Source organism: Brienomyrus brachyistius, chromosome 7 (genome assembly GCF_023856365.1).
Source record: "Brienomyrus brachyistius isolate T26 chromosome 7, BBRACH_0.4, whole genome shotgun sequence".
NCBI lineage: Eukaryota > Metazoa > Chordata > Actinopteri > Osteoglossiformes > Mormyridae > Brienomyrus > Brienomyrus brachyistius.
This window is the reverse complement of record NC_064539.1, coordinates 2,805,411-3,051,477: the sequence shown is the minus strand read 5'-3', so window position 1 is coordinate 3,051,477 and position 246,067 is coordinate 2,805,411. Positions and strand designations below refer to the sequence as shown.

The 246,067-nt window shown below is 41.2% G+C and overlaps 7 protein-coding genes and 1 long non-coding RNA gene across 17 annotated transcripts; 4 read left to right on the top strand and 4 right to left on the bottom strand.

The window, feature by feature from the left end:
- The first annotated feature begins 2,905 nt into the window (after nucleotides 1-2,905).
- Nucleotides 2,906-16,340, top strand: LOC125745814 (uncharacterized). The gene is made up of 4 exons (XM_049019039.1): nucleotides 2,906-3,311; nucleotides 11,316-11,361; nucleotides 13,248-13,304; nucleotides 13,689-16,340. Exons 1-4 carry the CDS (start codon nucleotides 3,201-3,203, stop codon nucleotides 14,099-14,101), a joined length of 627 nt encoding a protein of 208 aa, XP_048874996.1. The 5' UTR covers nucleotides 2,906-3,200; the 3' UTR covers nucleotides 14,102-16,340.
- A 2,152-nt stretch (nucleotides 16,341-18,492) lies between these two features.
- On the bottom strand, nucleotides 18,493-24,424 carry LOC125745804 (C3a anaphylatoxin chemotactic receptor). 2 transcript variants are annotated; one of them, XM_049019021.1, is made up of 2 exons: nucleotides 24,146-24,378; nucleotides 18,493-23,901 (listed from the first exon to the last, which is right to left on the bottom strand). In XM_049019021.1, exons 1-2 carry the CDS (start codon nucleotides 24,280-24,282, stop codon nucleotides 22,878-22,880), a joined length of 1,161 nt encoding a protein of 386 aa, XP_048874978.1. In that variant the 5' UTR covers nucleotides 24,283-24,378; the 3' UTR covers nucleotides 18,493-22,877. The 2 variants fall into 2 exon arrangements, with proteins under 2 accessions (XP_048874978.1, XP_048874979.1); XM_049019022.1 differs by having other exon boundaries at nucleotides 18,494-23,901; nucleotides 24,285-24,424.
- Nucleotides 24,425-27,087: 2,663 nt separating this feature from the next.
- On the bottom strand, nucleotides 27,088-64,116 carry apc (APC regulator of WNT signaling pathway). 5 transcript variants are annotated; one of them, XM_049018992.1, is made up of 16 exons: nucleotides 63,928-64,116; nucleotides 54,715-54,867; nucleotides 46,681-46,765; nucleotides 44,498-44,699; nucleotides 40,849-40,957; nucleotides 40,467-40,580; nucleotides 39,998-40,081; nucleotides 39,257-39,364; nucleotides 38,551-38,646; nucleotides 37,188-37,566; nucleotides 36,982-37,077; nucleotides 36,629-36,768; nucleotides 35,276-35,353; nucleotides 35,034-35,150; nucleotides 34,604-34,818; nucleotides 27,088-34,309 (listed from the first exon to the last, which is right to left on the bottom strand). In XM_049018992.1, the coding sequence occupies exons 2-16, from the start codon at nucleotides 54,847-54,849 to the stop codon at nucleotides 28,027-28,029; spliced, it is 8,241 nt and encodes a 2,746-aa protein (XP_048874949.1). In that variant the 5' UTR covers nucleotides 54,850-54,867; nucleotides 63,928-64,116; the 3' UTR covers nucleotides 27,088-28,026. The 5 variants fall into 5 exon arrangements, with proteins under 5 accessions (XP_048874949.1, XP_048874951.1, XP_048874950.1 ...); XM_049018994.1 differs by having other exon boundaries at nucleotides 37,251-37,566; XM_049018993.1 differs by lacking the exon at nucleotides 63,928-64,116 and adding an exon at nucleotides 56,826-56,920.
- Nucleotides 64,117-66,060: 1,944 nt separating this feature from the next.
- epb41l4a (erythrocyte membrane protein band 4.1 like 4A) lies at nucleotides 66,061-136,207 on the top strand. Of its 4 annotated transcripts, none has more exons than XM_049019006.1 (25): nucleotides 66,061-66,359; nucleotides 66,529-66,578; nucleotides 66,897-67,043; nucleotides 77,355-77,459; nucleotides 86,865-86,916; nucleotides 88,268-88,346; nucleotides 88,569-88,666; nucleotides 89,326-89,446; nucleotides 97,496-97,583; nucleotides 97,686-97,774; nucleotides 97,925-97,988; nucleotides 98,905-98,996; nucleotides 99,747-99,824; nucleotides 100,387-100,502; nucleotides 103,889-103,982; nucleotides 104,581-104,664; nucleotides 108,973-109,083; nucleotides 109,902-109,943; nucleotides 110,125-110,202; nucleotides 110,983-111,102; nucleotides 112,108-112,155; nucleotides 112,229-112,297; nucleotides 112,953-113,063; nucleotides 113,705-113,783; nucleotides 135,704-136,207. In XM_049019006.1, the coding sequence occupies exons 3-25, from the start codon at nucleotides 66,945-66,947 to the stop codon at nucleotides 135,806-135,808; spliced, it is 2,022 nt and encodes a 673-aa protein (XP_048874963.1). In that variant the 5' UTR covers nucleotides 66,061-66,359; nucleotides 66,529-66,578; nucleotides 66,897-66,944; the 3' UTR covers nucleotides 135,809-136,207. The 4 variants fall into 4 exon arrangements, with proteins under 4 accessions (XP_048874963.1, XP_048874965.1, XP_048874964.1 ...); XM_049019008.1 differs by having other exon boundaries at nucleotides 66,885-67,043; XM_049019007.1 differs by lacking the exon at nucleotides 66,529-66,578.
- A 34,843-nt stretch (nucleotides 136,208-171,050) lies between these two features.
- stard4 (StAR-related lipid transfer (START) domain containing 4) lies at nucleotides 171,051-181,910 on the top strand. The gene is made up of 6 exons (XM_049019757.1): nucleotides 171,051-171,135; nucleotides 176,864-176,963; nucleotides 177,174-177,223; nucleotides 178,308-178,434; nucleotides 179,627-179,744; nucleotides 180,105-181,910. The coding sequence occupies exons 2-6, from the start codon at nucleotides 176,871-176,873 to the stop codon at nucleotides 180,329-180,331; spliced, it is 615 nt and encodes a 204-aa protein (XP_048875714.1). The 5' UTR covers nucleotides 171,051-171,135; nucleotides 176,864-176,870; the 3' UTR covers nucleotides 180,332-181,910.
- On the bottom strand, nucleotides 181,900-227,515 carry camk4 (calcium/calmodulin-dependent protein kinase IV). Of its 2 annotated transcripts, XM_049019755.1 has the most exons (11): nucleotides 227,173-227,515; nucleotides 204,922-205,000; nucleotides 200,217-200,279; nucleotides 198,998-199,080; nucleotides 197,653-197,725; nucleotides 190,105-190,195; nucleotides 189,661-189,735; nucleotides 187,539-187,614; nucleotides 185,393-185,519; nucleotides 184,391-184,543; nucleotides 181,900-183,533 (listed from the first exon to the last, which is right to left on the bottom strand). In XM_049019755.1, exons 1-11 carry the CDS (start codon nucleotides 227,286-227,288, stop codon nucleotides 183,372-183,374), a joined length of 1,098 nt encoding a protein of 365 aa, XP_048875712.1. In that variant the 5' UTR covers nucleotides 227,289-227,515; the 3' UTR covers nucleotides 181,900-183,371. The 2 variants fall into 2 exon arrangements, with proteins under 2 accessions (XP_048875712.1, XP_048875713.1); XM_049019756.1 differs by lacking the exons at nucleotides 204,922-205,000; nucleotides 227,173-227,515 and adding an exon at nucleotides 203,653-204,883.
- Nucleotides 187,604-189,032, top strand: LOC125746114 (uncharacterized). The gene is made up of 2 exons (XR_007398850.1): nucleotides 187,604-188,298; nucleotides 188,853-189,032. It is a non-coding gene; the product is annotated as an uncharacterized LOC125746114 (long non-coding RNA).
- Nucleotides 227,516-229,532: 2,017 nt separating the features above from the next.
- On the bottom strand, nucleotides 229,533-245,642 carry wdr36 (WD repeat domain 36). Its single transcript, XM_049020504.1, has 23 exons — nucleotides 245,330-245,642; nucleotides 244,689-244,716; nucleotides 242,820-242,920; nucleotides 241,088-241,205; nucleotides 240,060-240,192; nucleotides 238,303-238,357; nucleotides 237,796-237,928; nucleotides 237,438-237,613; nucleotides 237,227-237,347; nucleotides 236,341-236,406; nucleotides 236,023-236,106; nucleotides 235,542-235,696; nucleotides 235,306-235,420; nucleotides 234,537-234,702; nucleotides 234,194-234,302; nucleotides 234,031-234,110; nucleotides 233,535-233,642; nucleotides 232,842-232,939; nucleotides 232,414-232,559; nucleotides 231,777-231,896; nucleotides 231,274-231,355; nucleotides 230,752-230,939; nucleotides 229,533-229,866 (listed from the first exon to the last, which is right to left on the bottom strand). Exons 1-23 carry the CDS (start codon nucleotides 245,483-245,485, stop codon nucleotides 229,717-229,719), a joined length of 2,688 nt encoding a protein of 895 aa, XP_048876461.1. The 5' UTR covers nucleotides 245,486-245,642; the 3' UTR covers nucleotides 229,533-229,716.
- Between the last annotated feature and the right edge of the window lie 425 nt (nucleotides 245,643-246,067).

The following is a 246,067-nucleotide window of genomic DNA, read 5'->3' as shown; positions in this document are numbered from 1 at the left end:
GCAAAGCACCTCAGAGCATGCAACATGTCACAGCCAGATTAAGCTAACAGGACCACATAATCTGCAAAAACAATGACACGATCCTGAGGTCACCAAACCAGACCCCCTCCGCCTATGCATACAAATAGTCCATAAAAGTTAGTGAACAGAATCGGTAAGAAAGAACAGCCCTGACAGAGTCCAACAGCCACCGGAAAGGAGTCTGAATTGCTGCTGGCACTGTGATATCTGAGGGCAGCGCTATCTAACTCCCGTCAGATACAAACTTGTTATATTTAACCGTGGTTAAATAGCCACTGTTCAGTGGTGTCTGAGTGATTCTGCGCACCTCACTCTCTTTCATTTCGGTTTTGAAAAACTTGCAGTACCACTATTGGGCATCTTGCAATCCCATTGCTGAGAAGGTCCACAGTGGCCTGAATACAGTATATAAAAACTCAGCGCCGAATTGAGGACAGTCTCCAGTCATTTGCAGTCTGGTAGCATTTAGCTGTGGTAACTCATCTGGAGCTTCCCATTTTCGCTGGCCACATTATTTCTTCGGGGTTGTGTATCCTGCATGAGACTGCATCAAAGGCTTTTCAGTCTCAGTCTTCTGAAATAAATTAATAATTTAATGAAAAGCTGACTGTCCCAGGATTAAAATTTTCATTCTTCCAGCTCTATGAGGGAGACCTAGATTGAATAATGTCAAGCTCAAAGGTTTACTTCTCTGGAAAAATTTAAAAATGTTGAGCAGTAAAGACGAGTCCTCTTAAATGGACGTGCTGTTCTCAGAATTGCTTTTTAGTTACTTTGCGGGTCTTTCTAGTGTTTTTCACTGTGGGAGCAAAACATTTATTGTCATTGTACTACGATTAATTTAATAGTTTGTGTGTATCATGAGAGACAATTTATTTTGAGTGAGACTTCAATCCAGGGAATTTCCTTTTTGTCAGTGGAGAGGTCTGCGTCACCCTGCTCGCCTTCTTCAGATAAATGCAATGGTGAGGATTCAGTGAGGGGAAATTGCGGCTTTCTTGACGTCACATCTCCACAAGCAGAATTCTGCAAGCAGGGCTCATAAGAGACAAGCTTTCTTGCCCTTGCTCGGAAACAAATTGTTTACTGGAAAATGAACCCAAGTTTTGCTGTAAAGCTCATACAGTTGGTGAGTCACATTACTGGCAAAAGGACAGGAAAGTGTTAGCTCCGTGCAGAGTCACATACAAGATGACAATAATTCCAACATCATGGAACTGGCTCTTGCAGGTTCACTGGTAAGTTTCATCCATAAATTCTGCCACTCACTCCATGCAGCAATTTTCCAGACATTCTTATACATGAGCAGAGAGAACAGGCTTCGGGGAGTGAATAACATTCATCCGATACTGAGGTGGGAGGTCATTGGCCTTTTGTAAGGGTCAACGGGTCACAAAGACATTTACATTTCCAGTAATGAGTTTCACATTCCATAGGTCACTAGGAGCTGACTGCAGGATTTTTCATCATACAGTCAAATGTCACACATATTAACCATGCCAGAACGTGCTGGAAGCTTGAATGTGTCACCAGCAAGGGAACAAAGATTATGCATAATTTCCTAAATCATTTTGCACTATCATGAATTAACTGGAGACCTACTGTGGATCTGTGATTATGAATTATTTGTTTTTTTGTTTTGCTTTTTTTTAAAGTATTTTATTAACATTCAACACCCGTTTCTCATTTATGAATAAGTCAATTAAAATGGAACTATATCTCAAAAGAGGCCACGCAAAAGTCTACAAAATATGGCTTCTATCACCTAAATCTCTACTTAAGCATAGAAAACAGACCCCCACCTAATTTTGATGCACAAAGAGCCAGATATTGCATATTTATGACTGTCCAGCTAAGTGTGGGGAGGAGGTTCAATGAGAAGTAGCCACCTGCTGGGCTTTCGCTCCGGGAAAAGATTCCAGGTTCCTCTCTAAATATTAAAACCACATTCCTCTCATTTTACATGAGTATTTCTTAATTTATTGGCTGGAACCAAGTTGCCTGTGCTGATTGCCTCTAGCAGCAATATAAATCATTCTTAGCTTAGACTGAGATTATACCAGCCCGACACGTGGCTTTGCTGTTAACCATGCTAGCAGATATTGCAACTGTATGGACTGGTTTCACATGTAGTGCCAGTGAATATTGTGTGAAATCTGTGCCCTGCAAAGTGTGGATGATGATTATGTCTGGGGATGATTCTGTATTACATCTAATGCTCTTCTGTTACATCATGGCCAGGCAGAAGGTAACCTGGCACCACACATCAGAAACTCACCTAGGCTTAAAAACAAGATGTTTCATTGGACTTTAAATGTTATCATGGATTAGTACAATAAAAAAATAATCACATTTTGCGCTCCATCCATCCATTTTCCAAACCGCTTATCCTACTGGGTCGCGGGGTAGGGCTGGTTCATAATTTTTTTAAATATGTAATTTCAACTGGAATGTTTAAAGCAGATATCAAATTCTATTTTTTAAACTGACTTTCTAAAATAGCTTTTATTAAGAAGCCCTTTTATCCAATATGTATATCAGTTTGGTTATAATAAGTTATTCATAAGGTACTTCTCATTCTCATCGTTTATATGATATGTGGAATGTTAAGTGACACTGAAGAGTGAGTCATTATAGAGTGATTTGTAAAAGTGCCTGTTTTTATAGAATGACATCTGCGCAGCAGAGAAAGTCGCAGTGAACCATGGTGAAACGCACCTAAACTTTTTTTGAGAAGTGGTATCCCTGTGAGTGTACAAAGATCAACCGTAAAATACGTGAGATCCGTTTTATGTGATCCAGTTAGCGCCTCCTTGGTTAATTAGGCTACTTTTGAAAGAATGATTTATCACAGAGAATGCTTGCCAGAAGTCATGGGAACAAAAATTGTAGGCGTGACGCGGTAACCATTTTTCTATGAGATTTTTTATGGGTGGGGGTGTTTTAGGGGGAGAGATTTTACATCCTTTTCAGCGGATATTTGAACAGGGTTTGTTTGAAACCGAAAACTAGGACAGAAAAGCCACCTTCGGACTGGGGCGGACAGATATGACGAAACGCGCATTTTATCCTTAAAGAGCGGCGATTATGTGTGGGAGAGCGAATTGCATATTAGTAAATGTGCGGTTGTCTTCGTCACTTTGAGCGTAACACCTGCCTTTGCTACAGCCATCTGACAGATGGGGTCTGAGCACAAGGTTGTCGGGAATAGAAGCCGGTGCATCTTCGCTTCTATGGCCCTCGTTTCCATTGCAGTCGTCGTATTTGTAATTACAGCGTTTTCTTACAAGGTAAGGACTCATTTTGCTCATTTTAAACACATATCCCCGTTTATATCGCCGAACTTCTTTTACTGATTTATAACTCGGGCTTTGAAGGGTTTTAACAAGTGCTCCATCACTGTAAAGACATCCCTCTCGTCGCCGCTAATTAAATAGGCCTACAGCAGACGTGAGCTATGTGGTAAACAAACAAAAACAAAGAAAACATATGCCTAAATCGATGCGTCATGTTTTTAATTGTGGTCTTCCCTGAATTGCTGCAGTTAACTTGGTTGTAGTCACGTTGTTAATAAATAACCAAATATTATATAATATACAATATAAACTTATTGTGTTATTTTGATTTCGTGTCTGCGTTTAAAATATCCATCCATCCATCCATCCATCCATCCATCATCTTCCGCTTAATCCGGAGTCGGGTCGCGGGGGCAGCAGCCTCAGCAGGGAGACCCAGACTTCCCTCTCCCCGGCCACTTCGTCCAGCTCCTCTGGGGGGATTAATGTAACTTCATTCTCTTTTCTTATTTACCAAACCGCAAATACCAAATGATTATCTTAAATAAATTCATAGGGAACATATACATGATGATGTTTTTTTGTTAGTTTCCAAGCAAGAATTATATACCGATCCAAAAGTAGTCCAATTTTGATGCTGGGCAATTGGTATTTTGCAAACTCATTTTATGATCAGCAAAACGCATCAGTCTTCGTACCTTTCGTTACTTCTCCTTAACAGGGCGATAGTAGAATGGCTTTGGCTTAATCTTTTATTTTTCAAAGTATCTATTGTTTCCTACATTCGCAATATATAGCGGCGTCGAATTCCGTAAAAAATCCGTTTCGATTTCAGCATAGACCAGAGGTCACCAACATGGTGCCGCGGGCACTAGGATGCCCCCAAGGACCACATGAGTCGCCCGCGGACCTATTCTAAAAATAGCACAACTCACCAGTGAGCAGCGTCTAAAATTGAATTTTATCCTGTTGCTATCCTTCTTTAATCACATTTGCATTTATATAGATTTGAAAATGACAATATCTAAAAAAAAACACTTAAAACATGTTTATTATACATGGAGTTTAGATAAGTTTAGGAGGGCGTTTCAAACTGGTAGCCCTTCGTATGGCTCAGTACCCGTGAAGTAGCTCTCAGTTTCAAAAAGGTTGGTGACCCCTGGCATAGACTTTGCCCCAATACTGGAAAAGATGCCTATTGCCTGTCCTTGGTAGTTATTAGGTCTACCACTTTTAATAGTGATTTTAATAAACTCTGCAGCAACACAGGAAACCTTAGAAGCGTGTTGTGGACTTTTGTACAACCAAGTAAAACACGTAAACTTTACAATAAATGAATTGAGGTTAATGTGTATAAAGCAGTTGCTGCTGTCAGTGAATGCAGGCCTAGGTTGGGATTAACTGCAGCTAAACGGGTGCTTTCGTGCAAAGCCTCCGTTTCACTTTGACTCGTCAAGTCGCTCTGCACGCTTCAGCTGTTTTTTTCCCTCATGTCGTTATCGTCTTTTACGCTAATCTCCCCGTCGCAGTGTCTGCCCCCACACTTCAGTGTTACCAGGTTAACTAGTTATTTGTCAGCTTGCTCGTGCCTCCATGTGCTGTGGCACGATCCCATCAGTACTCCGTTATTTCGGTTGCCATGGCTACAGCCTTACTCTCGCAGCCTCATCGCTAGGAAGTCTTTAAGTAAAATCGCAGTATGCATTTAAAATACGGCGTTTTAATTGTGGATTGCTTCAGCTCTGAGACAAAGCTGTGTCACTGCTGTATAGCCAGGGTTTTATGCCAGTTGATTGCAACGGGGTAAACAATTAACAAAATAAGCTACAGCGGAAGTAGCCCAACCTCTGCAACATGTATTCATCATTGTCTTTCTGAAACTAGCCCGATTTTTAGTGTATACTGCAATTCACATTGATGTAGAGAAATGTGGCTTTGAAACAAGTAGTGGGAAAGATGTGTGGTGCACTGTCAGTGACTGATAGGTCTACCCCACCCTTTGGTGGATACTTAGTGAATTTTAAAAAAGCAGAAAGTACTTTAAAGCAAGCGGTGATTAGCTGCGCATGTGAATAGCACCCACCATGGATGACAAAACTTTAATTCTCCCACCATTATACCACGTTTATACTCACATCCTTTTATACACCTTTTACATATTGTAGTGACCAGTAGGGTCTCTAGCACACAAAGCCTGGTAGGGCACAAATAAAGAATAGCATGCACCGTACTTGCTCAGTGAATCCTAATACACCTCATAATTTTAAACACAAGCATGCATTGATGTAACAGAAGCAGGAGTAAGCAGAAATGGAGACAGAGGTATGAGTGGCATTATCAATAACAGCATTTGACTTCACAGAATTGGTATATTGCCTTGTTATACCGCATCGAATTACAAATTCAGCCATTACTTATTAAGCAGTAATTGATCAGTTATAAAACATTCAAAGCAAAATTTCAGAACAGGGAAACCAACTGCTTTAAGGTCTTTAACTTACAGTGAAAATAACCTTACAATAATGCAAATTAGTCTCACCAGCAACGTTCACTTCTTGAAAAGAAACGTTGCACGACGATCTTTCATCTAGGCAAACTTTTATTCTCTAATTTATGTTTTAATGGCAAGATGATAAGTCTGCTTTTTAATAAATTCTTCACTTGACTCATTTCATTGCTCTGCTAGTGGTGACTAACATATTAGCTAGCTGTTGGTTGAAAAGACCAATGACAACGTATGTCAGTCAAATCGATCAGCGTTACATTTTATTGGCATCTTATTTTGATTGTGTGCCACATCTCATTATTGAAAGCACGTTGAACATGAGCATACAGTTTTCAGATGCTCGCTTGATGCAACAACCACTGACGGGCCGGCTGCAAGCGCACCAAAGGAGGACTGTTAGGAGCATGACATTGCTACCATTGTCATATGCAATAAATGCACAACAATATTTTTTAGTTGTGAAGAAAACATATATTGTCAGACTGAATTACTGATCATGTCGCACATCGCTCAACAGCGACATCTGGTTGCCCTGTCCCTGTAAGGTTGTAATTAGAGAAAAGTATTCTGGTAGTAGAAAGGTTAATGGTATTTTGCAATTATTTGTTTTGAACGTTTATTTTCTTGTTATGTTTCTCTTGTCGTTCTGGAGTTTGTATAAATGCAGCCCATGTAAATATTTAGTGTGGGTAAAATCAGGCATGGCAAGCGTGCAAAATTTGCTGACAGGGGCTAGATAGTGGTGGTAAAACTTGGGGCGAGGTTGCAGTGGTAAAACTTCTTGCCGGCTAATTTTACCACCACTAATAAGTGGAACGGCAGCTCCCTGACACCTGCAAATGATGCACAATATTCTGGAAATCTGTCGTTCCGCTATTTAGCGATGGTAAAATTAGCCAGTGTTCTGACGAGTTGAGCTACCCATCGAGACATGCTGTCGACCCTTTCTGCGCATGTGCATTTCCACCGTTTTGGGATTAGGGTTAGGTTTTAGGGGTTAGGGTTAGGGTTTTAGGGTTTTTTGGGGTTAGGGTAAGGTAAGGTTTTTAGGGGTTCGTTTGGGGTTAGGCTTAGGGTTAGAGCTATCGATTAACACTACGGTAGCCTAACTTGACAAAGTAGCTCAACTCGTCAGAACACCGGCAAGAAGTTCTATTGCTGCAACCGGGCCCCAAATTTTACCACCACTCTTTAGCCCCCGTCAGCAACCCGCCCACTCCCCGTCGGCAATATACATACAGTATTACGGCAATACTAGCCATGTAAAATAAACTGATCTATGCTTTATGGGGGCTTATATTATCTGTAAAAAAAAAATGGCAACGTGTACAGCCTACATGCATCGTTAGTGAGCGGATTAGCGGAGGTAGTAAGAGCTTGGTAGGTTTCCTCTCTGCAAGGTGATTCAGTGGGTGTCACCAATAAAGTTCGTTTGTTGTGTTACTGATGTGGCAGACAATATATTGCAAGCTATGCGGTAGTGCAAATGTACAATTAATTATGTTAATCATACTAATCATATGTTAACCATGTATTTGCAGTGATTCAATGACAAGGATGTCAATATGTTAATCATTAATCAATAGAACACCCAAACATTAATAGTGATTCAATGTCATATGATCAATATCTGTATACATATCTCAAGTACAGTCTAGAAGCTGAGACAGATTCCGGTAAACTGTGCTAGATGGGTGGATTTTACCTTGCCACCAAGGTAAACCAATAGAGCAGGAGAATTATGTTTGTTATACGTTTGAGCTCGGTTTGTTGGTGTTTCGTGACCAATCAGGATTTAGAAGTCCTTATTGGGAATTAGGAGTTATGGTTTATCAACTGGTTGCTCTGTGTGCTCTGGGTGACTTGGTACCAAGTGCCAGAGTGTGACAGGAGTTGCTAGAATAAAAGAGATTTCCTTTACCTCATCAAACTGAGAGGTCTGACTTTTATTCTAAGTGTTATATTTAAAATTTTTCTACCACGCTGAATGTTGCAATATTTTTAAAATGCTGATTTTGAGTGTAGGCTGCAATCAAGAGTTGTTGGTTGTGTTCGTGGAAAATGCTTAATGTGGTGTAATTCTGGAGGTGTATGTGTAAAATGTACCCCCGCAGTTTTCCAGAACGTTCTCTTTTTTTTGCATGTTTAATGTTAAAATTATTCACTTAGAATTTTTAGGGCCAGCAATGGAAAAAGCAGGAATTCCAAATATTCGGCAAAAACATTTTCAGTAACTATTTGAGGACTTAAATCTCATGTAAAATGTGCAAAAAGTCATGTTACACAGCATATAGTACTGAAATAATGTATGCCACTAGAAACAAAGCTATACATTTAACCTCAGTGAAGGATGCAAAAAAACTATGGCTACATTTCACATTATGATGGTAACTTGAGCTTGAAAGCATTTCTTGTACCGTTTAAATATACGTCAACAGAATCAGTTTAAAATGTATGCATAAAAAGTTAAATGCTTTTTTAAAAAAGTTTAAAGTTTGTTAAATGCTATAACCATAGTATTACATTGGTATTTCTTACTACTGTTTTGCTGGTTTGCGTCCCATTGGCACTGAGTTTAGCGTGACCAAAGAGCAATGTTTACGCCTCATATTAACATTTTTATTTTGCATATTTAGCAGACTCTTTTGTCCAAAATGATATACAAGAAAGACGATATTACGTTACAAAGATAGGGCTGTCAGTTAATCTGATCTTTCAGTGAATGCCCAGGTACAAGTGTAAGCAATAGTCTCAGATGAAGAGAAACATACAAAGCTAACCCTGGGCCTGCATCCCAGTGTGTTTCACTTTCAACCAGAATGCAACCGAAATTCTTCCAGATATCAGGGGCAAGCTTAGTTACTGTAACAGGCAGCTCCTCCGTGACACATTCTGTCAGTCTCACATCAGACAACTTTCACTTTCAGCCAAAAGTGACAGCAGTCTGTCCATCTGCCTTCCAAATTCCATCGAATCGTCATCATCTAACCGACCACAAATGTCTTCAAATTAAATCTCCCTGTATTCACACCTAGACAAGGAAGCATTCCTGCCTACACTGCAGAGGTGTCTCTATAAATGGAACAATTATACTGCTACCTTATTAGATGCCATAGCTGCACTAAAAGTAACAATCAAGTTATAGTATGATGCCCATACTTAGTTTTATGTTGCAGCCGTTAAGTAGCTTAACGGCTTCTAGGCATCTGAAGAAGGCCCCTCTGTGCCTCTCAAGGGTACAATTATTATGATTGTAATTATTATTAATTATAATTATATGGATAAAAATGACAGCAATAATAATTATTGTGATCCACTACAAACAGGAGTGAGTTCTACACTGATGTTCTCTGTGATACACTCAGCATAACTCTAAAGGCCAAAAGTGTGACTGCTTGAGCGGCTGGTGTTCAGCCACTACTAGCCGACCAGTGGGGGCCAGCTCACACCTCCTCAACTGGAGGTGAGAGAAATTATCAGGCATTGGAAGTTGTCAGAAATCGCTCAAAAGAGACATCTGTGGGACCTCTGAAACTTTTTCATCATTTTGATTTCTATTTTTTTTCCATTGTCTCTGCATTTTATTTTTTGTATTACAGTGCAAGTGGGACTCAGTGGAATATAAAAGTGTACAAAATAATGATGAAAGTCTATGATTGTAAGGTTGCTGGTTCAAGCTGTATATACGTACACATGCAGTAGGTGTTGCTGCAGTCTTCATCTGACTAAGCCTTGCGATTTTGCAGTATTCTTCCTTATGATGTTTCTGAAAGTGCTGGATTTTTCTGAAAGTAGATGGATTGTAGACTGGATGTGATTATAGATGTGGTTGTATGAACCACATTCTTTTGCTACCTCCTCTTGAAAGCATGGCATTGCAAACACATCAGGGAGCTGTTACAATTGACATCCGGGACAGAGGAGGGGTCTCGCAGCAGAGGGGCCCCCTCAGTAAAATTTTGCCACCAAAGTAGGAGACAGTTTGCGTGGTTGTCTGGCCGGGGGGGGGGGGGGGGGGGGGCGCGGTTCCCTTGGTATATTTTGTTCTTCCCCCCACTCCCAACCTCCACTGTTAGTGGCCGGTCTTGATAGCTTGTAGTTTCAAGGAAGGCTTGCTGTAGCATGTGACAGAACCTGACATTCTGCGCAACTACCATAAAACTGGTAGACATGGAAAATGAAATAGATTTGGCTTCAGTAGCCAATACCGATCAATAAAAAGAAATGCCTGGATTGGACTCGATTCTGATCCTTGATTTCGGATTGGGATATCACTGGATTTATCCATTGTGCCCTTCAGCATGACCTTTACCCCCAAATCCTCCAAGGATTGTCTGACCCTGCTTGGATTAAAGCATCTGTTAAATAAATAGATGAAAGGGAAGAGTTAGCTGGCCCTGATCATCCTGCAGGGGGGGTCTTGGCTATAGTGAACGAAACGTGGAGCTAACATGGTCAGAAGTGGAAGTCAGACACCTTATTTATTCATATCGTCAAAGAGCAAGCACATTGCTAAAAGATGGATCTCACATGCTGAGGATGCTGCTTCACTCGAGGCTCTTTTGAAGCCTTGACTGGGGTATTTTCATTGTTTCTGGGGCTGCACTCAAGAAGTTTCAAAATGTGTGAAAAATTCGATAAGTATCTAGCAAGCAGAGTTAGACGATGGTAGCTGGTTGGTTCACAGAATGCGGTGCGTCAGTATCTCCTAAATAAGGAACGCCTTTATTTAATGTTTAGTAGCTTGACTGGCCAAGATGCGTGGTTTGAATGGTGGTGAACTCCGCCTGCTCTTTTTTGTGGAGTTGGGTAACTAGATCTTGGCAGCGGTGTCATCTGTGGAAAATGATTCCTCTCTCCAGCCATTGACATGATGGAAAAAAATATGAAAACCACTGAACTATAAAGACTTGGCAGGTTTGCTCTGAATTAACTGGTGCTTAGGTCTAATTTGCTTTAGCATTAGGAGACCAAGAACAGAGTAATATATTTAAAAATTATCTAATGCAGTGAAGGATGAGTATGAGTAATTAGGGCCATGTAGAAGGTGTCTGTATGAACACCGGCATGCTCATGATCCAGTTCATTAACGATTCATTGATTAATGATTTGAGATTGGTTTCTAGAAGATTTTTTTTTAATGATTGGTTTACAAATGGAGAGGACCAGGAAAATCATTAATGCAATGGCCCTAATTCATTTGTGTGAATGACAAAAGAGCAATGTTTTTTACAAAATGTAAAAGTGAAGTTAAAAAAGAAAGATGGCCGAATTCATGGCTTTTTCTGCAGACAAAATCCTAGGCCTGTGCAAAAGCCACCCAGGTAAATTATAGCATTATTTTTGTTAATTAGCCTTGTCACTGTGTTATTACAGATGTTCATTTGTAATAAGCTGAGTATTTTATTAATCACTGCATTTTATTATAATAGTTAGAATGCTGATGCCATAACTACTATTAACATCCCCTTTTTATTTATATTTCAAAACAGGAGTCAAGGATTTGGGATGACAGATGGAAATTTCAACACCTGAATGGTATTATTATTATTTATTAACATATTCCTTGGACAGGGAACACATATGATTTCTTAACAAGTATTTGACAGATCGTCCTCAGACTTTGCAGGCACATTATATGGGTAAAGGTCAGGAAATTTTCAGACAGCTCACAACAAAACTGAAGCAGTGCTGCTTAGTGGCAGCAAAGGGAAGGGTGGCTGCAGAAGATGCTTGACCATGTGAACTGAATACCCTTATTGGATCTTGATCTTATCCACTTCACAAAAATATTATGTGGATGAAAATCTAAACCTCATACACCTGAGACAACTCGCCCCAAAACTGAAGCAGCAGAGGATGGAAAGGGCAGCTGCAGAAGCCATTTTGTGAGCACAGTAGATCTGAAAGGAACTGATGGATCTTTTTCAAACTTCCCCAGAACATTGTATGTATGTCAGTGGTTCTCAAACTGTGGGGACCAAGATGATTTTTCTGCATATTTACGTTGTGTATATTGTGTACTGTGGCATAAAGTTCAGATGGTATGATGGTATGAAAAATTTGATAGTGCCTGAGACTAGCGTAGGGGGGCTATAGATAGATGCTGGGAGTGTGGGAGGAGTAGGGATTAGATGGGATCATCTGGGCAATATATTGTTGTTCCAATAGCATTGTGATATTATTAATATTCTACCCATAGTCCTATGTGGGACTAGCCGTTGGATGATGGCTGGGTGGATAATTTTTTATATAAATTTATATGAATATATATAGATTTTTTTTTCTGCTTCCACTTCCTGACAGCTGTAAATCTGTTTAAGCACAAGTGCACAATCCAGGTCATTATCCAGTGGATCACTTGCTCTCCATAACATAACATAACTGTCTACAGCATGCTTGAAGGGCCATGCAACAAGGGCGTACTGTTACACACCCACAGTTCAACCTGCTTTTTCCTTTGCCCCCCCCCCCCCCCCCCCCTCCCTTTTGTCTTCTACAACTGTCATATGTCTAGCTGACCCCTAAGGAGGGCTTAGGCTTAACCAGAAGCTTCTATCACATTTAGCCCCCATGCATGTGCATGATGGTGTGGTGTATGGAGTTGCTTGGGCAGGGTGTTGCCCCCACACTTGCAGGCCACCGGCTGCGCGGTGGGGGGTGGGAAGGCTACAGTTTATTTCTTCTTTCTTCATATGGTTGTTCAGACTTGAGGTTGAGAGCAGGAAGCAGTGAGTGATGCTTGTTCCCGTAACGCTGTCACCCTGGGGCGTGAGTGTGCGCCCCCACCGCTGGGCTTCCTTCCATGAGCGCCTGTCGCACACATGTGCACTTGTGCTGACGCACATCTTTGTTTTTGTTGTCGTCGTCTTTTTCTCAAACCTGATAGAAAACATAGCAAAACAGCATGACGTGATGGAAGAACTTTGTTATTGAGGCATGCCGCAAGGCCCTGAGAGGTGCCATATTTGGATGAGATGGCGGCGTCACTCTGTGTGACCTCCGTCACCATGTCTGCCTCTGAGTTAGTGTTGCGTTGACGATCCCAGTGACAAACTGAGTTTTTCAAACTCAGATTCATATAAGTGATTTGCTGCCCCTCCGGTTAGAAAAAGTTAGTGAGGGATGTGGCTTGTCTTTTTTATTCGTTTTTGGCTTTTTAAGTATTTTCAGTGTCCCTCAGACTGAAACCTTGAGTTCAGAAGCCAAATACGGAGTCATTTGTTGACTAGTGTTGCAGGGACACCAGAATCACAGAATTCTGAATTTAGTATATTTGAGTTTCAGTTTAGCCACAACGCTAAGCGAGAACTTTCCTTTAACATCATGAAAATCTTGCATGAGCTGCAGTTTCTGTAGTGGTAGTAAAGTGAGAATAGCTCCTTGGTCAGGCTTATGTCTCATCTTTTGCTTTCCATCCATAGCCACTACCTTGCCGAAACTCTTCCAGACGCAGTCCAACAGCTATGTGTTCCTTGCAGGTATGAAACTGTGAATCAGCCTCCTCTCCGCCCCAACCCTTTTTCCCTTTTATTTTGCTCATTTCCAGAATTGCTTGAGTCTGGTGAAAAGGCACATCAGATTTTACAAGACATCAGGGATCAGATTCTCAATGTGCATTCTTTAACCCAGTTTTTCCCAATCTGATCCTTGGACACACACAGACAGTCCATGCTGGCATTGGGAAACACTGCTTTAACTAATAAATAAATAAAGGAAACCTTCTGTACAGACTTTTTTGTGGGTTTCTGAACAAATATGTGGAAGTTGGTTGAAGGTCCTATCTACACGAGGTTATTCTATATTTCTTTTATTTTTATGAAACATTGCTGGCTGCGAACTAACTGATGTCCTCCCCTTTACAGCTGCAGCAATAAACGACACACAGACAGACCTGGGACGCCTCAAATGGGAGGAACAAGGGCTCCTTCAGAAGAATGTGCGCCTGGTCCAGACGAAGACCATGATATCTGTGAATGAGCCGGGCATCTACTTGCTGTTCACCCAGGCAACCTTCAAGCTAACAGAACGAAACAGCACAGACCTGGAGCTCCGGGTCTACCTTAAGTACCAGGAGAGAGAGGACGAGATCTCCGCCACATTTCACAAGGCCTGTGAGACTAGTACAGACAGAGATGCAGTCCTCAGCCACTCCGTCCTGCTGCGCATTGTTCAGGGCAACAACATCAGCATCTCAGCCAATCCAAGCAGGCTAGTGGACCGGGACTTGAACCCTGTAACCAGCTTCCTCATTCTCCTCAAGGTCGCTGACCTGTGAGGCGACAGCTCCGCCATCCTGCTTTGCTGCTCTGTCTCACGTCAGCCTGATGGCCCAGATGCATGAGGCGGTGCCAGCAAAGGGGTCATGGTGGTGACATGCAACCTGGGTTTGGTGAACAACAGCGGGACTGTTGAGTGCTCCTCCGTACACTGTCACTCACCCTGTTCAACACAGCCGGATGCTGATCGCCTCGAAATGCAGGGAAAACGCGACCTTAATCAGTTCTCTTTCATGGCAAATATTCACACATGTATATATTCCAAAGTGTGGCACTAGAGGGCCACCTAAGGCCTTAGCTAGTGAAAGGCACGCTTTCTGATGTCAGGATCAGCGCTGTCACACAGCTGGAATCTCCTACATTAAATCTCAGCAGTCACTCGGGTCTATACCATTAAAGGAGAGCATTGTGGCGCCTCCTACAGGATCTGCCAAATACTGGGAGCAACAGGAGAGCAGCATCAAAATGAACATAGAGTTTTGACTTTTAATTAATGCAGAATGAGAAATGTGTGTGTGTGTGTGTGTGTGTGTGTGTGTGTGTGTGTGTGTCTGTGACACGATTAAACATGAAATTGTCTGTACATTATCCATATATGTAGGAATCCATATGTCATTATTCCCCTACCTCCACCCCCTCCCATTTTTAGTTCTGTGGGTGTCAGTATGCCATGTTCTTCTGCTGGCCTCATTAGAACAGTGGGAGGTGTATTTATGAAGCATGCAAGCAAGCAGCTATGACTCACAGACACAATTTTACCATAAGCAAACCAGATTTTTTTATAAAATATATTACTGATATGTTGATAAAAACCACTTTTAATATTATTATTAATAAACATATTTTATTATTATGTTGCTACTAATAAACTATTTTGTATGTAATGAGCTACTTTTTACAATGTTTTGAGGTACTTGATAAGTATTGGGGTCACATGTGATGCTCATGAAGCTTTTTGATTTGGGCAAACCAGCTACACTCCTTACTTAATGCATTCATTATTATTAAGGTACTCATCTAATATCTTTTGTGCTCATCCTTATTATTGTAGCTTTCTTTGTTAATGTTTTAACAGGCGGGAAATTACAGTAACTCCTTCACATTTGCCAGGGTTAGCAGCAGAAGATCACCACTAATGTAAAAATTCGCAAATAATGCTTGTGCCCATTACTAAAAACACAAAATTAATGTTACTGAGAAGTTTAAAAGTTTCTGCAAGAAAGGCTAGATTCCACGGTCACAAAAATATTATGTGGATCAAAATTTAAACCTCATACACCTGAGACAAATCGCCCCAAAACTGAAGCAGCAGAGGATGGGTGAGGATGGTTGACGAGACAAAGATGCACAGGATGCACATGTGGACAAGATGCGTAAACCCCGCAATTTTGCAATAACTTTTGATATAAAAATATATAAGCTGTGCCTTACACTAAGAAATATTAAATGAACATTTATATATTAAATATACGTTTATTAACATTGAATGCATTAAATAATGATTTGGATGACATACGATTATCAGTATTATTAATGGCTTATTTTTGGTTTCTTGGCAAGCTCCAAAAATATTCACAATTAATTGTTCGTCGTCAAAAACATCAATGTCAAATTTGCGAATCTGAAGGGGAGACTGCACTGGTTTTTTAATAGATTTTATTTAAGTTGTTTTGAAAGCTGTGTTTTGTGAATATCATGCGATATATTTATAATTATGAATACATGTTTTTTATGTCTATTTCATATGCTTGCCCTATTTGAAATGCCAGAAATACCAATTTTACATTAGTTTTTTACATATTTTCTTGGACGAGCTACATACACAGAATGAATGTATAAAATTAAGTTTTTGTACCTGAATTACTTATTTGTAACTTTATTATTCGAATTAAAGGGGAAAATAAGATACTTCTGACTATGAATTGTTTTTAATCTAGGCTACCTGATATTCATGCGAAGGGCAGTGATTGTATTGTGGCAGGAACAGAGGAAGGCGTCGAGGTGCTTTCTCTGAATCGAAAGGGTCCTTCCCAGAAGATAAACTAAATGCGTTTTTTTTCATCGTTATTTCTTGGAAGAGCATGCTACAGCTTCCTTCGTATGGGCTACACATCGTGATCATTAGTTACTAATCTTACCATAGTTTGTATTCTCTCTTGTTTAAACGGCTGGTGTTTTTTTTCACTGAGGTTACAAAACTGCATACTTTGCACATTTCTTAACCTTTAAAGGTAGGGTGACCATATGTGCCCCTTTTGGGGACCTAAAATGTCTGGCATTTCGCTTTGTTCTTGTTGACATTTGCATTTTACAGCCAGAATACTTTCTGCAAGCATATTCACGTTGCTTTGATTACTGTCTTTATGTCCTGCCCCAGTCACTTATTTTTTTGCAAAGCAAAATACGGTCACCCTATTTCAAGGTATTCAGCATAATTGTACTGAGATGAAGCGAAAGTTTAGAAACATTATCTTCTGTTGCCAAGAATAGCTTTCACGCATCTGGTAAAACTACAGCAATTTTTATAATTGGTACATGTGTTATCTTGTTTTAACAATCTCGTGTTAGCTTTAGCGTCGTTTCTTTCTACTACATACATTCACTCCATCTTAATACCAAATGCAAGATCAAAATTAACTTTATCTATTACTCGCCTTAGAGGGAAGTGCAGACTATTTTCTAAGAGACCTTTCATTTACGTTTTTATTTCACATGACATTTACATTAAGCATAAATGACTGCTTAACTTTCGCTACAGTTTCTCATCCGTCCAGTAAGAACAAAACGGAAACGTAAGGAGAGCAAAAAAAACGATGAAAAGTGTTTTTCCAAAACGTCACCAGCCGACTTCCGAGACAAATCAACAGAAGTACATATAACCAGACATACAAACACAGAAAAGCCGCCATATTCTTTAACAGCTCATGTAAAACATGAATAATCATTTTAAGGTGTGTATATTACTCTATATTGCATAAGTCTCCGAGAACATCAATGGACTTTCTTAATACATGGAGGTGATTATGAAAACCTGGTTTCAAGCAGGTGTACTCAAGCATATACCTGATATGATTCAGATTCAGATGCAATGAAATTTAAAGTGTCACAACATCAAAACAATAGACAGATTAGTAACAATAAAATAAAATAAATCCAATAAATAAACAAACAGGCCAGCAGGATAAAGCAGTCATACTGGAAATATATAATTTATATATGAAAATATACATATATGAAATAATGATCTTACACAAGAATATCTCAACCTATGAAGCCCAAGTCAAACATCTGAAATACTGGCTTAAGAGAAAAAGTTATGTTATATATTATAAGTTTGTTATAGTTACAGCATATTTTCTCTGAGTTAACTAGCATCTTACCTTGTTAACATTTGCATGTCAGTTAGCAGGTGATTGTCCACGATCACCACAGTATTAATGTAATGCTAATCAAGGGTACCAAAATTTTGGATTCTTCAAAACATTACCTTGGTAACAGCTTCACAAATACGTTAAGGTTCAGCAGCAAATCACTGGTTCTTCATCCCATCACTTAGGTCTGTCCCAATCATCTCACACACATTCTCTGGGGTTAATGTCTGGTGGTGTCCTTGTCTTTACTGCATCAACTGGTATCTCTTGCACAATTTGCATCATATTTTGGACCATTGTCTTGCTAGAGAATGAACAACTATCCTCGCCGATGAAATGCCATGAAATGGCAACCTTGTTCGTTGATTGCTATGCATTTGGTAAAAGACACCAGCATCAGTAAAGCTTTACAATGGGGAGTACACCTGCAAAGCTCAAATCAGGATGATTTATTGTAGGGTACAGAAATGAATCGTACCTCCGTGGTATCTAAGTGGCAAGAAAAAAATAATACACTGTTCCTCAAAGTACATGTCTTGGGGTAGCAGGAGCAAACCAGAAGAGCCAGAGGGAACCCATGCAAAATGGGGAGACCATGCGAACCCCCCGATTCTGGAAATGTCAAGAGACAGTGCTAGCCACTAAGCCACTGTGCCAAAATGCTTATGAAGATCATATTGCCTCCCCCCGCCAGCCCTTTGGTATGTTCCTTGTCTCATCTATTGTCTTTAATCGCACCCCCTAAAAACATCTGTGATGCAACAAATGGACAGCATAAAAGCCAACTGGAGTGAAAATGTTTCAGCTTATTAAGAATGCAAATTTTGTGTTATTTTTATAATGAATACTATTAGGTAATTATGATAATAAGGTTTGAGCTTATTGATGGCTTGTTGATTGTTTTACATCACTGAGCTTTTAGAATTTCCATACCAGCATGATCTACGGAGGATTGCAGGGGTCTAGAGCCTATCCTGGAATCAATAAGTATCAATAGCAGATAATCTGAATAGAAGCAATTTACTTTTCTATGCACCTTATATATTGTATTAGATATGTAGGGGAGACTGGGGACGGTTGCAACACTGTTTGCATTCCTCTCATTTACTTAGAGACTGTTTGCACGACACCAGCCAAATTTGTATACTATAAACTTACATCTGTCTGCTAATTACCCACAGTACTTGTAGGTAATTATATTTTACATATCCTGCACAATATTGATTTGAACTGAAGAAGTCAGATGTTGCAACCGTCCCCAATGTTGCAACATATATAAGGGACGGTTGCAACATGTTAAACATATATTAAATTTCAATAATTAACCTTTGCTTTTTCTCTGAACTTGCATAGTACTGTGTAAATCTACAATTATACAATAATATTAAAGTAGATTTTTATTCATATTGAAAGTTCTGTATTATTATGTCACACGGGATTTTTTAAAAATGCATTTATTGTCCAAACATGGATCTGCTTTAAAACATGTAAAAAAATATTGAATACAAAGTGAATTTAAAGTCACCCCAACAATTATACTGGCTCTCAGGATAAATCTGCCAGTTACTAGAACAATTATAATATAATTCTTACTAATTAACAGTATTTAAACATACATTTATTGTACAATACTGAGAATATCAATTACAACCCAAATAAAGTTGCATAGATATTCCTAAACAGTGGCTAATCACCCCTCATATAAAGTACCCCACATCTATACTGACTAACAGTAGAAATCTGCCAGTTAGAAGAACAATTTTGGGAACTGGCTTCCAGTGAACCTTTCTACGAACAACAAGATTATAAAATAATGCAACTCTTTTAGTCAGATTCACAGTTGTGGCATGTGTACACATCACCTCCAGGTGTGCAGGCTTTATGTGCCCAGGATTTGCACATCCAGCACTGCAGCCACACTTCCCTGGATTTTGAATAACCTTCAAGACACACGATGCAGAAATCATCTTCGTCTTCAGATTCGTATTCTTCTCTGTTTCTCTTTATTTTCTTTATACTTCTCTGCGTAGTTGTCTTTTTTGTTATTATTTTTTTGCTTTCTGTGGCAGAGTTTTTTTTTTTCCATCTCTAATGCCTCCTTCACAGGATTGTCTGTAAGAATAGCAGTAGAGCGTCGTTTCCTGCCCTCTGTACTTTGTTTTCTGGGTCCTGCTTTGGGATGTGGCCGTATAGCTTCAGGTGAGAAGTCATCTGTAGGTTCACTCATCCTAGAGGCTGATGGTCTTGATGGGGATGGACAGAATGAAGGTGGCTCAGTTGGAGGAGGTGTTCTTGTTGGAGAAGGCACAAATGCAAGTGACTCTGTTGGCGGAGACCCTGGAGGGGACAACTGAAGAAAATGTGCTGATTCTGAACTACAAATGTTAAAAAGTAATGATATGTAGTCTATTTCAATATGGCTGGTTGGCTTGGGGACGGTTGCAACAAGTTGTTGCAACCGTCCCTGACCTACCAGCCATGACAGAACACCATGTGCTAGCTATTCAAAGAGTCAGGGAAACAATACTAACAATAATGCTAACAATACTTTTTAAAAGTCAACACCACAATGATTTGAACTAGGTATGTTTTGATTAATTAAAATAAAAGCTATGGATAGTAAGTCAAAAAAAAACTTTCATACCTTCAAAACAGTTATTTTTCAATAAATGCAGCAGCATATGATGAAACTGTATAGTTTCTCTCTGGTGGAGAGAGGGCCTAACTGAGCATGTGCAGTATGAGTATCTTCACTCTAGCATGTTTCTAATTGGAGAAATAAGACTTGTTGCAACCGTCCGCAGTCTCCCCTATATATATTGCATCTTAGGTATTACAATTATAATTTGTTTCTCATTGCACATCAATGTCAGATTACATTCCAATGACATTCAAAAAAGGATATTTTACACAGATATGTTTAGATTTGAATACTGAACAAATTCTTCCTTGTTGTTGGTGTTTATGTAACATGAATACATGCAGATAATCCAGGAACCTCCCCACTCATGCAATTATTGCCTGGATTTACTCAACACGGTACTCACTGCGTTTGTCTTTATCATTATTGGAAAGCAATAACACAAGTGAAGGATTAAATTCAAAATGTTGTGGTACTACTGTGTCATTTAAACATCTGTATGGCTTATCTGTTTAACATTTAAGGACATGAGGCTTTTTTTGAATGGGAGCAATATCCAAGTTTTCGGCAACAGAGCTGTGTCTGTAGTAACAAGTTATTGAAGTAAGCGCAAAAAATGCAGAAGGCAGGTTCAAAAACTGGAAATAATGACAGATGAATTACCCCCATTCAGTACACATGAACTGAAAAACTTTAACAATTGTGTAAATGTTTGGTTATGCATTTAGATCATATGAAATCAAACAAAAATGTGCCTTGTTCAAAGGGTTAGTGCTAGGGAACAAAAATGTACCAAATCAGCAGACTTATGTAGCATATAAAAATGCTACCCTAATAATTTCAAATGTATTATTAAAACAAACCATAATTACAAAAATATATATTTAGAAACAATTAACAGAATAACAAAATGGCACCCCATTTTTGATCGTCATCTTCCCATAATGCTGTTCTGCGCTTTGAATTAACAGGTGTCTGGTGCGTTTTGGTGATCTCATCCTGCGGTTGTAGGTAGATTTTGACACTTGATACCGCTACTTGAATTAGCATAGTTGGCTGAAACTGCATAGCATCTAAAGACACAAATGGGACCTCCTCCGTAAAACCATTAAGCTTGTGTTTTACTTGTAAAGTCCCCTGCGATCATTCCTGCCAGATACCTACACATAAAAAGACACCAAAAAAATATGACAGAAACGAAAAGAATATTTGCATACAGCTGTCAAAGCAGCGGTAGAAAGAAATATAGTAAATGTACCATACCCCTTGTAATAGCTGGTAGCGGTGGGTTTTTTTATTTTTGTTCCTGAGATTGCATTGCATTGCCATTAGCAGCACCTAAGCCATATCACAACTTTCTAACACAAATCTAAACAGCAAGAGAAATTACACCTGGGTAGCTTTCATGCACAAAAAATCTCCTTCAATGAGCACTTTTCTCATATGATAATGCTGATTCCTACACATATTCATTATTCAATAATGAAAATGCAAAGGCTTAAAACTATCAGCTAAAAGGGGGATAGAAACGGAAAAGCATTTTATTTGACTATTACAAGTCAAAAAATATCTTGAGACATCGATCGCAGGTGCACCAACACACTTAAAAAAGTGGGGTTTCCTCCGGGTACTCCGGTTTCCCAAGTCCAAAGACATGCTGAGGCTAATTGGAGTTACTAAATTGCATGTGTGAGTGTGCCCTGCGATGGGCTGGCCTCCCATCCTGCGTTGTTCCCTGCCTCATACCCATTGCTTCCGGGATAGGCTCCGGACCCCCCACGACCCAGTAGGATAAACGGTTTGAAAAATGGATGGATGGATGGATGGATGGATGGTATCCACGGTCCACCTCAATTCCGGCTCCAAATGGAAAATGACCCACGAAGAAAAAAAAATCCCAAAAATTTTAAATCTATGGTTAAATTAATCGTAATTATCAATAGCAGATAATCTGAATAGAAGCAATTTGCTTTTCTATGCACTGAAGACATCAAACAATATAAGCTAATAGATGAAAACATTTAAAAAAAAACGTATTAAGTCGTACACAATACTGCCATCAAGCGGTCACTTGTAAAACTTTCAATTCAATTCAATTTTATTTACATAACGCTTTTAATAACAGTCATTGACACAAAGCACTTTACATTTAACCGACCAGAACCCCACCAAGCAAGCCTGAGGCGACAGTGGCAAGGAAAAACTCCCTCAACCAGGAAGAAATCTTGAGAGGAACCTAGACTCGGAAGGGTACCCCATCCTCCTCTGGGCGACCGGGGAGCAGCGGCCTATATGACGGCCTACGTCGTTTTATTCATGAAGTTACCGAATTGACTGCTTATAAATGCATTGCGACTATGTATGTGGAAAAACACAGAACACTAATGCAAATTAGTCAAACACATTTTACTATTCTTATACTTTCAATTTAAACAGTAAGGATACCTGAAAACATCATTGCTGTTTAAGAATGCTGATCAGCTGAAATGAAACGAGACATTTTAAAATCTTTCTGGATAAATTAGCGCATAAAAATACTGAGCTTTACATTATTTTTGTTGACATTCACTAAGAAAAAATGAAATTTCATCCATAGCCAACATAGCTATATACCCTACCACAGTCAGCCTGCTGAATAAATCTCCTTTCCTACTAAAAACAGGCAAAAAAAAAGGACTAGCAGTATATTCCAAAACATTTAAATTGTTCAAATGTACCAAAACATAACTGAAATCAACACGATTTATCAAAACCATTTCCATCTTAGGGTATACATATTTCAGCTGAATTTGATGTGTGAGGTAACTCCGTTTTGGAATATGTGCTGGAACGCATTGAAGTATCATTGAAGGCAATTTGAAGAGCACGCTTTAAAGACACCCTAACCTTCTTCTTAAAGTCCTGCCCTATGAATGCATAGAGTAGGGGGTTTAGGCAGCTGTTTAGATATGCCAGGACAATGGACGGTTGATCGAGATACATTGCCACTACCACTGATGTTTCGCCTCCATACTCCAGCATCATCCCTACAACATGGTATGGAAACCAACAGAGACAAAAAGCCATTATGACTCCAACAATGATTTGCCTTGGTTTCTGGGAAGCTGAGAAGTGGCTGCTGTTCACTTTCCTCAGGATAAATGAATAGCACAAGACAATGATGAATATAGGAATCAGGAATCCAAGCACAAACCTGAACATGCAAGCTGTTTTTCTAACAGAGTGATCAGGTATCATGCATCTTGTTTGGTTTGAATAAAGAAAATCATCTTGAGCAGTTTCTCTGTAAATCATGTTTGGCAAGCAGAGAAGCATTGACAAGAACCAGGAAAGTGCACAAAGTAGAGAGGCTAGAGTTGCAGTCCGATGGTTCTGGGACCAAACAGGTTTGATGACCTGCAAAAACCTGTCTATGCTAATCAAGGTGAGTGTGACAATGCTGGCAAACATATTGAGCACGATAACTGAAGGAATCACCTTGCACAAGATTTTGCCAAATGGCCAGTGGTAATTCAGAAGTACTTCCGTGATAGTGAAGGGGATGGACAGACAACAGAGTAAATCAGCAATGGCCAAATTCAAGAACCAAGTGGAGTTGACTGTTCTTTTCATCTTCATCCCTGCTATCCACATGACAAAGGCATTGCCAGGGATACCAAGGACACATGTGATCGCATAGAAAACAGTTACAATAATATTCATCATTGTCTGGAAGCCAGGGTCAGGAGCAACATCTTCATCATAGGAATAATCCAGAGAAATGTTAAACATCTCTTCAGACATGACACTAAGGAGAGAATGAAAGGATGCTGGTTTTACATTAAACTGAAACTTACAAAAGAAGGCAGTTTAAGAAGGTGATTAAACCTGGAAATGTACCGATCAAGTGCTGTGTTCAGAGTATTGCTTTTGGAATTTTATTAGAAATACACTGCAGAACTTTACCACCAAGTTTTCATATGAAATAAAAAACCGTTTCAAAGAACCATTCTGTTTGTCAAGTTTATATAAATATTTGCACACACACCTACCTCAGGAAATTCCTGTTCCGGATAGTTTTGGAGCAAACCAGTTTCATTAATAGAAATCGATTTTTTTCAGCAGTCTTAATTACAATGAAGTCACATATTGCTTTTAAAGTTGAAAACTGCTTTTTGTTTTTCAACATACCTTGTTAGGCTCTTTCTCTGTAGTGAACTGTGGGACTGTTCGGCTACAAAGTGAAAATGAGAAGTGAAACGCTCATAAGTTTGGTCTTGCAACCCCCAGGAAGCAGAATAAACAGAAAACACAAGCTAGAAACAGTATCTACCAGTTTGTCCAAGGGGTCAGCTGGGGAAGGAGAGAGAGATAGAGAGAGAGAGGGGGAGGGTAAGGAGCATCGTGTTGCCACACCCACCACACGACAAACCACATCAAGGATGAGAACCTGAGTGTGGCCATGTGGTGGGCAATACCTCAGCACCACACTAATCCAAATGGACCAGTGTGACTTTTTGCAGTGGCTGAAGGGCCAATCCCCCCAAGTTTCTCCCTGTATATTGGAGGACCTCCTTATAGGGCTGGTTGTAGATTAACGTCATACCCAGAAATAAGCAATTATAGGTTAAGGGCCTTGCTCAAGGGCCCAACAAAGTAGTGACAGTGACAATTAGCATCTTAAGACAGCAAGGACCTTAAATTCATAAATGGCCTGTCAATCCTTACACATTGTCGATTATGCAGTCCTGGGTTTGGAACCAAAGAGTAGCGGTAGTAGAAATGCACACAGTATACTAACAAAAGAACAGAGCAAGGAGAAGAGGGTGTGAGAGGAATAAATTCTTTGTCTTTGTATTATCTGGTGACAAATTGTCTTAGTTCAAGTCTGCCCGGTTTTGAATAAGACACTAATTTCCCTACTTATTGTTTTGCCTTTTTAGGCCAGAATTGGGGTAACAGCCAGGACTGCAAGGCCAGGTCGGAGGCTCCCAACAGCTGTTAATGAATGTGCAAGCAGATATCATTCATAGGTATGGGGTGGGTATCTGAATAAGAATTGGATTTCTGGATTCCACTGCCGGCCTGCCCCGAGGTAGCAGTATATCCATCAAATGAACAGTTGAACCAAGGTTTGAATGGTACACAAGTTGAAATGCACTAGCAGATTGCTTAGTAACCAATGACCTGCATCTGTCCACCTGTTTGAATTCCAGGACCAGCAGTGAGGCCACCGATGGCCCCTTGAGCAGGGCTCCTGAAAAATGGTGCAGGAGCGCAGGATAAATGGCTGACCCTCCGCTCAGACCCCAAGTTTCATTCCCACCTGTATTTGTGTGTACTCTAAAATAGAGCAAGATAGGATATGCAAAAAGTATTCCTATGTACCTCTACTTGCACTTGTACAAATTACAAAAATAGCTTAATTTCATTTTGCATTGTCTCATACTGTTAATATTCCACTTGTGCGCATCATAAATACTTCACTATGCCACTGCATCACATACTTCTTGTCATTGCAATTATCATCTTGTATCATTTAAAGGATCATCATGTGCTCACACACCTATCCCTTATCCTGCAACTGTGGTATAGGAATTTTACTCTGTTCCTCCAAAAACATGCCAATGGAACTTGTGAAAATGTGGAACTACCACGTTGTCTGGGATTTTATCTGTATTAAATGAACAGATTGTACATGTTTATTTACCAGATGTCTCCACCACCACTCAAAGCGACATGCAAATAAAACCCCTGGGTCAGAGAGCAGGGTCAGCCAGGATCCAGAACCCCTTACAGTAGCTGGGGTTAAGGACTTCTCTCAATGGCCCAACAGTGAGATGATAACATAAGAACATAAGAACTATACAAACGAGAGGAGGCCATTCGGCCCATCAAGCTCGCTTGGGGAGAACTTAATTAATAGCTCAGAGTCGTTAAAATCTTATCTAGCTCTGATTTAAAGGAAATCAAGGATTCAGCTTGCACTACATTATCAGGAAGGCTATTCCATACTCTGACTACGTGCTGTGTAAAGAAGTGCTTCCTTAAATCCAGCTTGAAAATGTATTTCCACCTATGGCCACGAGTTCGTGTATTTGAACTAATGCTGAAGTAACTATTTGGTTGAACAGCATCCAAACCTGTTAAAATCTTATATACCTGGATCATGTCCCCCCTGTCTCCTTTGCTTGAGACTGAACAGATTTAGCTCAAGTAACCGTTCCTCGTATGACATTCCTCTAAGACCAGGAATCATTTTTGTGGCCCTACGCTGCACCTTTTCTAAGGCCACAATGTCCTTTTTAAGATATGGTGACCAAACCTGCACACAATATTCTAGGTGAGGTCTCACCAAGGAATTGTATAATCTTAGCATTACCTCCCTTGACTTATACCCCAACATCCTATTGGCCTTTTTTATTGCTTCCCCACACTGGCGAGAATGGGATAACCCTCCCATCCAAGGTATTCAAGCCCATAATCCTAACATACTAATCTAAACAATTGGGAGGCAAATGTAATATGCAAGGTCAGATATTTTGAGCATTTTATGCAAGGGCATAGGTTTGGTTTCAACTATGGTAGGTACCAAATCAGCCCTGAACTCCTTGCCCCTTACACATACACAATATTTCCACAGCATTGGTAGGGACATGTCCCACTCTCCATACACAAATCTATGCCTTTGATTTTATCCTGTATCTGTTCTGCGTTTGAATATCAATTCTATGGACATTTCAGAATATTGGTACAGAAAACAAGATTGGATACAAGTCAGTCAACTACTAACTGTTGATTCAACAGTATGATGCCTTGTGAAAACACATTAACATGATACATAAATCACAGGACAAATATGAAACATAGAAGCTAATTTGCATATGTTTCAACTACAAATGACTAGAATTCCATTTATTCCCCTAAAAATGTTTCAGAGATTAAAAAAAAAACAAAGTGGGCTCATTCCAGTCGACAATTCACACCAGCCGGCTTTGCAACAAAAATCTTAGTGTTTATTATGTGGCTTTACAATTTGCACTACTTCTTAAATAACAAACCATCCACGGTATTGCATAAAATAAAAAAAATGAACACTGTTACTCACATAATGTATTGTCTTTTTGGCAAATCACAATGCATTTTCTGGGGTAACGTGCAATAACAAAACAGTGACAAAGGCGAAAACGGCTTTTAAAAATCAGGCCAACACCAAAACCTACTGCAATAATTTATTCTTGAAATGTTCATCTAGTCCTGAGACTAATTCCTCATTAAGATTTAATTTTCACCTTGAATTACAGCATATACAAGTTAACAGCATAGCAAGTGGTCTACTTTCTGATAAAATCTATTTCCATTGTAAAATCTTAAGGGTGCAATTCCATACTTTGAGAAAACAGATAGTGTAAATGGTTACACTACAGCTACCTATACACAGATAAATTGGTTGTCGATGAAAGAAAATAATAAAGTTAAATTCATGCAATACAGAAAAGGGAATTTTTTAAATGATAGCTATAGCTGTTTGTGGATAAATTACTAGTTTTCAAAATCAGATTAGTTCCAGAGTCCAGTGATACCTCATCTATGTTTTTCAGGATTCAGACAGGCAAAACACAGGATCATAAAAAGGATTTAAATTAAATGCAAAATCAAAAACTGTACAGTACAAATTACAATATTCTGATGTGTGTCAAACAAAATCTCGCCCAATAAAGTGTCGTGTTTCCACCAGCTCCGTGCCTTAAATATGGGTTAACCTGCAGTAACCATCGGAAAATAACTATTTACATATTTCATCCTCTCATTTGTGGTTAAAGCAGGTTTAACAGCATACATGATCAATTTACATAACTGATTTCTTTCTTTGAAACGGACAAAATAGAGCCAGTTCTTTCAGGAGACAGAATAATGTGATCAAGTCATGGTCTTAAACAGATGTGACAATATATGACCCGCTGGGCTCAGCGTTCTCGCCTTTGGAGTCTCTCTTCTTAGAGCCACTGTTCACCGGCCCTGGGATCTGCGATGGGCGATGTGTAGCGCCATCAGCACTGCTCTTTCTTGGACTAGGATTATAATTGAAAGGGGTCACCCTCGCTGCCACAGTGCCGCTCGGAGAGCTGTGCATGCTGGAATTTGAAGAGCCGAAAGGAGTACGTTCGGCAGTTGAAGTCTCGTGAGCCTCTGCCATTGCGCTCTGACTGCCTGGCTTTTCGAGGTTCACAGTATGGGCAGGTGTGGTTTCACTGCTGGTGAACTGTTTGGACTGTGTGTCATTCCCATCAGGTTCTATGGCAAGTAGGCTGCCAGGCACACGATTAGTATGTTTTACATTTCCAGTTGGAGATTTCCCTGACCTGGGGTTATTGATGGGGCAATCCTCAATTCGTACCCATACATCCTCACTTTTCGAAACAGCTGCAACCATCTGATGCCCCTCTGAATTTGAATCTTCATCCAGAGATCTCGTAGGCCCACTATTCACCTTACATTCCTTCATTTTCCTCCATGTTCCTTTTAAGGCCAAATTACCATCACTATTCTGTAAAGTCTTATGAGGGGGGCTCAGAGCTTGCTTTTCATCTTCACTCCTTGTCTTTTCACTTGATTCTGACGAAGCGGATAGGATAGATGAGGAGCTCCCTGTTCTTTTCCATGTGCTCACTCTTGGAAGGGAGGAGGAATGTTTGCTGTGTTCACGCTTCCATGTTCCAGATCTGTTAATCGGAAGTCTTGAGGGGCTCTCAGAATGGGAACGGGCAATGTCATGTCTTTTAAAACATCGCCCATCACCATTTTCGGAAGTGTTTCCATGTGGAGACTTCTGCCAGCAGGGCAAAGTTAGAGACATATCTGGTAAAGAAGGACTTGATACTGGTGTGTGAGATTGGGATCGGCTCGAAGATGGAGATAAAGATTCAAAAGAGGCAGACTCTTCTAATTTTCTCTTTAGAGTAGGGCTGGGGGCTTCCTTAATAAATGTTGACTGCCGAACTAGCACAGGTTTTTCTGATCTATCCGACTCGCTGCCACTCGACTTTGTGGATAACATCCTGGAAAGTTCCGCTCTTTTTGAAGGGCCTGCCGCTCCAGAGTGATTCAGACCTTTCGAAGCAGACTCACTTCTTGGAATACCACTAGCACTTCGAGGCAAACCACTCTGTTTTGCAGAACATTGCTGACCTAAGTGTCTTCCTGGGGAGGGATATGACATTCTAGAAGCACCAGACGACTTGGTTGAACATGTGCTTGGGGACATTGTACTGGGTAACTGTGATAACTTGTTAGATGGACTAATACCATTTCTTCCAGGTGACACAGAAGTACGACCTGGTAATTGCATAGATCTTGATAACGGTTGCTGAGAAGGTCTAGAAGTAGTGGAGTCTCTTGAAGCAGACTGAGTTGGAGTCTTACTTGGGCCTCCTTGGCAACTAGTTTGCCTTGTAACAGGACTAGAATCTGACTTGCAAGGTGTTTTTACATTTCTTGAGGAGCTGCTAGCATTTTGACCTTGTGAAGATGCTTTTGAGGTAGCTCCCTTAGGTGGCATCTTTTTTGTAACTGGACTGGAGCTGGGTGAGCTGCTCCTCACTCCTGGAATGTGAATCATTGTTCTTCCACGGGAAATCATAGGACTGGCATTTTGTCTTTGCTGAGAGGATGCACAATCAAGACTTGTTCGTGCTTTCCCAGTTATGAGGCTCTTGTAAACTTTCTTACCGCCCTTAATGCTTTTAGTTTGTTCTTCTTCCTTCTTTTTGGTTTCCAGGAAGCTCTTTTCTCCTGGCTTTAGTATTCTGGGGCCTTTGATTGTGTTTTTTTCCTCAAGATCCATTGATATATGGAAGGGAGACCCAATTGAGATACCAGACTTGAGAGAGAGGATTGAATCAGAGTCGGAAGAACCTTGTCGTGATAGACTAGCAGCTGCTTGGTGCAGACTGCTAACTATAGAATTAGCACCTTCTTGAATAGCTTTCCAATCAAATGACTCTGAATCTGGTGAAAGAGCTTGCTCAGAGACAGGACTGTGAGTGTCTAATGTTAGATTTGGCTCTTCAGCTAAAATGTCATCTATAGTTTTATCACTCTCCTCATGTTCATCTGACTTATTTCGAAGGGGTTGTTTCTTCTTTTTTGGCATAGCAGAACTAATACATTCCTGCAAAAGATCATCTTCTGAATCAATGCTAAGAGAGCTAAGTGAGCTATTTCTGGAAAAACATACTGGAGTATCTTCAACATGGAAGGCTTTTGGAGCATACCCCGAGGCCGGAGGCCGAGAGGTTTCCACTGCAGTTGTATTTTCTTTTTCATGACACTCCCTGTTGTTGTTTTCTTGATCAATGTCACTCAAGGAACTCAGAGAGGAATTTCTAGAAAAACATACTGGAGTGTCTTCAATTGAAAAATTCTGCTTCTCATCTGAGACTGGTCCTGTAATTTCTTTTGATGTGTGTGAAACACTTTCTTGCTTTTGTAGAGATTTTGATGGAGCCACCTGAAAAGTCTGCTTTCTGTTTGTGGCTTGTAGACTAACAGTATCATCATTAGCAACTTTAGAAGGTTGCTTTTCCTGCTCTTTTTCTTTCTTGAGCTCAGCCTTTTCCTTTGAGAAATCAAGATCATCTTCCTCAAAATCTAATGAGCTTAAAGAATCATTGCGCGAAAAGCAAAATGGGGTCCCCTCTATTGGGGTATACTGATGTGGTGAATCAAAAGAAAACCCGGCGCGTATTCGCTCATCAGCATGTGGAGTCTTCTCAGTTGAGGTTACTTTAAGGTCCTGTTTTTTGGTTTCATTTTTTTCTGTTCTTGAGGCTCCCAGGGCAACACCACTTCTTGTTTCTGGGCGTTTTATCATCCTTGCTCTATATTCACTGCTTTGTGGGATTGGCTTTACTGGGGATGTAGGTTTCTTCTTTTCCATTTCTTGTTGGACTAGAGACCCAGGAGATGTTGACGGATGCCCTTGATCAATTTTATTAATTGTAAAAGGTTTATAGGATTTACTTTTTGGCATTGCAGAACTAATACATTCGGCTAAAATATCATCCCCTTCATTTTTCTCATCGTCCACAGATACAGAAGCAGACAGACTCTGCCCAGCCACCTCTGCAGTTTTGCCCTCTGGACCAGTACCTTCCCTATGAGTAGAAGCAGATTCCATGGCAGGCACAGGTGTCTCAGTATTTGCTAGCTCATTAGGAGGGGAATCAATAGTGAGATCACTAAGAGATGTTGCAGTTGAAAAATTTATGGGGGTTCCCTCAACACAGTATATTCTAGGCATATCTTCTCCATGGGTAAAGCTCACATGTTTCTGTTGTTGCCCCCGGTTCTGCGGAGGAAGCAATTTATAAACAGGAAGCTGGCTTGGTTTACAAGCTACTGGTGGAGGTATTCTTGAAGTGGTTGTAGGAGATTGCTTTTTTGGTTTTCGTGAAGATTTAGTTGGCATTGCAGAATTTATGCAAGCTTCCAATATCTCAATATCATCATCATCAGAATAATCTAATAAATCTTTTTCTGGTTCCTTTTGTAATTTCGCTACATCTGAGTTTATTTCTTGAACAGTGTCATCTTTTTCAGGCTCTTCATCATTTCCATGGTCATCTTCATGAACTGGGGGCATAATTTGAAGCTCAACATCTTTCTGAATGAAAGGTTCGTCAAGACTGAGGGCACTCAGACTTGAGGCACAAGAGAATCCATCTGGAGTACTTTCTGTGGCAAAATGCAGCAGTGTGTCATTGTCTGGAAGTACTTGAACTTTCTGGACAGCAGAATTCACAGCCGCATGCCTTGGAGCCAAATCCCTCTTTTCCATATGAGATACTTTCATTTTGTGTTTTCCTTGGGCCGGATGAGATGGAGGTGGAGTTTTACAACGACTTGGAGGCATTGTTTGCCCAGGACTATCAGGAAGATCACTTGGGCTGATAATTCCACTAACCATGCCACTGCATGGTTCACTCTGCACAGAGCTAGCTATAGAATGACTCTCAAAGCTATCGAGGGAGCTCACTGAAGTACACCTGCTGAACATAAGAGGTGTCTCTTGCACATAATGTTCTGGGGGACTTTTAGGAGTTTGAGCACCACTTTTCGATGGAGATTTAGCTCCAGATGAAAACTCAACTGCTTTATGTCTTGAGCTATCGGACATGGAGACACCAGCACCTTGATTTCTCTGAGGTTTCATTTGGTTATACTGTGAGGTGCTCTGGGTTTCAGCAGTAAGTTGTTCTGCAACTAAAATACCCGAAGACTCTTTTTCTGAAATAGCTAGATTAGGATAGTTAGTTACAGCAGCCATGGATCGCTTACGACCTTCCATTTCATCTTCTTCTGATGACAATGACGACAAAGAACTGCCTCGTGAAAAACAGATTGGCGTGTCCTCAACACAGTATGTCTGCAGAGTTTCTTGATTAATTGCAGGAGACTTGCATGTTGAATTCTTTTGGATAACTCGACTCGGTCCAGACCTTGTTTGAGGTGGGAGAAGCTGCTTTTGCCTGCTTGAATTCTTTATGGATGGCGTCATGTTTCCCGGGCTTAAATGGTCCTTTGTTAAACTGTGAGCTGATGACTTTGGATGGTTAAAAATGTTTTTTTGGGAACAATTTTCTGAATATTTTAAGCTGTAATCAATTGGTTGTTCCACATGATGCTCCTCATTATATTTCATGCTGTAATTAGTTGGCTGATCTTCCTCCTGTTGTTGTTCTTCTGAGTACCGCTCACTGAAGTTGGTTGGCTTGTCATCACCATAATCATCAACAGGGCACATAGTCTGACTGATGTTTTTAGACAATCCAAGGCTAGAACTACTTTGTTCAGAAGAATTGGAACTCCTTGACCGGAATCCAGCAGAACACTCTGGTGCCACGAATCTCGACGGATACGTTGCGTGCGTTTCCTCACTGGTGACATTTGCTTCTGTGTACACTGGATAACTTGGGCCTTGAGACTGCACTGGTTTCTGATCTACCCGTTTCACATCGTCCCCATGATGTTTAACTCTTGCCCACCTTTCATTCTGACTCGGACTCTGTCGGCCAGAATTCAATTGTTCATCTGAGTATTTTAGGCTGTAATTAATAGTAGTATCCAGGTCCCCATTATCATCTTCCATATGATTGGCACTGTGAATCTTATGGGCAAGGTCAGCAGGATATGTCCCGTAGATGCCGCTTTTCCCTTCATCTTCAGAGTAAGACTCAATGGAAGGTTTCATCTGACCCCTTCTACCATAGCCATCAGTACTGCTAACACTGTTTAAGCTGTCATTGGATGCCTTATACTCAATTTTTAGCATGGGGCAAGGACGATTTGAGTGCTCAGCTTTGGCAAAGTTGAATACATTTAAATGACCGAGCATGGTAGGTGTATGCCTCATGGCACTCATTTCATCCGGCACACACTGAGGGTCCGGTGTATTGCCAGCACTCCTGTCTCCTTGGCTTATATGCATGCTTTCCACCTCTTCCATTACCTTGGCAATTTGCACGGCTGTTGATGTCTGCATTCCTATTCTCTTGGAGGGTTCATCTGAAGGGTGAAATCCACCAAGAGCAGCTCCTTTCAGTTCCCAATCAAGGCTCCGATCCTTCTCAGCTTTGGAAGTGTCCGAACTATCTCTGTTTTCTCTAGGTGAATTAGGCAGCACTGGGGTGTTTACGTAAGGGCTAGGAAGACGAATATTGCTGGAACTTAAACCCTCCGACCGACAGTTATCATTATGATGGGCAGAGTCCACAACAAACTCGCTATACACATTCTGCTTGTGTCTTGGTTTGTTCTTTTGAGGAGCTTTCGGACTCAAGTTATCGATATTATCAAAAGTCTCTGAAAGGTGCTGCGCATCCAGTTCTTCAATTAAAGCTTTCTGTTTTCTGGCCTGGAGGGATGGCAAGTTGGATCCTGGGGACATGATGTTGGCATCCTTGTATTTAGCTGGTCTATTAGCCATGAGGTTTCGTAAAGCTGCTGCACTGCCCATAGCTATCATTTTGTGCTTAGAGTGAATGAGATTTTTCAACATGCTGACAGCTCCCATGTCCCACAGACCTTCTTGGTCCTTTGCATTTCGAGCAGAAAGGTTCCAGAGTGTTCCACATGCGTTACTGACTATTGTTAAACTGTGAGACTTTAGATGCTGAAGTAGAGTCTGGAGACAGTTGTTTTCTCTCAAAATTTGCCTACAAATACAGGGAAGAAAATTAAAATATGCTGTGATTTTTTGCAGGAAAGGTATTCAAAGTAACCCATAGTTTATCACTAATACACAAAATGCTAAATTATTTATTCATTTACTGTGTAGAGCCCTTAAACAGTGGAGTGGCTTAACCTTGGGAAATATAACTAAAACATGGTTCAATGAAATATTACTGTCAAGTAGAGCATTTAATTGTAAACAATAACATATCTTAGGCAATGACTTTTCGTACACTTATGGTTGTACATTAAAAAGTGTCATTTATAAATCTACATGCCTGTGATCTTCGTTTGTAGCAATTAGACTCGACACATTTCGCAAGATGCCTCCTCCGCTTTCAATAATTGCAAGGGTGTTGGTTTGACTTCGGTATGTTAGCGTGCTCACTAAAAAGGCCAGAGCGCCATCCACAGCACATATATCAGCTTTATTTTCAGTGCAATGTGCTGACAAGTTCCAAAGGGCACTTAGAACACTCTTTAGTGTTGATTCCTTGAGGAGAAAAGGAAGAAGATTATTCAATTTTCCATCCTTTTTAAGAGGACATTCCTACACAGAAACATCAAAACCAATCAATCAATTCTATAAGTGCTACAAAGCCAAATTTTTTTTTAAACTTTAAAGGGCAAACAAGATTAAATGAAACCTGGGTGTAACCACAAAAAGGACTACACATTCACAAAGATATTTGAATTTTTGAGATTCACCTTCTTGACATCCAGCGCACATTCCATCAGAGCTTTCACACTGCCAACCTCACGGAGTGTCTTCTTACTGTTGACGTCAGCGCGCCAGGACAAATTCCTGAGAACGCTGGCAATCACCTAAGTAAATAAAGTGAAGGGTTGGGAGCTGTCCACTTCAAATGCATTCACTGTACACTCTTGGGCAGAGTCTGCATTTGCCAAGGGGCTACAGGCCATGTAGCTACAGTACGTAGCTTCTGCACCTGCTGTAAATCTTCACTGTCAGATTTCAACTGGGCCACCATCGCCCTCATGCAGCCTTTTATGGAGCACAGGGTTGCCTGTAAGAGAAAAAAATTAGTATAGGGTGCCTGATTAAATAAAAATCAGAATATACATTTTTTGAGATAAATATGGTATTTAACAATTCATTTGATTTGTTTAATTTTTCATTGTAATATTAAATATTTTGAGAGTTCTTGAAATTACAATCCACTCAATGGTGTGAGTGCAAGGTATTTATGGATTTTTCCTCAGTGTCTATAGTTAGCTGCAGTCAGGCTTATTTCCACCTTTTCATGTTGAAATCTCCAATATCAAAGAATATCAAAATTGTTTTTGAAATACAATATCCCATGAACTGCTATCCATGCCAACTGTAAGTTAATCATTTTCATCAAATGCTCACTTTAGCTAAAAATGTCATACCTTTTGTTGTATATTTTTTACATAATAAAACAAATGTCCATTTTATTAAAAAAATTTCAGATTTGCAATGCGTCACGTTACATTGTAACAAATGGCACTCTAATCCAGATCAAATCATAGATGTACTGACAAATGCACATATCCACACACACACACACACACACACACACACACACACACACACATACACACACACAACTGCCAGACTGCTATAATTGTACATCATGCACACTGTCGATAAAACTATCATGGATGTTGCAGAGCACAGTATCCAAGTGAAGCTCATGCACTGTAATGAAATAATTTTTTTTGGTCCAGGTCCAAGAAAGAACATATGTTGGTGCAGTGATGGCCAATTTATATGCCTATTTGCTGAACAACGTGCATGAAGCTGGAGAAGTCTGTTTGGGATAATGTGAGCAGATGCCTATTGGAGTAACAGATGATGTTTGAATGGTACGAATAGGTGTGTGTGACTGCACTGGAAAAGCTGTTCTTTCTATGGACAAAAGACCAACCATCATGTGATTGCTCTAGTTCAAGAGTGTGCCGAAAGGCAAAGCTGGTAAGTTACTCAAACTCTGAAACTGAGTTATACAAGCAGAGAATATCAAATTTTAAAAAATGGATTTATGACACTTTGATCGTGCATTCTGATATCAATTAGCATCCTATTAAATAAATTTGTAATATTTAACTAAATTAATATTCAGCTGTATATTATGGTGTTTAAGAACATTTAGCATATCTGTGCCTTTAAATTGTTGTTTGAAAGGCTGAAATACTTGTAATAGGGAAGTTATGCGGTCTCAAAGACACCCTATCCAGAGACCGACCCATGTGGGTGGTTAAGTAATAAAAAAAGAAAGACTTGACTCGTATCAAAATACTACTTCTGGAAGATGCACCTTATTGGCCACATCTCCAAACGTAAGGTTTGTGAGGGCCATTCCTGCGTATCTTCTCAGAGTCACGCTGTAGTGGTCACTTGTCAGCCCATATATCTCACAGTCCACCTGCAGTAACTCCCCAATCGCCTGGAGGGCACCTAGAAGGCAACCAGAGTGAAGAAGTTCTCAACATCTCCCTTCAGCAAGTCTGAATATCTCATTTTTAAATGATGTAAGATGTATTTGTACGCACATTAAATAACTTGATAATTATATAGTATCCAAAGAACACAAAAGGTGTTTACTTCAGAGCTGTGTTTTACTGTTACATCGTTTGCCTTGCATGCACTTAATCAATCATAAACGCTCACCAAGTTCGTTCATGGCATGCCTGTGCTCCTCGTCGAAGGAGAGCTTCATGAGAACGCAAACGGCAGGGCAGATCTGATGCTCCACTGGCGAGGGCACTGGTGTCAGGAAGAAAGCAAAATTATCAGGACTTGCACACTCAAGTGCCAAATACCCAAAAACAAACACACTGGCTGACTAGCGGCATCTAAACATCAGGAGGACCCACTGGGGTTTTGGTCCTGGTCAACACCACGCTCGTGGACCTGCTGCCACTCCCAACATGTCTCACAGTAGGCCCGGATCTGCTCCAGGAGGTGCAGTACGCGGATCTCCCTGCGGCCACGCTTGTCATCCGGCTGTGAATGGATGATGTTGTGCAGGGCGGCGCTGGCTCGGGCGCGCGCCTCTTTGCTGCCTCGTGAGTTTCCCAGCAGTACTGAGTCCTTGTCATTGCCATGGAGCAACTGGATGAGCAGCGGCAGGCAACCCGACTGGCGCATGGCAATGCAGCTGTCCTGAGAACTGGACATGGCCAGCAAGGTCCGAGACATGTCGTCCTTGTCGTGAGTGCCTAACATGGATAAGAGGGAGTAGACCATCTCCACCTACGGGCAGGCAAGGGACAGGTTTATGTGACCCAGTTCTGCTGGGTGAGAATAGAAGCAAAGAGCACACACAGGGATCACACACTCTATACCAGTATTTCTCAATCTAGTCCAGGGGACCCCAGACCGTCCACAATTCTGCTCCCTCCCAGCACATCTGTACCACGGATTCGCATTCTTCATTGCTTGATTGTTTGGTTCAGTTGTGCTGAGAAGGAGCAAAAATGTAGACTGTCTGGTGGTCATCTACTTATACAGCTGCAAAAAACAACTTTATTCACAGGGATGTCCGTGAATAAGTTTTGCTAAAACGTGTTTATTCCATCATAGGAAACAAAACATACTATGTTAATGATGGTTCCTTTTCAATATTATATACCATATGTTTTTTTTTTTTTTTACGTATAAAGCTTACTGCTGCTGCTTTTGCATGAGCTCTGCATGCACTCTGCGAGACAATCATAATGATTCTCGTCTTTGTTGTTGGACTCATGCACAAACAGTGCGGCATTTGTGAGAATGAGTGTGGAGAAGAAAAGTAAATAAGACCTCGTCACCAAAAGCCATTTGTCTTCCACTGTACAGAAATATTTTGGATTCCACAGTAATGAAATTGAGCATAAGTACTGAGAGAATGCAGCATGTCAGCATAATTCATGGCATCACCAACTACTAGACACTACTGGTAGATAAGCTATAGCGAAATATAACGTATTTGGGGTAATTTTTCAACTTTTTTGTGTTATAAATACTGCAGCATTTATGGCAAAAAAATACAAATGTTATGATGGAATGTTTTCCAATATAGTGCAGCCCTAGATAAAAGCAATATTTCATATTTTTTTGTTTTTCCAACAGCCCATTTTTAATCTTTGCAAAATGTAATTTAAAGAGATCAGTTATAAGGAGACTCCAAATAAAGACAGTAATGTATAAAATTTGTGAGAATGTGATGTGGCGATCTGGGGTCTAATCTTTGGCTACCTTGGTACCCAGGTGAGTGGTCAGTCTGCGTGGGACAGAGTAACTACCAGCACTCATGTCACTGGCTGCCTCGTGGTCCAAACGGCCATTTGAAGCCTTAAAAAGGAAAGCAAATGCACAGTGCACTATGTAATGTAGAAACTGGCTAATGTAGAAATTTAGTACAGCTCTGGAATACTGATCTCATCTAACAAGCAAAAATGTTATAATACAATTACATGTAACATTTCATATTTAAGTACGTGTAAAAGTATTCATGAGGAATACTGATTAAAAAAGCATTGTCTCAAGTAAAATCAGTGTATTCCACATTCAACAGAAATTGTGATGTGAAACTGGAGGCAAATCATTCGTGTCAATGATTCTCCTGAGACATTCATATGACAAATCCTCATGTGTAACAAAGAAGAGATTTACAGATAAAAATGCTTAGCCTTAAAGAAAGGAACTGCGTCATCCCTACAGCAGCAGAACAGAGGCAGCCGTTCTGTGTGTTGGTTCCTAATCACCCAGTGACACGACTAATCTGGGGGCAGGAAAGGGGGTGAGGTGTCTATGACAGAAAAATGTCATTGGGGGAGGGGAGTTCTGTTGGGTAAGCTCTGGATCCACAGCCACATCCCTAGGAGGGAACGGGATTATTTGATTTAGAATGAAGGCCAGGATCGATGGCGGGCAAACCAGGGGCGGGGGATCATTCTTCTACCTGGTTGAACCCCAGCGGGGCCAAGGCAGGCTCCGCAGATGCCTGTGCTCCCTGGCCAGACCTCTCACAGTCAAGGGGGGCTGGTTTATCTTTGTTTGGCATCATTACCTAGAGGGGGCGAGTACAATAAAGGTAACAACTCATCAGTGTGTGGGGGGGGCAGTTGGCTTCCTGCACAGCACCTTTACAACAAATACGTTTGGCTCTGGGTTTAGGGAAGAAGAGAAGAGATGGAGACCGCAGCCTTGTATTTACTGTGATGGGCTCCAGGATCAAGTGACTCAGCAACTGTATCATTTTAAAAATTGACTATTTCTGCCAAACTAAAAAAGGAAACTGCTTTGGAAAGACCTACATTTTGACTACAAGTGACTACTTCATTGTGATCCTGAAGGCTTTAAAACTTCAGAGATTAAAAGACATCACCAATATAGGACCCAAAAACACATGGATGGGTTTGATTGTTGAATTTTATCATGTTCGGTAACACATCTTAGATACACCCTTATACCAGGTAATTTGGAGCTTATCATCATCATAGATGTGGGAATATAAACACCAAAGAATAATACAGAGTTAAGTACATCTTCTGTTTTGGAAATAGCAGTATGACTGGGGAAACTTAAAATTAGCAAAATGGAAACTGAATCGTGGGCTTCAGTATTATATAAAAAGCTTCAGAGCCTGTCGTCGTCTACCGAAGGGCAGAACCTCAACCCGGCTGTAGTGGACCCCGCGTACCTCAGAGTCTGTGGGTTGAGCATGGAGATGCTGTCGAATATGAAGTATGTCCTTCTCTATCTGCTGAATCCTTGCGATTCTGCTCTGTAATGCACATTCCAAGAGACAGATGAGGAAGTCGGAAAATGAAACACAGAACCTTTTAAATAGGACATAAGTCATTTAATAACTGGCAGCTGAAGTTAGAAATTACTTAATAGTGGACATTGTGTGTTTATGCAAGTGTCTAAAGCCATATTGCTTATGCAGGAAGGGGAAAATGACATATCACAGTCACAGTCACCACCCAATGGGTTATTGTTTCACTCTCAACAAAACTTCAGTCAGACTGAGCTAAAATTAATTCCAAGAAAAATAAGAGGAACTACTTCATTTCACATCCACCAATGGGCACTGGCATCAGGTAATAAATACAATGTGGTAGATCCTATTGCAGGGACCGCAGATAGATTTGACGGTAATAGCAGACCTGTGCCCGCTTCTCCATGTCCTGACAGGTGCCCAGCTGTTCCTCCATGGCGGCCCGTATCTTTCGGGCGTCGTACTCAAGCTGCCGGCGAGTCATGTCTGTCTGCAGGGAAAACTGCATACGGGCAGAGGGTGGGCACATGTCCACCAAGAACGAAGACATCTGACCGAGGAGAGACCCTAAAGCTCTCTGTCCTTCACAGCATCACTTCTAACATGTACCTGGATGCCCGTCCAGGCCAGACGCCTCCCACTAGCTGACCTCCTCAACCTTGCTGCTACTCGTTGTGTACTCCTTGCCCGATAATATGGGCATGACCAGTGTATTTAACTAAACGTTGTTATAGATTTGATATAGACCATCATGTGGTGCGGTTGCTCACATTGTCCATGAGGGGCAGGCTGTCGATTCTCTTGGTGAGGTTCTGCAGCTGTGTGTAGTACCAGTCCTTCTCCGCTTCCTCTTTCTCCAACTCGCTCATCAGTAAGGACCTACACAGATAAAAATAAACCCAATTCGAAACCAACACAAGAGAAGCACCGACGGACAGCGCTTCCTTTTTTCACTGCTGCTTCCCAGAATAATATGCTGAGACAAGCTTTATTCAATTACTGGCTGGTGGTTTATGTTTGCCTATTACGCGCTCGAGTTTTACGTGTGCCTATTCAGAGTGCCAGCCCCGTGAATAATGCAGTTTGCACACAGATCACTGATCTTTGACTGCAGTATTCCAGTCTTTGTGTGATGATTCATGGAGGTCATAATTTCAGCTGTCCGTAATGATCATCACTCAGAAGGAGAAAAAAATCCAGCGAGCAGGAGTACAGAGCATTTTTCCATGCAGTCTACATCATATCATTGATAAGATATTTCAGTTAGGAGCCTGAAATTTTATCAGTTTCATTTGTGCTTTGGGTAACAAGTGTTCAGTTCATACAGACCATACAAAAGTAGCCTGCATACCAGTTTGGCCTGCACAATTAATCGTAAAAAAAAAAAAAAAACGCAACTTCAATCACAAATGTGATCTCATTTCTAAATTACAACAGTTCTTCTGCATTGTATTACATCAACTGGATCAAAACAAGCATTTCTATGTTTCCCCAGAGAGTCTGAAGTGTCCCGTAATTCTGCACTCTCTTTAAAGGGCGCTTTTCTACCGCAATGGGGACTGTACTTTTCGTACAAGAAAGTATCAAAAATACGGTGCTTCAAGGTGTTGGTTTTCCACTGTCATAAAAACTGGTACCGGCACTGAATGACATCACAATGCAAAGGGGGGTATTTTGTACTGAATTCTAAAAATGGCTGTAATATATTATAGGGCAGGACAATGCTCAGTATGAATACCGACATCACATGTTATGCACATGCAGTTCTTACATTGTTAGTCAGCTAGATTAAGATCAGGCTTTAAATTCCGTACACACATTAGTGCAGGGAGTTTAGGTTTTGCGAAAACACTTTTAATCTGCCATAGGAAAGAAACTTAAGCTTTGCAATTATATTATTCCTTTTCAAGATTATCTAGTACAAGTTTAAAAATCAGTTTAAAGTTTACCTCCACTGCTTTTGCAAGAGCACTGCATGTGTTCTCTAAAGACGATCATAATCATTTTCATCCTCGTTTAAATCACTCCTAGACGGGTTTGTGAGAAATTTATGTTGAAGTCCTTTTTCGTTTTATAAATACCCCAATACTTATAACAAAATCACATTACAAAATTTGGAAATTTTCCAATATCGTGCTGACTTATTGGAGAATATTTCTATATTATAGAAAATAATTTATTTCTTTTTAAACTTTTCTGATCACTGGTTCTTCTGACCAGATCGCAATTAAAACTCGAGTCCCTTTCATTTGTTCACACATCCATTACTATTCTTATATATTTTTATATTATATATATATATACATACATACATATACATACAGTACAGGCCAAAAGTTTGGACATACCTTCTCATTCAATGTGTTGTCTTTATTTTCATGACATTTACATTGGTAGATTCTCACTGAAGGCATCAAAACTATGAATGAACACGTGGAGTTATGTACTTAACAAAAGAAGGTGACATAACTGAAAACATGTTTTATATTCTAGTTTCTTCAAAATAGCCACCCTTTGCTCTGATTACTGCTTTGCACACTTGCTAAACACCTCTGGGAACTCCTTCAAGACTGTTGGAAAACCATTTCAGGTGACTACCTCTTGAAGCTCATCGAGAGAATGCCAAGAGTGTGCAAAGCAGTAATCTGAGCAAAGGGTGGCTATTTTGAAGAAACTAGAATATAAAACATGTTTTCAGTTATGTCACCTTTTTTTGTTAAGTACATAACTCCACATGTGTTCATTCATAGTTTTGATGCCTTCAGTGAGAATCTACCAATGTCATGAAAATAAAGACAACACATTGGATGAGGTGTGTCCAAACTTTTGGCCTGTACAATACATACACACAAACACACACACACATCCATATATATATATATATATGAAATATAAAAATAATGATAATGGATATATATATTTTTTTTTTTACTTTGTTTATTGTGGTTATATTGCATTTCAGAGGCAGGATATTTGCATTACCAATCAACAGAGAAAGTGTTTCAAGTCCCACCCCAGTGGCACTTTTTGGTATGGCCGTTTTGGTTACTCTAATTGAATGGCCAGTTGAGCATTTCCTTTTTGTTCTCAGAAGTTGATATGCCCCTCCTGGATCAATTATATGTTTGGCAGAATCATGTTTTGTTGCGTTTCCTTTTGCAGTTTGAGTACAATAAACATTTTAAATTTCAGGAAAAAAAATGTAAGCAAAGGGTACCCTTGCAAAGGTTATGTGCATGACGTCACATCATGCAGAATTCACTGCGCTCACACCCAATGAGTAACAGTTTTAGCGTTCAGATGAATGCTGCAAAAAACAACTAAAATAGGAAGAAAAGAACTGTCGTGTGATTAATTGCCCAAACAGATTTGACACAAAACAGGAGCTATATTTTTAGAGACTGCCAAAAACGAAGTATAGGACATGGATCACTCTCAATATTCAAGTCTAGACTAAAAACACACCTGTTTAGTTTAGCGTATAGGGACACTAGTTCTAGCTCTAGCTAACTCCTCACTCCCAGTCAGACCTATAATGTGAGGTGTAGAGCTGGGTGGGGATTGGTGCCATTGGCTTTGGATGAACTGAACTGTCAGTGCTGTCACTCTAGCTTCATAATCGCTTGTGGAATTGGAGTGCTGACATTTCAGGGACTCCCCATGCCTGCATTCCCACTTCCCACTTGCCTCTCCCTCCTACTTGAGGGATTTTATTTCCCATACTCCTCCTGGGGGGTGATGCCTAGAGACCTCAATCTATCAAGATGTCCAGCATACCCTACTACATGTGACGTCGCCACCACCAGTGACGTCCCTGCATCCAGCTCGCCGTTCTGCCTGTGACATCTTCCATGTATGATCCACTGCCTTACCTCTAGTTGCTTGGGGATTGGAAGAAGACTCGGCACTGGCTTGTCATCACCTCCCTGCTCTCCAGTTATTTCTCAAATCTTATGATTGGGACAGTGTGACTTGGCACTTAACCATCTCTCTTATTTGACTATCCCTGCCGGTCCCTGGAGGATGGGCTCCCCCTTTGAGTCTGGTCCCTCCCAAGGTTTCTTCCTTCTTGGGAGTTTTTCCTTGCCACTGTCACCTATGGCTTACTCACTGGGGGCTTTGGGTGCGGATGCTGTAAAGTGCTTTGAGACGATGTAATGTTGTGATAATGCACTATACAAAAATAAAGTTGTTGTTGTTGTGGATCGGTCATGTATGCCCGATACCCAATCCGCGTAATTGGTCTGGATCGGCGCCGATACTGATCCGAATATCAGATCGGTGCATCTCTAGTTAAAATAATGACATGCAGGTACAAATCTACCATTATCTGGACTGACAGGACTGAATGCTGAAGGACCTGCAGGAATCTGTACGAGAAAGAAGGCTCAGAAGCCACCTGCAAGAGGTGGTGCCCACCTCTGCTTCTCCAGCTCCTCCAGGTACCCTGCGCCTTCCAGCCCTCCATTCAGCACACCCCGCCTGGGGAAGGAGCCAGCAGGGACGGGGCTGCTGTCCCCGGATCTCACAGACACAGCACCCTCGCACGAGTCATAGAGACGCGCTGGAGCTTTGGGTCTCAGCTTGGCGCTGGGGAAGGTGCTCGGGTCCAAGCTGATCTCTGCAAATACAGACACATCATATCCAGAGCTTCAGTACCAGTCCGAAAGGCTAAAAATACTCCCTATAACAACGCATTATGTAATAACTCGAAAAAATAAATTATCATAAAATGTGATGACCTTCCAAATTATATCAGGTGTGATGCATTTGAAAAACAGTTCAATGTGACATATTGGCATAGTGGACAGGAAACTAACAAAAAAGGACTCGACATCAGTAGTGTGGTAGTGATTCAGCTATGCACAATGAGATATTTCACAAAGCTAAGTTATCTGTAAACTTTTCCAGGCCATGGTCAGCACTATCAAAGGTAATATGACAAATCAATTCAACCACCTAAATAGGGAGGCATCCAACACAATTTTGTTTAATATTCAAAATGAAGTATAACTCGGGACTTAATCCTCTGGGGTCTAGGGGTAGGGAACACACTTTCACTGATTGGGGCATGGTCACACATTTTATACAATATCATAAACTTAATTTATAGAAAATAAATTATTTCTTATATATTTGTTTTGGCATTAAACTCATCTGAATCTTAGTATACTTTGTAAATATGTCCAATTTACATGAAGTTTAGACATTGTTTGCAGTTTGGAACACTTGCAGAAACATTATAAAAGTGCATAGTAAGCAATGGTGGCATTTTGTTTTGATCCCAGATATCTGATCACCAAAGTCATGGCTACATGAAGATGGTGTAGGTGCAACATTCAGTTGGATAAATAAGAAAAACCTAACTCATATTACTATTTCTGGTCTCCTTCCATTGAATATGTAGCAACTTTCATGTGTGTGCATGAGTCATTCACACCTGCCCCGATGCAGGCAAAACAAATAAAGGTGACATGTTTTTTTTTGTCGATTTAATCTAATTTTAACAACTTTAATACTTCCGACAATGGACATTTTGAAAAGAAGTCAGATTACGAATTTAGTTTTTTTCATGTTTCCACAATAAGATTTCAGCGAGTTATGAAGTGAAATACACGAGAAAGATACACAGCATCGCCAAAGATGCCATCGACTCCAGAGGGTTAATCATCATTTTGAAAGTGGTGTCTTTAATGCAAAATTGTGCATTAAATGGTGCTAAATGATAAAAAGGTCTGTTTGTGTCTGGATATTCTCCACAGAACATTTCAAATTTTGGAAGAAAGATTGCAGTTCAGATCATGGATCTTGATTGAGTGTTAGAAAGACCATATATATATGATATGATATCTTGGGAAAATGAGGCCAACCCCAGAGGTACGGTTCCATCGTTTTGCAAATTTCAGTTATTTGATGTTTGTGTGTATGTATGGTCAGGTTTGATGGCCAGTTTTTTCGCTGTAACTTGTGACTAGTGACATGCTGTATTGCAACAGCAATAAAGGGTTTTCATCATAAAAATATACCGTACATTTCTATTGCACAGATCAAAAACCAGGACCTTTATGAGGTGCCAAATCTGCACTTTGAGGAGAAACACAATCAAGCTCATCGGCGTCTCTTGTGTGGAGAATGGAGCTATGCAGATGGAAGATGGAAACTGCTGATGCCTAAGCAATGATGGTGAACCCACAGAGCCAATGCATCCGACGTATCCAAACGCTGCTGCAAGGGTGCAGCACGTCAAACCTGGTGAAGCATCTCTCTCTCACCCTGATCTATATAAAGAGCTTAAAGATGGTCAGGTATGTGTGACAACAGAAATAAGACACCTGACAGTGATGTAATTTAGCAATTATTACGTGTCATGTTTCTGTTTACAGCCTAGGTACTCACCAGGTGGCCCACAGCAATACATTTCACCAGTCCACATTTTTTGTCCCAGACTAAATGTCCATGCAGCTCCTTTGCTTAGGAAAAGCGAAAATCCTCTTCAGATCTCTTAGTTAGTGAAAATAGGTACAAATGTAGGTCACAAGTGTAGATGCCTAACTCTAAGCCTCCTTCAAACTGCTGCTGAAACAAGTGAAGGGTAGCTGTACCTTTCAGCCTCTCCAGCAGGTCGATCTGTCCTGAAGAGTCCATGGACTCCTCCTCAATGCTTCCCTGCAGCTGCTTTAGTACCTCCTAGAAGAGAGAAACAGTGTTAATGTGGGCACTGAGGATGGCTGGCTGGCCTCGCCCTCTTCATGGCACAAGTACATGCATGTAGGAGCATCATTATTTTACCAGGAAGCCAGAGGATCCCTTTGCTTTCTCAAAGGGCACGGGGCAGGTTACAGGAAGCACAAAAGCACCTAGATACAGTGAACGAGAGGTTCACCGATCCCACTTTTTCAGTACCTTTATGATCACAATCCCTGAACAAGAGGGTATGGGCCGTGGAGTATCAACCTGATCCCAGAGCTTAGAGCTTTTTAAACTAAAATGTATGCCAAAAAACTTTGTTGATTAGGTTACTAAAAACATACATAACGTAATGTTCTATTTTGTTTGTAGATCTTGTGTTTTTGAAGCATTTGAAGTTGAATTTGAGAGTCTTCCATGCAAGGATATGCAAATGGCGAATGCTTAAAATGGCCCACAACTTTTCTCCCAGTGGCAACAGCATCACTTACGAGGGGCTGCTATCGTAACAAAATGTATCAAAAGCTGTAGCAAGTGCACAAAGCACTCCCAAATCATCCATCGCTGTTTTTTTATATTACTCGTGTTGCCTTGCATAATTGCGTGCGCTTTGTTTAGTAGGATTTTCCAATGACTGTTACTTCCACCTCGAAACTTTGTTTTTACAAAGATTTCAAATCACTGTAACTAGTTGTTTCAAGCGTAAAATGCTTCCAAATTGCAGACATTTGTTACTTTGCTTTGCAAGCATGCAAATCACATTTGCTATCATCACCCTCTTATCTGACGTTCTTACTCTCCTCGTACTGCAACGGGTATACACATGTCGTCACAGCAGGTGGAAGTCACTGCGCAGGACTGATCATTTTACATATTGATACGAGTATTGATAATTGATACATATTGATAAGTGCATCGCTTGGTGCCGTGTCATATGTGCTTGTGTGTGTGTGTGTGTGTGTGTGTGTGTGTATGTATGTGGGAAGAGTGTTGGATGAATTGATATTTATCCTGATATTTTAAAATGTTATATATTTTTTTAGATATCACCAAGCCCTAATACATGCACATTGTCAGACCAGCACCAATCTGCCACGAGTTTCTCCATAAAGTTTGCGAATAGAATTTAGCATGAAGCAGTTACAAAAAAGGATGTGATAATGTTATGTGAGTATTTTAATCATACACTGAAAACCCAAATGCTCAACCTAGCAGGGCTGCAAATCTTTAGCTATAAACACTCCCATAGTTCTGGTTATTGCTTTGCGTCTGCCCAGCCCACTGCAGAGCAGCAGGGTGGTCCTTAAAAATCAACTTCTGAAATTTCTTGCTCTCACCCCCTAGTTTTGTTCTTTGACATCAGAACATGTTTTTAAAAATTTACTGGACAATTTTGGAACAAATTTAGGGGCTGCTCAAACATCTTGAAAATTGAAGATTTTAAGTTAAAAGTGTGAATCTTGCCTATGGCACATCGCGTTGGTATAACCTGCTTTGTGTAGCTATGCTCAAAAGTGGAGATAGCAATAAAGCTGTTGCATGTGCAGTAGCAGATGTTAAGAACAGAATCACATCATTTGTACTCAACCAGCTTTAGACATCTCAGTCTCGTGATGACTATTGTGAACTGCTGGAGTCGACGCTAATTTTCCTTTGCGTGGTGTGAAGTTCATGGCTTCAGGGGCAATGCATCAAGCACGTAGGATAGCAAAGGCCATATACTCCATCAAAATCTGGTTATTCCGAACTCAATTGAGACCGACTGCTCGTGAGGAGAAGGGACTTTGAGATATATAAATTTTTATCATACGACTGCACATCACAGCTTGGTATGCCCGCCCAATTGCACCATGTGCACTGAACAATGACCTGTTGTTTCTTCAGCAGCTAATAGCATACAACTCAGTGAATCCAGCTCTATCAAAGGTAGCCAGCAGCAAGTTTGCAGGACACCTGTGTACCTCAGTGAGGAATTCCTTGGGCTGGCTTTCAGCAGCAGTCAATTCTGAATCAAAACGAGCAATGATTAAAAGCATAAATGAAAAGGAAGGAGATGATGAACCTGCAAAACAAATCCAAGTTAACCTGAAACAGTCCACTAACAGGACTTTGATACCAAATGAACACTGCCATTTCTTCAGCATCTGCAACTGCCTGTTGGCTTCCTGGAGCTTAATGTAGCCTTATGGAATGAAAACACAGATTATCAGCACTGCTTGAATGTTGTACATAACATACATGTTGGCGATGACACAGCTGAAAGGACAGTTTCACTCATTGAGGAGTACAATACCATACTGACAAAGAAAGAAACTCAAAAACAATACCTGTTGCAGGTCGTGAAATAGCATCGCTAGTAGTGTCTTCCCCTATCTCAAAATGAATCAAGTCAGACTGTTCTACTGTTCTAATACATAACCTGAATGCAGGACAGAGTCATATATTTACCACAATGAACTTTACGGGACATTGATTTCTGACTCTATTCACTATATTCAAGCACTCCTTCGTTTCACTAAATTCTGTATGACAGAAGTTCCCCAGATTAAAACATCCTTATCTCATCCAGTCATCCATTTCTTGGTAGTGGGTGACAGCTGTCAGCCAGTTTGAAGTGTGGGGAAAAACACAACTACAAGCCAGCAAGGGGACTTCTAAGGAACCATCTTCACAACTTTGGGTACAAGCCACTTCAATCATCTAAACCACCGTGCTTGATGCAGCCTTTACTTTTGCATTGTCTTTGTTGTGAAACTATCATTAAATCAGTAATAAACATCGAGAGAGAAAAACATAATTCAACTACCAGAAATTTGTCATCTTCTGTGAGAAATTTTGTGTCAAACAAATAATGATTATGTCCCCCTTAAGATTTTGCCTATCTGATCTACTCAGGGATGGGTACATCAAGCTCGATGTGGCTAGATCTAAAATTGAATACATTACACTCGATAAACAGACGTCTGACTCACGAAAAACATGCATGCCAGTAGCAACATGCATTGCTCAAAAATAAACAAACCTCATAAGGGCTGTCATCAGGAACCATGGGCTCCAGTGGAAAGCTGACAAGCCCGGGGGCTTGGCTGAGAAGCAGCCGGCCGCAGCGGTGGCTCGTGGTACCTCGAGAAGCCGTCTCTCATCGCGCCTGGCTCAGCACATAGCGAGCTCTCTAATGCGGCCCTACAACAATGGGACTGCGGGTGCTTTCCATGGGCACTGAATTATCCGGCTCTGAGCTTCTCCCCTGGGAATAAGGAACCTGACAATGTGCAAGATCACCGCTGCTGCATCTGTCCCAGTCGCCTGAGAAGGAAATGCATCAGCCTCTATTTTCAAGGCACATAGTACAGAAAATGCCTTTCCACTGTCACTAAGGGCACAAGAGGGGTGACCTTGTTCTGTGGCCTAGTCAAAAGTCAGCCCTCAGGGAAGAGACTTTGGTACTGAAAACAGAGCTTCTGTTATCTCTATTATGCTGGATGACAAGGACCTGCCTTTCACACTGAAAAACTCATCAGGCATTAACAAAAGCAGCATCATCATACAACTAATAGCCACCAAATATTTATCAAAATTACTGGATAAACTCCAAACAAGTTGGTCATTAGCACTAAAGATGCACTGATCTGACATTCGGATTGGTATCGGCACCAATTCAGACCGGATTGGGTACTGGCCATACATGACCGATCCACGTCAGATACTTATTTAGTTTTTGGCAGTCTCTAAAAAGATAGCTCCTATTTCGTGTTAAATCTATTTGCACAGCCAATTGCACAATAGCTCTTTCCCATTTTACATGTGCTTTTTGAGGCATTCAAGCTAAACACTAATGCTGCCACAGCTTTTTTCTTGCTACTCAGTAGATGTGAATGCAATGACTTCTGCCTGCTCTGACGTTACACACATACTCTTCATAGCAGGGGGAGCATAAGAAAATCAGACAGAAGGGTGACGACCTGGAAGTATTTTAACAATAAACAGTAGCAAAGAGATATGCAATCTTTGTAACAACAAAGTTTTAAGAGGTGGGAGTAGTCCATCTACAGTCCAAAAAAGTGATATCTGCTGATATCAAGTTCAAGGCAGAAAGGGGGGAGAATCTTCCTGTTTTTGTGTACCCTAAAGTTGCAGCAATTTCAGAACACTTTAAGGCATCCTACGCTGCCAGTAGAGCCAGAAAAGGCATTAGTGACACACATATGATTGAAAAGAACTCCTCAGGAAGCCATTATGCTGCTCAAAAGGCTGTCCACTGCTCTGCAAAGCTGCTGTGACAGCAATACCAGAGCTGCAAACGCAGATCACACTTCTGCAAGGAATGAAAGCCTAAACCCCCCTAAACGCCCAAGGCGTTTTAAATGTAACTCGAGTCCTTAACACAAAGGTTCTAAAATAGTTTATTTCAGAAGCAGTCCCCATCTATAACAGAACAGCGCCATAGAGGAGCAGATCACTTGGAATAAGTTTAAAGTAGTATTACTTCAATAATACCTAAAAGCCTAAAATAATTCCAGTCATGAAAGTTACAATAGAATCTGCAGTACTAAAGTTGGGGAATCTCAGTGTGTTAACATTTAGGCCACCGCTGCAATTGTTGCAGTCATACAGCATAAAATGTAAGAACATACATTTACAAACGAGCCATCAAGCTCATTTGGGGAGAACTTAACTAACAGCTCAGAGTTGTTAAAATCTGATCTAGCTCTGATTTAAAGGAACCCAGGGTTTTAGTTCTGGCATGCTACCAATGCACGTCAACCGAAACCAACTGCCAATGCACAGCAACACTCAAGGTCTCCCACAGCATTTAGCAGAATGACAATCTACTTGAGGGAGAGCAGCCAAGTAAATCAGGGGCTTTGTGCGGAAATTGCTTCTCCAGCCCCCGAGGAAAAAGCCTGCGGCTACCTCACACAACACATCAAAGTCGACATAGAAACATGTGCCATTTGTAGCCAACAAAGAAACTTTATGACCAAATACAAAACCATGTTCAATGTTCCACTGTTGGTCCACTAAGACTTGATAATAACAGGCTTGATAACAAAACTAGTACACATATACCTTACCAACGGAAATTCAGACAAAATTTTTAACTGCTGCAGCTGTGAAGCATCCAACAAATGTTTTTTTGGAAGAATAAGGGGAAATGAATCAGGAACGGATCTCAGCAGCATTAAATACAATAGCAGGAAAAGCCAACCTGCAAAATAAATCACTTTGGTTTAATGGGTCAGTAGTGACTCCCCCTCTGTTGTGCTGAAGCTGACCAGTTGTTTTTATTCTTTCACTGCTGCATCCTCCTACTAATTCCTACCCAAACCAGCAGGGGCCAGCAAGTTACCACATAACACCACAAGTCACCTTTTTAGGGAGGCATCAATATTTTTTCTGACCAATTCTTTTTTTTGGTACTCATTGATACCGATACCACTATTTTATTAGTACAATTTAGATATTTAGAAAATATAGTAAAACTGATGCTTAGGGGAAAAAAAATAATAATGATAAATTTTCGGTCAAAATTTATAAATCAGTGCACCACTACCGTATTGTTTGCGCATCCTTAAAATATTCCCATACTTTTGATGTCTGTGATCATTTAGTCAGAGGATCTCCATTACTAGGCACTGCCTAGTAATCTTGTCCACTTCAAAGTCAGAGATAACATGATGCGTTGACATTCACCACACCGATCAACGCATTTATGCAATTCATTACACTGGCACATGCAACACTAAAAAAGCATGAGCAGTATTTCCTTTAGAAATACTACTTTTGGTGATGACATGCATGTAAGAAAAGCCTTTGGAATCACTGGTTTACCATGCCAGTAATCCTGTCATGCAGTTCTCATTCTTAATCAAGTGATGACCTAGTTTTAGTTATCAAAACAGAATAATTAGATCATATTTTTGATGTTTTTTAATAAAACCCTCATAAATCTGAACACACACTGTTGGTTTTCATCAATCCACAGGGTAGAACCGCTTCGTCATTGTCCCTTCTTTACGATGACTGACAACTGCCAATCAGCAGGCCCTCGGTCTGAAAGGACTGTATAAAAGTGGGGAGGGGAATTCTGCAGCGGACACCTCCGCTTCCGGAATGGAGCAAACCCTGGCAGCATGACAGCCAGTCACACTGCCCCCACATTATCATACTAGGGAGGGGGGAGCAGGCAGGGTTCCTCCATTGAAATCCTGTCTTGGGGGGAAAAAAGGCTGAAGCAGAACGGCTTTTTTTTGGTGCTGAGGGAGCGCAGGCACTTGGCTGACACAGAGAATTTCCATACCAACTCCCCTTTTGTCAGCAACTAAACAGAAGGCTGGGGGAGGGGAGGGTATGAGAGTTAGGGGACGACACAGGGACCATAAATGTTCCAAAACGACCTTTTAAAAGTACAAAATAAATCGCCCACAACAGTTGTGAGAACAGCGTCATGAAAGAGCTGGGGAGTAATGAATCCAGGCAACCGTCACTGTGCGTAAAGGGAATTAAAGCAAATCAAAGAGTTACACAAGAGAAATGTGCACCTAAGCACACAAATGTGGCTACGGACATGCATTTCTGCAAAAATAATCCACAGACTACAAGTTCGCAGCACAGCGATGACAGCTATTCAGATGAGTGTGGTGTAGGAATTCATTTCAGTTCTCCTTAGTTTCTGCAAAAACCATGTCAAAGCACATTACCCAGGATCATAGCACTCCCTCGTGGTGGGGGGAGGAATTTAGGCTCCATATCTACTTAACAGCCATGACATCAGAATAAATACATAAACAGCTTAATGTAATTCAGAGCTATTCAATTACTTAATAAATGCAAGAAAGAATGCCTTTAACGTAGAAGACTGCCTTCGATTAGCATGACACTTACTCCACAGGTACATGAGTTCCCCATAGATTCATATTCAGGGTACTTTATCACCAAAGGAAAGTTTTTGGGTGTGGGAAGTAAAGGAAAAAAGGGAAGGGAAATAAAGGGTTTGGATGACAGCTGGCGGCCAGAGGGGTCATGAGTCTTACTGACTTTTAGCCAATTAAAATGTGCTGTAAGGTCCAATTACAGACAACCCAGCACGCTGGCATTTTTAAACATGCAAACATTTCAGTTTTCTGAAAGCAAATAAAAGTACAGTATTGTTGCTGTAATTATATATTGCCTTACCCCTTTTACATCAACTTTTACTTGACAAGCATTGGAACCGGAAAATCGAAGGCTTGGCTAAATTAAAAGTGTCTGATATTGTGGTCCAGCATTATCTGCCTCCTCCTGGCCAATCAGACCAACATTTGAGTGGGTTCAATGGCATTTTAATCAATCTGCCCATTAGAAAATCAACTGTGATTGTGGGTTAACGTTAATGTACCATTAAAGCCAGACAGAAAGAGCACCATGGAAGCCTCCCGGGCAGTGAAGCATCTCTACAAGAAAAAGCCAGAATTCGATGAAACGATCAAAGAAATAGGGCACACTGGGTGACTGTCAGCTCGCTCCAGTCAGGCTAGCGCTCTGTCAAAAAAAAACACACCCACTCTTTCTTCCAAAACCCCTCGACACTGGGAGGATGTACCAGCAAGACAAGAGACCTGACACACACTTCGTCTGTGCAGGAATTTAGACACAAAGACAGCAATGGAAACCAAAGTGAGCTGCAGTGGTTTACTGTATTTTACAATACAGCTACAAACATGTCAGCTTAAGGCAGGAGAGGCAAGAGAACTGAGTAACTCAAAGCCTACAGCTAAGCAGTGACTGGATGGCAGCTTCATAATATAAAAGCAGAAGCATGTTCTCACATTGAAAAATCGCTATATTTTCAGTTTATAGCAAATTTTTCATAGTTTGAAGGCAAAATATTTTTATACTGACAATGGGTTCAAAGGGTTAGCGTCAGATCCCCTTAAAAGGACAACATGGGATTGACTGGGTTTCCTTACCTTCATATTAGAGGCTTCGGTCTCCAGTTTGGTCAGATGGTTAGAGTTGTCCTCTAACTCCTGGCGGAGGTTGGAGTTCTCCATCTTAAGAGCCTCCACTTGCTTCAGAAGCTGGTCATAAGAAGCAGCAGCCATCCTGGACCACGTCTTGACCTGAAAACACAAAATTCTTTTTAAAATCCTCTGAAATCCCAATAATGAGCTGGATTTTAAGAAGAACATTTGTTTCACACCACACTGGAATCCAAAAGTGGCATGTATAGGAAAAGAAAAAAATGGTGAGGAGACATTATCCACTACCCTCAAGAATACAAACACTACACAAGTCCAAAGCCTGAAGATAATGACAGAGGCAACCCTAGAGGTTTCAAGACACGCAGATCATCTTAGGGTTGCCGTGAAGCAGTAACAAAATTACACTACTCATGACAGATCTGTTGTAAACTATGTCTATGTCACATAGTGCATGTTTTCAGATGATTCCCATTTCCATTTGTGTGAGAAAATGTGGATCAGTGAAAGGCCTCTTCTGGCCAGGACAGAACCAGATACATCAAGCATGAAACCACTTTCATGAAAAATTAAACAGTAGTTATTGTGTATCACTGTGACCTGTACCAACTAATTTGTCCTTTTCTGCAAACATGCTATCCATGTGCAGGAAGACTAGTAAGAGATCAGATGTAACTAATGGCCAAGAAAAACATCTCCAATAGAGAAAATCCATGTTTATTAAGATAGCTAACATAAGCTAAGAAATAGTTTCCGGGAAAATATTCAGTCTAGCTCACAAATAGAGATAATATGCTAGTTACACATGTATATACTAATTGATACTTACTGGTTTAAATGGCATCTTTCTTTCCTTCTTAACATCATGCATATGCATATAGACACCAGACTATTTTCAGTTATATAAAAATATAATTTAGAATTAATTATAATTCAAATATAATCTAACCAAACAGACTGATCTACTCTAGAATGTATAAAATTGGCAGGAAATTTGGCTGAAACATATTAAACTGAAATGTGCAAGTTCCTCTTAAGAGTTTTTGTTAAACTACAGCTGAGTAACCATAAATATATTAATACAAATGAGCATGAGCAAAGTGAGATTTAAAGAAATCAAAATGCAGCACAGTTAAAAAAAAAAAAAAAAAAGATCTATATAAAACATACATATACGTTCAGTCATACACAACTAATGTCACAACACAAAGGAGCACTTAAAAATGAATTTAAAAAAGCAGCACGCCCAACAAAGAGATTCAGGAAGGGAAGGTCACGATAGAGAGGCACAGCTTCATAAATAAGACATCAAACCAATTCCTAACCAAAAAATGCCACTTACACCATGGCAGTAATTTGTATACAGCGTATAATTACTGTGTGCGGTAAATTCCCCGACTTCACAATCAGCTCCGGGCCGGCGTGCAGCCCTGACACTAGGGCATCTTCGGTGCAACTGCATTCTCTTGCACCAATGGCTGGAGGCAGCAGCGCAGTTCTCTGCATGCCCTCACAGCACCCAGCCCCAGAACGAAGCCCCCCCCATTCAGCCACTGCCGAGCACCGAGTCTCTCCGGCAACACAGGAGGCAGTGCTCGCCCGCATTCACTCGACAGTCGGTAGGCGTATGCGGCTGCCGCACTGTTACTGGGATTGAGTATGCTCTCCTGAAGAGGCACGGGCAGCCTCAGGTGTCCAGGGAAGCCTACGGTAAGACGGTATCGCCTCGATCCTGATTCGTCTCCCAGGTGCACAACAAGACCCGGCTGAACCTTCACACCATAACTAAAACACCGCCGTAACACTGGCGGCCACTAGCAGCTTTTCTCCCACTCTGGCCATCCTGGTATTTTCTTTCCCCTAAAGCACAATGCACCCTTTTATCATTTCTTTAGCGGCTCATAGATAAAGAGCAAACAGGCACATCCCCCACACCCTCCACTAACTCCCATTCACATCCCTGGAGACAAAGGACTAAAAAGCCCAGCTCTGACACTAACATAAACGTAATGTTCAAAATTCTACCTCATCAGAGGCATTTGCTTATAAGACTGCACACAAAGAGATATATTTAGCTAGTTCTTGAAATGCAAACCTACCCCATTTCAGTGCTTCTATCAGCATCCATTCCTTCTCTCGTTCAATGTGTCAGAGCAAGACCCTACCCAGCCACTCGTCACATGGTTACCATCCAGACCAATCAGAAAGCAGAGTAATCTAAATACATAGTGCAGTGGCCAATGCGGATTGGCCTGCTTCCAGGCGATTACACAGCTGCTTCCTAAAATCAATTACATCTCAGAAGCAAGGGTGTGTGTGTGTGTACAGGTGTGTGTAGGTGTGTGTTCTCCCAGGCTAATGACAAGTACAGCCTGAAGGTCACGCTGCAGGGGAAAATGAAAGAGTCAACAAATACCATTGTGTTTCCCAAAAAAAAAGGTTTTTGAGACATTACTCTCATTACTGAGCACCAACCATTCATGCCAAATAAGTCTGAATGTTTCCCTGAGGCCCAGTTTGGGCTAAGGATTTTTCTTTCTATGTGTCTTCCTGTCAAAAATAACCCAGTTTCATAGTACAGAGAGCGTCGGTACTGATCTGTGAACAGGAATACCGAGGAAGGTAATATTAGGAAACCCTGTGAACGGGGATCAACCTTAAATGCACACGTGGGGATAGCCGGCCTGCTGACGCATGAGCAGAGGGCCTCAAGGCTGCTTCCAGCAAGGTCTGATGCAGAATCCCGAAGTCTGACCGACCAACAGCAACTGAGGACCAAGCCAAATGCTGTCACATGTATGTAGACTGTATTACTTAGGACAGTTTACTACAGTCATTTTCAAGAAAAAATTCATTCTAATAAAATTTAATAAACTATGTAATGAGGAATTACTGAGCCATATACAAACAGAAGTAAATACAAGCAGTTATTCTCAGTATAACATTATCGATAAACAGTAGTACAGTCGAACCTCGTTACTACGTACCCCGGATACAACGTTTTCACCTTTTCAACGTACAGGTTTCTAATTCCCGTTTTTAGCCTATGTATTATTCCAATAGCAACCATTGTTTACAGCGTACACCCTTACAGCATAAACTTCGATACAACATCCAATTTCTAAAGAAAATACGAAAACTAGCCATCGTTACAACGTACAGCGATCTCCCCGCCCACCACAACTTGTGTCGCTACATCTACCTGTATCTACCTGATCTTCGCCCGACAATGCACATTTGTCTATTGTGTTGTAACTTCCCGCATTAAATGAGTTGCCTTGACCGATCGTTATTGGACTGCGTAGTAATGGCTTGTTAAGTGTTGTGTGCGTATTCTTTGTTTATTAAACCTTGTGAAATACCAGTCATGCCGGTAATTGTGAATTCAGAATAATAATGGAAGTAAAGGATTTTATGATTTAATATCATAATATCATTAATATTTTCAGGCCAAATGCCAATTTGGATGCAAATGTTTATTTTAAAAATCCATTTTGACCAGCCGTTGTGTAATTTCGTTGCCGTTTATCGCCGGCCGGGCCCAAGTAATCGTGAGTAATTTAAGGAAAATCTCAAGGATCCAAATGAGCTTTGTCGAATTATTTAACAAGTAATAATGTGTTCGTTTGTTTTGTAGTCAATTTAAGAGTCTGTTCTATTAAAGTTTTATCATTTATATGGATATTTCGTGAGTTCTTTCATCCATCTTGCACTAAGTGGTTACAACGTTCTATGCTTATAACGTACATATTTTTGATATCCCGTCTTGTACGTAGTAACGAGGTTCGACTGTACTACTCAAGGCCAGAAAGAATTAAACATTTACAACACACACATTATACAACAAAGTTCCTGTTATAATTCTCAGAATACGTAAGCCAATAGAATAAAGAAATAAATCAGTATTTCTAAAACAGAATAAGCAATGATTAATCAACTTTTAAAAGGTTCACACAACAGAGTACATTCTCTTACACATACCGCCGGCAGCTGCTGAGGAAAATGAGACATTCAGCCACAATTGAAATACATCCTTTGGAACTGGAAATCACATTTTAAGACTCCTTTAGCTGTCGCATACCTCAAGTAACCAGTGCCAGCCAGCCAATCACATTAAAATTAGTGATGCTCCGATTGATCGGCCACCGATCATGATCGGCCGATATTGGCTAAAAATAGTTTGATCGGCGAACCCCAAAAGCACCGATTAAAAAAGCCGATCACTTGACGTAAATTACTTGCGCGACTTTTTGACACGTGCATGCACAGCGCACAGGTAAACAGCAGCAAAGCGGAGCTTACCAGCGGCAACACGAGTTCTCCCGTCTGGAAGTTTTTCAAAGTGTCCGACAAAGACGTAAAGTTAGCCGTTTGCAATGTAGACAACCATAAAAACATGATGGATGCCCTCAAATTTTACTCTAAAGAGTTTCAGGTGTAAACAAAGGTTTCTAGAAGGAAATAATTATTTTTGGTTTAAAAAAAAAAAGAAAAATCCAACCAATTAAATGGACTGCTTTTATATAGCGCTTTTCTACTCTTACGAGTGCTCAAAGCGCTTTACATTTCATGCCTCACATTCACCCATTCATACACACATTCACACACTGGTGGCGGAGGCAGGGGCGGATTATGGGTTGCGTGGGCCACTGGGCAAAACGTTCGCGAGGTTGGAAGAATCAGAAGATCTGTATGGCATGACAAGAAACAAATATTTGCTGTACTGGAAAAAATTCCAATATTGTGATGTGATTTTGTTATAATAAATATTGGGATTCTTATAAAGCAAAAAAGTATAAATCTCGTACAAACTCTTAAAAGTTAAACAGCAAGGATGAAAATGTTTATGATTATCTTGAAAAGTACATGTACAGGTCATGCACGTGCAGTGGCGGTAAACTTAATTTTTTAATCATATACTACATAATCTTGAAAAGGAACAACCACAAAAATGGCAATGCTTGCCAAGTTTTGATTCCTATGACAAAGTAAAAATATTTTAGCAAAACTTTTACCCCCTACATTATAATTTCCAGAAAACAGAAAAATATGAAAAAGCCTGATCTCAGCTCAGTTATCACAGTCCTTCCAATGTGAAAATTGCATGTGCATAACATGAAATGATGGTATTAATATTGCACATCATCAAACACCATAATATAGTGTAGCCATTTTTCAAATATTTTCAATCAGTCTTTGTCAGCTGATATCACACTTGCTATAGCCGCAGTGTATTGTGGGTTGAATCACCATTTTGGTTGTATACAAGTGCGAGCATTTGCGTCCGGCATTATCTCTGGAAAGATGGGACACTCGTACTATGTGAAAGGCTGACACATGGTAGAAATGGCAGAAAGGTGGATGACAACATGAGATTTTTTCGGTTTCCCACCTGGAAAAGAGGATATAGACAGCAGGTAGAGGAGGTAATGAAGAGGTGTCGGATGGCCTGGGTCGCAGCAATGAGACGGAAGGAGATCACTTTCAACACGATATCTCCCTTAGTGTGTGTTTGCGTTCGGCATTTTCATAAAGTTAAGTAAGATGTTTTATTTAAGTAATATTACTGAATATGCATTTTTGTCTTCTAAAATTGGTATTTTCACATTGGTTAACCTACGCTAGCAAGCTAGCCTCACTACGGAGGGTAGCAGAAATGGTTTATTCTGTTCGTGTTAAACTAGCATTACAGAGTTAATGCTTTTTAAAGACAAAAGTAAACAGCAAAACTGTAATGACACGTTTATCAGTGCATGTATGTCAGGGGTATCAGACTCCAGTCCTGGAGAGCCGGAGCACTGCACATTTTGGGGGTTTCCCTCATTTAACACACCTGATTCAACTCCTTATGCTAATTATCACACAGCTCTTGAGCTGAATCATTTGTGTGGGGACAGGGAAAGAGCTAAGCTACACAGGGGTCCAGCCCCCCAGGAATGGAGCTTGACATAAGCCACAATGCTAGATAAGGTTGTTACTGTGTACTATGCCTTGACAAACCAATGCCTGTTTTGATCATGAAAATTGCTTATTACTGATTACATAAAACATTACATTTTTGTGGAGAAAAAAAAACACACTGAATATGAAATATTAAGTTTGTTAACCAAATGTGTTTACATCCACGATACACCCCAAATTTCAAATGGGGGCGTGTCAGACAGTGCAGACACGTGACTGACAAAGACCAATACAAAATACCTCACCTGGTGTTGTGATGTCATTCAGCGGCGGTACCAGAGTTTACGCCGGTGGAAAACCAACACCTTGAAGTACCATACTTTTTTGAAGTACCAAAAGTACAGTACCTGGTACAGTGAAAAAGCGCTCAAAGTGATTCAACCCCCAGTTTCAGCAAGAAGTGTTTATAGAGAAATTAAACCAAACTGTTACAGGGAGCCCAGTCCACTTGCAGGGCTTCTGTGCTTCCCATCTGGAAGTGTCAAATGCCAGTCTTTGTGTAGACCAGCGTCTTGTAGTATTAAATCATAGTACAAGTAATGCAATTAATCTCCTGAATGCATCGGCAGTATTACAGAAAAGAAAACCTGAATTTGTGCCGTTTTCATGCAAATGTGGACGTTTCTGAAAGACACTGGAGACAGACATTCAAGCCTGACCTCATTTGTTCCTTTTCCTAACACTCCTCACACATTTCCCAATTTATGTGGGAAAACGTTCGTTGGATCCTATCCAGGGCTGAAGCTCCTGGCAACGGGAGGGAGACATTTAAATCCTGCGACATATTTTGAGAACACACTTTTACACAAGTCTTTTCTCCACCTACAACATTCTTTTGGCCTAAGGAGGGCTATGCTTGAACTTCAATGAACAAAGAATCTTTTTGTTATATATTCTGGGTTTTTCCCAGGAATTACAACACACGTTAAACAGAGGACAAAATAGTAAACAAAAGGATTCAAGAATATAAAAATGCTCCATGCAATTGAAATTAACCTAAAATAAAACAGGAAATGTAATTACTTGTATGTAGTAGCACCATGCTCGATTTCAGCTAAAACACTTATGCCTGAATGCAAACAGTCTATTGCTGCTACTAATGTTCGGAAAATAGTAAATCCCACCCAAAAAAAGCACTTTAATTTACATCATACCAAACTTGGAGAACAAGATACCTCAATTTTCCTATATATGTCATTTTCATTATATATTTAATTATATATTACAGCAAATTGGTACTTTTCTGATATCAATGTTTATACCAAATGCCCCTATTCTAAAGTGGCACCACTTTGTAGCAATCAACTTTAGCATGAGTCTCACTAAAACTGCACATAATTCAACCTCACACTGCATGTTTAAGTTATAAAATCACTGACAACAAATAAGTAAAATGTCATTTTTTCAATACAACACATGCAGAAAAATATGAAGTTTAATTTACACACTTAAAAAGATTATGCAGGTTGATAGAGAGTTGACCGTTTCCCCACAATGGATTTAGGCCAATGCAGTTTTACTGCTTAAATACATGGCTAGGAGAACACATTTGCAACCCTGAAGGCTGCCAGTGCAAATCCCAAGACAGGCTCTGCTCTTCAACTGCATACTAAATTTCTACGCAAGACTCCAAGCACAGACTGAGAAATTTAATATTAAAGTTTGCGGGTCACTCTACAACACTTTTCCAGAGTCATTTTAATAAAAGCTTTCAGTTTAAAGTATGAGTTTGATATTGTCAAGTTACAGCCTGCCTGAGATGTAAGCAAGTGTCTGGCCCATAATTTGCAGTGGAACACCAGCCCCCAAACTCAAAACCCAGTTCCCAAAATCTACAAAAAACACACACATAGGTCTAGAAACACCCTATTTGGGCTAATATAGGTGTGTTTGCTGGGGTTGATTATTTAACAGCAATTCACATAAATGTGACTTGAAAATGTTACATAATGAAAAATAAAAAAATGTGAAGAATTGAGTTGGGCACAGATGTTGCAGTCATCAGAAATGTCTAATATACCAAAGCTAAAGGAAAAAAAGGCTGATAAGAGAGGCAGGGTGGCAAATCTGACTCAAGCAGGGATTCAAGCCAGTCTGTCAAGGATTGTTTCAAATTTCATCTTTATCTTATGACATTATAGTTTGTTGGTTATTGTTGCCAGTTTTGTTCTGTATTATTTTGTTTTTTCACTGTGTACTGTCTTTCATGTGTATGTAACACACGGCACCATAAATGAGATACAAAAAAATGTCCTTAGAGAAAAGCCATTAACTTAAGTTATACAACTTTTGGGTAACCAAGAACTATTACAATTACCCTAACATCTGCCTCCACCAGCCAAAAAAATCACATCAGGAAACCCTGTGCTGGAATGCAAAACATGAAAATCCGCTCACCCTCATCAATCACTAACACTGGTGGATAAGATCAATCACTGCTGTAGAATGTCTAAAACTTCGAGTTAGAAACAAAAGCAGAGTCAATTTCCATTGCAAACTTACAACATAATTACTGGGCAATTTCTCCTCAAGAAGTTAGCTGTTATGTTTTCTCAATCCTATATGCCCATCTCATCACCTACAGCTAGCCCTCACATTACCATCGATGCGTCGCAGGGCACAGGCATTTAAACGATGGGAGCTTGAAATTTTAGGGAGATAGATAACAGGGGGAGACAGGGAAAGACCGGGGAAAGCAGACATTTCTGTGAAACAAACGCCGCTTTTGTCGCTGCAGCCTGGCCGCGGCATTACGCAGCCTGTCCTCAAATTGTCTGCTTTTTACTTCAGCAGAAACCAAAAAACAAACACATACAACAGAGGACGGTGATTTCATAACGTTATAATAAAAGGTTACTGTAAGCAGCCTTACATTTTACAATAACACCGGGGCACAGCGCCCGGTAAGCTAACTATCGATTAACGTGTATGCGTATGTACACTGTTCTGCAGAAGGCTTTGCCGAGAATTTAAATACTGAATATCTAAGTCTAAATAAGCTAATAGGCTGTCATGCTGATGTTAGTATTAAGGTGGTTTAGTTGGACTGGAGAGCCAGTGTTAAACATAATATGCCGCTATCCAGTCGACAGGTAAACCCGTCGACGTGGCTACCAGCGATATTTTTGTTTTAAAAAGTTTGTCTAAGTGTTGTTAGCCGACAGGCAGCAACTATTCACTACAGCTAGCTAACACGGTTAAAGGGCACTTCGGGCTGTTTCACACAAAATCAGTATTTACCTTATTCGTAGCTCAACATGTGTACTCCCGAAGATATCGCCAAATTAAAAATCCACATCAGACTAATTTCGAGGGGACACCTCTCCCCTCCGCCAATTACAGTCATGGATAGAGACAAGTGAAAACTTTTCTTTCTTTGTCTCCCTCCGGTGTTCCTAAGCGGCGGCCGCCATCCTCAGGCCCGCCATATTGTGTGAACTGCCAGCCAGCGCGCATGCGCTGGAAATGTAGAGATGCCCTAGGGTCACTTATGGCTGATCTGGAATCAGAGGACCTCCTAACAATCAAAATACTGATAATTCTGGGACAGACAAGTAAACTGAGCGCTTTATTTTTTGCAGAGCAAATTCAACACAAAGGAGGGGCGTTTGTTCTACCTGTGTTCAATAGTACCAGTGGCCTGTACTACGAAGTGGGGTTACTGGCTTATCAGGGTAATTTGTCCGATTTAAGGTACCACAGTTTAAATGGACTAAATATTTTTTTACTTATATTTTGCCCAGACTACCTTAAATCCGACAAGTTACCCCGATAAGCTGGTAACCTAGCTTCGTAGTACAGAACCCAGGCCACGAACTGGATTACTGTTATCCAACCAGCTTCCAGTCTCTTATCATCGAGGGTTGCATCCTGAAGGGGATGCTCTAACGCACTATGGACACTACAGAGAGAACTGTTATATTAACTGGATAACAATACAAGAGAAAACCCATATGATATAGGAAAACCATGCAAACTTTACGCACACAGAGCAGAAACATGATTTGATGAGCTACTCTGTAACTGCCTCAAACATAATATGCGAAATGTCACAATGAGAAAGGTCACCAATTTCCACCTGATTTAGCAAAACCGGAGAGTCCTAGGAGTTTCCATAAATAGCTCAGTACAAGCATCCTATATATGGATAATTTATATACAATGGCACATTTTGCAGATTCAAGCATTAAATTATAAATGTAGCATAACATATCTGAATGACTTTTGAGAATATACTGGTGTTTGTTTCTTGTGCTAAACACCACCTTCCTCGGGTGATGTGATTCTGCCCAGTTTTACAGTACCTCCAATTCTCATATGTCTATATCGTAAATAGAAAATGAAGTTACAGAACTGAAAACATCAACCAAAAATGCCTACTTTGTTCTCCAGGAAGTCTCTTTTTTATCTCTTTAGTACTTAAACACTTCAGTTATGCTTTAAAAAACCTTCTGTCCACAAGAAAATAACATGATATTGAAATATCTTAGCAAACAGCATTTCAGAATACACTTTTTTAATGTAGATGAATGTGATTTAAGCTGGTCACCAGGCCCTAAAGCCCCATTTATACAGTGCATTTCTGCAAAAACACTGGTTAGAAACTGGAGCCAAAGCTTTTGCATTGGGTATAGATTTTGGGAATGAATTTCTATTTTGTCTGCGAAGACAATTAATAAAATGTTTTCATATTTTCATTTAGCTTTATTTGTTTTTGTTAGTCACAACTTATCTACTAACCCTGGTACTGTTGTGTATTGTCTTCATTGTAGTCATGTTGGAATTGTTAGCTAAATAATTAATTTGATATTTAGAACTGGAAATTTGAATATTTACACATATAAAAATATTGCAGAATATACATTCAGTGAGCCGCTGACATGAAATGGCCGATAGGGGGAGTAATATGCCCAGGCAAGGAGATAGTGGGCCAGCCCCCTTATAAGCCATAAATCACCTTGGTTACGTGGGAAAGAAGTGCTTGGGATGTATATTAATACTGAAGTAATGGAAAAACGAGGTATGTTGATATTGAGAGGATGGAAAGAGGTTTATTTTTTAATAATGGGTGACTACAATTAATTACTGGTGTACTCTGTTGCAGTTTATTTCTGTGTTTAGGTTATGTTTTAATCGGACTACTGAATGTTTTTTATCTAAATCTTTTTATTACATCTTCCTGTCTTTCAGTTGAACTTCTAAATTGCTCGGCCATCCATCTGTCCAATTTATTTCTCAAGTTAAACGAGTCAACATAATGGCACACTGCTTGCACTATGTTATTGTCAAACGTGCACCGTATATTCAACCTGTATATTCGTGAGTTAATGAGGCGGAAAACATACAGCGAGCGTGTACTCCCCCTGTGGTCCTGTAGTCCCCGACAGGTGGCGGCGCGATCTATCCCACTGAAGTCCGCCGTGTCCGAGTCCACGAAGGCGGGGTCAGGGTGCGAGGAAATGCAGTCCAGGGAGACGGGCACCGCTTCTTAGCAACACGCATACCCGAAATACAGAAGAGGGATCCTCCATGACCATTATTCTCCGGATCTATGACCCGGACGAGCGCTTTTCATACTCGCAAGAATACAACGCCTGGATGATATTTTTTAAATAATTCTGTTTCGTTCCGTGCGAAATGTAGCGATCTACCCGACTTCGAGGTGTATTAAGGTAGGGAACCCATGTGCCGATGGGATAAAGAATAATGACTTTTTGAGAAATTTCGACATCATCTTAACGGAGAAAAACGGAAACACATTGTTAACATTAATCTGGCAGTAAATAAAAGCAGGGGAGGTGATATTCTGGTGCTGCGTTGTGAAAAATATCATAATTGCAGGGGGATTTGTTGGATGTTCCGCTGAAGTTAAGACAAAGAATTTCTGTAAGGTAGGAATACAGAAATACGGCTGTAGTTATTTAATTGGTATCAGCGTAGCAAAAATTACAATATGGAAATTCATTTAAATATCGATACGGGTTGTATTTAGATTCGTGCGTGTTTTGTAAAGTTATACGAACGGAATAGAGTTTTCCACTGTCCGCCGTTTCATAAACACAGTAGACTACGAAAGAACTTCAGAATAATCGCTAGATATACAAAGCTGACATATAGCTGTGAATAACTATGAGTCTACGACAAGGAAGCAGCATTTTTTAATTTTTTATTATTGTCTTTATTTACTTCTTCGGGAGGGGGGTTTGCAGGTGCCTCCTCAGTGCATTAAAAACAGCCCGAATCCACTTTGTTTCGAAATGAGTTGTTTCTGTGCTACTCAAGAGGAATTTTACTGCGAGGTTTTACTTTTGGATGAAAGTAAACTGACGTTGACTACTCAGCAACAAGGAATAAAGGTGAGCATTTGTTTTCAATCTTAGGCACTTGTCGCCGTATACTTAAAAATTATGACGAAAACGGCATTTTTTGTCTGTGTCGTGAACGTCGAGCGTAAACGGTTTTGACTAATCGGAAATTTATTAATAACCCATAGCTTTTTAACAAATCCTGATGTATTTTTTAACCTATATATGTTTTATTAAAGGAAAAGCCTGCCAACACATATTTCCCTTTTTATGCCAGACGTCAAACATTCTATTAATCTTTTAATTCGGATATTTTTTGTTGTTTAAAATTAGGAGATAATCACAATTCAGGAGTAGTAAAGGCCATTAAGCAATAAGAATTGCTAAGAACTTTGAATTATAGCAATTTAAAATCAATAATGTAATAGTCTAGTGAATGTGAAAAAATACCATATTTTTTATGCATTTTGATTCAGGCTATCCTGACAGAATACTTAAGTTCTGAAACATAGAATATCTTGAATTCATATTTTTAACACATTTGGAATTTATGACTCTTTTTTTACGTTTCAGTGGTGCGTCTCCCAAAAGCAGTAGTTGGAACATAGTTGGAACAATGCAACTGAATCAGTCCAACCTTGTAAGTTGATAAGATCAGCTTTTGGGAAACGCACCCTAGAATAGCTGCCTTGGATATTTGGCTCAGAAGACATTTTTTGTTAAAAGTGAAAATTGTACATCAATCTTTTGACTGGTTATTAATTTAACCAAATTAAGCAGGTAATTCTCCTATAAATATCACATTGCTTCAGTTATGTTCATGTTTGATGACAAATCTTTTTATCGTTCTTGTTCCTGGTTGTTCCAGCCCCTTCCAGCAATTCTGAACTTTGAAATTGGACTCTTTGTAGTACCACCACTCCCTATTGTCTGCCTAAAGGATACATTTGGTGGGTGAATATAGGGCGCAGTGCAGCAGGGCTTGACTTTGGCAGACAGAATTCAAACCAAATGTTGTATAAGGTGTTTATGAAACTAATGTTTTTCATGTGTGATTTTGTGAAAGGCTGCTGACAGATGTGAACTTCATATAACAACCACAGTGAACAATATTTTATCTATCTATCTATCTATCTATCTATCTATCTATCTATCTATCAATCTATCTATCTATCTATCTATCTATCTATCTATCTATCTATCTATCTATCTATCTATCTATCTATCTGTCATAAAGCCAGACACTTGTGAGGTTTGGGAGACCTTTTGTCTTATTGCATGATCATCCATCCATCCATCCATCCATCCATGCATCCATGTACCATTTATCCAGTACAGATCTGCTATGAGTATACAGCCTCTCCCAGGAGGCACAGGTCAAGGGGGCAGGGTGCATCTTGGATAGTGTTGTATATTCATGTCACTATACAGTAAGTTGTTAGTTCTTAATTAATTCTCATTAACATATCAAGCAGGTGGCTGTGAGCACAGACATGTAACCTGTAACGTGTGTCTCAGAATCTGCCTTACCACAGTATCTGTGAGGAGTATTACTTCTCCAGCTAAGCATACACCCACGTAAATACAATAAATTCCATGTGCCTTTAGATAAAGCCAACAGGGAAGGAGTCAGACGCCAATGTACTCTTGTGTGTGCAAGCAGTTTCCTGTTTGTCTAGAGGCTTTCCTCTAAAAAAATGGGCACTTCTAAGCGATATCAGGCCTCAACTTAGACCTTACCTTTACATTACTCACACATTATTATCTTTTATCAAGTGAGTTTCTTATGATGCCATAAGCGTAATACCGTACAAACAGATACCTCAATTTTAAAGCCAAAAGAATACTTATTATAATGTGTTTTTATTTGAGTATTTCAGTCATTGATTTTGTTGTCCAAATGGTGCTATTATAGTAGTATCATAACTAATTCTAGCAGGATCTGTCCCAGTATATAGAGTATTACCGTGGGGTAAGCATCACTGTGAGGTACTTCATCCCCCATCAGAATATCAAATAGCATTATAGGTTACTTAGGCTGAGACAAGGGTCACTTTAGTAGCTGTCGGAAGACCACAGAGTTTTCTGTAGACCTTCATATTTTTAGAGTGAACAGGTGTTGCTATATTTGATTTGTTGCTTAGGGATGGTATACAAACTATTCATTGTTTTCCTCATTGGAAACCTGAAATATATAAGTATCAGTGCATACAGTATATATATGTGTCCAACCAATCAGAATAGTGCATAAAGCAGAATGATCTATAAATGGTCCCAAAGTCAATTTTTTTTCTCCTGAAGATTTTATCAGGCTTTACTTTTATTACCCAAGAGTTAAGTAACATGATTTAATTACATTTAGTGACATGAAATGCCCCTTACAATTACGGAGAAAGCTGTATGGCTATGTAAGCCAAGGATCTGTCAAGGTCAGGCAAGAGGCTAAACTTAGCATTAGGCTAAACTCACCTGGTAACAGGTGAAGCTGTTCCTTATGCTTGTATCTACTTAATATAATAGTTTCGCACACAGTGTCTTGAAAGAAAGGCCAGAGGGGAGAATGACTTCATATGTTAATGCAGACAATGTTGAAATCTGTATTCTTTCTATAAACAGGTTTCATAATCTTTCTTTTTATGTAAGAAAAGCATCACTGCTGTCAGACAGTTTGTGCTATTAAGCCTTTGTATATAACGCACCTGAATAATTATATTTTTAAGTGATGACAAGTGACTTGTAAAAAAGTATCCCAAATGTATTTTAATCCATATTTTAAAATAGTATTTTCCCTAAATGGCAAAAGTAATTTGTGACAAAGTATTTTTTAAATGTTGGATTTACACTGTATGGACAAAAGTAATGGGAAACACCTCTTAATTATTGAATTCATCTGTTTCATTCAGACCCATTGTCACAAGTGTATATAATCAAACACCTAGCCATGCAGTCAGGTTTACGAACATTTGTGAAAGAATAGGTTGTTCTGAAGAGTTCAGTGAATTCAAGCTTGGTACTGTCATAGGATGCCACCTTTGCAATAAGTCGTGAAATTTCTTCCCTACTATTGACTCAGTAACTGCAGAGTTCCAAATTCCTCTACCATTAACCCCAGCACAAAAACTGTGCGGCAGGAACTTCATGGAATGTGGTTGCATGGCCGAGCTGCATGCAAGCCTCACATCATCAAGCGCAATGCCAAGTATTGGCTGGAATGATGCACAGCACACTGGCACTGGGCTCTGGACCAGTGAAATGTATTCTGTGGCATAGCGAATCATACTTCTCTGTCTGGCAGTCTGATGGAGGAGTCTGGGTTTGGTGGATGCCAGAAAAATGTTACCTGCCTGATTGCATTGTGCTAACTGCAAAGTTTAGATAGAGTAGAGATAATGGTAAGGGGTTGTTTTTCAGGGGTTGAGCTAGGCTCCTTAGTTCCAGTGAAGGTAATTCTTAAAGGTTCCTCATTTTGGACATTTTGGACAACTCTATGCTTTCAACTTTGTGGGAACAGTTTAGGGAAGGCCATTTTCTGTTCCAGCATGACTGTGCCCCAGAGCTCAAAGCAGAGTCCATAAAGTCATGGTTGGGTGAGTTTGGTGAGGAAAACCTTGACTGGCCCACACAGAGCTCTGACCTCAACCCCATCAAACACCTTGGGATGAACTAGAATTTAGATTGTAAGCCAGGCCTTCACATCCAACATCAGTGCCCAACCTCACAAATGCTCTTCTGGATGAATGGGCAAAAATTCCCATAGACACACTCTAAATCTTGTGGAAATCCTTCCCAGAAGTGTGACAATTGTTATATCTGCAAAGGGGGCACCAACTCCATATTGATGCCTATGGATTTAGAATGGGATGTCATAAAAGTTCCTGTAGGTGTAATGGCCGGGTGTCTCAATACTTTTGTCCATATAGGGTATGTGTCAACATTGAAGAATATACTATTTTTAAGTAACATGCTCTCTGACAGAGGGTTACTCCATGTTTTGTTGTGAAATATCCATCCATTTTCTGTAATCCTATTCTGAGTCACAGGGGTTCCAGAACCTATGGGCACAATGCAGGGGACAACCCAGGATGGGGCGCCAACTCATTGAAGGACACACTCACACACCATTCACACTTTCAGGCAATTTGGCAACACCAATTAACCTCCACATGTGTTCAGACTGTGGGGGGTAGGGGGGGGAAACTGGGGTACTCAGAAAAAATCCCATGATGACACAGGGAGAAAGGAGCCCTGTGTGAATTGGGCTCGCGTCTGTTGGTGTGCCTCAGTAGACGTGCCTCTGTAGATATGTCTCTGTAGATGTGCCTATGTAAATGTGCCTCTGTAGGTGTGCAACAGCAGACATGCTGTGCCTCTGTAGATGTGCCTCTGTAGGCATGCCAATGTAGATGTGTCTCTGTAGGCATGCCAATGTAGATGTGTCTCTGTAGATGTGCCCTTGTAGACGTGCTTCAGGTGTGTTGCTGTAGACGTGCAATCTGTCATCTTAATGAGTCATCAAAGATGGCTTAAAAGAAACTGAGAAATACTGAGAAAATCCCTTTTCATTTTGCCAGTTCAGATATTCAAAACTAAACAAAACATGGACATTGACAAAGGATGGCTTATGCTTTATGTATGTATGAGTGTACATGTATATGTGCATTTGTTTGCATGCATGTATGTATCTATGTATCTGTATGTATGTATGTGAGCATGTATGTTTGTATGTATGTTAAAGAAATGTCATGCCTCAGGTAAACGAGAAAACAAAAGTTATGGAAAAAACAGCAGTTCTGCAGACCTGGTCGTTAATCATTCTGCATTTTATGTTGCTGCTGAAATAGAAATGCAGATGAATTCTGTTCAGGAATTGACACTGATGAGGTAAAAGTTATAATTCATTAGCGAACTAATAATAAGCAGTAGGGGACACATGTTGCTATGTAAAGTGTGACCTCAGAGTGTGACTATTTAATTGCTACATGACATCTCTCATCTACTATGAGTATGAGTATTTATATAGTTATAATTCAAAGTATTACTCATAGTTATTTGCACTATTACTTCTATTACCATTACTTCTGTTCCCTTTAAACTCTTTACCTTACCTTTATTCCTCTTGTTGCACTGAGCATGTATATGACAAAAGAATTTACCTCGGGATAAATAAAGTTTTTTCTTATCTTATCTTACTCACCTGCCATTGGGTCTAGTGAAGGTGTTTATTTGGGTTGGATAAGGCTGTAAATGCATTCTATACAAAACTAGTCAAAATACTTATGTACAAGCTTTCAGTTACCTGCAAAACCAATAATGGGCAAATTAACTAGAGTTTGTTTTGTGGGAGAAATGGCAGGCCTAGCTTTTATATTGACTGCCACTTTTGTAATCTGTAATGAGGTTAGCAAGTCACTTCTTTGTCAGTGTGTGACTAGTTCTGTCTTTCACGCTAAGAGGATTTGAAATACATCATGAAATCATTATAATGCTGTAATTTGATATGAGGGACTGTAGATGAAATCTGCAGCATCGTCACGTCTGACCAGTCTGGATTAGCTTGCTGTCATTCTGAATCGCTTCTTTAAAAAAAATAATTGCAGCACTACTGTATTACACAGCAGAACATGAATATATCTGCAGGTTCCTTGTTATAGCATGAAAATCCCTGATATTGTTTTACTAGAGGTTGGGGGGTGAATTCGCCGGGCGCACACTGTCTCTGTGTCCGCCGCCAGTTTGGAAACAAACGTCCCTCTGTGTTTGCCACATTCAGCCACCTCTCTGACCTCCTGTCGCCAACAGGAGTGCCTCCCCCCATTGTCCTAACAGCTGATGTCGCTAGGGTTGAGTGAGCAGCCATGTTGGCCACTGTGTCATTAATCTTTGAGGCTCCTGCCCTCAGGACAAAAGGCTGTGGGGGGAGATCAGGTTGCTTTTTTTTAAAAAAATGTTAATGGTATGTGAGGCAGCTGGACCAATGGCAGTCAGCAGGAGGTAGACAGGCCAATGACAGCCAGCATGAGATGTGTATGCATCTCATCAATGCTTCACATATTCTTGTCACATCTGAATGAGCATCTTTCCTGGTGACAGCTTCCTGTTTTATTTTACATTTTTAGCAGACATCTATCTAAAAAAGGTCAGGGGCCCAGCAGTCGAATTGCTCTGTGTCCCATTGGGTTTGAACCTTCTGATGACAGGCACGGCCTCCTGACCCACTGAGCCACACAGTGCCTCCACTTTCACTGGCTCACTGATACCTCTGATAGTTCTTCAGTTACAATAATACTTGCTTTCCCCACATCAAGATCTGCAAACTATAATTTCTTTATTCGTCTCCTGCATAAATGTCCATCCATAAGAATTAATACAATACATAATGAATAATGTCAACAAATAAAACTCAGTCAATGATTCCAAATAACATAAATCTCGCATGGGAAATGTTGGTAAAATGCCTGCAAAGACCTACACAGTTATGCTGATAAATTGTCTTGTTGACTCTAGTATAACATATATGACAGCAACTAAACAATGTCAGTCATATATTTCCATGGGACTCCCAGCATTTGCATTCATTTTCTGCCAAATATCTGTAATATAATTGTGTAGTTTAATCGGTCAATAGCTGCTAATTCATAGTTTTTTTGCATGGATATTATTCGGCAAAGGGAGTGTAAGCCCGGAGAAAAGATTTCTGCTGTAACATCACATGCACATGACCTCACCATGTCAGTTTGCACGAAGCCAAATACGAACATGAGTTCATGTATTCAGGTGAAAACTGGAACAAAAGCCACGGCAGGAATGTCTTGGCAAAGAATGTCTGCATTCGGGTGACGGATTTCTCCGGAGAGGTGGGATCCTTGGTCAGGCAGAAAGGGCCCCAGGATGTCCCCCGAGTGGCACGGCGAGTTCTCACTATTTGAAATCTTCATGTTCAAAACTGAAGAGGAATAAAATTACCTGTATTTGTCCGAGCAGGGTCAGAATATTGTCCATGGTCACTGGGCTAAGTGTAAGACTATAGGAAATTACTGAGCACTTAGCCTGGCCTATGGCTAGAGTTGGGTAATTCAGGTCCAGAGGTAGATGTCCAGACTGAGATTTTGTTTCAACCAACTAGTTGAGTACTCTGACTGTGACTCTTTTTGCTTAACTAGTTGGCTGAAACAAAATGTTGGTCTGGTCTTTTACTCTCTGGACCTGAAGTACCCAACTCTGTGTATGGGTGTGTGGGATTTCACAAGAAAACCGCTCACGTGTTGCTGCCATAATGCAAAAAAGCAGCCTACTGTAGAAGCAATGCTTCTCGCCAGTGAGGGTATTGTTTCCCTTGTTTTGAGACAGCTTATCCCTTTAATACTTCAATTTTGGTGAACAGAAACAAGAGCAGTATTCATACAATGTTTTACATGGAGCAAATTAACAAAGCAATGCTGAAAAGACGGATAGAAAGATAATTTTTGTCTTTGGAATTTCAATGTGCAAAGATCACCGTGGAAGGTAGACGTAACATATAACTCAAAGAATGAGGTTAGGGAGTTAAAGAGGAGAGTGGGAGAGCAGCGTACGCATCAGAATACATATACACACGCAAAGTGAGAAGTAATGATTATATCTTGTTTGATTGTTGTCTACTAGAGTACTGGGGTCACTCTGTGAAGACTTGCATTAGGTCGTGTTACTGTTTGTGCCTGCAATTATAACCATTATTCAGTCAGTAGTATAACTCCACCAGTCTGAATTCATAGAAAAGGGTCAAATGGGGCCCAAACAAAGGAATGCTGAGTTATTCTGTGAATTCACTTGTGTTCTAATCATCCCTTTGGCGTGATTTTCAGAAAGGATCATGACATCAAAGTTTGCTTGGAAAGGGACCTTATTGTAAAAGCACAGACTGTGGGCTGCCTCTCTGTCTCACTTCTTTTGACAGCCAAGGATTAAGGCAAATTAATTTGTTATTATATTCAGGCTTCGTGCTCTTTGTAGTGTTGTCTTTTGGAAACAGTGGAATTCCATTCCATTCCAGTTTGGCATTTGGGGATATTTGTAGAGCAGACACACATGACTGCCTGCCTTATTCTAATATTTGTCCCTTCCTTTTTAAATCTTAGGATGAAGTATTTTCCATTTCGTCTGAGAATACAGATTGTGGCCCTGCCATACTCACACACAAAGTCAACTACAATGATCTTGGTTCATTACCCTGCTAGTTGGGAGGGCGTGGCAAAATGCCTGTGGCATTTGGCCAAAATGCACCCCCAAAAGATCTGAAATGAAACCATTATTTAACAGGCATTAAAGGTAATTGTAATAGCCACATGTCAACCTTAGTAAATCACACACACATCTGCTTAATTGTTTGCTGCATGTTTTAACTCCAGTTACCATAGACATGGTTGAATGTGTTCCTTAGCCCTTGTATTCCTTCTGAAAACATGGCTTAGAGCTGTGGTTTTTCTCCAGAAGTCAACATCAACTTCACTGCACCTAATAATGACCTTTATGATGATAACATTAATAAACTGATTTTTAATGTCCTAGTGTTCATTGTAGGTGCACAAGGCTGTCACTAGATATATAATGAGCAAGTAATGAATGGCTTTCCCTGTATACCATACATAAAATAATAGCTGTCCTCTACTTTGAGATACTATACAGTGATTCACTGAAAACAGCTGTTATTACCTAAACACTCTTATTTTACGCAAGTCCATTGAGCCCCCTGACTCAAGATATACTGTCCTGAAGTCTTTCATAACTCCCCTACTTATTAGTTGGACCACTTAAATGCTACTGTATCATTACTGTTGGTAAACTAATGAAAGTCAAGAATAAAGAATAAACGGTTTAATTAAGATGTGTCTGAGGGAATGTGACCTGTCTGTTCTCTCTTGGTAGCTGCCTCTGCTTCTAAGTCGGGTTCTTTGGTTAAGTTCCTGTGGACACAACATTCATCTCTGTATGCCAATGGCAGGTCAGATTTTAGTAGGCTTTTCATGCCAGACACCAAAAGAATTTTGTGTAATGGAATTACATAAAATGATGGAAATGAAAGTAAATGTCAGTTTGCTGTTTTAGCTTGCTGAGGGGACACTGTGACCAGGCTGATTTATTATAGCATTTGGGATTCCTAGGTTTGTGGCCTCACCTCCGAACTGCTGGAAGTCTCTTATCAGTGGGGGGGCAGGGTTGGGGCAGAGCCCCCACTGCCAGTCCATGGATCTTATGCTTGGGGCGGCTTGGTGTTATGGTGCTGATTTACTGACATAATAAGCAGCAAGGAAGCTCAGCACTTCTGCCGGGGCCTCCCACAGCCTCAGGTCCCATCTCCTTCCAGGTTCAGATTTCTATTGTATCATTGGGGCGGCTCTCCACTGACAGGTCCTACGGTGTCACAGATGATGCTAAGGCACCTATCTTTAACCATTAAGTGTGCAAAACACTGAACAGTGCCAATGCTCTTAATGTCTCACTTTCAGCTGATGTGAATAGTCGTCTTAGTAAGAGCTTACTATGTTTGGTAAATGTCAGGCTCCTGCCTTAGTACCGCTTAACACTCATACCTGGGCTTTCTCTTGGAAGGTCATTCTAGATGCCTATTCGACTCCTTGAGAGCCGTGTGTTTGTAATGTGTTATTTGCCCGACTTGTACTTCACTTTGGGGAAACGCGTCTGTTAATGTAAAATAATAAGACAGGGTCTTATTAATAAAAAAACACATTAATAAAATACAGTAGTATTTTTATTCTATTAAAGTTTAACGGCAATCTCCCAAACCATATGTCCCCCTATCGGCAACATTGGCATAAGCATGTATGGTATATAGAGATAAGCCCCCGACCAATCAGAATAAAGGATACGCCCCCTCCCGCTTATGACGTCAGAAGCGGAGCAGAATTAAACTCCGCCCAATGTACCAGTTAATATTTTTTCCTTGGTTCATTTAAATCAGAGCTAGATACGATTTTAACAACTCTGACCTATTAGTTAAGTTCTCCCCAAACGAGCTTGATGAGCCGAATGGCCTCCTCTCGTTTGTAAATTTCTTATGTTGTTATAAGTGAATTTGTTCTCTGAATTAAAAAGATTTTGTTTTACAAATTACTATAGTAGGTTTACTGAAAACAACCATGTAATGATTTCTGTCCTTTCTATCCATCCATATCTATCCATCCATCTTCCATCTGTTTATCCCCTCCAAGATTATGGTGGGAGCCCAGAGCTGATTCCCTCAATTCAGGGCATAAGGCTAGGTAACACCCTGGACTGGGTTCCAAAACATATATGTCATTTCCTATTAGGAAAGATAATGTGTTTTCCCCCAGTGAGCAGACCAAATGTCTATATTATTTCCTGCAGAAGTCGACCAAGGGGCTGGTCGTCCTGGAGCATGTCTTCAGCCACATTAACCTGGTGGAGACAGAGTATTTCGGCCTGAGATACTGCGACCTGAGCCACCAGACGGTAAGTAAGAGCTCAGCCAGGCACCTGGCCACAGGACGCCTGTAATTTTTAAAGTTTCTTTCAAGTTATTCCACATGCGAGCACGTAAACATTTATGTGATCATAATTTATTGCAGTCAAAGAACAAGATAAGACTGAGATATCTGTGAGGCTCTGGCAAGCTTCTCACGAGCTACAGAATTGTTGAGATGTCAGATGTTCTTGAGAAGGTGTGGCACTCCCGAGATGGAAGGAGATTGTGTTTGCCCCGAGGCTGGAGAGAGGTTAAGCAGAGTGCAAGGTTGTCTAGTTATCTAGTGCAAATGTCTCTCTGAAGGGCATTATCACCACAAGAGCTATAAGGGATGTCTCCAAGGTCTACAAAGTCACAGGCCATGTCAGAAGCACACAAAGAAACACAAAGATACTCCTGTATGAATAATAATCACATTTTACTGCAATGTGAGGAGAGGAGAAAAATATTCACTTGAATTAATTATTATAATTTGCCTGCAAAGGTCTCTGCTAATGTCTTTGCATGTTAATTATGGATCTAATCGTTTTAATGAAAAGGCCCATATTATTCTTCACCTAGTAAATGATATGTACTTTCCAACTTTGCGCTTACCCATTGAAATGAACAGAACTGATTTTGCGGCTGAGTCGTAGGGCTTGCCTAGACGGACGGATTGACATATTGGTTGTCTCAGTACACTTTACGGATTGCGTGCAATTCCCTCGCAAAGACGAAAAAAACTTTATTTATTATGGGCCTATTCATTTCAATGAAGAGACCCATTTTACTCTTCACCTAGTAAACTATCCATCCATCCATCCATTTTCCAAACCGCTTATCCTACTGGGTCGCGGGGGGTCCGGAGCCTATCCCGGAAGCAATGGGCACGAGGCAGGGAACAACCCAGGATGGAGGGCCAGCCCATCGCAGGGCACACTCACACACCTCTAGCAAACTATCCATCCATCCATCCATTTTCCAAACCGCTTATCCTACTGGGTCGCGGGAGGTCCGGAGCCTATCCCGGAAGCAATGGGCACGAGGCAGGAAACAACCCAGGACGGGGGGCCAGCCCATCGCAAGGCACACTCACACCCCTCTAGTAAACTACATTTTCTGAATTTGCGCTTAGGCATTGAAATGGACGGAACTCACTTCGGTGCTAAGTCGTAGGGCTTGCCTAGCCAGACATATTGACATATCGTTTGTCTCTGTGCACCTTACGGATCGCGTGCAATTCCCTCTCAAATTCAAAAAAAACTTTATTATGGGCCTATTCATTTCAATGAAGAGACCCACATTGCTCTTCACCTAGTAAACTACATTTTCTGAATTTGCGCTTAGCTCGTGAAATGGATGGAGCTCAGTGTGATGCCAATTCATAGGGCTTGCTTAGATGGACAAACTGACATATCGTTAGTCTCGGTACACCTTACGGAACGCGTGCATTTCCATCTTAAAAAAACTTGCGGGTCGTACCGTAGCGTGCAGCCAGGCAATCTATGTATCAAAAGTTAGTCCTTCATGGTGTGAGGTGTGCTATTACTTTTCTTTACAGAATGCGTTACCATGGCGACGCTATTTACGCTCAAACACACTAAAAATCCATGGGAATGCATTGAATGCTAACTTTAGCATTAGCCTATACCTAACTAACCATCCATCCATCCATTTTCCAAACCACTTATCCTACTGGGTCGCAGGGGCGTCCAGAGCCTATCTTGGAAGCAATGGGCACGAGGCAGGGAACAACCCAGGATGGGGGGCCAGCCCATCGCAGGGCACTAACTAACCATGTGAATAGTAATATGGATCGATCGTTTTTAATTGCAGTGAATAGCCCAATAAACAGAAGCAAGTTTTTCCACTCAGCCAGTGTTCATGCCACAACAACAAGATTCAGTATTCAACCTCAGGCCTCATCACCCAACACCCCCATGTCCACCATCTAACCCACACTCGTCTTTCATTCCTCGTTCTCTCCCATTGATTTCAATGCATTTCAGTTTTCCTACTCGTCCAGTGTTCATGCCACAACTATAAGACTTGATTCTCAACATCAACTCTTATAACCAAACACCTTATGACCACCATCTTGACCTTTCTTACATTTATCATCCCTCGTTCTTTTCCATTCACGTCTATGCATTTCAGTCAAAGTTTTTCCAGTAGGCCAGTGTTCATGCCACAGCAAACAAGACTCGATATTCAACCTCAGGCCTCATCACCCAACACCTTATGACCACCACCTAACCCACACTCGTCTTTCATCCCTCTTTCTCCCCCATTTCTGTGAAAGTTTTCCTATTCGGCCACTGTTCATGCCACAGCTACAAGAATAATCATCCTCAGGCCGCATCACCCAACACCTAGCAATGCCTAGCAACCCCTTAGCAACCAGCTACTAACACCCTAGCAACGCCTTCCAAATGCCCTAGCAACACCCTAGCAACCACCTAGCATTGCATAGCAACACCCTAGCAACCGCATATCAGTGCAAAGCAACCACCTAGCAACCAGCAACCGACACCCTAGCAATGCCTTCCAACACCCTAGCAACACCCTAACAACCTGTTACCAATACCCTAGCAACACCTTCTGACACCATAGCAACCACCTAGCAATACCATAGCAACCACCTAGCAATGATTAGTGACACTTTATTTATTTTTTGGTTATTATTCTTCCGTGAATTTTGGCAATTAATGCGGGTCGTACCGTAATGTGTACCCAAGCAATCTATATATCAAAAGTTAGTTCTTGATGGTGTGAGGTGTGCTATTATTTTTGTTGGCATTTCGTGTTACCATGGGAATGCAATTCACGGTCAAGCACACTAAAAATCCCTTAGGAATGCAATGAATGCTAACTTTGGTTGTTGTTAGCCAATACCTAACTACTGCCATTGAAAACCATGTGTAGAGCAATATAGATCTTTTCATTGCAATGAATAGCCTAATAATAAATAGAAGCAAAGCTCCTGTCCAATCCACAAACACAATGACCCACACACTACCTAGCGCACCCTAGCAACCACCTAGCAATGCCTAGCAACCACCTAGAAACCAGCTAACACTCTAGCAATGCCTACCGACAGCCTAGCAACCACCTGGCAACACCTAGCAGCGACTTAGCAACCAGCTACCAACGCCCTAACAATGCCTTCTGTCACCCTAGTAACCACCTAGCAACACCCTAGCAACCCACCAAGAATGACATAGCAACACCCTAGCAACCACCTAGCAACGCCTATCAACCACCTAGCAACCACCTACTGACTGCCTAGCAATGCCTTCCGACACCCTAGTACTCACCTAGCAACACCCTAGCAACCACCTAGAATTGCATAGCAACCACTTAGCAACGCATAGTGACCAGCTACCAACACCCTAGTAACACCCTAGCAACCACCTAGAATTGTATAGCAACATCCTAGCAACCACCTGGCAACACCTAGCAACAACTTAGCAACCAGCTACCGACACCCTAGCATCACCATCTGACACCCTAGCAACCACCTAGCAGCACCCTAGCAACCATCTAGAATTGCATGGCAATACCCTAGCAACTAGCTGGCAAACACCTACCCACACCCTAGCAACACCTTCCGACACCCTAGGAACCACCTAGCAACCAGTTACTGACACCCTAGCAACCACCTAGCAATACCCTAGCGACCACCTGTGTTCACAATAGCAACACCTACTGACAACCTAGCAACTTCCTTCAAACTCCCTAACAACACCTACTGACACGCTAGGAACCACCTAAAAGCACGCTAGCAACCACCTAGCAACATCATTCCAATCACCAAGCAATGCCCAACCCAGCCAGTTTATTAGGAATACCAGCTCTTCCGTGGTCAGCAAAATAGGCCCATCTCAAAATTTCTTCAGGAATTTTCATTCTAGTGAACAATATCCTCTATGGGAGGTTAATTCAATTCTCAGGTGAAATGACTCTTTGAGAATTATTTATGTTTCTCAATTCTATGAGAATTTAAGAATGTATACCGTGTATTATGGACAAATGTTTAAAAGTGTGATTTTGTTCTTTTAAAAGTTAAAAACATGTTTAGCATGTATTTTTTGTCATACTGTGATAAAGGTGCCAAACAGCAGTGATACAAATTAGTTGTTCTTATTGTGTTGTTTATTATGCTACGATGTAAGTTTGCTATATCATGTTTTATTTAATGATATTAGATTTGCTACAGATAAATAGTTGTGGGGGAGGATTATTTGCAAGCTAGCCATGTAAATTAGGTAAGACAGCAGCCTGCAATTTTGGAATAAACTATATGGAATTACACGCACGCATAAACACACACACAAAACACAGAAAAACACACACACATAGTCTAATCATGTAAATTTATGTAAATGATTTAAATTATTTTTTATTTCTCCTCAGTGATACACAAAACAAATATTTATTTCTAAAATTTGATGTTAATGTAACCTAATTAATAAACAACTATTATAAAGGTGTGATAGTTAATTCAGACAGTGGCTTTTTGTTTATTTTAGTTATCGAAGTTATTTTAATGTTAACTTGAATACACATTAGCCCTAATATGAAACAACTTACAGGTATAGCATAGCATGTTTTATGCATGTAATGCTTCTCATATATACTCATGGTAGCTATGCTGGTATTCTGTGCTGTTGTATACTGTATGTGTATATATTACTGCTCAGTGACACAGCAGTATGTGGCAGAGATGGGGCAGTTTGCATGCATGTAGGATTCTGCGTATGTGAGGTGCGTGTTTATGTGTGGAGTGTGTGTATATACATCTATGCATTTGTGGGGTGAGCTTGAATGTTTACATATCGTAATGTATGCTGCAGTGATGCAATCTCCATGGTGTGCAGAAGCGCACCAAGGATGGTAATGCAACCAAATATAGGCCTTTGGGTAACAATGGAAGGTACTGGAAACGTGACACCATGGAAATGAAAGTGGTGGACTGGCAGGTCTGTCTGCTATAAGCTGAAAAGAACTCAGACCACCCCCGCATCTGTGTTTCCACGGTTGGCACATGCTAACACATCAATATGCTGAGCATGGCTTTGCTAATTATTATCTCTGGCTATTTCAAATTTTATAACTTATAAGACAATTCCAGTGCAGTTTGATCATTTGCTTATTGTTATACTTCATAGCAAACATCAGACCAACTTGAAGCTGATTCAATTTGAAGAGAAAATCGTGCTGCATAGCTCTCTACCCAGTGCTAGTCCCATGCTGGACTCCTGAGCACTTCTTTCAGTTACATTTCCTTGTTCTCCGCATTCCTGTTGAAGGCTGCCCTGTGTGGGTGCTAGGTGCTTCTTAAGCATTAAAAGAGTAGGTAAATGAGAAGGTGGGGTCTGGCCCGCTTGCTTTCATTAAGGATGCCAAGTCCCACTTTCTGCTTTCCTCAGATTCATTTATATTCCTCTCTGGTTTTTATTTACTGAATAGAAGTAATTCGGCGGGAACGGCGAAGGCTGAATGGAAAACTGCTCGTTAACTTAATTATCCATCAGCTCTTTCTGCTTGCAGTGGTCTTGTAGGCTTCCTTGACAAATCTGGGACGCTTAACAGAGGTGCATTTTTAAATGGGTACTGCACAAGGTCTGTAGCACACTGAAGAAGACATTACACTGAAACGCGTCTGTGTTGTGTGCAGACTTATAATAAATTTCATTGAAACAAAGTGCGACCTCTTTTAGTTATACTTCATTGACTCTTACTGCGGTCCAACACAACAATTGTGTTGTAGGACTAGGAGTGAAGCCCGTTTTTTTGCACCATATAATTGAATCACCCATCCAGGGTGGTAGTGCAGGGGTCAGTATGTGGCTAGGAGCCAGGCTGGACCAGAACCCTGAGAAACACTCGGGAATGCCTATAGTCACCCGTGGTTACAGTTCATGTCTTGCAGTCATGTCACTCTGAGTGACGTGTGTATAACCAAGACAACTCAGCATCACAAGCAGTGGTTATCGGAGAAGTGAAGCAGAGTGCGCTGGTGGCTGCCCCTTATCTGGTGACTGTTGTCCAGGAAGGTGGTTTTTTGGTTGGATTGTGAGACTCAGTTGGGAGGTGGAGTTGTCCTTCACCCAATGACAATAGCTCCAAACATATTTATATATGACATAGGGTAGAGATGCCATGGGGAACTTCTCTCTTTGCCTGTGCTTTCTTGCTTTCTGTGAGACACACATACAGGTGAGAGCAAGCTTGGGGGGTCACAGCACAGGGTCAGCTAGCGTGCAGAGGCCCTGGAGCTGGGGGTTACGGGCCTTGCTCAAGGGCGTAGCAGCAGCATCAATCTGCCGATCATGGGGTTTGAACCAGCAGCTTTCTTATGATTGCACAGCACGCTAACTCACTAGGCGATACACCACCTACCATGATCAGCATGACTGGAATCCTATTAAATGTATTTTGATTTCTGATTAAAGCATAACTGTAATACCCCACAGTCCTGATAATCAATTGGAAGATGTGTGGAAACAACAGAAATATTCATTCTGCAAGTTATTTGTTCAGCAAAAAATGTGAAATCACTGACGGGAAACACTGAATAGGCAGAGGCTAAAGTATCAGGAAACATGCCACTAAAAAATGAACAAAAGGAGGAACTTGTGATAATAAAGATTATGAAGAAATCACTTCCTTACCTAAGTATGACATTTTAAAATATGTCATATATTTGTTTTATGTGTTTGGTGAATTCACTTGGATTCTGCCTACTTCACACGTAAAATGCAGCTCAGTGTAAATCAAACACACTCCTGAATCTAATGTTTGGTAACCACTATGCATAAATACCAGCATTCCAGTTCTGTTCTAAACCTACTATTGATACTCTTAGCCTCACAAATAGCAAGTCATTGACCACAGGCTTAAATCCAGTCATTTACTGACCAGGTTAGGACGTTCAAAGTGCCTGTCTAGTGCATACCTATGGTGGGTGAGGTCAGAGCCGTTAATGCTGCCTCCACACCCCATAGCATGTTAGGACGCTACATTCTGTACCATACCCAGTAAACAAAAAACACAGGTAATATTGCCTGTTAGTAGGCCTTTTTGGAACACAATCTTTTAGAGCAGTGACATTCAATGTTTTTTACAGTGCAAGTCACTTTTATAAGGAAAATTATCGGGGAGATACCCATGGGAGAGTTTACCAAATGGGGTGGGGGTCCCTCTCAGTAGATTTTGCTGAATGGGGGGGGGGATAACTCTTGGTAGCTTTTGACAAATATGTCATATATTTGTCATAGGGAGGCTCCTCCTACATAAATTTTGCCAAATGGGGCGAGGGTCCCTCTTGGTAGATATTCCAGATATTTCTTGATCGCACCAGTGTCTGAAAACTCTAGATGCTGTAGTGTCTGAAAATCCCAAGAGTGTGAATGCTTAGACAACCACCATGCCTGGCACCAAGAGTCACCCCATGTTTAAAATCATTTACATCACCAGGGGTGGATTAATGATCAGGCTTGCCTCAGCTGCAGCCTAGGGGCCCAGAGTGATCTGGGGGCTCCTATTTGCCATCAAGTTTTTCTTTTATTACTATTTTTTAAAGTGATCCTTCATTGGTGTTTTATTTGTTTGCAAGTTGTTGATTTTTTAAGTTGAGGTGATGAATGGGGAGACTAATTCTTAAATGTATGTTTTTTTGCCGGTTTTTCTATAGCCTTGTGTATTTTCTGGTATGTATATGTGTCCTACATATAATGGATTTTACATGCCTGATCAATTAGCTTTATGCCGGGGAAGCCCATAGGAAAACATTGTAATAGTAAGAACTTGTTTTATATTCTTTTGGAATTTCCCTCTCTCTGCAAGGTTATCGATGGTCGATGCTATCTATGATACACATTGTGGATGCAGTTGACACGCACTGGATCAGAGTGTAACGTTTTAATGTTACCGCTATTGAGATGCTTTTATTCATCGAGGTTTCTGTTGAGCTCTTTCTGGTTGCTGCATATGCCTGATGTGACAATGTAAGCTTGCTGGTTTGTTGTTGTTCTGATGTGATTGCTTTTGCTTGATACAGTGTCAAATTACTTTATAGTTACTAATATTTAATAGTGTTATATTTAATCGTTGTATCATTTTGGGGAGTCTGGGCAGAAAAGGGGCCTATGAAAAGTGTAGCCAGTGGGTCCCTGAATTCATTACTCCTCCACTGTAGATCAGGCATCTTCTGCTTAACCAAAAAGCGAACGTCTTAACCCTGTCTGAGTTATAATGTTTGTATTCAATGCCAGCCATATGCTAATGCATTGTTATGAGAGGGCTAGGGGATGATTTTATAAATAAAACTTTCAAAACGGGATGACTGTTTAAAGCATTCTCCTGAAACAGCCTTCAGAAAATATTTTTCTCAAGTAGAAATCCTGGGAATAGAGAAAAGGGCCGACTTTTGTATTCATGGAGGTTGGGTCCTGTGGTGACCTCAGCCGGCCTTCTGGACGGCACACACTGCGTAACTTAGCAGCTAACTGCAAAGGCGAAAAACAGCACCTGGGCAGGAATGATACCGTGCACAAAAGTAAGCATTCCAGCTTCTTTTGACTAAATAGCGACATTAAGTGTTACTTTCAAAAACTGATTTGGAAAAACACCAACAAGAGGTAGATCTGGAGACATTTTGGCATAGCTGTAAGACATGACCTTAGAGATACTTAAGTAAGCCAAATAAAAATGCGAAATTCCACAAAAACAACTTGACGTGCCAAAATACAGGATTTTGAAAGTCAAGTGTGTTTATTCTCCTGGATTATTTCGGACATGATGTTTGAAAACTGGAACGAGAAATACATGAAGTATTACAGGTGTGCATTTTAATTTTGGCTTTTTGTTTAATAAATTAAATCTACCTTTATGACACACCATTTCAAATGGTCTGCAGCATTATTTATCAGAAACACACCCAAACAATATTCAACAATCAACGCCATAGCTTTAGTAATTATCCTGGTTATCATATAGTCGGTTTTAGCTATAATTTGGCATATATATCTGGGCCCATCAAGCACAAAACTGAATGCTCAGGTTATACCTGCTCTGGCGGCCGTTCTCTGACTTTACAGAGCTGCTCAGAAGCTTTGTGCTCTTCCAACATCATGCCAATCCAGGCATGAGTCAGTGGCTTGCTGCTGTACTGTAACTGTCAGACTCCAGAAGCAACCATGATTTATAAACATAATTACAGTGTAGGAGAGTATGTGGGACGCATTGGGTATGTTCCTTTGGGGGGTTTGACGAGTCTGTTGTTCCGCTAAGTTATTTAGTATTTTAACTATTTCTTATATCCAGTTTTGCTTCTGAATAATATTTTAAGTTTAAAATGTTTTTCCTTTCAATTCGAGCCACATATTAACCAAATGTGTTGTTTACAGTACTGGCTGGATCCTTTGAAAACCCTTAACGAACATAAAGATTTGATAACAAGTAGGTATTCGCCTGATTTCTGTGTTTTAAGTTCTCTTGCTAAATGTTACTTTCAAAATGTATCTGGCAATGTTGGGCAACCTATCTATCAGTAAATTGCTAAGTGTCATTAATGTCAGTGACAGCTATGTTAAAATTATGGAGGCTGCACTTATGATTATAGGCCGATGTCACATGCCTCTCTCTGAGCTGCTTCATTACTCACTGCTTTAAGGCTGATTCATACTTCTCCGCACAACCACAACACTTGCGTATCCACTTTTCACATGCGCACACGGAAATGTTCGTAGTTTTCCGGTCAACCTGCATTTGCACAATCACACAATGTGTTATATTTATATTTTTATTAATGATAATAATATAAATTATTATTCTGGTATTCCCTGCATGTGTACCACAGCAGTGAGGTTTGTGTCCGTTTCTCTATATTTTACAAATTCAGAAAGCCACCTCACAGGGTTGACTTTGGTCAGCTGCCTGGTGTAAGATTTTCAATTTGACACGAGTCTGCACTCACTTACTCAGGCATTTACATATATGTAACACTTTTATTACTTTTTAAATAGTCTGCAGAGTTTACAAACTACACTGTAGAGTTTACAAACCCATCCATGTTGTTATGCGCAGTGTATCCAGAGCTGCACATACACCACTGCGTAGACACAGATTTGGAGTACAGCAGGCGTTCGTCCGTGGAGGCTCACAACGTGTCATAAACGTTTTAATGGACACGTGCACTAGTACGCGTCCAGAGAAGTATGAACCAGCCTTTAACCTCACTTTCTGCTGTATTGCCATATGCAATTTCTGCATTGTGCCACCCATAGCAGTATTCAGATGGCTGTATTGTACGAATAGTTACGATTGGCAATCTTCAAGGCCTGGACGTGTGCCAAGTGTCTGTCTGAAAGCCACTTCACTGGCAAACAGGATAAAGAGGGCTAGCACAATAAACATAGTAGATCTTTTCCCATTTGCTATGTCAGCAGCCAGCTGGGCACAGACATATTTGGCTGTTTCTTTGCAGAAGAACAGAAGTAGCACTGGCCCATGATCTCAGAAAGATAAAAATCTGAAATGCTGGAGGGCTATACTGAAACCGAAAATGTGGGCTAATCTGTTGGGAAAAGAAGCCTTGGTGCAAATGCAGAGGTGATGTTGCCCTCTAAATAGGCTATCTATGTTATTCCAAAAGCGGATGGACCTCAGTCCATAAAGGTTATATAAAACAGTAGGAAGCAACATCCTGACTGCAGAACATTATTAAATCACCCCGAGTTTCCCTTTTTTGTCTTCACAGTTTGGTCACCTGCACTGTTCTCTTTAATTTGTGCCCCCGTTCATATTTTAGCGGGACCTCCCTACACCCTCTACTTTGGAGTCAAGTTTTATGCCGAGGATCCCTGTAAACTAAAGGAAGAAATAACCAGGTATATTCGGTCACATCAGTAACAGTATTAGTAACAGTATTCATGATAATTTTTTAATACTTGTGCTACATTAAGACAGTCCTCAGCTTGTCTGTTTGAATCCCTCATATTTCCTGATTCTGCCCCCTCCCCCCAGCCATTTTCACCCCACCAGCCTCCGCCGGCCTCCATCCCTCCGGTTCTGATCCAGCGGCCCGTGCCGCAACTTGTCCTTCTCCCCAGATACCAGTTCTTCCTCCAGGTGAAGCAGGACGTGCTGCAGGGCCGCCTGCCATGTCCGTCCAGCGCTGCCATGCAGCTGGCTGCTTTAGACGTGCAGGGTTAGTGTGCCCCCCCTCCCCCTCCCCCTGTTGTGACCATAATTGCGAACACTACAGGTCCATGTATGAGACAATCACTCCATGGTCGTTTGGTTCAGCATTTCATTGGCTACTATAATGTGTCAGTCTCAGAAATATTATCAAAGCAGATTCCATGCTTACCTTCACCTATTTTTATAACAAAGAAGTGATACATAGACAAGTGTCATTACAATTTATAAATGACATATATAAATATATAAATATTATATATAATATTTATATATTTATATACAAATATAAATGTCAGGATTCAAGTGTTTCTTGTCACATGCACAGTAAATGGTCAGTTATACTGTGTAATACAGATCTTACTTTGCTTGTCCTTCCAGACACTGGTAACAACAAATACAAGTACATTTATGATAATAAATATATATAATCTTTATATGTAAACATATAATGTAAATATTGTAAGTATCTGTCTCAGCATATCACTTTAATATTATTATGTATAATTAGGTCCCTGGGAGATGCTTTCTGCTACTGATTCATTATTTATGAGTATTTGTGGGTATTTTGGGGGAGGATTGATGCATTTTGTCAGGAATGCAATTTCACTCCACATTCTGTGGTCATTCAGAGTCCATTTTTCTCTCTGACTCTCCTTCTTCCCACAGCCGAGCTGGGCGATTATGACCCATCCAGGCATGTGTCGGGGTACGTGTCGGAGTACCGCTTCGTGCCGGATCAAAAACAGGAGCTCGAGGATGCCGTGGAGCGGATCCACAAAACCATAAAGTAAGGAGGTCCGCCGCTGTACAATGGAAAGACAAGTCCCCCCGTTTCATATGAGATATGAGAGACGAGAGATTTTGATTTATCACTAAGTAACAGGCCATTTCCAGTATTGTTTATTATCCCACCCAGGGTAAAACCAGATGAATGACTAAAACCTGAATCATGCAACAAAGGATGTCTTATGATAATATAGCCCTTATTCTTGATTATTAAGATGTATAACTTCATCATATGCAACCAATAAAAGCCGCTTAATGTACATCGTACCGTATTCGGAGACCTAGAGTGGTAAATGATTTTTTCCAGTTGGGCTTTGGATTCCTGTGGAACAACCTTTGCATACAATACATAGACTAACAATTTATTAGTATGAAGGAGCAGAGGTGGAAAGTAGAAATCTGGGCCAAGATTTTGTTTCAATCAACCAGTTGACTACTCATTGACTTTGACTCTTGATATTCAATTGGCTGGTTGGAACAAAATCTTGGTCTGGATTTGTACTTTCTGGACCTGAATTTTCCACCTCTGTAAAGGAGTGTATACAGTATTTAGATGCCAGATAAACCTAAATCAAGCAGATTAAAGCAGTTTTTCCGGTTTCCTTGAAGACCTGTGGTTCTCGTACATTTAAGTAAGCAACTGTAGGCCCAGTCATAGTAAGAAGAACGTACACATGTTGAACTAACTGGGAGGTTAAGTAGATGTCCCTTACTTATGCCATATTTGTATTATGCCACAATAATCTGTATGTTTTGAATAGATTACCAGATAAGAGAAACTCAAATACTCAAAGCTCTGTGGTTGCCTTAAAAACTGTGACAAAATAAGAATTTGGCTTCTTATAAAATCCTATTACTTTTATATTCAATAGAGTTTTTCCTCAGGACTTAGTCTGAGACTGAATAACCTCACATTATCATATCATTATATAGATGTTCCAAACAAACAGAAGAAAATTGTATCTTTTTACTGCATAATCTGATTTTTCTGCTGTATCTCAGATGAAGGCAGCAGTCGTTTTAATGCAGACTGCTAGACAAACATTTCTGCATGTAACACACGGGCTGCCCTTTCATCCTGGGGCTCAAGTAGGATGCACATGTAGAAATACACCCCGCTTATAATACAGAGCATGTAAGCATCTATGCATATATCTCAGAATGCTTTTGCAAACCTATTCCCCTTGGAGCATGTACAGTCAGGGAAAGATAATTTGAACCCCTGCTGATTTTGTAAGTTTGCCCACTAACAAAGAAATGATCAGTCTATAATTTCAATGGTAGGTTTATTTGAACAGTGAGACAGAACAATAACAAAAAAATCCAGAAAAATGCATTTTAAAAAGTTACAAATTAATTCACATTTTCATGAATGAAATCAGTCAGCAAAATTTCTGGCACCCAGGTGTATTTTATACAGGTAACGAACTGACGTTGGGAGCCTTCTCAACTCGTTACACGTATAAAAGACACCTGTCCATAGAAGCAATCAGTCTATCCAGATTAAAACTCTGCACCATGGCCAAGACCGAAGAGCATTCCAAGGATATCAGGGACAAGATTGTGGACCTACACAAGGCTGGAATGGGCTACAAGACCATCGGCAAGCAACTGGATGAGAAGGTGACAACAGTTGGTGCGATTATTCGCAAATGGAAGAACCATAAATTAACTGCCAGTCTCCCTCGGTCTGGAGCTCCATGCAAGATCTCACCACATGGAGTTTCAATGATAATGAGAATGGTGTGGAACCAGCCCAGAACTACTCGGGAGGAACTTGTCAATTATCTCAAGGCATCCGGAACCATAGTCACCAAGAAAACAGTTGGTAACACACTACACCGTGAAAAACTGAAATCTTGCAGTGCCCACAAGGTCCCCCTGCGCAAGAAAGCACATGTTAAGTTTGCCACTGAACATCTAAATGATTCAGAGGACTGTGTGAAAGTGCTGTGGTCAGATGAGACCAAATTTGAGCTCTTTGGCATCAACTTAACTCGCCATTTTTGGAGGAGGAGGAATGCTGCCTATGACTCCAAGAACACCGTCCCCACCCCACCGTCAAACATGGAGGTGGAAACATAATGTTTTTCTGCCAAGGGGACAGGACAACTGCACCACAGTGGATGAAGCTGGATGGGGCCATGTACCATCAAATCTTAGGTGAGAACCCCCTTCCCTCAGCCAGGGCATTGAAAATAGGTAGTGGGTGGGTATTCCAGCATGACAATGATCCAAAACACACGGCCAAGATTGGCTCAAGAAGAAACATATTAAGGTCTTGGAGTGGCCTAAATGCATTTAAAAAATGCTTCGTATGGCTCAGTAGGGCGAATTTGGGGGTCATAGTTATAGGACGCAGAGAGGATGCTAGCGTTGTGTGTTCGCCGCTTCTCCACTAAAGAGTAAAAGAGTATACTTTATCAGTACTGAAAGCTCTAGTCCCCCGGACTTTGCCCTGAAACATCCTTGCGACTTCGGCTGCTGTTTCTTCGCTCAGGACCCTTTACATATGTGATGGGAATCGTCGTTCCTTCCTCCTCGGCTAGCGCGATGCTAAGCTATTCTCAGTCTGGTTATGTTCCCTCCACTCTGATATCAGCCATAATCAAACCTCTCCTTAAAAAGCCTAACCTGAACCCTCAAGACTTGGCAAATTACAGACCCATTTCCAACCTCCCCTTCCTTTCGAAAGTTCTGGAAAAAGTGGTTTCAGTTCATCTTCAAGGACACCTACACAACAATAAAATTCTGGACAAATTTCTATCTGGCTTCCGCTCCATACACAGCACTGAAACAGCCTTGATCCGGGTCACAAATGATCTATTGGTCACTGTAGACCACCGGTCCTCCTCTCTTCTCATCCTTCTGGATCAGTCAGCAGCCTTCGACCACGACATCCTCCTCCACCGCCTACAACACTTTGCAGGGTTCACTGGCACTGCCCTGGATTGGTTTAAGTCATACCTCACAGACAGATCTGAGTTCGTCTCCATTGGACATTCTAAATCATTAAGCTATCCTGTCACCTGTGGTGTTCCTCAGGGATTAGTATTGGGGCCCATACTTTTTAACCTATACATGGTGCCACTTGGGCGCATCATCAGCAGCTACGGGGTCTCATTCCACTGCTACGCGGATGATACCCAGCTCTATTTGAAGCTGGGTAGCAATATGTCTGAGGCCCCTCCCACTTCATCAGCCCCTTCGACATCTTCGCCCTCCTCTTCCCCCACACTCACTGCCTGTCTGGATGAGATAAAGGCATGGATGGAGCAAAATTTCCTTCATCTTAGCAGCTCAAAAACTGAAGTAATTCAAATTGGCACTCCACACCAAATTCAACAACAAAAAATCTTCAGTATCTCTTTCTCCGGTCAGAATATTTCCCTTTCACCAACCTTGGTGTTATTTTTGACCCTCAACTCACTTTTGAAAGCCATATCAAGCACATTTGCAAAATCTCCTTTTTCCATCTCAGAAATATTGCTAAACTCCAGTCTACACATTCCCTTTCTGATGCAGGAAAACTAGTGCATGCCTTTGTCTCTTCCAGACTGGATTGAACGCGTTTCTCATCGGGATTCATTGCAAAAACATACAAAAGCTTCAGTATGTTCAGAACTGCGCTGCCAGGGTCCTGATGAGAGTGAGGAAACACGAGCACATCACCCCCGTGCTCCGCTCACTTCACTGGCTTCCCGATTCTGCCCGGATCACCTACAAAATCTCCCTGCTTACCTTCCAATGTCTGCATGGTAATGCGCTTGTATACTTAAAAGAACTCCTCACTCCCCAATGTCACCCATGCACTCTCCACTCCACCAACACACACCTTCTCCTCCCTCCCAGGACTCGCTCCCATACCACTAGAGATAGGGCCTTTTCCTGCGCTGCCCCATGGCTGTGGAATGCCCTCCCTCCACATTTGAGGGCTCCACAGACTGTAACATATTTTTAAAAAATCCTGAAAAACTTTCTTTTTAGCCAATGTTCTTAATGATTGCTTTAATGTATAAATGTTTTATTCCTCCTTTTAATGCTGTTTTTAATGAAGTGTCTCACTGTCTGTATGCACTTTGAGATTTTCTTTGTAAAATGTAAAGTGCACTATAAATAAAATTTATTATTATTATTATTATTATTATTATTATTATTAGTCTTCAGACCTTAATCCCATAGAAAATCTGTGTAGGGAGCTGAAGGTTTGAGTTGCCAAACATCAGCCATGAAACATTAATGACATGGAGAGGATCTGCAAAGAGGAGTGGGACTAAATCCCCCCCTGAGATGTGTGCAATACTTATTTCATTCGTGAAAATGCAAGTTAATTTAACTTTTTTGAAATGCATTTTTCTGGATTTTTTGTTATTGTTCTGTCTCTCATTGTTCAAATAAAACTACCATTGAAATTATAGACTGATCCTTTCTTTGTTAGTGGGCAAACTTACAAAATCAAGAGGGGTTCAAATAATTTTTCCCTGACTGTAAAATGGGGTGTGATGTAAAGCACATTAATACTAATGAACTGCATGGATTTTGAATTATGAGTGACTGGTGTGTTACTTCTAGCAGCCATTCAACTCACGGGAAAAAATCTTATATTCCTCAGGAAGGTTATTGCTTCATTTTAAAACATGGTACCCTGTAGATTTATAAAGTCTTGGCTGAATTTTTGTGCACTTTGCATTTGCCATAAATTCTTAAATCACCAATTACCTCTTCGTCTTGGTGTGCAGACACCGAACATTGTAAATCATTGTGCAGGTGAAGCTCTACTATTCATCTCTCTCTCTCTCTGACTGCTGGTGTATCTCCCTTGGCTGATTTTAAACAACTGCCATCCATTAATTTATGGAGGAAGAAAAAAAATAGACAAAATGATTATCCTGTATAATTATGTCCATATAACTTAAATGAAGATATTCAATTAAACCAAGACATTTGAAACTAATCTGTAACTTTTTTTCAAAACTTGGCAGTGCCGATTCTTCTCTTGGTGTTTATTTTTATAATTTTCCCTAAAGCGGGGGGGGGTACGAGTTTCAGGAAGGGTGGATCAAGACAGTTTTCCCACCCAAACTTCCTGAAATCTGACTGAATTGACTCAGAATCTATGCTCTATGCCAGCGTAATACACTGCCCCCCTCACCAAACGAGGAGCTCACAGGCAAAATTGGCGCCTTTCCTTTTAGAGCCTGAGTTGTCGTGAACAGGAATTCTTTCATTTTCACATCCCATCTTGCTCTCCTTTAAGACACACACACACACACACATGTGTAGAGGTGAGAGTGAAGCTTGGGGTCTGAGCACCAGGTCAGTCATAAATCCAGTGGTCCTGAAGCACTGAGATACCATGACATACCCTGTTTGCCCTATGGTCAGCTTCAGTGGTCAGCGTAAAGGTTGTACCGGTCCAAGTCCACGAGGTGAATGGCCTGATGTTTGATAGCATAAGATCATCGGATTATATCTAATGCTCAGTGCTTCTCTGGCTCCAGATGTTTACAGAGAAAAATGTTGCTATGTTCATTTCAGGAAATTAACTTAAACTTTGCTGGATGTCTTAGCATCAGTCAAAAAACTGACACTTATCCTCCTTGTGTATAAATGAATTTGTAGGGTAAAATGAGTTGCTGTTATCCCATCATAAATCATGCCAGAATGCTTGTGTTTCACTCTTTTAAAATGTAAACATTCTATAAATCATTGACCATTACCATCGTGGTTTAACTTTCCTGTCTTTCTTTATCTTAAGGGCAAGAAAACATAACTAACTATCTTATCTGATCTAGTCTCTTCCCCATTTTTGTTTTTAACCCTTATCATTCCTGATACCGTGAAACAAGGCAATTTAGGCTCTTTGGCCAAAGTTTGCGGTGACCATGTAAAATAGGACAAAAGCACTGACTAAAATAATAAATTACTAGATGCAAGCGTAAATCAAACTATCAGTAGGAGTGTCCTGCTGCACTCCCTGTCATGTTGTCTTTAAACAGCACCTTCAATTCAGGTTATGATTTCGTCAGCTTCCTCCTTTGACATTCCACTTCTTGACATAGCCTCCCAGACTGGGCCAAATGTCGAGGTCGAGCACAGCCTGCTTCAGTTTTGATTGTTTGTTTTTAGATTCTCATCACAAGCTAATCTTATTTTGTCAGCTGGTATTTTACATGGTTACATATCTCAGCCTTCGGTATAGTTTCTGAGTTAGGGAAGCGTAATTTAGTGATGCAGAGTGTGGGATAGCATGGTTTTTGGTGAACAAGGAGGCAATTTATGTGGCTAATTGCCCTCAAATATCCGGCATCATAGTGTGTTTGACTTTCACAAGGACAGCAGTTAGTTCCACCCTCTTGCCCTGCTGTGAAAAGAGATCCTTCACAGACAAGTTCACCATTGCCATGGTGATCATTTCCAGAAACAGCAATAAGTCCATCCTAACTTTAATAGCTACTACCAAGCGTGTAATTAAATATAGTGGCGGTTTCCACCTTCCGTGTCAGGAAATATTCCATGTTTGGGAATCCACATGTATGTGTGTCAAAGTGTGATTGCTCAGTGTGTTTTCACAGGTCTCAAGGTGGTTAAACATTTGCCTGTCTGGAATTCACAGGAACGGGGGAGTAAACCCCTTCAGTAGGCTGCTGGAAAAGTGAAATGCCTTTATCTTGAAGGCATGTGACCCTAGTGAAATAAATGATGCATGAAAGACCCAAGCATGTTACACACGCCTGCCCTGCATGGACTGCCTGGTGTCTAGTGTGCAGACTGAATCATTCACAAACAGATGGAACTTTGCTGACACCGCCCTGAAAACGATGTGCCGAAAGATGGCTCAAATCCATGTGAACTTCTTTATATCTTAATCTGTTGCTATCGTTCTCATGCCTTGTAAATGAAACGTATTTTATTGTAATACAAGAGACAATTATCTTGTGTAGTAAAGCAGCTGTTCTGTATCCACAAAAGGTAAAGTTCATAAAAGAGTATGAATTCAGTTCGGTACCACAGTTATTATTGTAATCAGTGCTCATAATGTATTTCAAAAAGGCAAGAGTATTTAAGTAACAGAACTTGTTTGTGCTACCATTCAAATACATTTTACTCTGTGTTGATAAAAATATCTATAGAAATTATATATATATAATTAATTAAACACGTTAATTTCCATTAATTATGAAAAAAGATAACCAAATCTTGCAGTTTGAGATGTTTACTGAAAGAGGCACTGTGAAACTGAAAACATAATACATTTATTACAACTAAAACAATTCATAATAAATACTTTGCACTTACAAGCGGTTAAATTAAGTAGCGGGATGCTAATATAATATTGTAAATCCCATTGCCGCACTAGCGCGATTAGCACTTCATATTACCTACTTTATATTACCTTTTTCACAGATCGCGAACTACTTAACAGCTTATCAGGTATTTAATGTAAGTAATTACACCATTTTAGATGGGAGACATAGCACTTTAGCTTGAACTGTTGGCCTGTTTATTTTTGGCCAGGAATACTTGAGGGAGTTTCTGACTGAAATGGGATTGATTGGTTTTTCTGGTTTTTCATACACGATGTTTGAAAAATGGAAACATTTGTCAATCAGTACTTTGGCATTTTTGAGAAAAAAATTCCAGTGTTCTGAAAACAGTTTGCTCTATGTTTTCTGCACTCATCTATTGGTCTGTGTAGTAGACTGATGGGAAAATAAACAAGATTTTGAAATTTAAGCTTATGTATTCATTCATCAATCAAACTTAAATTTCTTATTTTTCATGTTAAATATTGAAATGTGATTAAAATGTGTTTAATTTCTATTAATTAATTATAAAGCTTCTGATTAATTAGATAAATTTTTTTAATCGAGTCCCACCCCTAATATATAAATATATATATATATTAGGGGTGGGACTCGATATATATATTTTTTTTAATCTAATTAAGGATACATAACAAAAAATTATCCTTATTTTATATTAATTGCTACTCTCAAGCCGTTGCATAAAGATCTCCATTCTAATTTAATATCTTCTTTGGTTACAGGGGACAGGTGCCATCTGAAGCTGAATTAAATTATTTAAAAATTGCCAAGACTCTTGAAATGTATGGTGTTGATCTACATCCTGTATTTGTAAGTTTTTGACTTTCCTATTCTGTTCAGCTATTGAAGCTACTTCAGACCTTGTTATTTCCCCACATTTGAATCTCTCCATTCTTGCTTCTTTCTTTACAGGGAGAAAATCAGTCTGAATACTTTCTTGGATTAACGCCAGTTGGAGTTGTTGTTTACAAGAACAAAACTCAAGTTGGAAAGTACTTCTGGTAGGTAATCGTCATAATCAAAATCAAAAAATGAAAATCATGCTAAAAATCTTACATTTTTATACTGTAATAGAATTTACAGATCATATATCTGATTGAACATATGTGATATGTGATTAAGCAATATTAATCCTGCTTCTTAATCCTTAGGCCAAGAATAACAAAAGTACATTTCAAGGAGACTCAGTTTGAGCTGCGTGTCATGGGGAAAGATGTGAGTTTTCCATTATTTATAAACAGGAGTTAAAGGATACTGATTCTCATTTGTTTCAAAATAAGTGAATAATTCTTTTTCGCCCTGCGATGAGCTGGCCCCCCATCCTGGGTTGTTCCCTGCCTCGTGCCCATTGCTTCCGGGATAGGCTCCGGACCCACAACCCAGTAGGATGAACAGTTTGGAAAATGGATTGATGGAGTGTGAGGGCACACTCACACACCATTCACTCACACATGCACACCTACGGGCAATTTAGTAACTCCAATTAGCCTCGGCATGTTTTTGGACTGTGGGGGGAAACCAGAGTACCTGGAGGAAACCCCATGACGACATGGGGAGAACATGCAAACTCCGCACACATGTGACCCAGGCGGAGACTCAAACCCGGGTTCCAGAGATGTGAGGCAACAGTGCTAACCACTGCACCACCATGCCGCCCCATATTAAAACTTGTTAGGCTTATATAATTTTAATTCTAATGTAATTACGCTTCTTCTTCTTCCACTGGTACATATCTTCCATAATGAAGACTGAAATCTCTATAAGATTGAGAATGTGTACAGCAGGAGGTCTGTGAAATGCTCATAATGAAGGCTGAATTCTGTATAAGACTGAGAATGTGTACAGCAGGAGATCTGTGAACTGCTGTGTTTAGTGGCTCAATTGGTAATAATTACAAACACTTAGGGTCTGAAATGATCTCCTGACGTGTAATTTTCCATCAGCTTGTGATCTTGTTAGACATTTGCCCCTGTAAGGTTTCCTATGGTAACATCAAATAATTGCATCCAATCCATCTCTCATTATTCTATGCTCTTGCTGGTGAAATCTGTATGTCTTTAATTAAACAACAGAGTTTTGTCAGATGAAAAGCTCTAAAGTAAACCTTTACCCCACTATCATTACTTCGCAGTGTAATGAGACCTCATTCTTCTTTGAAGCACCCAGCAAAACAGCTTGTAAACACCTTTGGAAGTGCTGCGTGGAGCATCACATGTTTTTCAGGTATGTGTTGTCTATAACCCAGGCACCGAAAAGCTGATGTGTTTATCTTCCCCTGGAAAGCAGACTGGTCGTCACATGATTGCACCTCATCTTAGAAATGCTCTGCTTAGGTTGGTGGTCACATGATCACACCTCATCCTAAAAATGCTCTACTTAGGTTGGTGGTCACATGATCACACCTCATCCTAGAACTGGGGTGTTTCTCAATATGCGTGCTTGACCATACTTGTGTTCTCGTGTTTTACGTCAAGTTCCATTGCTGAAGACCAGTTCAAATACTCAAGAACAGAATACAGAGGATTGCCCCACCCCAAATATCAGGGATATATTGGTTGCATCCCTGCCAAATGAGAACAAACCTATGATTCATTGCCTTCCCCCACTGTGTTCTTGGGAGACAAGTTAACAAGACCGATCTTGCCAAGACCACAAGTAAGATCTCTGCGTTCTTGGTATTGAGAAACACCCCTGCTCTGCTCAGGCTGGTGGTCACATGATCACGACCTCATCCTAGAAGTGAGATATGTTCCCCAAAAACTTCCATCATCAGCTTAAATAGCTGGAACTGTTCAGCTGCATAGTTCTAATTACGTAATGTAAATAACGGCATTGTTAGCATCTGTGCTTTTGGGAAGTATACCCCTGGTCAGGCAGATAGTCACATGATCACGGTCACATGATCACGGTCCGTCCTGTTTTCTGTTGCATTGTAAACAAACTCTGTATCTTGTACGACCTAAATTTGCTAAGGATGCCAGAGAATGAGTCCAATTCCTTGACGAGGAAACTCACCAAGCTCGGCTCTCTCGGATCAAAGCATCGCTACAGGTTAGTCAGTGTTATTTATGCAGGTGAAAAACATGAATCTGCATTCTTCCAATGTACAATTTCTGTTCTCTAAATTGTTGTAGCTGAATTTACATTTTTACCCTGGAAGACAAAAAAATCCCAGTTATCTGTTTTCAGATACAAAGGATGTTGCTGTTCATTGAACAAATGGTGTTTCAACACATTACATCACTTTCAGCACCTTACCACACTGTCTGGTCCATGCCATGACTGACATCAATAATAACATCTGTTACAAATCATAGACACAATATGTTTTCTGCACAAATTTCCAAAGACAAAAATGTTACATGGGAGAACACCTTCCATCCCAGGTCCATTTTATTATATTACTAAATCCATTAATTAACTGCGGATGACATTAAGTTTTCCTTTTTTGAATGGTAAATGAGAGGTTGATTTTATATGTGACCAGCTTTTTGTAATCTGAGCTTTGACAGGTCAGCAGACAGAAAACATTTTTCATGCTTTATATATAAGTAATTTGTTAATTTGTAAAAGTAAGCATGACAACGTCGCGGCCTGTCTGTGTCATGCACAGCGGGAAGACTGCCTTCCAGATGGGGAAGCACCAGTCCATCCACCTGCCGCGGCCTGACCTGCAGGTCCAGCGGTGCCGCAGTAAGACGTACCCCAAGCGGGCCGCCTCGCTGACAGGTTAGCCTCCAAGAGACAGAGACACTCCCAGCGCAGGAGCCATCAAGCTAACATCGCTTGTCAACTTCAATCAATTCATTGATCATCTTCAGTATTTTTAGACCTATTTAATGATGTGTCTGCTGCCTTTATCAAGCTTAACATTGCCTTAATTACTGAACTATAATAACTATAATTGGCTATAATATTTGAGAGGGAAGAATTTCATATGCTTACCCATTGCCATGTGGACTTCACACTTATCTAAGAACATAAGAACATAAGAACTATACAAATGAGAGGAGGCCATTCGGCCCATCAAGCTCGCTTGGGGAGAACTAAACTAATAGCTCAGAGTCGTTAAAATCTTATCTAGCTCTGATTTAAAGGAACCCAAGGATTCAGCTTGCACTACATTATCAGGAAGGCTATTCTATACTCTGACTACGCGCTGTGTAAAGAAGTTCTTCCTTAAATCCAGCTTGAAATGTTCTCCCGCTAATTTCCACCTATGGCCACGAGTTTGTGTATTTAAACTAATGCTGAAGTAACTATTTGGTTGAACAGCATCCAAACCTGTTAGAATCTTATATACCTGGATCATGTCCCCCCTCAGTCTCCTTTGCTTGAGACTGAACAGATTTAGCTCAAGTAACCGTTCCTCGTATGACATTCCTCTAAGACTAGGAATCATTTTTGTGGCCCTACGCTGCACCTTTTCTAAGGCCACAATGTCCTTTTTAAGATATGGTGACCAAACCTGCACACAATATTCTAGGTGAGGTCTCCCCAAGGAATTGTATAATCTTAGCATTACCTCCCTTGACTTAAACTCCACACACCTGGAGATATACCCTAACATCCTATTGGCCTTTTTTATTGCTTCCCCACACTGGCGAGAATGGGACATGGAAGCATCAACATACACACCAAGGTCTTTCTCATGATCGGCTATCTTTATTTCAGTGACACCCATGAAATACCTGTACTTTATATTTCTGCTCCCTAGATGGAGTACCTTACATTTATCGACGTAAAATTTAATCTGCCAGGTATCGGCCCAGTCACTAATTAAATCAAGATCCCGCTGTAGCTGCTGAGCCGCTAATTCAGTATCTGCTACACCACCCACCTTGGTGTCATCTGCAAATTTCACCAGTTTACTGTATATATTGGTATCCATATCATTTATGTAAATTAGGAACAATAGCGGTCCTAAAATCGAACCCTGCGGTACCCCACTATGAACGCAGGCCCACTGTGACATTGTGCCTCTTATAACTACTCGCTGTTTCCTATCTGTTAACCAGTTATCAATCCAGGTCGCTACGGTACCTAAAATACCTGTCGCTTTGAGTTTAAGTAGGAGCCTCTTGTGGGGGACAACATCAAAAGCCTTTTGGAAATCTAAGTAGATGACATCATAGGCCTTCTTATCATCAACTTCCTGAGTAGCTTCCTCAAAAAACTCCAACAGATTTGTTAAACAGGATCTACCTCTCCTAAATCTGGCTATCCCGCAGAATGTTATTGGAGTCCAGGTAATCTACCATTTTCTCTTTGATTATAGCCTCCATAACTTTACCAGTTATACAAGTTAGACTGATTGGCCTATAGTTAGACAAATTACTTCTATCCCCTTTTTTGAAAATGGGCGTTATGAAGGCGTGCTTACAATCAGAAGGTACCACACCTTCTGATAAATCTGTCTTTATTGCTTATTTAAGTAGACTCCATCTCAGCTGTTGAACCATAAAGATGCTTCTAAACAATCAGATATATGAAACTAGGAATACCAAATAAAGCTAGAAGCAGTATGACTCAGTAGGGTTGAGTAAACTAAAGAGACACCACTGTCCCTCCTTGCCCAAGTCCTTACCCTCCACAAATCATTTTTATTGGTCATCATGGAAACAGTTCCCACCCCTCTACAGCATATCTTCCCACCCAGCTGTACAATTTCTTGCCCTTTGAATCATGAAAGGTGTCATCATTGGCAAAAGAATTAGCCGACGCCCACTGACCTCAAGGCCGACATTATTAGACTGGGAGCCCAGAGGGGTCAGCCTAGCTGAAAAGCGAACCAATTTCCCTTAGTGTAATCTTGCTGGGGGCATATGACAGTTCATCAGAATGGATGTCTGCCGGGTCCGTGGTGGTGGGTGTGGCTGTGAGGGGTGTAGAAATGAATTCAAATTATTGAGCTAGGTCAGCTCAAAAATGAACTTCTTGAAAATGGTGCTTCAATGTACCTTATACAATCAGGACTTGTAAACAGGCACCGCCAGACATTTTTAGTGGTGGGGTACCCTCGGCAGAGTTATGTAACTGCCCTATATCAGCTGATCTAGCTCAAATTTTGGTGTGTTTGTCAGGGTAACCCACCATAGAAACTGTCTGGCAATGTTCATTCATGATACCTGGGTTGATACTGAACCCATTCCAACTAGTTTCATTCAGTTCGGATGTAAGCTGATTTAGCTCAGTTTTGGGTGTGGTCTTTTTGGGCGTGTCTGGCAGGGGTAACCCACCACAGAAACTGTCTGGCAATGCTCATTCATGATACCTGGGTTGATACTGAACAAGTTCCAACTAGTTTCATTTGGTTCGATATCAGCTGATCTAGCTCGAATTTTTGCAGGGCAGTTACATAACTCTGCCGAGGGTACCCCACCACTAAAAATGTTTGGCGGTGCCTGTTTACAAGTCCTGATTGTATAAGGTACATTGAAGCACCATTTTCAAGAAGTTCATTTTTGAGTTGACCTAGCTCAATAATTTGAATTAATTTCCACACCCCTCACAGCCACACCCACCACCACGGACCCGGCAGACATCCATTCTGATGAACTGTCATATCCCCCCAGCAAGATTATACTAAGGGAAATTGGTTCGCTTTTCAGCTAGGCTAACCCCTCTGGGCTCCCGGTCTATATCAGTGATGATGGCCTACAGTATGAGTGTGCTCAGTGCTTCCCTGTTCGATACTGTCAGCTGCCTGCAGGGAGAGGGGGCCTGTAAATTCACAGCTGGCTCATGAAACCCCAATGCTGAACCCCCACCCCAAATAAGCGCGCTCCTAATGGTTCTTTGTTAGGGAGGGCAATGGCTTGGGGGAAGAGCCGTTTAGGTGGCCATTAGTCTGTAGTACTGAAGGCAAAGTAAGTAAGATCATTTGGATTGTAACCAATGTAAAAAAAACAATTAAGCTGAAGTATTGAAGGTGTTGAAAATTTTGTCAGTATCAAATTGTGCACAGTATGTGATGCTATAAGATACATGAAACATGACAAAGCATAGTAAAAAAAATTTAATATTACAGCCTTGCATGATATACTCGGGGATCACTAGGATTATTATTTTAACATATATTTGTTTTATTAATAAACATTTTATCTTTCATTAAGGACCAAACAACATGAATCTATCAAATAGTAATCCTGAAGGTGAAGAAAGTCAAGAAACAAGAAACAGAACTGATGACTCTTCAGCAGTAAAAAGGTGCATAAGAAATGGTGAATTGAAATATTCAGGCAAAACTGGTTCAGGTTTTTTTAGTAAAATATATGTTCTTTGGAGCTATGTTTGCTCCAGATTAAACATAGTGATACATTGTTGTTCTAGCGATATTTTCATAGAGATCCGATGAACGTACTGTAAGATATCAAGAGGCCCATATTGAGTGTTGTAGCTCTTCACACATGGTATATTTGTCATGTGCTGGGGGCAGGAACTCAGCCAGATACCTCTTAGGAGGCACCTCTAGGAAACATGCATCTGTCGCCTCCTGCAATGGTGCCCTTAGGTTGCAGCAGTTGACCATATTTTGGACTGATGATTTGGTGGTTCTGATTGTACTAGATCTTGTGGAAGTGAAGCCATGTGCTTTCTTGTGTTTATTAATGTGTTTTATTTTCAAGATTAAATTAAAACAAAGTGTGAAAAACTGCTTAAGATGTGAGAGGGTTTATAATGTTACCCTTTCGAAACATTATCCCTAGCTGCATTTGAATATTTATACTCATATACTATATTTAACAAAGCTGAAGTTTTTCATCAGAAGAATAAGCAACTGTATGTCTATATGTTTTCCCCATAGTTGCAAAGCAAGTAATATAGTGAATAGTCCAGAAGTACATTCAAGAGTCCCCAGTGCACCTTGGGAAGAAAACTCGATGCAAAGGTATCCTGATCTGACTTGCCTGACACTACAGACAAACTGCTGTTGCTATTCATTCACTCTGTTTCTGATCACATGATTGGGGAGGTAGTTAGGGAATTACTAAGTGATACATAACTCATACACTCAACTTCCAACCACTTATACAGTGCATGATTGTGAGAATGAAATGCATGTTTTATTCAGTAGCTGCTTTTATCCAAAATGACATACATTTTTGAGATAATAATTGGAGCAATTGGAAATTAAGGGCCTTACTCATGAACCCAATATTCAAATCATTCAACCAACCCTGAGATTTGAACCAGCGACCTTCCGATCACAAGCACACACTGCCCCTAAATATATTATTTGAGAGTTATAAAACTCCACTCTGTCCAGTTGCTTTTATCTGAAAGTTAAAGTTTAAAGGATTGTGAAACAGCAGACCGATCGTCAGCGGCCAAAACTACCTCTGGGTACATGGAACGTAACGTAAGGAATGTAAGGAGCCTGAGCTGGTGCGGGAGGTAGAGAGATACCAACTTGACCATGCTGAAAGGCTGCATGCAGGGGTGGGGCTACTTGTAGCCATCCAGTTCGGTGCCAATGCATTGGTATTTAGATGAGAGGGTCACCTCCCTTCAACTTCGTCTCTGGGGACGAGCTCTGACTGTTGTCTGTGCATAGACAGCGAACACCAGTTTGGAGCATCCAGCCTTCTTGGAGGCCTGGGAAGGGGGGCTGGAAGGCTGCTGGGGGACATTAATGCTCACGTGGTTAATGACAGTGAAACCTAGAAGGGTGTGATTGGGAGGAATGGTGTGCCTCTGGGCTGAGGTCCCTGAAATTGTCAAACAACTACTTGGTGGTAGGGCTCTGGGGGTGGATGACATTGGTCCTGAATTCTTGAAAGCTGTGCATGTTGTTGGGCTGTCCTGGCTGACGCGCCTCTTCAACATTGCGTGGACGTTGGTGACAGTGCCTTTGGATTGGCAGACTGGGGTGATGGTCTCAATCTTTAAGAATGAGGACCAGAGGACGTATTCCAACTTTAGGGTGATCATACTCTTCAGCCTCCCTGGGACGGTCTATTACGGGGTACTGGAGAGGAGGATCCGCCCGTTGGTCAAATCTTGGGTCCAGGAGGAACAATGCTAATTCCATCCTGGTTACGAAGTGCTGGACCAGCTCTTCACCCTCACATGGATACTGGAGGGTTCATGAGAGTTTGCCCAACCAGTCTACATGTGCTTTGTAGACTTGGAAAAAGCATATGATCGTGTCCCTTGGGAGGTCCTGTGGTCCGCTGTTGCGAGCCATGAGGTCCCTGTAGAAATGGAGCAAGAGCTTGGTTCGCATTGCCAGCAGTAAGTCAGACTCGTTCCCGGTGGGTGTGGGACTCCACCATTTCTCACCAATTCTGTTCACAGTTTTTATGGACAGATTCTTCAGGCATAGGCAAGGGGCGTAGGTGGTCTGGTTTGGCGGCCTTAGGAACTTGTCTTTGCTCTTTGCGAATGACAGGGTCCTGTTGGTGTCGTCAACCAGTAACCTCACCATGCACTGGAGCAGCTTGCAGCTGGGTGTGAGGCAGCCGGGATGAGAATCAGCACCTCCATGTCTGAGGCCATGGCTATCAACCGGAAAAGAATGGATTGCCCTCTCCTGGTGGGGGATTAGGTGCTGCCTTAAGTGGAGGAGTTTAAGTATCTGGGGGTCTTGTTGAGGGAGGGAAAATGCCAGTTGAGGTGGTTCAGGCATCTGTCTCGGATGCCTCCTGGACAGCTCCCTGTGGAGGTGTTTCAGGCATGTCCAACCTGGAGGAGGTGCCGGGGCATTCCCAGGACACGCTGAAGTGATTATATCTCTTGGCTGGCCTGGGAATGCCTTAGTATTCCCCCGGAGGAGCTGGAGGAGGTGGCTGGTGAGAGGGAGGTCTGGGCATCCCAGCTTAGACTGCAGCCCCCGCGACCCGAACCAGCATAAATGGATGGATGGATTAGGAAGGGACGACATACAACGATGATTTCATTGTGGAAGCAGAAACAGATGTGCAGAGCATGACTGCCCATCCTTCAAGAGGGAACTAAGTGAATAATCCCATTACTTCACACTTACTCACTAAATGCCTGATAAATAAGATGGGTTAAATCCCATGTATTTATTTTTATTACTAGCTTGTTCCTAAAATGAGTTTTTCCTTCATCTGCTTCTTGTTTGTACGACCTTTTGTTGGTTTGTTTTGTAAACTTTTCACTTTTTCCTTCGTGAAAGTTGTGCTGTTTTGATTGTGGTCTGCCTCTGCCTGCTACGCACACGGTGGAGAATGTTTGCATTCAGGACTTGTGTGTTAAATGGATTGCCCCACTGTGATGAGTCAGCGAAGAGAAAAACAAAAGATGTGATAAAAGAGCAGTGATGGCTTGGTTGTGTGACTTCCTGTCTTAGCCTGTGCCTAATGCCCTCGCTCTAAAGTGATATGCCCACACCACCTCTATGCCATGTTTACACAACTGTACATGACACAACTGTATATGTACACAACTGCAGACATGACCTTCCCATTAAAAAAATGTGTCTTTTCGAGCCTGTATAGTAAAAAGACCACTCTAGGCTTGATACGACTTTATTCAGGGCGCTTTTCCACCACACCAGGTACCGTACTTTCGGTACTTTCAGTACTTCCATAAAGTACCAGAAGTATGGTGGTACTTTTGTGTCAGTTTTTTGCACTGGCGTAAAAACTGGTAAGGTGCCAAATGACATCATCAGTGACCGCCCCTGACTGACATCGAAAAACGCGGTATTTCTTTCGCTGAATTCAAACATGTTATTATGATCCTTCACTTTCCTGTAGTCCTGCTTAAGTTTTTTGATTTTAAAGCGGCATTGTTCGGTGTTTCAGTTATGCCCCATTTCTTCCAAGCGGCTTGCTATTACAGCAAATACTTTTTCATTTCAAGTTGTGCCATCCAAATCCCACTGGATCTGTTCATCTGACGATATGGTGATTAAAGCCTTTGTTTCCTTGTTTGTCCATCCTTCCATTTTGCGCTGGAAAAGCGCCCTTAGAGTGGAGTTTTACCTCGAGCTATATGCTGTCTACTGACCGTGACTAGGAGCTCTGGAACATGACAGACTAATGCTCTGCTAGAAGAGGGCAACTTAAAATGCAGGTGCCTCAGCTGGCCTCTGCGTAAGCACCTCCCATGCACCTGCAGATCTCTGCTGAACCAGCCGTGAGAACGCCTGCAAGAAGAAGCCAGGCAATCAGGGGAAGCCGCAGACTCCAGGGAGAGCTGTATGACAGCGCGTGCTGTGTAATGAATGACAGACATGTGAGGACACTCTTATTGTGCCTTGTGACTCATGGACCTCAGGAGACTCATGGGAACTGTGTATTTGTTAGTTGTCGTGTTTCATAGCATACAATTACTGACTCAAACTATACTTTATTATTTTATTGATCTATCTATGGTGTCACGATCTGCTGCAATCGCTGGGGGATCGCACGGGCAGGCGATGCGGGCAAAAAGCAGGCAGGCAGGCGGAATACAGGGAATAACTGGGGATTTATTAGGACCGGGCAGGGCAGTACGGGACAAAAGCACGAACACCGACTAACATCAATGACGTACAAGAAACTAAGGTAAGACACGGACTGAAATAGACGGGACTGGGCGAAAATAAGTGGACACAGCTGGGCAAGATCAGGGAAGTACACGTGGATAATCAGGGGGCGTGGCACACACGAGGAGCGGACGAGCCAGGCATGACATATGGTCCCAAGCAGCATATCCTTGATTTAAAGAATACAAAAGAATAAATTTGAATAAATGAAATTCAAATAATTAAAAAAAGATATTGTAGAGCTGCAGAAAATAAGCATGAGTCCAACACAATTCTGAATGGCAGCTCTAGTTTTTTTTTCGTTTTTTTTTTTTTTTTTACATCTTCCCAACTTAACAGCGTATTAAAATACTCCACTGCTGCCCCCTTGTGGTCAGTGAAGTGAGCCTGATGTGAGCTTATGGTGACAGGTCTGCCTTTCTGCTTTCATGTGAAATTTTTATAATTTTGGCCAGTTGACCAGACATGACTGTTCAACACTTTATGGAATTTACGCAAGATAACCTCCACAGTGAGATCACCTGCAACAGGGACCTCAGGGTACATTTTCCTATAAGGCATCTTTTTCCAGACTCAAGGAATGGTACTACTTCAAATTCGACAAAATACTGCCTTTCAGGTGTTTATGATCCCCAAAGCTGGTTCTAGGGCACCAAGAACAGTAAAACAGCATCAATGTTTCTTCTTTGCCGCCAACAGCTTGTACAACTCTGCTAGTGAACGAAACAAATCACCAAAATTCCCGGCTGCAAGGCGACATACCACATCTGGTGGGAGCGAGAACGAGCCATCTCAGCCAGGCAGACGCAGGTATGCCTCTCTCAGTGACCCACCTGCCCTCATCGTCTCATCGCTAGTCCTCCAGCCCTGACTGTGGGCTAACACGCATATTAACTTTCATGTCCACCTTAAACACTTTGCACTCTTTATTGTAGGCAGAGACAAAATGAAGCTTCATGAACCATTTGCTGTATTTATGGACCCCACTAGATGGTGTTCTCTGTTCAAAAAAGGGCAAAAAGCATATCCGAAAGTAAACCAAAAGCACCATCTAGTGAGGTAAAAAAAATACAGCAAATGCTTCATGAAGTGTCATTTTGCCCCTCACTGCTTTATGGGTATCATCATTTCTAGCTGCTGTTCACCAAAACACCTTAGCGCTAATGGCCACCACCCAGCATTTTAATCAATAATATTCTGTCTTTAAAGTATCTTGCCTTATGAACAAGTATAGCTGTACGGTCATAGCTGTGTCTGTATTTGAAAATGGAACATGAAGAATATATAGTCATTGGCCACTTTTTTTCAGTAAACCTTGCTAATATCAGGTTGGACCCCGTTGTGCCTTCAGAACTACCTTAATTCTTCATGGCATAAATTGGGATCTGGTGACTGTTGAGACCATTTGAGTACATTGAACTCATTGCCTTTGGGCTAATGAGCAAGGCCCTTAACCCCCCGATTGTTCCAGGGAGTGTCTGACTGCTTTCTAAATTGTACATCATTTTGGATAAAAAGCATCTGCTAAATAAATAAAATGTAGTCACTTCACTGGAATAAGGGGATGATCTGTGCATTTTATCTAAGCACACTGATAACTTCATAAACATCTCTTTCCTGTGCTGCAGGAAGGGTCATTCTCAGGAGAATCCTCAGCAGCAGAAGAGAAGGTAGGGCTTTAGACAAGAGCTGCTGTCCACATTTGGACTGTCTGACAGGGAGCTGGGAGGGAGCAAAAACATGGACTGTCTGTGTCTCCAAGGACCAGATTGGAAAACATTGTTTTGTAGGATTAGTCAAAATGTGCTCTTTATCTGCTCCACTTGGTGTCGCTAACACCCTTTTTTTTAGGTCACGTTCCCGTGGCTACACCAGCAGTGGCAGTGAATCCGAGAGCTCCAGCAGGGACCATCGGAAAAAGAAGAATAGGTGAGTTGGTGTGAGAAAGGTGACCGGTGGGCCCGTGACCCTCTCTTAATGTGCAGTGGTGGGTGAAAGGGGATGAAAAAAAATTAAATACTCATAGTTATATTGGTCTGTGTCAGTGAACTGTTATTGATAATAGACAAATACAACTTCATTCCCCTAACAGCATTTTAAATCAAATATAACTTCACTCCCCCAACAGCATTTTAAATAAATTATGCATGTGAGTCATACACAAATGGCTATCCATCCATACACAGAGTACAACCATTCTCCTCAACTGCTCATCCAGTACAGAATTGCAGCATTTCCTAGAAGCCTATACCAGGAAGCACGGGGCACAAGGTGAGGGACCCCCTGTACAAGAAGACAGTCCATCAAAGGGCACAAGGCAGGGACCCCCCTAGACAGGAAGTCAGTCTGTCACAGGGCACAAGACAGGGGGACCCTCTGAACAGGAAGTCAGTCCATCAAAGGGCACAAGGCAGGGGAACCCCCTGGACAGAAAGGTAGTCCATCAAAGGGCACAAGACAGGGGGACCCTCTGGACAGGAAGTCAGTCTGCTACAGGGCACAAGACAGGGATGCCATGGGCAGGGAGTTAGTCTGTCACAGGGCACAAGACAGGGATGCCATGGGCAGGGAGTTAGTCTGTCAAGAAAGTGAATACATGTTTTGTTTTAACATTTGATTCACAAAATGGAGAAACTGAAAAATAAGGCTTGTTTGTTGTTATTTGCACTGAAGTCTGCTCATATACATGTGGGTTCATGTTTCTCCCAGGTCACGACAGGAAAATGAGATGGTGGATTCTGCTCCTCAGTGGGAGGCTGTGCTTCGCCGGCAGAAGGAGAGATCGCAGAACGACCCCAGCCACCGAAGATCCAGGCACCGCTCACGATCGTGAGAGCTATAAAAACAATATCAAAATAGTCATGACATTTCACAAAAGCTCTTTTGGAGTGCTATTACGTTGAAAAGGTGTTAAAGTAGCGTTTCTCAATTCGAGCCTCAGGGTGCTGTAGCCAGACCATGTTTGTGCTCCCTCCCATCCCTGCTGGACAATCAGCAGACTGGGTTCAGAAACACCATGGTAAAGCAACTATAATTTTTAAAATGAGTACGTCTCCCTCTAGTGGTGAAAGCAGCAAAATATTTTTTTTTATTTTGGCATATTAAGTGACTTTCTTATCCATCCATCCATCCATTTTCCAAACCACTTATCCTACTGGGTCGCGGGAGTCCGGAGCCTATCCCAGAAGCAATGGGCACGGGGCAGGGATCAACCCAGGATGGGGGGGCCAGCCCATCGCAGGGCACACTCACACATGCACACCTATGGGCAATTTAGTAACTCCAATTAGCCTCAGTATGTTTTTGGACTGTGGGGGGAAACCGGAGTACCCGGAGGAAACCCCACAACGACATGGGGAGAACATGCAAACTCCGCACGCATGTGACCCAGGCGGAGACTCAAACCCGGGTCCCAGAGTTGTGAGGCAACATTGCTAACCACTGCACCTCCATGCCGCCCCTGCCTTTCTTATAATTGGTCTCAATATCTGTAAACATCTTTAAAATTTGAACATTTAAATTTTATATGTGTATTTTATGTGACTCGTCACTAAACTGCTGGTGATGTCTCAGTTATAGTTGAAAAGCAATTTAGCATAATTCAACTCTTAGTATAACAGTATTATATAATACATAACTGAAAAAAAATAATATATATATATATATTTGCATAACTATAAACATTATAGGTATGTCGCAGTATAAACTTATGCAAGGAAGAAGGAGTTCAGACACAAAACAACAGTGCTATAATTTGCCCTTGTGTTTGTCCATCTGCCTAGAAATGAAGATGACTAAAACCTAAGCTTTTCCTCTGAATTCTCTTGCTTACAGGAGAAGCCCTGATGTCCATGCAAAAGAGCAGCTGTGGAAGCACATTCAGTAAGTCTGAGTTACTGACCCCAAATCTCTTTGGGGAAGAGAAGTGAACTCTGAAGGTCTGCCTCTCTTTCAGGAAAGAGTATGTGGATCCCTCTGGTCTTACAGACGAACAGCTGAAAGAAATCCCCTACAAGAAAGTGGAGTAAGTAATACTTGTGACTGAACTCAAACACATAGTTGTCCATTCATCCATCTATTCATCCATCCATCCATCCATCAATCCATCAGTCCTGCCATCCATCCATCAATCCATCCATGCATCCATACATCCATCCAACTTCCAACCATTTATACAATACAGGGTTGTCATTTGAATAAACAGTAATATATCTTGAATTTAAAACTGTTATATCGATTTAATTTCTAAACCCAATCCTTGTCACTTGTCAGCCTTAATTATATGCAAAGCAAGGAAAATTATACATTTAAATGACAAAAACGGATGTTTACATAGCAATATAAAATGTCACTCAGATATTGAATATAAGTAATTCTACATGGCTTCAATATGTTCTTGCAAATGTATCTTAAGTTATACATTATATCCTAATCAATTCATTGATCAAACAAGATGCATAAATTCCAGAATTGCTCACTCGGTACACCGATTATTATATATTCATAGAAGGATGATGTATTCGCTTTAAATACTAGGAAACATCTGCAGTCTGTAGGTTGTGAAAAATACATTTAGATTGATTAGTTCCTATGGTACGGAATTACGATGTTCTGGGGGTTTTGGTCACTAGTCCCTATTACAGTAGCTAAGGGCTCTTATTTGTCAACGGCTGTTTCAGAACTCAAGGTGATCCGATCCGCATCCGTCATTCACATTCTCCCAGAAGCTTCCGCCAGTACAGGAGATCACAGTGTTCTGATGGGGAAAGATCCGTGCTCTCAGAAGTCAAGTATGTGTTAAACAATATGGCATTTACTCTCTGAGATGTAGATTTATCAACCAAGTATGCTTACATATTGTCACTGTCTGATGAAAAACACACGTCCACTTTTTGACAATTGTAACTTTTTACAATAGACACCCTTTGTCTACTGCGTTCGACATCTAATTTATTAATGAAAATATGTTTTATAAAGTCATCTATTTAGATAGTATTTATGTTTGCACTAATTAAGATTTGTATTCATGATGGTTGTTTTGTTTGTATGCTTTATATCGCTTTTAACAATTTAACATTGATAGCTATAGCTAGCTAACTGACATCATTATTAATTGTGAATATAACATGAGCATCTGGATCTTGTTGAAACTGATATATTTGCCTCACTAAAAATAATCCACCGCGGGTCCATTTAGAACATTAAACCATTCGCTAATGGCTGTGTAAACATAGGTTTCTATTCGTGGTACTAAGCAGTTGTTATTGCATTGCTTTATGCTTATTTTGTAAAATAGCTTCTGAGAAAATAATGCATTTTTTGGAGATAAGTGTTTTTTATTGGACAGCTTTGATACGTCCTCAGTGTAGGACCCTGTGTGTTGATATCTGCGGAGTCCATCCAATGACCTTTATCCGCCGTCCTTTCTAAGCTCCCAGACGGATCTGGTGGCCCCCCTGCTGGTGACTCGTACGGCCGACATCCCAGGATCCAGCGTGTCGTCCACTAGGGTCAGTTTCTGTGTCTGACCTCCTGCTTCTGGCTCCCGTTGGTGCAGCCATTACATGAATTTTGCATGCATTATTATGTGTGCTAACCAAGGTGGTCATAGATCCTGCCGAAAAGGATAATTAATAAAAAGAAGCCAAATCCTGTGATATGTTCAGGGAGAGCAGGGAAGCTGAAAATGCTGATATATACCACGGTGAGTGTAAGTAAATAGACTCCCAGCAATGAATAGTCATAGTGACACTGATAAGATCCAACCTGGACATATTTATTCTTTAAGGAGAGTGGCCTGCAAGCTCCATACTTTACAATTAGTGTCATAAAATAGAATCTTCAAACAGAAAAGCTAAAGACCAATAAAGACATTTCCCTATACAGTCTGTCCCTGGGTTAAGAACACCCAACTTACAGACAGCTCGTACTGATGAACAAAATTCCGTAAAGCCTAATTCTTTAAAGACACTTCCGGCATGTAAATGGAGAACGAAATTATAGTTATACCGAATCTCCTACACACAATACCAAGGTTACCAACTTTGCTTAGCTGACCGGAGTGAGACGTTCAATTCCCGTAAGATTTCTTTGCGCCAGCCTGAGAGTCTGAAAACACGTCACACCAGATGCATGAGAGATGGAAACCTGGAATATTCAGTCGAATTAGATCAAATATGATGCTAAGTTAGTACTAAGTTAAAATATGTTCCGGACTTGTAACATGCACCCATGATTTGGAACAGTGGCCAGGCTGTCTCTGGCCACGCCCCCTACAGTCAGTCCGGCCCCTGCCTTTTCCAGCGTCGAGTCGGGAAACTTCGACGCGTTTCGTACCGCTGGCACGAGTTCGGCTGCTTCGTTTCAAAATGTTTAATGTAGAACAGCGCTATGAAAGCAAATGTTAAAAGACATTATGTCAGGACTTTCACTGAAGGCAGCAGAGCATCATATGTTACTGCTAACGTTTCGTGTTGTGTTCAGGTTGTTAAATAACATATACTGTCATTCTGATTTCTTTAGATAAACATTGACTTCATTCATATTGTTATTGATTTATCGACAGACCATCATACGTTTTAGACGTTATAATAACAACACTCTATTGATCCCCACAGAGAGAAATTCTCTCCTTGCCTGCCCCCTCTTACTGTCCATGATACACAAGCACATATGTAGAAAAACGTCAGCTTGGAAGCCAAGGCTGGACTTAACCTACTCCTTAGGGTTCAACTGGAAGCTGCCCCATGGCCGAGCGGTCTCAAGCTTCCCACGCAGCGTAAATGGCCTTTCAAAGTAAGGTGTATTCTATTCTCCGAAGTAAGGCGTGTGTTCGAATCCAACTTCCGACAAAAGTTCTTCAATCGCTACAGCAGAATTTGAGCAACTGCTTGGCTTTAATTGCTTTGTTTTATTTTTGCGTTTCAGGCAAAACTACATAACACTTAAAGACACTACGGGCATGTAAATGGAGAACGAAATTATAGTTATACCGAATCTCCTACACACAATACCAAGGTTACCAACTTTGCTCAGCTGACCGGAGTGAGACGTTCAATTCCCGTAAGATTTCTTTGCGCCAGCCTGAGAGTCTGAAAACACGTCACACCAGATGCATGAGAGATGGAAACCTGGGATATTAAGTCGAATCAGATCAAATATGATGCTAAGTTAGTACTAAGTTAAAATATGTTCCGGACTTGTAACATGCACCCATGATTTGGAACAGACGGCAGGCTGTCTCTGGCCACGCCCCCTACACTCGGTCCGGCCCCTGGCTTTTCCTGAATTCTGATTTCTTTAGATAAACATTGACTTCATTGATATTGTTATTGATTTATCGACAGACCATCATACGTTTTAGACGTTATAATAACAACACTCTATTGATCCCCAAAGAGAGAAATTCTCTCCTTGCCTGCCCCCTCTTACTGTCCATGATACACAAGCACATATGTAGAAAAACGTCAGCTTGGAAGCCAAGGCTGGACTTAACCTACTCCTTAGGGTTCAACTGGAAACTGCCCCATGGCCGAGCGGTCTTAAGCCTCCTGCGCAGCGAAAATGGCCTTTCAAAGTAAGGGGTATTCCGTTCTCCGAAGTAAGGCGTGGGTTCGAATCCAACTTCCGACAAAAGTTCTTCAATCGCTACAGCAGAATTTCAGCCACTGATCGGCTTTAATTGCTTTGTTTTATTTTTGCGTTTCAGGCAAAACTACATAACACTTAAAGACACTACGGGCATGTAAATGGAGAACGAAATTATAGTTATACCGAATCTCTTACACACAATACCAAGGTTACCAACTTTGCTCAGCTGACCGGAGTCAGACGTTCAATTCGCCACAAGTCTGCACACCCAGACACACGGTTATAAAACCTATGTAACAGTTGTGTTACCTTTTAAATAGTCTGTAGGTTTTGCAAACTACTCCAACGCCTTTGGTGTCGCTGATTTTACGTTTATACTAGTGTAAAATAGACTTGCCGTAAGATTTCTTTGCGCCAGCCTGAGAGTCTGAAAACACGTCACACCAGATGCATGAGAGATGGAAAACTGGGATATTCAGTCGAATCAGATCAAATATGATGCTAAGTTAGTACTAAGTTAAAATATGTTCCGGACTTGTAACATGCACCCATGATTTGGAACAGTCGGCAGGCTGTCTCTGGCCACGCCCCCTACACTCGGTCCGGCCCCTGGCTTTTCCTGAATTCTGATTTCTTTAGATAAACATTGACTTCATTCATATTGTTATTGATTTATCGACAGACCATCATACGTTTTAGACGTTATAATAACAACACTCTATTGATCCCCAAAGAGAGAAATTCTCTCCTTGCCTGCCCCCTCTTACTGTCCATGATACACAAGCACATATGTAGAAAAACGTCAGCTTGGAAGCCAAGGCTGGACTTAACCTACTCCTTAGGGTTCAACTGGAAACTGCCCCATGGCCGAGCGGTCTTAAGCCTCCTGCGCAGCGAAAATGGCCTTTCAAAGTAAGGGGTATTCCGTTCTCCGAAGTAAGGCGTGGGTTCGAATCCAACTTCCGACAAAAGTTCTTCAATCGCTACAGCAGAATTTGAGCAACTGCTTGGCTTTAATTGCTTTGTTTTATTTTTGCGTTTCAGGCAAAACTACATAACACTTAAAGACACTACGGGCATGTAAATGGAGAACGAAATTATAGTTATACCGAATCTCCTACACACAATACCAAGGTTACCAACTTTGCTCAGCTGACCGGAGTGAGACGTTCAATTCCCGTAAGATTTCTTTGCGCCAGCCTGAGAGTCTGAAAACACGTCACACCAGATGCATGAGAGATGGAAACCTGGGATATTAAGTCGAATCAGATCAAATATGATGCTAAGTTAGTACTAAGTTAAAATATGTTCCGGACTTGTAACATGCACCCATGATTTGGAACAGTCAGCAGGCTGTCTCTGGCCACGCCCCCTACACTCGGTCCGGCCCCTGGCTTTTCCTGAATTCTGATTTCTTTAGATAAACATTGACTTCATTGATATTGTTATTGATTTATCGACAGACCATCATACGTTTTAGACGTTATAATAACAACACTCTATTGATCCCCAAAGAGAGAAATTCTCTCCTTGCCTGCCCCCTCTTACTGTCCATGATACACAAGCACATATGTAGAAAAACGTCAGCTTGGAAGCCAAGGCTGGACTTAACCTACTCCTTAGGGTTCAACTGGAAACTGCCCCATGGCCGAGCGGTCTTAAGCCTCCTGCGCAGCGAAAATGGCCTTTCAAAGTAAGGGGTTCTCCGAAGTAAGGTGTGGGTTCGAATCCAACTTCCGACAAAAGTTCTTCAATCGCTACAGCAGAATTTCAGCCACTGATCGGCTTTAATTGCTTTGTTTTATTTTTGCGTTTCAGGCAAAACTACATAACACTTAAAGACACTACGGGCATGTAAATGGAGAACGAAATTATAGTTATACCGAATCTCCTACACACAATACCAAGGTTACCCCAAAGATTTGCGCCAGCCTGAGAGTCTGAAAACACGTCACACCAGATGCATGAGAGATGGAAACCTGGGATATTCAGTCGAATCAGATCAAATATGATGCTAAGTTAGTACTAAGTTAAAATATGTTCCGGACTTGTAACATGCACCCATGATTTGGAACAGTCGGCAGGCTGTCTCTGGCCACGCCCCCTACACTCGGTCCGGCCCCTGGCTTTTCCTGAATTCTGATTTCTTTAGATAAACATTGACTTCATTCATATTGTTATTGATTTATCGACAGACCATCATACGTTTTAGACGTTATAATAACAACACTCTATTGATCCCCAAAGAGAGAAATTCTCTCCTTGCCTGCCCCCTCTTACTGTCCATGATACACAAGCACATATGTAGAAAAACGTCAGCTTGGAAGCCAAGGCTGGACTTAACCTACTCCTTAGGGTTCAACTGGAAACTGCCCCATGGCCGAGCGGTCTTAAGCCTCCTGCGCAGCAAAAATGGCCTTTCAAAGTAAGGGGTATTCCGTTCTCCGAAGTAAGGCGTGGGTTCGAATCCAACTTCCGACAAAAGTTCTTCAATAGCTACAGCAGAATTTCAGCCACTGATCGGCTTTAATTGCTTTGTTTTATTTTTGCGTTTCAGGCAAAACTACATAACACTTAAAGACACTACGGGCATGTAAATGGAGAATGAAATTATAGTTATACCGAATCTCCTACACACAATACCAAGGTTACCAACTTTGCTCAGCTGACCGGAGTGAGACGTTCAATTCCCGTAAGATTTCTTTGCGCCAGCCTGAGAGTCTGAAAACACGTCACACCAGATGCATGAGAGATGGAAACCTGGGATATTAAGTCGAATCAGATCAAATATGATGCTAAGTTAGTACTAAGTTAAAATATGTTCCGGACTTGTAACATGCACCCATGATTTGGAACAGACGGCAGGCTGTCTCTGGCCACGCCCCCTACACTCGGTCCGGCCCCTGGCTTTTCCTGAATTCTGATTTCTTTAGATAAACATTGACTTCATTGATATTGTTATTGATTTATCGACAGACCATCATACGTTTTAGACGTTATAATAACAACACTCTATTGATCCCCAAAGAGAGAAATTCTCTCCTTGCCTGCCCCCTCTTACTGTCCATGATACACAAGCACATATGTAGAAAAACGTCAGCTTGGAAGCCAAGGCTGGACTTAACCTACTCCTTAGGGTTCAACTGGAAACTGCCCCATGGCCGAGCGGTCTTAAGCCTCCTGCGCAGCGAAAATGGCCTTTCAAAGTAAGGGGTATTCCGTTCTCCGAAGTAAGGCGTGGGTTCGAATCCAACTTCCGACAAAAGTTCTTCAATCGCTACAGCAGAATTTCAGCCACTGATCGGCTTTAATTGCTTTGTTTTATTTTTGCGTTTCAGGCAAAACTACATAACACTTAAAGACACTACGGGCATGTAAATGGAGAACGAAATTATAGTTATACCGAATCTCTTACACACAATACCAAGGTTACCAACTTTGCTCAGCTGACCGGAGTCAGACGTTCAATTCGCCACAAGTCTGCACACCCAGACACACGGTTATAAAACCTATGTAACAGTTGTGTTACCTTTTAAATAGTCTGTAGGTTTTGCAAACTACTCCAACGCCTTTGGTGTCGCTGATTTTACGTTTATACTAGTGTAAAATAGACTTGCCGTAAGATTTCTTTGCGCCAGCCTGAGAGTCTGAAAACACGTCACACCAGATGCATGAGAGATGGAAAACTGGGATATTCAGTCGAATCAGATCAAATATGATGCTAAGTTAGTACTAAGTTAAAATATGTTCCGGACTTGTAACATGCACCCATGATTTGGAACAGTCGGCAGGCTGTCTCTGGCCACGCCCCCTACACTCGGTCCGGCCCCTGGCTTTTCCTGAATTCTGATTTCTTTAGATAAACATTGACTTCATTCATATTGTTATTGATTTATCGACAGACCATCATACGTTTTAGACGTTATAATAACAACACTCTATTGATCCCCAAAGAGAGAAATTCTCTCCTTGCCTGCCCCCTCTTACTGTCCATGATACACAAGCACATATGTAGAAAAACGTCAGCTTGGAAGCCAAGGCTGGACTTAACCTACTCCTTAGGGTTCAACTGGAAACTGCCCCATGGCCGAGCGGTCTTAAGCCTCCTGCGCAGCGAAAATGGCCTTTCAAAGTAAGGGGTATTCCGTTCTCCGAAGTAAGGCGTGGGTTCGAATCCAACTTCCGACAAAAGTTCTTCAATCGCTACAGCAGAATTTGAGCAACTGCTTGGCTTTAATTGCTTTGTTTTATTTTTGCGTTTCAGGCAAAACTACATAACACTTAAAGACACTACGGGCATGTAAATGGAGAACGAAATTATAGTTATACCGAATCTCCTACACACAATACCAAGGTTACCAACTTTGCTCAGCTGACCGGAGTGAGACGTTCAATTCCCGTAAGATTTCTTTGCGCCAGCCTGAGAGTCTGAAAACACGTCACACCAGATGCATGAGAGATGGAAACCTGGGATATTAAGTCGAATCAGATCAAATATGATGCTAAGTTAGTACTAAGTTAAAATATGTTCCGGACTTGTAACATGCACCCATGATTTGGAACAGTCAGCAGGCTGTCTCTGGCCACGCCCCCTACACTCGGTCCGGCCCCTGGCTTTTCCTGAATTCTGATTTCTTTAGATAAACATTGACTTCATTGATATTGTTATTGATTTATCGACAGACCATCATACGTTTTAGACGTTATAATAACAACACTCTATTGATCCCCAAAGAGAGAAATTCTCTCCTTGCCTGCCCCCTCTTACTGTCCATGATACACAAGCACATATGTAGAAAAACGTCAGCTTGGAAGCCAAGGCTGGACTTAACCTACTCCTTAGGGTTCAACTGGAAACTGCCCCATGGCCGAGCGGTCTTAAGCCTCCTGCGCAGCGAAAATGGCCTTTCAAAGTAAGGGGTATTCCGTTCTCCGAAGTAAGGTGTGGGTTCGAATCCAACTTCCGACAAAAGTTCTTCAATCGCTACAGCAGAATTTCAGCCACTGATCGGCTTTAATTGCTTTGTTTTATTTTTGCGTTTCAGGCAAAACTACATAACACTTAAAGACACTACGGGCATGTAAATGGAGAACGAAATTATAGTTATACCGAATCTCCTACACACAATACCAAGGTTACCCCAAAGATTTGCGCCAGCCTGAGAGTCTGAAAACACGTCACACCAGATGCATGAGAGATGGAAACCTGGGATATTCAGTCGAATCAGATCAAATATGATGCTAAGTTAGTACTAAGTTAAAATATGTTCCGGACTTGTAACATGCACCCATGATTTGGAACAGTCGGCAGGCTGTCTCTGGCCACGCCCCCTACACTCGGTCCGGCCCCTGGCTTTTCCTGAATTCTGATTTCTTTAGATAAACATTGACTTCATTCATATTGTTATTGATTTATCGACAGACCATCATACGTTTTAGACGTTATAATAACAACACTCTATTGATCCCCAAAGAGAGAAATTCTCTCCTTGCCTGCCCCCTCTTACTGTCCATGATACACAAGCACATATGTAGAAAAACGTCAGCTTGGAAGCCAAGGCTGGACTTAACCTACTCCTTAGGGTTCAACTGGAAACTGCCCCATGGCCGAGCGGTCTTAAGCCTCCTGCGCAGCAAAAATGGCCTTTCAAAGTAAGGGGTATTCCGTTCTCCGAAGTAAGGCGTGGGTTCGAATCCAACTTCCGACAAAAGTTCTTCAATAGCTACAGCAGAATTTCAGCCACTGATCGGCTTTAATTGCTTTGTTTTATTTTTGCGTTTCAGGCAAAACTACATAACACTTAAAGACACTACGGGCATGTAAATGGAGAATGAAATTATAGTTATACCGAATCTCCTACACACAATACCAAGGTTACCAACTTTGCTCAGCTGACCGGAGTCAGACGTTCAATTCGCCACAAGTCTGCACACCCAGACACACGGTTATAAAACCTATGTAACAGTTGTGTTACCTTTTAAATAGTCTGTAGGTTTTGCAAACTACTCCAACGCCTTTGGTGTCGCTGATTTTACGTTTATACTAGTGTAAAATAGACTTGCCGTAAGATTTCTTTGCGCCAGCCTGAGAGTCTGAAAACACGTCACACCAGATGCATGAGAGATGGAAAACTGGGATATTCAGTCGAATCAGATCAAATATGATGCTAAGTTAGTACTAAGTTAAAATATGTTCCGGACTTGTAACATGCACCCATGATTTGGAACAGTCGGCAGGCTGTCTCTGGCCACGCCCCCTACACTCGGTCCGGCCCCTGGCTTTTCCTGAATTCTGATTTCTTTAGATAAACATTGACTTCATTCATATTGTTATTGATTTATCGACAGACCATCATACGTTTTAGACGTTATAATAACAACACTCTATTGATCCCCAAAGAGAGAAATTCTCTCCTTGCCTGCCCCCTCTTACTGTCCATGATACACAAGCACATATGTAGAAAAACGTCAGCTTGGAAGCCAAGGCTGGACTTAACCTACTCCTTAGGGTTCAACTGGAAACTGCCCCATGGCCGAGCGGTCTTAAGCCTCCTGCGCAGCGAAAATGGCCTTTCAAAGTAAGGGGTATTCCGTTCTCCGAAGTAAGGCGTGGGTTCGAATCCAACTTCCGACAAAAGTTCTTCAATCGCTACAGCAGAATTTGAGCAACTGCTTGGCTTTAATTGCTTTGTTTTATTTTTGCGTTTCAGGCAAAACTACATAACACTTAAAGACACTACGGGCATGTAAATGGAGAACGAAATTATAGTTATACCGAATCTCCTACACACAATACCAAGGTTACCAACTTTGCTCAGCTGACCGGAGTGAGACGTTCAATTCCCGTAAGATTTCTTTGCGCCAGCCTGAGAGTCTGAAAACACGTCACACCAGATGCATGAGAGATGGAAACCTGGGATATTAAGTCGAATCAGATCAAATATGATGCTAAGTTAGTACTAAGTTAAAATATGTTCCGGACTTGTAACATGCACCCATGATTTGGAACAGTCAGCAGGCTGTCTCTGGCCACGCCCCCTACACTCGGTCCGGCCCCTGGCTTTTCCTGAATTCTGATTTCTTTAGATAAACATTGACTTCATTGATATTGTTATTGATTTATCGACAGACCATCATACGTTTTAGACGTTATAATAACAACACTCTATTGATCCCCAAAGAGAGAAATTCTCTCCTTGCCTGCCCCCTCTTACTGTCCATGATACACAAGCACATATGTAGAAAAACGTCAGCTTGGAAGCCAAGGCTGGACTTAACCTACTCCTTAGGGTTCAACTGGAAACTGCCCCATGGCCGAGCGGTCTTAAGCCTCCTGCGCAGCGAAAATGGCCTTTCAAAGTAAGGGGTATTCCGTTCTCCGAAGTAAGGTGTGGGTTCGAATCCAACTTCCGACAAAAGTTCTTCAATCGCTACAGCAGAATTTCAGCCACTGATCGGCTTTAATTGCTTTGTTTTATTTTTGCGTTTCAGGCAAAACTACATAACACTTAAAGACACTACGGGCATGTAAATGGAGAACGAAATTATAGTTATACCGAATCTCCTACACACAATACCAAGGTTACCCCAAAGATTTGCGCCAGCCTGAGAGTCTGAAAACACGTCACACCAGATGCATGAGAGATGGAAACCTGGGATATTCAGTCGAATCAGATCAAATATGATGCTAAGTTAGTACTAAGTTAAAATATGTTCCGGACTTGTAACATGCACCCATGATTTGGAACAGTCGGCAGGCTGTCTCTGGCCACGCCCCCTACACTCGGTCCGGCCCCTGGCTTTTCCTGAATTCTGATTTCTTTAGATAAACATTGACTTCATTCATATTGTTATTGATTTATCGACAGACCATCATACGTTTTAGACGTTATAATAACAACACTCTATTGATCCCCAAAGAGAGAAATTCTCTCCTTGCCTGCCCCCTCTTACTGTCCATGATACACAAGCACATATGTAGAAAAACGTCAGCTTGGAAGCCAAGGCTGGACTTAACCTACTCCTTAGGGTTCAACTGGAAACTGCCCCATGGCCGAGCGGTCTTAAGCCTCCTGCGCAGCAAAAATGGCCTTTCAAAGTAAGGGGTATTCCGTTCTCCGAAGTAAGGCGTGGGTTCGAATCCAACTTCCGACAAAAGTTCTTCAATCGCTACAGCAGAATTTCAGCCACTGATCGGCTTTAATTGCTTTGTTTTATTTTTGCGTTTCAGGCAAAACTACATAACACTTAAAGACACTACGGGCATGTAAATGGAGAATGAAATTATAGTTATACCGAATCTCCTACACACAATACCAAGGTTACCAACTTTGCTCAGCTGACCGGAGTGAGACGTTCAATTCCCGTAAGATTTCTTTGCGCCAGCCTGAGAGTCTGAAAACACGTCACACCAGATGCATGAGAGATGGAAACCTGGGATATTAAGTCGAATCAGATCAAATATGATGCTAAGTTAGTACTAAGTTAAAATATGTTCCGGACTTGTAACATGCACCCATGATTTGGAACAGACGGCAGGCTGTCTCTGGCCACGCCCCCTACACTCGGTCCGGCCCCTGGCTTTTCCTGAATTCTGATTTCTTTAGATAAACATTGACTTCATTGATATTGTTATTGATTTATCGACAGACCATCATACGTTTTAGACGTTATAATAACAACACTCTATTGATCCCCAAAGAGAGAAATTCTCTCCTTGCCTGCCCCCTCTTACTGTCCATGATACACAAGCACATATGTAGAAAAACGTCAGCTTGGAAGCCAAGGCTGGACTTAACCTACTCCTTAGGGTTCAACTGGAAACTGCCCCATGGCCGAGCGGTCTTAAGCCTCCTGCGCAGCGAAAATGGCCTTTCAAAGTAAGGGGTATTCCGTTCTCCGAAGTAAGGCGTGGGTTCGAATCCAACTTCCGACAAAAGTTCTTCAATCGCTACAGCAGAATTTCAGCCACTGATCGGCTTTAATTGCTTTGTTTTATTTTTGCGTTTCAGGCAAAACTACATAACACTTAAAGACACTACGGGCATGTAAATGGAGAACGAAATTATAGTTATACCGAATCTCCTACACACAATACCAAGGTTACCAACTTTGCTCAGCTGACCAGAGTGAGACGTTCAATTCCCGTAAGATTTATTTGCGCCAGCCTGAGAGTCTGAAAACACGTCACACCAGATGCATGAGAGATGGAAAACTGGGATATTCAGTCGAATCAGATCAAATATGATGCTAAGTTAGTACTAAGTTAAAATATGTTCCGGACTTGTAACATGCACCCATGATTTGGAACAGTCGGCAGGCTGTCTCTGGCCACGCCCCCTACACTCGGTCCGGCCCCTGGCTTTTCCTGAATTCTGATTTCTTTAGATAAACATTGACTTCATTGATATTGTTATTGATTTATCGACAGACCATCATACGTTTTAGACGTTATAATAACAACACTCTATTGATCCCCAAAGAGAGAAATTCTCTCCTTGCCTGCCCCCTCTTACTGTCCATGATACACAAGCACATATGTAGAAAAACGTCAGCTTGGAAGCCAAGGCTGGACTTAACCTACTCCTTAGGGTTCAACTGGAAACTGCCCCATGGCCGAGCGGTCTTAAGCCTCCTGCGCAGCGAAAATGGCCTTTCAAAGTAAGGGGTATTCCGTTCTCCGAAGTAAGGCGTGGGTTCGAATCCAACTTCCGACAAAAGTTCTTCAATCGCTACAGCAGAATTTCAGCCACTGATCGGCTTTAATTGCTTTGTTTTATTTTTGCGTTTCAGGCAAAACTACATAACACTTAAAGACACTACGGGCATGTAAATGGAGAACGAAATTATAGTTATACCGAATCTCCTACACACAATACCAAGGTTACCAACTTTGCTCAGCTGACCGGAGTGAGACGTTCAATTCCCGTAAGATTTCTTTGCGCCAGCCTGAGAGTCTGAAAACACGTCACACCAGATGCATGAGAGATGGAAACCTGGGATATTAAGTCGAATCAGATCAAATATGATGCTAAGTTAGTACTAAGTTAAAATATGTTCCGGACTTGTAACATGCACCCATGATTTGGAACAGTCGGCAGGCTGTCTCTGGCCACGCCCCCTACACTCGGTCCGGCCCCTGGCTTTTCCTGAATTCTGATTTCTTTAGATAAACATTGACTTCATTCATATTGTTATTGATTTATCGACAGACCATCATACGTTTTAGACGTTATAATAACAACACTCTATTGATCCCCACAGAGAGAAATTCTCTCCTTGCCTGCCCCCTCTTACTGTCCATGATACACAAGCACATATGTAGAAAAACGTCAGCTTGGAAGCCAAGGCTGGACTTAACCTACTCCTTAGGGTTCAACTGGAAACTGCCCCATGGCCGAGCGGTCTTAAGCCTCCTGCGCAGCGAAAATGGCCTTTCAAAGTAAGGGGTATTCCGTTCTCCGAAGTAAGGCGTGGGTTCGAATCCAACTTCCGACAAAAGTTCTTCAATCGCTACAGCAGAATTTCAGCCACTGATCGGCTTTAATTGCTTTGTTTTATTTTTGCGTTTCAGGCAAAACTACATAACACTTAAAGACACTACGGGCATGTAAATGGAGAACGAAATTATAGTTATACCGAATCTCCTACACACAATACCAAGGTTACCAACTTTGCTCAGCTGACCGGAGTGAGACGTTCAATTCCCGTAAGATTTCTTTGCGCCAGCCTGAGAGTCTGAAAACACGTCACACCAGATGCATGAGAGATGGAAACCTGGGATATTAAGTCGAATCAGATCAAATATGATGCTAAGTTAGTACTAAGTTAAAATATGTTCCGGACTTGTAACATGCACCCATGATTTGGAACAGTCGGCAGGCTGTCTCTGGCCACGCCCCCTACACTCGGTCCGGCCCCTGGCTTTTCCTGAATTCTGATTTCTTTAGATAAACATTGACTTCATTCATATTGTTATTGATTTATCGACAGACCATCATACGTTTTAGACGTTATAATAACAACACTCTATTGATCCCCACAGAGAGAAATTCTCTCCTTGCCTGCCCCCTCTTACTGTCCATGATACACAAGCACATATGTAGAAAAACGTCAGCTTGGAAGCCAAGGCTGGACTTAACCTACTCCTTAGGGTTCAACTGGAAACTGCCCCATGGCCGAGCGGTCTTAAGCCTCCTGCGCAGCGAAAATGGCCTTTCAAAGTAAGGGGTATTCCGTTCTCCGAAGTAAGGCGTGGGTTCGAATCCAACTTCCGACAAAAGTTCTTCAATCGCTACAGCAGAATTTCAGCCACTGATCGGCTTTAATTGCTTTGTTTTATTTTTGCGTTTCAGGCAAAACTACATAACACTTAAAGACACTACGGGCATGTAAATGGAGAACGAAATTATAGTTATACCGAATCTCCTACACACAATACCAAGGTTACCAACTTTGCTCAGCTGACCGGAGTGAGACGTTCAATTCCCGTAAGATTTCTTTGCGCCAGCCTGAGAGTCTGAAAACACGTCACACCAGATGCATGAGAGATGGAAACCTGGGATATTAAGTCGAATCAGATCAAATATGATGCTAAGTTAGTACTAAGTTAAAATATGTTCCGGACTTGTAACATGCACCCATGATTTGGAACAGTCGGCAGGCTGTCTCTGGCCACGCCCCCTACACTCGGTCCGGCCCCTGGCTTTTCCTGAATTCTGATTTCTTTAGATAAACATTGACTTCATTCATATTGTTATTGATTTATCGACAGACCATCATACGTTTTAGACGTTATAATAACAACACTCTATTGATCCCCACAGAGAGAAATTCTCTCCTTGCCTGCCCCCTCTTACTGTCCATGATACACAAGCACATATGTAGAAAAACGTCAGCTTGGAAGCCAAGGCTGGACTTAACCTACTCCTTAGGGTTCAACTGGAAACTGCCCCATGGCCGAGCGGTCTTAAGCCTCCTGCGCAGCGAAAATGGCCTTTCAAAGTAAGGGGTATTCCGTTCTCCGAAGTAAGGCGTGGGTTCGAATCCAACTTCCGACAAAAGTTCTTCAATCGCTACAGCAGAATTTCAGCCACTGATCGGCTTTAATTGCTTTGTTTTATTTTTGCGTTTCAGGCAAAACTACATAACACTTAAAGACACTACGGGCATGTAAATGGAGAACGAAATTATAGTTATACCGAATCTCCTACACACAATACCAAGGTTACCAACTTTGCTCAGCTGACCGGAGTGAGACGTTCAATTCCCGTAAGATTTCTTTGCGCCAGCCTGAGAGTCTGAAAACACGTCACACCAGATGCATGAGAGATGGAAACCTGGGATATTAAGTCGAATCAGATCAAATATGATGCTAAGTTAGTACTAAGTTAAAATATGTTCCGGACTTGTAACATGCACCCATGATTTGGAACAGTCGGCAGGCTGTCTCTGGCCACGCCCCCTACACTCGGTCCGGCCCCTGGCTTTTCCTGAATTCTGATTTCTTTAGATAAACATTGACTTCATTCATATTGTTATTGATTTATCGACAGACCATCATACGTTTTAGACGTTATAATAACAACACTCTATTGATCCCCAAAGAGAGAAATTCTCTCCTTGCCTGCCCCCTCTTACTGTCCATGATACACAAGCACATATGTAGAAAAACGTCAGCTTGGAAGCCAAGGCTGGACTTAACCTACTCCTTAGGGTTCAACTGGAAACTGCCCCATGGCCGAGCGGTCTTAAGCCTCCTGCGCAGCAAAAATGGCCTTTCAAAGTAAGGGGTATTCCGTTCTCCGAAGTAAGGCGTGGGTTCGAATCCAACTTCCGACAAAAGTTCTTCAATCGCTACAGCAGAATTTCAGCCACTGATCGGCTTTAATTGCTTTGTTTTATTTTTGCGTTTCAGGCAAAACTACATAACACTTAAAGACACTACGGGCATGTAAATGGAGAACGAAATTATAGTTATACCGAATCTCCTACACACAATACCAAGGTTACCAACTTTGCTCAGCTGACCGGAGTGAGACGTTCAATTCCCGTAAGATTTCTTTGCGCCAGCCTGAGAGTCTGAAAACACGTCACACCAGATGCATGAGAGATGGAAACCTGGGATATTAAGTCGAATCAGATCAAATATGATGCTAAGTTAGTACTAAGTTAAAATATGTTCCGGACTTGTAACATGCACCCATGATTTGGAACAGACGGCAGGCTGTCTCTGGCCACGCCCCCTACACTCGGTCCGGCCCCTGGCTTTTCCTGAATTCTGATTTCTTTAGATAAACATTGACTTCATTCATATTGTTATTGATTTATCGACAGACCATCATACGTTTTAGACGTTATAATAACAACACTCTATTGATCCCCAAAGAGAGAAATTCTCTCCTTGCCTGCCCCCTCTTACTGTCCATGATACACAAGCACATATGTAGAAAAACGTCAGCTTGGAAGCCAAGGCTGGACTTAACCTACTCCTTAGGGTTCAACTGGAAACTGCCCCATGGCCGAGCGGTCTTAAGCCTCCTGCGCAGCGAAAATGGCCTTTCAAAGTAAGGGGTATTCCGTTCTCCGAAGTAAGGCGTGGGTTCGAATCCAACATCCGACAAAAGTTCTTCAATCGCTACAGCAGAATTTCAGCCACTGATCGGCTTTAATTGCTTTGTTTTATTTTTGCGTTTCAGGCAAAACTACATAACACTTAAAGACACTACGGGCATGTAAATGGAGAACGAAATTATAGTTATACCGAATCTCCTACACACAATACCAAGGTTACCAACTTTGCTCAGCTGACCGGAGTGAGACGTTCAATTCCCGTAAGATTTCTTTGCGCCAGCCTGAGAGTCTGAAAACACGTCACACCAGATGCATGAGAGATGGAAACCTGGGATATTAAGTCGAATCAGATCAAATATGATGCTAAGTTAGTACTAAGTTAAAATATGTTCCGGACTTGTAACATGCACCCATGATTTGGAACAGTCGGCAGGCTGTCTCTGGCCACGCCCCCTACACTCGGTCCGGCCCCTGGCTTTTCCTGAATTCTGATTTCTTTAGATAAACATTGACTTCATTCATATTGTTATTGATTTATCGACAGACCATCATACGTTTTAGACGTTATAATAACAACACTCTATTGATCCCCAAAGAGAGAAATTCTCTCCTTGCCTGCCCCCTCTTACTGTCCATGATACACAAGCACATATGTAGAAAAACGTCAGCTTGGAAGCCAAGGCTGGACTTAACCTACTCCTTAGGGCTTAACTGGAAACTGCCCCATGGCCGAGTGGTCTCATTCGCCCGACTCAACGTAAACAGCCTTCCGAAGTAAGGGGTATTCCGTTCTCCGAAGTAAGGCGTGGGTTCGAATCCAACTTCCGACAAAAGTTCTTCAATCGCTACAGCAGAATTTCAGCCACTGATCGGCTTTAATTGCTTTGTTTTATTTTTGCGTTTCAGGCAAAACTACATAACACTTAAAGACACTACGGGCATGTAAATGGAGAACGAAATTATAGTTATACCGAATCTCCTACACACAATACCAAGGTTACCAACTTTGCTCAGCTGACCGGAGTCAGACGTTCAATTCCCGTAAGATTTCTTTGCGCCAGCCTGAGAGTCTGAAAACACGTCACACCAGATGCATGAGAGATGGAAACCTGGGATATTAAGTCGAATCAGATCAAATATGATGCTAAGTTAGTACTAAGTTAAAATATGTTCCGGACTTGTAACATGCACCCATGATTTGGAACAGTCGGCAGGCTGTCTCTGGCCACGCCCCCTACACTCGGTCCGGCCCCTGGCTTTTCCTGAATTCTGATTTCTTTAGATAAACATTGACTTCATTCATATTGTTATTGATTTATCGACAGACCATCATACGTTTTAGACGTTATAATAACAACACTCTATTGATCCCCAAAGAGAGAAATTCTCTCCTTGCCTGCCCCCTCTTACTGTCCATGATACACAAGCACATATGTAGAAAAACGTCAGCTTGGAAGCCAAGGCTGGACTTAACCTACTCCTTAGGGTTCAACTGGAAACTGCCCCATGGCCGAGCGGTCTTAAGCCTCCTGCGCAGCGAAAATGGCCTTTCAAAGTAAGGGGTATTCCGTTCTCCGAAGTAAGGCGTGGGTTCGAATCCAACTTCCGACAAAAGTTCTTCAATCGCTACAGCAGAATTTCAGCCACTGATCGGCTTTAATTGCTTTGTTTAATTTTTGCGTTTCAGGCAAAACTACATAACACTTAAAGACACTACGGGCATGTAAATGGAGAACGAAATTATAGTTATACCGAATCTCCTACACACAATACCAAGGTTACCAACTTTGCTCAGCTGACCGGAGTGAGACGTTCAATTCCCGTAAGATTTCTTTGCGCCAGCCTGAGAGTCTGAAAACACGTCACACCAGATGCATGAGAGATGGAAACCTGGGATATTAAGTCGAATCAGATCAAATATGATGCTAAGTTAGTACTAAGTTAAAATATGTTCCGGACTTGTAACATGCACCCATGATTTGGAACAGTCGGCAGGCTGTCTCTGGCCACGCCCCCTACACTCGGTCCGGCCCCTGGCTTTTCCTGAATTCTGATTTCTTTAGATAAACATTGACTTCATTCATATTGTTATTGATTTATCGACAGACCATCATACGTTTTAGACGTTATAATAACAACACTCTATTGATCCCCACAGAGAGAAATTCTCTCCTTGCCTGCCCCCTCTTACTGTCCATGATACACAAGCACATATGTAGAAAAACGTCAGCTTGGAAGCCAAGGCTGGACTTAACCTACTCCTTAGGGTTCAACTGGAAACTGCCCCATGGCCGAGCGGTCTTAAGCCTCCTGCGCAGCGAAAATGGCCTTTCAAAGTAAGGGGTATTCCGTTCTCCGAAGTAAGGCGTGGGTTCGAATCCAACTTCCGACAAAAGTTCTTCAATCGCTACAGCAGAATTTCAGCCACTGATCGGCTTTAATTGCTTTGTTTTATTTTTGCGTTTCAGGCAAAACTACATAACACTTAAAGACACTACGGGCATGTAAATGGAGAACGAAATTATAGTTATACCGAATCTCCTACACACAATACCAAGGTTACCAACTTTGCTCAGCTGACCGGAGTGAGACGTTCAATTCCCGTAAGATTTCTTTGCGCCAGCCTGAGAGTCTGAAAACACGTCACACCAGATGCATGAGAGATGGAAACCTGGGATATTAAGTCGAATCAGATCAAATATGATGCTAAGTTAGTACTAAGTTAAAATATGTTCCGGACTTGTAACATGCACCCATGATTTGGAACAGACGGCAGGCTGTCTCTGGCCACGCCCCCTACACTCGGTCCGGCCCCTGGCTTTTCCTGAATTCTGATTTCTTTAGATAAACATTGACTTCATTGATATTGTTATTGATTTATCGACAGACCATCATACGTTTTAGACGTTATAATAACAACACTCTATTGATCCCCAAAGAGAGAAATTCTCTCCTTGCCTGCCCCCTCTTACTGTCCATGATACACAAGCACATATGTAGAAAAACGTCAGCTTGGAAGCCAAGGCTGGACTTAACCTACTCCTTAGGGTTCAACTGGAAACTGCCCCATGGCTGAGCGGTCTTAAGCCTCCTGCGCAGCGAAAATGGCCTTTCAAAGTAAGGGGTATTCCGTTCTCCGAAGTAAGGCGTGGGTTCGAATCCAACTTCCGACAAAAGTTCTTCAATCGCTACAGCAGAATTTCAGCCACTGATCGGCTTTAATTGCTTTGTTTTATTTTTGCGTTTCAGGCAAAACTACATAACACTTAAAGACACTACGGGCATGTAAATGGAGAACGAAATTATAGTTATACCGAATCTCTTACACACAATACCAAGGTTACCAACTTTGCTCAGCTGACCGGAGTCAGACGTTCAATTCGCCACAAGTCTGCACACCCAGACACACGGATATAAAACCTATGTAACAGTTGTGTTACCTTTTAAATAGTCTGTAGGTTTTGCAAACTACTCCAACGCCTTTGGTGTCGCTGATTTTACGTTTATACTAGTGTAAAATAGACTTGCCGTAAGATTTCTTTGCGCCAGCCTGAGAGTCTGAAAACACGTCACACCAGATGCATGAGAGATGGAAACCTGGAATATTCAGTCGAATTAGATCAAATATGATGCTAAGTTAGTACTAAGTTAAAATATGTTCCGGACTTGTAACATGCACCCATGATTTGGAAAAGTGGCCAGGCTGTCTCTGGCCACGCCCCCTACAGTCAGTCCGGCCCCTGCGTTTTCCAGCGTCGAGTCGGGAAACTTCGACGCGTTTCGTACCGCTGGCACGAGTTCGGCTGCTTCGTTTCAAAATGTTTAATGTAGAACAGCGCTATGAAAGCAAATGTTAAAAGACATTATGTCAGGACTTTCACTGAAGGCAGCAGAGCATCATATGTTACTGCTAACGTTTCGTGTTGTGTTCAGGTTGTTAAATAACATATACTGTCATTCTGATTTCTTTAGATAAACATTGACTTCATTCATATTGTTATTGATTTATCGACAGACCATCATACGTTTTAGACGTTATAATAATAACACTCTATTGATCACCAAAGAGAAATTCTCTCCTTGCCTGCCCCCTCTTACTGTCCATGATACACAAGCACATATGTAGAAAAACGTCAGCTTGGAAGCCAAGGCTGGACTTAACCTACTCCTTAGGGCTTAACTGGAAACTGCCCCATGGCCGAGTGGTCTCATTCGCCCGACTCAACGTAAACAGCCTTCCGAAGTAAGGGGTATTCCGTTCTCCGAAGTAAGGCGTGGGTTCGAATCCAACTTCCGACAAAAGTTCTTCAATCGCTACAGCAGAATTTCAGCCACTGATCGGCTTTAATTGCTTTGTTTTATTTTTGCGTTTCAGGCAAAACTACATAACACTTAAAGACACTACGGGCATGTAAATGGAGAACGAAATTATAGTTATACCGAATCTCTTACACACAATACCAAGGTTACCAACTTTGCTCAGCTGACCGGAGTCAGACGTTCAATTCGCCACAAGTCTGCACACCCAGACACACGGTTATAAAACCTATGTAACAGTTGTGTTACCTTTTAAATAGTCTGTAGGTTTTGCAAACTACTCCAACGCCTTTGGTGTCGCTGATTTTACGTTTATACTAGTGTAAAATAGACTTGCCGTAAGATTTCTTTGCGCCAGCCTGAGAGTCTGAAAACACGTCACACCAGATGCATGAGAGATGGAAAACTGGGATATTCAGTCGAATCAGATCAAATATGATGCTAAGTTAGTACTAAGTTAAAATATGTTCCGGACTTGTAACATGCACCCATGACTTGGAACAGTCAGCAGGCTGTCTCTGGCCACGCCCCCTACACTCCGGTCCGGCCCCTGGCTTTTCCTGAATTCTGATTTCTTTACATAAACATTGACTTCATTGATATTGTTATTGATTTATCGACAGACCATCATACGTTTTAGACGTTATAATAACAATACTCTATTGATCTCCAAAGACAGAAATTCTCTCCTTGCCTGCCCCCTCTTACTGTCCATGATACACAAGCACATATGTAGAAAAACGTCAGCTTGGAAGCCAAGGCTGGACTTAACCTACTCCTTAGACGAGTCTGAAAACACGTCACACCAGATGCATGAGAGATGGAAACCTGGAATATTCAGTCGCTCCGTTTCAAAATGTTTAATGTAGAACAGCGCCATGAACGCAAATGTTAAAAGAAAAATTAAGCGTGTTGTGATTTATTGTGTTATTTGTGAGACTTTATTTACGTAGTTTTAAATTCTGGGTTAAATACAATGGTTCATAAAGATGAACGCATGCAATTTCTGACGCTCATAAAAACAAGGTGGGTCTTCAGCAGTTTGTCGATACAGTCCAGTACTGTATATAGTTACTTTTATTATTACTGTATTGTGTAATAATTATTATTATGTACAGCATTATTCATTTTTCAATTTACCTACAAATTCAACTTAAAGACTTAAGGACCTGATGTTGTTCGTAACCTGGTTGCTGCCTGTAATATGTTAACACGTACTGTCCTGGTAGACTTAAGACTTTATTGTTTAAAACAATGTTTCCCTATGCCATTCATCATTTCCAGAAACACTTTTATTATGGTAAACATAAACTTTTGAATGTTTTATATTGTATATTTTGATACCCAATCGTCACATGCCTTTATTCCTCTCAAAAATTTGTCTTCAAATGAGCTTTCTGTCAGAGTTCGCCGGTGTAGACGGGCAGGCTGGCGGGTAGGAGGCAGGGAAGGACGAGGCAGGCAGGCAAAATACGGGGAAAACTGGGGATTTATTAAGGGGAAGACGGCTCCGGGCAGAACGGGACATCACGGACATCAACTAACATCAATGACGGACATCGGACAGGGCAAGACGTGGACTGATATAGCCAAAAGACAGGGCGAAATAACAAGACACAGCTGGGCATGACTGGGGAAGCACACGTGGATAATCGGGGGCGTGGCACACACGAGGCTCGTACGAGCCGGGCATGACTGGGGAAGCACACGTGGATAATCGGGGGCGTGGCACACACGAGGCTCGTACAAGCCGGGCATGGCACTTTCAGTCATTCACATTACTGCTTGCAATAAAACCCTAAAACCAAACTACAGAATAAACATACAAAATCCATCTAATAATACGAACTGAAATTATCACCAAACCCTCCTCTGTTAATCTCAGTATCCAAAATTCTTCTTTTTATTCATTTGAATGTATTAACCTGAAATCTATCCCTTTTCTCTCTAGAGAAGAGATGGATCCAAAGACAACCATTCCACGGGCACAGAAGTAAAATGCAGTGTTAAGGTGGTGAAGACCAGCCATACCCCCAGAAAGAAGGCTGAAACATGATTAGATTGATGTGCTCATTGTGTTAAAACCAAAATGGCACAAGCTAACAGAGAGCACAGTATGTGCAATCCCAGAAAGCTCAGTGCTAGTCTCCTGTCTATGTATCTCGTATATGTTTTAGAAAAGGCATGGTCTCAGCAGGTAGCTTGATAGTTGTAGTACAGATGTCAATGTCTCTGGCCACTTCATAACCTAAAGCTAAATCATCTGAATGTCATAAAATGATAATATATGGCTGAGACATAAAATGAAAACAGAATCCATATTGCCCACTCTATAAATGCATATCTTAATCAAAATGCAAATTTCTCTTCCACCAAAATGGTTTAAAGAATGCTTTAGATACCTCCAGTGGGTCTGTCCTCCATTGTGTACAGTATTAAACTTCCATTCAGATAAGTGTTGACCTTTAACTTTTGCCTGAATGAGTCTTGCAAATTCATTACTTTCTTTTATAGGATCCCTGCTCTTCGGCCCCTGAAATATTTGCAAACAGATTTATTCTCACTGCTGATCAGAACCACATACATTTTCATGACAAATGGCCGAAACAGAATTAATATTTTAAGTATCCACACTGGACCACAAAATTGAAGAATGATCTATAAAACCTGTATGTACCATAAAAATGTTTCAGATAAATAAATGATTGATCTTTTCAATCCAACATAGAAAAGTGAGTGTGGTAATAAAGCATTCACCAGAGAAGGTACAGTGTCATTCAATTGAGTTAGTGTTGAGTGTATTATGCAAAATGCAATAGATATTATTGCAGGCTAAATCTGCTTTACATGGCACATCGAGAGAATATTTAAGACTCGAGTAGATCCTGCAGATTCCAATGGTGTAAAACAATCTTTTCTAATATTTCAGATATAATCTTCCGCATATAAAGCAGATTATGTCCATAGGCAGTATAGGGAGGCTTTAAGCTTAGTATTTTCACTAGACTCACAGAGATATTACAGGTCTCCCACAGATTGGCAAATTTTCAGCAATAAGAGATACCTTTTATATTTAAAGAACTTTACTCCTTTTACACAAACAGAAGGCCAGTCTTCCTTTTCATTTCTGTCCTACACACACATGCCGTGTGTGTTGCATTACTATCACTTGGTGGCTGGAACAGTCTCTGTTAGTTTTGTGTTTAAACATATTTTTTGTGAAAAACCCAATGATTTTACCATCTTCCTTTGCTCTTTGTTTAAATACTAAAGTATCCCAACATTTTCAGGATTAGCGAGGCTCTCTTGAGAAGTACGAGCTGGTGGGAAATGTACTCACACATACACACCACAAGTTACTGTCTCTGGAGTGGGATACAATCAGTGCAAGCACAGCACAGTCATGCAGTTACCTCCCAGAGCTGGGACTGGTTTCAAACTGGCAGACCTGTAGAGGTGAGGTAAGGACACATACCAAGCCAATGCTGAGCCATAATTCTGTTGTGCATGCGCTATTTGAACTATTAACATACTAGAACAGTCCTGCAGAATTCTAAGTAATGCCCATGTTAAATGCAATAATCTCATTTGGAACATGTGTTCAATAATTATGGTACTCTAAACTTGGCTAGTAGCTGCCCTGTATCAACTTTCAGCCATGGTACTGCAGTAAGAGGTTGCTAAGGCAACAACACTAGTTATACCTATGATCAGTGCTGTCCTCTCTGCTGGAATGTCTGAAAGTTTCAGATCTGAAAGGTAAGGAATTAAAAATCCTGCCTGGTTTAACATCCCCTCCCCCCCCCCCCCACACACACACACACACACAGTTGTGTAATATCTTTTTAGGGACCACTCATTCATTTCTGTGTGAGCTAATGCTAATTATGACAACCTTAATCCCTACCCAACCCTAACCATAACCATAAGTAACCAAACAAAATACTAGAGTTTTTGCATTTTTAGTTTTTTCATTGCAGTCACAGATTTTTATAAATTTACAGTTTTTCCATATGGGGACCAGGAAACTGGTCCCCATAAAGTAAAAAAAATTGGTATTCATCACGCTCTGGAGACATTTGGTCCCCACAAGGTAAGGTATACCTGGACCACACACACACCAACATCACCATCCTTGGGGTGAAACAAGCTTCTCTGTGGGGCTGTAAACCTGCTGCTCTTTGAGGCATAATTCCTGGCTGGCTAAGATCACCCTTCTAATTCCTCTATATCTAAGCACCAGCTTTTATCGTTTGCTGAGGTACAGTAATTTGTATATCTAGTTATGCAGCTTGTGTTTAGAGAACACTATATCCTAATTGAAATAGGCATACTCTGCTTTACATAACCTGTGACATATGTACAATTATGCTTCTGCGTTGAAGCCCGTCTGCTCTTTAATGCATTTATTTTGGTACTGACCAGTGAGTCACCAAAATAATCTGCTAGAAAATCCACATTTGAATTGGCACACAATGTAAATCTGCCCAAACTTAATTCTCCCTGAAAAAGGTATAAAATGAGGCTTCCTTGTTTTATTCAAGATTAAAGATTTTTACTAGCCATGTGTAGCAAGTGCGTTGGAATGCTTACTCATTTAGCGTCACTCAGTCACAAAGAGACTAAAAACAATACTGACACCACAAAGCAATACAAACAATGCAAAACAATACAGTTGTAGAAACTGATGGTAAATTAAAGATTAGATTACTATAGAGCCTACTGAATCACAAAACAGTAAACTGCTACCAAATGGACCTGGACTATAACCCACTTTGATATGTTTGTGGTCATAAAATGACGGCGTTGAATTTTAGCAGCTTACACATGTCTGAAGAAACACGCCCTGAAGACTTTGCTGAGAGTCACTCCATCATTTTCCAGAGAATGATGTCATATCCTGCCCAAGCCATGCGTCTATGCATAAGGAGACGACTTCATGTCCTCTCTTGCCCTCAGCTCTGAGGCTTTGGCTTGATTTGCTCGTAAATAATACAGATAGGATGTGTGATACTAAAGGGGAATTTGCTGGCAAAGCAGCTTTGGATGGGCTGAAAGAGTAGCTAGGTTTTAACTGCATTTTTTTAATGAAGATTTGCAGCAAAAACAAAATCATCCAAAGTATCTACACATGTACAACAATCACAATTGCAATTTTTAGGCCTGGGTTTCCATTTCTTTGATGCTGTCAATATACTTTCACCATTTTTATAACTGGACACAACTTTCCATCCAACTGTTGTGTAGCTGCTCATTCTGGTTAGAGGGCCAGGACCACAAAGCAGGGGTACATCCTGGATGGAGATCCCAGCCCTGCAGGTGTGAAGCGACAGTGCAACCCAGTGAGCTACCCCAACAGAGCTTCCATCAGGCCTAAAATTTCATTCCCAGCCAGGCTACTGTGAGCCTGAACTCAAGCCCAGATCACATAGCTGGCTCTCTTTCCCTGCTTCAGGTATATATGTCACAACCTATATGCTAAACCCGCAGGTAAACGGTAGGTGTTTTATTGCTGTGTGATTTTCAACCGTATCATTGGAAGAATAGAGAATATATCTTGCATTTTATACATCTGCGTTAATCATGACTGAATTATGTTGTATTTTTGTCGATTTACTCTGCTGATTTACTCTGTACAGTTTGTTCTAATTATGTTAATACTTTCCGTTATACATATAAGTATTGCACAGTACATTATCCCGAATAACGGCACGCAAAATAAAATTTACCACGTATTTCAAGCGTATCATTTCCGTTCAGCTTCAGAACTAATAAATCAACATAGAACGCATATACATAGAAACTATAAAATCCCAGAGTTTCAGTTTTTATTAGTAAGGGATAAAAATCTCCGTTTAATTCCGTTTAATTGTACTGTCTTCCCTAACTCCCACCCCATTGAAAGCGACTCCACCACACCTCACCTAACTAACTAGGAAAAAACTGAAACATGTTTTGTCATGGAGCGAAGCCAGTTTTTATGCTGATACAAGATGATTAAATCAAAAACCTTCGCCGTTATGCTTCTTTCGGGCGTTTTGCCAATTCTTATATGTTTTCCGTATATGAAACCTGCGTCTATTGTCGGCATTTTCTTGCCGCACATCTGCGCTGCTATTTTAATGCGCCGTGGCAGCGACCCAGGCCGCGCTGCCAAATGCACTCATTCACCTCCGCGTCAGGAGCGCGCAAGCGGAGTCCGCTCTCGAGGAGCGTTGTAGTGTTCTTCCGCAACTTTGCTTACCTCATCTAAGTTATTTTCCTCATATTTCATACCCTTGTCCAGTGAAATACATAACATTTTTCCATTTTGTGACTTTAACAACATATATTTTCAACATTTTATTAAAGTCAGCGCACTTCATTATGTTGTATAAGGTGTGGCACATTTCTTTGCATTAAATAAGTGTTTGAGTTAACGAAGCCTAGAGCCTTCGGGAGGAATGTCACTCGCTGAGGTCTGAAATGCTCTTTCTGCCTTCGGTTATGCTGCAGTATATATAGTATCTACTAGGGCAACTTACAGAATTCCATGTTCACTGTATTAGAAGTATCTGGGATTTCTGTCCCACATTTTTCTGGCCCTGAATTTTCTATCCAAATATTTACTGTTATTAGACATTTCAGTGCTAATACACACAGTGGCATACCTAGAGATTCTAGACCCCCTGACAAAATGTCACATTGTTATGATATGCCTCGGAAAACAGAACTAAATGTCCAGAAGAGGACATTTAAAGCAAATGCAGTACATACTACTCAAATTAGTTAATTAACAATAATATTTCATGCGTTTAGTCCAGGATTCTACAAATGGAACTCGGACATTATGCAGATGGCCACGAAGTTGACTAGGTAAGAGTACAGCAGACGAAAACCAGCTTTACCCTCTAGCCTGTCAGCTCTGAAATTGGCCACCCAAGTGTTAGAACTGCTCTCATTGATGGGGAAAAATGTTTTTACCTACCGGGGCAACTGACAAGTTTAAGAAGGAGTGGTATTCAAACGGCAAGATAAATGGAACGCTGAAGAAGTGTACAAGTTAGTGATGGAATATGATTGTTTTTTCGTTCTATATCATATGTGAAAGCTAATGCTATTGGAGAGTTTGGGACTGCAAAAGCTTTGTAGATGAAGAGGCACCCAGCTGCAGGGCCAGGTGCTCGTGTGCAGATGTGCCTTGTGTATGACCAGTGTAGTAGTACAGTCGCTGGCCTCCAGGTGGCATTACAACAAAATGTGATTTTCTAAGCCACCGTTTGATCAAAATTTTCAGTTGTGTGCATTTTTAACGGGATTCTCTAACATTACAAAAAATGAAGCTGCTAGTTCAAACAAACACAAAGGCAAACACAACATTCATCTTCAAAAAGATATTATTTGGCCCAAATGAAGCAGACGTCCAGATGTGTTGCATCTTTGGTGTATATTTGATTGTGCAAAGTTTACCATTATGGACATGTCTAGGAATAAGTGTAAAGCACTCAAACTGTTGTGGAAGCTGGAATCCATCACTGGTACTTTGCATTCGTTTAGTTTTAACAGCCATATTTAAATGCACACAAATTATTTTATGAAGACAACACAATGTATGCACTTATACAATACTATAGAGAGTGGAGAGAGTTCATTTGTTCTGTTGACTTTAAAATACCTAGTTTGCTTGAAAGCTTCTGTGGTATTTTAGCTTCACGCTGAAGTATATTTTATGTATTTAGCAGAGAATTTTATCCAGAACGACATGCATTTTTGAGCAAGGAGGGTCAGACAGCATTTGGTCCCCGGAGCACTTGGGGGTCAAGGACCCTGCTCAGGGGCCCTGTTCTGAAATCACTGTGCCAATTCTGGGATTTGACCCTTCCCATCACAGACACATGGTCCTGACCTGCTGAACCACAAATTCTAGTATTCTTTGGTACAGTAATTTCTTCATAAACAATACAGCACATATGGGAAAGTGCATTGGCTGTAGACGGGCTGGGAGAGAATGGCCCCTTTGAGGGCTTATTTATAAACCAGTGTTCTTTCCTGCAGCCAGCTGTTGGCTTCTCTGAAAGGTGCGACTCTGTTACATGCACCTGTAACATGTCATTATAAACCCTGCATCATTTGTAGCATCTTTTTTTGCCATTTGTGTAACTATGTTACATTCACGTTAAGCTGAACACAGAACTGCCTTTGTCACTGTCTTTATTACAGGCTTGCAGGGTGACACATGTTTCATCTTGTGAAGGACGTGCTAAGCATTCCCTTGTAACGAGCGATGTATCCTAGCTTCTCCTCTGCTCATTCAGGGCTAGAACAATATCTATTCTTCTGTGAGAAGCTTCTCAGCCTCTGAGAACTAGAAAAACGAGAGTGGGGGGAATGTCACGTCGCATGTATCGGTTTCATTCCTGTTCAAGGGGCTGCCTGCGAGGTATGCCCTAATCCTGAGATTTCGCCCACATCAGTAGCTGAAATCTAAATCTGCTGTCGCCTTACACCCAAACGGAATGGAAGTCCATTAGGGGGGAAATGGATCTCCAATAATTTCTTCGCTAAGAAGCTCACCCTACTTTTTATGGCTGAAGCAGGCTGAAGGATAAATCCAAATCTAGGCAGTCTGACAAGGCAGGGTTCATTTAACACCACATTCCTGTCTGGAGGTAATGTGCTTTCGTAGCGGCCCTGACCATGAACTGTCGAGGCGTCCATCATAATTCCAAGTTCTCAAAGGCACAGTGACAGCTTGAGCGTAGTTCACCCATCAAGAATTGGCCTCTGCCTCTCTGCCTGTGCATTTACAGGTGCTTTTCCAGGCTTCTATCATCTATACTGCTCTTTATTTGTTTATGCCCTTTAACTAATATTCATTTTAATATAGTTGTTTCAATTGCGGCTCATTTTACCTGATAGCTCGTTTTTCAAACCAATATTAACACACCAAATTACCCAACTTTCGGATCCCCTACAACTGCTCATGCATTTTAGGGAGTAATCTTCCTGAGGCTCTCCTGGAAGGCGTTGGACATGAAGCAGTTATAAGTTGGACACAGTGTCCCCTTGTGTCACCATCACTATTGCACCCACCAGCTTGTTATCTTATCTCCCAGTGCACCTTCATTGTTTAGTTCCTGCCGTGTTTCTGGGCACACGTGGGCGAGATGCCTGTCCCTTCCACCACACAAAAGCGGGGAAACTTGTGAGAATGGCCTGTCATGAGCCATCGTGTGGGATTATCTGCAGAAATGTGGGCTCCCAGTCTAAAAGGAGACTTGGATGATGAAAGTGAGTCTGGAATCAGCAACATCTTTGCATTTCGCAAAAGATTGATGTCATCCCTGCAATGTTAATAAATAAAGGAGATAGCGAGAGGTCTGGAAAGAGAAAGTCTGACTCCATTAATGAAACCACATGATACATCCCAATCAATCAATGACATAATCATATAAAAAGACCACACCCATGACCGGGGAAAGAAATAAAACTGATTCACTGCAGGGACGGATTACGGACCGGGCCAGCGGGGCTGCTGCCCAGGGGCCCTTGGGTGCAGGGAGCCCGTGGGGCCCCTAGCCCAAAACAATTTGCAACGCTTATCAACAATGTATTTTCGTTTGTCTATTTTAGAGGGCCTACATTCTTTGATCCTCTGCCTACAAGGGCCCCTGACCCTATAGGGAGGGCGTTTGGCTGCCAAGGGCCCTTGAATTGTGGTGGTTGTGGTGGTGGTGCTGGTGGTGGTGCTGGTGGTGGTGGGGGGGCAGGGGGGCCCACACAACCCATAATGCGTCCCTGATTCACTGACATCACTTTTGGAGATCAGGTTTGTTTATCATGCCAGGGGCTGTTTATACTGTAAAGTAAATTACAAAATGCAAAAAATAACCATTGAACCATGATGAATAATTGGTGCTTTACAATGAAAAGGTGACAAAAAAAGAATCTCACTTTCAAATTAAATAATGATACAAGGAATAATATTTTAGTGAAGATCCCCAATGGATGAGGAGGATATCAGGAAATGGTGAGCTTATAGGAAATTATAACTCTTCTGTTTGTGCTGTGTGTACGTTTGCTGTGAAACATGTGCTGCACATTCTCTGGGCGGGACGAGGAGCACAGGCACGTGACACTGGGTGGGAGGAAGGATCGGGGAGTGGAAACGGCTTTAACAAAAGCCCCGGGGAAGACAGAAAGCGAAAAACAGGGGAAGACCGGAGAGGTCACATAAGGGCAAGCGCTGTGGCCCAGGTTCAACAGCAGGCTCTGGGAGGGGGGGAATAGGAAACGCACTCAGGGATACACATACTCTGTGGGGCAATGAGAATCAGGTGGGGAATGGAAAGAGAAAAGAAACATTTTACATTTATGAAGTGCTTCAGTGAAAAAACAACAAATCTGGCAGCATTTTCAAGTCACCTCAGAGCCGTTTTCTTCACAATACCCAGAATGTGTGTTCCAAAAATGCCCACTGAGATCTTTAAGGACTCACTCATAATGATGACATTAAAGGACTAGTTTAAGTTTTGGTCACTGAGAGCCTTAGGAGGACATATCTTCTGAAGGGGTTTGGATAAAAATTTGCAATGAAGGGAATGCGCTAGACCACAGTATCCAACAATCTGCAGCTTGAGAATGTGAATATTAATGGATTTTGCTGACAGGCTGGGCATTTGGTGATTAGAGAATATATCTGGAGAAGCTCTCGTGGAGGTTTGTTTCAGCCTCCATTGGTTAAATATAAGGAATCACACCCATCTACAGGGAGCTGATATTTACCTGCTATAACTCCGTAAAAGGATCAGGGACAGCTGGCCAGTTTAACATCCCAGTTTAACCAGTCAGCTCTCTCCGTAGGTTTGAAAACCATTGAGAGACATTTGTAAATAAAAACAGGATTTTTATAGCTGACTTGGATGTGTTTACATATTGGTTTAGGCAAGTTCCTTCACCAAATGAATGGTTTCACTGGTCGAAATGGGAGAATAGCAGGCCACGAACTTACTTGTATTATAGGTGTTGGGAAAGTCGTCTCTTGTCACAGGAGCAAAAAAGCAAAGGAGCAAATCAGCCCTTTGATACGGTTGGATGTTTAGGTTGAATAGGAATGGATTCTGGCAGCCTGTGACGGCCAAAAGATCTGCTTTCCCATGTAACCACTGGTTATTGTGATACAGAAGCATTTCCAGCACGATCTTATTTCTGGACGGCAGAATGGAACAGTGTGGTTAAAGTGCAGCTTTTTCTTACAGTTCTGGGCCTGTGTTCACAGGATGCTGTTTTTGCACTTAAGCGAGAGACTTTGTTGACGTGGCTTTTGGAAAAAAAAAAGTAGCGCACTATAAATGGGTACATGATGTGTAACATTCAAAGTAAATTGGAATAAAGGTTTTCACTAAGGAAACTTTATATTTCACATATGTTCCATTTGTTCTGGGCTACTTAAACCTCCATCTGAGGGTTAAAGGTTTTGTTTTGTTTTTTTTTTTAATTTTGATGAACTGCCAAAATAGCTTTTAACTGGCTATTGCATCTTTCCAAGGCTGTATAACTAATCTGTCTTTCAGTACTAGTTATTTTTCATGTTTGGCAGTAACAGCACTTCAGTAAGGACGCTTTTAAACAGTCATCTCTGAAGTCACTTCAGTGTGAGAATCCTGGCGTGTTACACCTTAACTCATCACTTAAATGACAGCACATTTTTAGCTACTCAGATAAATCTACTGCATCTCTGTGCTTCTAGGATTTTGCAAGATTAGCTATTTCGTATTGCAGATCATCCATCCATCCATATATTTTTTTTAGCTGTGGTACACTTTGAATGGGATGCTAGTCCAACACACAAATATGCACACTCTCACACACGTACACACATAATCGGTATTGCAGGGCAATTCAATTCAATTACAAATTAAATTCAATTCAAATACAATTAAAGTAGCTAAGATAACAAGATAATTTTATTGTCTGTTTATGTTATTTATATTTCACTTTCTATAAATAAAAAAATATCTTATCTATTTTGTATAAGACTTTTAACTGGGCAAACCTAGACAGAAATTCTAGCACTACAAACTCTGGCAGTGGATCAGGATTAAAGATTCACCTTAAAGGTCTTTATTAGGATGTAATATAACACACCATCCAATGCAAGTATGTTATTCCATCATATTAGTGTCCCAAGAGCAGGTACCGACACACAGAGCCCTGACACCACAGAATTGCTGGATGTCAGCAGAGATACCTTTCTGCCAGACAGAGCGTGTTCACTGGCCTGTCAAAGTGAGTTCATATTAAAGATAAATTACTAGACAAGCAAAGTCAGGACCCCTGTAGCACAGTGATACTGGAATTTCCTTCAAAATAAACTGGACTGACATACCCTTTTGCAAGTTTGGCACTGAGTATGTTTTTAGTTGACCGAGCGGCATCCATTGCTGGCATTTGAACCCATAGTAGATTTATGAGAAAAGCGGCTTCCCTATATTTACTTTATATGCAACAAAACAAGCAGCGGGCTGATGGGATCTGGCTGGAGTCCCCATAGACTCCACAGAGATCAAGTGTAGTTTTGAAAAGCAAAAGAAGAGCTTGTGTGTTCCCACTCAACTGACCAGCCTTTAACTCAGAAAACTACATTAATTCCTGTTATTTCCTGTTAGTTTCCTTGCTAAGCAGTATACCTGTGCACATGTAGAGCCGCATACAGTGAAGCTTGCTGGGGAGTGCTGGCAGTTTGCTAGGTCAGTGCTCCCTCACAAAAATGTCACTTTACGAAATCCCCCAATGTCAGATAATGGGTCGAACAGCACTGCTATCGCCACTGAATGACTTACTGCTCCATAGGCAGTCAAAAGACATGTTTACAGCTATTTAACTGTGTAGTAAGTGCACATTTGCGCAGAACAAAAGACACAATTTAACATTAGAACATATGAAAATGAAGAGCGGGGCGGCATGGTGGTGCAGTGGTTAGCAATGTTGCCTCATACCTCTGGGACCCGGGTTCGAGTCTCCGCCTGGGTTACATGTGTGTGGAGTTTGCATGTTCTCCCCATGTCGTCGTGGGGTTTCCTCCGGGTACTCCGGTTTCCCCCCCCAGTCCAAAAACATGCTGAGGCTAATAGGAGTTGCTAAATTGCCCGCCTGTGTGAGTGAATGGTGTGTGAGTGTGCTCTGCGATGGGCTGGCCCCCCATCCTGGGTTGTTCTCTGCCTCATGCCCATTGCTTCCCCGCAACCCAGTAGGATAAGCAGTTTGGAAAATGGATGGATGGAAAATGAAAAGCAACACAATAAAAACACAATTCTCCAAAACGTTACTGAAATCATGTTGGATGACTAGATGAACATCACTTCAGTTCCCAAAGGGGCACCCCAGTCATTTCATGAATTTGTTAAATTTCACCATCAGCTCACTTAATTAAGTTAATTAGTAAAAAAGAAAAAGTATATGAGATATCGATTAGCTATATAATGTGCCATAGTGGTCAAGTCAAGAAATACACAGCTGTATTATATTTCTGTGGGAAATAATGGGGTGATTTTAGCATCAGTTTCGCAATGGCTAAACTAACACACATCGACAGGCATAACAGCCTAGTTTTACACTAATATAAAGATCATTTAAACTTTATTTCCTTTGGCTGCCTAAAACTTGCATAGTACTGTATATGAAACTTTTTATTTTGACCCAAAACTAAAACAAATGAGTATTAAGTAATAAAGTGAGCTTTCTCTGAGGGAGGTGCATTAGCTCGGTGGCACTACTGTTACTTCACACCTCCTGCATTGGGGGTTTGAATCCTAGCCCTGCTCTCTGTGTGTGGAGCTTGCCTACTCTCTCCATGTCGTGTAGGTTTCTTCCTGGAAAAAAGTCAGTTAGATGAAGTCTCTCTAAATTACCCATAGTGTGTTTGAGCCCTGCCACAACTGGCATTGCATCTAGAGTGTTAGCAGCTAGTGCCTGGGAATTCCTGAAGTCATGGGCATCGCCACCATTAAATCTGAGGGGGACGTGTCTTCCTCACATTTCATAATTATTTGTTTGGACTCCCCCACATTTAACATAAAATATTAGTTTTATGCCAGTGTATCCCCCCCACATTCAAAATGCTTCTGACGCCCCTGCCTGAAGCCCTCTGCCTGAATTCCCTCCTGGGAATATGCATGGATGGATGTCAGTTACAGATATATGCATTACTCTGCCCTATTTCAATACAGGTTTGCAAGACCAACATGTACTGGTTCTTCATTCATTATGCAAATTAAATCATCAAGTAACTTATATCACCGAAAGGTTCTTAAAAGATTGACACCATTTATTAATCCCAATTGAGATTACATTGCTGAAATGTTGTTGTGCGCTAGTTAAAATGGATTAACAAAGCCAGCATAGCTGTCCGCTGTACACACCAAAGGACGTTAACCTCCTGAGGAGAAGCAGCCCATTTCGTACCTTCTTGAGTCCCTATGCATTGCCATGCCAATCCAGGCTGTGATTGGTGTAAAGGTCAACATACTTACAGCATTGAACCATTTCTACTCTGTAATCCTTTTCACATGATACAGGCTACAATCACAGAATCATTTGAGCACTTGTATCAGCCAGTGTTTCCCCTGAATTATGTGGTTATAAACCGTCAAAACAACAGATGACAGCTCTTCAGGGGTGTCCCTGAATCACGCAGGACCATGTCAGATACACAGCTGTTGATGTGAACAAACTAGGACCTGTAACTGAGGTGATGTATGATTCAGCCAACCATCAGCAGAGATGGCTGGGTGTCATTAAACAGACTGAAGAAGTCGGAGAGGAGAATTTTCATGATGTTATTCGACTTGGCCACGGGTCCAGTCTAGGATATCATCTTTCATACATGTGTGTGTCTAGTTTCTGAACTGTAGTGGATCTAAGAAGCATATCACAAGTGGGCTGAGATGCAGGATGATATGGGAAATGGCATATTAAGCCTCTGGTGTGCAGTGATTTGGTACTCTAGAGCATCTGTTCATGAGCACAGGGACCCTGCATGTGATTTTAAGCAGGGGATCTTTGTAGTTGTATGGACTTGTCAATAAATATTCATAAAGGTTCATAAATAGTAATATTGAATAGAGTATTACAGGGATTTTAGACCAGAATGACTCTGAAAAGGTTGTGGTTTTCAATGTCAATATTGATAGCCATATACATACTCAGTATTATATAGAAATTATCACTTGTATTTAATTTGAATTAACATGCAGTCTTACAGATATTAGTACAAACACAAAACAGATATTCTGCTGTACTGGCTGGAGATACATTTTGAATAACAGGTGTTGCTAACCATTCTTACTTTTCTCAAACCAGCATCCCAGCAAGGATTTCCACAGTGAAGTGAAATAGGTAAAACTGTCACAGACGTGGACATGCCGCACCGTGCTCCGGCAGCTCTCCTAGGTCTAAGCGTCATCAGTTTGGGGGGGGGGGGGGACACTAAAGCTGGGGGATTTTAGAAGAACGTGTTGTGTAACTCATATGCACTAGCAATCCTGAGGAACCATTTACTGACAAATGAAGCTACACTGATATACCTTCCTTCTTCAAAATGTGACCCTTAATTGGGCTGCAGCTTGAAATAATTAACAGCGGTTTAGAAATAGTTTTTGATTCCTCGTGAATTGTATTTTTCACAAGGCTACAATCAACAAATCTACAAGCTGGCCATTTAATTTAATTGTCAGTGACATATTTTAGCCCTCACTTATGTTTATTTAGTTTTAATTACACTCATCTTAATGGCTGAAATGACACTGAACATTAGATGTAAAATCTTTAACAGGAAATAAATCTCTAACTCATTTAAGTATGTCTTAAAGATTCTTAAAGATCTAGCCAACAATACTTGACAATCACAACACCAGACACGAATGAACTTCATGTACAGATAATGAGGCCATAGATAATGTGATAAAGGTCTTACTGGCTATACTGGCGGATTTACTGAAAAATGATAAAAACCAATTTTATCTGAAGCCTATAAATGCAGTCTGAGGGAATGAGAGAAATTTGGGTAGGTATTCCTCCTGTTGTGTGACAGAACATGGAAATCACAATCAAAACAGACATTTTTCTGGCATTTAATAATGCCAAGTGTTTTCATACTCTATTTCTTTAAGCTGTTAGTGTAGGTTTGAAATGTATAATCTATAAAATCTATCAAGATGTAGGTATAAAATGTTTTAAGTGCGACTTAAAAGGTTGTAAAGGAGAATTTGAAGCTCAAAGTCTCACTGCTTAATTGGAAGGATAAAATCAGTCATGAACTGTTATAAGAGCTTGTATATTTATTGATCTATTACTAATATAGCCAAACAAGAATACGTGATATACTTATAGTGCATTATTAAAGGTCATGTAGTAACAAAAGCTGGCATTAATCAATCATACACAGTTGTTGATACAATATACCTCAACTATTGCAAAATTTGCTGGATAATCACTGGCTATGTACAAAACAGTTGGCATTCCTATTCTAACAGAGGAAATGACAATCGCAAGGAACAATTACAAATGAAAATGAAACAAAAAAAAAACATGCAGTTAAGAAAACAGAATTAGGGAGATATCAGGACAGGCTGGGAGGGTCCCCACGAGAAACACAAGGTGACAGAAAGGAAAGGTGGGCTTTCAGGTTCGTTATCATATTAGAATCATATATGGTATGAATTAACAAGAAGCAAGGACAAAACTGCAAAATCTGCACGGTATTGTATTCAATATTAAATCACTAGCAAAGCAAAATTAAGCTTTTTGGTTTGTTCCCCCCCCCCCCCCCCAAGGACACACCCAAGATTAATTACAAAATTATTCAAGTAGTTTATCCATGGAATTGCAGATAATTGAAAGATGGTGATGAAAGCACTGCACTGCATTTTTTTCTCTCTGCACCTTCACACCTCTCTGTTCTGACATTGCCTTCGGACAGAGATTCAGATGCGTCGTTATTACAGTCAGACATAGTACGACACGTAGCTCTGCGGCATCAAGCTGTAGCGCTGGTGTGAGAGGTGGTGCGACTATTTTGAGAAACCTAAAACCCAGCCGGGCCGGAGAACAAACGGCATTCTGTTCGCCCCCGTCTAACTTTGGATAAACGGCCTTAGTTCAGAATTTAAATACACTACTACATCGCATGAACAGAAATTAAACGCGACTCCAATTTCACATCCTACTAGGGTCTTGCCAAATATCCCTGGTGACTGCATTCTACCAAATCACTGTCCTTCTGTCCAATTAATTTCTTGAAATGAAATTCAACAGAACCTAAAATGTACATTTGATGTCTCACTAAACATCTGATCCATGATGAATGCTAAGGTCAGACACTGCCCATTTTTTTTATCCAAGTCCCTAAATGCTTAGGACTACACAATGAATCCACATCTTGGTATTAAAGGGAAACTATTAAGATTGCAGTTTTGTGATTGCTCCTGTTCATATTTCACAAATAACCTTGCATGGTTGTCTTTTCTCAACTTTGTTTTTTTTGGTTCCTTGTTTTTAATCTTACACCCAATAAGAAAGCCACACAAAAAACAGCAGAAAAACAAGTCAATCCCGACCAAGTTACAACAACCGGACAAAGAACCGATACCTTCTTAGAACATGAAAATATAAAATAAAACCCATCTGAACTACCTTACCAAGGAGCAGGTAAAATTCCAAAATAGCACCATTTATCAGTGTCTCAAATCCGTGGCAGCATCTCAGTCACTTACCACAAGGAAACAATGCATTTCTACAGCTACTTCTATACATCACAACATACACGTGTACCATATGAATTTATACAGGCAAAAGAAAAAAAAATAAAAAGCAGAAATACTAACGACGACAAAAAAAAGGAATTAAACTACCAAGCATTTTGTTAATTACTGGAAGGTAGGGACTCTCAGCCTCAGTAAAAATCCTGTCAAGAGTGAAACTGGAGAGAGAAAGACCCAGCCATTCTGTCGTGTACAGTGAGGAAGTGGAAGACATGCTGCTGCAATGGTCTGCAGGCCCCGAGGGACCACCTGTGGAGTTTGTAAACACGGACAACTGGTTCAGTCATTGCTGTAACTCAAGATTCTGGCCTCGAGTCACCTGGTGTCGTTGAGTGTTTGCCCAATGAGATTTATGCATCATCAAGGCTCAGAGTCCCAAATATACCTACAGGTTATCAATTACATTAACTGACAAGGGAGAAAAAACCCCAAATGTGTCATGATTTTAACTAAATTCACACACCAATATCTATCAGAATGGAAGATACATGATTGAAAAAAAAAATAAAAATATACAGAGGGTACACCCCACCCTCCCCATTCGTCGATTTGATTGCAGGCATGTTTATCCAACGTCAGGTAGGAGGAATGTTGGCTCTGCATCGCTGCTTCTCTTGAATGAAGAAAAACTGCAGAAGTATCTACAGAAATGAAAATAAAATGTCTGATTACAAACTACACTAAAAAATATGTACGGTATCCTTATTGGGATTTCTACTCAGGGTAAAGCAATGCATTAAGTGAACAGAATTCTCCAGCAGCATTGTAAGGATTTAAACCCCATAGAAATGATATAATTCACTATCAACTGTCTTCAGAGAATCATAGTTTGGATACAATTTAATAACAGCTTTAAAAACTTACGTACAATGTGGCCTGTTTACTAAATCTGCCTGAAAGGACACAATTGCTATAGCAATGTCTTAATTGTACACTGGTTGCTGGATATGTCTGGCCCACAAAAATACTTTACTGCTTGATTAGAAGTAAAAAAAAATAAAAAATCTAATCAACAACAGGCGGCTTTTTTGCAAGGGAAATTTAGGGTGGTTAGGCAATTTGGACACAAGAAAAACAAGTTAGTAATAGAAGTTATAGAATTTCTTCAGCTTCAACAGAAAATTTCTTCAGTTCATTAATTACTATGTTTGCTTTTATGTAAAAGCTTGTAAGTACTTTTATGTAAAAGCAAACGGCTATATGAAACCTCTTTCATTCACAGTTTCAGTAGTGGGCATCTTAAAAGGCTTTTCATTTTTTGTACAAGAATAAAACAATCTACATTGATCCCAGTTTAGCTGCTTCTGATCCGACGCCTCTATTGAGGCAGCAGATTTCATTACGCACTACGGATCAGCTGGCACTATGTGGCGGAGTCAGAGCGTGCCGCATACCCAGTTATGTGCTAATTGCAGGAAAAGCGGCTTTCTGCAGATGAATGAGAAACTGACAGAAAGCACCTACACTCAGCCAGAGAGGAGAGGCTGACTGACTGTCTGACTGAACACCCTCACAAACCCGCACAAAAGCCAATTATGTCATGCTTTTTCTAGGCACAATGAGAACATAATGCACATTAGACATAATACACCAACGGCAACTTATATAAATTCTGACACTTTTTTAACAGGCTACCAAACTCTTCTGGATGTTCTTGGTATATTTTAAACGAAAGATACAAAACAATTCATAATGCTAGCCGTTTACCTCTGTGAATTCTCCATTATGAATGGTGGTTTCAGTTCAAAGCAGAATCTGTTACCTAGAAGGAATCATTGCAGATTGTAAGTACTTGTCAGGAAATATTTCATTCCCTTACACAAAGTAGCCCAAAGTATTCAATTACCTTTACAGAGAGAGTATCAACACTGTTCTAGCCATGCCTCTGATTTTTCATACTTGTTGTGTAGAGATAGAGAACATTCTGAAAGCAGCCTAGAGTCAAGGAACTCCAAAATGAAATTATGATATACAATTGTTGGACATGACAGACCATGAAACAGTGAAGTAACATATTACTTTCCTGTTTCATATGTATAGCAGCCAATTAGTAATTGTTCAGTGTTTCATGGACTGGGAGTGTCCTTGTCTCTTTACCCTGCAATTTTTCAGAGTGTGGAAGGAGCAAAAATGTAGAGCGTCTTTGGGTCCCCAAGGAGCAGATTGGGAAACGCCGGGCTATGACATTACCGGCATACTACAAGCCAATTACATCTACATTGCACAAGCATATTACACCTACTGCACTGGCCAATTCTCAGGTCACATCAAGTACAGTACACAACAGGGAAAATTTAAACTATATAATGAAACATAAACATGAATAATGTACATATGTGATTGGGGTGATGGCGCAATTTTAATTACCCCAGCGAATTACCGTTGTTTTTGATGGCTTTTATTCTCTCTGACTTAGGACACTAACAAATACTGCACAGGAAATGCGGTCAGTGCTTACACACTATGCCAGTTTGTTACAGCACTGTACTTGAGCAGAAAATGCATGGCACCATAACAGAAAAATTCTCTTGTAGCATTAGCAAAGTATGTACAAATATTCATTATACTATTATATCGCAGGGGTGGGGGTTCTTTTTAAAACATTCCGGTACAACTTTGTAAAAACATCCCGACTTTTTTTTGTTTTTAATCAACAATTTAGCCAGAGGTCAATTGAGGGCCGCTAATGCATTAAACATGCATACAGTCATGTTCCCCTGAAAGTGTATTGTAAACTGATGCAATAGTACTAAGGTGATTAGCTGGCCAACCGCCAAAGCTATTCAACAGTTATCCACCCTGTAAAAACAAAGTAATTAAAATCTTGCAATATTGCCAAGATGTGATTTACGTGCCATCTCTCAATAAACCTGGGTAAACACCTAAAGATGACTAGTATTGTTCCATTAGATTGCTTTTTTTTGGAGAATCTCCACTGACTTTAAATTTGGCACTTCAGACAGTCAAATCCATCTCATTACTCCTGGCACAAGGGCACAGGACACTAAGGTTAAGTTAACTAGAACAGTCTATTGCATTACCTAACTCAAACTCAGTTATCTTCTGAGTCACAAAGATTTTGTTCAATAAACACTAATAACAACTACAGAGGTACAGGAGTACAGTCACAAAAGGTAAATGGACATGCAAAGGCTACTCTCCAGCTACCCTCCAGGTAGCTAGCTATGAGATTTAGGAATGCATTATTATAATAATTAAACTAACCACTGAACTGAGGGCATAGCTACATTACTTAGGTAAAGACATTAGCAGATACTGTTCCCAAAAATCCTAAAGAGCACTGCAGTGATTAACTCGTTTTCTTTGTCATACACAACCACATACTTGAGATTCTATTTTGCGCAACTAATTTAGAAATTTCAATGTTGATGACCCCATGTACAACAGCAGAACCCCAAAGGAATGCGAGTACCAGACTCACACCTGTAGAATAAACATACAAGACATTAAACAGCATACACTTATCAGTTCTGTTTATTTAAGTTTGATACTCAGTTCATGCATAGAAATGGAATGGTATCTTTACATTGGCGGATGCCATTTGATCGCAGCAGCTGTTAAAGAATATGACAAGGCATGTTCGTCCCGTAGTGGGTGAGATGTTCTTTTGGTAGTTCTACATTAAAATACCAATATTACACAATTTAAAATAAGCAGATTAGACAGATTTAATGTTGAGGACTTTGTGGAGAGAGGAAAAGCCATGACAAACCATTTTATACCTTTAAACTGTATTTACAATATTTTAGCTACCAACCGTTATAGCAGTGAATCATGTCATGCGAAATAATCCTGGAATGATCTTTAAAAATATTTCCCCCAAAAATTCCTTAACATTTAACAAAATGAACAGCAAATAATAAATCATACAAAAAAAATCCATAACAGTTAATCAAGAATGCTTCAATTAGAAAATGTAAGAAAGTGCTTAGGTTTAACAAATCTTCATACTTCAACACATAAAAATGCTGTGCATGATTGTGCAGAACATGCAGTCATACAGGATATTCCTCCAAGTAAACCGCATATGGTCATTACAGTAGGCAGGCCACCTGTTAGGGGCCCATCCGCTCTGCTGTTGCAACTTGGAGTCACTCCAAACCCTGTGAAACAAGGTCATTTTTTTCCCCTCCCTCCCTCCCTCCCTCCTCGCTTTTCCCCGCCTCGCCAGAGGCTGCCTGCTTGCAATTGAGGCCATGTGAACCCAGTGAACCCCCCAGCCTACAACATGGATCTCAGATGCAGGGGCTGGTTAGCTCGGCTGACCCCAGGCAAAGACTCCAAACATGAAGACCCCATTGTTTTCGTGTCAATTCCCAACAGACTTTGCCATGTTGTTTAACCGAAACAATAAAAAACAAACTACTTTTACATAATGTACGCATTCCAGATAGGTGTATGTCATAGCAAATAACATAGCCTGCCATTTTTTGTATAGATTATATGATTATATGAAACCCTCACAAAAAACATTACCAGTAAAAAAAAAATACTAAAAATTAAAACATGATTGTGGCAAACTACTACTTAAGTGCAGAACATTTGCAACAAGTTTCATTATAAGGCCATGTTTCTGATACTGAACATTTGGAGGGTTCATTGACCAAGATGATGTATATTATAAATAGGGCTGCAGGATATTACCTCACAATATGTGAATTATCCATGAATACTGCAATATTTAAAAAAAACCACAAACGAGATATATATTTCTATATATAAATAGAAATAAACTATAGCCAAATAGAACTTAGGTACCAATTAAGTGTCAAACAAGTTGGTGTTGCTGAGAGTTGTGTCAACAGGCAGTAACAGTGTTGACAAATGCAATGTGATTATTGCACATGCGCACATCACAATGACAATGCTGAAACGAAATATCGTGCAGCCCTGATTACAAAGTAACGATTATTGATGAATCAATTTTGATTCTTAAACACTAAACAAGAGTGTGAAATGCATACAACTTAATATTCATCCTATTAAAATAATCCAGTAATCATTCTGTAAAACTACATAATTTCAGATAATTAATTTCCAACCATAAGAAAATGTCAACAGATCAGTAGACTCTTATGACTAACCCTATACAAAATGAGACAGGAAGAGACAAAACTTTTGAAGTTACTTCTTTGTTCACTTTCTGCTTACGACTTTTTTCTTCCATGTTTCAAAATGTCAGATTGGCACAATGTCAGACAAAAAACACATTTTTTTCCACAAACAGACTATTTCGGTTATCTTTGTAGCCAATTACTGCCTGCCTTAAAAGTCGCAACAGAAACCATAGCACACAAAGGAAATGCAAGAACACGTAATTAGAAACAAAAGTATATTTACAGAATCTGTGAGCAAAGATATTTTCACAGTTTGGGAGTAACCACTGTTATACGGCATTTTCAAATAAAATTCACAATAAAATCTGTGGGGAAAAAATTAAAAGATATATTTACAGTAAACACGGCGGAGGGGACAATAGTCTGAAATTGATTATTTCATTGCCAACTAATTTAAGGTAAAGGTATGGGATTTAAAACGTCCTTACCATGACAACCTTCAGAAGGAGCAGAGCAATTGCAGAGTCTATCGATTTCAGAGGGCAGCCGACTGAAAAAGAGCGGCAGTCATTTTCAGTTTATCATAAAGGTGACACATCGCCCGTATGAACGGGCGCCTTTCCGCGGAAAAAAGGCGCCCGATCTGCGGTTACATGCTGCCAGTTATCGGCCGACGGCTTGGCTATTTCTGCTACAATAATCGTTACCAAATAAAACGCTGAGGTGAGGCATGACTTCATTTGTCTTTGCGTCTAAATATAGGACAAAGGAAACCGTGCAATCCCTTCTCCATGCTTATGCCCTGCATAATAATCATATTAATACTATTAACAATAATAATGAAAATGCCGCGACACCTTAATTCAATTCCAATGTGGACAATGCAGTGCTCCCGCAGACGGTTATCAATTACCGGCTACATCTTTGCTGAACCCCAGTCTGAGGACACGGCCAAATACAGTAACAGCTATGCAGCCGCTGACATCACACGGCCAAGTATAGGTGTCCAGCCGGCGCATATTTAACCCGATTACTTATTCAAAGCGTGAGCGGCCAGCTAACCGGGTAAGCCGGGCTGCCACACGGGCGCACATCCCGCTTAGCACGGATCTGAGCTGGCGACAGCAAGTGCAAGGCGAGCAAGCCGGCGGGAGGAGGAGGAGGAGGGAGACACGGAAACCTCTCTGTCCCGGCACAGTCGCCGCCTGCTAGCCGCCCGCAGCCCTTTCTGTGAGGAACAAAGGAGCCCCGCGACTGGCTAGCTTCAAGCTAACGCCACCCCACCCCCTATCGAGCTGCCCTTTCTGCACGGAGTCGCCTTTCACGAAATTAAAAATAATCACGATATGTATGTGCAAAAGGCGACGTCTTACGTGTGACCATTTGAGCAGACTAAAATATCGAGCGGTGATGAAACGTCGTCTTGCGGGACGACGGCCAGCTAGCTAGCTCCCCTGTGCCGTGCAGCCGCCGACCGTGCTCCGGCTTCCCGTCATGAAGCAGTCCGGCTCAGCGCTGGAATGTCAGCGGCCGTACGTGCAAACAAAAGCGCGCTACCGCCGCCTCTGCCTGCCCCCCTCCCCCCCCGCCCCTGTGATTCACACCCGTGGCTAACGCACCGCGACACCGTTCAAGCGCGACGTTCGGTCGCGGGAGAAGGACTGCGGTCGGAGAGCTAACCGTGCGGTCACGAAGCGCAGCCAGGGGAGGAGAGTCCCTCTCCGAGGCTGCGTTAGCCGACTGACCGTGTCTGAGCCGAAGTGTATTGGTAACAATGAGCTAATTCTGATGGCTGGAGGCCACCCCCCTTTCTTTTTCTCTCCTTCTCTCCCCCTCCCTCCCCGTCACTTCAGCACCTCCAGACTGCTTACTCTGCAATATTCGCACTCGAGATCCCACACCGTCTGGGAGCGCCAAGCGTTCCAATCAGGACCAAGACTGAAGCGGCGACCTCCTTCGTCCCAAGAACCACCCGCGACGCGCCACCATTGGACAAATGCGCCAACTCGCAAACCAATGGATGGCGGCTGGGATGCACCGTTTCTGTGCGCGTTTTGGCCTTTCGCGGGCGCCCCGTTGCGTCTAAGATAGATTATTCGAAGCGTGGAAGCAAGTAGGGTTTGTGCAGATAATTTCGTAAGTGCTAACGCCCGTTGAAAGTTTGGAAATAGCTAATGGGTGTTTAAGATGAAAATATTATTGCGTGTAGATGATTGTGGTGCTAAAACGCAGCGTGAAAAGCAAATTCGCCTTTGTTACATAATACTCGATGCATTACAGGTCCTCTCACTCCTTTGGTAATGCATCAAACCCCGTAATACACAGTCTGAATGTAAAGAAAGTATTAGTTTTTTTTAAGATTTAACATTAGCAATGTTTTCCCACTGCGTTAAAATGTATGCAAAATTACATTAACAGTGGCACTGGTAATCTCTTCAGTCACCATGTCTTAAATCTTAAAATGTAATTTCGATGTCCTTATTGAAATCATCCATGATACTGTAGAAAATAACCCAGATAGTAATAGTAAAGCTATTCATGTTCTTTGCCACATGAAAAGTGGCATTGGCATTATGAGTTCATATTAAGAAAAATATATTTAAATAGGCCATGTTTTCTCATTTGGTAGTGTACAAAATAATGTTAAAAACTTTATGGTACAAAGTTTGCTTTATATGCATTTTGTACAAAAGTGGAAGGCATGTTTTAATTATACCGGTGTTAGGTGTTAAGAATAATGGTAGCACTCTTATGTATATGCCAATATATTATGGTGCTGGTACCAGGCATCGTATACTGGAATGATGAGCCAGATACAAAGAAATGGGCAGAAATAGCATTTACTGCCCTTATGCCAGTCACTTGAACAACACAGAGACATGCATTCTGCCCATTGTGCTGACCATCCCGAGTCCTCATATTACGCACGGTGGGCACACACACACCACTCTTTACAACAGTTAACTTTAACGTTATGCATGGCACAAAACAACACAATCTATTATAAATACACAGAGCTATTTACACTATTGACACTGCTGGCATCAGTCCAGCATGCCGCTGCTCGATGGTTATCCCAATGGTATAATATAAACTGTAAACTATGTTTAGTTGAAATGAAGCAAGATTTTGGGGTGAGCGATATTGAACAAGTAATTATCTGGTAAAGAAAGACAATGAAGCGGTTCTTTGGTAGCAGAATATAAGCCATGCTGTTAGGGGTGCTTCACTAAAATTGTAATACCCCCCCCCCCCGATCGACAACTACGCAACTCAAATAGCTCAGGGTCCTCTGACCATGTTAATATACACTACCAGTCAAAAGTTTGGACACATTCAGTGGTTTTTATTTATTTTTATTGTTTTATACATAGTAGATTAATATTAAAGACTTCAGAACAGTGAAGAAACACATGGGGAATTATGCAGTAAACAAATAAATGTAAAACAGCCAGAATATCTTTTATATTTTAGATTCTTCAAAGTAGCCCCCTCTTGCTTTGATGACAGCCTTGCTCACTCTTGGCATTCTCTCAATAAGATTCATGAGGGGTTGACCGGGAATGGGTTTCAATGAACAGGTGCGCCTTGTCAAGAGTTAATTTGTGGGATTTCTTGCCTTCTTAATGTGTTTGAGACCATCAGTTGTGTTGTGCAGAGGTAGGGTTAGTACACAGTTTTACCCAGTGAATAGCCCTAATCAACTACTGTTCCATTCCACATTATGGCAAGAACCACTAAACTAAGTAAAGAGAAACAACATTTAAGACATTTAACATTTAATAACAACTTTAAGACATGGAGGTCAGTCAGACCACACAATTGCAAAAACTTGAATGTATCCCCAAGTGCAGTTGTGAAAACCATCAAACGCTATGATGAAACTAGTTCTCATGAGGACTGCCCCAGGAAACGAAGAACGAGAGTTACCTCTGCTACAGAGGATAAGTTCATTACAGTTACCAGCCTCAGAAACCACACATTAACAGCATCTCTGATTAGAACCGACATAAATGCTTCAGAGTTCAAGTAGCAGGCACATCTCAACATCAATTGTTCAGAGGAGATTGTGTGAAGCAGGCCTTCAAGACTGTTGGAAAACCATTCCCAGTCAATACCTTAAGAATCTTATTGAGAGAATGCCAAGAGTGCGCAAGGCTGTCATCAACGCAAAAGGTGGCTACTTTGAAGAATCTAAAATATAACACATTCTGGTTTAACACTTATTTGTTTACGGAATAATTCCAGATGTATTTATTCATTGTTCTAAAGTCTTCAGTATTACTCTACTATATAGAAAACAATAAAAATAAAGAAAAACCACTGAATGAGAATGTGTGTCCAAACTTTTGACTGGTAGTGTACCTCCACCTGTAGTACATGGTGGTGTCTGTATCTGTCCACTTCACACAAATACATTTTTGTATAAATAAATGCATTTTAAACAAGAAATAATAATATTAATAAATTATATAATAAACAATCTCCTATGGGTCTTATGAGTCTCATTAGGCTTGCATAGTAACCTATTCAACCAAGCCTACCAAACTTGCTAACTTGTTTTTTGCCAAGAATCGAGAGTAAAGATGACCAAAACGACCCTTTATGAACCATTTGCTGTATTTTCTGACCCACTAGATAGTGCCCCTGGTTTACTTTTTGGCATATTGTTTTGGCCTTTTTGTTTCATGGACAGATATCCAGCAGCTAAACACTCTTCATTAAATCACCAAGAGTAATTTTGTTGTACCGGGCTTTTTACTGAACAAAGTGTGAAAAGTAATAAACAAAAAAGAAATTCACATTAATTCAACAAATTCACAGCACATTCACATTAGAACATGAAAAATAAACACTAATAATAATTAGGTAGTACCATGTTTTTTTTTACATAATTTCTGCACAAAATTTACATTACTAGCACAAACTATAATCGTCATAAACATTTTACGATCGCCTACAGATATGGTCTTCCGAAGATGAAATGAGGAATGTAAATTAACGGCTTCTAAACATGCTTCTCATGGCAGGTACATAGCCTGAACGATAACTTCCAGGTTTTAGAGAGAAATTCAAAGTTGCAATACAGAAATGCCCAGTAGGTGGAAGTATTTCAACACATACAAATCCATCCATCCATCCATCCATCCATTTTCCAAACCGCTTATCCTATTGGGTCGCGGGGGGTCCGGAGCCTATCCCGGAAGCAATGGGCACGAGGCAGGGAACAACCCAGGATGGGGGGCCAGCCCATCGCAGGGCACACTCACACACCATTCACTCACACAGGCATACCTATGGGCAATTTAGCGACTCCAATTAGCCTCAGCATGTTTTTGGACTGTGGGGGGAAACCGGAGTACCCGGAGGAAACCCCACGACGACATGGGGAGAACATGCAAACTCCACACACATGTGACCCAGGCGGAGACTCGAACCCGGGTCCCAGAGGTGTGAGGCAACAGTGCTAACCACTGCACCACCATGCCGCCCCCTACACATACAAATCTTAGTCTTTAAAACTAATGACAAAGACAAAGCAAATAAAAACTGCCAAAAACACCCCCTACCATGCCATAGACACCCACCTAACATTTTAGTCCTCTGGGGATAAGGGAAGGTCTACTACAAAGATGGGTCAGAAAAGTTTTTGCTACACCTTGTTTCTCTGCTCTCAACAATGCTTTCCAGTCCAGTCCTTGGGGACCCACAGACAGTCCACGTTTTTGCAGAATCATAGACTGTCTGACAGGGAGCTTGGAGGTTTGCAAAAACGTGGACCAGCTGTGGGTCTCCAAGGACCGGATTTGGAAACTCTGACTCTCAGCTCCACTTTTCTCACCACTCTAACTCGACAGGGAATACTTTTCACAACCAGTCCCATCAGCCACTGTTTTCTTTGTACTTGGCTGTCTAACATAAGAACAATGTCTCCCTCTTTTAGGATTTGCATCTTCTTGTGCCACTAGCACCTGCTTTGGAATGTGCTCAAATATTCCTGTCACTACATCTTCCAAAAGAAGGTTTTGCACCTGTCCAAAGACTTTTTATGGAAACTTCAACACTTCTTCAAGGGGTATGGTTTGTCATGGATGGGGCATTACTTGTCCAAATTTCTTGGTGCTACTTGGGAAACGTGTATGTTGTAAGATACCTTAGTTTTATAAACTGATATGACTGACCTTGTATTCACGTTTTTCCTCCAGCTTTTCTTTCTTTGCGAGTGCTGGAGGGGGATACAAGCTGAAGCTGGGGTCATTTCTAGCTTCAGCCTCAGTGCACATAAAGTCGACAAAGACTGAAAAGGAGGGAAAAGCTACATGGTATGTTTGTATTTTTAACCGTGAGATGCCCATTTTCCTGTAGGTTTTATGGAAGCTTTTCAACTATAGGATTCATGTCTCTGGAAGTCTCCTTGTTTAGCAGCTTCCAATTCCAGTAGAAGTTTACTGAGGTCAGTTTGTGAGGTTCTTGTTAGATATTCTAAGAAAGTTCTCTAGCTTTGTGAAAAAAAGCTTTCTGAATTACTTTTAGAGTTCTACTCTGTTCCAAGCCATCCTCTGGCCAACTATGATATTCCTCATGTTTACAGACTTGAGTCTTTGCACTTGCTCTGCTGACTCATTTCCCAGTCATTTTATGAGTAAGTCTAACTCTTCTCCCTCAGTTAGGTTTAGGCCTGCTATATGGCGTTATCAAAAGATGAGTTCCAGGCCCAATAATTTTCAGGTTTGTCATTAAGCTCGACTAAGCCTGAAATGACAAGCTGACTATGTGCAAGGTACCTTCCAAGGTCAAATGTCATTGAAGAGGAATCAAATTCCCTTAGGTCCTAGCTAAACTGGTGTTCGGACAAGCATGAAGGGGAAAAGAATATCAATTATCTTTTTCCACTTTATTTTTATTTTTTTTTGTGCTAACGCAGTTCCAGCCTGGGCTGCCTATGCTTTAGCATAAGCAGTAGCAGCGATTAAACTAACGCGGGAGCTTGCTGATGATCTATAAGATCAGCAACTAACAACCTTCTACACACAATTTCATTTTTTTTCTTTAGTTTCAGTGTCTTTACCTCCTTCAACCATCTTAAGGAATTAGAGAAGTGCAAGAGGGCCAGGACGATTAAGAATGTTGAGCTGGCTTAAACGTCCGGATTTTAGGAAGAAATACGAAGTTGGAATACAGAAATGCCCAGTAGATGGAAGTATTTGAATACCTACTAATCAATCTGTAAAACTAATGAGAAGGCAAAGCAAATAAAAAATGTCTAAAACACATGCATTGAATCCATTTTTGAACCACCATGTGGCTGGGAATAGACAGTCTACAAAAAGCAAATGTAAGTAAAATAAAAGTGCATTACTGTGTTTTTCTATGCTAATTTGTCAAATATTCTAAGATTTTTAGAATCTAAGATTTTGACCTGTACGTGGATGTACATAAAGTTAGATTTTTTTTTAGTTTTGAAAACTGGTTTGTTTGACCAATTCACTGAAAAGAACTTGTTTGAAAGAATGATTCATTCACAAATTGGACATCACTATTATTCACTTGCATAGCAATTTTTGCATGTAGATAGTATTTCTTACTTAGACCACATCTCATTGTAATTGTAGTGCTTTTCTTTCAAACTGAAAATCGTGCAAATATTAAAACAATTTTGCGTTAAATTGTAAAAGAGAACTAATCAGTCTCGTTAGAACAGATTCAGGGTGTGATATCATGCGTTGTAGTTGGACTGACTGTAAGTGCTTTTTTGAAGTACAGTCAGCCCTCGTTTATCGCGGTTAATCAGTTCCAGACTCTACTGCGATAAGTGAATTTCTGCGAAGCAGGATTCTTCATTTATAAGTCGAATATTTTCGTAGTTAGAGCATAGAAAAACTGTTTACGACCTTCAAAATATGTTTTTTAACATTATTAGACATAAAATAACACCCTTTAATAATCAATTCTTTTATGATTGCTGGACACGGAAGCAGGAACGGGGAGACGAGGAATCAGGATCGAAGGGTTTATTTGGAATCACTACAAATGCTGGACACAGAAACATGTAACATAAAAACGTCAATGACAGACCTGGGGTTACAGACTCTGGACTTAAATACACCGGACGAGTCAAACTGACAGAAAACAGCCGGTTAAATTCAGGGGTTGCACACGTAATAATAGGGCGTGGCACACAAGAGGATCGTACAGGCAGGTCATGACAATTACACTCGTATTACCCAATATATTAGACAAAATAAGAGAAAATAAGACACATTAGACGCTGCAAATATATTATTATTATTGTACATTTAATTACGAAGAGCAAAGATGCTTCCAATGCGTAGCGATGTATCATTTTCACTGTCTCGATCATCTGCGAAGTTGCGAGGGACGACCGTATTCCAATCAATTTATAAATACATGCATGTCATTTTCCTGTTTAGCCAGTAGGTATGCAAACAGGCCATCCTGTTTGTTCTGCTCCCAGTGTATTTCCCTGCTTCCTGGGCTGCCACATGACTAAATGGGGCAAGCAGGCAGCTCAGACAACTCCTCCATCACCTGTTAGGACATTTTCATATTTTTGTGGCCTTTGATTCTGTTTTCCCTCAGTTTTTGTCCTTGTGATCATGTATTTCAGTCTCAGTCTGTGTTTATACCTGTGCTCTTGGTTTACCCTGCCTGTGTCTAGTTTTGTTATTATATGTGGTTTTTCCTATGTTCCTAGTATCTCTTCGTGTTTGAATCTGTAGTTTTGTTCCTAACCATCACCTGTAACTTTTTACTGTATTTTTCAGTGTTTGCGTAATTGGTTATGGCCCGCACCTGTCCCTTGTCTAGCCCACGTGTTACGTGTATTTAAGTGCCTGATCTTATCCTGTTCCTGTCGGTCATTGCATTTGTTCCTGTTTCGTGGTTGGAGTGGTCCCTACATGTGTTTCTTGCTTGAGTGCCTTGAACTAGTTCAGTGTTAGTATTTATTTCTAGCCTGTTAAAGTTCTTGTTTAATCTGCCTTCCTGCATTAGACACCTTGCGGTCCTTTTTGTTTTTAGTGTCTTTCTGATATCTGTTTTCAATAAAGCCTCTTGTTGCTTTTAAGCCACTGCAGATCATCCCTTTTCACCATGTCCCACAATAGCAAAATGTGTTTTCATTCCTATTAATAATAGTTTTTAATAATATCATTCATATTAATTAATATTCATATTAATTAATCTGTATGGGTCACAGTGCGAAATGAAAGAAATTAAAGTTGATGTAACGTTATTTCACTGGCACTGGCAATATTAGACGGAAGTGTATCGTTATCAATCGAAATTTCCAATGCAGAAATATGGAGACACAAGCAAAAAGGGTATTTATTAATGTCTTTAATATAATTAAGATACAAAAATAATGCTTCTGTTGCTTCTGACTTCTAAGCTGGTGTCAGTGCTTGTGGTCAACCATTCAGCAAAGTTTATCAATATATGCCCACCCAGCAGTTCTTAGTCAAGTGAAAACTACCTACTCTGGAGTAGGAGTTAAAAAAGAACTATTTCCAAGAAACTAAAGTCAGACAAACTTGCAGTGGGAATGTGATACAAGTGACTGACTGATGAAAAAGATTTTGGTTTCTAAAAAAGGTTCCTGTGGTGGGAAGGTGCCTACAAACATGTCAAAGACAGATGTACTGCATTTAAAAATTTTGCTAAAAAATAATTTCTGACAAATTGAAACTGTTGTAAAGGCATAAAATACTCGGAAATCCTTACATAACAATGCATAGCAGGGGGAAAAGGTCCAGTTGTCTTTAGATGTGCATTGATTCAAGGAGCAACAGTAAATGCCAATAGTTGGCACAGCACCTTTGTGTATACTAGGCACCTATTTCAATGTCCCTTTCCAGGTGTCACATAAAAAAGTGGGGCAGGGGTACAATGCTGCAAGCAGGATTTGACCAAACACAGAAAATCTCCATTAGATTTCAAGTGCAATGCATTAACCAATGAGCTAGAACAACATCCACTGCAAATTATGTTTCTCTTCAGACAGGAATCATCTGCCTTGTCCAGTGTAATGTTTAAATGAAAAGTGTTGAATGACAAAGCTTGATTTTTTCTTTAAAGGGACACAGGGGCTCAGCAGCTCTTCCTGCAATGGAACACAAAGGCTTTATCTAGTGATGCTGCCTCACAGGTGATTTGAAAAGACTCAGACTAGTGTGGAGTAACCCTATTAGATTTTTAGTATAATCCCTTGACCACTTGGCCATCTCAGCCAAGACCAGATTAATCTGGATCACTGTGTGTCAAGGTCAGCATCCGTCTGTCCAAGTCTTTCATGTCTCCTCCCTATTTGGGCAGCAGATGTCACTGGCCATCCCGTTCCTCCTCATCATCAAAGTCCTTAATGTGTTTCCCTTGGTCCCTAGACTGCTGCATGGTTCAATGAGGTGAGCATACAGCTGCTAGTTTCTCTTTTATGTGTTCAAATCCTGTTTCCTTTGTGTTTTGTAGATTTTTGTTCCCTAGTGTTTCTTTTGTATTGGTTTTTCTAGCTCCTGTGTTTTGTGACTTGTATTTGGTTTTGGTTTTCTACTTTGTGCTCATGGTTGTGTTTTACCTGTCTTTGTTATTCCCCTAGTGTTAGATTCTGTTTCTTAGTTTCTCTGTTAGTTTCTGAGTTCCTTGATTTAATTAGTTGTTTCACCTGTTGCCTGTTTTGCCAGCCCTTGTTAATTGTTCTCACCTGTCCTGAGTTATTGTTGTTGGCCTCTTTATATAAATCCTGATCCTGCTCTATTCCGTTGTAGAGTCGTTGTTTAAGGTGTTTTGCTGATGTTCCAGTTTAATGCAGTTCCCTGATTCTTCTGTCCCTGCCTGTTCTCTGCTACCATTTTCCCTCTCGTTTTGTCTTTTTGGTTTTGTTAGTTTACTTCATATCCCTTTGTAGTTTTGACCCCTTGTGACCTATTTTGTTTTGTAGTGTTTGTTAATAAACCCCTGTGTTCCTGAAGCTACCATTGGATCATCCACTTCTTTTCCTGCATGCACCATGCCTCACCCCAGTGTCAGAAACACCCAAGACCATGACACTGTACAGCATACATGATGTCTCAGAAGACTGCTATCATCCTAGATTTATGACCAAGCACCCATAAATATGCAATAATGTGGGAACCGATACATAATATTTGACAACTGTGTCTATTGAAGGAGTTCATTCCCCACTCATACTTCATATGACAAAGGAGAAGACAGGAAGACAATGGTACAAGTAGGATTTGAATCAATATGCCAAATTGGAAATCCAAAACCTGAACCACTCAGCCATTACAGATGGACATCAGTCACTATGTTTGCAGAGTTCTGAGCAGCTCAATATGTGGCAAGAAAGAATTCTCTTCAGCAACAATTATGTTATTTTAAAAACACCAACCATGGTCAGTCTCAGTTCTCACCCATGACACAACCAGGTCTCAAAAGGAAAATCTTATTTATTAAGGATTATGTGCAGGCACCCCTAAATGTGCATCGATTCTAGGATGGGTACAGAATACAAGGATGCATGCTATCTAAGGTGTCAAAGTAAGTAAAGTCAGAGTCACACTTCAGAGCCACAACACGAGGTCTCAGAAAACAGCTATCATCCTAGATTTATAGCCAAGCACTCATAAATGTGCACTGATCTGAGGACCACCAATACATGATGACTATTGGCATGGCATTGATATGAGGTATTATAATCTAGAAATGATTCATGGTAGGTCTATACAGGAGGATGTGTTTAGGTTATATGCATATTATTATGCTATTTTATATAAGGGACTTAAACATCAGCAGATTTTCATGTCTGTGGGAATTCCTGGCTCCAATCCCCCGCAGATACAAGGGATGACTACAGTGGCCCATGGGGAATAATGAGAGGATCCACATAGTGGTTCCAACAAACAAATGACTTTAATAAACCTAAAAAACAGGAAAACAATGCGTCAAAACAAGGTATGCATGCAGTGGATACTAACTGAGGAAACGGAGCAAGGACAGGCACATATATACAAAATAAGGAGGACTTCAATAAGGGGCAGGGGTGCATTATTAAACAACACTAAAAACTATGACTGAGAAGAAACAGCTAAGTAAAATCAAGAACTACTAAGATTCACTACAGACACAAACACTGGGAAAGACTACAAATTTGGGTACAGAACATTAATATAAGCCGGAAATAAGGAGCAAGCACAATTAACTAACAGAAAAACATCATCATAACTTAAGCAGGGGTATTTAAAAGACAAATGTTAAATTATAAATAATTAAGGCTGGCCTCTATCCAGCCTTGAACTTCAGGTGATAGGGATGCTTTCCTCATAGCCACATGTTCAGCCCATTGAGGTACATGGCAACCCAGGGAACAAATACTCGCACTAGGGAATACCAGTCCTGGGGAATAACAGGAGCCGAGATGACCAGCGACACCTGCTGGGCAAACGGGGTGACATAAGGACCTTGGCAGGTGTAACAGGTTGTTATTTTACTTTTAATTTATAATTATACAAGATTCTGTTTTCCTTTTTCTGTTTAACCTGATGGGTACAATATCCCTTAAACTTCCCATAATGCTCTTGTCCTGCATCACCCCTCCCTCTGTCTTTTCCTCTTTATAAGGGTCCCGACCTCATTTCCTCTTCCCTTTGGTGTATTGCACACAAAGGAAGATGTGAGGATCTAGTGGCAGGGTCCCCCGAGTTAATAAATCAATTGTATAATTATGCCCCATATATTATATTTGATTTATTATTTATCATAAGTAGGGGATAGAAAAAATGTCTGTTGTTGTGCAGAACTAGCCTACTACCACTGACTGGTGAGAGAGGTGTGGCCGCTGTGGTACATCCAATGAGAATGCAAAGATTATATTCTCCAGAACCTTTAATAAAGGGCTTGGAACAAGGGCGCTGTACGAGTATGTATGGTCCTGAAAGTAGAAATAACAAAAAAATAGAAGAATATAAATACGTTACATATACAGAGTCCAGTATTAAATAAACAGTTCACAATATTACCTTCACCGGTATCTTACGGTAACTTTAAGCGGCCATCCGGCAAGTTTAACAGGATAAACAATCATAATACACAAAGTAATATAAATAAGACTTGTTGGGATAAATAAGTAAGTAAATAAATATAAACCGTTTAAAATAAACATAGGCATTGCGGGACATCCGAAGTAAATGCAACATAAATCTACGCAGCAAGTTCGAAAATAAAAACGTTCGCCGCAACTAAGGGGCTCATTTACCATTAACTGTATATAAAATCCCAACATAAACACCCTCGTACAATGCACATATAGAAACTTACGGGTATCTGAACGCACACAACCAAAGATTCCCAGCACGGTATATCGTTCTTCCTTCCCCGATACAACTAAACCCACGTTCTAAAAGAAGAAGGAAAAAACATGGCGGGGATAACGTCCAGCTTACGCTTGCCTCAGTCAGATTCCCTATTGGTCACGTATCTCCGGCGAAGTCGTCCAATGAGAGCAGGAACTGGGCGGGACTCGCAGGGTGCGAGCTGAGCGTAACAAACAGACTAAACCCGCAGCCCCTCAGCACATCTATACATAAGTATATACATTGTTTTACTTTGTGCAGAGAGAGCGAGAGGGCCAGAGCGTATGAAGTTTACCCCTTTCCTTATTGTTCCCAACAGGTTCAATAAAATTCGGGAACGACAACGGCGTCTGTAATATTCCTTCCTCTTGCACCCCACACACACCTGATAACATCCCAAAACACAACGCAGAGTGTAGGCAAGGACTGACCGGTTACACAGGGCAGTGGCCGATCCTGACATTTTTTTTAATCTTTAAAAGAAATGGTCTCAGTCCCTGCAATGATTCACCTTGTGTACTGGGTGATACATCATTGCATTTGTTCATGCAGAGAACTGTCATTTTGACTAAAAAATTTGTATGCTGACTTTGACATGCAGTTGTTAAAGTAATAATAGTACGTAGCAACAAAACAGATATAAAACTACGGAATATGCGGGAGCATCTGCTCCAGGAGGAGCCCCAATTCCGATGATCATAAATGCAAAAAGGTGACCCCTCTTAAATGAACAACAGAAGTCAACTTAAGAAGTCAACTCTCATATGAAACATAAATGTTTGGTGTTTTATGTTTTTGCAATGGTGTTACTAATTAAACAGCACACAGTTAGACTGCTTATCAATGAACCTTTTAACGAATGATTCTTGCTTAAAAACATATACCTGCAACGCCTGTGGTGATCCAGCTGGTTGGTCGGACTCATCTGTCGGTCATCTGGTGCGTCTGTAGAGGCGTAGTGAATGAGCAAATGATTATTCGAAGGCTGCCACAAACGCCGACCTTATTTTAATTTCGCGGTTCTGATTGGTCAATACAGCAATCGGACGCTGGTCATACTGTTGGCTGCTTCCTGCCCTGACTTTTTGCAGAGGCGCGGTTTGTTTGCATGGGAAGCCTTGAAATTGGAAACTGAAGGTATGAAATGGCAATAACTTGTAATAATTGTTTGATTACATAAAGAGACTGGTGTAATACTTACTTTATTTACTTTTGTCTATTACAGCAGTTTTTAAGGAAGCAGTATATTGAAACGAATTATAGCGATTTTTCCAAATTAAACCGGTATTTTGGTACAGTGTTTTTGTATAGTGGGAAAAGCGATCATCCGCAATTTTCTGTGCTTATACAGTAGTAAGTTAAACAGTTATTTCTGTTTATTTATAGATCCTAGTCTGAAATATTTTCCCAACCTTTTTCCCAAACGTTTGTCTGAACGACGTTGAACTTCGTGCACCTTGGACTATGATCTTTGCAAATGCTGTCAAGCTGTTTGGTTATAGTTATGGTACCATTTAGCAGAAATTCGCTGTTTTTCAGAGTATCAGGAAGAAGCCAGGCTCATTCTGTCATCTTCGCCTAGTACATGGCAGTATAATAGTAAATGTAAAAGGTTACCTTTGTCTCGGATTCCCTAGAATCGACAGTTTTTCTTTTAAAAAACATGTCCAGCATAGTTTAGATTTCAGCACGGATCTTTCGAATGGCTGAGCGTCATGAAAACTGCTAAGTATATTGACGTTTCAACGCAGTATTACGTTTGTTTTAGCCTTTAATACTAATTTGAATTTAAACAAACGTATTTTAGCAGTTTAAACAATTATATGCATCACAAATTGATTCCAGGAAGAGTCATTCTAGCAAGCACAAGGATAAATGATCCAACATCTGTTTCATGAGTCCCAAAATAAAGTCATAGTTGTATATTTTAAAATGGAATGTTTTTACTTCTTTTCAATAATCCAAACTGTTTGGAGGCCCAGCACCAATGTCATAAAGAGGCATCGCCCCCATAGATGGACTACCCTGCCCCCCGCAATTGAGATCAAGACCTAAATTTTATTACCATTTTCATTTTAAAATAATAATATAGAATTCGACCCAGCATAATTTGCTAAAACCAGTCACATTCTAGTCTACATATTCAGTTCCTTGCAAATCCACTTGATTGGTTGACTGGGTAGCGTAGGCTTGTTGGGTTGCCTTGTTTGTGGTGGACTCAGAGTTGGCAACTTTTCCATCATATTTCAAGAAGTTAGATGGAAATTTTATGTTGGTAAATGTTGCTGGCTCTGTTGAAATCAAGCTCAGAGATTCACTACCATGTGGTGGTGTGTGGATGGTACATGTTTCCTGGAGTTTGTTGATCTATTAGTGTGTGTGGTGTAATGATGTTGTACTTGTTAAACACTTATAAAGGTGTGCGCAACATGTATAATTTTTTTGGGTCCTCTTACTCCACTCTACCCCCTGATTCACTCATTTGTGGTACTATTTTCCAGACTTCAATTCTTCAATTCAGTTCTGGCATGGAATTAGTTAATTATATTAATATGTGTGTTTCTAAACAAAAAAACATTATCTACGCATGAAACCACTCAAATAGAAATATCAATAAAATTTGTTAGCATTTCAGTGTGGTCACTAGGGGAATGTTATATTTCCTCACTGCACAAAGTACACTGAACTGAGAATTCGTATCCAAAGACTAAAGACTTGACGAATATCAGTCTAAAAACAAGCTAAAATGCTCAAAAGCAATTAAAACAACCCCTGTAAATACACTGCTCAAAAAAAATTAAGGAATACTTTTTAATCAGAGTATAGCATCAAGTCTATTAAACTTCTGGGATATTGATCTGGTCAGTTAAGTAGCGGAGTGCATTGTTAACCAGTTTCAGCTGCTTTAGTGTTAATGAAATTATCAACAAGTGAACTAGAGGAGCAACAATGAGACGATCCCCAAAACAGCAATGGTTTAACAGGTGGAGGCCACTGGCATTTTTCTCTCATCTTTTCTGATGGTTTTTTCACTGGTTTTGCATTTGGTGACAGTCAGTGTCACTACTGGTAGCATGAGGCGATACCTGGACCCTACAGAGGTTGCACAGCTAGTCCAACTCCTCCAGGATGGCACATCAATACGTGCCATTGCCAGAAGGTTTGCTGTGTCTCCCAGCACAGTCTCAAGGGCATGGAGGAGATTCCAGGAGACAGGCAGTTACTCAAGGAGAGCTGGACAGGGCCGTAGAAGGTCCTTAACCCATCAGCAGGACAGGTATCTGCTCCTTTGTGCAAAGAGGAATAGGATGAACACTGCTGGAGCCCTACAAAATGACCTCCAGCGGGCCATTGGTGTGAATGTCTCTGACCAAACATTCAGAAACAGACTTCATGAGGGTGGCTTGAGGGGCCAACATCCTCTAGTGGGCCCTGTGCTTACTGCCCAGCACCATGGAGCTCGATTGGCATTTGCCATAAAATACCAGAATTTGCAGGTCTGCCACTGGCACCCTGTGCTTTTCACAGATGAGAGCAGGTTCACCCTGAGCACATGTGACAGACGTGAAAGGATCTGGAGAAGCCATGGAGAACGTTATGCTGCCTGCAGCATTGTTCAGCATGACCGGTTTGGTGGTGGGTCAGTGATGGTCTGGGGAGGCATATCCATGGAGGGACGCACAGACCTCTACAGGCTAGACAACAGCACCTTGACTGCCATTAGGTATCGGGATGAAATCCTTGAACCCATTGTCAGACCCTATGCTGGTGCAGTGAGTCCTGGGTTCCTCCTGGTGCACGACAATGCCCGGCCTCATGTGGCAAGAGCATGTAGGCAGTTCCTGGAGGATGAAGAAATTCATACCATTGACTGCCCCCCACGCTCGCCTGACCTAAATCCAATAGAACACATTGTTTCGTCCATCCGATGCCACCCGGTTGTACCTCAGACTGTCCAGAAACTCAGTGATACCCTGGTCCAGATCTGAGTGGAGATCCCCCCAGGACACTATCCGTGGTCTCATCAGGACCATGCCCCGACATTGTCAGGCATGCATACAACCACGTGGGGGCCATACGAACTACTGAGTATGATACTGAGTTACTGTAATGAAATTTTGGCAAAATGAACTAGCCTGCCACATCATTTTTCACTTTGATTTTCGGAGTGCCTTTGAATTCAGCCCTCTCTGTAGGTTGATAATTTCATTTCCATCTAACAATGTGGCATCTTTTCGTTCCTAACACATTACCCAGTCTACATCAGTATAGATATCCAGCATCATTTTTTTCCCCCATTGATATCTGATGTGTTTTCAAAGTGTTCCTTTAATTTTTTGAGTAGTGTATGATGTCTATGACATCAATTTTCACCCATGTACTTCAGCATGTCCACCATGTATACACACAATTCAGTAATCATTACGTAGCCCTCAACCTACTTAACAAAATGAGCCCATACATGGGCCTATCCGTTCGGTTTTCCCTGAATGACAAGGGTCTCCAACCAACCACCTCATAACCCTGCGACAACCTATCCTCCTATTTGATGGGCCTCTTGGCCACCCAATAGCCTGCAGCTCTTTTAAGTGAAAGGAATAGCTCAGGAAAAGAGAAGCTGCTCAGTGCAGAGCTCTAAGGGCGTTCTCATGGTGCCTCAAGGAGTGTGCCCAACATGGAGCTCAAAGGGCATGGGATCTCCAGGGGAACCTCAAGGGGCATCTGTCCATCCCATAACAGCTTTGTTCAATGATTGTCTTCTCTACGGAAGCTGAGAATGGGCGTGCTTGCAATTTTTTTTTAAAAGATCATTTTCTGGTGAGTTAGTTTCCGGCTTTATTTCTGCCGGAGCTGAACTGTTGGGGAAATTACTAGTTTCAAAAAGTGCTTAATTGTCCTGGTAAGCATTTGTAACAAATGTGGATTAAATCTTGACATAGCCAGTAAGCACTACTAGAGGCAGGTCCTGTGAATAACCACACCACGATAGCATGCACTACAAAAGAAAATCAGAGTTGGCAATGATATAAAATCATATCATCAATGATATTAAAGTTGCTTGATAAAAGGGGAGAGGGTTATGAGCAATTAGGGCAACACTGGGGTAAACCAGGCTCCAATCAGCTGAACATCACTACACACAAGGCTAAACTCTACCTTAAGGTACACCACTTGAACACGGCATGCCAGTTCCTTCTGCAAATTAGCAACCAAAGTAACCCTACCTTGGCACTGCAATCCAACCATCACAACTGGCTTCAGTGAAACTAAATGAATACCTCACCACTGGACTTAAAGTTCCTGCTCTTCACCTGACCCCCCCATTATTGTATACATATATACAAAATGCATAGCAAAAGCGTACATTTAACTTGCCCTCTCGGCTAGACCCTCACAGGGCCTGAACTTGAAAGCGCTGAATCCTCAGTGTGTTGCTCCTGCTGTGGGGTGAGAGACTGATGTCAGACAGTTGTGCTTATACCTTCCAGTGAAATTGTTCACCCAGGTTGCTGGACGGTATGAGCAGAACTCAGTCTGACATCAGTCGCTCCCCCCAGAGCAGGAACAACACACTGCGGGTGACAGAGTCTACAGCTACTCTCCTACAGCCCCAGACTGTCTACAGGAGGCAGAAAACCCCCTCCTCACACAGGAACCCCTTCTCAGTTTTTCTCTTTCACCGGCAGTTCTAAATTACTGCAAGCAATGGCCACCCAGCAAAGAGAGTGTCCCGCTGTAGCAGTCAGGTCTCTCCCCTAAAGTGTATGCTCAGTCTGTATCTACCAGTGTCCTTCCCACGTTCCCAGTCAGGCGCACCTGTTCCTAATTCCACTAAATCAACCAATGGGGGTGAGTCCATGCTCAAGTCTCGTCACACACTAAATACCTGTATACAATGTCACATTTCAGTATCAAAGGAGAATATGATGACAGCATAGGAAATTTGCTGTTTTCGTCAAAGATGGATTAAATTAGAATTTTAACACACATGAGAATGTTGTATTTTGATAATTGGTTCTAATTTTAATCCTGTACTCTTAGAAATTAATATAATATTGTTTTATCCATCTATTCAAGTGGTTTATTTCTTTTATTATTATGTCTGTCATAAAAGCGACCGCCTGCGAATATCCTTAGGTATCAAGAAAGTCTTCTTCATTGTTTAGAAAAAGAGAACTTCACACACCTACAAACTTTAAAGTCGATCGTCAAAATTCCTGTCGCAGATTACATTTAACATTTCCACCTCTTGGATTAGTTTTTATCGTCTCTTAATTGTGCAATTGCAGCTGAATTTGTATTAATTGCACTAATATATGGGCCATGCCCCTTGAGGTTTTCCACGTCCCTTGAGTTCTGCAACGAGCATCACTTGGAGAAAGATGAGTTTAGCAACAAGTCCCAGCTTATTTTGAAGCTATCCTACACAACAGCTTCATGACACTGGTCACTCAGCCAGGAATAGAATTAACCAGGAAAAAAAATCAACGCAGGTAAGGCACCTTCTCACACTTTTATTTGCAGTTTTCAAGACTAAACTGGGGTAAACTGGACGTACCATGGAAAATGCTAACCAAATGCTGCAGCCAGTGAACTAATTGAGACAAGATTTACATCAGTTTTTCCCAAGAATCAGAGCTTTCAAAATGTGTTTAACTGAGGGCAAAAGTCTCCAAGATGCTTATAAACTTAAACTAGTGCATGTTTGGGCATGTTTGTAGAAGCTGATTGGGTGTTATAAGCATTTTATTTCAGGACAGTCTGGTTGCTTTTGCTATTTTCAAATAGGGGGAGCAGGCTACATTAAGAGGGTTGTTCTGACGGAGGACGTAACTGACTCAACATTTAATATTTTTAATTTCAGGCTAGACATGGGCAGCTTTCCAGATGTGAGCCAGCTGGCAAACACCCTTATTGGATACCATAACGTTAACGGAAATTACTGGAGAGTTGCAAAAAATATGGTACTTTTCATTCTCTTTAACCACTTATATATAATTGCTCACATAATAAGACAAACCATTCATGGAAATGTCATGTACTCATCATTCATTTGAAATATAATCTGCCGGTCTGCAAAATTACAAAATATACACATGTACAATGTTTCAACTATCTTTGTAATCACCTGTGAGTAACCTGTGTTCATCTCATGATATTTGTTGTCACTGCAGAAAGATGTTACAGTGTGGCGGAAACCTTCAGAGGAGTTCAGTGGATTTCTGTAAGTTCATCTGTATAGGTGTTATAAGCATAGTGACAGGGATGGGAACAAGTCCATTCCCTGGCGAGTTCGAATCAATTGTCTAGTGAAAACCTAGCAGTCCGAGTCAAGTCCAAGTGTTTGCATCATTTTAGCTGTTGAGGCACAAGTCATCAGATTGTGAAGAGAATTAATATTAATATTAATATTCTGAAATTATAAAATGAATGTTATGGTTCCCAGAGGGGGACTATAAGAACATAAGAACATAATCTCAAGTCTTTTCAAGTTAGAGAGTCCGTGCCGGGTCCAAGCCTCAAGTATTTGCCCTCAAGTCCAAGTCAAGTCTGAGTCTTTCCACAAGTCATCAAATTTGTGACTTAATTCCAGGTTGAGTCACAAGTCAGTTACTCTGAGTGCCCTCTCTGCATAGTGAATAGTGATACTTAATCCCCATGGGGAAATTCTCTTTTCACTTTACTCCATCTTGCTCTCCGTGAGATAAACTGCACTGTGAGAGATGCTCGTGTAAATGTATTATTCCATGACCTATCCATTGTGTATTGGTCACATGTACAAATAGTCTTTCTGGAATCTGGCACTTGACTAACTGGAACTGTCAAACACAATGCCACTTTTAAACAATCTGACCTTATATCATCTAATAATTGTGTATAGCAAAAATTCTTATTCACCACAGGATTTTTCTGGCATTGGTCTGCTTTTCATTTGTTAGTATAGTCATGTTCTCATGTGATATTTTCCGAAATACCCCTTAACTGCTTTGTAGATTATAACCCGTTAAGTAGTAGAAAAGAGGAAAATGTAGCACATTAATGAGTAATGGTTGTACTTACTGAAGGTAATATTTTGTATATGCAGGAGCATAAGTGGACAGGGTGGTCCTGTGGCACTAATGGCAATCATATTTTCAGATGATGGCATGTTCATTTTTAAATGTTTGATTTGAACTGGTAAGGGGAAAGTTTGTGTTGAAGTGGGTATTCTGCCTTCATTCTAAATTTCTGTGTTTTAATGAATGATTGACTAGATATGATATGTTACTTTGGATTCCTTTCTATCATATTGTGATGTTTGCTCACAGGTATAAAGTACAAGGTATAGTGAAAGACATCCCCACCCGAATAATTGACTATATTCGTCCTGGACCATATAGACTGAACTGGGACAGCTTGATGACTTCAATGGATATTGTTAAAACATTTGATGAGGTAAACTTACAGTTTGTTTTCTTCAGAACATTTGTGTTATTTAAAAAAAAATTGTTTTAAAAATAGTGCTTTAACAGCATGTAGAACCCTCTAGAAACATACTGAATACTACACAACAGACGTACATAAAAATGTGTAATAATCTGAAGGCAGGACCGGGGTAGCAGAAAAGGAGCAAAGGAGTCTCCATAGAAATAACGAAAATCATAAGCAGGGTCAAGCTGTACTTAAGGAAGGAGACGCATTATTACAAGTATTTATTTCCTCAAACGTCATGCTTTAAGGCCACTTAATGGTGGTGCCAGTCATTGTTTTTCTGATGTTCCTCTCCTGTTTTTAATAACACAAGAGATGCTGTAATCTTGCTTTTTGATCATATGATTCATGGAGCATTATGCCCAGATGTATGGAGAAGACTGACTTGGATTTTGCTCTGTTTCTTTTCTGCTGGTTTGAATTAGCAGATTAGAGGTGTGGTCATCCTTTGTCATTTGTAAAAGTAATGATAGAACTTATTACAGGCTGTGTGTTGTTAAGGTGTTAGTCTCTAAATTGGGTGAAGTTTCCTCACACAGATTTGAATCTCAGCTGTTTTCAAATCACATGCGAGACAGCATCACTGGACAAAGTCTGTGTCTCATTATAACTGAAAGAGCCAAATCAACACCTCGTTCCCTGAAAGGGCCCCAGGAAGCTTCTCATTTGACACTTTGAGGGAGGGTGTGTGGCTTTGTGACTGATTGAATGCTGCTGGTTCAAATCCTAGCCTTGGCAGGGTGATTAATCCATTAGGTCCCCGACCAAGGCTCAATAAGAGTGATGTAAAACAAATGAACAAATTAACTGAAATGTTCCTCATTAGAACAGTGAGGGGTAGAGAATTTAAGGATGCTTTTCTTAATTCCCAAAATTACATTTTAGACAGAAAGATGCTATGGAATACAGTTTTATAATATGTAAAAGACTATACTGTGAGTAAAGATTGCCTTTATTAGTCTGTTTACAATTTTTTTTGTGTGATGGAAACCGCTAGTAAAGTGTAACTGGGAAAAACCATCAATGAAAAATCCACTGGTGTTATCTCTTTGGTAATTAAGATTCTCAGATACTCAGTTCATAGTTATGCTGCTGGTGGTTCTGAAGTTTCAGTTGTTTTTGGCATTTATATGAATGTTGTTCTTGTACTGCACAGCCAGGTTGTTGCATCTTGCGCTATACGACTGCAGGACAGCTGTGGAATATTATTGCTCCCCGGGAATTCGTCGACTTCTCCTACACCACGGACTACCAAAACGGCCTTCTTTCCTGTGGTTGGTACTTTAGCTCATATTTCTATAATCTTACATAGCCATAATAGTGAGTTTTTGGACTATATTTTTACATACAAAACATACAAAAAGAATATAGAATTCTTTTTCTCTGGCTGAATCTCTGGCCTCTTAATCAGAGGCTGGTTTATAGTTTCTCAGGGTGCTCTCAAAAACTAACTTTGGGATTCCTGTCCCCCCCTACTGTAAATTTGTGGCTAACAGGGGGCTCTCAAACCACCTTAGCCCCATGTAAATATGCAATAAGCACCGCCACAGCTCTTAGTGCAATATGCCAAGCGCTTCTGACATATCTGTATATAAAGAATACTTGCCAAGCAGCTCCAAAATGCCTCCTGACAGGTGTCAGTCTGGAGTACCCTAGCGGATTGCAGAACTTCGTCAGGGGCTTTAACCACCCCTGTGGTTGGTTCTGCGTGCCCACAGAGGAGGCACCAACGCACGGGCTGCTAACGGGCTACATCCAGACAGACCTGCGGGGCATGCTGCCACAGTCCGCCGTGGACTCTGCAATGGCCAGTAGTCTTATCAACTTCTTTGTGGACCTGCGAAGGGCTCTGACCGTGTGACTGAACTTTGTTCCCTTCAGATCAAAACATTATTAGCTGCCATTATGATGCAGTTTTGGTACATTTCTCTACAAGATAATATTATTGTGCATTGCTGGTAGTATATTTAAATCATGAAGGGAATCAGATTTTTTATATGTGTTTTTGTATAGCTTTGTGTCATCTCTTAACTATGGGGTAATTAATCTTCTCCCAGTGTAATCCTATTTCAAGATTTTGGGTGGTTTAAACCCAAAGCACAGTAAGGTAATATATACCTGCTCTTTTAAATCTATCTGTCATTTCCATTATCTTTGCGCACAATGGATTTTGAGGAGGAATTAAGTATCTTTGGTGTATACTATATGAATATATTTAATGAATGCATGCTCTCAACTAGAGAAATCTTTACGTAAGTAAAATTTATTTATAAAGCACCTTTCACAGACAAGAGGTTACAACGTGCTGTACAGCACTGCAGTCTTTCTGATTTGGGAGGTACCAAACTGCGCTTGGCTATAGGAAAAATAAATAGGCAAGAAATGCAATGCAATGACTATTTTTAGCCCTCAATCTATGTGATTATGACACACACACACAGAAAATAGTGACCTCAGCTTTTGTGTGAGTATGACACGCACAGAAAATAGTAACCTCGGCTTTATGAACAAAGACCAACATAGACTATATGATGGGTAGGATTTAAATTATGCTTTTATTTAGTTTTATTTCCATCATAAATATGCAATAAATTAAAATGCAGCAGCTAATAAAAAAGCACATTAGCTAGGTATGGATCATTGCAAGAAAACACTTTTCAATTAATTTTACTGTAAAAATAATAAAGATTTAGGTACTGTCATTATTTTTTACATGCACTGTTTCATTGTGTATGTATATTGCTTTTTAAATCCTCATCTGATAAAAAGGTACCGTAATCTCCTTTAAGGTACCTTTATCAGCCAAGTCTTACAATGACTTTGTAAAACAATAACCCATTGATTGGCAAACTTTAACTGCCAAGAAGGATTGTATTAGTTCTTTGGGTCTGGTATGGTTTTTAAAATTGAAATCAAAGTATCCATTTCAAAAATATTTGTTTTTTATAAGGTTTTACCATGTGATTCTAGACAAATATATTGTACACTTTTGTGCATTTTAATATGAGGAATTAATGTAATTCAATTAATTTGAGGTTCTGACCTCAAATGCTGTCATTCGTTGTATTTGAACATGCAGTTTTCCAGATGTAGGCTTAGACCTTTAAATGTTAAGGTAAAAGCTAATTAGCGTTACCATGAGCACGCTGCGACTTTAGCGTTACAGTGAGCACAATGTAACATTACACATTAGCATTGCTCTGGGACTTTGATATGCCCAGGAGGGTACATCATGATACTGAAACATTTTTTGTGGTGAGATTTCTTTTGGTCTTTAAATAAATTTGTGTAGATATGAATATTCATAAATGCTCCCAGCTTTTACAGTAGAGGGTTTAAGGTGTGTGTGCAGTATATTCAAAACATGATTTTTATACCGACATTCTTTATTGTTCAATGTGCATTGAAATACAGATTAAATCTCAGAAATGCCATTTAAAGAGTAGTCCGTTTTTACTGTTCAAATGCTCATTCATATACAGAAACATACTATCTTTAGATTTATATAAACTTTAAATATACAAAATGGGAACTTCCATATTGTGTAATTATTGTATACTGCAAAATACAATGCATTATTGAAAGACAGTCGCAGCAGTTATTTAATGTAATAGTACATTCCCACATGCAAAACAACGTCCCCTAATCAACAGCAAACCTCTGATTCTCTATAGGCTTCTAGCTTAAACCAGCCATTGTTATGGAGGGTAGGAGTTATGATCCCTGACTCTGGCCTTAAAAACGATCATGCACATGAACATATCGGCAAGTTCAAAAAACATACTCGTGAAAACATTCCTGGACAAATCAAGCTTGATATATTAATTTGGAGAAGCTGCCATTGAAAAAAAAACACCAGTTACCCAATATTTGCATTGAATAAGTTTCATACTAGCCGCGATCTTGCTCTGGATAAGCAGTTGGAGGATGGACAGATGGATGTTACATGATAATATAATTAATTTAAGCACAAATCATATTTCAGTTTAGATTTAAGAGGGAAGGCATATTTCAGACATTCTGAGAAAGCAGTACAGTCTTCAAGCGCAATTGTATTTGGCACTAACAGATTATTCAGATAATACGTTAGTAAACGTCTTCACAATGTCTTCTATGTTTCTTGAGTAAAAACGTAGGGCAACTTTATGAATTAAGTATTTTGGTAGCTTGTGTTTAATGTCAGAAGCACTGTAAACACTACGGAACAGCTTAGATTCTACAAGATATTGTATCTCCTACCACGTGTCCTAAGGATGTGTTTTTTCCACACATGGATTTTGACCTTATTATTAAACATGATATGTAACATGTTTCTATCAAAGTGTATAAACAAGTGGATAAGGCATTCTTTTTCAAAATGTAGTAAAGTTACAATTCTATGGCCATTTATTGGTTGGTATATGCCTGTATTTTAAACGGAATGTATTGCATATAACCCTAAATAAGTTCTGTAAACAACACCACCACCTTCCCTATTCACCCCAATCGGCGGTAACCCTAGAATGCTGTACCATACCTAACTTACAGTATCTTATTAACGAAATGAAGTTTACTAAAATGCAACCATTACAAACAGCAAAAACATTGTTTCCTCCATGTCCATCAGGTGAAGCTCCTCAATGTAGTTCATGGAAAGGTGTTTCAGTGGAAGGAACTGTCAGCTTCGCAAATGGCCATTTCAAGATGAAGCTGTATAGTCACGCTGTCACGTAGGTTCGTTCATGCGGCATTTTTTTTTTCATTTTGTTTAAATCATAAGCAGTCACATGCAAAATTGTTTGAGGTCAGCACTGCCCCCGACCTGTGAGACGGTCTCATTTCATTCGTTAAAATCAGCCTTTTCTTATTCTCACAAGATGACGACATCTTCCGATCCAACGGAAAGCCCAAGACACAAACGTTTAGGAGTCCCCCTGTTTCGGCTGGTGGGTTTGCTGAGCCTGTCTATCTGGCGCCCCCTCCTGGACAGGAGAGTGGTTACAGCTGATCTTACTGTTGTCGGTGCTGTTGTGGCTGCCGGCGCTGCCTAGCCGTGAGGAGGCCACCACAGCCTTCACGGCCGCCTGCCAAATACACACAGTATCTCGTCACAATAATACACTTGTACTGCTGGATGTTAAGTACATGCAGCTACGAGCAGTTTGTGTCACATGATGTTGGCAGAACATGGTTCTTCATCCGTGCTCAGTCCGGTTCTCAGCCCAACAGTAATAACCCAAACCCGGAGAGGGAGCTTGGTGTACGTATGTCTGATGGCTCAGTGGTGCGTGATAAAGCTGCTTGGTGTTAACCTGTGCATACATTAAAATGTGGCGAGGGAAATTTGAAGGCGTTGCCCTTATTTACTTACAAATAAAACAATTGCAATCAATTATAATTATGTTCTGCATTACAATTTATTTTCTTTATGCCTCGATAATAATGATTTAAAAAAACAAGCCAATCTGCAGGAGTATGTGTCAAGGAATTCACTACAAAACAGGCCGATTTAAACCATATTCAGCATTTTTACAGCATAAAAGATGTAGAAGAGGAATGTGAAATAAGCACATTCTCTATTATTTACTGCTTTGCTCATTTTGCTTGCTGGCTTCTGCCAACCCACAGCAAGCTCTTTTCTAGTCTGCAATACGGATGGTGGCAGACACTGAGGCTGCTCTGCGGTGCTGCTCCAGCCGTGTGCTTGAGTGGCGGGTGGAATGGCGCAGTGATGCCCAGTGCTCTGCTGTTCACAGTGGGCCCTGTAATAATGCGCGAACATGGCAGCATTGCATGCACAAAATGTCCACCGTCTGTCCTGCTACCATAAGCCCACAGCACCGTGCAGATTTCAGGGACGCCGCCGGATGTCCCCTATGGAAGCCGGCCCACGCACGTGCGGCTGCCGACCGGGAAAGGGGGGGTGGGGGGCGGAGCCCACCTTGAGCTTGCGGCGAGCGTTGAACTCCTGCAGTTTCTTCTGTGCTGTGTCCATGTGGGCGGAGTTGACGGCCTTGCCCGTCACCCAGGGGTGCTGCAGGGCCTGCACTGTGCTCAGCCGCTTCTTTGGATCCTGGACGATCAGCTTCTTCACCTATGGGACAGAGACAGGTGCTCAGGCCACATGGATTATCCATAGCACTGCTGTCTCTTTCTTCCATTATATACAAAATTTCTACATTATTAAATGCAGTAACCCTTTTGTTTGTCAGCAAAGACAAATGTGTGTAGGTGATCTTTTCCCTATCAGACAAAACCAACAACGAGCTTCTACAAACAATTTAAATAAACATTACACTTTCAAATGAATGCATTATATATATACGTGTGTGTGTGTGTCTATATATGTGAGACTATTTACAAAAAAGCTTTCAAAAACAGTACATTTTGTAAGCTCTATTCATGTGTGGTTTATTCAGGTGTTTATATCAGTTTTAAAAAGATGTATTACATTCAAGTGATTTCAATTTTGATTCCAATTATTTGCTAATAATTAATTATTAAATGCAAGCTTACTTAATTACACTAAGCTTGTCTCTTACTGGCTGTCTATTCACATTAGATTTGATTTTTCTAGAGAAGATTTAATTAGCCGCAGATTAAAAGACAACTATTTATCATAGTCCACAACTGAATATATAATATACACCATATTAGGCAATAATACTAGCTTAAGAAAAGTGCCTTACATTTTCAGTGGCCATATGCAAAAAGACCACATGTCATCTAACACAGCCAATGGCAGCCAACAAATACAGGCATCATGCCATCATAAGCTTTAACGTCCCTCCTGTGAGCTCCAAATTGACACTTTAAAGGTGAAATTTATCAGTTTAAATGCGCTATTGAAGGGCAAGAAAACTGAGGTATCGAAAATCAGTTTTTTTATGTTTGTCAGAACAGAAAGGGAACTGATTCCAGTATAAACATGATCACCACTCACCAGGTCCTTGGCATTTAGAGACACGTCATCCCACCAGGGGGAGACAAACTCATATTCGCAGTTAAGAATCTTCTTGAACATGTACTGGTCACCCCGTTCGTCAAAAAACGGTTCGAAGCCGCACAATCTGCCAGAGGAAAAGCACAGGAATGGAATATTTGGGGGTGTGTTTGTTAAAAACTACGACAGTCAATACAGAAGGAGGGAAAGCAGCTCGATCTGTGTGTAACAGCAGGTGGGTTTTCAGCCGTTGACGAGAGCAGGACTTGCCGAGCTCTGATTTCCTGTCAGGCTTGGCAGTTTACTGCCAGGTGCCATCTGTTCTGCTGCAGTCTTTGCTCTGCAGGGTTAACACCAAGACTACGGCTTCACATAGACAATTTCGAAGCCTCCTTTCAACTCAAGGTTAACAGAACAAGAACAAATATTCAGTCATGAAATACCGATGCGTTTGACATTAATTGTTGGACAAAACATATTCTTAAACTGAAATTGTTGTCTAATCCTCGGATTTGGAAATGGTTTTCACAGTAACGAGGTGGCTTTCTGGTGAGGATGACCGGGATTCCTAGAGATGCAAATTCCTAGAAATATGAAGTGGACAGAACACAGGCAAAGACCGTAGCAGAATATTAAGAGGCGAGTAATGGAGCTCTGAAGGATGGAACAAAAGATCAGGCTGACGTTCCGCTACAATTAGGATTTTTCTGAAAAAAGGAATAATCTCTGCAAGGTCTTACCGAAGTTTCACTTTATCAGGGATTCCATTCAAATTTATGATTTATTACGTATCACAATTTATTCTTTTCCTCGCCTCCACTGATTATATAACCCCACAAAGATCCCATTATTTCTATCGAGAGCCCATTACTGAATCAGATGTTTATGCTACACAGTTTCATAAGTAACAATTTAGAAATTGGTGGTAGTATGTATCAAATTAAAACAAGGTCCAGTGCTTCTCCCAGGAAATAAAAACAACATTTTTGAATAATTAAGATTTTTATTCTCCATATAAAAACACAAGGGTATCTAAAACTCATGCTAAGTACATTACAAGATTCTTTATGGATCCAGTCAAGTATTTTTCCTTAAAAATGAGCAACCATCTGTCAAAACAAGCAATCAACAATCATTTTTATGCTGAAGTCTATGTCCTCATCTTGGCAGTTGGATATTTTGCCTTTCAGTTTTTCTGCTGACTGATATTCATTTCCCCTATATTTCAGTTTCAGATTTTTGACGCTGGGCAGACAGACTGAAACACTTTCTTTTTTTCAGACCCACTCAACTCTATCAAACTAATTTTTCTCCTTGTTCTTTCGCCACTCATAGTTGGCCACTAATGGACATTGTAACGTAATGTAATGGTAATCATTAGGACCAGTAAGGTACCTTGTTGCAATTAGCTTAAGTTCAAAAAGAAAACACATAATGATTAGCTATGGACCATGGCATTTATATAACCATAGTTTATCATTTAAGAGTTGTGTTATGTTTAACCTTAATCAAGAAGCAATTTACTATGATGATAGTATTACACAAGTACTGGGAATTTCAATAATTCTGAAACTTTTTTGAATGCACTTAACGCATATGTTGGTTTTCAACTGGAGGTTTCTGGAACCTTTGTAGGTGGTACACAGAGATGTTCAGTAAATTATGTAAATGTCATTATTAGCAAGTACTTTATACAACCCGTAAAAATAAAAAGCATTCAGTGGTGCCCCCTCCCACCTGAGACAAAAAAATATTAATGGAACTTAGGTCTTGGGTACTTATGTGATGATGCATTATTGGGAGGGGTCTCCTAGCTTTGGCCCCTGAATTAAATTTGTAATCCCCGGTTATTGAACATGAAGGTGATTACAATAATATTATAAATGACATAAAAGCTGAAACACATCATTAAATTACTCTTAAGTAAGCTACACTACGCTTTCACAGTTTTTATAACGTTATAATGTAGACTTTGTTTTGGCCTTTAAAAAATAAGAAAAACTCTGCATTCCCCCCTAAAATACCAGATCATACTGTGTTTTAAGTAGGCTCTAGTAAAATGGTATACTGAAATACCTTGGTGGAATTCTTGTTTTTTTGTAATGCAATCAAGCATTTTCCAGAATTTACAACAGATGTAACTTACAAGATGTATGTAATGACTCCCACCGACCACATGTCCACCTCAGGTCCGTAGGCACAACCCCGAAGGATTTCAGGAGCTGAGGGAGACAGAGAATATACTGGGCTTATATGGTCATATACATATACATGTAATATGCATAAACTGTACATGTATACATGTAATTTTACATATACATGCAATTATGTATTTATTGTTACTGATTATTACTGTCTAAATGTATTTTTTTCCTGTCTAAATGCATGTGTTGTGATTTATCGATCGTTCTTTTATGCAAATTATCTGCATATACAGAGGTCATTAATATCAGCATGGATAAGTAGGTTGTTCTGACAGAGGGTTTATGTATACGTTAACATGATCCTGCAATCACAGTTTGGGCATTTGCCTTTTCTCAGGCGTGCCTGTAATGCAAATCAAGTGCTGCTTTATTGCATAGCATGGAGCGACAAGGTCGCTTTAATAGAGTGGTCAGCGTTTCTGCAGGGACCCAGGTCCCTTAGATACATTCCACTCCTTAATTAAAATCCTTATTTGCCGGTCATGCACAGACAAGACGTGCGTTTATACTGGTCTTACGGTGCCCAGCAGCACAGGCTGTCATGGGATGTAATCTGGGATGCCACTGCGCTGCCACCTCTTAATTCAACATGCAGATGGATCGATTAACAGCACTCAGCTACAGCGGAGCCGGCCTTCCCACGACTCAGAGACTCATAGCCACGTTATCTGCCTGCGAGTGACCCCAGGAAACCATCAAAACGTGAGTCATCTTCCGGACTGCTTAGATTCGGCAAGGCACAGGCTATGAGCCATATAGCCGCAAACGTCCCTGCAAAAAAACAACTTTGCTACTCGGACAGTGAATGGCAGCAAATGAACCAAAGGGTTGCAGCGTTCTGGTGTTGAGCATCAACAGGACTGAATTTGAAGGGTTATGGTTCAAAAGAAGATGTAAGTTTGGTATGAAAAACCATACATTTATAACAAAGCCCTACCTGATATGCTTTAATTAGTGCATAATGTTATGACTGATGCATAAAAATGCTAAACTTCATGCATTCATTTCCATGTGAATATGTATATACAATTTTCACAATAGTATAGACTTTTTATAGATGTAAGCCCTGTACAGTTGTGTCCATTGACTGGAAAATTAGTAAGGGCTCCTTCTGGTGCAATTTCTGTATATTTGTGGTAGTTAGCTTCCTCATATGATGTGTGCTTCAGATGAGCGGCATCAACATCACCACACATACTTCCCATGTCTGCACACAATGGACATATGCTTAAAGCTTGCCTTTGTCTCTCTTTCAGAAGAGTGACAGCTGGCAATTTCAATGATCAAGACTTTAGTTGCAAAATTGACAACTTTCAGGAAGGTCAGCTATCATATGCAAATCCTACACCATACAGGAGATGTTCCGAATTGCTGTCTTTACAGTAGGGGGTCATATGGAAACATAATATGTGAGAATTAAAACAGATATTGGAAAAGTGCTGTTTTAGTTTTTGTGGTGTGTGAATAACCCCCTCTTATGCAATTTATGCAATAAGCGAATAATCTAATAAATGTGAAAATGTTTATAATCACTAATGAAATATGCAAATGATGCATATTTTGAGGAAAGTTTCAGGGCATTAGCGATACTTTTCATAATTCAGATGAACCGTTTACAAAGCTGGATAAATATAAATGCAGCGACTGAAGCTGTTCTCTGCACGGCATCTCATACACGGAAAAGAATGAAGGGGATCTGATGAAACCCTCTGTCACCTTCTGATGCCAGTTTAACACTCTATGGATGTAAATATCCCCGCGGAACAAGGGCTTGGATTGTTTATTTATAAAGTTGTCAGCATTGTCACAGTTCAGCTGTTTGCCCAAGATCATCGGAACGGTGCCAAAAGAATGTGGCACAAGGAGAAATGATGTAAATATCCCCGGTGTAAAAATACTGTAAGCTAAATTCACCCACTTTGACCGACTGGGATCAATGGTCATTTGGCATAATCATTGGCGCAAAACTTAGAATTTGTTACTACAAATTGCATGCAACAATACCAACATAATATAGTAAAATTTAACATTCATCATGGTGAAATACTGGAAATATCAACTGACCGCAATACCCTGGAGTCCCACATACTGTCTTCATAGTGACCTGGTCATCCACGATTTTTGAAAGACCAAAATCAGCTAGGAAAAAAAAATTATTAGTAACATTCAAATATTTTATGATGTAACACCTAATATCTATCTATCTATCTATCTATCTATCTATCTATCTATCTATCTATCTATCTATCTATCTATCTATCTATCTATCTATCTATCTATCTATCTATCTATCTATCTATCTATCTCTTTCATCCACCTGGGTCATGGTCATTATAGGTTAACAAAACACAAAATGTGATTTAATTCATGTCTGGCTACACAAATAACTGCATCTGGCTATATGAATGACCAATGAAGATGATGATCTTCAGATGAAGTTATGTCTGGTGTCCACAGAGATGACGGCCTGTTTCTTCACTATTCCCCTTCAAGTGATGTGGGACCCACCTATTTTGAGAGGGGCATCTGGAGCTGAAGTAGCATATAGGAGGTTCTCTGGCTTTAGGTCCCGGTGCACCACTCCGTTCTCATGCAGGTACTGCGTGAGGGAGGTAAAAAAAAGGCTCAGTGAAAAAATAGCTGCACAGCTTAAAAAAGGCCCTCTGACACCTCCAGGAAGCATTTTTTGTTCCAGCTTGTAAGGGAAAGTCTACAGAGAGTAAAATTCACACACTATTTCTATCATCTGAATGTCACATCTATGACTACGGCATAAATTCCAGATTGTCACATTTATAATCAGAAGAGGCTTTACAAGAAAGAGAATGACTGTTAAGTTAAACAGAGGTAGTAAGAATGTATGTTAAGATAGAAAACCTTAAACATGAGGCTTATAGAATTGTGTGCTACAACAGAGATTAAAAGGAATTCTAAAACTTTTTGAATCCTTTGAAGACTAGAAGTGAAAGCCATTATCGCCCCAAGCAAAGAGTTTCCAATTTCCAAAGGTTCTCTCTCTCTCTTTTCCTGACCTGTACTGATAATGTATCTTTGGACAAAGGTCACAATTAGCTCTCACATTACATCCTCTATCCAGGTCACGACGGAGTTACATTCCGATAAACCTGACACTAAAGGGTTTCCCCTTGAGGAATTTCTACCTACTGGTTTTTCACCTATTTATGCTTAATTTTAAATGTCTTTTGTAAGGAGCAGTGCTGATGTGATGCTTTGGGAAATCATCCATCCATCCATTTTCCAAAACGCTTATCCTACTGGGTCGCGGGGGGTCCGGAGCCTATCCTGGAAGCAATGGGCACGAGGCAGGGAACAACCCAGGATGGGGGGCCAGCCCATCACAGGGCACACTCACACACCATTCACTCACACATGCACACCTACGGGTAATTTAGCAAGTCCAATTAGCCTCTGCATGTTTTTGGACTGTGGGGGGAAACCGGAGTACCCGGAGGAAACCCCACGACGACATGGGGAGAACATGCAAACTCCACATACATGTGACCCAGGCGGAGATGGGAAATCATTTACATTTGAATTAGTGGTAAAATACTGCAGTGGCGTGAACCTTAGCCACTGGCCAGCATGATGGTGATGAGCTCATTGGGGAAAACCATCAGGGAGCTGAACATGAGCAGGAGCATTCAGCAGACAGAAACAAACGAATCCAGTAACTTATTGAAATTAGTAATGTCAACAGTGGTATTTTGCAATATTAAAGACCAATTTCTTCATTTCTGATTAAATTTTTAATTTACATTTTTAATTTGCTGGATGCACATTTCCACTCACAGCTTTTAACCATATTTTGAGCCAAAAGATGGAAACATTAATTTGAATGTTCGTGGCTGAAATTCTGCATCTCCTGCTTTTGCAGGTTTCCCCTAGGTGCTCCGCTTTCCTTCCAAAAACACATAGCTGGAGTGGCATCGCTAAAGTGCCCAGAGTGTGTGTGTGTGCACCCTGCAGTGCACTGGCATCCCAGCCAGGCTGTGCCCAGAATGTGTGTGTGTGTGCGCCCTGCAGTGCACTGGCATCCCAGCCAGGCTGTGCCCAGAATGTGTGTGTGTGTGCACCCTGCAGTGCACTGGCATCCCAGCCAGGCGGTGCCCAGAGTGTGTGTGTGTGTGGGTGTGTGTGCCCTGCAGTGCACTGGCATCCCAGCCAGGCTGTGCCCAGAATGTGTGTGTGCCCTGCAGTGTACTGACATCTTGGCCAGGCTGTGCCCAGTGTGTGTATGTGTGTGCCCTACAGTGCACTGGTATCCCGGCCAGCCTTATGCCCTGTTCTTCCTGGGTTGGGAGATTACCTTGTCCCTGCATGGATAACCAGTCATGGGAAATAGATATGTTTCACAACAGCTAATTTTATTACTTGATAAAGTGTTTTTCTCTGTTTGATCTCATGAACCAAAACATCACAAATCAGCAGCTCATCACATGACTCAATTACAGGTTTGGACAAATGTTTCCATTTTGCAGCTTTTATTGCACTTGCAAAGGATAATAATTAGAATTGTAAATATAAAAATGCTCATCATTATTCTGCAAATTTAAAAAAAAAATTCCAGGCTGTATAGTTCATAAATGCGTACCACCACATTCAGACATAATGATGCAAATTTTAGTTAATTTGACTGTATTATCAAAAGAGTTTCATTTATTTTAAATGTAGTTTACCTCCGGCATAAAAAACGTGGAGAAATAGATTTGCCTGGATTCCGTACGCTACTGTGTACGAGGTTCGGGGGTCTCACATCATTATCTGTACTAATAACAGGTCACATGACGGTAACGCTTCTCCTCGCAATTATGGCACCATTACCCATTTCAAAGACTTATATTTTAAATTATGTCAAGGGGAAATACTTTTATCCCTTTCGGAGGGACTCGGAGGAGCTGACACAGATAAGTTGTCCTATCTCATTAGATGAGTACAGGAAAACTAAAATTCCCACAAGCCCTTGCTGTCAGATTCTTCCCTGGGGAGGGACTCCGTTCAGCAAATAACCTAGTTTTTCTCACCGAGTTCACGTGCTTAGTAAACATGTGCATACTAAAAGGGCTGCCAGAAAACGTGCATTTTCAGGAAAGGAAACTCCATCAACACATCCAGCACTACAACATTTCATTTCAACAAATTCAATAATAAGCTATTTCATCTTAATTATATATGAAAGGCCATTTAAATGTTATGAATAAGAGCCTGGGGCGGCATGGTGGTGCAGTGGTCAGCACTGTTGCCTCACACCTCTGGGACCCGGGTTCAAGTCTCCGCCTGGGTTACATGTGTGTGGAGTTTGCATGTTCTCCCCATGTCATCGTGGGGTTTCCTTCAAGTACTCCAGTTTCCCCCCACAGTCCAAAAACATGCTGGGGCTAACTGGAGTTGCTAAATTGCCTGGAATCTCCCCTGTGGGACACAGGACGCGAGACGAGGGACACCCCAGGGAGGGGTCAGACCACTCCCAAGCCATGAGAAACCCACCTAAATGCACACAGGAGTGACACGCATACCCTGCATGCAAAGGACGGAACCCATAACGCTTGAGGTGGTAGGCTGTGCTCAGAATCAGCACACCCCCTAGTTTAAAAAAATGGTTTGAAATCATCCAACTGCCCGTTGTGACCAGAACAAAGCCCCAACTATCATACATTACTGCATATGCAAGGGATGCTACAATCAAACGATCAAAGTGATGAATATTTTTACATAATGATAAACATTTGTAAACATCCATTTGGACAAAAGCAGCAAAGCAAGGCCGCCTTTTATGTTGTTTTTATGTTATGTTGCCCTTATGAGTCCATTTATTTATTGCATGAGCGTCCTATTCGCTCACAGCCATCAATCTCTGAGACAACAACCCTGGGTTAGAGTGAAGCTGTGGGATTAACAGCTATTATTCTGCCCTAGCGTCTGACATCAAAGGCATCTTAATGTTTCACATTATAGCTGAAGTGTGTGCACTATTAAAAGAACCATACGCAAAACACTAAACTGTTTCTATCTCTGCTGACCTGTATCTACATATCATCATGCAGGATAAACTGCGGATTGATTTTTAGCATCCATGCACGTGATCATGGTTTTACATTTTTTATACTCTTTATTTGGCAATTTTGCAGGGTACTTTTAATCACATGTGCCCAGTCGGAACGGCTGACAGTATTACCAACAGAGTCTGTGGCATCCACAAGGATGAAAGCAGTCCAGATGGCCACGATTTAAAGACAGAGACTGTCAGCTCCAGAACTGGAGTTAGCCTCAATCCCGGCGATTCAACGCTAAACAAAGGCGACGTCGGCTATGCCGACTACTTCAAAGGCTGCGTTCAAAACACTTCAGAAATCCTCTTTTCCTTTGTTCCTTGGTGCCCCGTGGGGGCCCTATTCCCCGCCCTCACAAGCCGCCGCCCTCAGCGTCAATCCCTCGCATCATCTCTTCTCCTTTCCTGCGTTGCCTCCGTAAGCCAGCTTGAGGGGAAAGGGAGGCCGCATCCAAGGCAGAGTGCAGTATCCTGGATTGCAGGATCAGGATTCTGATAGCGACAGCTACCAAGATGCAAAGCAGTGATGAAGCCTCTGTCCAAGTGTGGAGGCAAGTGGCTGATCAATACGACAGACTCAAAGCAATACAGCTCATCTCATTAGGACAGAGAAAATGGACCTAGGATGGAACACAGCCACTGTTTCACGCACACACACAAACCTGCCCATTTAAAACTCACTCCAGAATCAGCAAGCCACTTCATATCTGACACAAATAACCTTGGCTCCTTCTCATTATACTGCTGAAGCTTTGATCTCTCTTCTAAATCCATCCTGATACATCTGGTTGGAAACAGAATCGATGGTGAATCTCTGCACCCCGCAATTGACCAGCATTCCTCTATTCCCAGTACCAAGGTGTTCCCAGTTCTCCATGAATCAGTCTTCTGCTTTGTAACACAGAATTCCCATATCGTGAGGTTTACATCCTTGTCGCTATAAAGAGACGGTAAAATACTCGTTGGGAATGAGCCAAGGGCCGACCAGGACCAGCAAATAAGACTCCTATTGGTAAAATCGTTATTTTATCGATTATGAGAATCATTTGAGCATAATAACCAGTGGTATATGACTGCTCTGATGTGAGATGTCTCATCATCCGTCTCCACATGAAAATGTGTCATGTTTTTCAACAAGTACATGAGACAGTGCGAGTAACAGAAATTACAAACACTGTATTCAAATGCCTCTAGACATATTGCGTGTATTACTATAAATACCCAATTTATTTAGGCTAGATCCGGTCTACATCCCAGCCTAGGTGATTTGGGCGCCACAATCCCCATCTTCCTGGGTCAGGCTCCACACTAGTTACAACAGTGCACTGGATAAGCGGTTATGTTTGTATTAATGGATAGATTAATGTATGAAAGGATTCATTTTTTGAACATCAGGACGACATGAAAAGAAAATGAAACAGCCTTTGAAATTGATTTAATTGACTATTACTGCTCTTTCGCAGTCATTATTCATCAGTAAGGTTCTTGGGAATCGCAAGGCACTGAAGCACGCTGGATTCATGATGCCAAAACATGCATCATCGTGGTCGGTCCATTATGATTTTTACTGGAATCATGCTGCATCATTTAAGAGGAACACACAGGTGGGAGCTGTGTGCAGTAATGTTGTGTAGATGAAACACCACATCTTGGCCAGCAAATACAATACAAGAAATGAAAATGAACGAGCAAAACTCATGAACATACTTCCTCTCTTTCCCTTATATTTCTACGGTCAACATTTTTAATAATGTGTAAAACCTCCAATTCATTGTATATCACTGTCTCTCGTACACTCTCAGCATACATTATTAACTGCAGATCACTGGTTTGGTGTTATATAACATCTGGTGTACAGTCACACACCATTCCATTCCCTAGTCGTGAGTTGAAAGTGATAGGTCCCGACATGCAGCTACATGAAGTGCATTATAGCTGATGAAGCTACATGAAGTGCATTATATTTTAGTGTAGTCTCATAAAGCTGGAGCTTACTAGAGACTTAAATTAGTCATGTCCTAAAAATCCACCTAAACGGTTATGCAGAATATTCAAATTTGTGTACCAGAGCTTATGTATTCATGGAATCTGCAATTCATCTGCACACTTCAACAGCGAAGTGTGAATACGCATCCTTTAGCAGAAATTCATGCTTCTGCAGCTTTCAAGTGTGCTTTCCTTTATCCGACACAGAGAAATGCCAGATTAGGGAGTTCAGTGTCCTGTCCTGTTCTGTCCTGTGAAAGAGATGTTGTCTGATAAGCAGTGTGTGATCGGCGGGAACGTGGAAGGGACAGGGAACAGTGTTTGCGATGTGGATTTAAATCTCGAATTAGCCCTTCATAAACAACTTAGAAAGTTATTAATTTATTTTGGGAATGAGATAATGTGACATTTACAAACACCGTGACATTCTGAAATTTATTTGTCCTGTGAACCAGTCATGTCAGGCTTTGGGGTTGCAGGGTCCTGCATAAACGACCGCCCCCGACCCCCCGCCAAACCCCTCCGCAGATGCGTATCCGCATAGATAGATAGATAGTATTTTTATTATTGCTATTATTATTATTATTATTATTACACCAATATGACTACTGTTATTATTACTATTAGTATTATTAGGGCTTATGCCTATGTTTCTACAGGCTAATACCTGTTTCTGTTCTCTGTTTTCGTAGCTGTCAGTTGTCGGTCTCGCACAGATACGTGGAGTGGAAGGGCAAAATTGTTTTAACTGCCATTTCACTCAGCTGGGGATATTCCTTATAGCATGACAGCTAGAACTCGGACAGGGACAGCTGGCCAAATCTTGACTGTAACCCAGCATCACATGAGAGCTCAGAGCAAAAGTTTATTCTTGCTCATCCTGGAAGTCGGCATCATTTGATGGATGCTTCCAAAAGAAAGAATCCAGACTCGCTTGCTTTGAACACGCCATGATTTATTGACATTATTGTGTGTCTATGAGAAGTTTGGAGTGAATGAGACAAAGGGCGGGAATGCTGAACATTCTAGAATGCTGAAAGACCATGAAGTCGGGGGGTGGGGAGGGACACGTAGTGACAGCAGCGCTGAGATCAGACCTGATCTGACTGAATTTTGATTGGTGCATAAGAGAGGCTCCGCGGACCAACAGGAACCCTATCACGGACCGGCATTACTGAGAAACGCTGACATATGGGATATGCTCAATGCAGCCCATTGAATTTTTCAGCTGGCGCAAAACAAGTTTTTCTCAGATGTAAATCCAAACATGAATAATGTTGCAAATATGGTAAAGTGAACATTGAGTCCCTGACCTTTCATAAGATAGGTGACCAGGTAAAAACCTGTAAGCACCTCAGATGCAAAACCTATTTATATGAGAGGCCTATTTTCAGCCCCTCACCCTCTTTAAAAAGCCTAAAAGTGATTTATATTAGAAGGCTCGGCCAATGCATTATTAATAGTTGACGGGGTAGCACATAGGTTTTCGTGTACTATTTCAGACTCATTGATTCATCAGTCTCTGCCATTACGGTAAGCCATTGAGCATAATGACTTTTCAGACAAGGAAGACTAGGGTCTGGCCTCTGAAGGTGATTTTTTGCCAGGACGTAATAATTCTCCATCTTTGGAGAATTGCATCACAGATTAAGATTTCATGCCACAGACTATTAGTGTTTTCTGATAGGCTGGGCTTTTGCTCATGCAGGAGACACATTCATTTAACTCGTGAATTTTATACAAATTGAAAGATGCAGTAATATTTGTTTTCAGTCTCAGCAATATCTGGACATGTTGTTCATACATCCTAAGTGCTGAGAAGAATTCCAAATTACAAGTCGAATTTAATTTAAATGTTATTTTAAATATTAGGTGCTAGCCTGAAACCTGCGGTACCAGCATTACTTAATTCAAAACGTGACAAAGACAAGCATGTTTGAATGTCTGCCAGAAAATCAGAGTAAGTGTGGTTTAAGTTGATTTAAAAAAAAGCGTGGACTCACCGCAACGGCCTCCAGGATCTGTTTGACAGCATCAGCGGCGTCCCGCTCACTGTAATACCCCTTCTCGACGATCCTACAGAAAACACAGCATGCGTGTGCTGACATCAGCCCCATGTCCCCAAAGCGTCTCTCCTGTGATCACTTTGAAACAATCCTTCGCTTGTGAGTAATTATTAGCCATTTTTCATTTTGCTTAAAAAAAAAAAACAATGACAAAAAAAATCAAAAATCTATCAAACAATTAAAGAAATATACTTTCAACTTTTATTGCAGGTTGCATGCCTATTTGAAATTCTAAATGTATACTTTCAGTAACTAGGTTATGCTGTATTTGATGCTTTACTGAACAATCTTTTGCTTATATCGCTTATACATGTGTGTGACTACCTGTCAGGTGTGGGCAATTTTAATAGCATATTAGTCATCTCTGTTTAAAGTGAAAGATCCTGTCTGGATTTGTATAAGGCTCATAACACAGAATCGTATGAAATGAGCATGGGGTAAACCTTCTGGAGCACCGTCACTGCGGTTACCCAGGGGAGATTCCACAGAGAAGCACAGGGCGATCATCTACAGCTCCCCCAGCACTCAGGGAATACAGATCTTATACATACCATCACAGGCCAACAGTTTAAAGGACACTTGCAGGCCGAGTAAGTTTTTAATACTGCTCAGTTAAAGCACAGTGCCCATTACTGTGTCTTGTTCTGAATTGACCTGCATCCTTTGGCTTTACAAGGTCACCCCAAGTCTCTCCAGTGCACAGGAGTCAAATGTTCACTCTCCCACTACCTTAAGCACGACGGAAAGCCGGCTCCATCATTGATCCGCACTGCATCAAGACATTCAGGAAGATCAGCCCCCCCAACCTCAACACAGCCAACACTGAATCGGCAACAGCAGCCTGCTAAGCTGTCTTTCAACGTGATCATCACAGAGATGCCAGGTCTTATTCTCTGATGTACCACCACGCAGAAGCACTTTAACCCACAAATATCAAGACGCGACAGACGAAGGATTGAAAACCCACGCTCAAGATGAAAGACAGAGCAATATTATCATTGCTATTCTGATCTCACTCTGAACAAGCTTGTCATGTTTGACAGCTGTGTAGTGTAATGCTCCACTATTTCATTACACTCATATAAGCAGTCTCAGCTTCAACACCTGAGTATGAGCCTTCATCTAAACTATATATATTAAATACACTTTTCATGTCACACACACTGTCCTAGTGTAAGGTGATACTATACAAAATGCATCACTCCAGAATAAGCCACAGTCTGAATTGAATTTGAACCCAGACTCCCGAGGAATGTGTCCATAATGAAATCTGAGAACTTACCTGTCAAACAACTCTCCCCCAGTGACCAGCTCCAGAACCAGACTGATCTCGGCCGGGGTCTCGAATATCTCTTTCAATTTAATCTGCGAGAGAAGCGAACAGCACTCACGCCAGGAATGAACTGTATTTTCAGCTGGCGTCCAGATTACCAGCACTGTCACAATAACACGCCGCCATAGACAGCAATAAGCCGGCACTTTCGTTTGTAATTCCCTGCTTCGTGGAGCGTAGCCAGCAGCTGTCAGTTTCACACACCTCCTGAACTGCATTTTACCTCTCCACAACACCCAGGATTCACAGTTCGAAAGTGTCTGTGGATTTCAATGTGAAAAGGGGCCACACCACATATCTCTCTTACTGAAGAAATTGCAATACAGGAATGCTGATGGTCTCCAAATCAAAGAATACTGACTGAAAGGACACACCCAGGAATTAAACTTGCCGATGGCAGGACACAAAGCAATGCAGTTTGGCAGAATGCATAAATCTCAATTTCCATCGACTTCAAATAAGGCTGAAGAAGAATAGTCTCATTTATGAAAGAAATGATTTTACTTTGGAACGGTTCTCTGTTCATGATGCAATACGATCTCATATCTCTGTAACTCTGTAAAATACTTACTGGAATATTTCTTATGAGTCTGATTAATCCTGCTACCTTAACCAATTCACATTGTGATGTCATCAGTGGACAGACACATGCACCGGTTCAGCACAAAGAATGGGAAAAATATCCCATACAATCCTATCTTTGGCCACATCTTAGATGCACACATTAGGCCTATATTGCTTAAACAGTGGTTATACACGTTTACAGCCATCTGATTTACCCAGTGGTGCATTACTGAACAGTTTTTTAATAACGAATATAGCAAAATACATTGTTCTGTATAATGTCCATTCAGTATAATGTCAGCCTACCAGAATCCATTTACTTTATTATTTAGTCTATTATTTATGCACAAAATTTCTAGGTGGCCTTTGCTTAAATTCACACCCTTTTAAGACCAGAATAAGGCTTAATTTATTAGTCCATTTTATATGCTTTGGTTAGACATTTGCATCCACAAGTAACAGAAATAAAAGCAGCCTGTATACTTACAGAACAATATAATTATTTATTTAATAAGCCTAAGTGGTATATTAAGACTGTGTTAGAATATTAACTACGAATCTAAAATACTAACATACGGGTCTGCTCAGGAGTATTAATCCTTACAATGTTTGGATGTGAGAGTCGAAGTAAAACACCGATTTCCGTCCTCACGATCTTCTTATCAACCTGCAAAACAAGATTCATGTTAACTGGGTGTCTTGTTTTATTCTTATGTACACTTATACCTGTGCATTGTAAATTATCCGTCAAAACTATTTTCCATTGTTCAGTTCAATAAATGTATCAGACTGCTCACAATTTGTACACTGTTATAAGCTTTTTCATTTTCAAATATTTACAGAGAAGAATTTGATGATAAACACTACAAAAATGAAGATTTCCAGCAAGTACACGCAGTCTTGATTGAGAGTGTGTATTTTTATTTTGCTTACATTTTGTTTGACAGTCATACTGTAATGTATTTCATCAACACACGTCCAACACCCGCACTCTCCCTTTGACAAAGTAGTTAGTAAACAGCAGTGCAGAGGGTCTTGATGTGATTCTTGGCTTGAACTTGGAAACACAAAAGCTCAGCAGAAACAGCATAAAATTTTTCCCAGTACCTTCATTTTTAAAATCCATCCAGGGAGCGATCCTTCTCCATTCAATTAAATGTGTACTGAGTCAACAGTGTTCATGGTAAAACTACATCATGTCTGGGGGGATTTTGAAGAGCCACGTGGCCCCAGATTGTTAGACGAGTTTTTTCCTGATACCCACCACAAACAGCAGATGCTTTTATCAAAAGCGATATACATTTTTGAGAAAACAGCATCAGTCCCAGGAGCAACTCGGTGGCCTTTTGATCATAGACATAGCAGCCTAACCTGCAGAACCACATACTGCCCCAAAACAAACACGTCCTCTCTAGGGCTGTCACAATACTACAATTTCAAACTCGATACTGATACCCATGAAAATACTCGATACTCGGTACCACTGTCTGGACTGTTTCTAATTGCTCAACTTTTTTCAGCTTCAATCTGGGACTTAAAAATAATAATAAATAACAAATAATTGAGTTATTCTGTTAAATTGACTCTACCTATTAACGTTACAGATGGGCAGGACTGGTAACTTTTGCTGACTAGCTCCCAAGTTAACTTTATCATTTTATTGTTAGCCAAAGTCGTTACCTTAATGATAAGTTAATTATCAGACGGTTAAAGTGACTCTTGGCAAATTTGGTAATAGTTAAATGGCTAATGTTAACGTGCGCACTAGCCAGGTTAACATTTATGGAAATTGTTTAACACTTCATTGTAGATTAAATGGAAGCTTTTTTGATATCTGGAAATTCCGTGTAAAGACCGGGTGTTGGCTTCTCCAAGTTTGCTATGCTACTTGACTTCATTCCAACCACTTTGTAGCATTGTCTGCATATAGATTTTTGACATCCTTAGCCCTTCCCTGGTCGTTAGCCTCGTATGAAAAATACTTCCAATGGGAACTTTTGCTTTTTTCATTCTAAATTGAAACTGGTTATTAAGTCTGTTCAGCATCAGTGCTTGCCAGCCAGCTTAGTGTTAACGTCAGCCTGCGTTCATGTGTTCAGCTGTTAGTGAGGGGAGGGGCTGCGTGAAGCTGTGTGTCAACTGGAGGGGGGGCGAAGACGGTGCCATTGGTATCGATACTGTTGCAAATGAGTACGTAATCCGACAATAATTTTTTGTAACGATAAGTAACTGAGTATTGATTTCTTTGACAACTCTTCATTTGGTTTCCACAAAGTAATATAAACCTAATCCACACACACACACAAACACCTCTTATCACACTAAAGTTTGCAGTAGAATATGCATCAAGAAGAAATACTCATAACGCTTGTGATGATACTCTATGAATTTTGGCTTTAATCCTAATCTGCCCCATTATGCAGGTACCTCTATCAGAACTTCTTTCTTGCTTTTGCGATTCCACCATTACGGACCACCGCAGACTGGCAGCCTGGGCTGCTCTGCCCATCACTAGCAAGCGGAATTTCTCCAGTCATGAATTGTATCCAGCATTGCTCCACCAAGTATAGCTCAGATACATTGAATAGAGCATCTCTGGGGCCGGGGGTGTCCCCCTGGAGGCTGTGAGAAATGTGCCCTGTCCCCTGTGTCCCAGTTGTGGCCTAGTGTCACCCGCCATGCCCAAAGTGCCTCAGCGTCACTTATTCACACTTGATTGCGTCATATGTGTTACACACTTACACTGCAAAGCACAGGGCCTCTTTTGGGATCCCTAATATGCCATTAACAGGCTTCCTTCTTTGCCTTTTATTTAGCACATAACATCATAAACTCTGGGCTGGTGTGGAGGTACTTTACAGCATCCAATTTATTCAATATTAATGCAAAATCTGATCTTTTTTTAAATAAATGAACGTTGATGACCTCACAAAAAACTATCAAGTTTTTGCAAAACAATTCAATACTGCTACTATTACTAATAAAATAATGACGATGCTGAAATGAATCCATCCATCCATCTACCCACCCATCCATCCGCCTGCGTTCTCCCACATGTAGCTGTGGGGGTGTCTGGACACCATCCTAAGCACCACATGGAAGGGAAACACCCTGAAGGGGACGCCAGTCCATTGCAGGGCTGCTAATAACACCAGCGATTTTAAGGGAACAATGCAATAGACAGAGCAAAGCACATAAGCTGCTTAAAGTCGAAATAAAACATTTCCAGGCAGAAATGGGCCATTGGTGTATGGGGATCAGTTCTCTCTGGGAGCAGTGACACAAGTGAGTCACTGCGCCCGATACTCCAGCAAGTGTCGGGCCAGCCGTGGCTCCGTCTCGCTTCGGATCAATTAACACGTGGGATCTTTTGATAATTATAGCGCCTGACATTAAATATCATTAAAGGTCCATCTGGCTGGGGACCTACTGCCAGAAAGCTCAGGTATTAACGGCAGGGTAATGAGACGCCGCGCTTTTGTCCAGGAATAAACCCGAAATTAGGCGTTTCGTGATTCACAGCCATGTATATAAATAAATAAACAGAAGGCATTGCAAGCTGATATGTGTACCGAAAAACCAGGCGTGGTGTGTGATTTGGGGGGGGGGGGATTACAAGCACAAGTACAGTGGGCTCCATGACCCCTCCAGTCTGGGAAGGAGTGCTGCCCTAGGTGCTGCAGGCCCTTCTGGTACCTGGAAACAGTGTAGCGAAGATGAGCATCATGATCTTTCCAGAACAAAAGGGAACCCCCCCACTCCTGCCAGCACCTCACATGGACACGTCGACATTTAAACCGCAAGCTGCAGAACCAAACTTTGACAGGGGCTGCGAGGGATGGGTGTCCGGGGCAGGAGCTGGGCCTTTTCCATAAATACGCAGCTGCTAAACAAGACATGGCGTCGGGAAAGGAAAAACAGAAAGGTCGCAGCACCAGCTATTCTGGAGTGATTCGGAAGCCGTCACCCCACCCCCACAGGTGCCAGACACATGCCGCGTGGCTCTTTGCAAATCCTCGGCGTTTAATTACACGCCTCACCTGCATTGCCGGGCAGTTTTCTCGGGCCTCAGTAGAACCTAAAGCGGGTATAAAGAAGGACTCAGCAGCACCGCCGCCCCTCTGGCCAAAAATTCCAAACTGAAAGGAGTCGGACTCTCACCTTTGGCGGCTAGAAATCTGGAGCGAAGATGACATCATTGTAGGAGGAAGAGAGAGGAAGCTAAGAAACCAAAACATCCACATGGGCTGCCACATGCACGGTCACATGACAGCGTATATAATGTCACATGACCGATACACCGGCAAAGGGTGAAGACCACTGAGATTACTACCAGCTCAGAGTATCCTATAGAAATGCAGACCACCTCATAAAAGATGCCAGTCACCCAGTACAGGCTATTTTCTCTCTCCCCCCTTCTGGCAGACATTACAGGACCATTACCGCACATCATACAGGAACCAATGCTATCTACACGCCAAAAACACTACGTTACTTCATTCCCCAAATCCTGCCTCTGACTCTGTCTTTTCCTGTGTTCAGGGATCATAAATTTATCTTAACAAATTTACGTATGAATTAAGTTGATAAAGAAGAATATAGTTGATACAGCCGACGTGAAAATACAGGATGGTATCTAATCGCTGCCTAATTGTTAGATAAATAGCAGCAGCATGGGACAGGCAGCCGTGCATGACGGCACTTCCTGCCGGTGTTCCCACGCGCTGGGAGAATGGCGTCCTGCTGACTTCGGACAGCAGGACCTGCCTGCACCAGCATATGCAAAGGAGGATATCAAGGCAAGTCAAGTCAGTTGAGCAGAATCAAGTCAAATTGAGTCAAGTTAAGCCAAGTTGAATCAAACCAAGTTGGCTTTACTGTTATACCATCCATATACAAGCACAGAGCGGCAACATTCCCCAAGAACCATGGTGCAACATGTGCTGGAAGGCCATGGTGTGTGCCATAGCGCACACTGAAAGCTCATCTTGTGCATTGGAAAGCTGTAGTGAGTGTAGGATGGCTGTGGTGCATGTTAGAAGGCTGTGATGCACGCTGGAATGCTGTGGTACACGTTGGACAGCTGTGGTACATATTGGAAGGCTGTGGTACACGTTGGACAGCTGTGGTACACATTGGAAGGCTGTGGTACATATTGGACAGCTGTGGTACATATTGGAAGGCTGTGGTGCATGTTAGAAGGCTGTGGTACACGTTGGACAGCTGTGGTACATGTTAGAAGGCTGTGGTACACGTTGGACAGCTGTGGTACATATTGGAAGGCTGTGGTGCACATCAGAGCAACTTACCGTTTTCTTCAACATTTTTACAGCATAGGGCTTCTGAGTTCCCTTCTGTCTGCATCGAAAGACAACCGACGTGGCTCCCCTGTGAGAGGGCAAAGAAGAGAGGAGACTTAACATCCCCAGAAACTACAAAGGACACCAGACTGCGTACCCCCAGTGCCCATAAAAACCCCACCCAAGAGAGTGAGATAGAGAGAGCCTAAAATCAACTGGGTATGAAGGCCAGGACTCTGCGTCTAAAAGATACGGGGAGGAACCTTTTAATCCAAATACAACAGAAGTATTCAAAAGATACATAAATTTGAGCCAGACAAAAAGATCAAAAGGCCAAATATGCTGAAAAAAAATCGAAGAAAATACACCACAATGCAATTAAAAGTTATAACCCCTGACTGCTGATTCAGCTTATAATATGTAGGCCTAATCCAATTCAGAGTAGGTAAAACATTAGACCACTGTACTACAGGGCATAAAACAAACTTTATTCTTATGTCATTTTCGTATTTGAGAAAGCAACACTTCCACCACCATGACACTTCCTGTTTTAGCATGGGATGTGTGATGCATAACATGAAAACCAATCCAGCTTTCATTCCAGCAAAGGCATGATGGAATTTCATTCAACTTTGCCATTTTTTTCAACGTCAGAATTTCAAATATTACTACAAGCCCCACATATATCCTGTAATGTAAACAAAAACTTGAGAGATTTACAGGTACTCACTGACCTGACCTGACCTGACCTGACTGCAAATAGTCATATACCATTGCATAGCTTGTCTATGCACAGTTGTGCATACATACTTATGACATTTAGATCAAATCATGTTACAATAATCCATCCAGTGCTGCAGCCACATTTAACGCAACCAGTTACTCATCTGTAATAATCATCGTTGTTACATACGCTCCCGTATTTGTACACAGCTCTGAAAAAAGGATCTGGAAAAACAAGATAAAGGGAATTATATTCACTATGATAGTGTAGAGAGCCATGAATGGGGAAGTTGCTTTCTGGGTAAGCAAGTAACCAAAACTAGAGAAACAGAAGCTTTGAAATTGTCACTACTATCCCCAGTCAAACTAAAAGCCAAGTTTGTCCTCTGGCAATAAGTACTTATCTAAAGAGGACAGGAGTGAAGCATGGACACCTAGGAAAGCGGGCCAGTATCACCACTTCATCTCCACTGTATATCTGCATATCAAATCCCAGTGGATCCTGGGTGGGTAGCAGGATGCCGCAGGATTCTGTCCTCAGTCCAATTCTCAGTTTATTACAGAAATAACAGACAATGACATGTGGAACATACTAAAACTGCACATCTAAACAGGTTTGGATATGTTTATGGAGAGGGTAGGTACTCCTTAATGGATATTGATGGTTTAAGGTGGGCATTCCCAATCGGCCCAAGGAATGCTGGGAGTTTGGGGGAGGGGCTGGTTAATTTCCATCAACAAACCATATATTTTCAAGCAAGGGTATACTTCTGGCTCGTCAATCGATCCTGCCCTGGTTAACCCGCCCTACCCTCAACACCATTCGACAAGCTTTACCAGTACATGAAATTTTTGCACAAAATAGTCCGGTCCACTGTCACCAAACTACTGGAAACCTTTAGTTTAGCAAAGTGCATCAAGAAGGAAACCAAGAAGGTTTCCTCTAGCTTCAAATAAAAGTTACGAAATATGATCCAACGATCTTCCATCCTCTGATCGTGGACAGGCTCACAGAAGGAGTACCCAGAGTCTAGCAGAGGGCAGGCATTGGACATGATGCCAGTCCATCATAGGACAAAGGGACACCAAGAAGAGTTTAAGAGAAACTCGGGGGATGCACATGCCTCAGAAAGCAGGTCAATCTCACCACTTCATCTCAGCTGCATGTCTGCGCTATAGGGGACCAACCCGGCTCCACAGTGCAAACCCATTGAACACGATATGCTGAATACGCAAGAAACTGAGGCAAGAGTCGACCCTGCAACCCAGAAGGTGAAGAGGAAGGCAAAGCGTTATCTGCTGAGCCACGCCGACCTCTAAAAACAACTGCAAATTCCTGTTTATGTACGTCATTAAGATATATTTACACCATTAAAACAATCGGCCATCTCTATATGTACCTATTGTTGTTTACATATTTCTTGTCATAACTGAACTCGTATTTATTGTTGCATTGAAGCACCTTATATTTATATTTGTGTTGTGACTGGGCAGCTGACGAATGACCGCTTCTCTTCACGGCTCTTTGGTGGATCTGTGACGCTCTCAGTGCAGCTCTTTTCTCTGTCGCCATTGCCCCTCTAACCATGTTTTCACTGCTTTTATCGGTCATGTTCTCATTATCTGAAGTGCCCCATGGTGGCCAAGAGCACTGCCAACTAAACTGGTTTCTTTTAAAGGCCTCGCAGTAAATTCCAGTCACGTTACACTGAGCACATGGGAAGGCACAAAAACCCCGGTGGCATGCAGCACTGTGTGAGCAAGGCTAGTATAACAGCTGACTCCTTGCTAATACTGCATAGCCCAGCTGAGAGTACAGCTGGGAGTAGCTCACCAGTACCCGTGCCAGTGAGAAATGTTAAAATCAGGACATAGAACTACCAAAGGGGTCACTAATGTAGCATTTACTGTTATGGGGGATTCTAATTAATACATGCATAAAATAATTTTTATGTTTAATCTTGTTTTTAAACAAAGGCTATTAAAAAGTAATAAAAAATTTACCACTACTCATCCATTACATAGTATATACTACGTAGTATATGGAAACAAGCCAGTTAAGGAATTACAAAGAACCACTAAATTATGCTATTATGATAACTAATATTAAATCAGATTTCTGAAAAATATTTGATACTTTCACCTCACAATTGAGGCACAAATCCCAGTGGACGCTAGGTGAGCAGAATGGTATGACAAGGTTCTGTCCTCGGTCTGATTCTCAGTTTTACCCACATAATTTATACAGAGACAGTGACATACAGAACACCATCAGAAACCATCAATCCATCCATTTTCCAAACCGCTTATCCGACTGGGTCACAGGGGGGTTCGGAGCCTATCCCAGAAGCAATGGGCACGAGGCAGGGAACAACCCAGGATGGGGGGCCAGCCCATCGCAGGGCACACTCACACACCATTCACTCACACATGCACACCTACGGGCAATTTAGCAACTCCAATTAGCCTCAGCATGTTTTTGGACTGTGGGGGGAAATCTGAGTACCCGGAGGAGCCACGCATCTAAAAATTAGTGATGCTGATTATTTTGAAAACTAACACTGACACCGATTGTTTGGGAGGTTCTGCTTATAAAAGTTGAAATGGACAGTCCGCCCAAATAAAAAAAATATTAATTACATTCCAACACTATGAAAGAGTATTTATTTTTGGTAAGAAAACACCAACTGTAGAATGCAACAACAGTCCCAGAGCACTATATTTTAGAACTATATACATCTTATGCACTTATAACATTTATCACAGAGATGGACCAATCATCAAGTGTGATAAATTCTGTAATTTTCCAAGTAATATATTTTGATTTTGCACTGACCGCTGAATTTTCTTTTGCTGCCCAACGCTTGCATTAGTCATTGACTAGCGTTATTCGGCAGTACTGCGGCCTTCTTTATTAGAACGGAATTGTTTTTCAGACACTCTTCATACTCTTCACTGTCTGGCCTTAGGATTTAAGCAATCAAATTTGTTCTGCTGAACTGATGTGAAGTTTTACAAGATCAATGTTCGCACAGTACATTTCTAACATATTGTTGCTAACGTTAAAATAATTCCACACAGTAGACATTGTTCTAACTATTTAATATGAGGGTGCGCAAAGCAACATGGGTCACTATTTTAAAAGGAATTACCGGTGGTAAACTTCAGTTAATTTTTAACCATTTTTACCAATATTGATACCGATAGTTGAGCAATAGAATCGGAGCATCTCTACCTAAAATGTCTGGAAGCGTTTATGGAGCGGGCAGGGACTCCTTAAAGGACATTGCTGCTTTAGGGCAAGTTCAGCAAAGAGCATCCAGAAGTTGTAATGCGAGGGCAATACTCTCCAGCCTCAAGTAAAAAGTTATGACTGATCCAACATCTATCATGTTATGGAGGAAAGGTTCACAGCAGTTGTGCCTAGAGGTCAGCTGAGGGCTGGGGGTCATTCTAGATAAGATGCCAATCCATCCCAGGACATACAGTACAGACCACAGCAAACTCAGATATGGAAACGCGAGGTAACTGTCCTACACATAGTCATACATACAGTATGATTCAAGTATACAAAATATACAAAATACAAGGTGTAACAGTTTTATTTGAAAGCACTGATTTAAACACAAGCAGACAGAGCCTAGTTGGAAGTCAGTTTGATTAAGGACAATAAAATGTTACGTAAAGTATAGCACTAGGCATTTAGCAGGTTTTTTTGTGATAATTCACAAAGTAATCTTGTTATTTGCTTACCCAGTCAGACAGGATGCACTGCTATCTACTAAATAACAGCATTACCTAGAACTTTAAATACTAAATTAATTTGCTGTTTTGTTCTAACAAATAGTTATAGGACTTTCTTTATATAAGATTGCTTTATTTTAAAAATACCTCACACAGGAGAGTAGCTGGTGCACTTATTTATAATTGCGGACACAGTAAATGACCACTTTGCCTTTGTCCCTTAAACACCAACATTTTTCATATGCAAAACGTTCCCTCATTCTGCACATACCTTAAATAAAGCACAAGTGTGGACTATTCGTTTCATTAAGAAGCTGCACTCATTATGCAACAAATCTAATTAGCTGACTTTACATCCTGGTGCACACTGTTTGTCTAAAGCACTGCTGTCCTGGGTTAATATCTGCATGAAACGCAGCATTTTTTTACACAGTTGTGTTCCACTGACCTTGCTTGACTTACAATTTTCCTCCCACTTTCAAACAAAACATGGTCCAAAACATGTTCATGCATCTGTTGTTGCTGCCACGTGACCGCAGAATAAAGAAACGTATCCAACTCCATCCATCCATCCTTCTAATCACATACTCATCACACACACCATCACACACGATGGACGAATTAGAGGTGATAGTCTGTCTAACTGAACTATCTTTGAACTGTAGGAGGAAACCCACACAATATAGGGGCAACATGCAAACTTCCCACACACAGAGCAGAGGCGGGATTCATAGCCTGTATCCAGCAGGTCTCAGGCACCTTCCACAGATCCAGGAACTGCAAATCTCATTCTTATTATGTGAGGCAGGACACTAAGGTTCATATAACTCGCGATGTTACACTTCAGATTTTCTTCCTGGTTGATTACTTCATTACATCTTGGAAGACAGGTGTCCTCGGCAATTCTGGGCAAACCGCCTTTAGACGTGCACTGTTTCCAGGATCACTGATATGTGCCGATGGTCGGCACACAAGGGCTGACAAGACACCTTTGCTTACAGAAGGCGGCCATTTCTATTTCCCTTAGAATGCCTTGCATGGAAAAAAGGAAAAACTGGAGATAGAATGCTGCAATTAGGATTCAAACCTGCGTGGAGAATAGCCATTGGATTGCCATCACGGCCTCAAGCAAAAGAACTCTTTGTGCGCTGAAACAGAACATTTGCATTGTACAATGTGCCTTTTAATCAGAAAGTGTCAAATCAGTACGCTTACCTATTTCTTTGAGGGGACATGAGGGCTCAGCACTTTCATCAGCAATTTAAAATAAAAGCTTTGTCTGTTGGTGCCACAAGCTGCCTTGCGGGCGATTTGAATAGAGCTGATGCTGCGAACAGGATTCAAACCTGTGTGGGGAAACCCCACTGGATTTCAAGTCCACCTCTCAAATACTGAACAGAGCATTTTCACAGTGTTCATATACATCTTTCTTCCACAACTATCCTGCTCCCCACAAGGGGAATGCCTGATATGCAATATCTGCTTCCCTTGTATGGTACTTTGGAAATAAGCATCTGGTAGGCCTAAATAAACAAATGTAAATGTAGCCCATGATGTGGTTTTACTGAGTGCATATAAAGTCAATACCACTTTTTTGCTCTTCCACTGATGAAAAGTGATGGAAATACACTGTCACTAAACAGCCTCAAACTTTTACAGACAAAATTCATGTTGCTGAAAAAAATCCACTTAACTACTGAGGTATACTGAGGGGAGGTTGCTTTAATGTGGCGCGGACTCGCACTTCTTCTCCGGAACGTCACTCTGCATCCATAGTCAGTCCACGATTCGTATACGAACTCAGTCACCTGCATTCTGTGCATGAACAAGACTCCATTCTGGTAGGCAAGTCAATTACGGAAGCGAATCGATACTGCAGTTCAATACTGGGGGAACAATGGAGAGGAATGTTTTAAACAATAATGATCAGCATCTCAGTATTCTGAATTTCTAAATAAAACTACTAAAAACTAAATCATATTTATTATTTACAAAACTAAATCAAAATTAAATTGCACCGGCACCATTACGCGTTACCTCATCTAAAGTGAAAAGTCTAATAAACTAGGATCTACATGGAATTATTTACTGTCCAGCCAGTCATCCATCTTCAGGTTTCTCATCCTGATCAAGGTTACAGGGGGGCTGGAGCCCCCTCCCCCTCCAGGCAGCACAGGGCACAAGGAGGGGGGACAGCCTCTATGGGATGCAATTTCATCACAGGGCACACATGAAATTTTGAGACACCCATCCATTTAACTGTTTGTTGAATGGCCAACACAGGATTACGGCCAAAACAAATATGCAACATAGAATCAACTGTCATTTTTACTATGACAGATTATGTGTTTAAACTCAAAAATGAATGTAGAATTAACACAAACAGGAACACATGGGTCATTTTCACAAACTCATTACTATAACATATTAACTTTCTCTAGTTTTAAAAAATGAGTTTGAAGACAGACTCAAATTATACAACTTCTTTGCATAAATTCACAATTTTGCCTCTGGGGTATTTAATCAGTTTTGTTATGTTACCATTTATTACTGTAATAAACAAAAGCATTTAATCAAATTCAGGCCAGGAGTTACTAATACAAGAATTAAAATAATAATAATAATGAGATATTGAGCAAAAATATACATCTTATTGACAGAATGGATCCCCGACTTGCCCCATTCTGGTGGACGGTTCCTTCTTTGGTCAGCAGGTGTCGCAGGCCATCCTGTTCTATCTTTGGTGATTCCCTTGGTTTAGCACTTTTCTTAGTTCTCATGGTTTTCTCCCATTCCCTGGGCCACCACGTGGCTGAATGGATTGTGTGCAACAGAGAACTGTGCATCCCTACTGCTGTAGGTTTGAGGTACGCCGGTGTCATTTTAGACAGGATACTTTTTTGTTTTGTTTCCCCCTTGTTAATTGTCATGTGTTCATGTAATTAAGAACTGGTCATTGTCTTGTGTTTTAGTTCCTGGTCATCCCTGTTTCTCCTGTGTTAATATTTCCTGGTATTTGAGTCTTTAGTGTCTTATGATTGTTAATGACCCTCACATCTTCCTGAAGCCCCTAGTCCTTAGTATTTGGTTTATTTGTTACCACTCACACCTGTTCCTTGTTTAGACCTCATCATCTCTATATATGTGCCTGCCAATGCCTTGTTCCTTTATCAGTGTTACATGAATGTGTAGGTGTTTTATGTGGTACTTGTTTTTGTTCCCCTTGGTATTACTCTGTGTTTGGTTTTAGTTTTCGTTATTTCTTGTATCTTGAGAACCACTGAAAGACTTCAGTAAAATAAAACAGATATTGCAAATTACGATATTTTTTCCTGTGCATCTTTTTAAAGCAAAATAAAAGAGATAACATCACCTTCACCATGAGATGCTAACTGAATGTTTTCATTTTAGCATTGAATTCTGGGATTTTGTGCAACGTCACAACCTTGTTGTTTAAATCAAAGTAGGAATAATTATAGGTCTGAATTAAAATATATGCTCGTACTATTCTCTAGGGGTGGAACAAGACCCCGTATTACAAGATCTCGTGATATTACAACAAATGACAAAAGGGTGACAAACAAAACACGAACCATCTGTAAGCATTGTAGGAAAATAATGCCATACACAGTTACTACTATACAAAGCCATCTGGAGCACCATTGTAGCTCTTTACTGAAATCCACTGCACCGGTGAAGAAAACATTAAGAATAAGTTTATGTTTCTTATTTATATTGATTTATTTATATTCTAATTTTATGTTCAATTGAAAAGTCAAATAGGGGAGAAGCCTGTCATTTGAGTTTGTGGTGAAATATTTTATGGTGCTAAATATTTTTTCTGTTCTTTACTGTATATGATGATGATGATTATTTAAAACATTTCACCATACATCTGCTTTATTTAGCATTTTTTGTCTTTAAAATTAATCAAATAAAAGGGTGCTTTCCAGTAATATATTTCCTCTTTGAAATTTTCCTTAAAATATTGTTCAAATATCGTTCGTCCTGTTCTCGTGAACCCAATATCATGTCTCATCTCGTGGGCTGAGTATATCATTACATCCTTACTATTCTCCCATCTGGGTAATAAAATAATGCATGCATTAAGACAATCAAACTTTAAAGTTAACGCAATGCATTAACACGAGAAAACTTTAAGTTTTATATTTTCTGTCTTTCCTCCTTGCACGGTTTATCAGTTAACATATCAATATCAGCTGATGTTCATGTAAACTCAGGACACTGGCATCAGTCCAACCTGTCTTGGTCTTAGTCAATACTGCTGACGACATTTAGACTTTAGTCAATATTCAGTTAGCATTTCCAGAGCTAAAGACACAACTACTAAAAAAATGGAGATAATCACGTTGGCCAATCAGCCATTTTTTGTAATGCAGGGCGAGGGATTTTGTTGGCTCATTCAGCACTTAGAACCTCGCTGCATCCTCCCACGTCGATGCTGCTTCACTGACATCTCACCATCTGCATTATATCATGTGGCTGCTACACACATTCAGGGGAACCTAATCAGAGGCATCAGTTTCATTACAGATTTGTGGAGCTCAGACGTTAGCTGGTTGTCAGCATTGATTATCGTAATATTAGAGAACAATATTAAAAAATAAATAAAATTTCCTCATCGGTGCACCATTACTTCTGCTGTTTGTTAAATAGCCTTTTGGTCCTGAGATCGCAGATAATCAATGGCACCCTGGCACCAAAGATCACAAAGATACAGTACAGCGGATTCCCTGTGGCCCAGCCTTCAGTTCAATCGTCCACATCTGTTGTCCTATGTCCTGCTCCAGCTGCTAAACCTCAACCAAACCAGATCATGCTGCAAGCTCTACAAAGGAGTGTGGGAGGAACTTTCAGTTAACAGTTCAAAAGTCTTGTTTCTTAAGTGGAAATGTTTCTGTTGACAGCACTGCAAATTTTTGTTATAAAAATACAGTATTAAACAATACTGTATTCTGACATCCGTCCTAGCAGAATGACACCAGAAATCTTATTAACCTATATTTAAAGAGATTCTGTTTCTTGCTTTAAAGTAACTTATTTAGTGTTGTTATGTCTTCCATAACAGAGATTTTCACCAAATAACACTTCATTCATCGCCATAGTCATGTGCGATGTGAGGTGGCCACTAATTCATACAATTAAGTGGAGAATTCTGTCATCATCCAGGTGTCCTATGTATGGAGAACAGGTTTAGAATGGGCAGATTCATATTTTCTGTGCTGTACAGAAATGTTGTTTTACAAAGCTAAACACGCTAATTGACAGAGAACAACCAGGAAAACTTCCAAATGATGTCACAATCGGAACAATACTGATAATTTGCTAATTACTCTCTGCAGTCTTCAAATACAAACCAAAACCCGGAAGCCCTGGCCAGCGCTAACCAAGCGCAACACATCCATGATCCCATCATGAGACACACACACACCAACACTCTGATTAGCTTCCCGCTATGTATTTCATCCATGGGCTGCAACTGCCTGTGAAGCCATGGGAGAGCTTCTCAGCCAAGCACAAGTCCATCTACCCACTGCTTCCTGAACATAATCACCCACACGCTGGGGCGGCACCGACCCCCCTCCCCCCCGGAAACGCTGGCCTGATTCACCATGTGACTGTCGCTCAAATGCATCTGGGAATTCACCCAGTTTCTCCTCCCTTACTTACATAATTACTGCCAGGAAAATCCGTGGAAAATGTTTTTGAAAACTACAGCATATACAGGGATGCAGAGAGACCGCATTTGCAGTGTGGTAAGCGGGTCACAGAACATGGTAGGTCTGTCCTCTGCTGTATACGGGAATATTATGTAACCTGATTCAAGGTGTTCACCAGCACTTCTTAAAACTTCAAATAAAACCTTCTTACTTCAAGGATGAAAATAACAATTTGGCCAAAATAATGCATGAAGTCCTACAGGAAACACCAGTAGATGAGGGACATTTAACCTAGACAATTATCACGTCACCTTACTGGAGAATTCTGAAACGTGTGAATGCTGCAGGGCCAGTCCAACTTAGAAAGGAGGCACCTTGAACAAAGCCAAGCGTGCATGATCTCCCAGCAGGGGGCACATTTACCTGGATGACAGAACAGCTCTCGCACAATGGAGCCAATCAGAGCAAAGATGACATTACCCAGGAGTAACACTGTTGTCCTAGCAGGCAAAGATAAACCCCCCACATAAATACACATCTACTCCTTCTAAAGTTTTTCAAGACTATATCTTTGTACAAAAACAAAACAAAAATGATGTGACAGGCTGTATGCCACAAAACACCCTGTGAGACTGATTTCATTTTCAAACCCTTATACACAATCCCACATAGAGACCTTCAGAATGAATTGATCTATAAAATTGCACATTAATAAAATGCAGTCAACCCATTTCTGAAATTATTTTTTTTTAATATTGAACCACAGACAGTTAAAATAATATATTTTCTTTCCTGTGATTATAGACTTAAATAAAATTATTACTCAAATGAATAAGTGAATGTCACTGTGTATCCAAACGGATACAATAATTTTATTTAACTGATTTTATACAGTGGAATTAGTGCACACTAGCCTGATATTCTGATGCCTCATACATGTCACAATGTTACAGACTGAAAGGATAAAACTGCTTTTAATGCTGCGAAAAACAAAACTAAATCCAGTGTAAAAACCAAGAAAATTATTTATTCAGCTGGCTCCCGAGATAATATGTCTGCTTATATATGCACTTCTGAGAGTAATGAAAACATCACACTTTTCCCTCTGTAATTACACTATTGAATCCTGTAGCGGCACTCCCCCCGGCCCACCTGTCTCCCACACACACCAGATGTTCAGACTCATTCATGGTTTTTCCATAACTTTCCTATCACCGTTATGCAGCCCCGCTGGCTCCTCATTACCACTTCTCCGCCGGGAAGCTTCTGGATCTGCTTCAGGATCCTTGCAGCCTCTCCGACATCTCCAAAGGCATCTCCTGTCACTATAACGCTAACGAGACCGAGACCGCACTATTTTCCTTCCTCTATCCGATTTTCCATCTCCAGTTTCCCATCTACATAAATTAAAATGACCATCCAGCATTTGCATCGGAAAAAAATGCACAATTAAGCAAATTTATGCTGTTAGATCAATCTGCAAACAGCCATATTTTAGGCTGAAATATTTTCCAAGTGCAGGTTCTGCATGACTGTCAAACATAAGAAAAGGTTTTCCTTATAGGAGTGTGTGGGGTTGAGGAAGATTCACTATCTGAAATGAAAGTATGATACTGACATTACAAAGATATGGCACTATAAACTTATCTGACAATATTATTAATAAAATTTGGTATAAATAGCTTCTGTAGCAGTATACATACACTTCTAATGTTTTAATAACAGTATAGAAACCACGTACATTTCATTTATACAGCAGGCACTTTTATCAAAGGCACTGTACATTTTTCCCTGGAGTATTTGAGGGCCTTGTTACGTTAAGGGCCTGGAGCAAGGGCCCAACGGTGACATCACACTCTCAACCATGGGATTCCAACCCTCAGCTTTCTGATGACAGGCACAGCTGCCTAACCCACAAAGCCAGATACAGGTGAGACACATGAAGTGAATGATTGTGATGAGGGGTGAAATTCATGCACGTAAATAAAAAAACAGGCATTCTGTGTGAGGCTAGTAGATAAATACCAGTTCCTGATGGCCCCGGCACGTCTGCCCCCCAGAGGGCACGCTGGCTCTGCTCCCTGGCAGATCTGGAACTCTATTTCAGTCATTAACTCCATGGCAAGAGGCTCACGTCCAATTATTATAAAATAAGGCATCGGTTTCCACAGCTACGAGGATTCGCCATTCCGTGTTTCCTTCCCAAGCAGATTTATGGGCTGCACATGGTAACTATTCGTTATTTTCTAGTATGTCATGAATATGTTTACATAATCACCCTATTAACAAGGCTGGAAAATACTATAACCCTCAACCCAAGCCACTAAAACCCACCAACCACTCACTGCTGTTCCAAAACATGTTGTAACAATTAATGGTCAGAAATCCAGCCATTTCCCATAACCTCTCACATAAGGCTGGGTCATGGTGAACCAGAAGCACAGGGCATAAGGCAGAGGATACCCTAGACAGGAGCCCAGTCCATCATGGGGGGGGGTCACATATAAATGCATGAGCTGCACATGTGCAGCCCAGAACTGTCACCCTACCCTAAGCAATTACTGAACAACCAATTAGAATACAGTACCTGGGTGATTCTCATGAAATCCAGATTTAAAACGAATCCAACATGAAAATTTTCAAAAGGCATTTGAAATCAAATTTCCTTTTGAGCGTTTAAGGTTAATGTCTGATGTATGTGATATTTTCACATAAAAAAAAAAAAAAAATTTCTATATATTTATTGGTATTTTAGACATGAAGTCCAGAAAAAAATATCATTACCGCAACATGACATTACATCAAATATATGGTTTAAAATGTATATTTTTGGTAATTTTTAAAGTAGATTGTTAACACTCTTGCTCAGAGGTATAAGTAACTCAGGAGACATTGCCTTTTTATATTTATTATGTTTTATCATTTTCTTCATTTCTCTCATTACCGCAACATACTTGACGATTTACATCTTGTTTTTTTAGGATATTTTACTGAAAACTGACATGTATATTTTTTCTGTAACAAAAATTAAATAAGAAGTGCTATATATTGTGTAAATACAATTACAAACTAATTATCCATCCATCCATCCATTTTCCAAACCACTTATCCTACTGGGTCGCGGGGGGTCTGGAGCCTATCCTGGAAGCAATGGGCACGAGGCAGGGAACAACCCAGGATGGGGGGCCAGCCCATCGCAGGGCACACTCACACACCATTCACTCACACATGCACTCCTACGGGCAATTTAGCAACTCCAATTAGCCTCAGCATGTCTTTGGACTGTGGGGGGAAACCGGAGAACCCGGATGAAACCCCACGACGACATGGGGAGAACATGCAAACTCCACACACATGTAACCCAGGCAGAGACTCGAACCTGGGTCCCAGAGGTGTGAGGCAACAGTGCTAACCACTGCACCACCATGTCGCCCCCAAACTAATTATCATTTTCTAATAATTAAATAATTTGCTAATAAACACATATTGTGGTGATGAGAATGGTGTTTCGGAGATTAAACTTAATGTTTCGGAAATGAGATTTAGTGCTGTATATTCATAGTTTAGCAAGGATTTGCGCTTAGCTGACAATACCACAATTTAAAGAATATATTTATTTTATGAAAAAGTTCATACAATCATTTGTCCATAAAATTATAGCACTAATAAATAAATAGCATTTCCAGGCTGCCTGTTCACCATCTTCTTCAACCTTTGAGCCTGGAGTCTTTTCATTTTTCTGTTCAGATTATGTAGTTCTTTAGTCTTTTCCTTTAGTTTTTCCTCTGTATACTTCAGTTTGGCTATCAATTTTCAATCAAGTTTTGATGTCTGCTCTTTTTTTTTTTAATTGCTGGATATATTCTCTTGGGGGTGGATACTTCTACTGGCCCTGTCAGGTCTATCCTTTCATCTGCTGGTGACTGGAGTTCTTCATGGCAATTTTCTGGCTCACTTAGTGAGGACGCTGGACTCAAATTGAGAAGCGGTTGTACAGTAATCCCTCGTGCATTCACGCTTCGTGATTCGCGAATTCACAGATCCACAAAAATTTCATTGGAACCAAACTTATTTGCATCTGCGATCTTTTCGCACATCTGGGAAATCCATGAAAACCCTACAGAAGTGTTTATGTTTCATTTTATAGTAATTTATAAAATTATAAAGTATACTATACTGTAAATGTGCTAGTGTGACAAATATTGTTAGACGATACTGAACTCCATTTTTACGTCAAACATTCTTTTTTTTTTCAAAAGTAATGTATTAAGCTAACTTTTAAATGAGAGTAAAGTGTTTTGGCGAGCATATTTAGGGTTTATACTAGAAATAAGCATGTTACCATTTTTAGTGCTTCTACCAAACATCCACGAATCCTCCTCATTCGCGGCAGGTTCTGGAACGTAACCTCGTGAATATCCGAGGTCTTACTGTACTTGTTTTTTCTTTTGATAATATTTAGCTAAATTTTTCCTCCATTCCAGTTTCTTTTTCTCATGCTGTGTTTTAGTTAGATCCTGAACTGTCTTTATTTTACCATTCTCCTTATGTTTTTGATACCTGAAAATGGAAAAAAAGAATTGAAGATAAAATGCATTTTTGAGCATAGACAAAGTAATGAAAGTAATGCTTGAACTAGAACAAAATTGTGTACTTGTGTACTATCTCCATGTTTGAAGTGTGTGTGTGTGTGTGTATATATAACATTTCAAAAAAATTATATGGCCTTCAATTGTTGCGGTGAGTGATGATACTGTTGCAGAGTATGAGTGATATTACATCTTTTTGTCCTCTGTGGAGGCACCATGAGGCCTAGCTAAACTTTCACTGACTATTATTTACCTCATTAAGGTCTAAATATAAACAATCAAAAAAAAATTTAATTGTATTTTATAAAATGTTAAAAACTTATCAGGTCTCACATATCAGTAATGAGAAACAAAAAGTCGTGTAGGCACTCTGATGAACAAACTTTTAATTTTTTTCTGGAGAGATAAAAAATGAGGGTCTTACCTGATACCCATCTTGAGTGTCACAGCCAGTAGTGTCCCTCCTTCAAAATTCCTTGATTGTGTAAGTTCCTTGTGAACTTAAACAATGATTGAAATTTTTTGCGGTGGATGAGAAAATTCATCTTGGACAAATTTCTTTTCCCTAATATTTTCACTTCTTTTATCGATGAATGCCAAATACCACATGTTTATTTACTCTAACTGTTAGTAGTTTTACTTGCACTGAAGCTTTTTCCTTTTTATTTATTTTAAACATTAAAATTTCTATTTCAAAGAACCCAAACTCAGTAATGAACACGTTGCGGTTATGAGAATTTTACTCTTAAATGTGAAAAAAACAACAGAAAATATATTTATGATGTTCACTTTAAAACATATGCAAGATAACCCATGATAAGATGTTTATAACAGTATCCTTCTCATTTGGATAGCATGTACTTTTTCATCAAAATGCTTCATGCCACCTCCTAAAACTGATTTCGCGAGAATCACCCACCTACCCACTGCTTAAACAATGATGATACTGTATCTTTCCACTGACCAATGACAATTCAGTACAGACGCTCCTCTACTTACAAATGAGATACGTTCCGAAAGGCCATTCATAACTTGAAATGTTTGTAAGTCATTATTCAACATCATTTTAAGGGTAAATGCAAGTACAAAGAACTAGGATGCTGGGAGTATGTACGCTACAATGTTGCACGGCGGGAGTAGCGGCCACAAGTTGTACTATCCGGAATTGGGGCACAGAAAAAAAAAGATGTTGTGAGGCAACGGGAGCCCAATGAGACAATTTGGACTTACAGTCCTCTTCGTTCGTATGTCTGAAAGTTCGTAAGTAGAGGAGTGTCCTTAATCTCAAGAAACACTCAGTGAAATATAGGCAATGGCATATGATTGCATTGTCACTATTGGAAAATCTGCACTCTCTCCCAGTGTATGTGGAGTTCACATTCTCTGTGTGCAGGGTCTACATTTTCTACCTGTGTGTGCAGAGTCTACACTCTCCCAATGTGTGCGGAGTCTGCATTCTCTCCCTGTGTGTGCGGAGTCTGCACTCTCTCTCAGTGTGTGCGGAGTCTGCACTCTCTCCCAGTGTGTGCGGAGTCTGCACTCTCTCCCAGTGTGTGCGGAGTCTGCACTCTCTCCCAGTGTGTGCGGAGTCTGCACTCTCTCCCAGTGTGTGCGGAGTCTGCACTCTCTCCCAGTGTGTGCGGAGTCTGCACTCTCTCCCAGTGTGTGCGGAGTCTGAACTCTCTCCCAGTGTGTGCGGAGTCTGCACTCTCTCCCAGTGTGTGCGGAGTCTGCACTCTCTCCCAGTGTGTGCGGAGTCTGCACTCTCTCCCAGTGTGTGCGGAGTCTGCACTCTCTCCCAGTGTGTGCGGAGTCTGCACTCTCTCCCAGTGTGTGCGGAGTCTGCACTCTCTCCCAGTGTGTGTGGAGTCTGCGTTCTCTCCCAGTGTGTGTGGAGTCTGCACTCTCTCCCAGTGTGTGTGGAGTCTGCGTTCTCTCCCAGTGTGTGTGGAGTCTGCGTTCTCTCCCAGTGTGTGTGGAGTCTGCACTCTCTCCCAGTGTGTGTGGAGTCTGCACTCTCTCCCAGTGTGTGTGGAGTCTGCACTCTCTCCCAGTGTGTGCGGAGTCTGCACTCTCTCCCAGTGTGTGCGGAGTCTGCGTTCTCTCCCAGTGTGTGCGGAGTCTGCGTTCTCTCCCAGTGTGTGCGGAGTCTGCGTTCTCTCCCAGTGTGTGTGGAGTCTGCACTCTCTCCCAGTGTGTGTGGAGTCTGCACTCTCTCCCAGTGTGTGTGGAGTCTGCACTCTCTCCCAGTGTGTGTGGAGTCTGCGTTCTCTCCCAGTGTGTGTGGAGTCTGCACTCTCTCCCAGTGTGTGTGGAGTCTGCACTCTCTCCCAGTGTGTGTGGAGTCTGCACTCTCTCCCAGTGTGTGTGGAGTCTGCACTCTCTCTCAGTGTGTGCGGAGTCTGCACTCTCTCCCAGTGTGTGTGGAGTCTGCACTCTCTCCCAGTGTGTGCGGAGTCTGCATTCTCTCCCTGTGTGTGTGGAGTCTGCACTCTCTCCCTGTGCATGCAGAGTCTGCACTCTCTCCCAGTGTGTGTGGAGTCTGCATTCTCTCCCAGTGTGTGCGGAGTCTGCACTCTCTCCCAATGTGTGCGGAGTCTGCACTCTCTCCCAATGTGTGCGGAGTCTGCGTTCTCTCCCAGTGTGTGCGGAGTCTGCATTCTCTCCCAGTGTGTGTGGAGTTCACACTCTCCCCCTGTGTGCAGAGTTTGCACTCTCTCCCTGTGCAAGCGGAATCTGCACTCACACCCTGTGTGTGTAGAGTGGCACTCTCTCCCTGTGTGTGCGAAGGTTACCCTCTCTCCCTTGTGTGTAGAGTCTGCACTCTCTCCCTGTGTGTTTATGAAGTTGCACTGTTTCCCTGTGTTTGCGAAGTCTGCAGTCTCTCCTTGTGTGTTTGCTGACTCTGCACTCTCTCCCTGCGTGTGCAAATTGTGCACTCTCTCCCTGCATGTGCAGAGTCTGCACTTTCTCCCTGTGTATGAGAAGTTCACACTCTCTCCCTACGGGAAGTTTACACTCCTCATACAGATTGCCCAGATGAGAGTCATTTCTGATTTTTCACTAATTTAACCTATGACAAGATGATGAGTGTGCTCCTTTATTCAAATATGCGGTGTTAGGTAAAATAAAAGTGACTGATATGCAAAGATAGAAATATCCGCAAAGTACAACAGCCCTTAAGATGTTAAGAAGCACATTACAAGCTTCAGTGTTTCCTTTCAACACAAACACTGCTAGACAGAAGAGGCCATATTGTGCTTATTAACAGGAATAGGCTGAGCATGCGAATGCTGACCAAACCACAAACCATTTGTGAAAATCTGATTTGTTAACTGTGGCTGGCAGTTAGCATGGTGGAGTGACTGGGTGGTATGTGTGGCATCCATGGTATTTATGGTATGAATGAAAAAACAAGAGCTGTCTGTTACTGACATGAGTAGACGCCAACAGTCTCTCTTCTTCGATGTGCACTTCACACCCCAGCAGCATCCATGACAAGATTTGTCTCGTTGCATGATTTCTTCAACACATGACTACATGATTCCCCTTTCTTATGGTCCTTAAGTAACCCACTGATTCTCCCCGTTTTCTATTAGAGCAACATAATCGTTGATTATTCCCTACTCTGTTCCACATTAATATTCCACCGATAGTGACCCCGGTCACACATAATCATTGTGCTTATATTGTGCAATGTTCAGACACCCAGAAGAAGATATTCAAAACCCAAATGAATATTTCACTACTGAGACAATAAAGAACATAGGGATCATAAAGATACCACAGCAATGTTAGCGAGATTTAACCATAACGAATGTGCACCATTAATGGGTATTGATGATCATGCGTCCATCATCTGTTGGTCATGCTTAACATCCCCACTCCTGCCCCCACAGAAGGATATTCAGTTGGATTATATCACTAATGCATAGCGACTGAATCCCTTAATATACAAAAATGTGCAGTTCATTCAGCCTGCATAGGATGATTTTTTTATATAACATGCACTTTATTTACTCCTTTTTGCACGTTCACACTATGAGGTGGTTTATGTACAGGGTAGGTTCCACAGCCCAAACCTGAGCCAAAAGCACAAGCAGAGCACACCCTCAGAGATATTTGGCCAGGGTGAGCTCCTCTTTTTTTGGAGATTCTGTTGGACAACATTCTCAGATTTCCCATAACTTACTCTTGGAGGTGTCATTCATCTAATTATTATTCATCGCCTTATGTAAGTATACACCCACGTTTAGGACATAAAAGAAAGCCTTTAGCGGCAATCATTCTGAAAAGCTGCTGTCTGGCTGATCGCTCCACGCCAGATCGACTCCTATAGCCATCGCAGCTCTTATGTTTTCAAACTATCTCTGTCATCGCTAAGATGGACATGTGCTTCACGAGTAGCCGTAGCAGGCTAGCATCTAGAAAAACAACAATGCTGTCCAGGACCAGCTGACTATGTCTTGAATTAATCCATTTACACTCAGATTCAGGCAGCTACATCTGGTTCCAACTGGGCTGTACTAATGAAATTCTCTCACTCCTACATACTTTTAACCATCAAACAAACCGATCTAGATTCAGGAACTGCACAGAGAGTCATTCTAAAAATATGGATTAGTTTCTCCAACTGCAAGCAGATGTCTAGCAAGTCACCAACTTCAACTCAATGAAAATACTAAATAAAAAGCATAGATGTCTGACAGATTATATGCTACTTCTGACATCCCATACGGGCGACCCCAGCGTCGTGGCCCAGACAGCTCGATGTCTCATACGAGCAACCCCAGTGTCGTGGCCCAGTAGGCCCGATATCCTGTACAGGCGACCTCGGTCTTGTGGCCCAGTTAGCCCAATGTCCTGTACAGAGCAACCCTGGCCTTTTGGGTCAGTTAGCCCGACACCAATACAGGGTGACCCCAGCCTCATGGCCCAATTAGCCTGATGTCCAATACAGGGTAACCTTGGACCATGGCCCAGTTAGCCCGCCGTCCCTACAGGGCAACCTTCGTCTCATGGCCCAGTTAGTCCGATATCCCATACAGGGTGACCCTAGCCTCATGGCCCAATTATCCTGATATCCTATACAGGGCAACCTTGGATCATGGCCCAGTTAGCTCGCCGTCCCATACAGGGCAACCTCAGCCTCATAACCCAGTTAGCCCAACATCTCTACAGGGTGACCCTGGCCTCATGGCCCAGTTAGACCAACATCCCTAAAGGTAACCCTGACCTCGTGACCCAGTTAGCCCGACGTCCCAACAAGGTGACCCTGGCCTTGTGGGCCAGGTAGCCCAACATCCCTACAGGGTGTCCCTGGCCTTGTAGCTCAATTAGCCCGACATTCCATAAAGAGCAAACTCGGCCTCATAGCCCAGTTAGCCTGACATCCCATACGGAGCACACTTGGCCTTGTGGTTCAGTTAGTCCGACATCCCATACAGGTGACCCCGACTTTGTAGTCCAACGTCCCATACAGGATGACCCCAGTCTTGTGGCCTTGTTAGCCGATGTCCCGTACAGGGTGACCCTGGCCTCATGGCCCAGTTGTCCCGACATGCATTGAAACGCCTCAGTGTGCGGCACAGTGCTTCCTTGCACATGGACCACCAAACCACAAAAACTCCACTGAAAATGCTCTCTCGTACATCTTGGTAAAACTCTAGGCGGCTTGATACAGCTTAGTACAGCTTGGTTTGGCACGTCACAGCTCTATATGGCTTGTTACAGCACAGTACAGCTTGGTATGGCACAGTACGGCATGATGATGGCAACACTTCTACCCATGGCAACACGAGGCACACCCCCTGCTGGCTATCAACCTGTCGTTCCCTGCCTTTTGTGAAGTGATGTTTTAGTACATTGTGGAGATGATCTTTTTGTGAAGACCAGGCTTCATGTGCCTGCGATTGTGAGATAAAGTGAGATGCTTCTGCAGGTGTCACTTTACGCTGAAAGAGGCTGCCCTGTTATTACCTGTTATACCATTTAGGGCTAAAATCAAGCCAAGTATGAACACAAGACATTTCAGTTAAAAATATGACACCTCAGAACGGTGATATAGGACCTATCTCTAAAATTAATGCGCTAAAGCTGTAGTACTAAAGATGAACAGAAACCATTACAGAAAATACAGAGAAATGGTGCACTTCAGTTTCTGCATTATTAGCTGTGCTTGCCTTGGACTGGTTCATGGGTTTGCACCAAGACCATTAATTTATCTCAGGTGCAGGTGACTGTGTGCAGTGCAGCCATGATTTGTTATGTATGCCATTTAAAAATGAGTGCAAACAAAAGGCACAGACTTTATTATTCTCACATGACCTAGATGTAAACACACCCCAGGAGCTCAGATCCACAACATCCACAATTTGCACGACATAATTAGCTTCCTGAGCTCAGGCTTGCAGTTCCCCAAGCTGCAGTAACTACCGATCAAATCTCCAAGCATGAACCCCAGTGGGGATCATAGTGGATAAACCTTTACTGAACAAACAGCTCACAAGGCCTAAATATATAATCTGACTTTCAGAATAGGGCTAAGAACCCAGATTTGACAGATACTTAGCTATTAAGACAATAATGGGTGAACTAATGTGATTGCTCTAAAATAATAAAGTATATAAAATAAGAATCCAGGATCCTTAAGATTCTTAAATAAAACACACAAAACTTCAAATGCTCCTTGACACGGCTTTGTCATTGTACCTGACAAGGCAATTCACGACACATGTGATAAGTAATTAGTGAGATTATATTGTGAATCGATTGTGATTACTAATTTCATATCCCAGCACAACATGACACTTTAAATTTCAATTGTTTGTTTTGAAGATCACAAAGATCAGCAGTATATGAACCTCTAATGTTATTTGCCTGTCCTTATTTAATACTCAGTCTTCTTTGTATGTCACTGACAGTTCACAGACTTTAAAGGAAAAAGTCATGTAATGTTTACAACAATAAGAGTAAACGTGGGAGTCTCTTGTTTTCTTGTGTACTTTCTCTCTCTCCTGCGTTTCACATTCCTATGCACCCCATCAGCTGAGAAAACCATTTGCAGGCGCCTGAGCAAACTGCAGCAAACACTTGCAGGAAGCTGTGGTGAGACACTCTGCAAGCGCAAGGTGTGACATTTGAATCAGTATGAGAGCGCGAGCCTGGGAGAGGGCGCGAGTGCGAGAGGACGACCTACGGCGCGCGCCAACGGCTCGCGCTTCGCATCCACAACATTACATCAAAAGTGATTAACTCAGCAAATGCATCTTGCAGTAACCAAACGTGTCGAACATAATAATGCTCAAAACTGCTTAAAGCGATATAACATTGTGACATTCCTGTTTCAAGATAAAGTAATCCGTAACATTATGCATCAATAGAACCAAAGGAAATACCTCAGACGACTGTTATCCTGTTCCAAAGTAAAACGCGTCCTATTCTTACTGTTTTTGGAAGATATAAAGCATTATAAATAATGCTTTATAAAATCTATAAAGCATTGTATAATCACTAGCGCTTACCGTCCCAATTCGGACTGCAGTTCGTAGTAATCTGCAAGCGTCTCCTTTTTTGAGCCATCTATCCAGTATTCTGAAGCCGCCCCTGAACTGGAGGAGGGCATGGTGACTTTCAGCATCCCCAGCTCTTCGATCAGATACACGGAACCGTATTTGCAGCGCCGATCCGCGGTTTCACACACTTGCGATGCAAAGAACAGCTACCTCAGATTCAGACGCTGCCAGCCAAATGCAAATCTCGTCCAGAAAGAAGCCGGCAAATAAGTAGAATTGTCACCGTGTGGGGAACGCCGTTTATGCACATAGGAGGTTGAAGGCAGGAAAAGTGCACTGAAAAGGTACTTTGTGATGCTGCTTATCTTCCCATTGCTACTGTAGCAGCACCATACAGCGGCCAGAGGAGCACAGGAGCCAACATTGTGAGCAGCTAAAGCCTGCGTTACAGCCAGGCTTCCACCGGGTCTTAAAGCTTCCCATGTAACCACATGAAACAATACAACAAACATGAACACAATCATCACGTCATATTGCTATTATAAAAATAAATTACGCAATCATGACCGGAAGCTAACCACCAGACCAAAGTGGTCAGTTATTACAATATGTACATCATCAACATATGAATATATCGGATATCTTTATTTTAATCGATTAATTTTATTATTGATAACGTGATTTACATGGCGACAGCCAGACAGTGGTTGCAGAATGAACAAAATGTTACAATGCATTTTAGCCCTAGGTGGTTAACATACATTTACGCAGTATGGGTTTTAGACATCTTAGCTTTCTGAAACTAAATTTGATCGTGTAGCATGAGCAAACAGGTCACACACATAACAATCATAAGAACTTAACATCTTAAGCTGGACCCCCTCGCATCTCCCTTCCCGTTCCTGTTTTTGATGTAGTTCTTTTATGAGAGTGGCTAAACTTTTCAAAATAATAATAATAATTTTACAAATCTGTAAATGAATGATCCATTAAACTGTGCACATGTACAGTGCATTTTGAAAACTTACACCTTTCCCACCTTTCCTGCAATACCGATTGCATCCGAATATTCACCCTCAAAGCAAGGTAATTATTTTAGAACGTTCACGTTATGGCCAACAGGTCTATATGCAGGCCTCACTGTTGGTCAATTTTAGCGTTCTTGTGCTATAATCACGTCTAAGAAACATAGCAGCATATCCAGTTTCACGGGCCCATATTAACGTACTTCTTTTGTATAGGTATTCATTACCTACAATAATAATAATATATAACATAATATAAAAATTGTATGATGTGCAGCGGCAGTGTTTACCACCATTCAAACCATACGTCTGTTTGAGGCCCTAGCGGTTTGGAGCCCCCTGCTGGCCACAACAGTCACTACAATAATTATGAAATAAAAACGTCCTTCATTTTGGACATGCTGAAGCAACATGTTCTGCTAACCAGCTACGATCTACTAGCTCTGCTAACTACTTCTTTAGTTTCTGAAACATAGGGGCAGAGAGATTGGGGGTGCTTGAAGCAATGCTTGCCATGGGGTGGATAGTTTGTCTCAGTATCCCACCACTTCTGCTCAAAACTTGGCGAGGATCTCTGCTCCGTCCAATGAGACCGCGCTTTCATTTCATTTTATAACTCATCACTCTCTCATACAATTTTAGGACAATTTAGGTGTTAATCATAGGCATACGTAAACAATACTGGTCTGAAAATATCTCATGTTTCTCTCATTTAGGGTCTTTTCGACCACTAATTTGATATCCTGGTCTTCTGGGTCAGAGATATATAATGCCTGGATTACAAAGTTGAATCATTGAAAAGTGATGCAGCTGTATAATGTCTTGCTGTGGGTGCTGAACACAGTTTTTCTGCACACCGTTGGTGTACTGTGCCGTTATTTTTGCACTAGTGGCCTTCCTCAACTTTGAGTTTGGCCATTCTCCTCTGACCTCTTCCAGTAACATGGTGTTCTTGCCTACTGAACTAACTCTGACTGGATGTTTTTATTCATCAGAGCATTGTCTGAAAACTCAAGACACTGCAGTGTGTGAAAGTGCCAGGAGGGTGAATGCCAGACGACGAAACCAATGTCAGCACCAACAATCACACCACGTTCAAAATCACTGAGATCAGGCGTCATCATAGCTGTTCTAATATTTGGACAAACTGAAACCAGACCTGCTGACCCTACCTGTGTGATTCTGTATGCATTCAGTCATGATTCTTCATTTCTGTTAACAGGCTGCGGTACTTTCATGTGCCACGGAGCAAACAGAACCTAAAGAACATTCGGCTGAGCAATTTGTTACAGAATCATTTGAGGACACTTAAGTTACTCAAACACAACACCAATGCAAGCAAACTCAATGACAAAGTCCAAAGGTTTAATCTGTATTCAGGTGGCATGATAGGAACTTTGGTCAAACTCCTTCGGGAGATTTAAAATGTCCATCTACGGGTCACTCTTCACATGAAGCATCATTAATAAAAAAAACTATTCCAGATCAAATAAAACACAGAAAACCACAGAGAAGCTGAACAGGACTGTCACAGCAGTGCACTCTTGGTGTAGGCCAGCAAGCAGAGGCTCTGGTTAAAGAGTGTCTGCATGTCCATCCACGTTCCCTCCAATCTCTGCAGGACCTTCAGCGCCTCGTCCATCAGCGCCGATTCCTGAGAAACAAGCCGGAGGTGCAGCTGTGGCAGAAACAGTATCGTTAGACAAGTCGTCTGGATGACAGGTTACCTATGACCAGCGAGAAATCCCCATGGAATGCACAGAGTTCCCCGACACTTGAAGATGAAGTACACAAAAGGGCATGCAAATGAATTACAGAATTAAATCTTTTCCCGTTTTTTTAATAACCTCATTTTTTACTTTTTGATATTGTATTTGTACATTTCAGAAGCTTTGAGTAAGCGTTTCCACCTCCAGGTAATGTTTAACGATGCAAACAACATTATAGAAATGCCATGTTTTTATGTCCTCTATGTACATCCATTACCTTGACATATATATTTTTTAATGAACAATACCAACAGCAGTGGCAACATATGACAGAAGTACAATAATAACTGTTAAAGCAAGTGACAGGTGACAAGATAGTACAAAACAGGAGTGTGCAGACAGGAGGAGACTGAAGGGACAGGAGAGGGTAGGAAAGTGAGGACAGGACTGAAGAGACAGGAGACGGAAGGACAGGACATCACAAGCAATAATGGTACACACTGATGTCTACTGTTATTCTTTCTGGTTAGCGTTTATTCATATACAACTGTGAAAATCGTCTTAAGAGGAATCGGCTCCTAAATATCATAAAAAAGGAGAGCACATATCTAGATAGGAACTGCTCTAGCCTTTCAGGGTACCAGCAAGGTTTTTAATAATGAGCTGGCTGTGATTAGGTTGAGCTAATGAGATGGAGATTTTTTGCCGTCTTCCCATTGAACAAAAACGATCTTCTTGGCCACTATTAACATCAACAGCACAAACAGCTTAGACTATCCAGACACGTGGCCTTTGCTCCGGATCTCCTGACAATGCTATATGGGCCCATGTACTGTGCCGGAGGCCTGACATACCTTGAGGAAGAGGGCTAAGTAGGCCTGCGCGAGGTCAAAGTCCCTCTTTGAGTCCAGCATGGCGCCAACCATTCTCAGGAAGGCCTGCATCTGCTCCAGGGCCCCGTTCATATCTGGAGCCAGAGCCCGCAACTCCATATCGATGGCTGAGGGCCCCATATCTTTGAGAAGCTGCGGGGGGGTGGCATCTGAATACGGGGGGAGCATAACAGTCAGAATCAGAAGCCTGCACACAAGGGCACCCACCATGCCTACACCATGACTAATGCTCCAAAAGAGCAGCCCTAAAGGAGCAGCACACAGCCTTAAGCCTTCTGGTATAAATATTAGCTTACATGCGAATGGGAAATCAGCCCCCAGTTAGCACTCGGGGCAAATATTTACCTCAAGGTGCTACTGCACCTTCCTGCTTTTGGCCAAACACATCTGCGTAACATTTACTGTCGGTGACTCACCATCTCTGCTTCTTTAGTAAACGGTACGCACAACACCGCTATAAATCAAACTCCAGTTTCAACTTACAGTCGTTGGTGACCCAGGCGTCTTCTAGTTGGAGGAAGAAATTTGACTTCTGGGGCAGAACTCCAAAATTCACAACTTTTGACTTCAAAGAAAGGAATACAAAACATTTAATAAAGTAATTCACGATTGCACATCTGCTTACTCATTTATGTTTATGTATTATTATAATTTAACAGATGCTTTTATCCAAAGTGACATACTTCAGTCAAACAACTTGGCAGTTAAGCATTTTGCAAGGGCCCAACAGTGGAATAACTCTGATTTGAACAAGCAACCTTCTGATGACAGGCACAAGCACCCCAGTACGCTCTGCCACATATCGCCTGTTTTGTTAAGGTAGAAGCCATCCCTCCATTCAGAACCCTCAAACAACCACACTCTCCACACGTCTCACAAAACACGTTCCAGGGATACCACAGACCGGAATACTCTGCCATGCCAGCATTCCCGGCAGGATCACCTTTTCCGGGGACGTTGCTGACGTCAGCCCAGAGGTTCCTCACCTGTTCTTTGGCACTGGGGTCCTCCAAGGCAGCGAACTGGGGCATGAGCCCTGGGATGGTGGGAATGAAGAAGGGAGCAGCTTTGGGCACCTTGGGCGGCTCCTTGGGTTTGTTACGTTTCTGTGTGGGGGGGGGGGGGGGGGGGTTGTCATGAAGCACACAAGTCCTCTAGTGTTGCATATACAGTTATTCAGAGTGTGCTTGTCTGAATAAAATATTTAATAAATGGGATACGATTTGAATGGTCAGGCAAAAATAATGTTCAACCAGATTTCACACTATGAGAATCCAATGATGTATTAGGAGGAACATAATTTAAATATAAAGGCCTATTTCTTGGTGGAAATGGATGAATCCAAATTAAATGGGGTACATAGTCCCCAGTCCTTGTGAGAGAATGCCCTCAGCACAAAACCCGTCATATTCAAATATATAAAACCTGCCCAGAATAAGGTGCAAGACAATGGACAATGTACATACCAAACAATTCTAGTTAATGAACTCTGGATCTGAGCTCTTTAAAAATCTTGAGAAAACTTGTCTGGCCACTAGATGTCAGTATTTTCACAAGTGAGAACCCCCAGAAGAGACAGGATGCATAACCACAGGTATCCATCCTAATAAACCCCAAGCACACCTTAATAATATCGAGATTCAACAGGTTCTTCCATCTGGAATCCGGCAGAAGAGACAGAGTCACCAACTGTTCATCAAGCTGCTGCTTCGAGACATAGTCGATCATCGTGTCGCTGCTCGTGTCTATATCTTCATCACTGACATCGTCTGGGGAAGGTTAGAAAGTCAGGATCCGGAACTTCTGGGGCAGGTCCTGCACATCTTTAAAAGCTCTCCAATTTACATGTCATACCTGCACAGTATACAATCAAAATAAGTCTGAAAAATCTGTCAGTCTTAAGCCAAAAATGCCAGTAAGAGGTCTCTTCCCAAAAAGGTCAACTTTAAATCACTCCAAGCTGCAGATTCACTATCAAATTCAGGTCTGCCCCAAGACAAAGGTTAGACATCAAAGCACCAGTTAAAAGACATGTTTTTTTATTCACACACCTGGAACGGGGCAGGTTCCAGGAAGCACAACCACTGAGGGCTCAAAGTCTGATGGCAGCGGGCGTAGGGAGACCATGCTGTATAGTGCTTTGTTAGACCTGCAGCAGATACCATGTCAGCGTTCATCTTAATTCATTAAAACCTAAAGCAAGACACTTTGGGAACAGAGTGGATGTAAACTCTACATAAATTCTGCAGTTTTACCATCCAAAAACATTTCCGTTTTCTGAGCGTAAAATTGAATATTATGAATAAAATATACAATACTGAATAAAATGAAATATATTGACGGATAACTGCAATGCACCCATATCCATTGTTAAAGTGCATATCCATTTAAATGCCATGACAAGGAAAATTCATACAAAATCGTAACTCTACTTTTTTTCCAAAACTAATAAATGCCTTTTTGAAAAAACCAAAGTGCACTCTAATCATGGATACCAACAAAATCACTACACTCAGGGCTGAATTTAAGGGGGAAGGGGATCCCTGGGTTAAAGTTATGGTGAAAGCCATCCTTACAGCAAAAAATGCTACAGTAACAAGCAGAGAAAAATTTTGGGGCCACCTACAACTCAGGGCCCTGATCTATAGCCCAAGTGAGCCCGAGTAGAAGTCTGGCCTTAGATATGAGCGCACCCTCATTTTTTCTCCCCATCTGCACTGGGGAACTTTCCGGATTGCTCTTACCATAAGTATACTCCTAGACTGTCCACGTGTGCAGAGGCCAGGAAATCCCCTGTGGGAGACATGCTGAGGCTGACCACAGCGGCATCTACCAGAAAACAGTCCACCATGCTGAAAGGAGGAGATAAAAAGCAGATTGATTGGGGGGGGGGGGCTGAGAAACCATTACTATAGAGAGAGATGGTGGGGGAGAATTCCGGGTCGAACAGATGCACTTTCAAAAAAAGTCAATTCCACTGTACATTTACCAGACCCAGCCAAACTGTCCGAGAAATGCAGCCTTTCATGTTTTTCCCCCCCTTTGAGAAAGGTCATCTTTAAATCTGAGGTGGCCTTTGGCCGAGAGTGGCCCTTCGCAGTGTTCTTATCAGTTTACGCTGTACGTTATCGCTTCTCGCCCATTTCCTTTCTCAAGTAGCTTGCTGGTAACGATGAGCCGGATCTGACGTGGAAGAGTTCCGTGGCTGCCAGCTCAGAGGGCTGTGGCATTTGAACTTACACTCCTGTGGGCAGGTCCCATGTCCTGATGGTACAGTCCATAGCGGCCGTCACCAACCAGCGACCATCAGGACTGAAGGTCTAGCAGAAACAAAAGAAGGACACCTGTAATTGGCCAGGAGAAACTCCTAGGGACAGTGACTCCACACACGAGTTAATCTCACCATATCGTTGATCTGTCCACGGTGACCAGGGAACTTGCGAACGATCCTCCTCGTCTCCAGATCCATGACGTTGAGAGTGAAGTCATCAAGAGCAATGGCTAGCAATTCACTGTTGGGGATGTACAAGGAATGTCAACACAGGTAGAAAAATCAAGGACAGGGGAAGAACACAGATTGAGGATCGTTCAAACGGTTCACTTAACATCCTGCTCCTGCAATTTCTGCCATCATAAATGTCATGTCATCATCCCACCTGCTCCTCAACTTCCTATCCAAGTTCAGCTAAGTAAAAAGGCTCCACTACTGGATCGGATCTGCCAATGCGTCAAGGCTTCCATCTCACCTGTCCCTGTGTAACAGGGTTCTGGAAGGAGAGGCACCCAGGGTGACAGCATGAAGCAGTTCCTTTGATTTGAACTTCCAGAGCTTCACCAGCCTGTCCGCTCCAGCGCTCACGGTCAGCTGGTTGAGGCCATCGACTGCAATGCCGCGTACTGGTCCGTCGTGTGCTGGGGGGGTGGTGGATTGGAGGACGGTATTGGGTCAGTTCATGCCAAATCAACCAGGGGCTCCATGGGCATCATTCCTGATTTTGATGGAAACTTGGTATTTTGATCCTTATAGAGAACACTGAAAATTCCCCAAGTTTTATTGAAAAATTCTGATGCAGTCCAAAGTTATGGCCCTTTCAAATTTGGGTGCCACACCCTTTTTTTGCACTCGCGAATCACGCATGTAATTTGTAAGGGTTTTCAGGATACCTGTCCCTGTGTAAAATACCAAGTTTTCATCAAAATCAGGAATGATGCCCATGGAACTTTTCTGGACATAGGATCCGTGCCAAATCAACCAATTACTAAAACAATCATCACTAGGGCTCCCAACACCACGCGTAATGTCAGAAACGAAGCAGCTTCAGAGAAATGACTTAATGAGGGAAATCATTCACCCGAATTACACCAAACATCACAGCCAGAGTGTCCGTGGGCATTACAAAACACAGATGCTACTGTGTATTCGCCAGATGGATGGACTAAACAACAAAATGCTTCGATAAGCAACCTTCGCTAACAGACACTAGGCTGAAGTTGCCAGGCCGCCCCAGCGTTTACCTTTGCTGTCGCCATAGTGACCTCTGTGGATGCCTGACTGCATGTTGTACACATCGATATGTCCAGAGGAGAGCCCCACCACTGCAAAGTTACCACAGGATGTAATGTCCACCACCTGTAGGGCACACAGGTCATAATATGTGCTGTTTACAAAAGAGCAGTGATGCAAACCATATAGTTCATATCCGATGAGCAAGGTGTGCAAGCGTGCGTCTCCACTCCCGGGGCAAGCTCACCGTGGCCTGGACATTGAGGGCACGATTCTTGTCGAAACGTTCAGGCTCCAGTTTGTGAGCTCCCATAGAGGTCTTCTGGTAGTTCCAGGTGGTGGTGATGAGGTAACCACGGTGACAGGCTATAATTCCATCCCAGTCACTCTGACGGGCAGTCTCTGCAAGCGAACAACCGGACAAAATTAGAGCAAAGGAAACAGTTCCGGAACAGTACCAAGGAAATGTACATTCACAACGAATTCCGACAGCCAAGCATAACCAACAATGCATTCCCTTAATACTGACGCATGTCACTGTAATGTTTAAGAACTATAAAAACACTTAATAAGCCTAGTCTTTAAGAAAAACAACTTATTGCATCTACGATGCAGTCAGAGAACACCAAATAAGAGAAAGAGTGCACATATCTCACTGATCATAATGACTATTTAACGGTTTCCTTCAAGATTAAACCATCCTGCAACAGAATTTCGCTAATTTGTACCTGCAGCAAACGTCATGATGGCGGGCAGCTTCATAGTGTCGAGCTTCAGCCCCTTCTTCTTGGATTTCTTCTTGTTGATGGAACCTGTTGTGCCACAATAACGAAGCATCAAATGACCGTAACGAATTCCGAAATTCCAGACATAAATGAGTCACGGTCACTGCACTTCTTTCCAGGGAAAAATCAGGAGGATAGCAAGTTTAAGAAAAGAAACAAACTGCTTAGGAGTCGCCCCTCCCAGAGCCACTTTGGCGGGGGCTTGGCTGACATACCCTGGAGGAAGAACTCAGATATGGACGATGCTCGCAGGAACCTTACCATGTCCCAGATTCTTATTGAACCTCTCGTGCACACAAGAGAAGGACTGTAGTGTGCCATCCTGACCTAGAAGAAGTAACCAGCATGAGAAACAGAAGTCTGGAAAACTCATATACTACAGCAGCAGTTCTCAAACTGTGGTATGTGTACCACCAGTGGCACTCGGAGTGCCCCCAGGTGGTATGTGAGAAGACCGCAGTAATTTATAGAGTGATACAGGTTGCCGTGATTTCGTTTGACCATGTAGTACTAGTTTGACTTTTTGGTACTTGGTTCAAAAAGTTTGAGAACCACTGTTTTAGAGTATAAGACACACACACACACACCACTTATAAGTCTTTCCTATTTTTAATATCAAGTTTTTAAATAAATTTCTGCAAACATGTACGGCAGCCTCTGGCAGTAATACCCATTCTAGGTATCTACCCAAAAGGAATCAAAATGAGTGAACGGGCTAAATTTACCCGAAAAATCTGGAAAGACATGAAAACTTCATTTGGTTTACCTTGATCGGTCATACCTTCATTCAAGTGAATTTAAATACCGGGTTTTTAAAAAATGGTCAAAGTTAGAACTCACCCATACACATCAGATAATTAATAATGTTAACTTGAAAACATCAGCATTTAAGAAATTAATTTTCTATTGCACACAACGAGTTCTTCACATGCTTGCAGATAACTAAACGTAAAGCTTGAATTAAAATCTTAAATCTCACAACCACAGAGAAACACATGATTGAGCTATAAACAAAGAACAGAGAAAAGACGACAATCTCTAGATGCATGCATGGCAACATTTCCCCACATAAAACAGACAAGTAAATGAGAATTTCCTGACCATCCACCCACAACAGGTGTGATGCAGACAGACTATCTTTACTGACCGGCACTGAGAATCTGCTGTCCATTCTGACCATAATGCTTGATCTTCGTGGGCGGGGCACTGTGTCCAGTTCGGCAACGAAGGAGACGCCCACCTCCACCAAGGGTGTCAAATATCCACATCTGTTTCGCATGGGAGAGACACTCAGAACTCTGCAATATCACACTCTCTATAGCACTATTGCAGGGCAACAGGACAAACAAGACACTGACCCGAATGGCATTGTCCGCCCCGTTGCTGATGAGAAGAGGCTCTGTGTGGACAAACGTCAAGCCCGCAATGGCTGTACTGTGAGAGTCTCGCATCTGACCAATCAGCTTCTTGTCTTCCAGGTCCCACAGCCCAATGTGGCCAATAGGGCTCCCCGCAGCCATCACTGGGTGACCATCTTGAAGAGAAGTTTTGGAAAACATTTAGAATTTCCTCCAGAACTTTCTAGTCTTGTTATGATGGGTCCCCAGACAATGCAAAGGGAGAGGAAGTTTCATGTTTAGCAAATAACAGAAGACTTCTTCGACCTGTGAGACAGGAGTAAGAATATTTCATGTAGGTACTGAGACGTTAAGTCACCTGTGCGAAACGACAGCGCTGTAACGGGGCCCCAGTCTTGCTGGAACTTCATGAGTGACTCATCGTACTTGATGTTGTGTAGCACAATGTGACCGGACACCATCCCAACGCCCACGACGTCCACAGCAGGTGCCTGGAAGAACAACACGGCCCAGATGAACTGTGAGGAATGCTACACTAATAAGCAGCAGTATCACATAACATAAACTGACATTCACTCTCTATTCTGACATTTCTCTTACTCCGTTACTCATTCTTACATTAAAACCAAGTAAACATTTTTGAAATATACAAAAAAAAAAAAAAAATCCTGCCGAAGCTTAGAAGGGGATTTTCTGAGCTTTTCATAATCTTGCTTAGTCTGACCACCTGTGGCATTCTGTGCTGGCCATCTGCGGTGGAAACAGTCACCCTCCCCCCCTCCCCACCTAAAGCGGCTCCCATCAGCTGGTCCCCTTTGCCACACCGTACGCATGACAGACAAACACCGTGTAGGATGTAACACACCTGCTGTAGCACCGTTACTTCAGAGCCCCATCCTGTGAAGGTGTACAGGAGTTTGCTGGAAAAGGAGGCACAGAGGTCAGAGGCCCCAAGTACGAGTACAGAGATTCAAATACAAAACTCTTCATGCTGTGGCATGAAGTTAAAGCAAAGAGCGAGTAGTCAGTCAATCCATCCGTCCGTCCGTCCGTCCGTCCACCCACAGCTGATACAGGACATGGTTGCCTGGAGCCTATCCCAGGAGTCAGTGGGCCATGGGATACCCCAGATAGGACATGCCTAGTTTAAAGGTGCGTTAAATAGCATGTCACTGTATCCAGCAACCCATGGCCCATTTTCAGATGCAAAATGGCACCAGAGGAACCCCAAAGAAACACAAGGACCCCACCCCCACCCCGAAGTGGGCTTTTAACTCTCTCTGAGCACACACGCATGCTACCCTGCTGTGCTGTTTGTACTATGTACACATTCTCATACTTCTTCTTATATTTGATCTGCCTATCTGTATATCCTTGATGCTAAGGAAATTCCCACCTATCAATCATATATTTAGCAGGGTCAATAAGCAACAAAGATATAGCCTTAAAATGTCACTGCGCTATATTAAAATGGAGTCCCACTAGTGCCGTTCCCCTCAGCCTCCATGGATGGATGATTAAAGGGAAAAGATGGGGACTACCAGCCATAAGACATGTGGGTTAACCAGCTGCAGGTCAGCCATCTCCCTCCCATAACACTTATTGATGTAGAACACGAGTAGCAGCTACAAATAAATTCTGAAAAATAGTCTGTGCTGCAGACTTTTTACAGCCTGGGGTCAAACTGTCAGGCCTTACACCCATCAAGCATGTGAATCGCCTTCTTACAACATGGTTAAAAAAATATTATTATTATTATTATTATTATTAATGCTGACCTCAAGCGAATTACTTTTCAGCTAAGATGACGTCATTCACGCCTGTGTAATCACACCCACAGCTTGCCCCACATTCGGTGGACCACCAGGCCTCACCTGGATCATCACATTTCATAATCACATGTCGTTAAAGTAATTAGAGGCATTACATGTAGCAAGTAGGGCTGATTTGAGCTCAAGGGGTTTCCGTCTTTAACGGAAACCCGCAGTAAGTTTTGCTCAGTCCCATCGCCCCAGGCTTCCCCCACGAACCCCAGCTGACACCAAGCAGCGTTTTCTCATAGGTGCCTTCGCCATCACCGAGCCATTACTCATCACGGCCAAGGGCTACAGTGGATACACAAGACGGCATCCAGAAACAAAGCGGCACTCATACCCAGCCTAACAGCAGCCTTTTCCCACCACTACAGTCAAGGAGACACTACTTTAGCCTGAGGGCCTACACTGAGAGACTTAGAACAAGTTTCCTCCCTCAGGCTGTTCGTATACTAAACAAGGAGCCCTGACACCCAAAGCCCCACTTTTGCATCCCTTCTCATCTTACACCATGCTGACGTAAATTGTCTGAGGTGAATACAAAAAGTTCAGTCACTTATAATCGCGTTTCACTTCTATTTTATTACTTTACATGCATTTATTTTATTATTTTATTTATTTATATTTATCCTTTTATATTATTCTTTTTCGTTTAAATATTTCCTTCCAGGGAGCAGGCTGCAAAAGCATTTCAGTGCACACATGCACAGAATATGTTTGTGCATATGACAAATAACACTCGAGACTACTCTGGCAGAGGGAACCAGGCAGTAAATGGAATTCACCATGTGCGCGGCACAGGTCTTACTTTGACTTGACATTCCACAGCTGAAGACTCCCTTGACAGCTTCCGAGCAGGATTTTGTTCAGGTAGGTGCTTGGATGCATGACGGCGGAAATTTCAAAGGATGCTTTGTCATGTGCCATCTGCAGGTATTCATCTGGGAGGGCACAGAATACACACAATCAGGAGAATCTGTCCTGCTGTTTTCATGACACATAAATATGGGCAAAGACACTTTTAAAGCCAGCCCTCCCCCTCTCAATTTCAACAAGAAAAAGAAAAAAAGAAAAACAAAAGCACAGGATTTCTTGTTTTGCAGACTGCAAGTAGCTAATGAACAGATAGCAAGTGAGCAATGAAATATGGGGAAAACGGCATGTGATAGCAAAAACGTTTGTGCCAAAGTCCAAAACACCTCAATACCACTAGGTAATAAATAAGGCCCTATGTGAACATGCATTCTTGTTTGTTTGGAATTACACAATACTTATTATTAAATAATAATAACAACAAGGTAACCACTAATATTAGTAGTATAGCGGATCTGAATAATGTTATTCAACAATGTCAATATTATTACCCCGAGTGCAAAGTACCAAAATAATACTAAAGCAGGATAGAAGAAACATTTTAAAAAAGTCAAATCACAAAAATCACAGCATTTTCCCAAACATCTGCTAATGAAGAGGTCTTCCATAACACATATCCTGCAGACCAGCCCCAGGCAGTGACCAGAATAGATGATTCTGAGAAATCAGGACACCTAACCACATGATTCTGGACTGTGGTAAGAATCCTGAAGATGACAAGCTTATAAATGTGAATTCAGAAGTTTTGTTTTGCTCTGAGGGGCTGAGTGGGTTGAAACACTATGTCAGTGACCAGAAGCTCATCGGTTCAAATCCCGGGGTTGGTAGAGTGCCGCCACTGGTAGGCCCTTAACCCCAAATTACAAATCCTGCCTGATACTCTCAGAAATGTACTTTGCTTTGAATAAAAGCAAAAGTTAAAAGTGAAGGACTATATCATTGAACCTGGCAAGGCAAACAAACCTTCAGACTGAACATCCCAAACAATGACAACATTGTTCCGGTCCACAGAAATGATGTGATCTCCAAAAGGCTGCAGAAGATGCACATCCGCCCCATGGCCGGTGTAGGTGTGAACAACCTAGGAAAGCAAAACAAATGCACAATAACCAGAGAAAAACACTTTAATGATTTCCAGTCTAACCAGCATTAATTAAAAGGCTGCTTTATTAAACACAGACAAATGGTTCCCGGAGAGGGAATTTACACTGAATAATTAATATTTTTTCCACAGAAAAAAATGCCACGCAAGAATGGTTTGCTCAATTCTGAAATTCCCAACAACGTGAAAAATTAAGCATGTACTATTCTTGGAGATCATTTTTAGCCTAAGTTGGGTAGACTTATAAAAATGAATTTGGAAGTTTTCTTTTCGCACCAAGCAATTTGAGAGAGAAATTTACATTAACCTGTCACAAAAAAAAACATTTATCAGTGTGCAAAATTATTAGGCAATCAGAAACTACGTGGATTTTTCTCTTCATCAAAGAAAAAATGAAAACAGTTGTAGATATTCAGGCTATATAAGGAGTAAACTCATTCTATTTAATCCACTTTACCAAGTTTAATATTTATTTCCAATGACTACCATGTGCCTGCTGTCCACTGAACCAGTCAGGTTTTTGATTTGATCACATCTTATATTACCTGATGGGTAGGACCACCTCCCAGACGCTGCTCTGAGAAGTGTACTGCTTGCTACCTTGGTAAATCTCATACTTTAGTAAGGCCCAGTAGTTCTCATTGAGGGTTGAGTCAGGCGAAGAAGGGGGACAGGTCATAATTACATTACCTTTCAAGCTTTTCTTGGCCAATCTCTGGAATACTTTGACGCATGGGGAGGGGGCACTGCCCTGCAGTCTCATAGTTCATTTTTACACCAAGTTGGAAAGGCGCTACAAATTTATCAGTGATAATTGCAGCCGACATCACCACCACCCTGCTGTGCTAACAGAAGGTATCCATCCATGGGCCCATCCATCTGTTCCATCAAGAGTCACTCATCTTATCTGTCCACAAAACCTATGTAAAATCAGTCTTGAGATGTGTCCATGCCCAATCCTGATGTTTCAGCTTTTGTGTCTCCTGGACCTGAGGTTGTGATTCAGCCTTTGCGACATTAGCATTGTCACGTACCATGCAGCACCTAGTACTTCCAGAAATTCCATTCAGACTGCAATTTTGAAAAATTTCATTCTAAAGAGTTTCTGGGAGTCTCCTCTTTAATGTGACAGTTATTTGTGTCATCATCTCTTTACATGATTCTTCCATCTTTGGCTGTTGGCCACAAAATTCTCGATTGTACAGTTGTCATGTTTCACAAGTTTTGATTGTTTTGCATCCCTCTGACTGGCACTTCACAATTTCTTTTTTTTTTTTGCTCTTAATTCTGTACAGGGAAGTATCTACAGTTTCTTGTATTTCTCCAAACAGAAAGTACTCAGACCAAATGGTGAGCATGCTCTGTTTATAAACAGCCCATTCTTAACTGGAGATTAATCTGGACTAAAACTTTTGGTCTGAAGAGAAGAAGAAGCAAAATACACACTTGCCTAATAATTCTGTACAGTGTACCTCTCATTTCTCAAGCAACCATGGACCAATTGGAAAGCGAGAGGAAAATCTTAAAATCACTAGGGAAGTGTCCCTTAAAAAATGCCCCATGTGGAATTGGTAAATTAAACAGGACATTTACCTCTTTGTTCCTGGCAAAGGCAGTAACTAGTTTTCCATGCGCAACAAAGACCAACATCCTATCAGCTGCCAAGCAGGTAATATCTTCAGGAAGGGCATTGCCTACCAAAAAACAATGAACAGAAGAGAGTTACCGTTTTAAAAAAGGCACATTTCAGATGTTCAGTACAGATATTGGAATCCTGGTAAGTTGGGAGTTTCTCCAGTATCAAGAAAACCATGTTCTATACCCACCTGTCCAATGCAGGGCTGCATGGGGCTGGAACTTAACCTTATCCCAGCGCTAACCCGTCACAAGGCACACCATTCATACACAACTTCACACTTATGGACAATTTAGCAATTCCAATTCACTTTAGGATGTTTTGAGGAACCAGAAAACCCAGAGGAAACCCCATGAAGACATGAGAGAACATGCAAACTCCACACGTATAGAACTAGGATGGAGACTCAAACCCTGATACCAAAGGAGTGAAACAATAGTGCTAACCACTGTTCTAATCATGCTGCCCATTTCTTCAATATATATTTTCAGAATTGAACCATTTTGTGGCATTTTGTTTGTCCCTCAGCGAACAAGAAGAATCCAACATTTTTCAAATTGCTTCAAATTGTCAATAAAACCTTAATACAAAACACCTTTCTGTTTATATGTTGTAAAGGGAACCTAGATCTTTCAAATAACACAATGATAGTGATTATATTTTTACTACCCCTTGAGATTTCTGGCCTCTTAACAGATTGATCTTAAGTTAGGTACATGCTACAGGCTAAATGAATACATATTTGGAATTAGGCCAAAGACTTGTATACCCACAATTTTTTCAGGTGCCTAGGTGTTACCTTTGCAAAGATACTAGAATCTGAAAATGTTCGATGCAACAAAAAGGAAAAAAGCTTGTTTCATTCTAGAACCAAATAATATGGCTGTAAATGGGCCTGTAAAACCACTTCTGGGCATTTTTCAACCAAACCAAGTTCGTATACACTGTAGCCTCTTGAGACCCAGGGGAGAAAAAAAATATATTTGACAGGAAGAGGAGTTTGGCAAGGTCACATCTGCAAACATGTAACATCATCGTAAAGCTCTAACTCTCCTCTTTAAGAAACAACAGGAATTTACAGAGTGGCATGTGCAGTATGATAGATGAGCAAAAACATAATGCCCTCTACAAGAGACAAAGAAGAATTGCCGGACCTCAGGAGGATATGGACAAAAGTACTGGGACACCTGACCATTACACCTACAGGAACTTTTAAGACAGCCCATTCTATATCTACATCCATCAATATGGAGTTGGTCCCCCATTTGCAGTTATAAGAGTTGCCACTCTTCTGGGAAGGCTTTGCACAAGATTTTAGAGAATGTCTGTGGGAAATTTTGCCCATTCATCCAGAAGAGCATTTATGAGGTCAGACCCTGATGTTGGACGTGAAGGCCTGGCTTGCAATCACCATTCTAGTTCATCCCTAAAGTGTTCAGTGGGGTTGAGGTCAGGGCTCTGTGTGGGCCAGTCAAGTTCTTCCACACTCACACACTGATCATGGAATATCTAGCAGGGGAGAAACTGACTTATTGCATAGGTGACATCCTATGACAGTACCACGCTTAAATTCACCGGACTCTTCAGAACAACCCATTCTTTACAAATACTTGTCTGTATGGCTTGATTTTCTACACCTGTGACAATGGATCTGAAACGAAACACCTGAATTCAATTATTAAAACGTGTCAATACTTTTACCCATATAGTGTACCTAGACACAACAGAAGAATTTAAAATACTGAAAAAATGCATTCCACAGCACCTTTCAATATTCGGTAAAATAAACATAATTGTTACAAACAAAAAAAATGTTTGTGACTTACTAACAGCAACGATTCCAAGTTTCTTGACCTGAAAAAAGAATCCGTTATTAACAATTACGAAGGCATTCCTCATCAACCTCTTAAAAACGGCAGTAGCCATCTCTCTCAGTTCAGCATCTCGAGTACTGAATTAGTGCCGTTATACGCATCAGATTATTCGTCATGTACGGCATTTCTCGTTCCATATCTGTATGTTAAGGCTCCTTGCATTCAAAATCATTCAGCGCAGTAAACATACAGATTTGCTGCAGATCCTTTGGAAAATGAAATTATGATTATGCACATTACACGTATGCAGCTCCAATAATGACTACTTGGTGGGTCTATTAAAATTAGACGTCAGACCACTTCATTTTTAACGTAACCGATTTATTAAATATTACTACTATTTAAATGAATTATAAAATGTTATTTTCTGTTAAAGTAAAAAAAAGGGGGAGGGGGTGTTGCTTTAGCGTTTTTTAGTTTAACAAACATTTTTTTCCGAGCTGCATTTCATATACGCCCTCGTAATCCCCTTATCAGCCGTCCACGGTTCACTCCCAGCGTTAGTGTCCCTCATGGCTTCCCTGGCTGCTACGCCAAGAGCAACTCATTGTGACCGGCTTGTTTCCTCGCAGGGTGCCCGTAAAAGCACTTACATTGTAGGTGTGGAAGCACTTCCCCACCGCCGTTACCACGTAGAACTGCTGATGCTTCTTGTGGTACCGCACAACGTGCGCCAGATGGTTTGAGTAAAGCCCCAAGGCCCTGAAACCGGAAAAAATAGCACTTCCTTTCGTGCTTCCCGAAGACATTTTAAATCAAGAATGTTAAAACCTTACTATGCTAACGAAAAACTACACGTTCCTAAGCAAAAAAATATACAAAAAGACAATTTAAAGTGGGGTGCCGCTCACGTTCCGCCACACGCGTGTACTGTTGACATGTTACGCATGTGTTACTCCGTAAATCTTCCCTCGGTAAAATTTTAGTTCCGATAGATGAACTGTTCCGTCCAAAGAAGTATACTGCTATATATTTTTTGGTCTTTTTTCTAAACCCACCTGACGTAAGCTTGGTGCCACAATTACGGAACCATACGTCCTTATGGAACCATAATGCACATGGTTAAGAAATAGGAACATTTTATTTGTTATAATACCTTTCTATTGAATTTATTTCAACAACAGTAAAGGAGTATGCCTGGATTATGGCTGAAATTCAGAAAATAAAAAAAAACTTTTATGGAAAATTTACATCATTTTATAGTTATAAACATAAATTTTGTATTTATATCATCTCAGTTGTCATTTTTTTCCCACACTGCTTCTCCCCATGAGGGGTGCAGCGGCTAAATGCCAAGCACGTCAGACCTCACATCACTTTCCAAGGTCGTA

Coding starts and splice junctions, on each gene's coding strand:
- LOC125745804 (XM_049019021.1), bottom strand. CDS start 24,282: ATGTTGAAAAACAAAAAGCAGTTTTCAACTTTAAAAGCAATATGTGAC. Junction 23,902..24,145: donor CGGAACAGGAATTTCCTGAG/GTAGGTGTGTGT, acceptor TTCTCTCCTTAG/TGTCATGTCTGAAGAGATGT.
- stard4 (XM_049019757.1), top strand. CDS start 176,871: ATGGGCAGCTTTCCAGATGTGAGCCAGCTGGCAAACACCCTTATTGGA. Junction 176,964..177,173: donor GGAGAGTTGCAAAAAATATG/GTACTTTTCATT, acceptor TTGTCACTGCAG/AAAGATGTTACAGTGTGGCG. Junction 178,435..179,626: donor TTGTTAAAACATTTGATGAG/GTAAACTTACAG, acceptor TGTACTGCACAG/CCAGGTTGTTGCATCTTGCG.
- wdr36 (XM_049020504.1), bottom strand. CDS start 245,485: ATGTCTTCGGGAAGCACGAAAGGAAGTGCTATTTTTTCCGGTTTCAGG. Junction 244,717..245,329: donor AGTGCTTCCACACCTACAAT/GTAAGTGCTTTT, acceptor TTCTTTTTTCAG/GTCAAGAAACTTGGAATCGT. Junction 233,643..234,030: donor TGGGACCTGCCCACAGGAGT/GTAAGTTCAAAT, acceptor TCCTCCTTTCAG/CATGGTGGACTGTTTTCTGG.
- apc (XM_049018992.1), bottom strand. CDS start 54,849: ATGGCTGCTGCTTCTTATGACCAGCTTCTGAAGCAAGTGGAGGCTCTT. Junction 44,700..46,680: donor CCTGCTGGAGAGGCTGAAAG/GTACAGCTACCC, acceptor CTGTATTTGCAG/AGATCAGCTTGGACCCGAGC. Junction 34,310..34,603: donor GCTACAAACGAAGATCACAG/GCATGTAGATTT, acceptor CTGTATTTGTAG/GCAAATTTTGAGAGAAAACA.
- LOC125745814 (XM_049019039.1), top strand. CDS start 3,201: ATGGGGTCTGAGCACAAGGTTGTCGGGAATAGAAGCCGGTGCATCTTC. Junction 3,312..11,315: donor TTACAGCGTTTTCTTACAAG/GTAAGGACTCAT, acceptor ATTTCAAAACAG/GAGTCAAGGATTTGGGATGA. Junction 11,362..13,247: donor GAAATTTCAACACCTGAATG/GTATTATTATTA, acceptor TTCCATCCATAG/CCACTACCTTGCCGAAACTC.
- epb41l4a (XM_049019007.1), top strand. CDS start 66,945: ATGAGTTGTTTCTGTGCTACTCAAGAGGAATTTTACTGCGAGGTTTTA. Junction 103,983..104,580: donor GACTCTTCAGCAGTAAAAAG/GTGCATAAGAAA, acceptor TTTTCCCCATAG/TTGCAAAGCAAGTAATATAG. Junction 110,203..110,982: donor CATCGGAAAAAGAAGAATAG/GTGAGTTGGTGT, acceptor TGTTTCTCCCAG/GTCACGACAGGAAAATGAGA.
- camk4 (XM_049019755.1), bottom strand. CDS start 227,288: ATGCTGAAAGTCACCATGCCCTCCTCCAGTTCAGGGGCGGCTTCAGAA. Junction 205,001..227,172: donor CTGCAGTCCGAATTGGGACG/GTAAGCGCTAGT, acceptor GCCCTCTCACAG/GGGAGCCACGTCGGTTGTCT. Junction 184,544..185,392: donor CTCTAAATGCCAAGGACCTG/GTGAGTGGTGAT, acceptor TCTGTCCCATAG/GTGAAGAAGCTGATCGTCCA.